The sequence below is a fragment of the Mesoplodon bidens genome (assembly GCF_964165515.1).
Source record: "Mesoplodon bidens genome assembly, chromosome: 4".
Lineage (NCBI taxonomy): Eukaryota > Metazoa > Chordata > Mammalia > Artiodactyla > Ziphiidae > Mesoplodon > Mesoplodon bidens.
In genome coordinates this window covers 119177321-119465678 of record NC_138160.1, presented here as the reverse complement: position 1 = coordinate 119465678, position 288358 = coordinate 119177321, and the positions used below count along the sequence as shown (strand labels likewise).

General features: G+C 46.7%; 4 protein-coding genes and 1 pseudogene across 15 annotated transcripts; 1 reads left to right on the top strand and 4 right to left on the bottom strand.

The window, feature by feature from the left end:
- Window positions 1–30179: 30179 nt before the first annotated feature.
- Window positions 30180–34556, bottom strand: IGIP (IgA inducing protein). The gene has a single exon (XM_081233069.1). It carries the CDS (start codon window positions 30482–30484, stop codon window positions 30323–30325), a length of 162 nt encoding a protein of 53 aa, XP_081089195.1. The 5' UTR covers window positions 30485–34556; the 3' UTR covers window positions 30180–30322.
- A 5083-nt stretch (window positions 34557–39639) lies between these two features.
- PURA (purine rich element binding protein A) lies at window positions 39640–51752 on the bottom strand. 6 transcript variants are annotated; one of them, XM_081233435.1, is made up of 2 exons: window positions 51691–51752; window positions 39640–45044 (listed from the first exon to the last, which is right to left on the bottom strand). In XM_081233435.1, exon 2 carries the CDS (start codon window positions 44898–44900, stop codon window positions 43929–43931), a length of 972 nt encoding a protein of 323 aa, XP_081089561.1. In that variant the 5' UTR covers window positions 44901–45044; window positions 51691–51752; the 3' UTR covers window positions 39640–43928. The 6 variants fall into 6 exon arrangements, with proteins under 6 accessions (XP_081089561.1, XP_081089557.1, XP_081089559.1 ...); XM_081233431.1 differs by lacking the exon at window positions 51691–51752 and adding an exon at window positions 50752–51186; XM_081233433.1 differs by lacking the exon at window positions 51691–51752 and adding an exon at window positions 50886–51186.
- Window positions 51753–79149: 27397 nt separating this feature from the next.
- On the bottom strand, window positions 79150–79579 carry LOC308616787 (elongin-C-like). Its single transcript, XM_081233176.1, has one exon. The coding sequence runs from the start codon at window positions 79500–79502 to the stop codon at window positions 79164–79166; it is 339 nt and encodes a 112-aa protein (XP_081089302.1). The 5' UTR covers window positions 79503–79579; the 3' UTR covers window positions 79150–79163.
- A 26204-nt stretch (window positions 79580–105783) lies between these two features.
- On the top strand, window positions 105784–285934 carry NRG2 (neuregulin 2; the record flags this gene model as incomplete). 6 transcript variants are annotated; one of them, XM_081230485.1, is made up of 11 exons in its annotated part: window positions 105784–106477; window positions 248839–249010; window positions 255918–256036; window positions 262089–262209; window positions 268603–268661; window positions 274418–274441; window positions 278282–278384; window positions 280529–280652; window positions 281016–281143; window positions 282009–282236; window positions 285099–285934. In XM_081230485.1, the coding sequence occupies 11 exons, from the start codon at window positions 105784–105786 to the stop codon at window positions 285865–285867; spliced, it is 2541 nt and encodes an 846-aa protein (XP_081086611.1). In that variant the 3' UTR covers window positions 285868–285934. The 6 variants fall into 6 exon arrangements, with proteins under 6 accessions (XP_081086611.1, XP_081086610.1, XP_081086612.1 ...); XM_081230484.1 differs by lacking the exon at window positions 268603–268661 and adding an exon at window positions 268163–268239; XM_081230486.1 differs by lacking the exon at window positions 274418–274441.
- Window positions 251082–251622, bottom strand: LOC308615645 (large ribosomal subunit protein uL22-like; annotated as a pseudogene). Its single transcript has one exon. The product of its transcript is annotated as a large ribosomal subunit protein uL22-like (transcript).
- Window positions 285935–288358: the final 2424 nt, after the last annotated feature.

Sequence of the window (288358 nt, the reverse complement as noted above, 5' to 3'; positions counted from 1 at the left end):
TGTACCAGGGCTTGAACCCGTGTCTCCTGAATTGGCAGGCAGATTCTTAACCACTGTGCCACCAGGGAAGCCCTGTTAAACATTTCTTGCATCCTCTCAATCTTTGCCTCCATTCTTTTTCTGAGGTCCTGGATCTTCACTATCATTATTCTGAATTCTTTTTCTGGAATGTTGTCTATCTCCACTTCATTTAGTTGTTTTTCTGGGGTTTTATCTTGTTCCTTCATCTGGTACATTGTCCTCTGCCTTTTCATTTTGTCTATCTTTCTGTGAATGTGGTTTTTGTTCCACAGGCTGCAGGATTGTAGTTCTTCTTGCTTCTGCTCAACAGTAACAATCTTGACCGTGGTAGTAGTTACAAGAATCTCTACTTGGGATTTAAGTGCATAGAACTAAACATACACCCCCTCGCACCCCACGCACAAATGAATGCAGGTTAAAAATTGGTGAAAACTGAATAAGTTCTGTTGTCTAGTTAACAGTACCACTGCAAGTGTCCTGATTTTGATATTTTACTACAGCTCAATGTAAGATGTCATTTTTATGGGAAGATGGTTAAAGGGTACATGAGACTCTATTGTTTTTGCAACATCCTGTGAGTCTATAACTATTTCAAAACTAAAAGTTTAGAAATAAAACTCTAGTTGGGAATTCCCTGGCAGTCCAGTGATTAGACCTGGCACTCTCACTGCTGGGGCCCCAGGGTTCCATCCCTGGTCGGGGAGCTAAGATCCTACAAGCTGTGGGGCTCAGCCAAAAAAAAAAAAAAAAACCAAAAAACAAACAAACAAACAAAACCCCTCTAGCAAGTGGACAAAAACTATAAAAGTCTTTTTTGAAATTGGGGAGATTTGCAAATGGATGAATAGTAGATGACACTTGGGAATTTATTGTCACCTTTCTTAGGTGTGATTATGTATGGTCATCACTCATTCTTAGGTGACATGTGTTGAAGTTTTAGAGGTGAAGTGTCAGTATCTACAACTTAGTTTCCAATGGTTCAGCAAATATATGCCTGTTAAAGATGTTATTTTAAAATATAGCAAAATGCAAACAATTATTGAATCTAGGTGGTAGATTTAAAGGTATTCATTCTATTATTATTATTATTATTATTATTATTATTATTATTATTATTATTATTTTGGCTGTGTGGCTTGTGGGATCTTAGTTCCTTGACCAGGGATTGAACCCAGGCCACAGTAGTGAAAGCACTGAGTCCTAACCACTGGACCGCCAGGGAATTCCCACTCTATTATTCTTTTAAATTTATATTTGAAACATTTTAGAATGAAAAGTTAAAGAGAAAGGGGACAAATTGCTGATATGTACAACAATGTGGGTGAATCTCAAAAGCATTAAGGTAAAAGAAAGAAGCAGACTCAAGGCTACATACTGTAAGATTCCATTTTGGAAAAGGCAAAACTATAAGGACAAAATCAGATCAGTGGTTTCCAGTGGCTGGGGTTGGGGGAGAGGTCTTATTCATCACTAAAGAGCAAGAGGAAAATTGGGGGGGGGACACATTCTATATTTTGATTGTGATGGTGGTTACATGTCTGTGTTTGTTGAAACTCACAGAACTGTACACTCAAAGAGATAAATTTTAATGTGTGTATAACACCCCCCAAAAAAGCAGAGGAAAGTAACATGTATAGAAGAACCATTAAAACACAAGCTACTAAAGACCTAAAAAGAAGACCAGACACCTTAAAACTCCTAGAAGAGAACAGAGACAAAACATTCTGTGATATAAATTGTACCACTGTTTTCTTAGGTCAGTCTCCCAAGGCAATAGAAATAAAAGCAAAAATAAACAAACGGGACCTAGTCAAACTTATAAGCTCTTGCACAGCAAAGGAAACCATAAAAAAAAAAGACAACCTACAGACTGGGGGAAAATATTTGCAAATGTTGCGATCAACAAGGGCTCAATTTCCAAAATATACAAACAGCTCATACAACTCAACAACAACAAAAGAACACAAACAACCCAATCAAAAAATGGGCAGAGGACCTAAATAAACATTTCTCCAAAGAAGACATACAGATGGCCAACAGACACATGAAAAGATGCTCAACGTCACTAATTATTTGAGAAATAGAAATCAAAACTACAATGAGGAACTACCTCACACCAGCGAGAATGGCCATCATTAACGAGTCTACAAATAACAAATGCTGGAGAGGGTGTGGAGAAAAGGGAACCCTCTTACACTGTTGGTGGGAATGTAAATTGGTGCAGCCACTATGCAAAACAGTATGGAGGTTCCTCAAAAAAACTAAAAGTAGAGATGCCATATGATCCAGCAATCCCACTCCTGGGCATATACCCAGAGAAAACTCTAATTCAAAAAAACACGTGCATCCCTATGTTCAAAGCAGCACTCTTTACAATAGCCAATACATGGAAACAACGTAAATGCCCATTGACCGATGAATGGATAAAGAAGATGTGGTACATATATACAATGGAGTACTACACAGCCATCAAAAAGAATGAAATAATGCCATTTGCAGTAACATGGATGGACCCAGAGATTATCATACTAAGCAAAGCAAGTCAGAAAGAGAAAGACAAATACCATATGATATCACTGATATGTGGAGTCTAAAATATGACACAAATCAATATATCTATGAAACAAAAACAGACTCACAGATATAGAGAACAGATTTGTGGTTGCCAAGGGGGAGGCAGGGTAGGGGAGGGAAGGATGGGGAGTTTGGGATTAGCAGAATCAAACTATTATATATAGGATGGATAAACAACAAGGTCCTACTGTATAGCACAGGGAACTATATTCAATATCCTGTGACAAACCATAATGGAAAAGAACATGAAAAAGAATATATATACATATATATACGTAACAATATATATACGTATGTATGTATGCATAACTAAGTCACTTTGCTGTACAGAAGAAATTGACATGACATTGTAAATCAACTATACTTCAATAAAAATTTTTAAAATTACAATAAAACACAAGCTATAGGGGGACAAAGATCTTATCTAAGACTTGTTTGTTGTCCTTATAACACACTTGGCATCTAATAAGCACTGAATAAATATTAGCTCGTATGTGCAGTAAGTTTCCCCTCCACCAAAAAAAAACCCTGTATTCCAGGGACCCTCAGCTGTGCAGGGCTCTGTAGTACAGGCTGGGCACGAAGCAGCTGCTCCATGACTGTTTGTGGAATGGGTGATTTGGCCTTGTCTTACTCACATGGGTTTGACGTATTTCCTGCTACATCCTCTGGAACAGTGAGGTCCTTCGGTGTCCTGTATCCTGATGCTCTCTGTGGCTATGTTAGGGACCAGCAACAGCTCCAGGAAGTGGCGCCTGGCTGCTTCAACAGAGGCCCAGGAAAAGGCATTTGCCTTTCTCCTGAGACTTGTAAATCCAAACCAAACGTCCTTCTCCATGCAGCAAAAACTAGTTCATATTAAAAAGAAAAAAAAGAAGTTAGAAATTCTCTTTGCAAACATAAAATGCTAAACAAACATGACACTTAGTTTTCCAACATAATAACTACTATTTGGCTTTCTCAGTACCAAGTCCCTTCACAGGTTCCGTGTTAGCCTCATAGCACTTGAATGTGGTGGCTATTGTTAGCAGCCCCATCGCACAGGTGAGATAACTGAGGCTCAGACAGGTGAAATGACTTGCCCTTGGCCACACCCTGGGTTGCTCTAACAGCCGACCCTACTGCTTACTTACCTGCTTTACTATGTGCTCTTTCACAGAGCGTGCCGCCCCCCACCATGCCCCCTTTCAGCCACTAGCCCTACCCCTACCCAGCAGACAGCCTTTATGTACAAACACTGTGGGTCCAACAGCATCGTATGGGCCATGAAACTCTCTTCTTCTGACACAGAATGGAATGTTCTCTCTGCGGTGGGGTGAGCAGTCACATCTAGGTCAAATATGGAAGGGAAGGGGCGGGTGGGGTGAAGGAAGGGAAGGGGAGGAGAGAACATGCAGAAAACACCAGATGCTCTTTCTAGTTTAAAAAAACCACGGGCATTAGGGAACACAGATTTTTATCACAGGCTGTTAGGAGGGAGAAGGGGGAAGGGGAAGAGCAGGCTGTGGAGGAAGACAGGGCTTCCATCCAGACCTTAGAATTGGGTCTGGGTCCCAATGATAATGATAATAATGATGGTGAATGATGACAATAGTCACAGATGCTGTGTGCCAGGTGCCGAGCCAAGCACTCCACATGAATTATCTCAGGTAACATTCTCAGTAACTTTTCAGAATTAACTACTATTATTTCCATTCCCATTTTTCAGATTAGGAAACTGAGGCCCAGAGAGTACATACAAGGAATCATATATTTTCATATGTACAGACTCATGTAAATTCATTGAATGAGGTCAGGAAGGACACACATCAATCTAACAGTAGCAATTACCTGAGGGTGTATGTCTGTGTGTGTGACAAAGGTGGGGAGCTGTAACTTTTTATTGTATTGTGTAATATTTTTTACAAAGGGAATGTTTATCCCAGTATGTGCTAAGAAAGAAAGAAGGAAGGAAGGAAGGGAAGAGAATGGAAAAAGAAAGAAAGAAAGAAAGAAAGAAAGAAAGAAAGAAAGAAAGAAAGAAAGAAAGAAAGAAAGAAAGAAAGAAAAAGAAAGATAGAAAGAAAGAAAGAAAAGAAAAGGGTGGGTGATGTTAAAGGCTGTGTCCAGGGATCCCCTAATTTGGAGCTGGGTCTCTCAGACTGCAGATCCCAGTCCCCAACCATAAGGTAGCACTGCTTTTCAAAGAAAGTCCCGAGCTCTTGCCCCCAAACTCCTGACTGTGGGCGGCAAGGAGGAAATGACTTCTGAGAGGCGTCGGCCCGTTGCCCCACCCGCCTTCCCTGGGATTCCTGGGGGGACAGGGCCAGTCGCGTGTCTCAGCCCCCGGGGGAGCCCAGTGCTCGCCATGCAAGCCCGGGCCCCGCCCACTGTCACGGAACGGACTCCGGGCCAATCAGCCCCGGGTGATGCCACGCCGGGAGACGACAGTGGCAGGAAATCAAGGTCAAGGCTCCGGACACAATGGGGCCATTGTCGGTCTCCAGTCAGTTGACTTTCAAGCAGCAGTTCTCCATCCACCCTCGCTCCTTCTCCCCATCCCCGCCCCCTGCCAGGAAGTCATCCAAACCCACTGCCTCCTTTTCAGCCTCCGCCCGAAGGAAGCCGCTTTCCGTATCCTACCCCAGACCCGGGAGGCCGGGCGACCCCGTGCGTGGTCTGTTACATCCACCAGGTGGCGACAGAGCACCGCACTTCTGAGGGCGGGTGGGGAGGCAGGGGCCGGCGCCGATCTGGGCGAGGGGGGACCCGGCACTTCTTGTTTTACCCAAAAAACCAAGTCAGATTATATTTTCCCTCACTTGTACTCTGAGGTCACCGGGACCTGGAATCTCAAAGCAAATGGCAAAACGGCCGTAGACAACAGCACTTTTCCCTGATGGAGAGGAAAGCCGAATGGAAACCTCTTTACTCTGGAGATCATAGCATGTGGAACTTGACCACCTCTCTGGTCTGGGTTAATCAACTGGCTGATTGATTGGTTATGTTCGTATATAAAAGTCATCTCCAAAAGGTCTTCCCGCCCGCTGCTCCTCTCCCCCACCCCACCCCCACCCACCCCCAGTCTAAGTTATGCCCCCTCGGTTGTTCTGCCTTAGAATCGGCTGTAGTTTTCCTTCTTGGCGTGTATCACAATTTGTAACTGGACACATATTTGTTTGATTCTTTTCCACTGGTATATATGCTCCATGAGAGCAGGCACCGGGTCCACTTTTGTTCACCAATGCACCCTTGGTGCCTAGTATAGGATCTGGCACACAGTAGGTGTTCAATAAATAATTGTCAACCTAATAAATGAATGAGGGCCCTATTGAGTAATGGGAGTAGGAATAGGGCTTCAGGATCCTGCCAGTTCAGCATGTGTGAATACAGGTGGTGCCTGGGCCCATTAACAGGCTGCACCTGCCCCAAACTATCAAATTAGAGAGGCTGCCCCTGACAGAGAAGAGCTTGGGGTTAAGACTTCTGATTCTGGGCTCTGGCCACCTGGCTCCACAATCTTCCCTCCACCCTGCACATGATGGGCAACTTGGCACATATCACTTAATATTTCTGAGTTTCAGTTTCCTCATCTGTTGACCCAGTGGAACCTCAGACCCTTCCTGGATCAGGTAAGTGGTCAGATGGGAGAAGATTCAAAACAAATGCTCCCCAGTACACAGGATCCTCCTGACATCTGCTGTCCTCACTTGTGTCACCCAGGGACGTGCCCACACCATAGCAGATCCCCAGCCTCAGCCCTGGGGAAGGAAGAGGAGCCTTTCAGGGAGGTGACCAGGAGAAGTCTGTCACTGGCTCAAAAAGGCCTAGGAAGGGGATCCTGGGCAGCGTGCCAACCCCTGAGGTCAGCATTCCCCATTGCTACCAGGGACTCTTGCAGCCCCTCTGCAAAGTGGAATAGGAAGCAAGCCAGAGGATCTGAGGGCCCAAACACTCAAGCCAGCTGCACATCACACATCGAGGTAGCTGAGAGCACAGACTCTGGAGGCCTATCCCAGCTCTGTGGCTTGCCAGCTTTGGCAAATTATTTCCCCTAAGCCTCAGCCTCCTTGCCTATAAAATAGGGGCAATGATAATACCACTGAACTCCTAGGGCGGTTTTGAGGATTTAGTAAGATAATACATGAAACATCCTGGCACACAGTGGGTGCTGAATAAACATTGTTACTACTATTAAACATTCTTTCTTTAGCTCCTTTATCACAAGGTTCTGTCAGTTTGGAGTTAAGGGACCTGAGACCCAGAGAGATAAAGTAACTTGCTTAGGGTCCCAGGATTCAAACCCAGGTTCCTTTGATTCCAGAGCCTGGGCTCCTGGGAGGTGAAGGAGGTGGTCCCTGGTGCCCCAGGCATGGTGGGGTCAGAGCAGGCAGCAGTGGAGAGGCGGGGAGAGAACCCCCCAAGGCAGGTGGGTGCTGAGGGCACCTATAGAGCCTGGTTTGTCAGCCTGAGCCACAAATCTCCGCTCACCTGTGCCCCCAGGAGGTTATGGTCCCTGATCACCCCCTCTGTCCTCTTGGGCTTGGGCCCCTCCTTCTCTCTTCTTCCCTCTTGAATGCAGTCATCTCGACTAACGAAAGTGACCATGGCTACTCTGACATGTGAGTGATGCCTGCTGGCCAGGCCAAGCCAGTCAGTGTGCGGAGCTGAGCTAGGGCCCCTTCCCACGTGCCAGGGTGCACGGGCCCTTCCACCCCAGCAGTAGAACCACCCTGCTCCCTCCCCAGCTCTGCAAAGGTGGGCCAGGAGCTGGGGCAGAACTGAGCTTGAGGAAGAAGAGGTCAGAAGGGTTGCAGAGCGTAGAAGATGCTGCCCTGTGAGGCTTTGGGTTTGAGAGTGAGTGGGCGTGGCGGGGGAAGGGAAGAGGCAGTCCAGCTTCGTTCACCTTCTGGAGTCAGTGAGACCACGTTTGAGTCCTGACACTGTCACTTAGTAACTATATGACAGGGAAGTCACTTAACTTCTCTGAGCCTCAGTTGTCTCATCTGTAAAATGGGGTTATTAAAATCTCCTGAGGTTTGTGGGGACTTCAAAAGATAATGAAAAATGTGGGAGCTCAGTGCAGACACCTAGCCAACCCTTCATACATAATCTCCTTTGCTGCTGCTGCTGCTGCTGCTGCTGTGGCCATTGCTACTGTTATTGATGACACCTCGGGGACAAGGCCATGCAAAGAATTTGGCCGGCTTCTGGAGGAAGGCCAACCAGGTCAGCTGGGGGAGGTTTCCTCCTGGCCTGGTCCCCCTGATAATGACACCAGGTCCTTGGACCTGAACTAGGAAGCTCAGAAGTCCTGGAAGGGAGAGTCACCCTCCCCCACCCCACCCCCACTCCCAGCAAGTGGTGTCCTGCCAGCCTGTGAGGTGGGATGGGGTCCCCTTACCCTAAGGCAGCCTGGTTTCTCTTCCTTTCCTCTCACTGCTTCTTTGTCTCTGTTGCCAGTGCCAGAGACCTGCTTCTCTGTGAGGGGGCGGGGTGGGGGGCAGGGTGGAGAGAAGACCAAGGGAGCTGGGAGATCAGAGGCAGGAAGTTCTCCAGTGTATATAGAGGATAGGGGTCACTTCTTTCTTAGGCTGAAATTGGTGACATTAGGTAATGTATTTAAGACTTCTGTCCCCATACCCTTCCACTTCCTTAGCTCTTTTTCCTAAGCATGATGCTGTTTACATAGTAAGAGAATGGAAGCTTTAATGAAATAAAAATGACTAAGGAACAACAGACTATGCAGTCCAGTTGGCCATCTGACACCCCATTTCCAGGGCTGGGGGGCTGTTGCTCCCATATCCTAGCCTGTGTCCCCCCTTAAGCTGAGAGCAGACGAGGCTGGGCCTGGTAGAGGGTAGCACAGGCTTGGGCTCAGGCTGGGACTGAAATCCTGCCCTTCAGCCCTTTTCCGAAGTACCGGCCTGAGCAGGGGCCCCTTGAGAACCAGGACGGCTCTGAAGTCCTGTTCCTCAGGCAGGATCTTTCTGTCTGGCAGGTGGGCCCTCCCTACGGCTCCATTTCCATTCCCCTCCGCTCCATCCCTACCCAGTTCCTCCCAGATTCTGGAGAGGGAAAACTTCCAGCCTTCTTAGGGTCTGAACCCCTGAGGACCCCTTAGCCCCCACTGGGGCCTGGCCTGAGGGAGCGGGCAAGCTCCCTGGGGGAGGCCGGCCCCAGCATGCGGAGCCTCTGGAGCTCCCGATCTGAGCTTCGATTAGGCTGGAATGTTCCCGGTCCGGTTCGCAGCGATGTCCACAGGGAGATTGTGGGAGGGTGTCTGGTTGTCCCAGGTTCCTTGGGCTTGGAAACGCTGTGACTTCTGGCCTGCCCGTCCACCCTCTCCTCTTGCCTCTGCTCCCCTCACCCCCCATTTCTCAGCAGCCCTCAAAGGGCTTAGGCTTCCCTGGGCCTTGCTCTTGTGGTCCCCTCTGCCCCTACCTCCAGTCATCCCCTTCTCTCCCTCATTTAATTTTTACTCTTTCTTTAGGACTCCCCTCCAGGAAGCCTTGCTGATCCCTCCCCGTCTCAGGCTGGGCTGGCTGTCCCTCCACACCTCCACACACTGTCTCCAGGGTACTCGCCTGGTAAAGCATCTGTCCCCTCTCACCTGCCAGAGGCCAGGGACGCTGCCATCGCTGGACCTATATGTGGAAGGGGCTCAATTGGAATCAACCAATGAGTGGTGGTCACCTTCGGGCTTTAGGTCAAACACCTTATGTACACCTGTGGCTGCCTCTCCCCTCTCTAAGTCCTGGAGTTTAGGGCCCCTTTCTCTTCTGCTTACCCCCACCCCTGCCCCCCACTCCCATCACCTGATAAAGGCCATGGAGATGGTGCAGCAGAGGAGTTAACAGGGGGCTACCTGGCAGATGAGGGACCCAGCTTTCCCAGCTGGGAAACACCTTGACCCCGGTTTCCTCTTCTGTAAAATGAATAATTTATAGCACCTTCTTAGGGTGGTTTAAGGACTGAATGTAATAATCCCCATAATGGACCCCTTCCCTCCCCCTGGCTACTCTGGGCAAGCGCGACTCTCTTTTCCCAAGGTCTATGGTTTCCTCTGGAGAGGGGAGGGCAGCTCTGGGTTCTGGCACCACATCCTGTTTGCAGAAGTTCTGCACCCCTTGCCCCCGCCCCATTCCCTCCTTAGGTCCACACCTTTCCATAACACAGAAGCCAGGGCTGCTCTGGGACGAAGTGATGTGGTAGAGCTTCCAGGGGAAGCTCTGGGCACACGGGATAAATGAGTAGCTTCAGTGGCAGGTTCTCTGCCCATGTGTTTGTGTTTGGCTTTGAGCTCAGAAGGTGCCTCTGGCTCCAAGGGTGTGTCCTCGATCCTATGCCCGCCTGCCTGCCAGGTGCCAGGCTCTGGGAAGTCACCACCTAGGCCCAAGGTGCCTAGGATCAGGAAGCGCAGGTATCTGGGGAGCTCAGCACTCAGAGACATGGGTGAGCAGCCACCTCCCTGCCCTGGCATCTGGAGGACTCACTGCCCATCCTCAGGCCACCATCCCCAAGGCCACAGGAAGACAGTCTGTGTGGAGGCAGGATGAACTTGACCAAGGGCGGAGGCCAGCATGACACCCACTCCTTCTCTCCAGTGCTCTTCCCTCTCCCAGCTCTGGGCTCTGGGGGATGGTCTGTAGGAGGGAAGGAAGGTGTGAACCCTGGAGGCACACAGATCTCAGTTTTAATCCTAATTAGCTGTGTGTGAATTTGGCCAAATGACTTCATTTCTCTGAGCCTCAGTTTCCTAAGCTATAAAATGGGGATGACAACGGCAGTTCTCTCTGAGAAAGTCACAAGGATTAAGTAATAAAATTCATGCAGTGCACGGAGCTCAGAGTGCACATATTAAGTGAACAATACATGGTAGTGTTACTGTTATTATTACCTGTCCCTTGCTGTGTTCCCAGCATCTACCCAGCATACCTTAATGCTGTCCAACCTAACAGAGTCAGAATTCATTGAACATTTATAATACCTTAAAGAGGAGCTCAGTCAACCTAACGAGAGGAGAAAGGTGCCCACCAGGTTCTAAGGCATGGAATGCTCTCCTTTTCTGCCCCTACCCCTGCCTGGAGCCCCAGGTGGTCCTGCTGCTAGCCTTAGCTCTTCCACGTCTAAAAGCTCAAGGAGGTCTTGCTTCACCTTCCTCCTGTGAGAAACTCAGGCAGGCAGGCAGCCCTGCCATTTGAGGCCCGAGTGCCCTGACTGGGATGTGTGCCTGGCTAGAAAGTGCTAACAAGGATCACGCCTTTGCTCAGTGCTTGCTTCTGGCTTTCCAATGAGGATTTTCAAACTTTCCTCTCCACAGAGACGATGATACCAGCAGGGCAAGTGGCCTCTTTCTCTGTGCTTGGGTCTCAGGGGCAACCAAATCCAGCCACAAAGCTTTGTAGCCACCGTGAATGTGGAGTGGCTGGCAGAGGGGAAAGGGAGAGGCCAAGAGACCCACATCCCCAAAGGCCTGGGCCACAGAGGGAAGCAGGTGTGTAAAGCACTCCCCTGGATCCCAGGCTCTGCCCTCACTATGTGGAGCACACAGGAGGTAACATCCACCACATCTGTAAAGACAAAAGGAAGCAAATGCAGAAGCACAGCTGCCTGTGGGTCTGGGCCACCTTATCCACCATAGGCTGCTGCTGGCTAACTTGTGGGAGCCGCATAGGCACTTGTGTGTCAGCTGAGGGAGTCTGGCATTATTCCCAGGCAGGCGACCCTGGAGGTCCCTTTTGGTGACACCAAGAGGCACGAGAGAGAGGCTCTGCCCAAGGACTGAGGCTAGTTGGTGGAGCTCAGGAGGCTGGGACACAGCGGCTCCACAGCCTGAAGCCCCACCCCTCTACGGTCCTGGAAACTTCAGTCAGTGGCCACAAGGGGCACTGTGGCCTCCTGCCACCAACGGGCGGCAAGGAAAAGCGACTGGCATCCTCAGAGAGAGAGAGGCTGGCAGAATTCCTGAGTGTGGGGGTGAGGGATAGGGTACAGGGAGGGGCCTTCTCGAAGCTCTGAGGTCAGGTTTCAGGAGGAAGATAAGCACCATACCAGGTTCTGCCAGGTCTGGGTCCCGGTCAGTCCCCTCCTACTGCCCCTCCCCCTCAGCCGGTCTTCCTCCCCTCCTCATACACACACACACACACACACACACACACACACACACACGCACACACACCCCGCCCCGGCCATTTACACGTGCTCACAGCATCCTGTGATTCTCTTTATCCTGGCTTATAATTCTCTATTTGCCAGATGGCTTGATTAATGTCTGTCTCCCCTACGGACTGTGGGTCTACAAGGTGGTACTATTAGGATGGCTGGGGCTGTCCTTGTCTTCTTTGCTGTCTCCCTGGCAGTTGGCAAAGGGACTCATTCATTTGAAAGAATGAGTTAAAGAATAAACTCCTCTATCAGACACCATGGGCTCTCTAAGGGCAGGAACGGCTTCATTTATTTTTGTATTCCCCGACCTCTGCCACCATGCCTGGCACCAAGTCGGTAACCAATAAATAGTGTGGGATGGACGACTCACTGGGATTTAAGGGGGGCCAAGAAGAGCCTTTGCAGATGTGTTCATGTCTATCCCTTCCCACCTGTGAGGCAGTGAGGACATGGCCTTCTCCGCCGTGTAGCTCTCCTGTGAATAGAGGGCTCCCCAGCAGAGCTGAGAAGGGGGAAGTGTAGTGCTGACTCAAGAAGAGGATGGGAGTTGAGGTCTTGGGTGGGCTGAACTAACAGAGCTCTTCCAGGCACGTGGCTGCATGCCAGTGAATGGGGAAACTCTGTGGGAGCCACACCTGGTGAGCGCTCAACTCTGGGAAAGCTCAAAGAAGACGGGGGGCGGGGGCAGCAGGGTTGGTGTCTGGGCCAAGGTCAGAGGCTGCAGTCATGCAGGCTGTTCACCTGACCCCATCCATCTCCAGAGCCTCCTGAGGTTGGGGACTGGGGCCAGGGCTCCCACAAGTGCCACTCTTTAGATGTGAGGCTCTGGACTTTAGGCTACTCCTTGCCTTCACAGAGCCAGGAAGTCTCAGGCACACGGGGAACTGAAGGACAGAAGGGGAGGGGTGGGATCTTGCCTTGGGCTTGGGGTGGATCCCTGCCCTGTCAGCAGAGCCTTAGTGCTGTTTGGGGGGGGGTGGTGCGGAATGGGTGAGGCTCCCTCAGGGCTGCAGAATCGCCCAGGCTCTCTGACTGTCGGTTGATTTGTTGATTTCTGAGCCCACCTTTCATGTCCAGATGAACTGAGGAGAAGGTAGAGAGTCTCCTGGGACCCAGGTCCTGTCCTGTATGCTAAACAGATTTAGAGTCCAGAGTCTGCAGCCCAATCCCACATCCCAGAGCCTGAAAGCAACTTAAGACATATAGCGCTGGCCCCCTTAGCCGACAAACTCGTCTTGTCTTGTGGATTCCTGACTCCCTCCTGGTGGGCAGAGGAGTGCACTCATTCAGGATCCCCTCCCCCAGGGGTTTGTCTGAGCATCTATCTGACCAGCATGAACCAGAATACAGCCGGACACAGATGTCAACCCTGGCACTCCCGCTGTGAAAGCCTGTGCTAAATGTAAGGATTTGAAACCAGAGCTCATGTGCAGCTTGAGACATAATTTAACCTAAATTCTTGCTTCCAGTGTCGCAAAACCCCCTAAACCTAACCAAATCGAAGCAAAATAAAGTGTGGGTAATTGACTAGCCACAAGTAGAGAGATACTGTTTCTAAGACTCCCTTTGAAACGAAACAAACTTGACTTCCTTTTGTTCAATGGTAGAAATATTTACCTAGAATGGATGCAGGCTAGTGTGTGGGCACAGAAAGGATTTAAACATACACACACGTTTATCACCAACTCTGTCAGGCCCGACATGTTTTGATAAAAGCTGATTTGGATTCCAAAGAACAGACTGTTTTTCAACGGAAACAGCATCTCACCAAATCAAAAGATCCTCAGCAGTGCCAAAGCCAGGGGGCAGGTCCTAAGCCGTCGGGGTCTCAGGCTGCAGGCTGAGACTTAACGAAATATGGTCCCAACCAGCTGACCCAGAGAGGAGCCGACATACGCATACATCCATTCCAGATAAATATTTCGTTTTGTTTTCCTAAAGCCAACTGTGGCCCTTCAGTACACGCCCGGGTAGCGTGTACCGTGAGGCCGGCTCGGGTCCGAGCGCGTAGAGGCCCGCTCCAACAGGTGAAGCGCGGTTGCGCCCGGCCAACCTCGCGCGGGGTCTCTCCCTGGCACCCGTACCGGCACCGGCGCCGGGCCAGACCAGAGCCCCAGGGCGCAGAGACCGGCCTGCGCGTCGCCCGCGGCCGCTTCGCAGTGGTGGGGAGAAGGCAGGGGACTGAGATGCGTCCTCCCTCACTCCCTCCTTAAATTCCAGCGTCCTCCATTTGCTGCGCCCGGGGTGCGGCCTATTCAATCGCCGGCCCCCAAATCGGGGCGGCTGCGAGAGCAGAGCCGGGGCTGCCAAGAGGGCGAAGGAGGGGCGGGATGAGAGCGAGGCGAGTCCGCCGGGCAGTGCCCTGTGCGCGTGGAGCTGGGCGCGCTGGCGGCCCGTCACCTGTGCGGGCGCGCAGCGGCTGCGCCCCCGCGCAGGCCTGGGGCGCCCAGAGCGACCGAGACGGCCCGAAAGCGGGGGTGGAAGTAGCGGCCCGGCCCGGCTGCGGCGGCGGGAAGCCAAGGAGGTTCTGGCGGGCGCGTCTTCCCTGGCCGGGACTCTCCGGAGCTCAGCGCCGGCGCCCCGGGCGTCCCAAGAGCCGGCGGGCACCCTATTCGCCCCCTGGCGGCTCTGGGGACACGCCGGGCGCCGCCGCCGCCACCGCCGCCACCGCCGCGGGATGAGCTGTCCACAGCAGCACTGGGTGCCGCCCGAGGTCACGCAAGGATCTGTCCCAGGGCTGCGAACCGGGAGGCAGATCGCCCTTGGGAGGAATGGAGGGGTGGTAGGAGGAGGCAACTATGAGGTTTGGGGGTTTTCCTGGGATCCACGCCCTCTACATCGCGCGTGGGCTTCTCCACCAGCGTGATAACTGACACCCAGGGACCTCACTCCCGACTGGTCCTCCCTCCCTTCACCCTGGAAATAAAAGCCTCCCTGTCATTCTCACCCATTCTGGGAAATGGCCCCCATCTTCCCTCCTTCTGCAGTGACCTGACAATGGTAGCCTTGAAAGCACAGCCGCACCGGACCTGCCACTCCCCGGACCTTGCGCAGGCAGAGAGCCCTGAGGCAGTGCTGGGAGGTTAGTAGGAGAGGATCAGCCGAGTGCCCACTGGGAGCCTAGCACTGCCCTTGGCTTTGTAGGAGGTTAAAAGTCCTTGCCCTCTGGGTGCTTCCAATCTCAGAAGACAAACACACCTAAGAGACTGTTGTCACAGTAAGTAGCCTGGCAGCAGGAGCTTCAGGAGAGGACATAGTGGAGATGGGCTGGAGTGTGAACACTGGAGCCATCAGAACTTGTTAAGTGGACAGGATTTGGAAGGGGAGAGGGAGAGGAAGAGGGAGGGAGGGAAAGAGAGATAGAAGATATTCCTGGTCCAGTCTGGAGTGGTGTGGAGGGCTGGTCTGGGAGAGCTAGAGGGGCCACCCCTAGAGGCTCTGTAAGGGTGGGCTTCTGCAGTGGGAGAGACAGAGAGAAGGAAGAACTGGAGGCTGGATGCCATCTGGGAAGCAGCAGAAGAGCCTGCTCTGAGGTGCTGGCTGAGGCAGGCTGCCACTTGCACAGTTCTGAGGGTCTTCTTCAAGAGGCTGGGTCATACACTACAAAAGCCAAAACAACCCCCCTCCCCCCCAAACAAAAAAAAACCTTGGGTTACACCCAGAGGCTTTTGTCCAGAAGGAGGAAGCCCAGGTTTTGGAAGGAAGAGGGAGCAGCTGTAGGCTAGTCCAAAGGTGAAAAGATTAAAAGAGTGAGGCGGGAGGGAGCAGATGAAGTAGCGCTGGGATGAGAAGGAAGCACCAGGCTGCTTCCTGGGGGAGGAGGAAGCCAAAGGGCAGGAGCCTGTCTGAGGGGCCAGCAGGGGGCGCAGGGGCCCCAGAACCTCAGGCCCGCCAGAGCTGGCTGTAGTTGACAGTCTGGCAGTGTCAGTCTCTGCCCCATTTCACATTCCATTTTCCTTACCAAAGTCATCTCAGGTAATTGGGAAGAATGCTTCCCACCCAGCATCTGGCTTTGTACAGAAGATGTGTCAAACCCAGGATGAAACTTCTAAGCCTCACTGTGCCCCTCCTGTCCAAATTTGTCTAGGTCTTAGGGCTGCGGCTATCTTGCCTCAGTGTTTGGCTTAGGAAAGCTATCTTTCTGGTAGCGGAGACAGCCACTGGGTCTTGCCTCAGTAGTGTGTCTTCCTACTTGGCCTTAGCATCCAGAAAGGACTATCCACGCCTGGGGTTGGGCTGCTTCATGGTAACCTCTCATCCAGACTCTGGGGCAGGCTCTGAATAGGATCATGGGGTCAAGCCTGGCAGACAAAGAGTGAAGAGCCCACACACCCAGGCACTGGCTATTCCAGCAGTCCCACGAGAAGGACTGAAGCTGCCCAGATATTGAGCTGGGAGAGTTAGGGCAGGCTGTCCCAAGCCACCAACCGCAAAGAGGGCTTTGAGCGACGGGACTCCCCTGCATCCAAGCAGTCAGACAGGGCAGACTATGAGATGCGCACTAGGCATGGCAGCCCTGGAGGAGGCAGAGGGAGATGGCAAGTACTGTCACCAAATCCTGCCCTAATGATGGCTCTGTCAGGGCACTCCACAGGAGAGGGCCCAAGGAAGCACCATTTGAAAGAAAAGCCAGGGTCAAAAGTCTTTTGAGATAAGAGTGGAGTGGGGTTCCAGTGTGTGCAGAGATGGGGTGATAGAAGGAGGGGAAGGGCCCTGGCCTGGCAGGAATCGCATAGGCCAGCAGCACTCCTTTGCCCAGGCCAGATTTCCTTCCCTTTGCAATCAGATCACAATTAAAGGAGAGCCTCCACTTACTCATGCTCTGCTTGAATTCCTCCAGGGTCAACCACCTGCACTTTCCCCGTCTTCTTTTTTTCCAATCCTTTCATGTTCAACTTTTTGTGTCTTTTTTTTTAATTCATTTTTTATTTTTGGCTGCATTGGGTCTTTGTTGCAGTGCGCGGGCTTCTCATTGTGGTGGCTTCTCTTGTTGCGGAGCACGGGCTCTAGGAGGCATGCGGGCTTCAGTAGTTGTGGCTCGTGGGCTCTAGAGCGCAGGCTCAGTAGTTGCGGCACATGGGCTTAGTTGCTCCGCGGCATGTGGGATCTTCCCGTGTCCCCTGCATTGGCAGGCGGATTCTTAACCACTGTGCCACCAGGGAAGTCCTTCCCCATCTTCTAAAGGAGCCTGGTGAAAATAGGGAGAAGCATGCTGCGTTTGTTCATGGACAATGCTTGTGGGAGTGTGCCTGAGGGTTTGTGTTCCCTGTGGTATTTGCTACCATTACCCCTCTCTCCCTTGGAACATGCCCCAGAGGGGAACATGGTCCCTCAGCCACCTTTCCCTGCCACTTGTTTTTAAAATTTACAAACACAGTATCAATATCTAAGTCCCTACTATGTGCCAGGCACTGTGGCAAACATGTTAGGTGCATGGCCTCATTTGCTCCTCATAATAGCTCAGGGCCCCATCATCCCTACTCTTTAACTGGTTCCAGTTCACAATCCCAGCCAGGCACAAGGGGTTGAAGTCTGTTCCTTAAGCTGATATAGAGTCCAATCTTGGCATCACTCACAGTGTGGTGGCTCAGTAAGTATTAATTAACTCTGAGGACAAGCTGCACTTTGACTCCCCTCTGGCTAATTAAATAAACCTGCCATGTAAATCAGCAGAGGGGACAGAGAGACATTAGGCTATATTGTAAAGAAACTGGGCTGAGGGACAGTAGGACTGTTGGCCTTCAAGTAGAAATTGATCTTGGCCTGCTCTGGCTCTCTTTGCATTCTTTGAAGCTAGGGCCAGAGTGGTGGGGATGAGGAATAACCCCTCTTGGTGGAAGCCTCCCGTGTGAAGTCCTGGAGAACTGGGAGGAGGTAGGCAGGGCTCCCATGCGCACTGGGCCCCCCCATTGCCCACAACAACATGAGAGTTCTCTAAGGAACAAGACAGAACTGGCTGGCCCTCACCCTCCCCTCCCACTCCATCCTCATCCTTGAGTCATCATGTCCCTGTGGTCCTGGGTCGGCTGTAGGTGACCTGGGACCCAGGTAAGACATGCTGTGAAAGCCCCTTCCCACTGTTGCTGGCAGTGTTAGATCGTTGGGGCCGGCAGGCGCCTTGCTGGGCTCTGCTTCCTTCTGCTTCTTCCAGAAGAAAATGAGCCATGGCAAGGGCTCAGGCCCTCTGGAGGCCCAGTTCCCCCTCTGACCAACTGGGAGACCTGGGGCAGGCCATTTAACCTCACCAGGCCTGGCCCTACTCCATTAAATAGGGAAATAATAATGTCAGCCTCACAAGGGGCCTGTGCATAAAGTAAGGGCTCAGTAAGTAGTAACTGATGATGATGATGATGATGATGACGACGACGACGACAACTGTGTCTGGTTCATAACAACCAATTGTATCCCTAATAATGCTGGTCTGTCTTCATATGTAGCTGGAATAGCTACTGTGTTTGAGCCCTAAGCTGTCACTTTGAAGGTGGTTATTTTCTATATGGAAAAAGAAAGAACATCATCTCTAAATAATGTCATGAAGTTAACATGTAAGAATAAAATGAGATAAGGTAAGGGTGAGGGCAAGGGAAGAGTGAGTGTAGAAGTTGCTGAGGAAGGATGTGGCAGTGTGGCAGGACGCCTATGCCCTTTCCCCTCCCATCCAAGTCTCTTCCTGCAGCCACTTGGGAGCCTTTGCCCCTCAGAGCCCTCACTCCTCATTTTCCCCTGGGATAGTGTTTCGAGCAGGGCTCAGAAGATTAAGGCCAACTCTGGGGGCCTGTGGCTCATAGCAGGCAGTCCCCCACCCTGTCCTCTCCTAGGGGAAGTCACACGGGTCACCATGGTGGGCCACAGGAGCCCCGCAGAGTCCCCTCGAGCTGCCAAGCAGGCACAAGACAAACGTTTACATTCAACGTATTGGAACAGGTCAAATGTGGTTCTCAAAAAACTCAGACTTGCAAGCTTTGGAGAAGGCCCAGGTTTGGCTCCTTTTAACTCCCAAACAAATTCTTGTGGGATGTTGCAATTACTTGTGACAATCCCTCTCCCTGCCTGGGACTTTGATTTCAGATTTAGACATGTAAAACTGGGTGGCTGGCTGGGCCTTGAGCAGCTTGGGGGGTGTGGTGGGAGATGGCTAGGGAAAATTCTTTGCAGCATATTGTGTTTGGAAGCAAGACCTCGAGGAATCAGACGCTGTAGCTCTGTTTGTGTTATAGAACTTTTCAGCCCCTGTGGCAGATTTCCTGGCCTTGAAATTGGTTCACTATGAGGGAGTGGCTCATTCTGTCCTTTGAAACACAAATGTCTAGGAATCATTTTATGTAAGTCTTATGTTGGAGTAACTTTCCAATCACTATGACCAATTCTGCAGTCCTTACCCTGAAATCTTATTCACTGGATAAGCAGCAGGTGAAGATTTATCAAGGGGATATTTTAGTGGTAAGTGGTGCTGACCTTGCCCAAAGGTACCTGGAAACAGGAGGAGGTGATGCAGAGACAGCCAAGTGGATGCAGAAACAGGAGAGGAACATGGCCGGGCAAAGCATGTCTGGGTGTCTGGACTCCGTGGCCTTTCTTGGTACCCAGGTATATATGCAAACACTTTGGGCAAACTGCCTATATCTTTGTGTTGCCATCGTACCTGGCCTTAAAGCACATTCAGCTATTCTGGGGGATGAGGTGAGGACCTGGACCCTGGTCAGGCTCCTGTTTTCCTACTTCCTGGCTGCCACACCTGCTCTGAGAGCCCACAAAACTTTAGCTCTGGCTTTTTTGGCTTTCATATTGGCAACAAAACAGCTGGATACAGCTATCCCTGGAAGGGTTTCGAGCAGAAGGGCTAGGACCTCTTGGCCATTGGCAGTCAGCTGGATCTAACAACCTGCCTCTTGAGGCTGGTGCACAGAAATCAGGAATCAAAAATGCCTGGGAATTCCTAGACACTCTGTAAAGTTGAGGGTGGTGAGCAGAGTCATAGGCTGGTATCTGTTGGCAAATCTGGGGCAATAAGCGCTTCCTTTTAGTGTAGGCATCGGGCATAGAATCATTAACACTGCTATTCTCTCGAATACCTGTGAGCTCTCCTTCCAAGCTATCATCTTGTCTGAATGAAGCTTAGGAATTACATGGAACAATGTGAAAAGAGAGAAGGTCAGAATGAGAGACTGTGTTTCAGGCCAACCAGATTCTCAGGGAAGTCCTGACTAAAGATAATATTAAGCCGCACTACTCTAGATTTGAAATATTGGAATTCCTGAGAGAGCAAGACGAGAAGGGGGATTCTAGGAATGGGATATAAAAGCAGGGCATAAAAGAGATGGGACAATTCCCCTGAGTACTTTTGGGTCTTGGAAAGATAAAGCTTGGAATTCCTGAGCAAAAGCAAATACTCAACTGTTTCATCCATCTCTGAGTGGGAAGAGGGAATGAGTAAGCTAGAATCACAGGACACTGCAACACCAGGCTCTGGTGGCTCAGGATACCAGCCAATGGACACTGAGAGACTGCAGGGGTCAGGAGAAGAGAGAATGTCTCCCCTGGAGGCCCTTAAGAATATAGCTGAGACATTCTATTTCTCGATAAGAAGACTCAATATTGTAATGATATCAACTCTCTCCCAACTTAATTTACATGATAAATAAAATCCCAACCAAAATCCCAATAAGACTTGTTAAATGAAATTTGACAAGCTGACTGGGAAGTACATCTGGAAAGAAAAAATATGTAAGAATAACAAAACAATTTGGGGGAAAAGAATGAAAGAGAAAAATACACTGTATCGACACACACTCAAAAGCTACAACTATTAAAATGATGTACTGTACAAGGAATATAAAAAAGTTCAATGCAACAGAATAGAGAATCCAGACAGTCACATATATTTATGGGACTTTTGAATATGAGAAGAGTAGTATTTCAAGTCACGGGGGAGAGGATGGCCTATACGATAAATAATTCTGGGCAGCATGTGACCCTCTGCCAAAAAAAAAAAAAAAAAAAAAGGTTAGATCCCTAGCTCACACCATATATGAACATAAATTCCAGATGGATTAAAGAACTACCATAGAAATACAACTATTTGATTGGCCAAAAAGTTCGTTCGGGTTTTCCCGTGCCATCTTACAGAAAAACCCGAATGAAGTTTTGGCCAACCCAATATAAAAGAAATATAAGAAAATATGGGAGAATATGTTTATTATCTGGGCATAGGGAAACCTTCTTTAAAAACCATAAAATACAAAGCCATGAAGGAGAGGATAGATACATTTGATCAAAATAAAAAGCCTCTGTATAACCCAAGGAACTATTATAAGGTTAAAAGGACAAGTCGGCCTGGACCAAGGGGTGGCTCATTCTGCCTTGCAGCAGACTGTGAGACCAGATGGCCTTGGAGGCCTTGCCTTTCCCTCACAATTCCTTCATAGAAGTCAGGGTTCAGGAGGAAGCAAACACCAGAGGGTGGCTACTTCCCATTGTTATCATCCTCAGAGCCCTACAATCAAGAGACAACTCAAGTCATAGTTATTCAGAGCCAGCGTAAAATGAGCGGGTTAAGTGGATGAGGGCGCAGGAGAGGAGCAATGAAGCAAAAGATGGAAGGACCAGAAACAGTTTTGCTGGCCCTGGGTGAGGAGGAAGAGGAAGGGCTGACTCTCTGTCAGACATCATGGTCTCCAGTCCGTAGGCCCATCTTTCACAGAGGGGATGTGGCTCAGGTAGGTCCTCCCAAGACCTCATTTTCCCTGCGTAGAGAGCCTTTTGGAAGAGCATGTGGAGAAAATGTTGCCCTGTGTGGGCTTTAATACCTCCATCAGACCCCTCAGCTCTGTGAGGATCAGGGTAGTCCTGGGATGGTGGTCCCTGTCCAGACCCCTGGTGTCAGTGAGGATGGATGTACCTATGTTCTTGGGTGGGCTGGGTGGCCTTATATGGTCTGATGACTCCAAATCAGAGGCCTATGTCCTAGAGACTTGACTCTGTTTCATATCTAGAGAATACTCCAACTCAAGGCCCCCAAAGAAAAGTGAAACTCTTGTCCCATGGAGCTTCTGTCAGCCAATTCACCCTATAGGGATCAGGTTCTGCTCTTGGGGGAGACCAGGGAACCATTGTGTTCAGCTAGTCTCAGCCCATACTTCCTACTCGTGAGCTGGCTCTGAGCTAAGAGAGTGTTTGCCTGATTCAGGTAGGAGGACAGGCAAGCCTTAGGAAACCTCTGCCGCATTCTGATGCCATCCAGTAAGCTGGGTTGAGCACATGGACTTGAGGTTTGAGAGGAGAGGGAAAATTCTCAGCAGGGAGATAGATGCCATTTTTTAACATGAACAAGTAGCTGCAACAAGGAATGATGGATATTGAGGAAAGCAGGAGACAGTACCAGGACTGGCCAGAATTGGAATAGATTCAATGATGGAATCATATTCCAAGGAGCAGCAAACAATCTCAAAGGCCCCAAGTTGGCTTTCAGAGCTATTTTTCAGGATTTGTAGGGTGAGGGGTAAGGAGTAAATAAGCACAGCTGGGGAGAAGACTGGGGCTCCTGGCCTCTCATGAAAAGATGCCATAGGGTTAAGGGGAAGCCACTGCCTTGGTGGAATTCAAAAATGGACTATGGAACTTAGATTTAATGTCTCCCAAAAGGAAGGAAACAACTACATATCAGTGCACAAACTGTGGCTGAGTACCAACTATGTAACAAGCATCCAAATGAGGGCAACATAAGTAGACCCCTGCACCTCACCCCCCACCGTTACTGCTACCACACACACCTAGCACAGTCACTCAACCCTGCTTCCCACCTCTGAGATGATACCAGGCCAGTCCCCGCATCTGGCACAAAATATGGCAGTTTAGAGTGCTTTATAATATTGCAACCAAAATTCAGAGAAAATAAGGGATATGTAGCTAGCTCAAAATCCCCAACTTCCAAATGGATAGGGCAGGCTCCAACCAGTCAACCTAGGTGCAATAAAGAGAATAGCTCTTTTTCCTCGAAGCCTAAGCAGCCCTGCTTCCAGGTCCTTTTCAGTCCTTCTGATCAGCCAAGCTGAAGAATGCAGCTTCCCAGAGACCCCCTAGAGGAGGGTTCTATTTCTACTCTCAGATCAGGACCAGTGATTCTGAACCTATTTGGGCTGTAACTTCCCTTGAGAGTTTTGAAGAAAACTATGGATCCTCTTCTCAGAAAAATGTACCTTGCACATACAGGTATAATCTTGTATAAAATTTCAGGAGCATTACAGACCCCCAAAAGCCCCAGCTTAAGAATTTCTGCTGGGACTTCCCTGGTGGCGCAGTGGTTAGGAATCCACCTGCCAATGCAGGGGACACGGGTTCGAGCCCTGGTCCGGGAAGATCCCACATGCCACAGAGCAACTAAGCTTGTGCGCCACAGCTACTGAGCCTGCACTCTAGAGCCCACGTGCCACAACTACTGAGCCTGTGTGCCACAACTACTGAAGCCCATGAGCCTAGAGCCCGTGCTCCACCACAAGAGAAGCCACCGCAATGAGAAGCCCACGCACCGCAATGAAAAGTAGCTCCCGCTCGTCACAACTAGAGAAAAGCCCGTGCACAGCAACGAAGACCCAACACAGCCATAAATAAATAAATAAATAAAATTTCCTGCCAAAGGCAAATCTCTCCTTTCCTTATGCAAGAGCTGTTCCCCGGGGCTGATTAACTGCTATCTTAGATGTCCAACAGGTGAATTAATATTCAGCATTGACCTCTAGTCATCCTGCACCCTTGGCAGATGGCAGATTCTCTGTTGTTGCCTGTAGCCAGAAGGAAGCGGAGCCCCTAGACTGAGACCTCATTTTGTTTTTCCAAAGAGCGCTCTCCTCCACCATCACTAGAAAACCTCAGACATTCCAGGCCTGGAACAGAGATAGTAAGCAACAAACCAAAAATAAATCTGGTCCAGTACACAACTGGGCCTGTGAAGAGAGCACCACAGACTGGATCCTCCTTGGGCTGGCAGGAGAAAGGTATGTAGGTAGGACCAAAGCTGAAATGGGAAGGGGTCAGAATGGGTTCCCCTCCCTTCAGCCAAATGCAGTCTAGCTGGTCACTCTCGAGAGGCATGTGCTCTTTTCACGGCTCTTCCACCTGGGAGTGCAGAGGCTACTGGAAGCAGGGCTCCTATCGGCTACACAAGTTCCACATTTGTCTCCCTTCTGACCGACAACCGCAACAACAGCAAGGATAATGATGATGAAAGCATTTATTAAACACTACTCTGTGCTGTAAGTTCTTCACAGGAATTATTTCATCTTCCCAACCATCAAATGAAGTCAGCACTCTTATCCCATTTATAGATAAGGAAATTGAGACCAGGGGAGGTTAGGTAGAGTTGCTGAAGGCCACAAAGCTAGTGAGTGACAGAGTCTGGATCTGCATCGGTCTGATTTCAAACCTAATATTTTTAACCTCCACCTCCATGCTCCTTCCCCAAAGGCCAGAACTCGGACAAAGGCCTTGGAAATCCTCCAGAGTGATGGTCTGGTCTCCAAGTCCTTGCTTCCCCTTCCTTATCCTCTGCCCACCATGCAGCAGCCTGGTTCTCATCAGGGACTCACTTTATGGCGAGTTGGTTGGAAACTCTCAAACTCTACCTCCTATCTCTGTATGACTTTGCTATTTGAGTCCATATTCCATAGCCCTAAATTTATCTTGGAGCCTAAATTTATTTTAAAGTCAGCTGAGCTCAGGAGCCTCATTTCCTCCTCAGGTTTAGAATGAAGGAGGGAGGTTCTTTTTCACTGCTGCCCTGGAATGTTATTGGAGGGAGGGGGTTTAGTTGTCACCACTCTCATTTTAAAGACTCGGGGGAGGGCCAAGTAATAACAGAGAGTGGAAGAGCCAGGATTTGGTGAAACGTCACCAGTGATGTTGGTGATCTATGGAAGCCATGCTTCTCTGGACACCTCTTACCCTGTGGCATTTGGAAACAGGGCATATAACCTCTTGGATAGCTAGTCTCCTCCCTTCCCTCAACTAGTGGATTCCAGGGAGAGTGAGTTCCCAGCTCATCAAGAAGCCCAGAAGAATGCTGCCCATCAAATGCTCAGTGGCCAAGGGGCCCCCTAAGTGCATGCTGAATGGCTGGAGCCCCAACCCACAGTGCTTTGGGGGGCAGTGGTGGGCAGAGTGGGCATTAAGCTATCTGTTGAGGCCAGGGTTATTGCCCTTTCCCCAGAACCTCATCTGGAGATGAAATACCTAGGGAGAGGAGATGCTGAGGCCCGTACAGAGGTGGGAGGTGCAGGAAGCTAAGGAGAGTTGGCAGTGGGCAGAGAAGAATAATCTCATATTCAGGGTCCCTGTCCTATGCCACCTGTGGGCAAGAGGTGAGATAAAATAGGATGATAGTACTTGCATTCAACATGGATGAGGAAGTCAGCCCCCAGAGGCACTCTGGGAGTGGATGAAGTCCAACCGCCTAGCTAAGAGATGTTTACTGAGTATCTGCTGTGCGCCAGGCTTGTCTAGGCACTGGGGATGCCTCAGTCCTGCCCTCACAGTGTTAGCCCATCAACAGAAAAAGAAAAGACAGTTTTGGACAGTGATAAGCACTAGGAAGAAAAAGGAAACAGTGCTGTGAGGGAGAGTGATTGGAAGGGGGTCTCCTTGAAAGGAGCACATAAAAGCTGAGGCCTGTTTATGAAAAAGGGCCACTGTGTGAGGATCTGTAGGGAAGCACATTCCAGGCAGAAGGAAGAGCAAAGCCAAAGACACTTAGGTGGCAATGGGCTCCATGCATTCAAGACACGGGAAGATGACCAGTATGGCTTAAGAGAGATGAACAAGGAGGTGAAAGGAAGGAGAGAAAACTGAGGAGTTAGATGGGGCCAGATCATAAGGGTTTTGTAACCATATTTATGGGCAAGCTGCTGTGTGGAGAATGGATTGCAGGAGGCAAGAATGGCCATAAGGAGACCTGTGAGGAGGCCATTAGGTGAGTAAATGGGGGACCATATAATCTGTCACCCAAACCAGGATACCTGTGTAACTGAACAGGGGTGCCGCAAACAATTAAACAGGGACAACAGGCATAACCAGGACTTGCCACCGACAAAGCTCTAGCTGCAGTCAGTATGCCCCAGCCAGGACTGTCACAGGAAGTTCCGCAGTTTTTAGCAGTTCTGCTCTGACACACAGCTCCCAGCTCCAGGAGAAGGAATCGCTTTTCTGTTTGCCCAGGCTCTGGCCTGGTGCCCCATGCCCAAGCATTTGGTTTTTGTTTAGAGGCCACAGGCTACAGTTGCAGCACAAATGGAGCAGGAAGCCATTTCCCCTGTGTTCTCTGGCATGGGGGCTGCCCACTCTCAGCGACAACCAACAGGACATGAATGAAAGAACAAACAGGGAGCATGTGGCCACCCCTTCTCAAGGTGGTGTGGAGAGGGTGGACGCCAGAGAGGCGTGGACAAGCTCTAAGTTCCAGAGCAGGGATTCTTAACATGGACTTGAGGAGGTCTGTGAAGTAGGCGAGAGGGTCCCAAGCTTTCATCAGATTCTCAAACCTAAAACTCCAAAAGAGATAAAGAAGCTTTGCTTTAGAGAGCAGTGGTTCTCACACTTCACTGTGCCTCAGAGTCACCTGGAGAGCTTGTTACAACAGGGATTGCTGGGTTCCTGCAGGTTCTGATTCAGTTCCGTCTGGAGTGTGGACCAAGAATTTCTATTTCTGGGGACTTCCCTGGTGGTCCAGTGGTTAAGACTCCGCGCTTCCAATGCAAGGGTCGGGGGTTCAATCCTTGGTTGGGGAACTAGGATCCCACATGCTGTGTGGCGCAGCCAAAAAATTGGAAAAAAAAATTCTATTTCTAACAATTTCCAAGGGGATGCTAATGCTCTTGGTCCAGGGGCCACACCTTAAGAATCACTGCTTTAGAGGATACAAGAAACATGAGGGATTATGATCTTCCCTTTTCAGACGAGAGTTCTAATAGATACCACAGCCCTCTAAACCACCCCTAAGTCCCAGGGAATTTCATATTTTATTTTTGGAAGAAGCCCCTGGAGAGTGACACTCTGGACCTTCCCTTAGAGGTCAGGAAGCATCTGGGAAGTAGCATTTTAGAGAATGCAGGAAAGTCCCTTCAGAAACGTAAAAAGCCTAAGCAAAACTTTGAGCTGGAAACTACAGGGCTGGCCCTGACTGATCCAATTACTTGGCCAATTATTGGCATCCAATTACTTGGCCAATTATTGGCAAATAGCGAGGTTTGGGGAATCTGGGCAGACCCAGATCCTCTCCTGGAGACTGCCTCCTGTTCCTTTTTGAGCCTATATCTGGAGCCAAATGAACCCAGATAGGAGGGCAGCCATAAGGATGATAGGGTGTCTGCTGGGGGGTATAATCTGGGAACAAGAAAGAAATCGACAGCTCCGCTAGACAGAATTGAAGAGCTCATTCACAGAGCTTTTTGATCAGGTCATTGTGGTGAGGATGGGAAGAGGCAGGAATAGTACTCAGCCCTGTACTTGCTTTAAGCAAAGCAGTGGAGAGAGGCCTGGAAGGGCCATTTGCCAGCTTTCCTCAGACCTGCTCCGAGTAAGTCATTCCCCCATGAAAGGGGCAGGGGAAATGAAAATGTGGATTCATTCATGAATCAACCTTCAGAACAGGAAATGTGGCTTTTGAGCTATACAGAGAAATCTTCCTTTGCCGCAGGGAACACTGGCTTTGCCATCCAGCTAAATACATCCTGAGGTAAGGCACTGTCAAAGTCAGGAAGACCCTGCAAGTTAAGGGAGGGGGTGGCACTAGAGTGTCTGAGACCGAGGGTCTCAGCTTGCCAGGACTCATGACTTGAATTCTGACTGTGTGTCCCTGGGCATACTACTTAATCTCTTTTTGTCTTAGTTTCCTCTTCTGTAAACTGGGGATAGTAATAGTGCCTATTTCATAGGGTTGTAGTAAGATTTAATGAAATAACCTAGATAAAACACTTAGCTTGCATATTTTAAGCACTCAATATTAGCTTTAAAAAAAAAAGTGGGGGGCTTGGAAAAATTTAGGATGGTGGCAGTACAGACCCACCCTTAGTGTCACTGCCAGAGACAGAAAGAGAAGGCCGAGCTAGGTCAGAGCGGCTGCCAATCTCCCCAGGAGGCTGACAAAGAAACTCCTGCTCCCTGGGGAAGGTCTGAGTTGTGAGCTGAGCATGCAGGGAGAGTCAGGATTCCTAGGATGGTGGGGTTAACTGGACAACCCTGCTGGCTGTGAGGTAGGGATATCCTGCTTTTTTAAACATTGCAACATTCAGTGAGTCTGTTTGTGACATTTTCTCACTGCCAGCCTAAGTGCCAAATGGCCTGATTTGATCAAAATGAATGAAAATCAATGTTGGTAGGAAAACTGGAATGACGTTATTGGAAACAGTCCAGAGATTAGCAAAAATAAGGTAGAATCCCCATTTTCAGAGAAAAAAGTGGCTCCTCCTCCTTAAGTTCCAGAAGCGTGGGGGATGGTGCTGAAGTGAAAGCAGCAGTGACTGTGCTGGCCCTGAGGTTACCGGCAGCCAAACACGGAAAAGGGATTCTTTCCTCTGATCCTGAACGAGCAGAACCTCTTCCACAGCCCAGTACCCCAAGTCAAAAAGTCCGATCCGCTTAGAAATTGTTACTGGCACTAGGAACAAAGAGAGTTCTAAAAACCATGCAAAAGGGCGCAAGTAAATGACATACCACATGGTTCAATAAAAGTTAACATCCATTGGAGGTGGGGGGTGGGAAGCAATTGCCAATTATATCACTTTAGAAAAGAAAGTGCTGAACAAAAATGACTAATAGTTCTGTTGACCATGCTGGGCCCCTTTCTGGAGAGGCTCCCATGGGCCTGTAAGCCTTGCCCTATATAGTTCAGACCCATCCCAAGTCTGGGATGTTCCCCCTGTAGCCCTGCAATAGAACTCACCTCCAGCCCTCCAAAATAACCACAGGGCATATTTAATATAGTCCCATTTGGAATCTTTTAAAGATTAAGGCCACAGGACAGTTAGGAAGGGGCCTGGCTTCTGGCTTTTCACTCCCTTATACTTACTACAAATTGTGGCTAGAGTTTCTACCGCAACGTCCTGTACTAGAGAGCCCTCCTCTGGGACAGGGACCCAGGAGTTTGTCTGATTCCACCTTGAGGAGAGAGGGGAATCTTCAGGAAGTACCCACCTGTTCTCTGTGTGCCACCCAAATCAGAGGCACTGCCGAACTTAGGGAAAATTAGAGTTTCTTAGTACCTGCCCTACCTACCCAAAACCCTCAGCTTTAAGTTTTCATGCAGCAAGATGTCTGTATTATTTTTACTGGAGTTGGTGATTGTCAGATGTGGAAGCTGGTCTAAAGCTAGCTAGCTGTGGCTAGCTGTAGTCCAACAGCTAGTCTGCTGTTCTCTACAAAGGAGGGTCATTTTAGCAGGAAAAAACCAAAACAACAACAATGACAACAACAAAACTTTCTTGGAATTTACCCAGGGAAGCCTGAAACTGTGCTACTGTGAACTTGAGATATTTCTATGGCCATGCATCAGTTTTTAGAGTATAACTACTGTCATACACATTTAAATAACAATGAAAAAAATTTCTATAGTGTGACCTTTGCAGGAACATTGTTCCTGCAACTGCTTGTTCCAAGCCTTCTCATATGCATCCTAAAAGTAAGTGAAAGCATCAGAAAAGATAAAATGAGGAGAAAGCACAAATAAAACTTCCAACTCCATTTCTAAAGGTTGAGGAAAACACCATACACCTGAAGCCACTGTTGCTTTTTGAGTCAGAGGCCAAAACTGGGATGCTTCTTTTTGGTCAGATAATCTAATCTTCTCTGAGAAGGTCCCATTAAAACTATTCTGAAGGATCACTCCTGTGCCACATTTTTATTGGTAACTTCATTCACTGTCTACCACTCTACTCACTAGAAGAGCAGTTTTGAAAGGATCTTATTTTCAAGCACAACTGCTATTTTCTGCAGAGGATTCTCTTCATCTTTTGTCATGACTCTTTTGTAACCCAAACCAACTTCAAATTTAAAACGACAGAAAACAAAAAGCCTTCTATGGAAAAGGGACATGATCTATGGGAAAAGTTTCTCTTTCTCTTCAATTGTGATGGCTCTTTTAACCGTCGCAGCACCACCAGAGAATTTTAAAAACTGACTCAAGAAGCAAGATAGGGAAGCCATTCACGTAAAATCTCTAAAATAAATTTGTTTTAAAATAAAATAGAAAACGGTTTTCCAGTGTGAGACAGCCCACTTAATCCTTACAGCAAATTAATGATTAGGCAAGTATACCTGCTGCTGAATCCTTAAAATGGTTTCTACCCCACACCACCCCCCCCAAAAATTCCAAGAGCAACCATAACCACCCCCACCAAAGGCACTGAAACAAAAGACTGATCTGTTTATATAGTCACATGAAAAATAAACATCTTTATTTTTTTGCCTACTTTATTTCATTTTTTCAAATAAAATTTAAATCTGTACAAAGTATACTGTTACAGTATATATTTTGTAAGAATCAATGCCTAAAAGAATCACAATACTTCAATAAGCAGTACAGCAGACCTCGCTAGTTTCAGCTTTGATATTGAACAAACTCAAGCCGGCTGATGCACAACACATTTGCTTGGTTTCCACATGGTGAGTTCCCAGCACTGAGATGGGAGAACATGACAGCAAGTATGGTTATATTACAGCCCGACACACTGAGCTTCTTCATGTGATAATAACTGCACATATTTAATACAGAATGCTCAAATTTACTTTTTAAATTGCATTTGCTTACTTCTTAGTTGGAAAAATTCAGCATTCTTAATGGGGTCCCCAAACAGTGCAAATTAATGATATTCTACTGTATAATTGGCACATCTCCAATAAGGATTAACTTGTAAACTCAAAGAATATTACAACTTTGTCCTAAATTTTAACTAACATACATCTGGTCCATTTAACCAAAGTCATTTTGGAAAGATATTAAAGAACAATTCTATTTCTGAAAGGATATTGTTTTGACCATTCTTTAGAGAAGATAAATTTTTAAATTGTCGTTAAAATGTTTTACTATAAAAATTTTACAAACTCGATTAGAAATTTCAAGATTATGATTCACAGCAGACAAATACAAACTGCTTATATTCCAACAATACCTACTCTTAGACTTTCAAACAGGGCACAACCATGTCAGCTGTGTTAACTAAAATTTTGAACAGTGTACTAAATTTATAAGTGGTGCTGGGTCTAGCAAGTGTAAATACACAGTATATTTTAATGAAAAGAATTGTCTTCTTTATACTTTATTTGTTTTCCCATAAGGAAACAATGTTTACATTCTTTAATAAAGTTAATCTTACATCAGAATATAACTTAATACTGTCAGCAACAGGGACCACACACAGTAAATAAGAAGCACATTTAAAATAAGTCTGAATTCACATAGATTAACATTTGTTGGTTAATAAAATATCGACAGTATTACAATCTTACAATATTTACAGTAAGAAAAATCTAGAGTAATATATACCTTTCACAGCAGGATTCCTTTTTTTAATTATTATTTCTTCCAGTTTGGGATTGTGTATACACGAAAAGCTCAAATAAAGCAACTCTGCAATATAATCTTAAAATAATGGCTACTGGGGGAAATTCTATCACAACCATTGAAAATAATGGTGACTTTTCACGGAGTCTGTGGCATCTGAGAACCTAGTTAATTAACCAAAGACTTGCTCAAACTAGCCTCAGTTACCCAGATTAAAGCTGCAGAACTCCGGCCCTCCCTGACTGCTAAAAACCCAACAGATTTTCTCAACATGCTATAAGAAAAGAGGGAAAATAGGTTTCAGTTCACACCTCATGGCTGGAAGCCTCCGGCCAGTGCACATTCCCCAACTTATGCTAAGAAGAGGGCCAACTTCATCCCTAAAACACCACAAGAGTTTACCCTCCAACTACAGGGCACTGTGACACCAAGCTCACTCATTCCTCAACTTTCCAGCATTAGGATAAGGCATGAACTTGGCCCATATAATACACACCAGCATCTTAGAGACTTGGGGTCGGGGCAAAGAAATATACTAGTGCAGTTTGCACTGAGATCAACAGGGAAAATGGGAAGCAATGCATGTTTCCAATTAGAATAGCAAGAAGACCCACATCCCTAAACTGGAATTTGGCCAGGGCATCAGAGTTAGCACCCCCTCTCTGAGTACCACAAGCAATTAGGATGTGTGCTCTGGGCCTCCTCCAAGAGAGAGCATCTACAGTAAGTAACACCATGTGGGACATTAGTTCAGTGATGACTCCCAAGAAAGCAGATACAAGTCTTAAATCTGGGGCTGTCCACAGCACCTGAGGTCACTCATCAGAGCTGTGACCTGTCCCAACCCTGCTTACTTTAAGAGATCTGATGGGCACAGAGCACTCAGGGATACAGCTGCTGGCTACTTTGGACTCTAGATCTCACAGGTAATCAACAAGTATCTGGGATTGAATTAGCAGACTGTACCACAGCTCCTTAAACAGACACTGTCAGGTATGAAATCATGTCAAGCATGAATCTTCACTGTCAGGTCAGAAATCAAAGTGGGAGTCTTCCCACATCAGCCAAGGTTATTTTGTCAAAACCTTAGAGGAGTTGAACAGTTTTTCATGTTGCAAGTGATTAGTTTACTTATTTCAGTCAAGCTGGATTGGCAAACCAGACTGATTTATTTAGTTAGCTTTGTTTTTTTTGATTCTTACGTATGTGTTAACCCAAAGCTGTTCTATTTGGGCTAAATACACTGACAGAGAAAATTCAAACAACAAAAGTTTTCAGCAAACTTCTGTGGCATTTTCTTTTTGGAAGTCAATGCAAGATCTAAAGGTATTTCTACCCAACAAAGTCTGTTTAAGTGTTTAATGTTATTTCCTTTTTGGTCCTATATAGAATGCTATGACTCCTATATAGGTCTGAATGCTGCTCCATGTAGATGCTTTCTGTATATCTAAAAATATATACTTTTCAGTAGTTCAATACATGGTTAATCTTCCCACAGAGGAAGATTTTTGTAATCACATGTTGCAAAGTAGAAAAACATCTCCTTTCTAAGAAAGGAAATACGTATACTTTCCTATTGTACACTTTTGAATAAGCCCAAAGGCATGCACCAAAAAATCATTATTAAAACTAATACATGCACTAAAATGGTATACAGTTAGACTTAAATAAGGTGCTGCTTTCTCAATTTTTAAATTTGAAGAAGATATTTTGTCGGTTGTTGACTCAAAGATCTCCCCCGCCCCTACCCCACTCCATGGCATCAAGAGAGAAAAATAAAAAGTAAGCATAAACCTTTAAACTATTCTTTACATGGGGGAAAGGACAGATACATCAACTATCTTATTTATAAACTGGATTCCCAGTTTTAAATAAAACCAATATTTACTGGTAAAAATTGTCAAAGCTAATACATCCAAACAAATGTTACTAGTAAATAATGTTCTACATAGAGAATAATTTACTTTGGTTTTATGCACCTTCTCAAAAATGATACCGGTGTCCCATACGTCACCAAACTGATGTGTTCCAGCAAAGTTGTAAGGCAAATCTTTTTCTTCCCTAGTGACGTCTTGTTTCCCAATACACAAAACTAAAATCTTTTGGTGAGAAAGGGGTTAAGATAATGGCTAACCCCTTGGCATCCTGAGCATTGTGGTTTATCAAACTCTACCCTGCTAGAAGCTGTCAGGCACCCTGACCCCTGCCTTGAACCAGGAGTGGCTCCCATGTCTAGAGATGCCCTGACTCCTTAAAAATAGCTCTCAGAACTTTGCTTCTTTTTTCCTTCTATCTGGATGTTATAATGTCTAACAAAGCTGGTTGGAATGTCACATTTTGCTAGTAGGGGCCATCACCTAACGATAATTCCTATCTGAAATGTTTTATGCCAATACTTAGTTCTTAATTTTATCAATTAATTGCATTAAAATTTTCTCTACAGAGTTTACTTAGAGATCCTTAACTTGGGTTTCAGAAGATGTGTGATGCCCCTGAGGTTGTATGCAAAATTATCTGTATATGTTGTATTTTCTTTCTGGGGAGAGGGTCCATCACTTTCGTCAGATTATCAAAGGTATCTGTGACTCCCAAAAGGGGTTATAGGGACTTAGAGGGATACCCGTAATTCATTTTATAACAGGATTGGGAAATGGGGGCAGAAAACTAAAAATGGCCTCAAAAAGGCGGGGGGGCAAATTGTTGATCTTTTCCCTTTATTCACATTTGGGAAATAAGTGCTTCAAACTAGGAAAAATAATTAAGCTGATTAAATTCCATTTAAAAATAATCAAAGCCACTTTCTAAAATTTTTTCATTATCCATATATGGTAAATTTAGTCTCCAAGAAAAGGTTTGGAGACTGAATTTTTCTCTTTTCCCAAAGGAAGTTCACAGATATAATGCTGATCATCATCCACATTTAACCCAAGACAACATAAAACCTAAGACAACTCTAATGATGTAAGCCTTTATGATTTTGAATAAAGGATTATCTAGAGTCAAATACACATTTGTCAACCTTCATTTCCCAAAATTGGTCCATATTTAGATAACTACCGGGCACAATTCCACTAGATAAACCTAAAATCTGCACAACGGAAGTTTAACTTTCTACCTCAATTAAAAACAAAGCCACAAGTTTCCACAATAGAGTCCAGCCACAAACATTCACACTATGTCACAGAGAAGTTTCTCATTTCAAATACATCACTGAATTTTCAGCAGAATTTGCAAACTTAAGATCCAGAATGAATAGCAAAACATGCTGAGACGAGCATGTCAAGAATTAAAACACCAGCCCCGCCGCACCGCCCGCCCCCCCCCAACCCATCCAGAAACACACTCAGGCATTCCAAAAATAAACCAGATCTGAAAAGAGGCCTCTCACTTGTTGGTTTTAAGTATGAAGTGCCTAAAAGGCTATGGGAAAGGGAATATAAAACGAAGTAATTAAATAACTTACAAAATATAATTTTAGCCAAAACACATTTCTGTTCTATTGACAAAACTGTCAATTTTTTTTTTTTTGCAATTCCGAACACTAACTGTGTCGCGCAATCTCACTAAGACAAAAAATATGTTCACAGATACACTTTTTGTTCTCCTATTCTTTCTAGAGCACATCTTGAGGTTATAATAATGCCTCTAGTTAAAATAAAGTCTCTTATCCCCTGCCACCCTCCCCTCCTCAAAAAGTGAGTCAACCTTGAATTCCAAAAAGGAATATTCATTTAATATAATTATTTCGATACCAGTTATATCACATAGACCATGAGGAAACTCCATGAGTATTATGGAAAACTACATGAAAGAGGGAGCTGCCACTTGCCACCCACTTCACTTCCAGCTTTTAAAGCCAATACCCAGCTAGACTCAAATCTCATTGACTTCAGTGAAAACAAATCAACACTCCAAAATCAGGCCATTTCAGGCTGGAAACTGGATCTCAAAGACACCACTTCATGTGTGTGTGTGTATATATATATATATATATATATAATTTTTTTTTCTATCCTAAGCTTTCACTTTGTCTATTCAAATAGTCTAATAAAACTCACAGTTACAAAGGATTTTATTGGCAAATAAAGGCCCATATTAAAAATTTTATCAAAACAAATTTTTGTTCTACATAGCTAACACTAAGAAATATTTTCTTGGACTTATAAAGAATATTTAATTGCATATAAGTTTTGCTTTGGGAGGGATATTGAAAACATAATTCTGTAAGAAATTAGAAAAGACTAGAAACAAAAGTGAAAGTGACTAGTCTTAACTTTCAAAAAATCAAGTGCAAAGATAAATAGTGCAAATAATGAAAACTAGAAATTTTATAGGCAACTTTACAGTCTTTCCTGCTTTTGCACTTTTACATATTGACAACTTTATAAACCCTAACAACTGTATGCAGCATGGAAATGGGCTATCATTTATCTCCATTGACTAGACTCAAGGAAGCCTTTCAAAGACTTGTCTCACAGTCATTTAAATCACTGGTTCTTGACACAGGTTTGGGAATTCACTTCTTTTTAAACAATTCCTAAGGGAGGGGTTATTTAAGAAGGCTCTACACTGACTTAAGTTATAGTATGTAACTATAATAATTTAAAATCTGACACACAATACTATGTGAAAACCATACTAAGTGCCAACTCTACAAAATAAGTTAAAATAAAAATAATTCTTCTATTATTAATGTATTTGACATTTGTAAAAAAAACCCCACTACATTCCAAATACAAAATCAGAACCTCTTTTTTTTAGTTATCTTTAAAGAGGTTTTCTCACTAACATATACAGATTTGGGTAAAATGAAACTTGAAAGTAATCTGTCAAAATCACTGAGGATAAGTCCATACTAAACTAGAAAACAGAGTTAATCCAAATATACTTGAATTATATAACTTTAAAAACAAGTATGATAGCAACTCTTTATCTTAAATAATTTAAAATACTCCTGGGATACTGGGAACAGAAATCTAAACACCATCACTTCACCCTACAAAGGACGTAAGAACTTCCAAGATGTACTAAACTATATTATTAACATTTGCCACCAACGAACTCTTGAGAATTCTACAATTTTAAAGTAACACAGAAAGTGGGAGAACAAACAGAAACTTGAGTTCGGCGGGGGCGGTGTATGTTGTCTAATTTCAGAAATATAGTATTATTGAGGATCTCATAAGGTCTACAATGTTAAATGGTTGCTAGGATTGTAAATATAAAAGAAATAGAAAGGATACCTAAAATTGCAATTCAGTGTTTTTACCCGGTTTATTGTCCTCTTCTAGAAATTCATGTGGAACAAAGGCTCAAGGTTCTATAAATGCAAGGCATAATATGGACCTTTGTGGACTATAAAATCAAATAGTTTGATCTAAAGAACATTTTGAAAAGCAAAGGTAAACTACATTGTAACATGAGCCCAGGAGAATGTAAGATACATACTTCTGATAGTTTAAAAATGGTAACAGTGGAAAAGTTTGAAACTTTCTTATTTCTTCCCCTCAAAATAAGTCTCCAGAAGCAACTTGCCTTGACCACAAAAGTTGCCATTCCACAATTCTGTTATTTGTCCAGAAAAGCAAACATCCTACACCTGAAAACAGATTTGTATATTGCATCATCACTATAACACCTAGTTACAGACCAATAGCTTTCCCATAACCAACAAGGGACCCATTTTCTGATTTTACTGAAACTTCCTTAGTGAACATCAACTTCATTGTCCTTAGCAAACAAACTCTCATTTAAGACTCCATCTCAGTGTCTTTTCCTACCTCCAGTAAAAATTTCTTCCACTTTACCTTGAAACCATTCCCTTGTATACCTCTCACACTCCACTCATAAACACATTAAACAGCTCTCCCCTTTCTGCTCTCCAATTTCCAAACCAGTAAGTCTCAGCTTCCAGGAACTTACCCAAAATACACATACTTCTTACTTTCTTAAATTCACAAATTTCTTAACAATTTCGATGCTCTTCAAACTGCCAACTTAAGACTATGGGGAAAACAGCAGTCAGAAAAAACTGCCCAATTACCTCATAATACAGAAATCTTTCTGGGATCAGTTAGCTATGTTCTTTTCTAAGGCAGGAGTCAGCAATTTCTTTACTTCCTTCCTAAGGAGGTAAACTGGAGTGCCACTGGTAGGCCTATGGCAAGGAGAAGGATAAAGGAGACAAAAACAAGGGAAAAGGAGGATGGGAAAAAGAAAATTCCAGTGTTTATGGTAGGGAGGTAGGTCAAATGTCACCAACAACTACCTGCACTGGAAACTGCCCACCCACTCCAGCTCAAAGGGAGTTTGACCCATTCCCCAACATATATGTCTATTAATTCATCAGTGGATGGCCATCACTGAGCTGGTCAATGTGAATACATAAGTCACCTGTCCCATAAATTTGACTGCCACTTCATAATAAGAACATCTTAAGTCCTCCTAGGATCCTTCTGCATTAATCCAGTTTAGAGCAAAACACATGCTAACAAGAATATTTCCACGTTTCTCAAAATTCTAGAATATAAAGGTTTGGTCCTTGAACTTGGAGGCTTCTAGACTTATTAAAGTGCACCCTAAATTAAGAAAATTAGACTCTTTAGCTTAAATTTTTTTCCAGGAAATACTACAAAAATTTAATTAACAAGCAAATTACTAATAATCACCAAAACAAAGTATGTATTCATGAAAATGCAAAAATCTTATAATTCCAAAATGAGTAAAATATTTCTGGTCCATAAGAAGTAACCTTATTTTACACAGAGGCTCACCACCATGTTTCTACCTATCAAACAAGACAATTTTCCACAAAAGCAAAGCACATCAGGAAAAAAAAAAAAGAAAGGGAGGAAGGAAGGGAGGGAGGGAGGGAGGGAGGGAAGGAGGAAGGTAGGGAGGAAGGAAATGCCAAACACAATATGGGGACAAAATAAAAATAAATGAATAGCTATGAAATTCTTTTCAAGAAAAATGTTTCTAACAAGTGATGTTTGTCATACTCAACTTTCCTAAAGGCATATATTGCCTAGGACCATTCACCATCAAAACTTGGTAGTCAGTTTAACAGCTGAAAGATGACAAACTGTTGGCTTGAAACCAATCATGTATTTCACTTTTCACCTGGTTGTCTTGCATTATGAAATTCTACCTGACCCATGCTAATGCTAGTTTAGATGATCTTCATTTAGCCCATAATAATGAAATTTCTGCTCAAAAAGAGTCTATCAAATGGCCTAGGCCTTAAATTCAGGTTTTGTTTTAGGATCAAATAACTCTTCAAATATTAAAATCAGCTTTTCTTAAAAATTTATTGCAAATTCTTCATAGTAATTAATGTTGCTGAGTGAAAACAGTAATTTTAATAGAGGTGAATGCTTAAGCTTTACATAATTTCACTATGAATGGCCTAAATTTGGTTTTCAATGAAAATAAAAAGAAATATGATTTAAAAGTGGATAAACTTCAACAGACGACTTTGCACAAATAACTTTAGTGAATTTATTCACTTAAAGAATTCCAATAAATTCTCTTTCCTATTCATTCCACTCTCATGGGGAAGTGTGTATATATATATATATATATATATATATATATATAATTAAGATATTCAGATTTAGGGATCATCAACTATAAATGTTATACTCAGAGTTATCACCAATTTTTCCAAACCTAAGTTGCTAAAGATTCTGTTTTAGCATCCTTTTACAAGGAAAGCCGGATCTCATTCTGATATTGAAAATGAAAAAAGTCATCAGATTTGGTATCTCATTTTTTATGGGGGAAAAAAATCTTGAAAGTATGTTCACATGTACAACAGAACAAATCGTGGAGCTATGAAAGCCACCAGAACAACAATTTCAGAAATCCCCATTCTGAAATCATATGGAAATGTGTGTTTGTGTAACATGAAAAAAATGAATGGGAATATTGAAGAGAGGGCGAACCATGTGGGGGAGATAAAAATAATCATGCCCGTGGTGGGGTCAACCATGGCTGGCAGATAATCCAAAATATCATAAAAGAAAAATGTGTTAGTTTAGAAAGTTTCAACATTGCCAAATGCAAAATGTTAAAGCACAGAAAAAATGAATGAGACAACCCCCACAAACATCATTTCATAAGAAAAAAAGGTAGAAAAAAGTGACCTATACATCTTTTTCAATATACCAAATCTTAACTGACTTAAAGATTATATAAAGTACTTGGGCCATGGTACCCACCCAGATTCTTATTATCGACAGACTTATCTTTTCCCCTCCCTTCCACCCAAATTTAGTTGTTTTCCTGCAGAAAAAGCACAGCATTCCTATATTAATAAGTATAAGAAATGAAAACAGTGAGTACAACTGATATAGATCCATTGACTTTTATTACAAATGTACTTGATCACTTGGCTTCAAAAAGTTTAAAATCAATACCCTATTTTCTGTATGCCAGTACAAAGCAAACTGTTTTACAAATTAAATACCTAAAAATTTGACAAAAATATTAAAATTTGATGAAAAACAATTATAAAAATCCTTAATCTCTCTCTTCAAAAAAGGAGGCAGTCTTCCCAGTCCTATTGTACAATATTAATAATATTCACCATTTTTAGAATAGGTAGCTAAATTATATTTTTCTGTTAGCATACAAAACTCTTAGACTAATAGATTTTATTTGTATATGCTCCAGTTAAGTTTGTGAATGCCATCTGATTGCAATATAATCAACTATCTTTGAGTCCTAATTTACACTTATTTAATAATTTGCATAGTTTAAAAGGGATAAAGGTTATTCTATAACTAATTATCATAGGCTATTACAGTGCTATTTTTCAAGGCAACAAGTATTTGCTCCCAAATGAAATTATCTTCTTTAGGCAGGGGTTAAAATTACTAGCAGCTTTCTCCATTACCTGAAAAATCAAACTGGAATAGTTATCCATCTCTAGATGTGAAGACCTAAAAAACACATTGATACATTTTTCACTTTGAGTCAAATTTCAACCCCTGAATGGGACAACTGGAAAGTGAGACTTTCAAGGTTTTTTATTTCCCTGTTGGTTTTGGTTTCTACTCTCCATGGCTTTTGAGAAGCTGGAAAAGTTTGTCTTTCCTGACTCACATTGTCTTTTTTTCCATTTGGCAAATATTCATCTACCTCCAATCTGTATCTAGTGGAGGAAAAGCCAACATGGCTTTTCTTATGAACTTCCTTTGTTGTCAAAGGCATGTATAATGATTTCTACAGTTCTGGTTAGTTAACTTTAGCTCCCTCTGTGGCTGGATGACTGCTGTTTCCAACATCAGCATGATAAATAGGAGGCACAAATAAAAAGTAGCTTAAAAAAAGATTTGGTGACTTAAAAGAAAAAACAAAAAAACCCAAAAAAACAAACAACACTAAGCACACACACTTACATGGGCATTTCAAATCTGGTGGCTGATCTCTGGATTAAATTACTTGACAATGTCTCTCATTTTAAAGAACGCAATACATTTCAAGTGTTCTTTTATACTTAGGCAAATAATATAGTTTAACCAAGCTCTTGGACCTTAATTGTAAGACAAAGCAGATCATTAAAAATAAGGCATACTTGTCATGAATTAAGTTTTGTTTACGTGTTTTTGGCACATTTGATCATACTGTCTTCTATGAATAAAACATATGGTCAAATATACCATTTCCTTTTTTGTTTCAGCACAAACAGGGTTTACCAACTAGTAAAATAAAAATAAGGAAAAACTCCAACATAAAACACTGAGATATAGAACCTTGGTAAAGTACCGAGCACCTGGGGGGAAGGGTGGGAAAAGGATGAAACAGGAGAGGGGAGAAGGAAAGGTTGGGAGGGGACTTGGGGAGGTAAAGTGAGATGCAAAAAAAGAGCATCTTTACAGTCATTTGTCTTTTCTATGATCACGTCTTAAGAAGTCTTAAAAGATCTGCATGTGGATTTCTTTTTAAACCCACTGACCATAATTCAGACACTGGTTTCAAAATCTGAGTAAGATTGTGTTTAACTGTTATAGTGTAAAGACAATTGCACAATACATGTGCTTCTTGATCCGGTAGGATTCCAAGCAGAATCTGAAGTCTATAGCTAAGAAAGGCTTCACTTTAGGTAACTCGGACCCTAAAGAAAACCTCATGAAAGAACTCGCATCTCAAAGAAAGGACACTTTGCCTAAGTTTGCTGTGTTTTTTGTTGACTTGCACTACTTATTGCTGGCTACTATGAAACACTGATCTAGGAGTACTCCAACAACCTGTAGTACAAGGCTTAACTTTAAGAAGCTATAGTAAACAAGAGACAAAATCAAAGCAATTCTCTTTCCTAACTAGTAACAGCACAGAGAATGCAGTCTTTTCCATATCACAGTTAAAGTACAGTGAACAAAACAACTCAACAAACCTTAAGACAAAAAAGTGCAGGTTATTAATGTTTACATGCAGTTGATAAGCATTCCAAATGTCACATTATGCACTGTAAAAGCTCAACTTTACTATATGGAAATAAGAAAAATGCACCTTGGGGGAAGGGGAAAAGCAATTTAATCATTTCCAGTGATTTTGTAAGTAAAGAAACTCCTAACTATTGTACGGTCACCTCATATTAAACATTGTATGAATATTAAAAGCAAACAATTTAATGGGAAAATGCACAGTACAATGGAAATAGCTTGTTATTCAACACATACAGTAGATCTCAAAGACAACACACTCAACCAGGAAGCTTAAAAATACCAAATCAAAACCCAAAGAACCAGCAGAAAAAAAAAAAATCCTTCAAAGACAACTGTTTCACCTTCCTAGGCCAATGCTTTACAATGTGAGAAGCACTGATACCTTCCAGCTCCTACAGGTGGTGTCTTCTACATACAGCAGTTAGATCTATATGGCTGGATTTGCCAAGAAAACAATTCCATCCCCAGAACTCTTTATGTCAGACAAGATCCATTTTTTTTAAACCAAAATACTTTCTACAGAATTCCAAACCAAAATGTACTGTTTAAGGCATCTTTTTTTATAACATTTTCTCTTCACTCAAAGATGATAGTCATGCAGCAGTTTAATGATAAAAATATATTAATATTTTACTATACAGCAGCAAGAAGTTAGTTGTCAATTAAAAGCACACGAACATCTTTAAATGAAAACCTGTAAAAGACTATCGTTACAAACAATTTCAGTTGGGAGGACACCAGCTTAGTAAAGTGCTCTCCTAAGCTTTGCATTTTCATACCCTACACCTTGAATATATGAGTTATAGAACATACTTTTGATAGAAGGCTTGTACACTTGGGGAACACAAATACACTTAGCATATAATGTAGCCAGTAATAACTAGCACCACAGCTACATGGAAATCCTTTACATACACCAACTTGGCTTTCACTTTTAAAATGAAGCTCAGAATCCATGGCTCAGTAGGATAACTATAATTGTGTTGCTCTGCTTTTTAACGGGTCTACATAAGTTAATAGCACTGGCAAAAATCAAAGGATAGCTTCAGACCTCTTATAAGTTTAGGAGACAGTGCTAGTGACCACAAATAGACTCACTACCTGATGTCCAAGTACAGGTTCACTGGAAATTGCTGCACGTTAGTTTTTAAAATCTTTCTACACATAATAAAAAAAATATATTATGAACGATACAAGTACATCTCATATACACAATAATGACAAAACGCCTACTCAGTCAAAGCAAACAAATGCAGAAAAATATTATGGGAGATTTCCTTTTCTTTCTTTCTCTTTTTTCTTTTACTACTTGAATAACTTTGGTTCCAACCGTAAAAATCACAACTTAGCAAATTTCATTTAAATGCCTTTTTTAATAATTTCTTCATGTTCACAGAAGTTTCACTGACCATTTTTAAATGTTTAAGGTCCAGATGCAATGCATATTGTATAAAAGAGAGCACTTATTGTTTACCTTGCATGAATTAACCTACGTACCTTTAACTCTACAAACTTCTGCATAACATTTAGACAAAGCTCAGACACACAGCATGCCTAGCCCTCATATATATACACATCTCTAATCACAGGTATATAGGGTGTCAAATATACTATAATAACCTCCATGTAAGGTTTGAAATTTGGTAACAAAATGAGAAAAAACTAAAAATATTATTTTACGTGTTCTAAAATATCTCTTTTTTGTGCTAAAGTCAAATGTTAGCTCAACATGAAAAGGACTTTTATAGAATTCAGCAATATTATAATCTTGACCATTTTGCAAACACTTTTAATAATAATAGCTTAAACGTGTACAAAAGTTCTTGGTTAATTAGGGAAATAAACACTCAGTTCTTTATATTTTTTAATCAAGTAGGAAACACAGTTCATATAATGTTATTACTTTTTGTATTTTTTTTGTTTTTTGTTTTTAGCAGCTGCTTACTGTTTTATATGGTGGATAAAGTGGACAACATCCAGCGATGGGTGGCAAGTCAAGAAGAGAAACTGTCAGTTGGTGGAGGTTCTGTGGGTGGTGCTCCCTTGGAGTTAACAGTTCTTTTTTTTTTTTTTAAACTTTTTAACTTTTTATTTTCTCTCTTTCTTTACAGTATATTTTCTCTGTGTGTGGCTCTGTGTGTGTGTGTGTGTGTGTGTGTGTATGCATGTGTGGGGGGTTCCATTCAGTTTGATCAATCTTCTTCCCCTTCTTCCTCACCCTGCAGTAGCAGGGTGGCAGCGGCGGTCTCCTCCTGCTGCTGCTGCTGCTGCTGGTGGAGCTGCTCACAGGCAGCTCGCTTCTCCCTCTGCTTCTCTTGAATCTTCTTCATCTCCTCCGAGTACTTGCAGAAGGTGTGTCCGAACTTGGCCCACACCTTGTAGGGCACGGTGATGGAGTTGCGGTAGGTGGGCTTCACCTCGCTCACTCGCATAAACACGCCGTACTTGTTGGAGCCCACATCGAAGAAGAAGCGCTTGTTGTCCACAGTCAAGGAGGTGCCCTCGGGCAGCTCGGCCGGCTCCTCCTCCACTCCGTAGTCGTCGATGAGCTTGGCCAGAGCGTCGCGGAACTCGATGAGCCCCTGTGCGGGCAGTGCAATGGTCTGGCCCTGCGTGGAGCCCAGGCCGGGCCCCCGGTTGACCGTCTGGCGGATGCGCAGGAAGCGGCCGCGCTGGTTCTCCTTGAGATCCATGTAGTACTTGCGGTTCTCGCGCACCAGGAACTCGCTCTTGAGCGCCCGGCGCGGCTCGTCCTGCGCCTGGGCCAGGTCGGGCGGCTGGCTGGGGCCCAGCTGCGCGTAGTGCTCGATGAAGTCGCCCAGGTAGTCGCGGAACTCCACGGCCACTGACATGGAGAGAGTGAGGCGGCTCTTGTTGCCGCCCGCGCCCACCTCAGCGATCTTCAGGAAGCGGCCCTTGGCGTTCTGCTTCACGTCCAGGTAGAAGCGCTTGTTCTGGATGTCCACCCGCTTGGAGGCCAGCTCCTGCGTCTCGTGCTGCAGCCCCCCCGGGGCCCCGCCGCCGCCGCCGCCACTGCCGCCGCCGCCGCCCCCGCCGCCACCACCGCCCCCGCCGGAGCCCGAGCCCGAGCCCGGGTGCCCCAGGGAGCCGCCCGAGCCCAGCGCCGCACCACCCTGCTCGCTGCCGCTGTCTCGGTCCGCCATGATGCTGCGCTCCGCCGCCGCGCTGCCGCCGCCTGCCGCTCCGCCCGCCGCCGCCTCAGTCGCCTCAGCCTCCGCTGCTTTCCCTCCCCGGCTCCGCCTGCTGCCGCCGCAACCCCCACAGCCAGTCAGCCACTCTCGCGAGATCTGCGGGAGAGACGAGACAGACGAGACCCGGTAACAGGGCACTGACTCCCCAGTACAGTAGCCGGGCGCCCTACTGTACGCGCCCACCCGACCGCCAGCACGTGACCCGCACCCCCTCCCCGTTGCCAGTCCCCCATCCGCCCGCCCGCCAGGCGGCGCCCACCCACCGGCCCTCACCCCGCACCCCTGGTTGGGGTGGGGGGGGACTAGAACGCGCCGCGTCGCAGCTGCTGCCGCCACTGCCGCCACCACTGTGGCTGTCGCTGTTGGCCAGACCCTGAGCGGCCTCGGCCCGGGGAGTTGGGGGACTGGCGTGAGAAGGGGGCTGCCATACTAAGCACAGGGAGTGGGCCTGAGCTCTGCTTTCCAGTGACCCCAAAGAAGATGTGGGGGGAGGGGCCCGCGCAGCGCAGTTGAGCCCGCTGCAGAGAGGGGACACCAAGTCACGGCCACCCCCTCCCCAGCGGGCCCCATCCAGACCCAGATCCAAACCCAGACAGGCCCACCCGTCACTTGACTGGACTGTCTCCTACCGCAGAGCCCTGGCCGCAGAGGCGGGCGAGGAAGAGGAGAGGTGGTGCAGCGGTAAACCTTAGCTGCAGAAGGGGCTGCCAGGGATGAGGACGGGGCGCCGGCAGCAGTGGCGCGGAGCACCAGACACCTAGCCCTTCCCTCCCTTCGCTCCCGCCGCTCCCCCTCCCCGCGCACGGCAGCGGCTCTGGCCTCAGATGATCCCGCTCCCCCCTCCCCCCAACCGCAGCCCCGCACAGTCGGGCGGGCGGGCGGGCGCACTCACCGGCAGGGGGGAGCCGAGCAGAGGACGGCAGCCGCACCAGGGCTGGGGTGCCCGCAGTGCCTTTTCCCGTTGGCTCTGCCCTTCTCCCCAAGCAACAATCAAAAAGAAACCCCACACTCACCCCAAAACCTTCAACCAGCCCCCTTTGGGACAACGACTGCCCGCCTGCCTCCCCCTCCTCCTTCTGAGATTTGGGGAAGGGGGGCACCCTGTTCAGGGCTGAGCCCAGCCTGGGTTGCCGGCCAGCTCTGCGGATAAACCAGGCCCTGCCGAGCCTTCAGCCCCTAGCCCACTCTTCCTCTCTGGAAGGACCCAGATGGAAGAGAAAAGCAGGCTTTAGGAAATTCACGAGCTAAAAATGTCAGGAATTTCCTGGGAAACGCAGTTCCTTACGGGATTCATTAACGCAGGTTCGCTCGCCCCTTTTACTCCTCCTCCCAGAAACTCCTAAGTGTCAAGGAGAGCCCCCATCTCTCAAAAAGTAAAACATTAAATGATCGCTGGTTTTTAGGCAGACAGCTAGGTTACCGACCATTACCAATGACAGCTAAACCAGTGACAGCTAAAGGGGGTCTTCTCTGGTCTCAGGAAGGGGCTCAGAAATAATAGATTTCTCTCTTCCTAGATCTGAGGCATAAACTAGGGCCTATTTTCCTTCTTCCAGATAGATAGCAAATGTTCATACTCCCTCACTGCAGTCTGCAGTCCTAGCAGCTGTGGGAAAGCTAAGGCCTGTCTCCAGGGCGCCTCCTGCCTATGACCCTACATGCTCCCCATCACCTTCTGCAAGGGGCTTAGGGGATATAGACCTCACAGCCCTATTCCTGGCTTTCTCAAGCATGGATTGTTGCCTCCATCCTGAGAAGCATATACCTATCTCATCTGTATGCTCCATTCCCATTTAACACCCCCCAACCCCTGCCCCCAAAAGTAAGGAGACTTGCCTCCCTCACTCTTAGCTCCCAAGACATCTGAGTACCTGGCTGCCCAAGCTTCCTGGAAAAGAGAGGGGTAAAGAGAGGACTAATGATAAAGAAACCCAGACCAGCCCAGGGCATAAGCTTTGTCAATGCTTGAGACCTTAAAGCCCCCTGATATATCCCTTCATCTCCTGGGCAAACCTGCCTGCTAAGTATTCACAGCTACCTTTTTCTCTTAGCAAGGGTCCCATTCAACCCAGCATTAGCTACTTCAACTCTGGGCTGACGTTTGCTACCTCCCGCTAAAGAGGAAGAAACAGGGCAGAGCACCCTGGCTCCCAAGAAAACTGGGATAGTCCTGTGAACCAGCCTCAGAACCACCCACCTGTCCAGCTGTCCCTGAAATGGCTCCCTGAAGAGGAGGCCCACTGTGAGAGATAGAAATCCAGATTTTGGGCCCCATAAAGAACTTCCCCTTAGTTTAGGGTCATCCTCCAGCACCGCGTAGTACCCTTTCAGTGCTGATTTTTCTGCACTCCCTCCCCTGTCCCCAAGTCTGTCGGGAAGGAGATATAGGAACTGTTGGTGCACTTCCCACCACACAGAAATACATGTGTAAGAAGCGGCGGCTCCTCTAGGTTTGCACGGTAGCGATCAGGACCCTGGATAGACCCCGGCCCCAAACAGGGTCTCAAAGGCTGAGTGGCAGGGTCTCCGCACAAAACTGGGCGGGGCATTACACTTCCACCTGTAAGCTGAGACTACTACGCCCTGGTTAAGACCGCTCTAGAAGAGCCGCTCTTCTTCCTCAAGGGTTTACTTCGCGCTGAACCAAGCCCTTGACCCCTCAGGAGAACTCAAAGCAGCAAGGCCAGTGGGACTGCAATAAGGGGGCACGTGCCTGCCGGTCCCTGTCACTCTTCCATGCTAATGATCGCTTCCCCCAGGACAAAAAAGTAGGGCTCGAAACTGCCCGCCTTCTTGAACCAACTTTGGAGTCTAAATTTCTTGCCCTCTGTCCCAAACGTTTATGTCCAGGAGCTCTGAATTGGTTTGAGTTTGGGAATGCCCTGATTTTCTGAAAAAGTGACTGTCACCAGGAACTGAGTTCTTAGTTCCCCAGCTCAGAGGCAATTGATGAAGTTTCTAGACAAAACACAAGTTAAATATCATTTGCACGCATAAACTGGGAATTTTAAGCTCAAATCAGTAAACAACTGAGACCTGGATCTCTCCACATAAATATGTTCTTACTTATTTCATGCTTTTTATTATATATGTATAAAATTTTGCCTTTATCTATTAGCTTATTGCCTACTTTATAAATGTATCTAAAAGCAAACAAGGTTAATAATGCCTTTCCCAAAATAATACAATGATAAATAGGATATTTAACACATTTTCACTACTCAAACAAGAGGGTTTATTTCAGAATAAGCCTGTAAGTGTGGGCTTTTGGTCAGAATGGAGGGGGTGGTGAAAGGCGGCTTTCCGTAGGCTACAGAATATAGTACCCTTAAAAGGCAGTCTGAGAGAAAAGTCTTAAAACAAAGAGTTTAACCTTAAACAGAACTTCAAAGTTAAATTTGCATCCTAACATTGAAAATCCATTAGCAAAGTTGTGGATTTAAAAACACACCTAGCTGTTTGTTAATTACCAAAAACAATATGCTAACTTGGTAAATGAAAAGCCAGTTCTAGTATCTAGATGTTTGCATTGTCATTTTAAACCAAATAGTTGTAAAATTAAAATTATAATTTCAATACAATGTAGGAAAAACAAAGGGAAAACGAAATATATTAATATGCACAAAATATCTGTGTTAATGAAAGAACTATCAAAAAATATTTCCTTCCTCCTCAAAGTTTGCTTATATTTTTAAAACCTAATAAACGTCTCTAGATTTAGTGTGCTCTCTTATTAACACTACACACACATTTCGAGGAGAATAGAGATTGCTTTATTTTTAATCCCTCTATCTCTACATCTTTAACAAACTCTTACCAACAAAAACTGTTCACAAGAGAAACAGATACTAGGCTGAACAAGAAAGGAAAAACCTCATTTTCCTCAGCCTGAAATACGGGTGAGTCTGAAATAATCTAATTCTAAAAGTAAAAATTAACACACACATTTATAAAATAAACTTGGACAGAGGGGATCTACCTCTGGGTAATAAACCCTTTTGATCTACGGAGTTCCCAACAGAAACAATACGCTCATTAATATTTCACAGAATCACAGATTTCCCAAATAAAAGAGAAGCAAAAACATTAGAATTTGTGTTTTCAAGTGCTACTTAGGTTAAATGCCTGTCTTAAATCAGACAATTATCTTCAATACCCAAATTATTAAAACTAACTGGAATGTTATACTGTAACTGTTCAAAGTGGAGGAATTACCCATTTCTTCTCGTGGCTAGCTACCAGGAAAATTAAGGGAAACTCTCAAGTAAATCTTAACATTTAACAACAACGACTAATAGTATTTCACCGACCATTTTTAAAAAGTCTATTCCCTTTCTATAGCTCATCTAATCTTTAAAATTATGCCTCTCCAATGCTATTTCAATGTTTAGGGTTAAAGATATGAATTAAACATTTAAAATCTGAAGAGAACAATCCATGTGATAGAATCCTCACATTTCCCCAAATGTTATTTTAAGCATTTGCAGAAGAATTAAATAAATGTAGCACACATTCTAAATTCGATAAAAGATTCAGAGAACCCGACATTTTATGTACCCAAAAGGTCCAAACAGAACCGATGCAAATGTCAACAGCTCTCTCTCTTTCGGCTGATTCTTAAATGGTTTTACTAGTACCCAAAGGAATGAAATCAGCAACTCTCTCCACACTCTAGTCAACACTCCAATTTTCAAAGCCGCAATTCGAAAACGTCAGTTTGGGCGGGGAACAGTGAGGGTCTTGAAGTAATCAAAAAATTCCTTTTCTCCTCTGACAATCTACCAAAAGATGTCAAACCAAATTCAGCCTATTATAAAGCACTGGGGCTTCCTTCCAAGGACACGGGACACCAGCAGAGACACCGCTGCAAAAAGCTGTCCAAAAGCGCCTGGCCCGACAGAAACGTAAAGGGGCCCCAGATAAGAACGAATTAGAAGCCTCAAGAGGGTCCCGCAGAGACAACGGAAATTAAAGTAGCATTTATTCAGGGGTAGACAGCAACGAACCAAAGAAAGTTTTCCCAGCCGGACTCTTGGGCCTTTCTCTATCCAAGTTCAGGCTCAAGACAAATATATTTGTTGGGGTCCCTTCCCCTATAGACGTAGCCGCTGCCGGGGCCTACCGTCGCTCAAAGGGAAGACCCTCTAACTTCACATCCGTCCGTTTTGCCCTCGGACAAAGGCAGAGGAGACTGTGGAGCTGACCTAGCTCTGTGGGGCAGCAAAAATGCCTTGTTCGGGCCACCCATCTTTGGGCCTGGCTTCGTCTGCGCTGTCAGCACCAGTGTATTCTTTTTTATTTTTACAACGCATACTGGGAGGGTGTATGCATTGCGGGGGTGGGGCGGGGGTTGAACAGAGGAAAGGAGGGGTTGGTAGTGGAGCCTAGAAGCCTCCTTCCTCTCCCCTCCTGCCAGGGTTGCTGTACAGGGAGTGTCGGCCAGATTTGGCGAACTGTCCCAGGCCCCAGGCAAAGGTGGTCAGGGGGAATGGGGCTCAGGCATTGCTAAGCAAACGGCACCACTGGTGGTCTCCAGCGCCAGAGGAGGTAGGATTGCTTTTTTTTTTTAAAGGGGCGTGTGATTTTCTTCTTTTTTGGAGGTGGGAAGGAGTTCGTTCGTTCGTGCGCTCCGGAGGGAGGGGGGCGCGTTGCTGCACTACCAGGGTCCCCGGAGGAAGGGTGCGGGGATGTCTACAATGCTACAGTAATTATTCCTGGGGCATAAGAGGGCAATTAGAGGGGACAAGGTGGGCGGCACCTCAAGCTGTGGCAGTGGCAGCAGAGAAGGTCGCGAGGGGCTTACCCGGGCGGGCGGGCGGGCGCTGTCCTGCCGCAGGTGAGGGAGGGCGCGGGCTGGAGGGAGGGAGGGCGCGCGCGAGGCAGGCGCTAGGCGGGCGCGAGGAAAGGGGGAGGGGAGGAGGGCGCGCGCGCGCACACCTGTCCTGGACAGCGGCGCGAGCCGAGCTGCGCCTCACTCGGGCTCTGCCGGCTGAGGAGGGAGAAGGGCGGGCTGGCAGGCGGGGGCGGGACGCCGAGGGGAGGAGGAGGAGGCGGCTCGGATGGCTGGCTCGGCTCTCACTCGTTCTCCCTCCCGCTGGCAAGTCCGGCTCACACCCTGCTTCTCCCGCTCACTCACAGCCCCCTCGGCTCTCCCTCCTCCTCCTTCCCCTGCGGGATCCGCTCGCTGCTGCCGCCGCCGCCGCAGACGGCAAGTCGTGGCAGCCAGACGTCGGCGCGTAACCCGGCGCTCCGTGCGTGACTCCGGGCGACGTCAGCGCGCGCTCCCCGCTACCCACCATCTCCCCCCCACACTCCTCCCGTGGCTCGCGCCCTCCGCCCTCGCGTTCCTCCGTTTCAGTTGCCGCGGCGGCGGCCGCCAAGCGCGCTCCCTCCGCCCCCCATCTCGCGCGTGCGCGCGCCCTCCCCGCCGTTGGCGCGTCAACAGCCCACGGCCCAGGCCTTGAGGCGCGTCTGAGGAAGGGGCTGCCTGCGGCCTCTTTGCCCGCCCTTCCTCCACTCACCGCCGGTAGCGCCCCCGGGAGGACTTCTCCCTTGTTGGGCTCTGAGGGCGGAAGCTAGGCTCAGGCGGGGAGGGAACCCTGTAGGGCCTGCGTCAGCTCCAACTTAGGGCCCTCAGCGTCGTTGTCAGTGTCGCTACCACCCTGTCACCCTGCCCCGCGCCCCCGTTCCGCCCACATCTCTTAGGGGGCGATAGGCCTTTCATCTCCCGGGAGGGTCTCACCTTGGCCTTCAGACGCCCGCCGAGAGGGGCTGGAAGGGCAGAATTAGCATAAAGAAGAAAAGGGCTAGACCACGTTCAGGCTGTAGCCCCAGGAATCCTTGACAGGAAGCGTGGGGTTGCTGCCCAGCCTCCCACGCAGTGTAGGTGAAACTGGGCCCCTTTGAGGGACTGTGACTAAGGACAAAACCCTGATAAATATTATTTATGCGTCCTTGGGCCGAGAGGGAGACAGTAAAAGGGACGAGTTAATTTTCATAAATTGCTATGCTAGGGCGAAATGCAGAACTAGAAAATGTCCTCTAAGAGTTTTCCTGAAATCTGTGACCAGGTTTGACAAGGGTTTTGGTACACGTTAACTTCTTCCCTCATTTGTATGCCGTCACATCTCCATCCTGCAACACCGCATACATAGGAGATGGATCAGTTACAAAGATCGGCTTCAAAATAAGCAAAGAACAGCCGTCCATCTTTATCATTATTTAAATAGCTCTCAGAGAAGTCAATCTGTGATTTAAGAAAACTTAGTCAATGTTTTAACTTATTTAACAGTATATTTTATTTTGAGGTAACTTTGCAATACACTGTGAGATACTCTGTTATTAGGCAATAGTAGACTTCTTTTATTTATAATAGTAGACTTGTCAACTCACTTATTATAGGACCTTCCAAGAAGCTTAGCTCGCTAAGCCTTAGAGGCAGGTAGGAGAGAGGTGAAATTAACCCCATTTTATAGACGAGAAAATTGAGTTACAAAAATATGTCAGTTGTTGAGAGTTGCAAGCAGTCTGTCACCGATAAAGGGAAACACCATAGGTCTATTATTACCTGCTTTATCCACTAAACCAGAGATTCCTCAATAGTTTACTTCCGGGTATCTTTTGATTCCCCCCTCCCCCAACCCCACACTTGTGTATTGTAGGCAGTGCCTAATGTCTGAGAGAAATAAATTTGGGGAGTTTCCTGGAGACCCCAAATCACAGATTACTCTAAAAAGTTTGAATTTGAAAATTTCTGCCATAGAAAATTACAGCTCAGGAATAATTTACTGTGAAACAAACTTCCATATTAACAAAACACCAATATGTTTATTAATCCCTAGTTAGAAATGAGAAAATTTTTGAGACAGCCTTAAGAATGATGGGTCATTTCCTTTGAAATGCTTCTTTATTCGCCTCATCTTTAGGTGGCAGCACTACTATATAAATATCTTTAAAACTACAGTCTTCTGCAACTTGATATCCTAAAGAGTGTTTTGTCCTAAATGCTTCCAACTATATTGTGGAGATTAGAAGCTGGTGAAAATATGAAATCATAGCTGAGAATTAGAATACTAAGGAGGTTCTAAAGGTGGAAAAACAGGCTCTCAGAGGAATGAATAAAATACATGGAGCTACTGAGGGAAAAGATTAGAAAGGGTTTTTTTTAAGCTTTTTAACTTATCTTTACTTTTTAGCTATATGAGGAGCAAGTAGCATCTTTAAAGATATCTTATTGAAAAAGCACAAGATAACCTTCCCAAGCAAACCACAGTTTCTCAATACTGCATGTTTTTCAAGTGTTTACAAATTTAAAGTTGTTAGTTGTATAGTTGCAAGCATTCACTACAATTTTTAAATTCAGGTGCAGTTTTCCTCATTAAACTGCATCAAACTTATGAAGATTCCAAATAGGACCTTATTGTTGACCCTTGTGGAAGAGAAGAACTCATCTTGGCTCCTTTCCTGGCTTCCTACATTTTTCATGTAAAAAATAAAACACCATTACTCAAACTCAGAGATGTGAGAAGATGAACTAAAACAAATGTAAAGTGATAAAAATTTACAGATATTCTATATCTTAATTTCTCCCCCATTTTTCAAGGGTAATGAATTGGGATATATGGGGGTTATTTGGATCAAGTGTTTTCTAAGCAGAACTTTGTTGTAATTAATCTTGTATATTTACAGTCATTCTTCCTGTACTTCTATATTCAAGCAACCAAGCAAAACTGAATTTACATGCATTTCAAAATAGACTGCTTTAGATTTACAATATAAATACAACCACAAGGAATATAGAGGTATGACCATCAGGAGTGGGGAATTAAATCATTTCTGAGTAGATGATGAAGTGTTAGTAAAGTCTTTCTTGATGGCAGCTTCCATTTTTCTTAAGTCAAACTTGGAGAAGGAGTCTTAAGCAAATTGGTAGAACTCAAATTCAGCAGTATTATGTTAAGATTTTTAAGCTCTCTTGCGCCAGCAAATCATGCAGCCTGTGGGCCTTAGCTCCAAACTTCTGCCAGCTCCGTTTTGGCAGTAAAGTGTTCTGTTGAACAAAGTTTGCACGTGTTTGGGGTGTGAAGTGGCTCCTCAGGCATTTATTGGTTTTATTCCAGTTTAGGGACTTGAAGACAAGGGTCAGAAGCATGAGGCTTGTGTAGTTCATATGTGCCCTGAAACAGACTATGCTAGTGATCTTAAATTTTCACTTAAACAAGGATAACTTTTTCTTTGTTGGTGTCTGAGTTATTGAAGTGGACCCTTTAGTTTACTCCTTAAGTACTCACATGATATTCAACCAGTTCTCAGAAGCAGGTAAGCAGGATCCTCTCTGTTGAGGGAATAGAGCTGTGGAAAAATCACTCCTCATCCTCTTACCCACAATACCAGCAATATGTGTTTATCCAGATGAAACTTACTAAGTATAATATGCAACTTGAGAGCAAAGGGGCCAGTAATTATTTAAACTCAATCTCATTGTCAAATTATATAACTATGAGCTTCTGATCTTTTTTTGTATCAATTGTCTGACTTAACTTTTTTACCTACCTCTTCCCATCCTGGAGTCATTGGTTAACAATACCTGGTCCAGATATGTGTGCTAATTTGTTGTATTTCAGAGGTCCCTTGTCCTGTTGGAAATATATATAAACAGTCTGTTTCCATTATTTTTTTCAAGCAATCCTAATAGAAAATCCTTGCATAATCCAGGGTAACACAATTTGAAAGTCATTAGAGTGCTGTTGGAACATTTTTTTTCCCTTCCTGATTTAAGAGTAATGGGGGGGGGAAGACAAAAGTAAAAGTAACATGTTGAAATGAAACTATCATCTTACCTTTAACCATGATCAATGGAATGTCAATTTGTAGGCTACAAGTATGGTCATTTGAAAAAGGTAGTTACTCTTGATACTTTTGCCAAGGGACTGTGGCCTAAATCCTTATTTTCACCTTTCCCTTCTCTTTCCTTCTCTTTAAAAGTAATTCCCAAGTCAGAACTAACATATGAATGTTAGAGATAGAGAGGAAAGCTGGGCTTTTCCAAAGAGTGGAGCTATCTGGACTGGGAAGTACCATTGAACTTTGTTGCACATTTTATGGTGACCACAAAACCCTTTGTTTGCATACTATAAGATATCAATGTGTTGCCATTTTATTACCTGGAGCAAGACTAAATACATTCATGAGTAGGAATGTACATGCAACCAGATACCACTGCCCTCTGAGGCTAATTTAGCCCATTTTTACAACCCAGTGCAGTAGCACTTGGCAATTAGAAGATCAGTTGCGTTTCTTCCTGTTGTGAGTAAAATGTGTGAAGGGTAGAATCAAAATATACCACGGGAGGGCTTCCCTGGTGGCGCAGTGGTTGAGAGTCCGCCTGGCAATGCAGGGGACGCGGGTTCGTACCCTGGTCCGGGAAGATCCCACATGCCGTGGAGCGGCTGGGCCCGTGAGCCATGGCCGCTGAGCCTGCGCGTCCGGAGCCTGTGCTCCACAACTGGAGAGGCCCGCGTACCGCAAAAAAAAAAAATATATATATATATATATATATATATACCATGGGAAAAATACAAAGGGAGTTCTTTAATATTTTGTGCTATAGAATTTTTGTCTTTCAAGTATAAATTTTCTTCTTGTCTATTTAAATATTCAAAATTAATTATTAAATGTAAATATAATGTAATGATTAGTTTTTACTTTCTAGATAGTAAATCAATATTTACTTGATAAGTATGTGTATAAAGAAGGATTGCTTTTTAATTACTATTTTGGAATCCCACAATATACATATTTCATAAACATATTACAACATGCTTAGTTTAGATGGCTTTTTTTAAATTCTTTTTTCCCCTTGAACTTCCTTTTGGAAAGTAAATATTACCTGCTATTTTAGAACTGGTCCTTGGAACCCACCACTGTTTATCAATCAGCCTTATTTTCTTGAGTCATTTATTGAACAGTATCTATCTGTTCTAACAGTATCTATCTGACAATGCCAGACATTGTCTTAGGTGCTTGAACAAAACAAAGTCCTTGCTCTCACAGAGTTTCCAGTCTAGTAAGACAGATAATATAATAAACACATATATAATATAGTGCTGTATAGTGATAAATGTTAAAAAGAAAAAAATAGCAGGTAAGGGGAAAAAGTCTTCTGTGTGATTGTGTGTGAATGTGTATGTGCATATCTCCCACCTGATATTTTAAATAGAGTGATCAAAGAAGCCTCTCTGAAGAGGTAGCATTTGATCAGAGACCTGAAATAGTTATGGGAAGATCTGGGGAGATGTTCCAGGTGTTTATATATGCCACATAAACTCAGTCACTCAAGTACAATCCAGGTAACATCCCATGTATAATCTAGATATACATCACACTATGTATAAATTTTTTTTTGAAGAGAAAAAAGAAATTCATTAGGTTTTCAGAAAAGTTTTTCATTTAATATCAGCATTGCTCTATATTTCCCATGATTATTATTCCATTATTTAATACAATAAGATTTATGGCTCTACAGACAAAGCTTCACAGTCCCTTATCTGCAATTCCAAAATCCAAAAACATTTTCTTAATTCATTTTGTGGCAAAAATGGATCTGAACTGATTTGACTCTGTTTAAAGTCTTCATTTGGTCCATTTGGTGTGACTATTGATGCATTTCATTGTGGAAATACGTGTTTGATTAAGGTATGCTGCCCCAGACAACACAAGTTAAGTAAAACATAGGTAGCATAATATCTTACATTCCTAAAATATGAAATGAATTTTAATTCAGAAACACATCTGGCCCTAAGGATTTGGGATAAAAGATTGCAGACCTGTATCAGATTTCTTCTTGGTTCTCTGATTAAATATCATCACTGATGTTAATTTTTAGATACCTTTTATTCAAAAGTATAATGTTTATATAATGCTCATATTATGTACCTGGCACTGTGTAAATACTCTCTATTTATTACCTCATAAAATCCTCACAGCAACCTTATGAGTAAGTTCTATTATACTCGTTTTACAGATGAGAAAACTGAGCCACAGAGAGATTAAGAAACCTGCTAAAAATCACACAGTTACTAAGTGACAAAGTCAAGAATTAAACCTAGACAATTTTCCTTCATAGTTTGCACTCTTTGCCACTAAACTAACTCTCCCTCTCCCCATCCCTTTCACCCTCCCTTCTTCTTTGGAGAAGTTTCTAATATAAGCCCTTTCCAAGAGCATGGTTTTTTTTCCTTCTACTCTGAAGTATCAGACATCAAAACTTTACAAACAAATATCTGTCAATTTTTTTCATTTTATTTGTTCCTGCTATAATTTCAGCCATTTCTATTTCAAACTGACATTAGAGATTTACTTATTCTCATTCTCAGTCTAACAAGTTTCCAGTTTAACTTCATCTTTCACCATCCTTTTCATTTGAATATCTTTGGATAATTATGAGACACCTCCCTTATTATTGTGGTCTTGTCAAATGTCAGATCACATTAAAAGTTTAGATCTAGTTTATTGAGCAGTAGCATCTGCCAACTAAACCTCTGTCACTGCTTTGTAAGTTTCTCTCAATGAATTACATAGCTTACTTCAGATCACTTTATTCTAGGCATATTAAATTTGTTATTGAGTTGGAATTGATTATGTTTTCATTAGTTTGTCCTCAGGTAAGAGTTCTTCCATAAGTAATTACAAACTGAGATAGTTTCTGCTTTTATTTATTTACTTGTTATTTATTGGCTACCTAAAATCAAGATTGATTGAGTATATGTCATGAGGTTGTGCAAAGACTTTATTATGACTGTATAACATAGGTAGGGTCAATTTGAGTAAGTGTATTACGTTGAACTTTCCAAGAATCTATTCTTGATTGTCCCAGAGATCCATTGTGAGACATTAAACAAATCACTTTATTTGTTCTCTGTGAAAATTAATGTGTTGTCTTTGAATACAAACATGAAGGTTCTGACACATACTCAGTAAAGCATTATCTTTTGTGTAACGTTGATAGACTTGTTCTGAGCCAAACAGTTTCTCTGAGGTCACTCGACAGCTCACGTATGCTAAGTTTAGGGGTGTAGTTCATGGCCTCTAGAGCTAAAAAGGAATTAAACCCATCAATTTTACCTCATTAGCATAGTGCTGAAGCAAATGAGCCAACAAGTCAGTTATTAAATTGCTGAGAAAGCAAAGAGAGACTGAATAAATATGTATGTGGGTTGAGATTGGCTATAAAGTACATCAGTTTATTACATGAGAAATTGAGGTCTTTGCCAAGGCTTACCTTGAGTAACTTCCTGTCTCCTGAGGGATCCAAAAGATGAGATTCTTCTCCTAAGACCATGCCCTGGAGACATAGCTTTTCTCTACTAGTTCTGCAATATTCCATGTTCCTAGTGCCCAGTACAAAAGTTTTGAGGCAAACGTAAAATAGATAGCTAGTGGGAAGCAGCCGCATAGCACAGGGAGATCAGCTTGGTGCTTTGCGACCACCTAGAGGGGTGGGATAGGGAGGGTGGGAGGGAGGGAGATGCAAGAGGGAAGAGATATGGGGACATATGTATATGTATAACTGATTCACTTTGTTATAAAGCAGACACTAACACACCATTGTAAAGCAATTATACTCCAATAAAGATGTTAAAAATAAATAAAGATGGCTTCACTCACCTGGAAAAAAAAATGTTTTGGGGCACACCATTAATTTTTACCAAGATGTAATAACGTCTGGGGGTAAAAATCTTAATATTTACTGTTTACCTCAACTGTATATAAACTTTAATGAATTCATATGATGAAATACTTTTTTAGCTCTTCTGTTTTCCCTAATTTTTATTTAGGCGAAACATCCTCTGTTTAGTGTGGTGGTCAAGAATGTGGGCTGGGTAATCAAATATCCTAGGTTCAAAACTCTCCTTTCAAATTCCTAACTTTGTGACTTTGGCAAATTACTTAACATCTATAGGCCCCAGTTTCCTCATTTATCAAATGAGGGTAATAATACCAACTGCCTCATAGATATACTATAAGGGTTAAATTAGTTAATTCATAAAAAGCTTTTAGAAGAGGATCTGGCACACAGTAAGTATTCCATAAATGTGAACTCCCACCCACTGTGGCACCAACTTTTCCTGCCCTTCACTCAAGGCCCAAGCCAAGTTCTCTTTCTTTTTTTTTCCCTTCTGATTTCAGGCTCACTGGCGTTGACCTGAGATTAAAACTGTCCTCTTCCTCACTACTAGATTCACCACCTGCATTGTTCTTGAAAACCTCCAAGTATTCTTCCCTTTTCTAGGTTTTGGGCCATTTTACTCCATCTGAAAAACTGTTTATGGGTTCTGTAGAGAAGTATCTCTTCCATTTACACATTGAAAGGTTTTTCTCTGATTACTAGAATATGAGTTTCTTGAGAGCTGGGACTGTGTCTTAATTACCTCTAATACCTCTGTCCCTTCCCCCTCCCTGCTGCATAGTCTAAGTTAAAGAAAAGTGAAAAAAATAATCAATCCATTTAGCCTTTGTATTTTTTGCTCATTTTATCCTGGGTATTCTGTTCCGAACCTCCCATTTTCCTGAAATTTTTCTTGCTCCTTTTATCTCTGGAAGTTTTAACTTCACCTAGTGATGCTGAGATCCCATCTTGAATCATCACTATTTCCTGGCAGATAAGAGGTTCAGTTTATCACACAATCCATTCACATGTGAGAAAAAAAATTCCCATTTGGGCTTCCCTGGTGGCGCAGTGGTTGAGAGTCCACCTGGCGATGCAGGGGACACGGGTTCGTGCCCCGGTCCGGGAAGATCCCACATGCCGCGGAGAGGCTGGGCCCGTGAGCCATGGCCGCTGAGCCTGCGTGTCCAGAGCCTGTGCTCCACCACGGGAGAGGCCACAACAGTGAGAGGCCCGCGTACCGCAAAAAAAAAGAAAAAAAATCCCATTTAATTCACTTGGATTTAATTTCACTTGTATTTTCTTGGCTCCAGCTAGACAGACCATTCTCTTTCAAAAAAATCTATCAGTAGCTTTGAGAGGGATTCTATTTTGCAGAACTCTTTGTCTTATTCCTTATTTGAAGATAGGGTCATACCACCCTAAGTTTCTTTTTCTTTTTTTTTTGAATAAATTTGACATGTAACATTGTGTAAGTTTAAGGTGTGCAGTGTGTTACTTTGATACATTTATATATTGTAATATTATTGCCAATGTAGCAGTATTTCTCTCATTACATAATTGTAATACAATAGTACTGTCTACGTTCATTATACTATGCATCAGACTCTATGGTTTATTTACTACTCATTCAAGTTTGTACCCTTAAACACCATCACCCATATCCCCCCACCCCCACCCCTGGTAACCACTATTTTAACTCTGTTTTTTGTTTTTTGTTTTTTACAGGTTTAACTTTTTTAGATTCTACGTGTAAGTGATATCATTATCCTCAGTTTCTTTACATGCCAAATAAGAATCAGCTCTCACTTGGAGAAGATGAGGATAAATTAGGTCAATCTCTTAATTTTTTTTCTTTCTTTTTTTGTTTTGCGGTACGCGGGTCTCTCACTGCCGTGGCCTCTCCCGTCGCGGAGCGCAGGCTCCGGACGCGCAGGCTCAGCGGCCATGGCTCACGGGCCCAGCCGCTCCGCGGCACGCGGGATCCTCCCGGACCGGGGCACGAACCCGCGTCCCCTGCATCGGCAGGCAGACCCCCAACCACTGCGCCACCACGGAAGCCCTTTTTTTTTTTAAGTGAGTGAGTTGTTCTTTTTAAAAAATTTTTTTAATTAATTAATTTATTTTTGGCTGTGTTGGGTCTTCGTTTCTGTGTGAGGGCTTTCTCTAGTTGCGACGAGCAGGGGCCACTCTTCATCACGGTGCGTGGGCCCCTAACTGGGAGTTTAGAAGCCCCTAACTGGGTAGTTTGAATATTGCTTTTAAGTTGATTTTGCATAAATACCAAATTATACACAAACTAAAATTTCTTGTTAATGCTCTGCAGAAATGGAAATATGCAAAATTGTATTCTTTACTATTGACCCATCATAAATTAATCTAGTCTTGAGTTAAACCTATCTGTAAAGCTATTTTAAGTAAAAAGCTCCTACAATCTGTTGATCTGAAATATTTTCACTGAATCAAGTTTAGTAAAGTTATCTTTGTATTTTCCTTGTATTTTAATTTACCAGAGATTCAACTTGCCCTCTTTTGACATGGTTACATGGTGCAATGCAAATTAATCTCTCAAAGAAATTTCAAAACTCCAGATGTTCATCTTACTACTGTTACCCACTGAATTGACCCACACACAATAGCCAGGAAAATAAGCCCAAACAGATGGTACCCTAAAATGTGTTTGTGTGTTTTTTAACTGAAAAAAAAATTCATCTTGTATATAAACAGTTTTCATCAATAACTAAAAACACATGGAGGGCTTCCCTGGTGGCGCAGTGGTTGAGAATCTGCCTGCTAATACAGGGGACACGGGTTCGAGCCCTGGCCTGGGAGGATCCCACATGGCGCGGAGCAACTAGGCCCGTGAGCCACAACTACTGAGCCTGCGCATCTGGAGCCAGTGCTCCACAACAAGAGAGGCCGCCATAGTGAGAGGCCCGCGCACCGCGATGAAGAGTGGCCCCTGCTTGCCACAACTAGAGAGAGCCCTTGCACAGAAACGAAGACGCAACACAGCAAAAATAAATAAATTAATTAATAAACTCCTACCCCCAACATCTCCTTTAAAAAAAAAACAAAACAAAAAAAACACATGGAGCTGGAAAAAGAATTTAAAAGTGGCAATATATGTATATTTTTAAGAAGAACATTTATAGCTCCTTGTGTTTATTGTCTTTAAAAACAAATATCAAATAAAACATAACAGTAAAAATAAACAAATATCCAATTGTCATTTGTCTTTTTTTTTTTTTGGCCTTTGAATGAAAGATTTTTGAAGGCAGGGACCGTGTATTTGTTTTATGTTTCTTTATTATATTATTAAATACAGTGTCATATCCCAAAGGGAAACTCAGAGAATATTAATTGAGTGCAAAAGTCCCCTCTGTATCATTAATATTTGTTGATGACAAAATGACTGAGTGAATATTCATTACCAAACCATAAGAAAGCTGCAGTTACTTTCTTCTTTATTGTACTACAGCTATTTTTGGAGATAATCATTCATCAGGGTGAATACATTTATGCCAGGTGAGTGTTTTTCAACTTTATTTATATAGCTAACACTGTGTTTAGTCAAGTTGCTATCAGCCATTGGTTTCTTCAGTGTTCTCTTTTAAAACCAAGTGTTACACCTCCTTTCCTCATTCCCATAATACCAGATATTCACTTCTATACTAATCAAGGGACATCAGGTGCTGCTGAAGTAAGACTGACTCCTGCCAAAGCTCCCTCTTTGGGGAGGGAGTGGGGGCTTTTCCTTTATACCAAGCAACGTAAGTGAGCTTTTTTTTTTTGTTTGCTTTTGTGATCTTGTAAGTGGTGATCTATAAGACGAGGCAAAGCTAGAGGTTTAAGCCTTTACTTCTAACATGGATTGCAACATGACAACATCCTCACTGTAGTAGGCAGCCTTCAAGAAGGCCCTGATTCCTGCCTTCTGGTATTCACACCCTTGTGTAGTCCTCTCCCCCACTGTATGAGAATTGGTTTGTCTGACCAACAGAATATGGCAGAAGTAGTGGTATGTCGCTTGCAAGATTAGGTTATAAAAGACTTTAAGGACCCGAGGACCATGGGCCAAACTAGAACCTCAGTTCTAAAGGGAACTGTTTCTGAGGTTGGGAAGTGTTAACCCAGATCCTGAGCCAAGAAGGCCCAGGTCTTTCTTGTACCTAAAAAAGTGAGAGGGCTTCCCTGGTGGCGCAGTGGTTGGGGGTCCGCCTGCCGATGCGGGGGACATGGGTTCATGCCCTGGTCCGGGAGGGTCCCGCATGCCGCGGAGCGGCTGGGCCCGTGGGCCATGGCCACTGGGCCTGTGCATCCGGAGCCTGTGCTCCGCGGCGGGAGGGACCGCAGCAGTGAGAGACCCGCGTACAGCAAAAAAAAAAAAAAAAAAAAAGTGAGAGAGAGAAAAACCTGGATATGTAAATATAAATAAGTAGGAATTTCACTGAAAGATAGTGAAAAAAAGAGAGCACATAATAAAAAGAAATGAAATACTGATATATGCTACAACATGGTTCAACCTTAGTGAAAGAAGCCAGTCACAAGATTCCACATATTGTATGATTCCATTTATACGTAATGTCCAGAATCGGCAAATCTATAGAGCCAGAAAGTAGATTGATAGTTGCCTAGGCTGGAAGGTTGGGGTGGGGGAATTTGGGGTGCAATAGCTTAGTTCAGGGTTTCTTTTGGAAGTATTGAAAATGCTCTAACTGTGGCGATGGTTGCGAAACTCTGTAAATGTACAAGCCATTGAATTGTACACTCTGAATGTGTGAATTGTATGGTATATGAATTACAGTTGACCCTTGAACAATGCAGGGGGTTAGGGGTCCTGACCCCTGCCCCTTCCCACACCCCTGCCCCCACCCCACACAGTCAAAAACCTGTGTGTAACTTTATGTATATCTCAATAAAGTTGTTGTTTAAAAAAACCCCTGTAGCTTCTATCTTGGGCTTTCTCTCTCTTCTATCACTTGTTCTAGAGGAAGCCAGTTGCTATGTCTTGAAGACACTCAGACAATCTACCTATGGAAAGGCTTATGAGGTTTCCAGCCAACAGCCAGTGAGAAACTGAGGCCTGCCAATAACTTTGCAAATAATCTTTGCTAATCCTATAGATGGAAAGGGGTATCTTGTTGAAGTTTTAATTTGCAGTTTTCTATGAGTGATATTAGGCATATTTAATATGTTTAAAGGCATTTGTAGGAGGAGAACAAGAAATAAAAACATGAACTCCATATTCAATGACATTAGGAAACATCTTTAACCCCAAGGCACAGTATGTGAAGACTAAAAGTGGGTGGACAAAAGAAAAATGTCTTAAGTCAGAGAAAGGTAAAACTTAGGTACTGCAGATGAGGCAGACACCAGCAATAGGCACACAGACTTGTCCCAAGGATCCTCAGAAAGCCACAGGAATTGGAAGGGCAAAGAATATGTGCAAGGAGGGAAGGGGCTAGAAGGGGATGGATTATTTACAAGTCTGTGTAGGGATCATGTAGAACCTAGATCCTCATTCCCTACACCTACCCCAAGTAGCCAGATGTGTTTCTCTCCTTCCATGCAGGAGACAGAAGGTGTCATCCTCTGGAGAAACTGAACTAGAGAGGCTCTGGACTTGGACATACCAGGCTCTGAGGAATGGGTATGAAAACATGAAAGTCTGCATTCTAAACAGGACACTCTGCTCTTTTCCCTACCCAGCTCTAAAAAGCTAGCAGCCAGACTATTGCTATCCCCAGGCAGGAGATAGGGGGAGATCTTTCTCTGGAAAACTGAATTGATAGAAAATATTTACATGTATTGAGGATTGCTAATTAAAAAAAAAAGCCAGCTTCATAGAGTAATATAATTCATAACATATCCAGAATGTAACCACCTCTCCCCAGTTTCACATACTACCATCCTGGTGCTCACCTTCCATGAGTTTAAAAAATATCAACACGCTTTTAAAAACTTGTGCCTTAGATGAAAGTCAATAGGCCTTGAGCCTGAGGGAATCCCTTATGACAAAATGAAAGACATTAAAAACTTTTGACATCGCTTTTGCCTGTTCAGAATTTTTTCCTTCACGTTTATTATTCTTTTTATAGATTATCTATTGCACTATTAGATAAGTAGAAAGACAGTATACAGTTGCCTAGGTTCAAATCTTGGCTAGCTTTGGGCTTTGGGGCAAGAATCATAACTTTTCTGAGCCTCAGCAAAATGGGGATAATAATGATATTTACCTCATAGGGCTATTGTAAGGCATAAATAGTTTAATACATGTAAAACATTTAGAATGGTGCCTAGAACATAGTAAGTACTCAATTTTAACTTTTATTATTATTTCTATATTCCTAGAGTACCTTTCCCTGATGTTCTTCAAGTGTCTGATGAACATAGATGAAGATGGTTAAGGCCATATTTAAATCTTCTTGTATTTTAAGTTCAGTATTATCATTTTTCTATCTTTGAAGTAGGAAAATTGAATCACAGAGAAGGAAACATGATTTACTCAATCATACAAAACTGTTAAGGAATCATGAGTAGGACCCTACTCTCTTAGTTTTCCCTTTTGAACTTTTTTTTTTAACAAATCAGTTATTGATATAATTATTGATGTACATTGAAAACATGGATTTCATATTCAGGGGAGTGGTTTTAGATGCATTCTTTGTATGGCACTATATTTCTGCTACATTTCATTGGCTGTTAAGGTATAGACAACATTATCACTACCATATTCATTGAAAACCCATATTATTTTGAACATATTAAGATGGATCATACTTTAAGAAATTCACCTGCTCAAAGCCTAATTGACCTCTGTGTCTAACTTGAACTAAGTAAAAGATAGGATAACATATTTGGAAAGTACTAAGCTCTAGCTACAACAGAATGACATAGAGGGCAAGCAGTTTAGGTCCACAGTCTAGGAAGTCTGAGATGTAATCTCATTTCTACTCCTGTATGCACATCTCAAAATAAATTACTCTTGGTGGTAATTTGTTTCCTTGATAATGAAAAAAATGATGTTCATTCTGTCCCACATCTGCTTTAAAAATTTTTTTTTCCAGTGGCCCCCTCATAGGGTCATCTTAATTTCTAACCTTGTCCCATAGGATCATTAATAACTGGCCAACAGACCCAAATAATTTAGAATTCTTTTGTTATATATGACAGAAAATCTAACTTAAAATGGCTTAAGTAAATATGGAAATCTACTGGCTAGCATAGGACTTCCCTGGTGGCGCAGTGGCTAAGAATCTGCTTGCCAATGCAGGGGACACGGGTTCTATCCCTAGTCCAGGAAGATCCCACATGCCACAGAGCAACTAAGCCTGTGAGCCACAACTACTAAGCCTGCACTCTAGAGCCCGCAAGCCACAACTACTGAGCCCGTGTGCCACAACTACTGAAGCCCTCACATCTAGAGCCCGTGCACCGTAACAAAGAGTAGCCTCCACTCACTGCAACTAGAGAAAGCCTGTGCACGGCAATGAAGACTGAACACAGCCAAAAATAAATTAAAAATAAAATAAATTTATTAAAAATATATATATATATCGGCTAACATAACTGCAAAGTCTAGGGGTTACTGATTTCAGTCACGCTTTGATCCAGGAGCTGGATGGTATCACTGAGACTTACTCCCTCTCTTCATCTCTCAGTTCTTCCTTCTGCTATATTGAATCATTTCCTGGCACAAGTGCTCACCTGTCAGCAGCTCCAAGCTCACAGCATTGTTACTATTAGCAATTTCAGAAGATAAGACCATGTGGCTCTCTTAGTAAAAGTCTCATTGCGTCTTATTGCCTATTCCTGAATCATCTCTACAAATTGGGACTATGACATTGATTCACCAGGTCTGAGTCACATATTCACTCCTGGACTGTGGGTAGAGTCAATTCTACCCAAAGTTCATCTAGTCAGAAAAGAGGGAGAGGGTGATTTGCAAGATAAAATTAGGGTCATATTACCAGAAGAAGGTTAAAGGGATGCAGAGCAGCAAAAACAATTGTCTACTATAAGACTTCCTAACTTATTTGTTGCTATACTTTCCTCTATAAACCACTGCTCATGTAGGTCAGTCTATTTATTTCTCCTGATACATCATGCACATTCTCATCTCTCCCACATAGAGGGTTGTGACCTTCTCCAATTTATCTCTAAGTACTACCCATTTTTTGAATTCCTCATGGTGTTTCTTGTGGATACATCAATCTTTCCCCCTTGAGAATTCATTAGTTAGACCACTCAAGTAAGTATATTAGGATGCAAATAAATAAGAATGATGTAATCATAAGAACAACTTTCAATTCTGTGTGTGTGTGTGTGTGTGTGTGTGTGTGAAATAAAGTGCAAACTCTGATAATGGTTACGTTATGGCACTTAATTATGGATACACATTACTGTGACATGCTGCACAATTTATAGTAACATATCACTGTACTGAGGCATCATGGTTGAGAACTGATAATTTATACTGCTCACCTGGTTCTTCCTCTTAGGTCAGAGCTATTGACTCATACTATATTATTTTTTTCTAACATATTAATTTTATATGATTTTTTTTTTGGCTGTGTTGGGTCTTCGTTTCTGTGCGTGGGCTTTCTCTAGTTGTGGCAAGTGGGGGCCACTCTTCATTGCGGTGCACGGGCCTCTCACTGTCGCAGCCTCTCTTGTTGCGGAGCACAGGCTCCAGACGCGCAGACTCAGTAGTTGTGGCACACGGGCCTAGTTACTCCGCAGCATGTGGGATCTTCCCAGACCAGGGCTCGAACCTGTGTCCCCTGCATTGGCAGGCAGATTCTCAACCACTGCACCACCAGGGAAGCCCCTAACGTATTAATTTTATATGATTTTTAAACATATCACAAAATTGGAAAATGTTGGGTCTTCCCTGGTGGTCCAGTGGTTAAGAATCCGCCTTCCAATGCAGGGGATGTGGGTTTGATCCCTGGTTGGGGAATTAAGATCCCATATGCCGCGGGGCAACTAAACCCGTGTGCTGCAACTAAAGAGAAGCTTGCACAGTGCACCTACTGATCCTGTGCGCTCTGGAACCCCGGGCGCCACAACTAGAGAGCCCCCGCACTGCAACTAGAGAAGTCTGCACACTGCAACTAGAGAGAGGCCCTCAATGAAGAGCCCACATGCTGCAACAAAGACCCAGCGCAGCCAAAAAAAAAAAAAAAAAAGTTACTGAAAACTTCACAGCTATATTACTTTTTAGCTTTTCATATATCATACCTCAATCCCAACCAGATTAGAAATTTCTTTGTGCTTTTGTTTGCATTGAGTAGCCAATTAATAAATATTTGTAAATGAATGAATTAAAAGATAAACTGGTGATGGGAAATACTACAAAAAATAGTTCTAGGTAATTATAGTGGCAATTTAACAGATCTCTTAAGGAAAAAAGAAATATTCCTATTATTAAACTTGCTGCACTTTGGTGTTTCCACAATGTTTTATTCACACTTCCATTATTGCACTTACAATGTTAGATTATAATTTATCATCTTTTTTTTTTTTTTTGCAGTATGCGGGCCTCTTACTGTTGTGGCCTCTCCCGTTGCGGAGCACAGGCTCCGAACGCGCAGGCTCAGCGGCCATGGCTCACGGACCCAGCCTCTCCGTGGCATGTGGGATCTTCCTGGACCGGGGCACGAACCTGTGTCCCCTGCATCGGCAGGCAGACTCTCAACCAGGGAAGCTATAATTTATCTTTTTAAATAATTGTCTCCTCTTCTAAACTCTGTGCAATTAGAGCACAGCATCTGCATCTTCCTTCTTGTAATCCTGAGATGTAGTAGGTGTCCAGTTAATGCTTATGGAAAGAATAAATGACAGATAATTTTGAGCTCAAAATACTATTTTTACATCCTGCTAAAAAGGATATATCTCCTTATTCCTTCAGTCTTGAATATATTTTAACTCAATTTTCCTTCAGATCCATTTATAGTAGAAGCAATGGGTAAGGCTGGCTGGTTATTTTAGGCTAAGAGGTACAGTTGACTGTACTTTGGTGAGGTAACTATGCTCTGAGGTCTAGTCACCAATTAATATTTAGACAGTAGCAACCTGACCCACTCTTGAGTAAGGAAATAACATGGTAGTAGTAAAGAGATATTACTCTGTCACTGATAAGCAGGGTAATTAGAAGGCTATTGCATTAATCTGAGTATGAGGGCATAAAAACATGACGAAACGTAATAGAAGTAATAGAGAAGAAAAGAGGAGACACATTCTACATATACATGTTTATTTGATTTTGTTTTCTGATCTCAAAGTAATGCTTTGATTTTAAACAAGGGTTCCAAGACTATTCAATGGGGGAAAAAATAATCTTTTTAGCAAATTGTGCTGGAACAACTGAATATCCACATGCAAAGGAATTAAGTTGGATCCCGACCTCACACCATATACAAAAATTAATTCAAAATGGATCAAAGATAGGGATCATTATATTTAATAAGAGCTAAAACTATAAAACCTTTTGAAAAAAACTTAGTGTCAAATCTTCATGACTTTAGATTTGGCAGTTGTTTCTTAATTATGACATCAAAAGCACAAGCAATAAAAGAAAAAAATAGACAATTAGACTTCATAAAAATTAAAACCTTTTGTGCATCAAAGAACATTATCAACAGAGTGAAAAGACAACCCACAGAATGGGAGAAAATATTTGTAAATCATATATCTGATAAGGATTAGTATCCAGAATATATAAAGAACTCTTACAACTCAACAATAAAAAGACAACTCAATTTAAAAATGGACAAAGGAGGGGCATCCCTGGTGGCGCAGTGGTTGGGAGTCTGCCTGCGAATGCAGGGGATGCGGGTTCGGGCCCTGGTCCGGGAGGATCCCACATGCCGCAGAGAGGCTCGGCCCGTGAGCCATGGCTGCTGGGCCTGCGCGTCCAGAGCCTGTGCTCCGCGGTGGGAGAGCCCACAACGGTGAGAGGCCCGTGTACCGCAAAAAAAAAAAAAAAATGGACAAAGGAGACTTCCCCAGTGGTCCAGTGGTAAAGAATCAGCCTTACAATGCAGGGGACACAGGTTCAATCCCTATTCAAGGAACTAAGATCCCACATGCCATGGGGCAACTAAGCCCATGTGCCACAGCTACTGAGCTCGCGTGCCTCAACAAGAGAGACTGTGTGTCGCAAAACTACAGAGTCCACACACTCTGGAGCCGGAGCCCTTGCACCACATGGAGAGAGAAAATCTGCATGCCCACAACTAGATAGAAGCCCATGCGCCTCAACAAAGAGCCCGCGCACCACAATGAAAAAGATCCTGCATGCGTCAATGACGATCCTGCATGCCACAACTAAGGCCCGACGCAGCCAAAAAAATAATAATAAAAAATGGACAAAGAATTTGAATAGACATTTCTCCAAAGAATATACACAAATGGCCAACAAGAACATGCCAAGATGCTCAACATCATTAGTCTTTAGGGAAATGCAAATCAAAACCAAAATGAGATACCACTTCTTACCCATTAAGATGGTCATTTTAAAAAACAACAAAAACAACAGAAAATAACAAGTGTTGACAAGGATGTGGAGAAATTTGAACTCTATACGTTGCTGATGGGAATGTAAAAGGGTGCAGCCCACTGTGGAAAACAGTTTGGCAGTTCCTCAAGAAGTTAAATATAGAATTGTCACATGATCTGGTAACTCTACTCCTGGGTATACAGATGACCCTTGAACAACACGGGTTTAAATTGCCAGGAATCACTTATACGTGGATTTTTTCAATAAATATGTATTACAGTACTACAGGATCTGAGATTGGTTAAATCTGAAGGTGCGTAACCAAGGATATGGAGGGACTGTAAAGTGTGGATTTTTGACTGCCCGGAGGGTCAGCACCCCTAACCCCTGTGTTATTCACAGGTCAATTGTATATTCGAAAGAATTAAACAGATGTTCAAACAAAATTAAACAGATGTTCAAACAAAAAAAAGTAGAAACAACCCAAATACCCACAGATGACTGGATAAACAAAATGTGGTATATCTATAGAAAGGAATATTATTCAGTCATATAAAGGAATGAAATACTAACACACGCTACAACATAGATAAAGCTTAAGAACTTTATGCTAAGTGAAAGAAGCCAAGCACAAAGGACCAAATGTTGTAGGTTTCTATTTATATGAAATATCCAGAATAGGCAAATCTAGATACTGAGGCAAATCAGTCTCTATGGCCCAATAGAGATAGAAGGCAGATTAGTGGTTGTCAGGGGCTAGGGGAAGGAGAGGCTAGGAAATTACTTCTAAAGGGGTATGAGATCTTTGTTTGGGATAATGAAAAAGTTTTGAAACTAGTCAGTCGTGATGTTTGCACAACATTGTAAATGTACTTGATGTCATTAAACTGTACACTTTATATGGCTAAAATTGTAAATTGAATGTTATATGCATTTTACCACAATAAAAATTTTATGCCGTACCCTTTGGCCCAGAAATTTCAACTTTAGGAATCTACCCAGAGGAAATCAAAAGAATGCTCATTGATGGGTTATTTAGAATGTTAAAAAAAATTGGGACAGTCCAGAGGTAGAGTTGGCTTAGTAAGTTATAATATCTCCTATTATGGAATATTATGCAGTTATAAAAATCATACTGGAGAATACTTTATGGACATGGAGAAATATTCTGGATAATATGTCAAATGAACAAAAACATAGATCACAGAGCAGATATGATCATATTTTTAATAAGAAAAACACTGCAAAAGGACCAGAAGGATATTAACCAAGAGGTTAACAATGGTTATCTTTGGATGTTGAAGTTATAGGTGAATTTTGATAGTGTTCCTTTAAATTTTTATGTATTTTCTAAGTTTTCTACTCTGAAAATGAATAATTTTTATAGCTTGGAAAGAATAAACAGGGACTTCCCTGGTGGTCCAGTGGTTAAGACTCCATGCTCCCACTGGAGGGGACCCGGGTTTGATCCCTGATCAGGGAACTAAGATCCCACATACTGAAACTGAGCCCTTACACTGCAACTACTGAGCCCTCGCACTCTAGAGACCGAGTGCTGCAATTAGAGAAGTCTGTGCACTGCAGTGAAGAGCCCGCACACTGCAACAAAGACCACGCACAACCAAAATAAATAAATACTTTTTTTTAAAAGAGGAAAGGATATGGGCTTCCCTGGTGGCGCAGTGGTTGAGAGTCCACCTGCCGATGCAGGGGACGCGGGTTCGTGCCCCAGTCCGGGAGGATCCCATATGCCGCGGAGCGGCTGGGCTCTTGAGCCATGGCCGCTGAGCTTGCGCGTCTGGAGCCTGTGCTTCGCAACGGGAGAGGCCGCAGCGGTGAGAGGCCCGCGTACCACAAAAAAAAAAAAAAAAAAAAAAAAGAGGAAAGGATAAACAATGAGTGCTATCTGCAGCAAGAAAACTGTACCAGGATCCTTATAAAAATCTAGAAAAATAATTTTAAAGGAGAAAATAAAAATCATCTAGTATCCCACTACTTAATGAGAAATTCTGTAATGGTTTGACATGTTTTATTTTGCATGTGTTAGTGCTTACTTTTACACTCACTTTGTGTGTGTGGATGTAATATATTTGAATTAATAAATTCACATAGAGTATATGAATTACTTCAGTTACTACACTATCAATCACTATAAATTAATGTTTAATATAAAAGAACTACATGACCATTGTAAAAATTTAAATGGTTATAGAAGTATTTTATAAAAATCTACTGTTCCCAAAGAAGCAAGAAAAACTACAATCCTGCAGCCTGTGGAATGAAAACCACATTCTCAAAAAGATAGACAAAATGAAAAGGCAGAGGACTATGTACCAAATGAAGAAACAAGATAAAGCCCCAGAAAAACAACTAAATGAAGTGGAGATAGACAACCTTCCAGAAAAAGAATTCAGAATAATGATAGTGAAGATGATCCAGGACCTCAGAAAAAGAATGGAGGCAAAGATCGAGAAGATCGAGATTCAACCAGGAGTTGAATTAGGCATCAATTAAACCAAATTTATAAAACTCTGAATTAGGGGCTTCCCTGGTGGTGCCGTGGTTAAGAATCCGCCTGCCAATGCAGGGGACATGGGTTCAAGCCCTGGTCCGGGAAGATCCCACATGCCTGCCGTGGAGCAACTAAGCCCGTGAGCCACGACTACTGAGCCTGCGCTCTAGAGCCCGCGAGCCACAACTACTGAGCCCACGTGCCACGACTACTGAAGCCCGTGCGCCTAGAGCCCATGCTCCACAACAAGAGAAGCCTGTGCACCGCAATGAAGAGTAGCCCCCACTCGTCGCAACTGGAGAAAGCCCGCACACAGCAACAAAGACCCAATGCAGCCAAAAATAAATAAATAAATTTTAAAAAACACAAAAAAACAAACAAACAAAAACTCTGAATTATAAACCAGGATGTCACTTTGGTAGTTATAGTAAGAGGTGTATCTGTTTGAAAATAGAAATCCATTCTCTAGAGCACCCCTTTTCTTGGTTACAAATCATCCGATAACCAGAAAGTTGCTTCAAGAACTGGGTATTATAAGATAAGGAGGTTAAATACACTAAGGGGATTTTTCTCAAGCTGTGAAGGTTTGAGACATCTTTATTTACTGAACTACCTACCTGTCACACAGATTGTAAGGATCCCACACTCTGGCTAGGTACTTTTTCTCTTAGTGCTGGAAGCATGTTGACATCTTACTTAACAGTTCTACTTTTTAAAAAAATTCTATAATGAACTTGCCCTTGTTATTTATCATATCAGTTTTCATCATTTTGGGTTCCCTCTCATTTTGAGACCAGTAGTCCACTGTTCACTTTGTTTCTTTAGATGAAATTCTGTGCAGTGTTCATACCAGACTACTCTTTTCCTTCCCTTAGTTCTTTTAGCTCCCAAAGGGCTGAGGGAGGATGAGGAGCATCACTCTTCTTCCTTTTCTCCTTTTTAGTTGGTTCTTCATGCATTTCATCTCAAATGAAGAAATCAATTAACTGAAGCCATCAGGCTTCCCACCCTTTAAGTGGTGACCAGGGGTAGGAAAAGAGGGCAGTTTCAGCTTTTAGTGGCCCTTGGCTCAAATTTCTACAAGAATGGTAGAGGAAGGGGGTAGCCATTTCAGTCATGAATGATTATGCTCTTCTAGGCTAAACCTATAAACGCCAGTTCTGTGGTGGTAAATGCCACCAAATTGGATTGCTTTTAAAACTACACATAACCATGGCAAATATAATTTCAGCTCTTTTCTTACACTGCGGTATCCTTTTACTTGCACCATACTTTGACAGAGAAAGAATGGAACAAGCTTCATTTTGATTCATGAATGTTGTTTTTATTCTAAATGCCCCATGTGAGGAGAATGCAAATGGATACAAGATATATGCAAATTCACTTGCATACCCAGAGAAGGCAAATGAGGCTTAGTTCTTAGATTCCTTGATCAGGCTCCCTGGGTGAGAAGGCTAAGGAAAGAGGTGTCTGTAAGTGAATTACAGAGAATGTCATGTTTGAGAAGGGAGAAGAGAGACGTTGGCTGCCATACAGCTCCCAGCATTCCAGAACCTGCATATAAAAGTGAGTGCAGCTGCCAAAGCAAGAGAAGGAGCTCAATGAAAGAACAGCCTTCATTGGCATGAGGGCGCCCAGGGCACAGAATGCACACAGCAGGATAAAATGGAATCTCCAACTTTTCTGCTTTAGGTCTTGACCCCAAATCCCTGCATAAGTCTTTAAACCACTGATTATCTCTTTCTGCATTCTCCCTCTCTCTTTTACAACCAAGGTCAGGACTAGGGTGCAGTGAGTAAGGCAAAACATTTAAGGGGAGCCCCAGAAATCAGCAATCGAGATAAATAATGTTGTAGTGTAGTATTTTTTTAATTCAAAATTAGAGCAAACAAATCTATGTTGAACAAAAACCAAATGTGAAATGAAGACAGAATGCTATTGTGCACTTTTATGACCCTGCCTCAATCACCCTGAGCCTGACCTTGGTTCCAATAAACTTTATTTGCAAAGCAGGTGTCTGGCTGTAGCTTGCCAATTTGATTTTTTAAACTATTGCATTAAAATATTATTTATCTTGATGATTGAGTTTTCGGTGCCTCTTAAATTTGGTGCGCAAGAGGAGTGTGTCACTCACCCTACCCTAGTTCTAGCCCTTTTTCAATCCCTCCTTTTTTTCTTCTTTAACTTTATGACAGTTCTGTTAGTGAATAAGCTCCCTCCTGGACTTGGCTCAATATAATGAGACCTGGGAATATGCAGGATGTACTGGATTTTGCAGAGAGCTTTTTCTCTTTCTACCTTCCTTCTTTGCCTTCTTTCTCTGAAATCAGTTCCCTGGCAGAGCATTCTTTCCTGTCCTCCTATTTGCTTGACTTTTCTTTTTCTAAGCAGCATCTCCTAAGTTTCTTGATCCCGGTTACCCAAGTTCTGTCATCTGTCATCTCAAAAAGCCCCTCCGGCTTCCCTGGTGGCGTAGTGGTTAAGAATCCGCCTGCCAGTGCAGGGGACACGGCTTCGAACCCTGGTCTGGGAAGATCCCATATGTCTGCCGCGGACCAACTAAGCCCATGAGCCACAACTACTGAGCCTGCGCTCTAGAGCCCGCGAGCCACAACTACTGAACCCGGGAGCCACAACTACTGAAGCCCACACGCCTAGAGCCCGTGCTCCGCAACAAGAGAAGCCACTGCAATGAGAAGCCCACGCACCGCAAGGAAGAGTAGCCCCCGCTCACCGCAACTAGAGAAAGCCCGCGCACAGCAACAAAGACCCAACGCAGCCAAAAATAAATAAAATAAATAAATAAATAAATAAATAAATAAATAAACTACATTGTTGGTGTGAACAGTTTTAAAAAAAAGTTCCCCAATTCTTTTTTTTTTTGTATCATTTTTAATTTCTTTCATCAGTGTCTTATAGTTTTCTGCATACAGGTCTTTTGTCTCCATAGGTAGGTTTATTCCTAGGTATTTTATTCTTTTTGTTGCAATGGTGAATGGGAGTGCTTCTTTAATTTCTCTTTCAGATTTTTCATCACTAGTGTATAGGAATGCAAGAGATTTCTGTGCATTAATTTTGTATCCTGCAACTTTACCAAAGTCATTGATTAGCTCTAGTAGTTTTCTAGTGGCATCTTTAGGACTCTCTATGTATAGTATCATGTCATCTGCAAACAGTGACAGTTTTACTTCTTCTTTTGCAATTTGTATTCCTTTTATTTCTTTTTCTTCTCTGATTGCCGTGGCTAGGACTTCCTTGTACTGATTTTAGACAACTAGGAGGGAAGAGAAATTTGCTCTGCTTGTGATAGAGGCTCTTATGCCTGAATCATGTCTGTGCACAGGGTAGGCTAGGATGGTTTGCTTAGGAGAATGGACAGTGTGTATATGCCATGACAGACACGTGTCAGACTAATCCCTGAGGTACTTATTCCTGTGCTGTGTTTATAAAAGAAAAATTATTACTTTATTTTGGTGCCCTCACGTTTATGTTCCATTCTAGGTTCATATGACAATGGAGTAACATCATAAGTATTTTAAAATTATGTACATTCAAATATACACAACAAGAGAGGGAGGAAAGGAGAGAAAGAGGAAAGGAGAGAAAGAGAGAAGGAGAGAGAATTCAAATTTTGAAGGTACATCTCAGCCATTACCCAAAATTTGGATATATCCCAGGGTGAGCATGAGAAGGGAGATGTGAATCTGTTGTTTCCTTACAAAGCTATGTCTATGGAACAGTAGTTTATGAGCAATTTAAAGGAATTTTAGAGTAATTTGTCTATGTTCAGTTTTTTTCCTTACATGTTGATTTGGGAACCAACCGCCCATTAGAGGCTATTCCACCAGATAGCAATGAATGATTGTTACTACTGTGTTTCATAAGAGTGTTTTCCAATTGTTTAATGCATTTGAATTCTCTTCGTCCAACTAAATTTACTGCCTTTGAAAGAAAATGTAAGGTCATCACTATCACACAATGTTGCACTTAAACTTTTCTCCTCAGGGTCTGCTGCAGGTGTAGGTCAAGACTGTGGGCTCCATATGTTGACTTCCCAGGTTCAAATTTTATCTCCGCCCCTTATTAGCTGAGTGACTTTGAATAAGTTACTGAGTCTTAGTTTTTTTCTCATCCGAAAGGTGAAGATAATGCTACTACTGACCTCATAGGGTTATTGGAAGGATAAAATGAAATAAGGCATGTAATGTGTTTTGCCCAGCACCTGGTGTTTAGTAGGCATTCAGTAAATCTTAGCTGTGATGGTAACAGGTCAGGGTTGCATGGCTGCATGGTAAGTCTGCAATTTGAGGAGTTGCCACTAAAAATAGTGACTTCTCACTATGGTGGTAAGATCCAGTCAGGCTTCCTTCTAACAGACATCTGGTCAGCATGTTATTCCCGTTAGTTATGATTTTTTTCCATAATAATACATTTAGTAAGTTTACAGATCTGAACAATTACTAAGTTCTAAGGACCACAAAGAAAATGTGATACACTTAGAGAAAAATGGTATGAAATAGACTTAAGTAAAGTTTGGGTCCCTTTTTAGTTTCCACTAACAGTTATCAACTACTTTTTAGTTCCTTGTCCTATTTCCAGGTGTTAATGGAAGATAATCTTCCTCCTATTATTAACAAACTTGCTTTGCATGTTTAAAACACCAGCTTTGGCACTGGTGCTCAAAGGTCTTAGCAGCTTGGTGAAAAGACCATAATAACAGTTTTCTCCTATTTTCAGTTTTCTCATTCTCTTGCCTCGTGGGTTCTCAGTCCTCATTCTAGGATTTCTTAGGGGGAAAAAATCTCATCACCCTTCCAATTATTTTATTTCTCTTCTCTGGGCAAAAAACTTACAGGGAAAGTTAAAAAAAGAATTGTGACCATATTGTGCACATACCCTTTTCTAATCAGGAGTTTCCTTGGTAGTTGGCTTTGCAGCCTTTAGCTGAGAAATCCCCCAGCTCCTATTACTCCTTTCTAATCATTGCTTAATATCATTAAAATTGGTTTCTCTAGAGCAGAGGCTGGCAAACTATGGCCCACGGGCTTGCTGCTTGTGTTTGTAAATAAAGCTTTATTGGAACACAGCCATGCCCATTTGTTTACCTATTGTGTGTGGCTGCTCTCCTGCTGCGATAGCAGAGTTGGGTAGTTGCCACAGAGACCATATGGTCCAAAAGCCTAAAATATTGACTGTCTGGCCCTTCTAGAGAAAGTTTACAGACCCACTGCTCTAGAGCATCTATAGCTTTCAGCTTTGTATTAGTTATCTATTGCTGAATAACAAATTACCCCAAAATTTAGCAGCTTAAGGCAAAACATATTGTTTCCCAGTTTCTGTGGGTCAAGAATTCAGGAGTGGTTTAAATGGGTGGTTCTGATTCAGGGTTTCTTATGAAGCTGCAGTCAAGACATCAGCCAGGACTCCAGCTATCTGAAGGCTTACCTGGAGCTGAAGCCTCCACTTCCAAGATGGTTCCCTCACATGGCTGTTAGTAGAAGGCCTGGTTCCTTGCTAGCTGTTGGCAGGAGGTCTCAGTTCCTTGCCACATGGACCTCTCCACAGGGCTACTTGAGTGTCCTCACAACATAGCAATCGGCTTTCCTCCAGCAAGTGATCTGAGGGCAAGGAGAAGTCTGTAACATCTTTTATGATCTAGTGTCAGAAGTCACACACTCTTATTTGCACATTAATCTATTTTATTTTACTTTTGGGCCACGCTGTGTGGCATGCGGGATCCTAGTTCCCCGACCAGGGATCGAACCTGTGCCCCCTGCAGTGGAAGCGTGGAGTCTTAACCACTGGACCGCCAGGGAAGTCTCTGAACATTACTCTATTTATTAGAAGGAAGTTACTGAGTTCAGTCCACACTCACAGAGAGGAGAATTAAGCTTCATCTTTTATTTTTAATTATTTATTTTTTGCAGCTTTGAGGTATTTTATGATAAAAGCTGGTACTCATATACATCAGTGAAAAAGAACTTAAAATTCATCATACATATACTTCATTTTCTAGCTTGAACTTCTAGTAAATCTTTAGCGTCATTGATTTTTGACTGTTATCTAAGGAGATCCTGCCTTGTCTGGGTGATTTAAATGCATAATACGTCAATGAGCATCTCTTTGCTTTATTGGCTGTAGGGCTTACTCCTAGTATTATTAATGTTGCTTCCCATTTTGTCATTTTGGGTTCACACTCACCTCTGTAATAGCCACTGGTGAGGGCAGATTTTGATAGACTGTGAAACATGTTTTACTTGAGGCTCCATATACTTCATGGCTTGCAAAACGTAACAGCCTGCACATCCTGCAGCAGCAGTGGTCAGTCTAACGACTACCAGTGTATTGGCCGTAGTTCTGGCTCAGCTCCTCTGCCTCCAGGGAGAGCACAGTTGATTCCAGCCCAGAAACCACAGGCACCGACTTCATTCCTCCATCAGAAAGCAACGCGGCTGTCACCAGCAAGCACAAACCGCCCAGACACGGGGGCCCCAGCACTTCAGCTTCATCTTTTTTTATATATAATTTTATTTAACAATCTAGGAAGTTTGCAGCCATCAGCAGTTCCAGTGCAATTTCAGGTGCAATTGGAAATTCAGGAATCTCCGTGGAGGTGTTAGTGTAGCGAACCTTGTAGGTAAAATACATGCATACTTTTGATAGCACATGTGAAGGGATCTCTCTAAAATTGACTTCATTAGTTTCGTTCTCAGCAAATTGACCTGGGCCACTCAACATGGCTTTTATTGCTCCTGATGTTAGCGCATGTTCTCTTTTTACAATAAATTCATGACCATCTGAAGATATCAATTTGATATACATGGCGTCAGGGCCCTCACAGCCACCATAGGTCTTCTCTTCTCCATCCATTATGTTCTTAATGAAATTCTACTTTGAGTCCACAGGAACTTTAGTAGTTTCTCCTCAGCCCCGCAGCCCCCGCAGCCCCCGCAGCCCCCGCAGCCACCGCAGCCACCGCAGCCACCGCAGCCACCGCAGCCACCGCACCGGGTCCATGCGCACCGCTGCCTGCCTCCGTGGGTTCCGGGGCAGTTGGAGGAATCACTTCCGCTGGGTCACGGACGCTCTCTACGCGCGGGAGATTAGTACCTAGTCCAGCTTCATCTTTTAAAGGAAAGTGTATCAGAGAATTTATGGACATATTTTAAAACCACCATCCTTAACTCCAAAGCTTTTTAAAAAAATAAATTTATTTGGGGCTTCCCTGGTGACGCAGTGGTTGAGAGTCCGCCTGCCGATTCAGGGCACGTGGGTTCGTGCCCTGGTCCGGGAGGATCCCACATGCCGCGGAGCGGCTGGGGTTCTGAGCCATGGCCGCTGAGCCTGCGTGTCCGGAGCCTGTGCTCCACAACGGGAGAGGCCACAGCAGTGAGAGGCCCGCGTACCGCAAAAAAAAATTAAAAATAAAAATAAATAAATTTATTTGTTTTTGGTTTTGGCTGCGTTGGGTTTTTGTTGCTGCACGCGGGCTTTCTCTAGTTGCGGCGAGCGGGGGCTACTCTTTGTTGTGGTGCACGGGCTCTTTGCGGTGGCTTTTCTTGTTGCGGAGCACAGGCTCTAGGCCCGTGGGCTTCAGTAGATGCGGCATGTGGGCTCAGTAGTTGTGGCACGTGGGCTCTAGAGCGCAGGATCAGTAGTGGCGCACGGGCTTAGTGGCTCCGTGGCATGTGGGATCTTCCCGGACCAGGGCTCAAACCCGTGTCCCCTGCATTGGCAGGAGGATTTTTAACCACTGCACCACCAGGGAAGTCCCCAGACCATTTTTAAAGGTTTTTTTTTTAAAGGCCTACAAGAGGAGTTAAACTTTTTCCATAAAGGACCAATTAGTAAATATTATTGGCTTTGTGGGCCATATGATCTCTGTTGCAACTACTCTACTCTGTATCAGGAAAGTAGCCTAGACAATAGGTAAATGAATGGGCATGGCTGTGTTCCAATTAAATTTTATTTACAAAAAATAGACAAGGAGCTGGATTTGGCCCATGGGCTGTAGTTTGCCATCCTCTAGTCCAGAAGATTCTTCTTCAAGAACACAAACCGAGGACTTCCCTGGTGGTCCAGTGGCTAAGACTCTGTGCTCCCAATGCAGGGGGCCCGGTTTCGATCTCTGGTCAGGGACTAGATCCCACGTGCCTCAACTAAGAGGTCTCATGCCTCAACTGAAGATCTCACACATGGCAACGAAGATCCCACTGCCGCAGCTAAGACCCAGCGCAGCCTAAATAAATAAATAAATAAACATTTAAAAGAACACAAACCAAAAAGTTGACTCACATAGAAGACATATAATTTAAAGCCAGGGATCTGTGCATCTTTGACCCTTCTCAACCAAGTCATAAGCTCCTCCAGGATAAGAACCATGGCTTATAGTTCTTTTTATTCTCCTTCAGCACTTAATAAGGTTCTGAGCATGTAGTTGCTATTTAATTAATAATTGTTTATTATTTAATGGGTTCATAGTATTCTGTTATATGACTATTCTATAATACTTAAGCAATTGTTTCTAGTCTTTGTTGGTACAAATAAGCTGCAATAAATACAGTTCTACATACATATTTGTACACACGTATGAGTGTATTCTAGGAGAGATTCCTAGAAGTATAATTATTGAGTCAAATATCATGCGTACTCTTGGGACTTCCCAGGCAGTCCAGTGGTTAAGACTCTGCACTTCCACTGCAGGGGGCACGGCCAAAAAAAAAAAAAAAGATCATGTGTACTCTTAATCTGACAAAAAGAATTTCAAATTAATGTTAATGTGTAATTTATTTCATATAATTAATGTACACTATTTCAGGACAAGATAAAGATATACAAGGTGCCTTGAACTTTATTTATAGACTTGTATTTCCTGTGTGATCTTCATAGAACACTGTAAGCCCTTTATATGCAAAGTAGTACAATTGAATGCTGATGACCAATGTATCTATTGTCAAGGTGGTGTATGTAGGTCACAGAGCAGGCAGAAATGAAATAAATCTCTTGTTACCATGTTTTCAGAAACTTCTTGAGATGCCTCATAGAACTTTTAGATTTCCCAGAACATAATACAGAAATCACCACTAGCACTGCCCTTGCCACATCAAAAACTCCTATCCTGAGAGTCCTTGTTAAAAACAAATATGTTCAGGAGGCAGTATATCCCCTTATCTCACTATTATGTCAGTGTGTACTATGGAAAGTACCAAAGGATTGGCCTTGCATCAGTGGACCAAGAAAGGGCGACATTTTAAAAAGTCATTTTTGAGACTTCCCTGGTGGTCCAGTGGTTAAGAATCCGCCTTCTAATGCAGGGGACGTGGGTTCGACCCCTGGTCGGGGAACTAGGATCCCATATGCTGTGGGGCTACTGAGCCCGCATGCCGCAACTAGAGAAGCCCGTGTGCCACAACAAAGATCCCCGTGTGCCACAACTAAGACCCGAAGCAGCCAAGTAAATAAATAAATGAATAAAAAGTTATTCTCGATTAAAAGAATTTGCTGGAGAGGGGAGGAAAGGACCAAATTGTATTGAGTACTCATTAAGTATCAGATTCTTTACTCATGTTTCCGGTTAAAGTAGATATTATTTATCTTTCTTTCACAGATGAGGAAACATGCTCAGAGGATTTATTGACTTTATTTACCTGTCAGTCAAGTTTGATTTGAATTGGGGTCTAACTCCCAAGCTGTTTCTACTATATTATGCTGCCTCCCAATATGCTCAAAATGTACTGATATTCTCATGCTAGAGACATACAAGACCTCAGAGCACTGATTTCCCTAGCCTGGCCTTATGACACTAATGAACTTCAGGAAAATTTCAGCCTTTGCTCTGTCCAAGAACAAAGCAGGAGCTGTCCATCCGAAAGCAGACTTTTTAGCAGGTAAAGGGAAGCTGGCAGAAGAGATAGGGTAACCAGAAGTAATTACCTTGACCTAGAGTTGAGAGAAATGGAGTGATTTAATTTAGTCATATTGTCTGGTCATTATGCTAATTAGAGGAAATAAAAAAGAAAGGGAAGGCAAATGGAAAGGAAAAGAGTGGTGGTTAGGGGAATACCTGAGAGAAATAAACTGTTTGCTATTTATGGTCCCAATGAGGCAAAATCAAAACTGAAACTTCTTTGCTCTGCCTTTTTATGATTTTACTTTTAGGGGGAAAATCTATTTCACTGTATTTCAGTTTCTCTACCTAATAAATATTAGAAACAAACTTTGCTATTTTAATAACTACTTCTGTCCCTGTGCTTGGAGATTGTTTCTGGATTGTATTTCTTCCAAATATATAATATATATGAACATATATATTATAATGAAAAAACTAGAGTAAAATTTCACTCATTTGGACTCTAGTAATTCAGAATTAAAAAAATCAGTTGTGGGTTGTGCTGAAATTTATGCTATTGGGGGTATAGATTTTTAAAAAAAGACAACGAAGTCATTGAAAAAACAAATGGTGATATTCAAGTCATTTAAGGGAATTAATAACCTGTAAATAATTTAACACCTATTTCATATTTATTGCTTCTGTCTGAATTCAGACCAAAAAAATTGTTGAATTTATTCAGCAAAGAAACTCTTGTTTACATGGCATTCAACAACTGAATTAATCCCTAAGGGGCTACTATACACCTTAGATCTGCATTTTGGGAACGCTGAAAGTAAGAGGTTAAAAAATAATTTTTGGAAGGAAGGGTTATCCTAAAAGGAAGTAGAGAATTAGGGTCTAGAAACTATTATTGGAATCGACACGTAAGAGGTTTTTTGGTGACATCCAGAGGTTAGTTTTGGTAGTGTGGTGTGAATGGAAGCAAATTTTCAGGGATTTCAGGAATGACTAAGTAGTAAGGAACATTCATTCCAAATATTTGGCAGGGAAATGAAGGAGAAAAAGGACAGTAACAATGGGGGGTGGGAAATAACTGCAAGTGAAGATTTTTGCAAAAAGTGGGAGACTTCTGCATGATGGGAAGCAGAAAAAGAAGATTATTCTAGAAAGAAATGGAAAGGAATGGGATTAAAACATTGGGTAGAAATGAAGAAACTAATAAATTAGACCTTACAAAATAGAAAAAAATTCTGGTCTTTGAAAGTCAGTCTAAGAAAATGAGAAGACAAGGCACACACTGGGAAGAAACATTTGCAAAACACATATCTGATAAAGTATTGGTAACCTGAATATGTAAAGGACTCACTAAACTCAATAATAAGAAAACAATCAAAAAAAAAAGAAAAAATGGGCAAAATATTTGAACAAACATTTTACAGAAGAAGATATACAGATGGCAAATAAGTACATGAAAAGATGCTTGACACTATTAGTCATTAGGAAAATGCAAATTAAAATGACAATGAGGCATCACTACATACCTAGTAGAATGACTTAAAAATAAATAAATAAAACAAAACCAACAACTGATAATGTCAAATGCTGCTGAGGATGTGGAAAAACTAGAACTCTCATACATTGGTGGTGGGAATGCAAAATGGTACAGGCACATTGGAGAACAGTTTGGTAATTTCCTATAAAGTTAAACATGCATTTATTCTATGACCTAACAAACCCACTCCTAGGTATTTACTCAAGAGAAATGAAGACTTATACCTATGCAAAAACCTCTATGGGAATCTGAAAAAAAAAAAATATATATATATAACTGAATCACTTTGCTGTACACCTGAAACTAACACAATATTGCAAATCAACTGTACTTCAATCAAAAATCAAAAATTAAAAAAAATCTATGGGGATATTTATAGCAGCTTTGTCCATATTTTAAAAATACCAGAAACATGCTAAATGTCCATCAACATGAAACAGACTGTGGTACACCTGTACAATGGAATTCTGTTCAGCAGTAAAAAGGAACAAACTACTAATACATGCAACACCATAAATGACTCTCAAAAGCATTACACTCAGTGAAAGAAGCCAGATTTGAAAGTCTGCATACTGTATGGTTCCATTTATACATTTGGAAAAAGGAAAACTATAGGGACAGAAATCCAGTCAGCAGTTGCGAAGGGGCTGAAGAGGTGTGATGGAACTTTTTAGGGTGATAGAAATACTACATATCTTGATTGTTGTAATTGTTACATGACAGCATAAGTTTGTCAAAATTCACAGAAACTTATACCATAAAAGGATGAATTTTACTATATATAAATTATACCTCAATCAACTTGAAAAACAATTTTATTTTTTTAAATAATAGGTCTCATATTTATTTATTTATTTTTGGCTGTGTTGGGTCTTAGTAGAGGCACACAGGCTCTCTAGTTGAGGCGACAAGCTCAGTATTGTGGCTCGCAGGCTTAGTCGTGTCCCCCGTCACGTGGGATCTTAGTTCCCGGACCAGGGATTGAACCTGCGTCCCCTGCATTGTAAGGCAGATTCTTTACCACTGGACCACCAGGGAAGCCCAAAAAAAGAATTTTAAACGGCTGGGTAGAGAATAGTTTCTGGGAAAAAGTATTCGTAGGAACACTTGAGCACGCATGTTTTTTCTTGCTTTAAAGCTTTTGCATACATGTGTCCTTCACTTAAGGAGTCTCTCCTTTTCCTTTTTTCCTGAATAACTCCATATTCTCCTTTGCGCTTCAGTAAAGCATTACTCCCTCCACCCCCAGAAAGACTTCCCTGACCCATAGACTAGGTTAACTTTTCCTGTTGTGTGTTCCTAATAGCATGCTTATCTAATCCCTATGGCAGAGTGTATCATACACTATTGCAACTGCTTATCCGTTTCTCCTCTTTTGTGCTGTAAGCTCCCTGAGAGCAGGAATAACATCCATCTTAGTTAATTATTGTATCCTTGTATTTAGCACAGAGCCAGGAAGAAGATTTGTTGAATATATAAAGCAGAAGGTTTGGAACGGTTAAATGAGAAATTGAATATAAATTGATAAGGGATGAAAAATATGTAAGTTATTCCCCAAACTACATCTCCAATTCTGCCCTCATACCTATGTTCTACTTACCATAATTCAGATTGTCTATGTGATATCTTCACATAAATGTCTCACTGTTACTTAAGGCTTAATACTTCTAAGCAGAAGTAATTTTCTCCCTCCTCAATTTCATTCAAATTGAATTATTTTCCCAATTATTCTATTTCTGTCAAGTGGTATCTCTATCCTCAAAGTCTTCCAAAAGAAAAACTTAATTACATTTAACTTTTCCTTCTACTTGTCCTCTCATCTAATTTGATATAAAAAATTTTAAGCCCTTCTTTTAAAATGTTTCTCATTCACATTTGCTTTCTTTTTACTCCCACTGCTGTTCTTATAGAGCCAAATATGGTCAGAGAGGCAGACACCAAGCAAGGAATCACATATTCAAATATGTAATTATGACTTGCAATCAGTACATAGAGGAAATAAACAGAGGGCTGTTATATGGGATGGGGAGGACCTAATCTATATAGAGTGACAAAAGAACACTTGGAGAAGGTTACATTTAAGCTGAGAAGAATGAGAGAGAGCCAGCAATAGGGAGAATAGAAAGAAGACCATACTGAACTGAAGGAAAAGAACGTGCATAGTATTTGAGGTGGGGAAAAAAATTGGTGTTCAGTTATAGCATGTTCCAGAAACTAAAAAAAGATGATTATAGCTGGAGGGCAGTGAGAAATGGGGAAGAGTGATAGAGAGGAGGCTGGGGAAACAGGCAGGGACCAGGTCATGCAAAGTGTTGTATACTATGGCAAAGGGTTTGGATATTATTGTTTCTAATGTGAAGCTACTGAAGAATTTTAATCAAGGGAATAACATAATGCAAGAAGTGGTAAGCAAGAAAATTGCTAAACATATGAACATATCTAAATAAGCATTTATTATAAACAACATTAACAATGATTTTAAAGTCTAGATTGAGAAGATGTTAAAACTAAAATATTAGATAATGACAGTGAGCAAGATGGGAGGGAAAGTGATTGGAGATAGTTTTACAAAGCCCTTCATTATTCGGGAAGAGAATAGGTAAATTAACTTTAGACTTTCTAATGTGCATGTTAAGAAGGTGAGAATAATTATCAAAAGGATAGAAACATAAAGGCTCTAAATAAATATGGTGAAGAAAGAGGAATAAATAAAACCAGAACCATCCAATAAAGGGCATGCAAGGAGGAAAAAAAGTTCAAAAAATGCATTATAAATTGAAACAAAAACACATCATAGAATTGTAGAAATAAGTCGAAATATGTCAATAATTTAAATATATAAATATATTAAGCTTGTCAGTTAAAATCAGAACTGCTTATATTAGATAATAAGGAAAAAATCTAGCTATATGTGTTTGCCATTGACATAGCTAAAACATAAAGGCATAGAAATTTGAAAGCAAATGAATGGAAAAAATATATGATGGGCAAATATTACCCAAAAGAATGCTATTGTAGTGATATTAATACCAGACAAAATAGACTTTAAGGTGGAAAGCACTGTTAGGAATAATTTTATTTATTTATTTATTTATTTATTTATATTTTAAAGGTATCTCTTTTTTTTTTTGATGTGCACCATTTTAAAAGTCTTTATTGAATTTGTTACAATATTGCTTCTGTTTTATGTTTTTTGGTTTTTTGGCCCTGAGGCATGTGGGATCTTAGCTCCCCGACCAGGGATCTAACCCGCGCCCCCTGCATTGAAAGACAGAGTCTTAACCACTGGACGGCCAGGGAAGTCCCATAAATTTATTTTTAAGATAAATAATAAAGGAATAATTTACCAAGGAGACATAACAATTCTGAATCTATATGTAACTTACAATATATCTTCAACAGATATAAAGTAAAAATATCATTGACAGAATTGCAAGAAATAAACACATTTTAAATTACAGTGGGAGGGGTTTTTTAACCACATTTCCTACAGAAACAGAAAAAGCAGACAAAATATTAATAAGGATATAGAAGATATGAACAACACAGTTAGCAAGATTGATTTCATGGATATAGCCAGAATCCTTCACCTAACAGAGATTACATATTCTTAAGTACACACGGAAAACTTACAACATCTTACTGCAAAGCCAGTCTCAAAAAATAGCAAAAGAATTGATATCACATGGACTACATCATATTTTTACAAGAGTATAACAAAACTAGAAATCAACAACAAAAAGCCCCACACCCCACAATAGAGTAACTTTTAGTTTCTGCCTTAAACACATAGGTGGATAGTAATAGTGCCATTTACTGAGATAGGAAAGTCTGAAAGAGGAAAGGGTTTTTAAGCTGGGTGGAAATGGGGACAGAGGAAAGATGAATCAGTTCAGAGACGTCTGGGCAACCTAACACCTAGTGAGGTATTGGGACAGATGTACCTCAACTTAGTCACCAGCCGTAGATTTAATGTGTCTGCTGTGACCACACTTCTTTTCAAAGAACCCTTTTTCTATTTTGGGATTTTGAAAATTTGAGTTTGAAATTTACCTAAATTAATATTGTCAATTAATTGGTTATATCGCCACCTAGTGGTGTACTTTAGGATAGCAGGAGATGTGTTTTTGTTTATTAGATGAATTCCTGTATACTTTTTTAAAAAATTAAAGAAAGCAAGGATTATAAAACCATTGGTTTCATTGTTCAAAATATTGCCATTATTATATCTATATTATGCACTTTTTTCCATATCCCAAAGTATCAGTATTGCTTTTATTTTAAGCTATTAATATTGCAAAAGGTTAGATCTCCCCAAATGAAAAAAGCTGAATGCACAAAAAATTACACAAATAGCTAATATTTGTTGAATGCTGACTATGTGCTAGGCACCACTGTAAGTTCTTTACATGAGCAACTCGTTTAATGTTCACAACATTTCTATAAATACTATATATTATGTCTGACTTGAGGAAATTGAGGCATAGAGAGATAAGTAATTTAATCAAAGCTACAGGGCTAGTAAACCACAGAGCTGAGATTTGAATATAGGTAGTATGGTCCTATAGCTCTTTTTTTTTTATAGCTCTTAAGCTTAACCATTGTGAACATTGTTTAAATCAGGAAAAAATGTGTATAGGCTAAATGTTTAACAATAAAGAAAATGGCCCAGTAAACTCTAGAGTGTCAGTTTGTTAGAATGCTATGCAGACATTTAAAATGATAGATTCAAAGATTATGTAATAACATGGGAAACTATTTATAATGTGAAAAATCTAGCCAGTGTCATGCATACAGTATTAGTTATACATCTGTATGTGACAGTCTAATATGTTTTTTTATTTTTTGTTTATAAAAACTTATTTGGAAATAATTTCAAACTTATAAGAAGTTGCAAAAATAAAAATAGTACAAAGAACAGTCATATACCTTTTACAAAGATTCACCTATTGTTATTTTATCCCCTTTGCTTTGTCATTCATTTTCTCTTTCCATACACACACATAATAGATGCCAATTTTTTTCCTGAACCACTTAAGGTAAGTTACATACATCATAGTTCTTACCCCTAAATACTTCAGCATATATTTCTGAAGAATAGGGCTTTGCCCTATAGCTATTAGCTTCATAAATTTATATTGGTAGAATACTTTTATCTAATTCACTGTCTATATTCCAAATCTTTAAGTTGATCTAATAATGTCCCTTATAGGCTTTTCTCTTTCCAGGACAGGTTCAATTTTAGGGTCAGGTACAGTATTTAGTTGCCATGTCTCTTCAGCTACCTTAAATCTTGAACATTTCCCAGCTTTTCTTTGCCTTTTTTTGACACTGACATTTTTGAAGAATGTAACTCTGCCCCACCTCCACCTTTTTAAAAAAATAGAACATGCTTTTCATTTTCTGTTTGTCTGATGTTTCCTCGTGATTATATCATCATACACTTTTAGTAGGGATACTGCATAGATGATGTCATAACCTTCTCAGGATATTACATTTGAAGGCACATGATGTCTATCTGTCCCTCACAGGTAATACAGTATTAATTTTCATCATGCAGTCAAGGTGGTACCCACTACCTCCACTGTATAATCAACTTTTAATTTTTTTTCCTTGCAACTAATAAGAAGCGGGGGCGATAATTTAAGACCATTCATATATTCTATTCTTCCCCCTAAATTTCTCTTACATTTAGCATCTACTGGATGACTCTTGATCCTATCTTTACCATGAACATTGCCAAATGATGATTTTCCATCTAGCACCCTGTCCATATTTACCACTAGTACCTCACAGGGCTGCATTATGACTTTCATGAGCCTTATATTTTGCCTTCCTGGGTCCCTTACTCCATAAAAATTTTTTTAAATTATATTTATGACTATGTTGGTATAAAGACTGATATGATCCAAGTTAGATTTATTGTTATTACATTTATTTTTCTTTTGGTTTCTCTTAAAAGAAATAAAAATTAAAACATTTTCATTGGCCTTTAAAAGTATCATGGGATTTTGGGACTTCCTTTGTGGCTCAGTGGTTAAAAATCCGCCTGCCAATGCAGGGGACACGGGTTTGAGCCCTGGTCCGGGAAGATCCCATATGCCGCGGAGCAACTAAGCCTGTGCACCACAACTACTGAGCCTGCGCTCTAGAGCCCTCAAGCCACAGTTACTGAAGCCCGCGCGCCTAGAGCCTGCGCTCTGCAACAAGAGAAGCTACCGCAATGAGAAGCCCATGCACCGAAACAAAGAGTAGCCCCCGCTTGCTGCAACTAGAGAAAGCCTGGATGCAGCAACGAAAACCCAACGCAGTCAAAAATAAATAAACAAATTTAATTAATTAATTAATTATTTAAAAAGTATCATGGTATTTAGACACAGTGCCTAATGGGTAAGTTGACTCTAGGCCCTCAGTATTCTGCACTAAGCAAGAGGCCTCCCTTCTCCCCCATTTATCTATCTACCTGTCTGTCTATCTATCTATCTAAGATTACGGACTCATGGATTGCTATTTTTCTCAATGGTGTATAATTCATTATTGTTTTTACTTAGTTTGGTGCTCAGATTGTCCCAGATTTGGCCAGTGGGAGCCTCTTCAAGCTGGCCCCCATGTAATATGTTCCTGTCATCTTCTAGCACTTACTATCTGGCATAACAAGATGTTCCAGGCTCCAATTGTACCTACATTGCCCCAGCCCTGGTATCAGCCATTTCTCAAAGGAGCCCAGGTTCCTTTTAGTGGGGCATGGTATTAGAAACCAAGATCTGGACACCAGATATGCTCATTGCTATTGGGTTATATTTGCTACTTTGGCTATTCTTTCCTTTGAATAGCCAGAGCTAGGAAATATAGGCATATATGTACATATACATGGGTACAGACATAAACATGTATATACACACATATTCATATTTTAGAAATCATGAGTTCACATCAGTTTCTCTAATTCCAACCTATCTCTACAGGATTCTTTCTTGTCCTCCCTATTCTATACTTACATATCCTTTCTTCCACAGTGAGAAACTTGGTTCCCAACAATTTCTTCAATATTAGATTACATATAAAATTGTTTCAGAATTGTTTTGCCCATACCATTATAATTAACAATCATGCTAAAAAGAGTTTAGGATTTGTTTGCACTTTTCTCTCTCTACCCTCTCCAAAACTTAGGATATAATGTGTCCATAAATTCCTTGGTTTAGTTCCCTTTTTAAATTTTGTTCCCATTTAGTGTGGTCATGGTATTCATTTGACATAAAGTGTGTTCATTTGTTTGATTGGATTTTGGTTTTAGTTTTTCCTCCCTTCTTATTATTTTTGAGTATGTAAGATATTAACATGCTTTCAAAAGTCAAAACTATATAAAAATTTACATTCAGAGAAGGGTCACTCCCATCTGTTTACTCCTTCCACCCCTTCTCCTTGTAGGAAACACATTTTGTTGTTTTCTGGTTTATCCTTCATGTTTCTTTTTGTAGTGATAATGCATGTTTTCTTGTTTTTTCCTTTTTTCTTACACAAAAGGTAGCATATTATATATGCTCTTTTGCACTTTGCTTTTTTCATTTAATATCTCCTGGAAATCATTTCATATTAGTTCACTGAGATCTTCCTCATTCTTCTTTACAGCTGCATAGTACTCCATTGTATGAGTGCATTATTCAAACAACCTCCTTCAGTTAGATATTTAAGGAGGTTCCAATATCCTGAAATTACAAATAATGCTACAATGTATAATCTTGTTCATGTGTATTTTTATGTTATTAAAGGTGTAACTTCAGGATAAATTTCTGCAAATGGGATTACTGTGTTGAAGGGTAAATTTGTATGTAGCTTTGCCATATTCTCTCCAGCAATGTATGAGAGTATCTGTTTTCTTACATCCTTATCAACAAAGTGTACTGTCAATCTTTTGATTATTTTGTGAATCTAATGAGTGAAAAATGATATCTCAATATGCTTTAATAATGTCCATTGTTCTTATTATGAATGAAGTTGATATGTTTTATGTATTTAAAAACTATCTTTATATATCTCTTTGTGAATCGTCTGCTCATGCCTTTTGCCTATTTTTCTACAGGAAATCTTCTGCATTTTTACTTTTTGATACAGTAGCCTCTAGTTATATATGGTACTTGAGCACTTGAAATGTGGCAAGTACAAATGAAGGACAGAATTTTAAATTTATTTAGTTTTAATTGCTTACACTTAAAATGTAAATAGCCACATGTGGGTAGTGGCTACCCTACTGGACAGCACAGCCTTATGTCTCACTTGTAGCTCGCAGAAGCCCGCTTAACTCCTTTTCTCTAGAATCTGAAAAAACTGAGCTGTAATATCATGATTCACAACGATCCTATCATTGCCCTATCATACAGTGTTTATTTGTAGTAATTTGATTAGTGTCTGTATACCTCATTGGATCACAAGCTCCTCGGGCAAGGGCTGTGTTTGTTTTTTCTCAGTTTTATATTGTGCTCAGCACCTAATCCAGTATCTAAAACATAACAGGTGCTCAATAAATATGTGAGCACATGAATGAATTTAAAAGTATATGAACACCAGGTCGCCGCGCTGAGCGCCACTGGTCGCCCCGCCCCGCCCCGCCGCGGCCGGCGGGAGGGGGCTACCCGGCGGCCGTCGTTTGGGCTGGCGCCGTGTGCGCGCACGCGCGCGCGCCCCACGTCCCCTGGGGGAGGTGGGAACCCGCTGGGGAAAAGAAAAAGTATATGAATATACCTTTGCTATAAATGTGGACTCCACTATCTACTGCGTGTGGGGGGGGGGGTGGGGGGGGGTGCGCGCGCGCGCACGCTTGGGGGAGGGGGGGCGGTTTCCAGAGACAAATCTAAAGATGTGGAGATGATACCAAGACCAGGTTATTCAAGAGAAATGGAGTTGGTTGCAGAATACTTTGGAATCAGGAAATTGGCTTTATTAGTAAGATTTTTAAGCACTCAGTATATGCCAGACAGTATCCTGAGTACTTTATGTGAAGTGTCTTATCCTCATAAAATGACCCTGTGGAATAAGTACTATTATTATCCCCATTTTACAGATGGCATGGAGGAAAAGAGGAGTAACTTGCCCAAGGTCATACAGCTAGTAAGTAGTAGAGCAAGCGTTTAAATCTAAGCAATCTGACTTCAGAGCCTACCTTCTTAACCACAATGCAGTATTGCTTTCTGTTTGATTGTGTCCATATGGTGACAGACGCTTAGTAATCTCAAATGTCTGCATCAAGCTTTTGTCTAAACTTAAGCTTCAGTAAGCCACTGTCTCCTGGAGGTTTAGACCTCTTTCCAGTGGTGCAGGTGGAGGGAGACTGGGATAAGAGGATATGAAAATCTACAGAGGATCCCTTTTCTCCAATAGTCAAACATATACTTTTGCTTCTAGGATTTTCTGCCTTGTACATAATAAAGGGAAAATAAAGCATTTTCTTTGATAAAACAAAACACAAAATAATCAATCCCCTCTTCTCCAAACCTCTGGTCTAGTAAGAAAACTTAAAGAAAGCTGAGTTACTATAGCCTTATGAATTAGCTAGTTTTATTCAGCTTTCCCTCTCTCCTCCCTTCATCTCTGTCACATATTTAGTGCTCCATACATAGTCCTATTTAGTTGATATTCCTAATATTGATATGTTCTTTCATTTAGTTGTTTCTTTAATTGTTTCATGTAAGGATATCTTATCTTCCTGTGCTAATTATACTCTGCTTGCCCCCGACCCACCCCCTTTCCTAGATTCACTCTCCATCCTTCCCTATCCTGCTTTGAACCATGGAGCACTGATCTCTATGGGTTACATTGCCTGGGTTCCCCTGCCCTCTGGCTTCCAATGGGTTGAGCAGAAGCTTGGCACTGGGGTGGGAAGAAGAGCAGGAAGAAAGAGAGATCAGGGTATTTCTTTTCCCCTCTTTCTCTCTACTTTGCTACCATGTTCTCAAAGTAGCTGCCTGACAGCCCCTCCTGCAGGGCTCCAGCGTTCACTGGGCTCCCATAACACTTTCTTCACCTTGCCCCTGCATGTCTGGGGAAGGGAAGGTTTTAGCAAACTCTTGCTCATCCCTGGGTGACTCTACATACCTGCTATTTCCTGAACTGCACACATCTTTGTAAACAGGCCCTTTAATAAATTATTCTCTGTGAAATTTTTTGAGTAGAATATTATTTCCTGCTTGGGACCCTGCCCAGTACATTTCCCCTTTAGAAGTCTTTCAAAATTCTTAAAGGCATGGAGGAGGCCTAGACTTTAAACTAGGGATAAGATTAAATAGGCCTCAGGTAGATCGTCCCACAAATTGGATCAGGAGATTTTATCACTCTATTTCCAAGATTATTCTGGGGAGAGAGACTCTGAATGTGACAAACGTGTGTACCCTGTTATATGTATCAGAGATAATTCCTCAGGCTCTTTTTACAGCTTGAATGAAATGACCTCAAGATTATTCATTCCCTTTGCCCTGGGACTCTGATCATCAAGAAAACTTGTGAGGGCTTCCCTGGTGGTGCAGTGGTTAAGAATCCACCTGCCTAGAGAACAAACGTATGGACACCAAGGGGAGAAAGCGGCAGGGTAGGGTTTGTGGTGTGATGAATTGGGAGACTGGGATTGACATATATACACTAATATGTATAAAATGGATAACTAATAAGAACCTGCTGTATAAAAGAATAAATAAAATAAAATTCAAAAAAAAAAAAAGAACCCTCCTGCCAATGCAGGGGACATGGGTTCAAGCCCTGGTCCGGGAAGATCCCATGTGCCGCGGAGCAACTAAGCCCGTGCACCATAACTACTGAGCCTGCAAGCCACAACTACTGAGCCCACGTGCCACAACTACTGAAGCCCGCGCGTCTAGAGCCCGTGCTCCGCAACAAGAGAAGCCACCACAGTGAGAAGCCCGTGCACCGCAACGAAGAGTAGCCCCTGCTCGCTGCAACTAGAGAAAGCCCGCATGCAACAACGAAGACCCAATGCAGCCAAAATAAATGAATTAATTAATTAACTAAACAAAAAAAACCAACCTTGTGATTACTAAACTGGTTCCCAGGTAACTTGATCCAGAGAAAGGGGTACCCTGGAGGGTAGTAGACACCAATAATCCAGACCGTGAAAAAGGTATAGTCTTCACTTATCATTAATCATGAAAAGAAAAAGAATGCAGTTCCCCATCTTTCCCCTTCCACAAGCACACTATGTTTTTCGTGGGTTCTCTTTTTTTGCTATGGCTTCAGCCCTGTAGTAAAATGAAGATTCCTGTTACCCAGATCTATAAACAAGTCTGTATCTCTACTCAGATATGGTATCCATATTCTATCATCCTTCCTATTATAATAGAAGAATCGTTTTTTCTGTCCAAGAGCAGCCCCTCTCCTTGTGCTATTATGCTCATCCTCTTTTGTCTTCTGAAGGGCTTCCCTCTTCAATTATCCCCTTTTTTCCCCACAACTGTTTCTTCCTTCTTATTGGAACATTCTCATTAGCTTACAAGCATGCTCTAGCATCTCCTGGTTTGGTAAAAACCCTCCCTCAACTCTACATCCTCTTCCAACTAGTGCTTCATTTCTCTGCTTGTCTGAACAGCAGAACTTTTTGAAAAAGTTGTTTATACTGGCTGTCACCACTTCCTTACCTTTCATTGATTCCATTCTGGCTTCCTTCCAGGAAATCCATCACTCCACTGAAACAGCTTCAGTCAAGGTCATCAGTGACCTCCATGTTGTTGAATTCTATTGCTCTTTCTCATCTTACTCAGCCTCTTATAAACATTGGACACAGTTAACCAGTCTCTTTTAAAAAATACTTTCTTCTCTTGACTTCCATGGCACCATTCTCTCAGTCTCCTTTCCTGACTACTCCTCCTCCTCTGTTCGACCTCTAAATGTTGAGTTGTCCCAGGGCTAAGTTCTAAACTTGCACTATGCACACGTGGCTACTGAGTAATTGAAATGTGGCTAGTGTGAAATGAGACATGTTGCAGGTATAAAATACTCTCTAAGTTTAAAAGACTTCCGTGGTGGGACAGTGGTTAAGAATCCGCCTGCCAATGCAGGAGACACGGGTTTGAGCCCTGGTCCGGGAAGATCCCACATGCCGTGAAGCAACTAAGCCCGTGTGCCACAACTACTGAGCCTGTGTGCTAGAGCCCGCGAGGCACAACTACTGAGCCCACGAGCCACAACTACTGAAGCCCACGCGCCTAGAGCCCATGCTCCACAACAAGAGAAGCCACCGCAATGAGGAGCCTGCGCACTGCAACAAAGAGTAGCCCCTGCTCACTGCAGCTAGAGAAAGCCCGCGTGCAGCAACAAAGATCCAGCACAGCCAAAAATAAGTTAATTAATTAATTAATTTAAAAAGGACTTGGCATGAAAATATATGTAAAGTATCTCATTAATAATTTTTATATGAATACATATTGAAATAATATTTTAGGTATACTGGACTATTAAAATTAATTTCATCTGTTTCTTTTTACTTTTTTGCTGTGGCTACTAGAAAACTCAAAATTACATATGTGGCTCACATATATCTTATTGGGCTGTGCTCTTCTGTATCCTCTTCCCTATCAACTTTCTCTTTTCATCATCTTATCTAGTGCCATAGCTTTAAATGCCATCTATATGTTGACTCCCATATTTAAACCTCTAACTCTGACCTCTTGTTTGAAGTCCAGACTTACATATCAGCTGGGAACTGAATTTCCATTTGAATATCTAAAGGTATCTCGGTATCGATATGTCAAAAATGGAATTTTCTCTTTTCTCCAGCCCTATTATGTCCCCTGCTAGTTTTCCCATCTCAATTAATGGTGACATTATCTGTCCAGTTGTTCAAACCAAAAACTGAGTCATCTTTGATCACTCTATTTTCCTTACCCATTTCATCCAATCTTCCAACAAGTCTTGTTGGTTCCACCTTCAAATATATTTTGAATTCCATCCATTTTTCTTCATCTCCACTGCTACTACCCCCGTGTAAGCCACTGTCACCTCCCAGACCACTGTAACAGCTTCCTAACTGCTCTCTTTGCTTCCACTCTTTTCCCAATACAGTCTCTGCTCTATATCTCAGAATGATCTCTTTTAAATATAAACCAGATCATGACAGACCTCTACTTAAGCTGTTCATGACTTCTCATTGTACTTAGAATAAAATCCATACCTACCATAGCTTGCAAGACCTAGCATAAGTCTGATCCCTTCTTATCTCCCTAACCTCATTCCATGCCACTCTTTCCCCTTCTTATAATGATCTCCAACTTCATTGGCCTTCCTTCCATACTTTGAATCATGTCAAGTTTGCTATTGCCTCAGCCCCTTCCTATGGTATTCTTCTCTCTGCCTCAAATGCTCTGCTCCCAGAGTTTTGCAGGGCTGATGCCTCTCCATCCTTCAGATCTCAGCTCAGATGTAGCCTACTTAGAAAGGCCATCCTTGCAAGTGGTATTCTGTCCTAGTCGTTTTCAATCTAATCATATCACACACTCTCTTTCTTCCTTCTTCTTTTCCTCCTCTTACAGAAATGTTTTATGTATTTGTTTCCTTTTTAGTGTCTGTCTCCCTTGAAGAGTATAAGCCCTTCAAGAGCAGGGACCTTGTGTGTTATTTGTGTCTGCATTCTCAGCATCTGGTATGAAGCTTGGTCCAGAGTAGACCCTAAAAATAGTTTTGAGTGATACATTGCAAAATTAATATTAATCAAATGGATTTTTGAAAAGAATGAATAAAACTATTTGGGAAATAAATAAATTCACTTTGGGATGAATAATATAAAATGTCTTAGAAACTAAGGCGTAACTTAAGGAGCTATGCATTGGGCCTTAGTAGATATTAATCCCTTAGTGTGATTGAGTTTGTCATGTGCAGCATGACAGTCCTCATCACAAGATCTAGCATTTGCAGAGCACACTCTCTCTGCCCTCAGAACTGGGAGAGCTGAGAGAACAGTGGGACACTGAGCCTGAGAGGCAAAGGGGAGGGATGACATTAAAGAAGAAAAGTGGGGAGTGGGGGTAGGGGAGAGGCCCAGGGCAGGTGCTAGCTCAACAGATAATAGATCCTGACTCTAATATTGCCTGGATTTTAGCTCCAGCAGCAACCATGGTTATTATTTCTTTGCATCTAGGTCAGTATGCATAGTAGGTGTTCCATGAATGCTTTTTGGTAGAATACATAAATTTATGAATTTTAAAGAAAACTCAGGAAAAGTGAACTCTTCAAATTTCTGACCTTGGATGATATTGGAAGTGTCTGGGAAGTAAATGAAAAAGAATGCACATGAACTGGAAATTATGAGGTAGAAACAAGGTTGAACTGGACACTCAAAGGTACACTAGCCTGAGGATTTGGGAGTAAGGGACTAATTTCTTCTCCTCATCCTGCTTCACGCCCCCAGAGTTGAATCAACCTCAGAATTCCTGTTGACCTCAGGAGAGGATTCCAAATACACAAATCAGGAAAACAGAGAGAGGAAAATCTTTGAATGTCAAACAGCAAAAACATTAAACTTGAAAGACATCTAATTTTTTCTCCATCCAAATTAGACAGGCTATGATGCTTAAAAGAAAACGAATGCTGGTGCGAAGCACTAATGTATTATCTGATTGAAATAACACAGGACAGATACATCTGTGTCCAGATCGTACTTCTGCTGTGCTCTATTTTAGGGAGCTTCTGGATTTGAATCTAAAACTGATATCTGGAAAAGAGATAATAATTTGTGCTCACATAGCGCTTTTCATTCAAAGGTCTCAAAGCACTTTACAAAGAAATAAGTATTATTATCCCAGATGGAACAACTCAGACAGAGGGGCTGCTGCCCTCTTCAGCAAATTGGAGAGTATAAGCCCTTGGACTCTTGATGCAGCCCTAGGCTATAAATTATTGAATCATGTCCTCTATTGATTGGGAGCTGGAACTACCAATGATGTGACTTTTAAAAATATACATATAAAGTAGAACATCAGGCTCTATGCTTAAGAATTTTAGCATGTGTTCAAAAAATATGAAAATGGGTGGTTTTAAAACTGCTGAATTGGGGTAAAGTATGTCTACTTAAAGTAAGAAAATGGTTATTCTAGTCAGACTAATACTAGTTAACATGTGCTAAGCATTATTCTAAGTGTGCTATATATATTCTTTTATTTAATACCCTCAACAATTTTTTAATCGAAGTATAATCAACACGTGATGTTGTATTAGTTTCAGGTGTACAATATTATAATTCGGTATTTGTATACATTGGGAAATGATCACCACAATAAGTCTAGTTACCATCTGTCACCATACAAAGCTACAAAATTTTTTTTCTTGTGATGAGGACTGTTCAGATTTACTTTCTTAGCAACGTTCAAATTTGCAATATAATATTTTTGACTATAAGACTCGCGGCAATTTTAATGAGGTAAGAACTATTATCACTTTACGCATTTACCATTGAGGAAACTGAGACCCGGAGAAGTTAAGTAACTAGGCCAAATGTCAGCTAAGTAATTGGCAGAGCTGAGACTTGGATGTAGGCAGCCTGAGTCCATTACCCATGCTCTTAGCCAGTTACTCCGTGCCAGGTACTGTGAAGCATTTTGCATGCGTTATGTCACTGAATCCTCACAAAACCTCTCGAGGTAGGTATATTATTATCCCGATTTTATTTGGGAAGGACAGTAAGGATTAGAAAGGTGAAGTGACTTGCCCAAGTTCCCATTCCAATATGTGGGGAGCCAGGATTTTGAAACATAAACAAAAGAACACTAGGCAGGAAGTCAGGGTTTTAGTGATATTTCTGCCACTAACTAGGCTGTGTGACCTTGAGCAAATCCAATAGTCTCCATGGTCTCTACGTCTTCCTCTGTGACAGGAGGCCACTGGGCTACATTGATGCTGATTCCTTCCCAATGCTAATATCCTCAGAGTCTCAATATCTGTCTTCTATCTGGTCCCTTGTTTAAAAATCCTTGGAGGAAAAGAAATTAACCACACAGAACCTGAGAGTGACTCTGGAAGCCAAATTTAGAAAACAGATCTCAAAAGGGGGAAAAAAAGAAGTTTACAAAATATCTTTATTTAGAAAATGAGACTGTCCTGCAAAGTGTTTGGCTTGATCTGTGAGACCCAGTGACCACATAAAGGCCATACACATCACCTTGAGGGACCAGTTCTCCTGGATGTAATAAACCATGTAACCTGGTTCTGTGGCCATTTCTGGCCACTGAATCGGCTAAAGCTGGAAGAAGTCCATCCTCGTGTAGGAGGGATCTAGAAGAAGAAGCCAAGCTTTTCATGTGGGTGTTCTATCTTGAATTCAGTATGTCTATACCATTCTGTCTACTTCTGTTTTTGTTCTCAGTGATTATTATGTAGTGACACAGCCCACTGCTACCATGAACAAGTTTTTTCACAAGCATGTGGGGAGCCTGTATAGTGAACAGGTCTGCCTTCCATTTCTCTGTCTGGTTCTGTTCAAAAGTATTAGCTTGATCCACAGGAAATGAAATCGTTATCTTGAAGAGATACCTGTACTCCCATGTTCATTGCAGCATTATTCATAGTAGCTAAGTTACAGAAACAACAAGATCAATGGATGAATGGATAAATGTGGTATATATATAATGGAATATTATTCAGCCTGAAAAAAGAAGGAAATCCTGCCATTTGTGACAACATGGATGAACACGGAGGGTATTATGCTAAGTGAAATAAGTCAGCCAGAGAAAGACAGATACTGCATAGTATCATTTATGTGTGAAATCAAAAAAACAACAACAACAACCAAAGTCATAGAAACAGAGAATAAAATGGTGGCTGCTGGGGACTGGGGAGTGGGGGAAGGGGGAGAGGTTGGTGAAAGGGTATATGCTTTCAGTTATAAAATGAATATGCTCTTAGGATATAATGTATAGCATGGTGACTGTAGTTGATAACTATTGTATAGTTGAAATTTGCTAAGAGAGTAGAACTTAAGTGTTCTCATAAAAAAAGGGGGGGCAGAGTATAGAAGGTGGTAGATAATGTTAATGAGTTAATTGTAGGAATCCTTTCACAATGTATACATGTATCCAATTACCATCTTGTACACTTTAAATATATGACACTTTAATCAATTATACATCAATAAAATAAAAGTAAATAAAAGACAGAAAAAAAAAGAAAACCAAAAAACCCCCCAAAATGTGAGCTTGAGTTTGTGAGAAACCTTGGTCCTATCAGTAGCTCTGTGATCTTGCGAAAGTCAAATTCTCTCAGAGTCTCAGTTTTCCTCATCTTTTGTAAAATGATGCTTACACCATTTGCTTGCCAGTGTTGTACATTTCAAATAGTCTGACATCGGTGAAAGTATTTTGGAGAGATTGGAGACCTCTCAGACGACAATGAAAGTGAGGCTGCAACACTCCTTCCCTCAGAGAGACACGGTGTTGTGCATAAAGCAAGCCTGAATGGGAATCCCAACACTGCCTGCCACTTGGGCAAGTTACTAAACCTCTATAAGTCTCTTCAGTTTGTAAAATGCAAAGTTGTTGAGGCATGGAAATATAAACATGAAGCTCCTGACACACAAGAGGCCATTTAAGTATGGTAGCTATTATTATTTTGACTATCAATTATTGAATTACACTGAAGAGTTAGCAGGTTCAGAATATCAAGCTTTATTTTCTGAGACTGTGTACCAATTCACTTTGATCTCTGAGGAAAAGCCAGAAGAGAATTGGGCTGTCTTCCCTATTAAATGGCTGGTGTTAATTCTGTAAAGCTTATCTTCATACACACCACACCTTGGGAAATCTGGACAAGGACCTCTCTTCCTTTTAGACATCTCTGCCTAAGTCTCCACCCTCTGTGGCCACACGAATTCTAGTGGACAATTGGGATCTCAAAACTTATCTTTGCATTCTAAAGAAGATAAAGTTATAGTGCAATAATTCCCAACCCTTTTTTAGCACCAGAATCTCATTTTAAAGTTAAAAAAAATTTCAAGGAATCCCATATAATAATAGTTCGACTTTAGGTTGCTTCTGATTGAGAAAATACATGATAAAAAAATCAGCATCAGTAAAAAAATTAGAGGATCCTCTCTCAAACATTGTTGGGAATAGGTAGTATATGAACTTGATAAAAAAATTCACAAGGTACAAAAGGGAACACCATGAAAAGCATTCTTCTTGCACGTTCCTCCGCCACCCAGTGCCCTTCCCCAGATCCTACTATTGTTTCCATTTCTGCTGTGTCCTTTCAAAGGTAATCTATGATCTACGAATATTTATGTATTTATCCTTTAAAAAAAGACAAAATGGTAGCATACCTTGCCACTTTTCTTCACCTTGTTGCACTCTTCTGCATACTTAACAATGTCTTGTTATACTTTAAAATGGATATGTGAAAAAAAGAGATGGAATATGTATTTTTATTCACCACGCTGGCATCTAGTATTGAAATATTGCATTGCATTTTTTTTTACATTTTTAAAAACGTTTTATTTTATATTGGAGTATGGTCGATTAACCATGTTGTGAGTTTCAGGTGCACAGCAAAGCAACTCAGCCATGCATATACATGTATCCGTTCTCCCCCAAACTCCCCTCCCATCCAGTCTGCATATAACATTGAGCAGAGTTCCCTGTGCTATACAGGAGGTCCTTGTTCGTTATCCATTTAAAATATGGCAGTGTGTACATGTCGATCCCCAACTCCCTGAATGCATTGCATTTTTAATATACAGAAAATCCTAGTGTGCAATAACTACATACCACATAGAGAGTCTCAGCTCTTAGATTAGGAACCACTGGTATAAGTAAAATATCAATAACATTCAACATTAATTTTGGCCCTTACTCTACACCAGCCATTGTTCTAAGCACTGTACACTTGTTATCTCACATAATCCACATCCTTCAAATCCTTCTAATCCCAGTTTAAATGTTATCTCCTCAGAGAAACCCTCCCTTATCCAAGTAGACCTACCCTCTCCCCTTCCCATTATTTCCTATCATTTCATCCTGTTTATTTCCTTCAGGACAGTTACCTATTTGTCCTATTTCACCTATTTGTTTACTGCTGTCTCCTGAATGGAGTAAGAACTTTGGGAGCAGGGACAGTGTCAGTTTGGTTCACTGCAGTATATCCAGTGACCAGTCCCATGCCTCGGTGCTGGGCACAGAGGAGCCATTCCATCAGATGTTTATTGAATTAAGTACACAATGAGCAAAAAACAATTTTATGAGGTAGACCCTAGTATAATCTCCATTATATGAGTGAGAAAGCTAAGCCCTAGAGAGGGAAATACAGTCAAGTCAAAATTAGTAACTTACAAAATTGGTTTGAAACCCAGTACTGCTTGACCCTAGAGCACAAGCTCTTCACCACTACCCTGGTCTCAGAAACAGAAGACTGAGTACAATCTTGCCTGTGTATGATCTTGAGTAATTCCCTTTTCCTCCCTGGGATTGTTTCTTCCATTGAAAAATGCGAGGGTGGAGTTAGTAATCTTCCTTATACCTATGATCGATGAAAATGGAAAAGGAGACACTGAAGGGGCCAACAAGATTGGCTTGATGCCTTTAAGAGAGCTGATTTCCATTCTTTAATTCCTACCCTCCTTCTTTCACTAAGGAATTGCTGATCCTTATTTTATGCCAGGCACTGTGTTGGTTGTTCCTTTGGATAGGTATCTAAAGACTAATAGGACATAGTCTCTGCCATTAAGGTGCTTAGTCTGATGGGTCTAATGTAGACCCATTAACAGCTGTTTGAAGTACAGTATAGGTCTTTGCCATAACAGTAATATGTATGAGGCACATGGTAACACAGAAGAGGAAGGAATTAATTCCATCTTGTATGCATATGGTGGTGAGGATGGTGGTGCATATGTAGGGAGGGAGGGATGAGGTTTACTGCTGAGCTAGGCCTTGGGGATAGAATAGTTTTCCAGGTGGACAAGGCGGAGGTGAGTCTTCCTGGACACAAGAGACATCATGTGCAGAAGCACACAAAGAAACAGTATGATGTGCTGAGGACTGCTAGGGTAGGGGCTTGGCTCCCAGAGGATGGAGTTGGCTAAGTAGAGGGGGCCCATGAAGAGCCATGCTGAAGAGTTTGGACTTTACTCCTGAGAGCAGTGGCATGGCCAAATCTTATTTATATTTTATTTTTAGAAAGATCACTCTGGCAGTGGTAGGACTGGAGGAGGGTGATGAGGTGAAAGGTGTGGAGACTAGTGAGAAGGCTTTGTGGTGGTCCAGGTGAGAGGTGAGGAGCACTTGGACCTCGGGTATTCATGCAGAGTTGGAGAGGAACTAGATAAATCAGGGATTTAAAAAGAAAAAAAAAGAAGTGGAAAAGGACTTGGTGGTTGGTTGGATGAGGGAGAATAAAATGAGACTGAGGGACTTGCTGGATTGGGTGGCCAAGTATAAAACGGTTCCATTAATGATTATATGGAATTTGGAGTTGGGTGGGAGAAATAATGCTGTTGGCTTTGAATATGTTACGTTTGGGGGGTCTCTTAGCCAGGAGGAAAGCTCTAGCTCCCTCCTTCCTTTCCAGGATAGCATTCCTAGCCAAAGTCAGACATCCTCGGGCCAGTTTCCTGCAGTCCTCAGTCAGGGATAAGATTCTCCAAGACCTCACTGGAATTCCTGAGCTCCATATCCTTCAGGGATATAAGCTGGGTCTTAAAAACTCCCTGTATCCTTATTGATAGAAGGAGAATGGATCCCTAACTCGCTTTATAAAATCAAATGCTGGCTTCAGTGGAGCAAACTCTCCTGCCTCTTTGCAAGCAGCACACTTTAAAAAAGAAACCATTTCCTGTGGGGCAGCTCTGGCCCTGACCGTCTCTGGCTCTTAGGTTGTCTCTCAAGAAGCCCCCACCTCCTTTAGGAAGAGGCTTTTTAAAAATGAAGATGAGGTTGTATACCGTGTAACCTGGTCCCGCCTGGCTTCTGGAGAAAGCCCAGAGACCTGGGGACTGGACCCTCTCTCAACCACCACCCGGGGTTAGGTGTCCTCAACGCCGAGGCAAGACTCCATGTAGCCCCAATTCTCCCCCAAATGACGGGGCTGGGACCCTCCCCCACCTTAACTCGAATCTCCAGCGCTCAGCTCACCTGGCGGTAGCAGGGCCAAGCACGTGGGCCCAGTTAAGGGCTGGCCTCTAGGGTCCTCCCAGGGAAGGGGATATACAACCCCAGGAGGCAGGAAGCTGGTCAGTCACCCGGGCCGTGACAATCTCCTTGGCTCCTACAGCCGATGTCCAAAGGCAGGGCACAGCCTGTGTCCCACTCCCCCCTTCATAGGACGGTGACAGAATCTGTTATCTCTACTCCGCCCTCTGCTCACGCACTACCCCACTGTCGTGCCCATAAATCCCAAGAGCAAAGGGTAGCACGATTCCTCCCGCGTCCCTGCGGGCCCTGAAGCCGGGCTCTAAAGCAGTGCAGTCCCAAGCTTCCCCTGCAGAAGCCGCGCTCCCCACTCGGTTCGGGGGTAGAGGGGGCGCGAGAGAGCAAGTGGGCGGACGTCCCATCCTCCGCATCCACCTCCAGGTCCTGGCGCGCAGGGTGGGAGCGCTGCGCGCCTCCGCGCTGCGCATCGCGGCCCGCTTGCCGCCTGCCCCCTGCCCTAGCTGGGCCGCCTCCCCGGGCTGCGGGTGGAGGGCTACAAGGCGCTAACGTTACGCTGTTTCCGGTTTTCCAGCGGGCTCTGGTTTCCCCTCCCAAGGCGGCGGCGGCGGCGGAGCGGCGGAGCCCCCCAAATGGCCTGGCCAGATGCGGCAGGTTTGCTGCTCAGCGCTGCCGCCGCCGCCGCCACTGGAGAAGGCTCGGTGCAGCAGCTACAGCGACAGCAGCAGCAGCGAGAGGAGCAGCAGCAGCAGCGGCGGCGAGAGCAGCAGCAGCAGGAGCAGCAGCAGCGACAGCAACAGCGGCATCTCTCGTCCCGCTGCGCCCCCAGAGCCGCGGCCGTCGCAACAGCCGCAGCCCCGCAGCCCCGCAGCCCGGAGAGCCGCCGCCCGCTCGCGAGCCGCAGCCGCCGGCGGCATGAGGCGCGACCCGGCCCCCGGATTCTCTATGCTGCTCTTCGGTGTGTCTCTCGCCTGCTACTCGCCTAGCCTCAAGTCCGTGCAGGACCAGGCGTACAAGGCACCCGTGGTGGTGGAGGGCAAGGTACAGGGGCTGGCCCCGGCCGGCGGCTCCAGCTCCAACAGCACCCGTGAGCCGCCCGCCTCGGGTCGGGTGGCACTGGTGAAGGTGCTGGACAAGTGGCCGCTCCGGAGCGGGGGACTGCAGCGCGAGCAGGTGATCAGCGTGGGCTCCTGTGCGCCGCTCGAAAGGAACCAGCGCTACATCTTTTTCCTGGAGCCCACGGAGCAGCCCTTAGTCTTTAAGACAGCCTTTGCCCCTCTTGACACCAACGGCAAAAACCTCAAGAAAGAGGTGGGCAAGATCCTGTGCACTGACTGCGGTGAGTCGCCCCCTCCCTCTGCTAGAGAAAGGGGGGAGGGGCGGAGCTGTGGAGAATGGGGGTGGGGCGGGAGGTGCTGCAGGTGCCCAGGCCTGGCAGCACCCCGGCCGGCCGCTGGGGGGTGGGGCCGCCCCTGTGCAGGGCGTTTGGCATGGTGGGTGAGGGTGTTGGGCTGGGGAGAAGGAGGATCAGGCTCAAAGTGTGCCAGGGGTGGGGGCGGGGGGACGCGCTGGCCTGTGCCAGTAGGGATCTGCGGCTGATGTATAGCATGTGGGGCTGGAAAGCTGCCATCATAGCCCAGTAGCGGCAGGAAAAACGGAGAGGTCCTGGTGTTGCTGGCCCGAGGCTCAGTGAGTCAGGAGTGACCCTCGGAGGCCTTGCCCGCTCTGCTCCCACGGGCCTGCCTTGCCCAGGCTGGCAGGGTCTGCAGGAGCAGCTGGGCAGATTCCCAGGCTGTGAAGGCCTCCGCTTACAAGTTCTCCTAGGGAATCATGGCCCCCGCCCCCTCCTTCCTCTCCTGGGCTCCCGGTCAGCTCATCCACACCGCTGGCGCAGGCAGAGTTGGGACTTTTTCTGCTACTGTTTTCTGTCCCCCATGTGGCTCAGGGTTTTTTTCTGCATCGTGATTGCCTGTCTTTGCTAAGCTGGTAGCACAGCCCTCTCTTAACCTCCACGACTAGTGAGCAGACACCTCTTTTGGCTGTTTCTGGGAGATCTTCCTAGGTCTGTTGATTGTGATGACGGCAAAATAGAGTAACTTCTGCTGAATGCTGTAAGTTCAGCTCTGATATCTCACCAGCAGGATGTGTTGACTGCATATCTCATCTTCATGATGTTGGGTGCTGAACAGGAATGCAGGTGATTAGAAACAAAACACTGAAATCTGTAGATCTGTGCAGCTGGGAATGGAGGTCTCCAATGTCAAAAGTCAAAGAAATGTCAGTTTAAGATCTTTTTTTTCTTGTCCCTGAATCCAGTACTTACTTCTCAGTAAGATATTTCGAATCAAATTGTCCCCATACTGGAGTGTTTGATGTTAGCTTGTCTTGTGCTTATTCATATTGGGGTTTCATTTTATCCCCAAAGGCTGGATTTGGTGTTTGCAGTGTGACTTTGAGCTGTGTAATCACTGAATTGTGACAGATGTCCTGGTCTGTCGTAGAAGTTGGTGTGTTTACTAGTTTACCAACTGATTCTGGGTAGTATAAATAGGCTTTGAGTAGCAAAGAATGTGTAACAGCTTGTAGGAAGTTTTGCTGCCCTCATCTTTCTAGATAAATGCCTTTGACTTTTGGAAGCTTCCCTTCTACCCCATGTCCCCCGCCCCCTCCCCACCCCTGTCCTTCAGGAGATGAATTTTAGTTTAGTTGTGGGAGTATATCTAGGTATTATGTTCAACTGCGACCACTTTAATCAGAAGACTCTTGCAGTGTCTTAATAAGAAGAAAGAAACTTTGGTGATAATAGCAGTTTATCTCTCTGACATTGTTCTGAGGAATATTGTTGACTGCTCTTTAATGTTGGTTTTATGCTCTGAAATGTTTGATGATGACAAATTGAGACCAGTTAAGAATTTCTAATTTTTTATTGTGTTAAGCATTTTGTCTGAGATCCCTTGGGGAGCTGTGGAACTGTATTGTGCAGTGGGAAATAGATAGTAAAAACATTTATTGAAACTTATCCAAGGACAGCTTCTGTTTTGGTTTTCAGTGAGTTGCTCCTGAATGTGCATCGTGCACATTGCCACATAATCCCTTGTCTGGTCCACTGAGCCCCAGTGGTCATCGTCCCCTGTCTTCCTCCTCCTTCCTCCATCAATTCTACCTTGTTTGTTTTAGTGAGTGTTTAATAGCTTAATAGTTGAATGTGGAGATCATGAAAGATCTGGGGTTCCGAAATATAGTCTGCTTTTAGGTTGTGGTCATCTCATATTATGAACATAGCATGTGCAATATAGTTCTCAAAAAGATAAATTTAGGACTGCAATCACTGCTAACGAGAAGGCCCTCATACATCACAAATTATCAAGGGGCAGGAAAGTGTATGGGAGTAAACATTTTAGAGTGCAAACATTTTTGCTTTGAATTGATAGTATATAGACACAAGTCAGTTTGGGGGCTTTATCTAAGGGGATTAGAAATTAAAGGACATTTTTGTGAGAGGAAACTTGTGGAACTGGTGATAATATGACAGAAGAGCATGAACTGCATTTTCTTATTTCCTACAATGTGGTTGAAGAAAACATGCACTAGTAATGGTATATTAAATAAGGAAACAAATCTTCCTAACTAACCACAACACCTTCCTTGTGCTCAGCAGGAAATAACTAACAAATTTATTTTCTGTTTTCTATCTCTAAAAAAAAGCCCTCTGGGCCACAGGGTCATTGGGAACGTTTTCTCCTTGGAGCAGATCTGCCCATTGCAAAATAGGGAAACTGGCACCTGGAAACTGTCATCACGGCCGTTATATTGAGCAACTGTGGTTAAATTGTTACTTTATTTAGCCATTTTCAGCTCTGAGTCTGTCTGGGCTCTGAGAGGTATGGTTCCTAGGGAGATTGTCCAGAAAGCTGTGTTTTGGTGGGCCAGGACTTTGGGATAAGGTACCATACAGAGAGATAAAGGTCTTCATAAATGGCTAATTTTACCACAACTATGAAATGTTGACTTGTAGCCTGTTAAGTCCTTCTGGAATAGCAATATCTGCCAGAGGGGCATTTTTATAGATCTAATGTTTATCATTCACCCCAAACTACTACCTCTGGTGGTAAAGAGTGGAGTAAAATGTTTGCATTTCTCAGAAGATTACATACATGGAGGTGTTTTCTGTGCCTTCTGAGGAAAGCACAGGAAAAAGATTTGAAAAGGACTCTCAGGGATTAGCAACTCTGTACAATGCTATGAAAGCATCCTGTTCTGCAAATAGTCCTACATTTTTAATGATGGTTGCATATATTTTGGTTTAATCACACTCTATCATTTGCTTTCCTATATGTGTATGTTTTTTAAATTGTTTCCTTATTGAATAGATGCAATAGATATCTTTTTTTTTTTTTTTAAGAAAGATCATTCTTCCTTTGGGACTTTATGATTTGCCTTTTTCTTCCAACGTATAGTGTACTTTGTTGTTAAAGCTAGAAAAGGTGTATTCCTGGGGGACTTTATGTTCTTTAGGATAGTTTTAAATTAGTGTGGCACCCAAATTCACATATTAGAGCAAGGTGGTTCACAAAATTCAGTATAGCAAAAGCGACTGCATATTTTTAAAGTGCTGTTTATTTAAAGAATCTTTTCTTCCCCAGCCAGCTGGAAACCCAGCTGTGCTGCAGCTTGAAGATGGGAAAGTGAAACTAGATTAGAAACTGACCAGTCCTAGTGGTGAGGACAGGCTTGATTATAGATTTAGGGGTAGAATTACCATCACAATGTCATTATTTCTTTCAGTGGCTGCTTTCCTCAGCAGACTGGGATTCTTGGGGGCAGGAACCATATCTTATCTTTGAGGATCTTTCTCCTAGCTCTCCTGCCCTTCAATGTTTGGTACTGGCCCGTGGCTTACAGAGGGATTCTCCTAAGTGTCTTTTGAATGGATGAAGTCAAGTGAAGTTCAAAAAGCAAACCTCCAGATTAATACTAAAACAATCTTAACTGTCCTATCTGTGACACCAAGTCCTGTGCTGAAAAGCTGAGTTCGATGATAGCCCTTACCTGTCGCTATGGGAACCTTTTTTTCTGAAGGAGTCGTAATCAACTAGAGTACTTAACCACAATGTGCTTAATCATTGTGCTGATTAGTGTTAATGGGATTTGAGCAGTGGAGAATCTAGGTCTTGTTGGAGAAGACCCTCTTTTTTTTTGTTTTTTTTGGAAGGCAGGTTATCACCCCCCCATGTTTAAACAAAAATAAGATAACTATAAACTTGAATTAACAAAAGGTTTGGGAGCTAGAGAGGGTGTTATATTAACTAGCTAGGTGACTAACTTCTTCTTGGTCCCAAGGCTCTTAACCATCTTTTATTATCTAGGACTTTTTTTGTGTGTGTGGCTATGTTGGGTCTTTGTTGCTGCGCGGGCTTTCTCTAGTTATGGCGAGCGAGCGAGGGCTACTCTACGTTGAGGTGCTCGGGCTTCTCATTGCGGTGGCTTCTCTTGTTGCGGAGCACGGGCTCTAGGCGCGCGGGCTGCAGTAGTTGTGGCTCGTGGGCTCTAGAGCGCAGGCTCAGTAGATGCAGCGCATGGGCTTAGTTCCTCCGGGGCATGTGGGATCTTTCCGGACCAGGGCTGGAACCCGTGTCCCCTGCGTTGGTAGGTGGATTCTTAACCACTGCGCCACCAGGGAAGTTCCTATCTAGGACATTTTAATTTCATTTCCTAATAGCAAATATGTCATTAATTTTTTCCTTTATAAAGTTGTATTTTTATTTTTGAATATGCAACACTTTCATATGGTTCAAAAGTTAGAAAGCACATAAGAATATACGGTGAAAAGTCTTCTTCTTACCCCTGTCCTCAGCTACCCAGCTCTTAGGCAATTATAACATATTCTTGAAATGTGTATTTCTCTAAAAGCAAAATGTTTTTCAAAGTAATCTTTTTTTTTTCTTAACAGATGGAGAATGTTAATTTTGCCATTAAGCCAATATTATGGTAAATTCTTCCCGAGTAGTGTGTGTGTGTGTATGTGTATATATATATATATATATATATATATATATATATATATATATATATTTTAAAGCTAATCCAAGATCTTAACCAGTATCCTACCTTACAAATATAACCCTAGAGTGAGGAATAAAAATACCAACTTATTTTTCAGATACTTTGCCGTTAAGAAGTTTTCTATGACAGTGAATTTTGTGAGTCTTAATTGGGGTGCTCAAAGGAGAGATCCGAAGGTTTGTCACTGAGCTTTAGGGCTGCAGCTCTGCCCATACAGCAGTTCCCATTGTTTACACTCTTGGTAGGTAATCTCACAATAGCAACCATGTGGGAAATCACATGATCCCATATATGGGAAGAGAAAACTCCACAGTGCATGATTGCTTTGATTCTCATTTAGAAACCAAAGACCCCAGTTGCTGATGAAGAGTTTGATTTTGATCATATTCATGTATAGCTGGTATGACTCAAGGGGAATTTAGCCACTTGAATGCTATTTTGAAGTACGTTTAAGGTAACTGATTTGAATGTAGTGTTAAAATATCAGAGGATTGAGGAATTGCCATTTGGATAAGTAGGGAAAAGCAAATATGCAAATCTAAACAGTGGGACATCTTAACCCTCTAAAGCCTGTTGGTTTAGTGGCATATGGCAATTTTGAACATTGATTTGGAAAAGGAATGATCTCACTATCAATGAAGTTTCCCCTGTGCAGTCTTTGACACTTGTTCTTGGGTCTTTCTTTTCAGGGTCTGAAGCATTGTTAGTATAATTTACATCAAAGGTAAAAGAAATTTCCCTCCAAATTTTGAGTTTGGATGGATGTGTGTGAAATGGGGATTTTTGTCTTACTTGTTTCCCATGAATTAACCCTCCCCACTTACTTATTGGAATTTGTACATAGAGATAAACCCAGTTTGTGAATTTCAAGAGATAATATAGGGAGCTCTTTAGAAAACTGAAGAAAGTAGATGAATTGATCAGTGGACGTGCTAAATTATGGCGTTTGAAAAAATGACTGTCTTATGTGAAATTCAAGTAGACTCCTTTAAAAACAGCAGTACACACAAATGAATCTTGGTGAGTAATGTTTCAAGCAAGCCTGTAGGAACTGAAGCAAACCTGGAGGATGATTAAAAGGCTTTAGGATGACATGAAAGAGGACATGCTGTACCCAGGCAAAGAGCTGGGAAGCTTTTGCCAATCTGGGGTCAAAAGACAGAGATTCCACACTTGACTGAGATCATTTGCTGCTAATCAGCTGTGATGTTTTTGATAATTATGAAATGAGGTTGAGTTAAGGAGCCTTCTTGCTCTGGCTGGTTGCTGTTGGCAGAGTGTGGCATGCAAGCTCCATTCTACAGTAACATTCCCTTCCTGCTTTGTACATGCAGTGAGATCCAAATAGCCTCTCCAGGGACCTTCTCTGGGACAGAGCCTCTAGCTCTTCTCTGTGCCTCAGCTGAGAACCTGATCATGCTGCTTGCCTCCTGGGGTGGGGCTGGAGGTAGTTAACATTCCATTTGCCCTTGCAGATGTTTCCAGAGTAGCAGAGGCACAGGTATCCTAGAAAGTTTCCTTATTCTACTAGCAACACAGACCCCCAAGATGTGATGTTCAGGTTACTTTTTATTCTCTCTTAGGAAGCAGAATCTTTAATGTTTCTTTTTTTCCCTTCAATGATTTCCTGCTTTTTGCTTAGGACATTGGCTTCCCCCTCCTCCTTCCCTCCCTCGTCTGTTTATACAGACTGAGGCTCTGTCTTTGTCCTTTAGGCTGGGATGTTTTACTTGGTCTTGATCTTGATATTGGTCCAACTAACAGAAGCCAAGCTGAACTAACACTCCTCAGAATTAAATAAAAGGAAGGTTACCACATGGCTAAATACCTGGTCCAACCATGGGAAAGTCAGGACATCATTAATTTGATTGGGACAGTGATGAAGTTTGGTATCCCAGAGGTTGTATTACTAAAAGAGCTTTCTTTCACTTCCGTCTTTCAAATGTTTGCTTCAACAGATGTGCTCTGTGTAAAGAACTAGGTACTTTAGGGGAATTGCTTCAGACAGTCCCTGTCACCAAGGAGCTTACAATCTAGAAGTACAAAGATATAACAGTAATTCAATCTAGAGTATGACAAATGCCATAAGATATACCAACATAGTGCTTTTGGGAGGAGGGGAAGAGTCATAAAAGAAAGAAAGATCTGGTTAGAGGATTAAAGAAAGTTTCTTGGAGAAGCAGTTTGAGATGGGATTCTAATAGTCAGAGATAGAAGAGGTAGAGGTGGTTTAGGGATAGAGATGAACTGATTGATTAAATCAATTCCATGCAGACAGAGCAGCATTCTCAGTAGGCATGGGGCATGTTTGTAGTATACAAAATGACCAGGATGAAAGGAGCAAATGGGCAAAGGTCCTAGAGGGGTAAATTAGGATGATACTCCCACCCATCTTGACTGCTAGACTGATGAGTTTATTTGTAATTATGTAAGTAGTATTTGAAGGCTTCAGTTAAAAGCAGCTCAATAACGTGTTGTAGTTTTCAGTGAATGGGTCACATATTTTGTTAAATTTATTCCTTAGTACTTCTTGTTTTCTGGATGCTTTTGTAAATGGTATTTTTGTTTAATTTTGTTTTCCACTTATTCATTGCTAGTATATAGAAAGATAATTGTTAAAATTGTTAAAATATTGACTTTGTCTCCTGTATTAGTTATTCACTTATTCATTTCAGTAACGTTTTCGGGGGTAGATTTGTTAAGGATTTTTTTCCCATGTACATGACTGTATAGTCAGTGAAAAAAAAGACATTTTTACCTTTTCCTTTCTAATCTGTTTGCCTTTATTTTTTTCTTGCCTTGTTCCACTGGCTGGAACTGCTAAGTACAATGTTGAATAAGAGTAGTGAGAATGAGCATCCTTGGGGGAAAGCATTTAGACTTTCTTTTTTTTTTTTTTTTTTTTGCGGTACACGGGCCTCTCACTGTCGTGGCCTCTCCCGTTGCGGAGCACAGCCTCCGGACGCGCAGGCTCAGTGGCCATGGCTCACGGGCCCAGCTGCTCTGCGGCATGTGGGATCTTCCCGTACTGGGGCACGAACTCGTGTCCCCTGCATCGGCAGGTGGACTCTCAATCACTGCACCACCAGGGAAGCCCTAGACTTTCACTATTAAGTATGATGTTAGCTGAAGGTTTTTCATAGATGCTCTTCCTTTAAAAAAAAAAAAGTCTGCTAAATATAGTGTAATGACTAAGAGTTTGTGCTCTACAGCCAGATGAACCTGGGTTTGGAAACCATTTTCTACATTTTCTAACTGGGTGATGTTGGGCAAATTGCTTTCTGTATCTTAGTTTCCTATAAATGGGGATAGTGATAGCACTTAATAGGATTGCTATGAGTATTAAATGAGATAATGCATGTAAAATAATTAATACAGCACCTGCTCAATAAGTGTTATTAACAAAATCTTATTAACTTAGACCAATGTGAGCAGGAAGACTAGTAAGTGAAAATATTAAGTTCTGGAGGACTGGAGGCAGACAAGGGGAGAAATTTTTACTGAAAACTGTATTATGTGTGTGGTCTAACTGTAGGGAAGCCCATGGGAGTCCAGGGTATGAATGCTGGTCCTATAGACCAAGTAGGCTGCAAATCTTGATGTGTCCATGGGTCTGTTTTAGTCAATTTTTTTGAGAAGCCCACAGATAGAAACTGCTTTTCTCTGTTTCACAAATGGGAGGACTAAGACTCAAACTTCAAAATGACCATTTCAAAATTTCATCATGCTTATGGGGTCAACCAAGGGTCCACATTCTGGAGTCCTGCCAGGTCTGCTTTTTTACTTGGGCAGGTCTTATCTTACATTGTATTGTTGTTAGGAGGAGTTGCTGAAAGTCACTGGAAAATGGCTGAAAGCATCCTTTTTTCTTTCAAAGAAAGAGGGTCCCTGACTCATCCTGCTTTGATTTGGGGGTTTCCAGAGTTGGGGGGGGGTTTCCAGAGTTGGGGCTGGATTCACACTGAATCATTCATACTCTTTCCTTGTTTCTGCACTGGGTTGGGATGGGTGTGGTGGCTGCCCAGGGTCAGAGGGGTACAGGTATGGGCATGTAACAGGTGGCATTTTGGGAATTTGTGGGATTTAATTTTAATTAATTAATTGATGTGTGGTACCCATTGGAAGTATGAAACTTTGCTCCTTAAATGTTTATAGGACAAAGACCCTGCTTTGAGTCCTTCCTCTAAATATTTGTTGGGTATTATTACCCCTCAGATCCTGGACTGGCCACACATCCCTGACCTTAGGAAGTATTGTTTTTTCTTATTCTTAGACTTTTAGTATTTATGGCCTGTATCACTTATATGACACATCATTTAATACCATGCACTGTTAATTATCTTTTGATGGGTCAGTGTCTTAGCTCCTTCACCTGATTGTAAGATCTTTGGGGCCTGAAACTTAAAATATGTTTTAGTAAATATTTGACTACTGGCTATTGCCAAGTAAGGGAAAAGTGAGACCTTTACTTTCTCTTTATAAAGACCACTTCGTCCTAGACAAATTTCAAGATTCCTCAAATGACAGCTCAGGCTTAAGGACTAGACCAACCATGGAAAATGTCTTCAGACATTTCGATAAAGGGCAGAATTTTGCTTCTCAGTTATGTATCAGGTTTGTTTGTTTGTTTTTTTCTTGATAGTCCATAGTTTCTTCATTTTCTTGCAAGTAATTTTCTGTTGTTGAGTTTTAGAATTATCTCTAGGTGGTTTACCTCATACATGTCAATATTTTGGCTTGTGTTTCATTCCTATCTTTTAGTTAGTTCACATTCTGCAAAATTCTCCATTTTCACTTGCCATGCAAGCTTTTTGGTTATTTCCCATTCTGGTTTCTCACTGGAATGGTCAGTTGGACTCTCTTACTCTGGCCTGTTCATGCTTCAGGCTGAATACCTTAAAGAGGTAAGAGGTATGACCAGGCATCTTCTGTAGTAAGCTAAGATCACAAATTAGGAGTGGTTGTACCTTTTTGCCTATAGGCAGCTTGGGGCCTTCTGGAAGCCAGTACTGGTTCTTAGATCATTCTTTTCTTCTGAAAGGGTAGGGAGTAGAAACCTAATATTTCTTCACATCTTTCTTTTAGTATGTTCATTCTTTTGTCATTGCCTTGAAATGAGGCATTTTTCTGCCATGTCTCCTTGGCTGAATTATTGGGTGGGGATGGGATGGGCCTCTCCAGAGGGAGTTCTCTTCAAGCCTAGGGCTCCTAAGGGCCCCTAGTCATCACCTTGCAGAAGGCTGTGGCCCTCAGCTTCAGCGAGTCAGAGTTCCTTTCACTGGTGCCTGAGGCGATACATAAAATTTCAGTACAGCACTTCACCATGTTGTTTAGACTAGTAATGAATTTCACAAGCACAACCCAATTGATGGCTCTCCTCTGGAGTAACTTTATATGACTTTAGAGAAGAGAGTTTATTTACCAGTCAGGACGGAACAGGTAGATTAAGTAGATGATCTGTTGTGTCTGAATTCCCGTCTCTGAGTGAGAAATAAAATAACAGCAGGGCTGCATACAGTGCAACTTTCCCGACATTGTCATTGGTTGATTGAATTTCAGAGAAACATAATAATAAAAAGAAGAAGAATGTTTTTAAAAGGAAGAAAGAAGACTCAGACCACGACATGACTCATTTGTCACAGAATGAAACCAAGGCCCACAAGTGAAGATTTTTTTTCAAAGGACACTGGGGTTTCCAAAGGCAGCCTGTCTGACTGCTCACTCTTAGATGGTTTCCTTTTCACAGTCTGTTCAGGTGGGTTTCTCTTCTGAGACCCTCTTACCTGGGGCTCCACCCCTCCCACCTTATCCCATCTAGCTCCTACCTTCCTACTTAGGCCTGCTGTCATACTTGCTTACGTCATAAATGTAACCGCCATCCCTCAGCCCCTGTTTCCAAGAATCAGAGAAGTTTCCAGAAATTTCTAGTACAAAGTTCCTAATCCTTCCTTGGACTTTAGGTCTGACGGACCTAGTGGGAAAATAGGAACAAGGCAAGAGATAGGTACCTACGTGGGTGGGACTATATCCAACAAATTGGGCTAAATTTTTCTCAGATCTGGTTCTTTTAGACAAAATATGGGGTTTTCCCAAGAAAGCTTCTCCTATATCTCTAGGTCTCCTTTTCAAGAGGAAATGCTTTCTCCAAAAAGGCTAGTAACATTCACTGGCCTTTTAGTAACACGTACATTAAATTGTCTTGGCCAAGTACTGACAGTAATCCCTTTCAGATGGCACCTCTGGGGCTTGGCCCAAGTGATTCTGGCCAATACTGGGCCAGGCTCCACTGGATGTGGAGCCAGGTAGTATACTCTGGGCAGAACAAGACATCACCACCTCTGAGAGAAACTCCTTGCTGCTGGGAAAGAATCTAATTTGTAGGTTGAAGGGAGGCACATGGGTGGCCCCCAGTTTGGGAGTTGGCTGTCTTTGTTTCTCAGTATGTAAATCATCTGAGTAGGTTTCCACTGTGCGTGGTATGCACTCAGCTAACTGAGAGGGCAAATGGGAGCTGGAGCTGAGACTGGTTCCTTTGGGAATACTGTTGTCACCTCTGTCGATTTTACCCCAGCTTCTACCTTTGCCCACACATAATGTGGGCTTTGTGCTTCTTCTGTGTGGTGTCACAGCCTCAGGGCCTCTGGTGAAGAGTCTGCACTAGGCCCAGAGCTTGTTGTACAGAAGTAGGAATTAAAGGCATTGGTTTAAGATTAGTTCTGTGAAGGGATCACTTGAAACTTTAGTGCTGTATCTAAAAGAAAACATCAAACTGATAAAGGGTCCCAGTGGGTTTGATGGTCTTCATTGGGCCAAGGTCACGAACCATATATATATTTTTTAAATTGATTTATTTTTGACTGTGTTGGGTCTTCGTTGCTGCTCACGGGCTTTCTCTAGTTGTGGCGAGCAGGGGCTACTCTTCGTTGTGGTGCACAGGCCTCTCATTGTTGTGGCTTCTTTTGTTGCGGAGCAGGGGCTCTAGGTGCACGGGCTTTGGTAGGTGTGACACGCAGGCTCAGTAGTTGTGGTTTGTGGGCTCTAGAGCACAGGCTCAGTAGTTGTGGCGCACAGGCTTCATTGCTCCACGGCATGTGGGATCTTCCCGGACCAGGGCTCGAACCCGTGTCCCCTGAATCAGCAGGAGGATTCTTAACCACTGTACCACCAGGGAAGTCCCACGAACTATATTTTTTAAAGGAAGTATAAGAGTTTACTTTTCTCATCTCTGAAGTTAAGTAGCAGCTTCATAATTCCAGAGTAGGGGTGAGCGTCACCCTTGAAAGAGGAAGAGTAGAAAAGGCCAGTAGTGCTGCTCTGTCTACGTGAGTCAGGGGTAATCCAATGGATGTTACTCTCCATTCTATGATTCAAAGATTCCTTTCTTTGAAAGAGTTTGTTACTGACAACTGTGAGTTTGGGGCAGAGGTCATGGTTGGCTTGCAGTTGACCTGTTCAACCTTAAAGACTGAAGACGGTTCGTTGGATCCTGCCATGAGTTCCTCCAGTATGTTGTAGATGTAGTGTTTGGTTCTTTCCCCTCCCACTTCCTTCTCAGGTCCTTCCATCACTGGCTCTTCTTTTCAGCCTCTTGTAAAGAGTACAATTTTTAACAGATTGTCCTTGGTTCTCTTCTCAACTTACATAATCTGTTTTGAATTTTTGACTCTACATAGCATAGTGGTTAAGGCTGCATGCTCTGGAGCCAACTTTGAAGAGTGAATCTTGGTTCTATGACTTATTAGCTGTATAACCTTGGGCAAATTGACCATTTTGTGTCTCAGGTTCCTCAACTGTAAAATGGGGCTAATTATAATACCTACCTCATAGCATTGTGATAAGGATTCAGTGAGTTACTGCTTGTAAAGTGCTTAGAACAGTGCCTGCTTGTAGAAAACATTCAATGCAGACTAGCTGCAATTACTATTATTGTCATGTCTATTGTTAGTTGAAAGAGAATGGCTTTGGATTCAGACTGATATTAAAATCCTGACTCTTGGGCTTCCTTGGTGGCGCAGTGGTGGAGAGTCTGCCTGCCGATGCAGGGGACACGGGTTCGTGCCCCGGTCTGGGAAGATCCCACATGCCGTGGAGCATCTGGGCCAGTGAGCCATGGCCGCTGAGCCTGCGCGTCCGGAGCCTGTGCTCTGCAATGGGAGAGGCCACAACAGTGAGAGGCCCTCGTACCGCAAAAAAAAAAAAAAAAAAAAAAAAAAAAAAAAATCCTGACTCTTCCTTACTAGCTATGTGAACTTGGGAAAAGTCCCTTAATTTTTCTGAGTCCCAGTTTCCAACTGCCGATGGCACATTGTTTCAGTTATCCATTGCAGCATAACAAACCACCCCAAAATATAGTGGCTTCAAATAGCAATCATTGTATGTTATTACCACTCACAGTTTGGAGATTGACTGGGCTCAGCTAGGAGGTTTAGTATCTCTTATGTAGTTTTTGGCCAGATGGTAGCTGAGCAGTCGAACAGTAGATGAGACTGGGTCATTTCTAAGTTTCCTCTCTGACGTGTCTAGCATTTGATGCTGGCTGGTTCTCATCTGGGGGCTTAGCTGGGACTGAGGGCCGGAGACCGACCTTGCCTGGGTTTCCTCACAACATGGTGGCAAGGTCCATGAGTGAGCATAAGAGAGCTCCAGGCAAAAGCTGTATTGTCTTTTATGATCTAACCTCAGAAGTCACTAGCATCACTTCCACCGCGTTCTGTTTCTCAGAAGAGAGTTACTAAGGCTTGACTGGATGCAAATGGAGCAGAATGAGACTCTACCTCTCAGTGGACGGATTGTCAAAGAATTTGTGGACATGTTTTGAAACAATTACAGTCTGCCCTCTGGTCACAAATTATTTATATTCCTTGCACATGAAAAATACACTCATCCTGGTCATTGCATTCAAATTCCAATGTATACTTACTTATTAAAAAAAAAAAAAAACACTCATCCTCACCCAAGACCCTCCTCCCTCCAAAAAGTCTCATCTATATGGCCTCAGGCTCAGGCTCAAGAGCCAGGGTTTCACCATCTAAATTAGGTCTGGGTACAGATGAGGCTCCTCTCATGCGGTTCCTTGGGGACAGCAACTCAAATGCTGTTCCTCTTGACCTGAAGGCTGCCAATGAAAGAGACAAGTCATCTGCCCTCCACCTCCCCCACCCCCCAACCCCCATACAATGCTGGAATGGAATAGACATAGGATAACTGCTATAGATGCCCCCCCTTTTTTTTTTTGCGGTACACAGGCCTCTAACTGCCGTGGCCTCTCCCGTTGCGGAGCACAGGCTCCGGACGTGCAGGCTCAGCGGCCATGGCTCACGGGCCCAGCCGCTCCGTGGCATGTGGGATCTTCCCGGACCTGGGCACGAACCCGTGTCCCCTGCATCGGCAGAAGGACTCTCAACCACTGCGCCACCAGGGAAGCCCCTGCCTATGAATCTTATCAAGGTTCCCTACATTAGACAAAAGCCATACCTACAGATCTTATCAAGATAAGCTGTTCTCTACCTTGAGCTCCCTGTGGGGCTGCTGTGGACACTATTCTTCAGGCTAAAGGAATCACTATTCTTTAATGGAAAGGGCCTGCAGGCAAGTCAAAGGCATTGCCTTTGATCTTTCTGAGGTCTTAACAAAGGGTACAATTCACAATGTCTCAAATTAAGCCATTATAGTCTCCTTACCATATCCTATTCTGTCTAGGACACTCCCATCCTAGATAACAATCCATCTACTCTTCCAAGCCCTTAGAAACCTCAGAACCATCTTTGGTTCCTCTCTCACCTCCATCTCCTGTATATAGTACATTGTGAAGTGATGACAATTTTGACTATTGCAAGTACCTTCAATCTAATTCTTTTCATTCATGAGGCTCTAGTTGGGTACTTATATCTCACTTAGGCTGCCACGGTGGCTGCTGAATGGAATCCCCAATTTTCAGAGTCTCTGCTCTCTTCCATCTGTCGTCTATTGATGGCATCAGCTTTCTAAAAGTAATTCTCTCTGCCCAACCTAGAAATCTTCAATAGGTTTTTATTATCTGTAGAATAGAGTGAAAACTCCTTCACATAACATGCGAGGCCTTCCACAACCAACACCCACCTGCCGTTAAGCCTTTAGCCTGCTTTTCCACACTTACTGTTTGCTATAGCCAAAATGTAGTGTTTTGAACATTTCAAACACGTTTTACATTTTTCTTCCATAGCATTTTTGCACATTCTGTTTTCTGGTGTGTTTTCATTTCCTTCTCTGTCAGTTGCTAACCTCCTGATCCTTCAAGGCTCAGCTCAGATCTCACTTCTCCTCAGCGCTTTTTCTGATCCCCTCAGTCCAAATGGACCATGGCATGTTTCTGTAGCAGTTCATAGCTCTTCTGTAATCATAATGGTCTATCCTACCACTTAGCGTAATTGGTTGGGGAAGCAGGGTATGTGTGTATGGTCCTCCAGATGGAGAGCTTCTTGAGTGCAGGATGGAACTGTAGCAAAGGATGTATCTCACTTATTTTTTGGTGCCTTATATAAGTTAATGACTAATAGCTGCTTGGTGACTTGAGAGAATGGATTTTACCTTGGAATTAGAACTGGAAACTGGGAATAAGCATCTGGTGCATGAAAGGAGATTGGCCTAGGTATGCAATATGCTGGTAGAGGTATGAAAGTGGTAAATTGAGGCTGCCACTTGAGATGAAAATGGGAAGGCTGGTTTAGTTACAAAGTGCTACATTGGACTCTTTTTTTTAAATAGATCTTTATTGGAGTATAATTGCTTCACAATACTGTGTTAGTTTCTGTTGTACACCAAAGTGAATCAGCCATATGCATACATATGTCCCCATATCCCCTCCTTCTTGAGCCTCCCTCCCGTCCTCTCTATCCCACCCCTCTAGGCCATCACAAAGCACCGAGCTGATCTCCCTGTGCTATGCTGCTGCTTCCTGCTAGCTAACTATTTTACATCCAGTAGTGTATATATGTCCATGCTACTCTCACTTTGCCCCAGCTTCCCCCTACCACCCTGTGTCCTCAAGTCCATTCTCTATGTCTTCATCTTTATTCCTGCACTGCAACTAGGTTCATCAGTACCATTTTTTGTCTTTTTTTAGATTCCATATATATGCGTTAGCATACGGTATTTGTTTTTCTCTTTCTGACTTACTTCACTCTGTATGACAGACTCTAGGTCCATCCACCTCACTACAAATAACTCAGTTTCATTTCTTTTTATGGCTGAGTAATATTCCATTGTATATATGTGCCACATCTTCTTTATCCATTCAACTGTCGATGGACATTTAGGTTGGTTCAATGTCCTGGCTATTGTAAATAGTGCTGCATACATTGGACTCTTTTTTTTTTCTAATAAGTTTATTTATTTATGGCTGCGTTGGGTCTTCGTTGCTGAGTGCGGGCTTTTCTCTAGTTGTGGCAAGTGGGGTCTACTCTTCGTTGCGGTGCATGGGCTTCTCATTGTGGTGGCTTCTCTTGTTGCAGAGCACAGGCTCTAGGCACATGGGCTTCAGTAGTTGTGGCTCATGGGCTTAAGTTGCTCTGCGGCATGTGGGATCTTCCCAGACCAGGGCTCGAGCCTGTGTCCCCCCTGCATTGGCAGGTGGATTCTCAACCACTGTGCCACCAGGGAAGCCCTGGACTCTTACACTGTCATTGTTGCTGCTATTTATAGCAAAAAAAATACCAAATCTCCGATATGTGGATTGGAGTCTGTGTTTTTTTAGCCTCTATGAGAAGTATCTTAGAAAGATTATTCAGGGATAGGAGAATTTGGCTGTTTTGTGTACCACTGTATCCCTATCACCTTCATGGTTCTTGACATGTTATAGGAGCTCAATAAATGTTAATTGAGGGGGAAATGAGTGAAGAAATGATTTTTTCTCCTGTGTGATTCTAGGTACCTACATGTGCCATACCCAAGGAGCATGGCCAGGAGAGCTGGTTCAAAATCAGCTCAAGTTAAGAGAAGGCTTATTCATCACAAGTGATTTATCCAGGGTCCTCTTGGTACCCAGAGCTTTCTGCTTTGCCACAGACAAGTAGGAGATATTAGGGCCTTAAGATGTAGACAGGGTGATTGGGGGCAAGTGGATGGCAGAATTGCAATCTGAATCAAGCAGTCAGAAGTGACAGGAGCTTCTTTTAGATGGCCAGGAGGGGAGTCTGAGCAGTGTCCTTAGTTAAGGAAGAGGAGACTATGCAGGCTTTGTGAGGTTTTTTGTTGTTTTGTTTTCAAATGATGAGAGTCCTTCCTGGAAATTAGCCTCCCTGCTCCAGTCTCAGCCCACAGCTTTCTGTATGACCTTGTGCAGGCTGTCCTTATACCCTGGACTTTGTTTTGAGCTGACAAGGGGCTTTCTTCAGCTGTGAGAAGTGGGGTGGAGAGAGTGTTCCAAGCTAATTGGGTAAGTGGCATGCCATCAAAATAGAGCCTGCATGGGTTTATAGTTGTACTTTGAAAATTTTAGCAAAATCCTGGGCTGAGGGACAGTCTGGACGCCTAAAATGCTGAATTTCTTTCTTGAAGTTAGACCTCCCCTGTATTCCATTCTGAGTATCAAATGTGAACAGCCTCCCCAAGTCTGTGATTGTGATTAGATGGGAGGGCTTGGGGCAATTTAGGAAGATGATGGGGGCCTGACCTCTTCCTGCCTTTGAAATACACAAAGGAGAGAGAATGGGGAAAATGATGAATAGTTGATCAAAAAATGGGGAGTGTCCCTCCTAAATTAGAACAGCTGGCTCAGGGATGAAATTGTCTTACTCTGTTAATGGCCCTCAGGACCAGATGCTCTGAAAACAGAAATTAAACTATGACTTTGGGCAGCTCTCTCCACACTGTGAGAGCAGGGCCACCTCTTCTCTCTGCCCTTGCCCGCCTGTGGATTCCTCTAGGGGAGTCTCAAGAGTCTTGAGGGAGGCGGCTTGTTGGGCCCATGGTAAGGATTCCAGGCAAGGGGTAGGTGGAGTTGACAGGAACCTCAGGGTATGTGGGTTTTGCATCCGCTTGCGTGTTGGCTTGTCCTGGACACTCTGTGCCTTCCTGTTTGTCATGGGGCTAGCTCAAGGTAATCTCCCTCGATTCCATGTATCGGAGAGTTGGCCTGTTTGGTCTCTCTATATCCCCAAGGAACCGATTTTACTACAGGGCTGGGTGAACCATATGGCAGCCTAGATTACAGTGATGGTTGATGTTTGTCAACAGAGAGAACAGGTTTTTTGGCTGTAGCAAATCCCCCAGGTAGGGCTACCCACACCATCTGTGAACACAGCATATAGGGTCAGCTAGGTGGGTAAGCAGTCCCATTCTTATCCACTCCCTGCCTCCCAAAGAAAGGGAGAGGCAAGCTCATCATCAAGTGTTGGCTAATAGATGTATATTTTTAGCTCCTTTATTGTTCTTTTCTTTGAAGGATACTGGGGACGTCTAGTAGTCATGTATCTTGTTCTGGAGAGGTTTACAGTCTAGTTGGGGATATCAGATTAACATGAATCAATAACAAGTGATGTAAAGCAAAAAGTTTATAATAATTGCAAAAGGGAAAATAGATTATAGTATTCAGAGATGAGGAAGATCAATTAGGGTGGAAATTTTCTAGGATAGAGTTAGGGCTAAAGGTTAGTTTTGAAGAATGAATAGGTTTGGGGGATTTAGGAGGATAAGGGAAAGGTTTCTAGGCCAAAAGAGCAGTATGAACAGAGGCAGAGACAAGGAAGATGTCTTTCCAGAACCATGAGGAGATTAGTGTGCTTGGGGTAGAGATATAGGGGAGATAAGATTAGGAAGGGAGGGCAGGACTGGATTAAGGAGGGCCTCCAGAGACAGGCAGAGGAGTTTGGACTTGGTTCTGGAGGTGATATGGCACCATTGTAGGTACTGGTGCAGAGATAGGATATGAAGAGAGGAATGTTTGCAAATACTTTGTATACACAATTCAGAGTGGACTGGATTTGGGGAGAGATAGATGTTTGAGAGATCAAGGAGGTAATCATAAAGTCTCTGAAGCCATGGAAACTGGGAGAAGAGGCAGGTAAACTATCCTGTTTCTTCCCAGAATCTGTGAGACATGGTGATGAACCGGGAAGCAGGCATAAAAGGGGTCAAAGTTTACTCTTGGAAAGCTGGGGAAAATAATAGTGCCATTAGCAAAAATGGAGAAGTTGTGAGGAAAAGTAATCTTAAGGAGGAAAATGAAGAGTTTGGCAGTGATTTTATTTACTTAACAAACACTTATTTGACACTTATTATGTACTTGGCACTGTGCTAACCACTTTATAAGTGTTAACTCATTTAGTTCTCATAATAACTATATGAAATAAATACTGTTATTATCCTCTTTATTACAGAGGGGAAAACTCAAGCATAGAGAGAGATGAACTAACTTGCTCACGGTCATGAAGCTATAAATAAACGGCAGAGCCAGGATTCTGAACCCAGACCATTTATTCTAGGCTTCCTCTGGTTGTTGGGAGACCCAGCTAGAAAATACAATAGACAATAGAAAACCAGATATTTGTTGGGTGCATCTTTTGTGCAGAACTCTGCAGGAAATTTAAAATGAGTATGACATGGGTATACCATCAAGGAGCTTGTAAAGTTCTAGTGAGGGAATGGCAGATGGTCAAATCGTTGTTAAGGGTAATATATTTTGTGCTACAAGAGAGGGCAGCACATAACTAAGGAGAGAGGGAGGATAAATACATGTATAATAAATACATATTTATTAGAGACATGTCTAGTTAGAGACATCAGAAAAGACTCAAAGGAGAAGCAGCTTGGAAGATGGGTCAAGTTGGACTTCGGTTGTTGGTGGTAGGGGAAAGAAGGTTATTCCTGGTAGAGATAAAAGGTAAAATCATGGAAGAAAGAAAATTCAAAACGTATTTTGGGATCAGCACACGGCATAGTACCTAGCTCAGTAAATGTTTGACCTGAACTAGGATGGGAAGTGGTTCGTTAGGCTGCAACCTAAAGCGTGGGTTGGAGAAGCAGTAGGAGAGAAGGCTGAGATTCCCTTGGTAGAGGGCTGGAGCCTAAGTGAGAGGATCGGACTGGAGAGGTCAAATCCCTGGTCCATGGCTGAGGAATGGATAACTGATGCTGGAAGAGCAGAGGACTCTTGGAGGGAAGACTATAGGAAGGGAAGAGTAGAGAGCTGAGGATGGAGCCTTTTTGTTTCATGCATGCAAATATCTAGGCTATTCTTACTTTGGGATGAGCCTAAATACTTCCTAAAATAAGGCCTGTTGGCTTGTGGGATGTGGTTGTTCCTCTTCTAGACGGGGAGACCATTCTGGCTCTCTGCCTTTGCTCCTCAAGCATCTCCCAGCCTTCCATTCCAGCCCCAGCCCCTGCACCACCACCACCACCCCCCCCCAGGGGTAAATAAAGTTCTTATTGTCTTTGTTCCCTAAGTAGATGTAGACAGGAGTCCTAGGACCCTTCTGCCTGGACTGAAGGAGAAATTAAAAAGCCATGAGACCATGCTCATGTTATGGATGCAGAGGTGATATTTCAGGGAATCCCTGTGTGCTGCAACACTTGAGTGGTTGAGATTGTTCTCTTAGGTTATGGGTGGTGACCTCCAGAGGAGAAGCAAAGCATGGTCCATTCTAGTATTCCATACCTCCTTAGGCCTTTAAGGATCATTCTTAGGGCAAGTGTTGAGTAGAGACGGAACTTAAAAATACAGAGATCCGACATTACTCTTGAACTTCTTCAGTGGACATGCTGGAGTGGTCCTAACCTCAGACTCCGTCTCATAAAACAAAGAACACAGTCCTAGGAGAGAGATGTCACTTTAAACTCCAGTTTGTCACTTACTAGCTCTGTGATCTTAGGACAACTGACATTTGGGAGCCTGTGTTTTCTGTTTGTTTTGTTTTTTAACTGAAAAAGAAGGTTAGTGATATTTGCTTTTCTTACCATCAGGGATATTGTGAGGCTTAGAGGAAATAATGTCTGTGAAAGTTCTCTGAGATTGCAAAGTGCTGTATCAGAGTGTGCTGTTATTATTACAACAACTAACCAGTTTACTTACTCTTAAAGATTAATGCTTGGAGAGTGCCTTTTGCACAACCTCTTCACCGTCCCTCTGCCAAGGACTTACAGGGCAAGGCTACAGAGTGGGAGTTTGATTTGCAGCATAGAATATTTCCTCGGGCAGGTATATCCTATTTCATTGGCTCTCTGATGCCCTTCCCCCAACTCTGTACATTAACATCTCTGAAATTTGGCTGGGCCTTACAACGGACGGCGTAGTAGAAGCGACAGAAGCCAGCTAGTTCTTTTTTTGGAGCTAGGTGGGCCACATATACAAACTTTCTTTTTTTCTACATGAAAAACTATTTTCTCTCAACCATTGGTAGAAAAGATCTTGCTAAAATGCATGGGGGCATTTTGCTGCCTCAGTACTTGTAGAATTCAGTCTGTCCTTGAATATCTTGTCATGTGTCATCGTTATCTTTTCTCATTGCACAGATCTCTGCAAACAGAAGTTTGATTTGACTATATATGTCCTGATCTTGGGACATATCCTGCCTGTTGATTAAAGAAAAAATCACTAGTGACAATTTTGTCATCATTTCCTGCTTCTACCTAAAAGTGGAAGGCGAGATGCATTTTGGTTCATGGATAGTTTATTTTACCCTGGATTTGACTGTCTTGGGCTCTGGGGTGTTAGAAGGTGGGGTCTAGGTCTCCTATCCCTGTCCTATAAACCCCTAACTTAAACTCTCCAAGTGACAGGACAATCAATACACTGTCTGTGAGGCTTCTCTTTAGAATGAATCCTGTTCTTGTTTTCTTTTACCTTTTGAAAGCTCTTCAGATTCAACTGCAAATTCTGAGCTTCTTTCTTAGTACCAATTCTTGAGTCTTCAGTCTTTTCTTGAGTATATGGGTGTGTTCTTTCCACCTTTTTTTTTTTTTGGCTGCACTGCCTGGCATACAAGATCTTAGATCCCCAACCAGGGATCAAACCTGCACCCCTTGCAGTGGAAGCTTGGAGTCTTAACCACTGGACCACCAGGGAAGTCCCTGGACCTTCCATCTTTTAAGTTGAATGGCAGGGAGCCTTCTGAGCCACTCCCCCCACCCCCCCTGCCGCCCACCTTGTCCTCTCCTGTAGGTTCAGGGAATGTAGACTAAGACCTTGTAGTTATGAATGTAAATCCTCAGGTAAAGAGGGGTAAGGAAGAGGCACTAACATTTCCCAAACAGGTACTTTTTACAGACATTACTTCATTTGATTCTCAGAACAACCTACAAAGGTGGGCCTTCCCTTCCCTACGTTACATCTAGGAACGAAACAATGAGGTGAGTTCCAAGCTGGTTATAAGCTGGTTATATAAGCCACACTGGTTATAAGTGATGGAGCTCATCTGAACCCATGCTTTCTAGGCAGAGCCAGTCTGAAAACAAAGAGAAGCGATAAGGGGATTACTTGCTCTGACTGATTACGCAGGCATTCTTTCCTGGCTAATGCAGGGACTTGAAATGACTGGACGAGGTTCTTTGAAGAGTTCTGTGGGTTTTTTTCCTGCCCAACCTTGGAAGTAGGCCGGTGACCAAGGCCCCTGGCTGGAACTGTGCTGTATTTCTCGGCCTCTGATTGGTCCTCTGGCCCCTGCTTCCAGAGGCTCCTGATTCAGGGCAGGTGCTGCTTGGTGCCCTAGAAATAACCGGGTTTCTAGCCCAGCCTGACTCCCTGGAGCCCCTGGGCCTGCTCGGGGCTGTGCTTGCAGCACCTCTCCCCAAAGCTGTGTTTATTTCTATTATGTCATTTGCTTATTATAGACAGTCTGCTAAGTGTCAATTATCACCTCCCTGTGATTCCCTGCCTTTTCTTCTCCTTCTGTCTTTCCCAATGCTTTGGAGACTCTGGGTGACAGGGACTCAGGAGGCTGCATTCTTAAACAGGTTTCCTTCTACAGTTCTTCATGTGGAATAAAGCGTTTCTGCTGATTTTCCCTCAGGGATGAGCTTTTGTTAGAAGCACTGGCACCATAAACAAGTATCCTCTCTACGGTCCAAGGATGGAGTGCCCAAAGGGTTGAAAAGACAGCAAGTTGGGGGAGCAGGGCCTGGATTGTGGGGGGTGAGAGGTGTTGGTTTGGATCTGTAGGGGTCAAGTGCTAACCCGGGATTTGGCAGGCTCTGTGTTTTGGTTTTCTCTCTCCCGTGACCTTGGCAAGCACTTGTCCTCTTAAATCTTTGTGTCCTAATGCTGTTTCCACGCTTTGGACTAAAAGATGCTGATTGAATTCTGGTCCTAGAGTTACAATCATGGTTATGATACAGTGAGCCGAAGAAACTGCTCCAGATTCCAGGTTTGGGGAGCTGTAGGTTAGGTGCCTCGGCAATGACATGGGAGGCATCTCACTAAGGACTATAGTGTGTAAAATAAGAGCTTAGTCTGTTAGGCAGCTAGGCAGCCTCTTCCCCCTTCCAGAGTTACTGCATGAAGGAGTGGGGCTGTTTTTCCCTCAACACACCCATCTGATTCCTCGTCGGCATGCTGGCACTTTGTGACGTCTCTTCTCCTTCATTGCTGTTTTCAGTCATGTCCCCAGATTTGACCTGGTTACACCTGGGCCTTCTTGCAGAGACCCTATCACATAACCTGTGGACAGCAGGGCTAGAAGCAACTTCCATTTGGCCTTGTTCTGACTCAAGAGAAGGGCAGAGGAGGCAGTGTGATTTGTACTAGGTGCCAAGATGGGGCCCACAGGGGCTGTTTGCTTCCTGGGATCCACACCGCTCACCAAGAGTACACGGACCTGTAGACTTTGAGGTTTTCTCTGGAAAACATTAGCAGAGCTGACTTTATGACTGTGTGTTTGCAAGGGTGAATATACACTGACCTTCATACTCACTCGTCCTCTCCCCCTCCCTTCTTCTTCTTTTCTTTTTTTAATTGAATGAAAGATGATTTAAATTCTATAGTGCTTTACAATTTTCAAAAGTTTCACACACATGATTTCATATAATCCCATAATAACCCTTTCCCCCTGCCCTTCTACTGCCCCTCCCCCCTTCCCTCTCCCCACTGGAAACCACTAGTTTGTTCTCTATATATGTGAGTCTGCTTCTTTTTTGTTTTATTTTTTAGCTTCCACATATAAGTGATATCATGGAGTATTTGCCTTTCTCTGTCTGACTTATTTCACTTAGCATAATGCCCTCCAAGTCCATCCATGTTGCTGCAAATGGCAAAATTTCATTCTTTTTTATGGCTGAGTAGTATTCCATATATATATATGTATACCACATCTTCTTTATCCCTTCATCTGTTCATGGACACTTAGGTTGCTTCATACCTTGGCTATTGTAAGTAATGCTGCTATGAACATTGTCCCCCTCCCTTCTGATCCACAGAAGAGCTGTCCTGTCGTCTGAGAGACCAGTTCTCCAGCTCTGCCCTGTAGTCTAGCCCTTCCCACCTTCTCAGGATCCCTATACTGTCCACTTTTCTTTCTCTCCACTGTCCCTCCTCTGTCTTTATCTCTGCTGAATCCTTTCTATCCATTTCTCAACATACTCAAGTCTCTCCCATCTTCAATCACTGCCTACCTATCTCTCTTCTTTCATAGCTGTAAGAACAGTCTATACACCCTGTCTCATTTCACAACCTCTCCTCTCACACCCCTTTGGCTTCTTCCCCAATTCCCCCTCCATCAGAACTGCTCTAAGCAAGCACCAAGCCCCTAACCCTAATGCACATTTTTCATTCCCCATCTTATTTCATCTCTCAGCACTTTAATACAATTAACTAATCCTGGCTTCTTGAGATATGTTGTTCCCTTGGCTACCATGATGTCAAACCCTTAGTTTTCCTCCTGTCTCTGACCATTCCTTTACATTCTCTCTTTTTTAGCTCTTTCCTCTCTACTCAATTTTTAAATACGGGATTTCCTCAAGTCTCCATCCTCGGTTCTCTTTATTTCTCCTATACTCTCTCCATATGCATGTTTTACGACTTCACTTATTGTGTCTATGGGGACTCTCAAATTCATACCTTCAATTCTTTAGTTGGAGACCTTTGAGCTCCAGATTTATACATTCACCTTCTTTCTCATCTTCTCTACTTGGCATCTCACAGCATGTCCCAAATTGAACTAATAATATCACCCCCTTTCCAAACTTGGTCCTCTGATAGTGTTTCCTAATTTACCACTTAGGTTGCATTTTGGTACTTTCTTCTTTATTACCTGCCCCCTGCAACTCCCCCTCATCTTATCACTTTTACCTCCTAAATCTCTCTTGAATTTATCTGTTTTTCCACTGATATCACCCATATCAAATACTGATCATTTTTCACCTGTTTCACTGTAGTTGCTTCATTACTGGCCTTTTCATATTGACTTGTGCCCCTTAGAGTTCATTCTCCATATAGTGAGCTTTTAAAAGCACATGTCCAATCACACCACCCCTACTCTGCTCCGATCTCCTTCACTGTCTTTAACGTATATTAAGACCACATCCCTCTTGTAAGGCTCTGTGTGGGCTCCCCTGTGCCTGTGTGGCCTTACCTCTCTGCCCATCTGGTCTTCACTCTGCACTTGGGCCACACTGGCCTTGACAAGATATGACTCCTGCCTCAGGGCATCTGTATGTGCTCTTTTCTGTCTCTCAAATGCCCTTTCTTCTCCCCTGGTTCATTCCTATCTGTCCTTCTGAGCTCAGCTCAGATGTTATTTCCTTCAGGAAGACTTTCTGAAACCCCAGACTAGGCCATAACTATGCTCCATCCACTCGCACCAGCACTGCCATGATCACTTCCACTCTCAGATTGATTCGTGGTAGTGACTGAAACATCGTTGGACATCAGATGTCTATCTCCCTGCTAGACCATAGGCTCTGGAGGGCAGAGACTGTGCCTGCCATATTCACAGCTGTACGCCCAGGCCTGGCACAATGCCTGGCACATAGTTGGCACCAGGATTGTTTACTTTTATGAATAAATGACAGCTGAGCCAGGGAAGAGGGGGATAAGATGAATTTGCTAGGAGGTATTTGCAGACAATGCAGTCCTCTCAAACTGTCAAGTTAGAGTAGTTATTAATAGTTTAATTTTTATTTTTTACTTTATTTATTTATTTTTGGCTGCATTGGGTCTTTGTTGCGTGCGGGCTTTCTCTAGTTGCAGCGAGTGGAGGCTACTCTTCATTGCGGTGCGCAGGCTCCTCAGCGCGGTGGCTTCTCTTGTTGCGGAGCACAGGCTCTAGGCGCACGGGCTTCAGTAGTTGTGGCACACGGGCTCAGTAGTTGTGGCTCGCGGGCTCTAGAGTGCAGGCTCAGTAGTTGTGGCACACGGGCTTAGTTGCTCCGTGGCATGTGGGATCTTCCCGGACCAGAGCTTGAACCCGTGTCCCCTGCATTGGCAGGCGGATTCTTAACCACTGTGCCACCATGGAAGCCCTGAGTTTAATTTTTATAACAAGCACATAGTTAAATTATCCGGTTCAAAATTTTAGTTTTAAATATGAGAATTCCCAGAGAGTGAATTCACTTGCCCAAGGTCATAGAATGAGATAGTAGCAGAATTCTCACTCCTCCTGCCTGACTTCCAGGTTGGCACCAGCTCTCCTTCGGCACCACCCCCTTCCTGGCTCTCTTGCCTCTACGTTCTCCAGAGCAAGCAGGGCTCTGGAGTCAGGAAGGCTTATTGTTTCCTCCTTGACGTGAAGGTATAGCAGGTAGGAGCAGCCAACCCCACGAAGCATATAAGGAGCCATTTCACCCCCTTCCTCCCCGTGTTAGAAATGAGTGATGAGCTGCAAAGGTATCTGAGCCAATGCCAGCCTTACCCATTGAGATGTGAGCCCTGAAAGAAGGAAAACAAGGCACGTGTGTGTTGAAGTAACTTGATTTTCCAGTTTCTAGGTTATCAGAATTTGGGGTGTGGAAGCCTGACATTGGATCTAAAGCCTACGGGAGCCTGGTTTGCATCTATTACTTATGGACTCACAGTGCACCCACCTGCAAACCCTACCTGTGCGGTCTGATGGTGCTGCCTTAGTTAAGGGCTGCAGGGAAGCCCTTCTTCAGTAAAGTGGCCCTTCCTGCATCACATTTACCCGACCTCTTCATTCTAGTCGTTGAGAATTACATCCTGAAAGATCCAGAAATGGAAAGTTCCAAGCTGGGTGTGGCCATGGAAGAAACAGGATACTTAGTATATGAACCTTAGCATGCTGGCACCACACATTTCCAGTCTCACCTCACTCATGTTCAGGTTTTTTTTTTTTTAATTTAATCTACATTTATTGAATCTCTATTACTGTCCTGGTTACTGAGAAAACAAAGATGAATAAGTTACATCTCTGCCCATGGAAGGCTTACAGCTTGGTGACAGATGGACCATTCATTTATTCATTCATTCATTTATTAAATATTTGGTAGGCATCTATTATGCACTAGGTATTGTGCTTGGCTTATTCATTCATTCCTTCAACAATATTGGAGTTCCTCCTGTATATCAAGACTTCTTCTAGGTGCTTGGAATATTGTACAAACAAAGATCTCTGCCCTTGTGGAATTTGCTTTCTAGTGGGTGAGACTAATAATATGGATTGTACATAATAAATAAGTAAATTAAGTAGTGTTTAGAAGTGTTAAATACTATGAAAAGTAAAAAAAAAACAATGGGAAGGGGTGAAGGGGGTGAAGGGGGGGATAGGGTGGTTATGAAGGACCTAATTTACTAAGTGATATAAGAGCAGAGACTTGAAGGAGGTGAGGAAGTTAGACATATAGATAGCCTAGGGAGAGGAATTTCACACAGAGGGAATTCACCTAAGGTGGAAGCATGTCTGGCATGTTTGGGGAACAGCAAAAAGGCCCATATGTCTGTAGTGGAATGAGCTGAGGTTAGAGAAGCAATGGGTGCCAGATCATGTAGGGCCTTGTAGGCCATTGTGAAGATTTGGCTTTTTCTTTTCGTGAAAAAAAGGATCCACTGGAGGGTTTTGAGTAGAGGAGTGTTATGATCTGACTTATATTCGAAAGGTATCACAAAGTCTGCTGTGATGAGAATAGACTTTCAGGAGCAAGGGTGAATACAGAGAAACAGGCCAGAAAGACTAGGTGAGAGATGGTGGTGGTTTGAAGTATTGCGGTGGCAGAGGAGGGGTTGGGAAGAGGTTGGATTCTGGATAATTTAAAAAGGTAGAGCCCAAAGGATTTCCTAATGGATAACATATAGGGTGGGAAAGAAAAAGGGAGTAGAAAATGATTCCATGCTTTTTAACTGGAGCGACTGGAAATGTGATATTGCCATTGAGATGGAGAAGACTGTGGATGGATCAACTTTTAGGGGGAGATAAGGAGTTTGGTTTTAGATCGCTTGGATGTGTTAAGTGGAGAGTTAGATTGGGGCTGAAGATATAAATACGGGAATCATCTAAGTATATAGGTAGTATTACTTACGTGACCATAACGGAGATCACAGAGGAGCGAATATGGGTAGAGAGGAAAGGCAGAGCGAGGACCTGAGTGAGCCCTGGACACTGCAACGATAAGAGGTTGGGGGAGGGAGGAGTCAGCACAGAAGAAGTGAGCGGTGAGGCAGGAAGAAAACCAAGTGAGTGTGGTGATCCTGAAGCCAAGCGAGGGAAGTGCACCAGGTAGGTGAGGAGAGACTGGTTGGTTCCAATACTGCTGAGGAATCAAGGAAGATGAGGAGTGAGAAGTCATCACTGGATTTGGCAATGTGGATGTCAGTGGGGATCTTGACAAGAGCAGTTTCGGTGTAGTAATGGAGGTTAAAACTTTATTTGAGTGGATTTAACAGAAAATGAAAGAAGGAATTTATTGCAAGTTTGCTGCAGAGGGAAACAGTAATGGGGTGGTAGCTGGTAGGGGAAGTGGAATCAGGAGGAGGGTTTTTATTTTTTATTGTACTAAAACCTACATAAAATTTACCATTTTAACCTTTTCTTTTTTCTTTTTTTTTTTTTTTTTTGCGGTACGCGGGCCTCTCCCGTTGCAGAGCACAGGCTCCGGATGCGCAGGCTCAGCGGCCATGGCTCACAGGCCCAGCCGCTCCGCGGCATGTGGGATCCTCCCAGACCGGGGCACAAACCCGTGTCCCCTGCATCGGCAGGCGGACTCTCAACCACTGCGCCACCAGAGAAACCCCCATTTTCACCATTTTTAAGAGTACAGTTTAGTGGCGTTAAGTATATTCACATGCAACTATCACCACCATCCATCTCCAGAACTTCATCTTCCCAAATTGAAACTCTATTGTTATTTATTTATTTATTTATTTATTTATAATATGAGAGAAGTAACTGCATGTTTAATGCTGGCGGGAACAATCTGGGTGAGGGGGGAAATTAATGATGTAGGAGGGTGAGGGGAGATTGTTGGAATGGTTTTCTAGAGTAGGGGAGGGGTGACATCTGGTTCACAAGCAGAGGGATTGGCTCCAGGACCATGGATAATTCATCTTTAGTAACAGGAAGAAAGGCAAAGTTATGTGGATGGATGCTGGTAGGTGCATAAACGTGGTGGGAGTATGTGGAAATCCTCTTCTGATTGTTTCATTCTTCTCAGTGAAGTAGAAAACAAAGTCATCAGCTGAGAGTATGAGGGTGGAGTGTGAGAGGTTTAAGAAGAAAGAAGATGTGAAATAGTCATCAAGGAGAGTAGGTGAGTGAATAGAATAAACTAAGGAGATGCAGTATTATCAGGCATCTTTAACGGCCCATCTTTGGTTCATGGTTATGAATTAAAGTGAGACCAGTCTACGTGGCTGTGTGCTTTTCTCCAGCTGCATTCAGTTGCACGGGTGCAAGTACTTAACTAAAAGTTAAGATAGGACTAGTATACATATGTAAATGAATGACAGACATGTGCCCTTCCCTCAAAGAGCTTGCAGTCCAGGCCAGGAGGTAAGCAAGTCAAAGGCACTGACAGCACAAAGTGATAAATGCTCTAAGTAGAAAAGTACAGGGAAAGGGGTTGGCACAAATGGAAGATACCTAAACCCAGCCTTGGGAGTTGAGCTTCTTCCTGGAGGAAAGAGATTTGAGTTGGGACTTTGAAAAACAAATGGAAGTGAACTAGGTAAAGAGAGAGGGACGAAGTATTCCAGAAAGTGGGAACAGTATGTGTAAAGGGATAAAGCTGAGACTGGGACAAGTTGGAGCAGTTGAAAGAAGATCAGTAACCCCAGGTGCCATGGGCAGTGATGAAAGATGAGTTTGGGAAGGTGGGTTGAGTTGAATCATCATGTGGGGCCTTGAGGGCTATGTTAAGAAGTTTGGATCGATCCCATGAGCAATGGGAGAGGTGGAGACGGACTGGGCAATAGAAGAGGGTGTTGGGGAATGCTTAACGGATGAGTGACATTTGAGTTGGGTCCTTGTATAAGCTATCTATGGCTGCATAACAAATCACCCCAAAACTTAGTGACTTAAAACAACAAACTTCTATTTTCTCACAACAAACTTTCTATTTTTGTGGGTCAGGAATCCAGGTGGGACTTGATGGAGTCCTTAGGCCTAGGGACTTTCACAAGGTTACAACTAAGTGTCAGCTAGGGCAGCAGTCATCTCACGACTCAGTAGGGGCCTTTCGAGATCACTCACATGGTCACTGGTAGGCTTCAGGTCCTCACTGGCTGTTGGCCAGAGACATCCATTCCTTGCCACTTGGATATCACCATAGGGTGGTTCATGATATGGCAGCTGACTTACCCTCAAGCAAGCAAGGGAGAGAGTGAGAGAGAGCAAGCAAGATTGAAGACACAGTCTTTTTTATAACTCAACCACAGAAGTGACATCTCATCTCTTTTGCTATATTATATTTATCAGAAGTGGGTCTCTAGGCCCAGCCCACACTCAAGGGGAAGATATTGCTTAGGAGCAGGGGTATTAGGAGGCAGGATCATTGGGGGCCAACTCACATGCTGCTTCCCACAGTCCTGAAGGAGGCTAAGGAGTTTGCCAGAGAAAAATGAGGAACCACTAGGATAAGATGGCACAGAAGAACTTTAAGGAAGAGAGAATAACATGGGCAATGATGTAGAGGCATGCAATACACTGTGTGTCCAAAGTGGTAGAAGATATTGCTGCTAAGATAGACTGTGGCCCATTGGAAAGGGTCTTGTGTGCTATGCTGAGAAATTTGGTCTTTGCTCTTTGTCCCAAGAGAAAATCCCTTGAAGTCTTTTTTTTTTTTGCGGTACGCGGGCCTCTCACTGTTGTGGCCTCTCCCGTTGCGGAGCGCAGGCTCAGCGGCCATGGCTCACGAGCCCAGCAGCTCCACAGCATGTGGGATCTTCCCAGACCAGGGCACGAACCCGTGTCCCCTGCATTGGCAGGCAGACTCTCAACCACTGCGCCGCCAGGGAAGCCCCCTTGAAGTCTTTTGTATAGGAAAGTGACCTGATTAGTTTTTGGTCTCTTGTTTTTTTAAGATTTTTTTTTTTTGATGTGGACCATTTTTAAAGTCTTTTTTTTTTAAAGTTAATTTATTATTTATTTATTTCTGGTTGCATTGGGTCTTCATTGCTGCACGCGGGCTTTCTCTAATTGCGGTGCATGGGCTTCTCATTGCTGTGACTTCTCTTGTTGCAGAGCACGGGCTCTAGGCGTGCAGACTTCAGTAGTTGTGTCATGCAGGCTCAGTAGTTGTGGCCCACGGGCTTAGTTGCTGTGCAGCATGTGGGATCTTTCCATACCCGGGCTCAAACCCATGTCCCCTGCATTGGCAGGCAGATTCTTAACCACTGTGCCACCAGGGAAGTCCCCAGAGCATCTTTTAAGTGCCTCCTGTGCATAGAATCCCATTCAGAGTGTTATGGGGAATACAGAGTACAAAACTCTACTCTTGAAGAGCCTTCAGCCTAGTTCTAGGAAAGAAGAGATCTGATTTAGATTTGGGACACTTGCTCTCTGAGGCAGGGCAGGCGGGAGACTCCATGTGCCCCAATTCTGCAGTAGCAGCAACACTCTAAGATGCTGCTGATTTTTCCACGTGTCTCTGACTAGTGGTGGATCCTCATGGTGTGGTTGGGCCACTGAGCTTCCACTTGTGTTGGTGAGGCAAGGACTTTTGTCCTCCCCTTACCACATTCCAGACTGGCCTCCCAGGATTTCTGAGTCAGTCAGTTTCACCCCAAGATGGTTCTGGGCTCCAACCTGCCATTTGGCTCGTGCAGGTTGCTTGTGTCTGAGAGGGCAGAGAGATACGGTGGCATTAATCCATAGGGCAGTGAACCATGAAGCCCAGGGAGGTTTGTGGTGCCATCTTGGTAGTATCTTCTGGAACGTGAGTGCTAATTTGCTCCTAAATGCCAGAAATAATGGCTACTGAATAGGTACCAGCGTTATGTAATCGTTTGGCATACGTTATCTCATTTAGTCCTCACAACAAGCCTAAGAAGGTGGTACTATTGCTGTTATCACATTTTCATATGGGGAAGTAAGACTCAGAGAGGTTAAGTAACATGCTCAAGGCCACACAGTTAGTTAGAAGTAGAGGCAGGCCTGTCTGACTTGAGAGCCCATATTCTAACCATGTTACCACCCGTCCCCTGTCTTTATGCTTTTATTTATTTGAGCCCATCACTCTTGTCTCTAATCATATTCATTTGTCAGAAAATTATTTTCCCTCCACTGCTGGGGTAAATAGGCTATTGTTCCTCCTAGATTTTAAGTTGGCATTTAAGTGCTGACCCACATGGGATTCCTTGCGGTATATACACATTTCATTTGGTTAGTTGTGCTCTTTTGGTCACAAGCCAAAGTTAGATTCTCCTAAGCTAGCTCAGGTAAAGATGTACTTACTCTGGAGAAAATTGGAGTGGTGAGAAGTTTGGGATCTCAAAGCAATCCATGAATAGGGCCTAACCAGGGCTGGACCTTAGAGAGACTAGATCAGACCCAAATGGCTTGGTTTCCGGCATATAATAGGTGCTCAATAAATATTTGTTGAACAGATGCAGCCAACAGCTGTGTAGTCAATTATCAAGTGAAGGGAACCAGCGGCAACCCCAGTGGGAACAGAGCCCTTTTGTTTTGGCTAAAATCAAGCTACTTGAAGGGTTTGGCAGTAGCAACACTAAATATTCACACCTGTTATGGGACCTCTCTGATTTTCCCACACGTCTTCTGCACAGACACTGTGCTTGCCCTCAGTGGCTGCAGCCAAGTGGGATACACGGATGACAGTCTACCCACTGTGTACACATTCCTGTGTGAGAACAGGGGGCACACCTGTTCTCACTTGAAATGCCAGTAGAGAGTAATGCTTCCTCTGACAGGGCTGGTATCTGTGGTCCTACAGCACTGGACTCCCTGGTGGCTGAGATGCTGTTAAGGAAGAGAGAGAATGGAAGGTCTGGGATCAGGGGGTGACTCTGTTATAGCTGTGTGGCTTGGGCTTGATCCTTAGATCCTCTGGGTCTTGGTTGCCTGATCTGTAAAGGGAGGGGGAGTTGGCCAACGTTTTTTCCAGCTCTTTTTTGTTTTTTTTTAAATTTTTATTGGAGTATAGTTGATTTACAATGTTGTGTTAGTTTCAGGTGTACAGCAAAGTGAATCAGTTGTACATACACATATATCCACTCTTTTTTTAGACTCTTTCCCATATAGGCCTTTACAGAGTATTAAGTGGAGTTCCGTGTGCTATACAGTAGGTCCTTGTTAGTTATCTTTTTTTTTTTTTTTGCTGTACGCGGGCCTCTCACTGTTGTGGCCTCTCCCGTTGCGGAGCACAGGCTCCGGACGCGCACGCTCAGCGGCCATGGCTCACGGGCCCAGCTGCTCCGCGGCATGTGGGATCTTCCCGAACCGGGGCATGAACCCGTGTCCCCTGCATCGGCAGGCGGACTCTCAACCACTGCGCCACCAGGGAAGCTCAGTTATCTATTTTATATATAGTAACGTGTATATGTCAATCCCAATCTCCCAATTTATCCCTCCCCCACCCTGTACCCCCTGGTAACCATAAGTTTGTTTTCTGCATCTGTGATCTTTCCAGCTCTTGAGTCCTGGGAGTTGTAAGTTGGACCCAAGGGCACAGGAAACGCTGGAATGACATCTCTGTCTCCTTGAAACTCGTGGAGAAGTCCAAGCAGGTGGCCCCTTTGATAGAGGAGAGAGTTTCCTGAGAGTGGAAAGAATCTGTCTCAGGGTTTGGTTGGGGCTCTTTCCTTTTCTCCTGAAGATACTTAGAAGGAAGCTAAGTCTGGCATCGTTCCCCAGGACTCTTGAGGTGCCAGAAGTGAAAGTGCAGTGGAAAGACATGAAAACAGGCCTCCTGCCCCTCATTCTGGCCGTCAGGATACCACTCCCTCTTCCCCCATTAGCCCATCTCCCATATTTGAACTCTTGATCTTAAGCTGTGTTCTGTGTGTGTCTGTTATGGCTCTTGTGTGAAATGAACAATTTATTTTTCTCCAGCTGGAAGAGGAAGGTTGCTTAATATGAGTAATAAAGTCCTTGGTGCTTACACCCCGGGGGCCATTAACTGCCAAGTCAGATCCTATTTGAAACAGAAGGCACTACAGCTCGCACAGGATGTGAAGCAGGTTGGAGGTTCCCAATGTACTTTTGAGCCACCTGAGCTCTTTCAAAGTCCAGTGTGGGGGAATACATTTGTGGCTCCCTTCTCCTAGAGCAGGGCTTCTAACAGTAGCCCTCGGCATTTTGAGCAAAGCAATACTTTGTTGCAGGGGTGCTGTCCTGTGCGATGTAAGATGTTTAGCAGCAGTAACACCCCTTCCCCCAGTTACAACAAATGAAAATGTCTCTAGACATGCCAGCTGTCCCCTAGGGGGCAAAATCGTCCCAGTTAAGAACACTGTCCTCGAACTACCACTGCACACATGCTGGCAGCTTGTGAGATGAGCGAGGCTTTTGAGAACCAGGGTCTGTTTTTGGTTTCACTTCTGACTCACTGAAGAACCCAGGGCAAGTTAATGAGGCTCTCTATAATTCTGTTTATTCACCTGCAAGCTGGGGGGAGGGGGAGTGTATTTTCCTTATTAGAATAGTAATATATGTTTGTTGGAGAAAATTTAGAAACAACAGAAAAGTATAAAGAAGAAAATTTAAAGCTTTGTCAGCATCTCAACCACCCAGAGATAACTACTATAAGGCATATTTTTTCCCCTGCATTTTAAATTTGCATACCTCTCCTCTTCCACACCAAATCAGGATCATATATATAGCAAACTGTTCTTGAAATATGTGATTTTAATGGACACATAGAAGGACATCTTACGAATGTCCTATATTTTATTTGATCAACTTTGGGTTGTATAATGTTTATGGCAGCCAATTTCTTACTTCTAGAGTTTATACTGGGATGGCAAACCTCGGGCATTCATCTTTGTGTGCAACTTTGATTTCCTTAAGATAATTCCTAGAAGTAGAATTGCTGGGTCAAAGGGTGGGAACATTTTTAAGACTTTTGATACATATTATCAAGTTACCTTCCAGAATGGTTGTGCCATTTCATACCAGCAGTGTATGACACAGGCAAATTGGGGCAGTGTCGGCCCTGCCATGCTACTGGGGTGGCTGCGTCTGGGGGAGCACCAGCTTCTAGTCCCTGACCACCTTTCTCTGGACAGTGGAATTTAGGGTGGAGGTCTCTGGTGAGCTGCTAACTGGTGCTTGTTAATGGCAATTTCAGATCTGTCATCAGTCCTTTGATGTTCACAGGAGGAATTCTTATACATGGAAAGAGAGGTATTTAAAACTTTGGGGATCTTTCCTTTCAAATCCTTGTTTTTGACCCTAGGGAGCTCAAGGTCTAATAGATATTTTTCGGGGAGACCCACGCAATGATACATTTCCTAGAGGATAGCAGGTTCATCTTACTTTACAGGTAGAATTGAGGGAAAGATGCCTGGAGTTGTGGGGTAATGTTTAATCTAGAGACATAATCTTTCTCTTTAAATTCTGAACTAATTTTAGACTCAGAAAAGTTGCAAAAATAGGACAGAGTTTCTGCACCCCCCTCACCCAACTTCCTCTAATATTAACATCTTACATAACCATAGTAAGATGATCAAAACTGGGAAATTAACATTGGCGCAATACTATTAACTAAACTATAGACCTTATAGGAATTTCAGCAGTTTTCCAGTCATATCCCTTTTCTGATCCACCAGCTTACCTAGGATCCCACATTGCATTTAGTTGTTATTCCTCTTTCATTCCCTCTGTAATCTGTAACAGTTTTTTAGTCTTTCCTTGTCTTTCATGATTTTGACACTTTTGAAGAGTGTTGATCAGTTGTTTTGAAAAATGAACCTCAGTTTGGATTTGTCTACTGTTTTCTCATTATTGAAGTGAGGTTATGCCTTTTTGACAAAATTGCTACAGAAATGAGGTTGTCTCCTTCTCAGTGCGTCTTACTGATGATAACCTCAATCACTTGGGTAGGTGGTGTCTGCCGAATTGCTCCATTGTAAAGCTACTATCCCTCCCTTTATAATTAACAAATATCTTGGAAGACATACTTTGAAACTATGTAAATCATTTTTCTCTTCTGAATTCTGACCACTAGTTCTAGCATCCATCGGTGGATTCCATTTGCAACAATTGTTTGCGGTGTTTGCCTGATGATGTCTATTTCTTCTGTGCCTTCTCCATTTACTAATTGTAGAATATTATATTGTGTCTACTGTAAGGTAGAGCTAGAGACATAGTCTTGATAAAATACATTATTCCTTAATCAAGTCTTTGAGAGCAGTAGCTCTTTCCAAATATGATATGTTTATCTCCTTAGACCTCTATTAGTTTCCTATTTGTGCTCACAGAAAACTTGCAAATATAGTACAGGTTTCCATACACCCCCCCACCCAACTTCCCCTAATATTAACATGTTACATGTTATTAACATTAATATCTTATCAAAAGTAGGAAATTACCTAGCTTATTTGAAGGCTATTAAAACACCTAGGTGGACTTCCCTGGTGGCACAGTGGTTAAGAATCCGCCTGCCAATGCAGGGGACATGGGTTCGAGTCCTGGTCCAGGAAGATCCCACATGCTGCAGAGCAACTAAGCCTGTGTGCTGCAACTACCGAGCCTGCACTCTAGAGCCCATGAGCCACAACTCCTGAGCCTGCGTGCCACAACTACTGAAGCCCATGCACCTAGAGCCTGTGCTCCGAAACAAGAGAAGCCCCTGCTTGCCGCAACTAGAGATAGATCTTCCTGGCTGCACGTGGGCTAACACGTGCATAACAAGCCATAACAAGCCATAAATAAATAAATAAATAAATAAATAAAATGAATTTATTAAAAGAAAACTAGGCAAGAGATAATGGTGGCTTGGGTCACCTGGGTAATTGGGGAAGTGATGAGAAGTGGTTGGGTTCTGGATATATTTTGAAGGTAGCATGTACAGGATTTGTGAAAGGATTGGATGTGGAATGAGAGAGGAAAGGAGGAGTGCAGGATGGTTCCAAGATTTCTGACCCAAACAACAGGCCTTGCCATTTTTTGAGTTGGGGATAATTACAAGAGCTATCCAGGCAGTTTTGTCCATTAACTGACAAACTCCTCTTTTCTCATCACCTTCCCAATTATCCACTTGATCTAAGCCACCATTATCTCTTGCCTAGTTGTTTTAATAACCTTCAAATTGGTCCCCCTGCTTCCACTCTTACCCCTCTTCAGTCTATTCTGAACACAGCAGTCAGATTAACCAAAAAATGAAAAATAAGTCAGCGCATGTGGTTCTTCTGCGCAAAGCCTCACGTGGCTTTCTTCCTCACCCAGAATAACATGACTAAAGGCCCACTTGTATGTTCTGCTCTGTTACCTCTCTGATTCTAGCTCCTACCTTCTCCCCTCATTTCTCCCATTTTACCCCACATGGCCCTCCTTGCCATTTTCTGAACCTGCCAGATGTGTTCCTGCCTCCGGAAACTTTGTACGTGTTGTTTGTTCTCTTTGAAATATGCCTCACCTGGAACTCTGCATGGCTTGTTCGCTTGCTGCCTTTACCTCTTCAAATGTTCCCTCCTCAATGTGACATCAACGAGGACTTCTCGGGCCATCGTATCTAAAATCACAGCTCACATTACTTCTTACCCCTCTTGCTGTTTTAGTTTTCACCTTAGCTTTTACTATTATCTAACAATACTATATATTTGACTGATTTATCTTCTCCAAAATTGATTAATTAATTAATTTATTTATTTTGGCTGCTCCGGGTCTTCAGTTGCAGCATGTGGGCTCTTAGTTGCAGTGTGCAAACTCTTAGTTGCAGCATGCGTGCAAGATCTAGTTCCCCGACCAGGGATCAAACCCCGGCCCCCTGCATTGGGAGTGCAAAGTCCTACCCACTGGACCACCAGGGAAGTCCCTGACTGATTTATCTTATAAATGTTGTCTGTCTTCTTCCACTAGAATTATGGACTCCAAGAGGACAAGGACTCTTGCCCTTTTTTGTTCTCTGTCACATCTCTTGTATTTAAGATAGTGCCTGGCAAATAGCAGGTGCTCAATAAATATTTGTGAAATGAATGAATATGTACTTTTATAATTGGGTTGTATATTTATCAATTGCTTGATGAGGTATACGAGGCCTGCTTAGGCCTATATCTTCAAGTTGCTTATAATTTGGTTGGGATAACAAGATACCCATGTGAGAAGATAACTAATGGTATCATCTCCATAAACTGCAAGTGTATATTAAATTCTATAAAGTAGAGAAAATTCTGCACAGTGGCAGGTATTAGGGACAAATGAATATGAAATCACAGTTTCTTCTTTCAAGCTCTTCTGGGCTAATTGTGATGATGCAAAGGAAAACAAGCTCTACCCGACTGGATGAGCAAGTGCCATATAATTGGTATGGATGCTGACAGGAAATCAGGAGGGAGTGGTTCATCAGAGGAGCTGGGAGCAGCAGGGTTCATGTAAAAGGTGTCACCTTAACATCTGGGGCCTAGGAAATCCAGGGAACTCTGAGAGGTCTGATGTGGCTAGAACGTGGGACGTGAGGGTAGGGAAGAGACAAAAGATGAGGCTAGCAAAGTAGATCACAGAGAGCTGGTGAAGGGCCTTGGGTCCTATGTTGAAGAGTTTGGACTTCATTCTGTAGGTGGTGAGGAGCCCCTGCAAAGCTTTTGAAGAGAGGATTGAAGTGATCACATGTGATGTTGGATCAGGTCCAATGATAGATTAGAAAGGATTGAAGTTACAGAGAACAGTTCAGAAGTTCCTACAGCAATTGAGGGGAAAGATGACAAAGGCCTGAAGTACAACAGGAGCTGTAAAAAGGAACGAAGGTGATGGACTGGAGAGAGTGTGAAGGGAGAGTCAGTACATGGAGTGAATTATTCCTCTGGGGGTAGGAGAGAAGGACTTAGTGAAGATAATACTGAGGTTTGAAACTTGGGCAACTGGCTGGTTCATAGCACATGGAAAGAAGAGTGAGGCTGGAAGTAGGGGAGGGTGGAGGTGATGGTAGAGATAGGCGGTCCGTGCTATCACCCTGGTAGATGTGCCTTCCACCTCACTGAGTTCCCTGAGGTCTGGCTATAGAATATGAATGGGCGCTGGGCCAGGAAGGACTGAGCCTGTCCCCGGGGCTGACTCCTGGAGCTCCAGGTCAGAGCTGCTCTTCTGCCCACAACCTCCAGCGTCGGAAGCAGTGCAGACCAAGCCAATCCTGGCAGCAGGGAGAGGAGGAGATGTGGTGCCTGGGGAGCATCTCTGAGGGCCCGGAAGGAGGCTTGCAGTGCCTGGGAGCCGAGTTCAGCTCAGCTCTATTTTGGGTGACAACATTTACAATGTTCCTTCACCCAGAATCATTCCGCCTGCCTGCCCGCCTTCGGTGTTTCCAGCTGATGGGTTCTCACGCCTACTTAACAACTGGCTTGGTTCAGGGGCTCCCTAGCTCACTGACTGCTGCCTTTCAGTCCCCTCACTGTTTGGTAGGGTGGCCAGGATGCTAGGCTATCTCCCCCTAAGGCTCTTCAGCAGGGGAAGCTGAAAGGGTGGCTCAGAAGCTGGAAGCAAAGAGAGGTGGTGACGGGAAATGTCAGAGTTCAGGCACAGAGGTGTGTAGGCAATTGACTCGTGTTTCTGTGCTTCACTTCCTCTGAAAGACCAAGTTACTGAGAGAGAAAATGCTTGCTAATGATAATATTTTGTGTTTCCACTTCTTGTCTAAGATCCTCCCGACACAAGACCTGCCATTGTCCCAGCTAAATCTGTGGGCATTTATAGGTCATGTTCAGGGCTCTGCACATATCATGTGGAAGGAACAAGGGTCATTCTTTTATAATTAAAAACTTAAGAGTATTATACATTCATTGTAGAAAATACACAAGAGTATAATGAAAAGAATAAAAATGACCCATAATCCCATTACTCAGAGGGAACTCTGTCAAACACTTTTTTTTCCTTCTTTTTTTTTTTTTTTTTTTTTTTTTTTGCTGTACGAAGGCCTCTCACTGTTGTGGCCTCTCCCGTTGCGGAGCACAGGCTCCGGACGCACAGGCTCAGTGGCCATGGCTCACGGGCCCAGCCGCTCCACGGCATGTGGGATCTTCCCGGACCAGGGCACGAACCCGTGTCCCCTGCATTGGCAGGCGGACTCTCAACCACTGCGCCACCAGGGAAGCCCTGGCTAACACTTTGATATTGCTTTTTTCCTACATTTGTGTACGTGTGTATTTTCCTGGGTGTGTGTAGGCTGTGTGTGGTGCACACGCATGTCATCTTTGCCCAGGCTCCCTGCCTCCGGGTGGGTTTAGAACAGCGCTACACACACCCTCCGCTCCCAGGTGTTCTCGCTCAGAGTGTATTTCCCATGTAGTCTGGGTGGTTTCCCTCCTACGACTCTCCTCATTTTTAAAAAATGAAATCGTGCTCCTTTAAAAGACGGTTGGTTCTTTCAGGATGGGGTGATGCTTGGAGGAGCTCAGCATGGGACGGTGTGCAGTGGGGATGATGAAATTGCGGTGGTGTAATAATTTTGCCCAGAGAGCCACAGAGCACCAGGAGAGGACTTTCGGTCCCTTCCCTCTTTCCATGAGCCTTGCTGGATGGGGCAGTGAGAAGCTAGATTTGCCCTCTAACTGAGTAACCGGCCCTGGTGGATGCACAGAGAGCCATGAGCGTTACCAAGAGAGCTTTTCAGAGTAACGTGGCATCTCTTGAAAAAAGATGCCCAGGTGCCATCGACCTCTCTAACCAGCTTGTAAGCTCCAGATTCTCTACTGATGTTTTTGGTTTGGGTTCACCTGAAAGCGGAACCTGATATGAGGACGCGGGGACAGTTTATTTGAGAGGAAATCCCAGGAAGCGGGAATGAGGGAGCAGCATGAGTGGGAATGAGGCAGGGAGGAGGGGAAGCCAATATGAGGGGGTGGCATTAAGGTTCCCACTGTGGGCAATGGGGGCTCATTTCTACCAGGACTTCCTGAGAATCGCACAGAGTGCTCTGTGGAGTGGTCTGCTGGCAGGTTGCGAGCCTGGAGCGTTTATCCACCAGCTCCCATTCCCCACTGGCTGAGCGTTGTCCTCACGTGTCAGAAAAAGTCCCATGGGCTTGTGTGCTTGAGGTGTGACCCTGTCGGTAGGAGATGGGTCTGAGCTCACACAGAACAGCCATGTGGAAATAGAAGGTGGGCCAGGGGGATGTGATGTGGAGCCTCAGAGGTCATGCCAGGACCCTTCTTGGTGTTGCTGACTGGAGCCGATTCCTTCCCCTGTCTTAACTCCTTTTCCTATCTTCCCCCATTCCTACAATTCTCTGCTCTTATCCCATATTTCAAGTGACAGTATGTTTCTTTGACTTCTGGTAGATGGTGCTTGTTTGTTTGTTTTCAGCCAACTCCCCAATTCTGAAATTCTTAGCTTATAATTCTGATTTCAGCCTTGTCAGGAGCAAGCATCGGGCCTCTGAGACTTGAGCTTGTCCACCGCAGGTGACTTTGAGTCCTGCACTCCTTGCTGCATCACCAGTAGAGACAGACCTGGAGATGATGGCATGAGAAGAGGAGAAAGGAGAGGCGGGTTGTCTTGAGCTGCAGCCCCCTGGCTGGGTAGGGCTCTGATTCTGATGTGAAGCCGATCCAGTGTGGCTCTGGTGTGGGGCTGGTCTGCCGGGAAGCCCCAGGACAGGCTCACCTGCTTGTGCCTGAGATGGAGCCGTAGCCAGCCCGCCAGGGCTTTCTTGGCTTCTGGTTTGGTGTAAATATATAAGTACCGACCACAATAAAGCCATTTTTGCTGCCCTCTGAGGTTTTTTCAGAACCGTATTCTGACCTGTAAGCTCTTTTGTGGGCAGCATTAGGATTGGTCTCTCATTTTTCTAGTGTAGAAACTAGAGGCCCAAAGAGGTTAAGTGATTTATCCAAAGCTGTGTCATTGGTCACTGGTGGCAGAGGGCGCTGAACCCCGGCCTCTGGACTTCTGACCTAAAGTTCCTGACTTTCCGCTCCCCATCCCCCCCCATCCCCCCCCCCACCCCAGCTGCCAACACAGAAACAGTATTTTTTTCTCCCTTGTTCTATCTCTAACTTCAGACCTCTAGCCAGATTATAACTCTATACAGAGAGGGCCCAGGCTTTTTTTCCCCACATACCTCACCACTCTTAGCCCAGGTCTAGGCAGAGAAGATGTTCAACAAAAGCGTCCTGGTTTCCCTGGAGGGACAAAACTCAGAGCAGCAGAGTGCCCGGAAGGATTAAATTCGGCCCCTCCCCAGGTAGGACCCTGGCCCATTTAGAGGGAGCCCATGTCCCTGTGCAACAGACCTTGGCCTGTAGGCAGCAGTCTTGGAAGTTCTGCCTTCTTGATAAGCAGAATTTACCTGCTCACTTTTCTGGAAATTTGCTCCATTCTAGGGTCTGTTTTGGGCTGAGGGAGGGTATCCTTCTTTAGGACTACTGAGCCCTTGCTCTGGGGGCTGCTTTCATCTATTTCTGCTCTTTGGCAGATGACGCCCCATATGGCAGAGTAGTTCTGCTGTGTTTGTCCTTCACGAGGGGTTAGGCAGTGGTATCTTCCCTTAACCTTTAGGGCGGGTCTGTTTTGTTGACCTTTGCTCTAACCCCTCCTTCACTAAGGAGCATGGGAAGTACACTTTGAAGACAGAGGCAGCTCACTGCGTGTAACCCCTTAGAGCAGTGTTGCCAGACCATGTGTCCAATGGTCTTTATAAGATCATTCCATTTATTCCCACCGTTCTTTGAGTTGTCAGAGATTTGAATGTTTAGGGCCAAGGGAGTGAGGCAGGTCAAAAGCGGGGGACTGAGCTCTAGCAGTGCCTTTGGAGGGGCAAAGGAAGGGGGGGCTTTTTTTTTTTTTTTTTTTTTTAGTTCTTTCTTCCCAGTTACCACTCATAAGCCCTAATTAAAATTTGAGGGGGGGGGGCTTCCCTGGTGGCGCAGTGGTTGAGAGTCCGCCTGCCGATGCAGGGGACACGGGTTCGTGCCCCTATCCCGGAAGATCCCACATGCCGCGGAGCGGCTGGGCCCGCGAGCCATGGCCGCGGAGCCTGTGTGTCCGGAGCCTGTGCTCCGCAACGGGAGAGGCCACAGCAGTGAGAGGCCCGCGTACAGCAAAAAAAAAAAAAAAAAAAAAAAAAAAATTTGAGGGGGGCTTCCCTGGTGGCGCAGTGGTTGAGAGTCCGCCTGCCGATGCAGGGGACGCGGGTTCGTGCCCCGGTCTGGGAAGATCCCACATGCTGCGGAGCAGCTGGGCCCGTGAGCCATGGCCGCTGAGCCTGCGCATCCGGAGCCTGTGCTCCGCAACGGGAGAGGCCACAACAGTGAGAGGCCCGCGTACCGCAAAAAAAAAAAAAAAAAAAAAAATTTGAGGGTTTTCCTACAGATTCCCCTCAGGATTATTATTACTATTATTATTTTCCTTCGGTACGCGGGCCTCTCACTGTTGTGGCCTCTCCCGATGCGGAGCACAGGCTCCGGATGCGCAGGCTCAGCGGCCATGGCTCAGGGGCCCAGCCGCTCCGCGGCATGTGGGATTTTCCCGGACCGGGGCACGAACCCGTGTCCCCTGCATCGGCAGGCGGACTCTCAACCACTGAGCCACCAGGGAAGCCCCCCTCAGGCTTTTAAATGAAATAATTTAAAAAATATTTATTGGGTGCTAATCACATGTGCCATTATTTCAAGACTTCAGAAAAGTACTCAGTGTGATCTCTGTCTTCAAACAGCTTCTGGTATAATTGGAAAGACAAGGGACATGTGGCAAAGGCCAGGCCAGGCAGGTTTTAAGTGCCAGAGGAAGGGCACGCCTGCTAAGCAGCAGATCAGAGTTCTGGGGAGGGAGAGAAACACTTTCGATAGATCTGGTCAAGAGAAGCCTTCCTGGAAGAAATGAGATTTGAGTCAGGCCCCTGAAGGACATGAACTTTTCTTACAGTAGGTGTTACAGCAATCTCCCGTTGGAATAGGTCTGTATTGCACATTTTTAACACATTCACCACCAACAATGTTAGGATCCTGGGGATGAGGTTATTTAGTTCCTAGATATTCATCAGAGCATTGTTTATAATACCAAGGATTGGGAACAACCTAAATATCCAACGATGAGACATTGGTTGACTAGCCTATGACCTCTCATATTCCCCATATTATGGAATAACCATGCAACCATCACACATCATTTTTGCAGAAATTCACTAATTGACATAAAAAATATTCACAATAGATTGGTCGGTGAAAAAAAGTCAGGTTCCAAAATAGTATGTCCAATAGGAGTTCATTCGTATTTGTTAACATAGTAACATGCTAGAACATAACAGTTTTATTAATTTTTTGGCTTATCCATTTTCTGATTTTTTGCTACATGTCCATTAAGTACTCAGTAAGATAACTTCTGATGTTTTCCCTCTTTTTTCAATAAAAGAACTGGAATGTCCTATAACAATTGTGGGTGGACTGGTCCAGTGGAGTCACCTGTCCTTTATTCTGTGGGGATGATTGCCCTTGGTTCACACTGGTGTTCAGTTCCTGAAAAGACCAAGTTATCTGGCAGGGACGGGAGGTACTGGGGAGCCTGCTCATTTCCAGAGAGCGATGCCTGAGAGGAAGCCTCCAAGTGCTCCTTCTAGTTGTGGGAACCTGCGTATTTCCTAGGCATGCAGCAGCTGGAGCTGAATTGCTCCTGTTGGCATATGTGGGAGCTCTATTTTTTAAATCCAGCCTTCTTCATACTTTGCATTCTAGTCAGGGAATCACTGCTGCCCACTGTCTAGCTAATTACAGTGCTGGGAAGAAAAAGGTGTTTGAGATTCCAAGCCACTGAGAAGAGCTTACAAGACAAGAGTGATAGAATGCATCTTTTGACAGTAGTGGTGGGGGACAGCGTCTCTGTTCCCCGAAAAGCTCATTCTGATGACCTATTTGGTCTGGATGCTGTCTGCTTCAACAATAGCTGTCATCTGAATGTCACCTTAGGAGATTTGGGTGCTTGCTTTTTCTTCCCTTCTAGCAGGTTTGAGATTAATGTGTACAATATTTTAATTTGAATGCTAATTAGTATTTTTAAAATACCCCTTTTATCACATCATTTCCCAAATCTAAAACCTTCCGTCTCTCATTGCCTCTAGGCTCAAGTCCAGACTCCTCAGACTGACCTTCCACATTCTAACCCAACCCCCCTTCACACCCTTATTCCCACTACTGGCCTTCTGTAACCCTTTGCAGTTCGTTGGAGCCCATCCATTTATTCGCTGGCCCCAAATATATTTGCATACTGGCTCCTAGATGCCCCCTCTCTGAATTGCCCCCCCTTGTCTTCCAAGTCAGTTCTACTCTTCTTTCCCAGGCTGGCTCAAGTCTTTCCTCCTGAAGTCTTCCCAGACCCCTTCAGTGCACAGTGATGCCTCCTGTGCTAAATGCTTTTAGCACTATGGTCTGTACCAGCCTGTACCATTCTATCTGGCATTTTTTAAAATTGTGGGAAAAAACACATAACATAAAATTTCCCATCTTAACCATTTTTAAGTGTGCAGCTCAGGAGTGTTAAGTCTACTCACATTGTTGTGTCACAGATCTCTAGAATTTTTCATCTTGCAAAACTGAAACTCTACACCCCACTTCGTTTTCTTTGGCATTTTATCAAGGATCAAGGATCCTGCTGTGATATCATAAATGCTGAGGTGTTTATTTCAAGTAGCATTCAGTGAGTTCCAGTGTTCCAGGTAAGTCCTCGGTAGGTTCTAGGGGAACACGAAGCTAGACGAGACGCAGCCACCGAACACAAAGTGTTCGCAGTTGTTATCGAACAAGAGTTTGCCGTGCCATTTGTGTATGTCTCATCTCCCTAAATAGGTGATATGGGAGGGATCTTGCTATGAGCCACAACAATTCCTGTTTTGGAACAAGGGAGAATGCTAAATAAATTCAGATTTAGTCCCTGGATCCCCTATGACACCCAGAATAGGGCTAGGCATCCACTTACCGTATGTTGTTTGGTAATTGCATGTGCTGATGTAAATGTGTTCTTGAGCTATTTGAGGGGTCTTTATGTGCTCCTAACTAGACTGAATTTTTTAAAAGAGAGAATCTTGCCTGTTCTTTCATAACAAGGTTACTCTTATTATTTTGTTTTGTAATAAACACAATATGTACTTGTCAAAGAAGTAAAAAAGCAGAAAATACAGACAAGCAAAAGAACATAAATATCAGTAATCGATGTAGTCTCACTCACCCAGAGGTAACTGCTGTTAACTCCGTGCTCTGTCCTTCCAGATTTGACTCTTCAGATTTGGACACACATACAGATGCATTTTTTAAAATTAATTAATTAATTAAATTTATTTATGGCTGCATTGGGTCTTCGTTGCTGCGCACAGGCTTTCTCTAGTTGTGGCGAGCAAGGATTACTCTTTGCTGTGGTGTACAGGCTTCTCATTGTGGTGCTTTCTCCAGTTGCGGAGCACAGGCTCTAGGCACGTGGGCTCAGTCGTTGTGGCTCTTGGGCACTAGAGAGCAGGCTCAGTAGTTGTGGTGCACGGGCTTAGTTGCTCTGCGGCATGTGGGATATTCCCAGACTAGGGCTCAAACCCATGTCGCCTGCATTGGCAGGCAGATTCCTAAGCACTGCGCCACCAGGGAAGTCCCTGGATACATTTTTAAACAAAAATAAAATCCTATCATGGATACATACTCCTTTTCAGTTTAGTATATCTTTACCTGTCATTAGACAAATTTCTATAATATAATTTTGATACAATAAATGTTTATTAAAGACCTACACTGTGCCAGGCACCAATTTAAATGTTAGGAATAAAACAATGAACAAAACTTGCTTAAAGTTTACATTAAGGGTTGGGATGAGGGGAGATGATAATAAATTAAATGAACAGAATAACTCCAGATTCTGATAAGGGTTATTAAAAACAAGTGATGTGAGGGTGTCTGGGGAGCTACTTTAGATCAGATGGTCCAGGAAAGTCTCTCTGAAGAAGGAAATGGTGAATTAAGACCTTAATGATGCTGGAAAGTTACCATGTAGAGATCAGGGGGAAAAACGTAACAGAAAGAAAGAGCAGCTAATTAAGGACCAAAGCTTGAGAATAAGCGTGGCATGTTTGAGGAACTATAAGAAAGCTACTGTGCCTAAAAGAGAGTGAGGAAGAGGGAAACTGTGTATTAAGTAAAAGGGAGGTGTAGATGGGACTTTCTGTAGGGCCCTGTTGGGCCTTGTAAGCCCTGGTCAAGACTTTGGATTTTATCCTAAGGTCAATGAGAAGCTGTTGGAGGAAAGTGGTATGGTCGGATTTGTTTTAGGAAGATTGCTCTCGTAAATGTAATTCACCTCATTAACATATTAAAAGAGACAAAATCCCCACTTCATTATCTCATTAGATTTAAAGAAAACTCTGATAAAAATCAACATCCAAAAGAGGAAAACACCATACAGCAAGTGAGCTGGTGTCCTCACTAAATAGATTACAAGGGGGGAAAAAAAAGAGATTCGAACTACATATTTAAAAATTAGGTAAATGCTTATTACTAAGTGAAAGAAGCCAATCTGAAAAGGCTACATATTGCATGAATCCACCTATATGACATTCTGGAAAAGGCAAAACAATGGAGACAGTAGAAAGATCATTGGTTGCCAGGGGTTGGAGCAGGGAGAAGAATGAATAGGCAGAGCACTGAGGATTTTTAGGGCAGTAAAAATACTCTGTATGACACCACAGCGATGGATACTGTCATCATAAATTTGTCCAAACCCATAGAATGTACAAGACCAAGAGTGAACTATAATGTAAACTGTGGACTTTGGGCGGTTATGATGTGTCAATATAGGTCCATCAGTTGTAACAAATGTACTACTCTTGTGGGGGATGATGATAATGGGGGATGCTGTACATGTGTGTGGGCAGAGTATATGGGAAATCTCTGTGCCTTCCCCTCAATTTTGCTGTGAACCTAAAAACTGCTCTTAAAAAAGGAGTCTTTTTTTTTAATACTTCTATTAAACTTTTTTTTAAACTTTTATTTTATATTGGAGTATAGTTGATTAACAACATTGTGTTAGTTTCAGGTGTACAGCAAAGTGATTCAGTTATGCATATACATGTATCTATTCTTTTTCAAATTCTTTTCCCATTTAGGTTGCTACGTAATATTGAACAGAGTTCATTCCCTGTGCTATACAGTAGATCTCTGCTGGTTATCCATTTTAAATACAGCAGTGTGTACATGTCAATCCCAAACTCCCTAACTATCCCTCCTCCCCACCCTTCCACGCCCGCTCCCCCACCCCGGGAACCACAAATTCCTTCTCTAAGTCCATGAGTCTGTTTCTGATTTGTAAATAACTTCATTTGTATCATTAAAAAAAAAAGGAGTCTTAATAAAAAATAAAAGGTAAATTAGGCAAAACTAAACCATAGTGTTTAGGGATTCATTTTGGGGTGATAAAATTACCCAAACAAGTAAGGAGGTGATTACTGAAAAGTCAAGAGAACAGTTACTCTTAGGTAGGAGGAGGGAGGGGCTTATATGGGAAGGGACACAAGTGGGGCTTCTGGGGTGGCTGGTTTTATCTTCATTCATGGATGGTAGTTACAAAGGTGTTAGTGTCTTTCTCTCTCTCTCTCTGTTTCAGGACCAAGGAAAGACTTTCCTGAAGTGTTAGTCTTATAATAATTAAGCTGTATATTTCTTTTCTGCTGTTTTCTACCTTTGAGTTAGTTTAGCTGTAAAAAAAAATTTTTTTTAATCAACAACCATTCGTGATAAGATGGAATGAAAGGGAACTTCCTCACCAGATAAGAGTGACTATAAAAATACTACAGCAAACAAATTCTTAAATGGGGAAATGTCGGAAGTATTCACTTTAAAATCAGGAATGAAACAAAAGTGCCCATTATCACTAGTGCAAAAAAACAAGAAAAAGAAATGAGAGGCATACAAATTAGAAAGGAGGATAAAATAGTCATTATTTGCATTATGTGTCATTATTTGTATGGAAAACCCCAAACAATATACAAATTATTAGAAATAATAGGATTTAGCCAGTTAGCTTGATATAAGATTAATATGTAAAAGCAATTTTATTCTATACACCAACAGCAAGCTAGAAAACATAAAGAGAAGAATTAAAAACATGATCAGACAAAATGAAATACTTAAGAATAAATCTAACAAAAGGTGTACAAGTCTTCTAACAGAAAAAAGTGTACAATTTCATTGAGGTATTAAAAGGAAAACTAAATAACTGCAGGGAGATACCACACTCATAGACAGGAAATTTTTATATCATAAAGATGTCAGTTCTTCAGTTCTCCCCTATTTGCCCTACAGGTTTCAATTAAAACCCCAACGGGGTTTTTCATATTACTTGATAGGGTTTCTGAAATTCTGAAAAAGAAAAGTACGAGGGAAGACTTGCCCTATCAGATATCAGGATTTATTATGAAACTAAGGTAATTAAGACAGTGTGTGGTATTGGCACAAGGCTAAACAAATTGAACAATAGAGAGTACAGGAACAGACTCACGTAGATATGGAACTTTGGTATGTGGCAGAAGTAGAGTGCTAAATCAGTAGAGAAATAAAGAATTGTATAATAAATGGAACTTGAAAAAAAATCATATGTAAAAAGATGAAATTGGATCCCTCCCTCACACTGTATACAAAATATCAACTCCAGATGGTTTAAGAATTGAAATGTAAAAAAACCCCACAACTTTACAACTCTTAGTAGAAAATATAGGTGATTCTCTTTTACAATTTGAGTAGGGAAAGATTTTTAAATAAGTCACAAAAATGTTGACTACAAAAGAAAAATAGATACATTTGACCATATTAAGAATTTTTATAGGGCTTCCCTGGTGGCGCAGTGGTTGAGAGTCCGCCTGCCGATGCAGGGGACACAGGTTCGTGCCCCGGTCTGGGAAGATCCCACATGCCGCGGAGCAGCTGGGCCCGTGAGCCATGGCCACTGAGCCTGCGCGTCCGGAGCCTGTGTTCTGCAACGGGAGAGGCCACAGCAGTGAGAGGCCCGCGTACCACCAAAAAAAAAAAAAAAATTTTTTTATATATCAAAAGACACCTTAAAGAAAGTGAAAAGACAATTTACAGACTGGGAATAGGTCTTTGCAACACACACAACCAGGGAAGGATTAATGTTAGAAATACATAAAAATAACTCCCACAAATTAAAAAAAGTACTAACAACCCAACTGAAAAAAAAATGGATGAATGGCATAAGAAGCATTTCACAGAACAGGAAACACTTAAGATCAATAGAAATATGAAGAGATGTTCAACATTGTCAGTGATCAGGGAAGTGCAAATTAAGACTGCAATTAAATAACTTTTAGCACTCATTTGATTGGTAAAAATTTTTAAGTTTTGTAATATTAAGTGTCAGAAAGGAGGTAGATCCACAGGCTCTTCAAAATTGCTGATGGGAGTGTAAATTAGTGAACAATTTGGAAAACTGTTAAACGTTCACATACCCTAAAATGCAGACATTCTGCTCCTAGGTACATATCCAAGAGAAACTCTTGCATATATATAATAAGTGGACCAAAGATAGTGCATGTCACATGTTTTTTTCATTAAATTAAAAATAACTTTAGGGGTTGACGAGACGACTGCCAGGTGAAAAACGCGATTCTTGGAGGTTGGCTGACTTGACGTCTTCCCCATGGGCAAACGCGGGAGCCGGAGCTGGAGCCAGAGCCAGCTGCTCAACTCCCTAACTAAAAAGCAGAAGAAGCATCTAAGGGATTTCGGTGAGGAGCATCCCTTCTATGACAGGGTTTCCAGAAAGGAAGCAAAACCACAGACTTGTCAACTGTCAGAGAGCTTATAGATACTTCAAGTTCTGAAAGTGAAGCATAGAGTGAACCAGAACAAGTTTCTGGTTACAACAGACTACTTGCCACATTAAAGGATGTCTCCAAGGAAGATGAGGAGGAGGAAGAGGAAGAAGACCGTGTTATAGATGAGACAGAAATGAATCTTGAAGACGGCGATAGTGACGTCATTGTGGAGGAAGAGATGGCAGTAGAGTCTACTGACATGCAGAAGAGTGAGTGTCTTTGATGTGGGTTTATCATCTTTGCAGGGACCACAGACAGATTGCCCCAGGGGCAGGGTGCCTTGTACCATAGAGCTGGGTGAAAGCACGTGGATTCAAAGCAGAGATTCTTAACATTGTTGGGCTCTGTGATATCTTCAAGAATCTGATGAAAACACAGGACCCTCTGGCCATAAAAATCCAGAAATGACATTTTTGCTTATGATTTCCAGGATCTCATCAATCCTACTTCAAATTCCCCTGATTGAGAGGAAAGGGAACATAATTCTGTTTTTGTAATGGTCTCAATTTATGAAAGAGATTATTGTTCCTGCCTTAGAGGAACCAAGTTTAATGGAAGATAGACATAAAATATACAAAACTTTTCAAGCATCAAATCTGAATGGAACCGATAAATATAAGGTGTTAAAGAGATGCAACGTGGTCACATGCTGCCAGGGTGAATGAGGGGAGGCTTCAGAGAAGAGCTGGGATTGAAAGCTTAAAGGAACTCTGTCTCACTCAGACATCTAGGTGATTATTTTTTTTAAATATTATTAATTAAAAAAAAATAACTTTAATAAAATGTGCATATTTAGGAATTCTTATAGATGCAATAACACTATATAAAAAATTTAAAAAAGGAATGAGGATTCAGGATGATGGCTGCCTGGCATGGGAGAAGGTAAGGAGATGGGATGGGTGGGAGCCAAATGGTTAGATGCAAGTGATTGTCAAGATCCTAACTTTTACATTAGGTGGTGGGTTTACAAGTGCTTATTACATTAAAACAAAAACAGTTACCTAGGTAGCCAATCAGCAAGCTCGCCAGCCCTGGCTGCTATGTGGACAATGGGTTGAAGGAAGTAAAAGTAGAAGCAAGGTGACCAGTTAGGAGGCTAAAGAGTAGTGCAGGGGAAAGGGGGTGCTTTGTACTCAGATGATGGCAGGTGTGTTGGAGAGTAATAGAATAAGAATACATTTGGGAGGTAAGGAAGGACTTGCTCTGATGGCTTAGATGTGGGAGGTAAGGCATATTCTGTTCCACAAAGCTACCATAATTTATTTAACAATCTGCTCATGTAGTCCAGATTGTTTACAATATTTTCTTGCTTCATAAAAAGTCTAAAATGAACATCCTTGTAGCTTAATCTTCATACATCTTGAATTAATTTCTTTCTTTTTATCTTGAATTAATTTCTTAAATTCAACTTCCGGAAGTGAAATTGTTATACCAAAGGATATGTGCATTTAATAAGGCTTTTGATACCTGTTACCAAATTACCTTCCTGAAAGGCTGTACTGTTTCAGCTCCCACTAGCAGTATGAGGCATGACCCACCAGGGAGGCTGGTTCCATCCTTCTCTTCTCCATCAAGAGCTCTGAGTTCAGAACAGTCTCACTGCAGCTGAAGGAATGTGTATCTTCCTAGTAATTTCCCCAGGAATGATTTTTTTGTGTTTGCTTAGTCTCCTTCTGGCCAGGATCCTTACCATTCAGAGAATATTCCCTGCTTCCTGCAGTGGGCATCCTTAGAGCTTTGGACTCCTGCATGGGGTCCTTCTCTGGAGCATGCAGTCCAGGATGTGAGATGGCATAATCTCCCTCTCTTTGGGGAAGACTCATAATACATGTATCAAAGAGATCCCTTCCCTTCTTTTCTGCACAAGTCTTCCACTCAGACTCTGCCTGCCTCCAGCCCTTAAAGACCCTTGGGAATTTCTAACAAGTCTGGGAGTTTTTCTGAATCACTTGGGTAAAGGTTAAGCAGGCATATATAAAAGAATTAATCAATTAATTACTAAAATTCATGTCCTCACAGAGCCTCTAGAGCTGCACTGTCCAATACAGTAGCCACTAGAGGCAATTTAAATTGGAATTTAAAGTAATTAAAAATAAATAAAAATTTAAAATTCAGAGTCTCAGTTACACTAATCACATTTCAAGTGCTCAATAGCCACATGTGGCTATGGTCACCATATTGGACAAGACAAACATGGAACATTTCCCTCGCCACAGTAAGTTATATTGGACAGCACTGCTGAAGTTGGGTTGCTCAGGAAATATTCCCAGCAGTCCTTTTAGGTGTGGGGTTGGGATGGTCAGTGAGGGTGGGTGAAAGTTATTGGTATCGACCAATATGACTTGCTAGATTTCTCCTTGTTGATCCAGAAATCAGTTCTCATCAAATCTAGGTTCTTTTTACCTTTTCTTCACTGGCCCTGAGCAGGGGACTTCAGTTCTATCACAGTTATGTCTTAAGAACTGTGTGTAGTGTGTTTTATAAGAGAAATCTGATGGCTAGTTCATGACATTGACCAAACTAGGCCAAAGCCCTTTTCCTCCAGTGCATGGTCCTGGAAGGGAAATCGCGGGGGCCACACCTGATGTGCAAACAGCCTGAGGTTTTGCCAGGGTTTGCAGTGGTCCTAAGGAAGAATGCTAGACTGGAGCCAGAAATTCCTTCCTTCCTGTTACCTCAGTTTCTTCTTGTGCAGGATCAGGATGGAGTTGCATCCTAAGACGCAAGAAAGGAGTGCTTAGGGGTGATGATGCTCCAGGTTCTGTCTTTCTGCTACCCTAGAGCTGTGCTCAGCATCTGCCCATGTCCAGACCCTGCATATGTCCAGACTCTGCTGTGAGAAGCAGCTCTTCCCAGTGGCCTAAACATAGCCCTGGGAGCCCCAAATGTCACATTCAAGTCTTGGGTTGTGCATTGACTCACGGTATGACTATGTAAGTCTCTTCACCTCTCCTCTCCTCCTAATGGGTCATCAGGGTTGTAGGAAGGGTACTGGCCCTGAGTCACCTCCCAGAGAGGAGCTAATTAGGGCTCATTGAGGCAGAGAGGTGGCAGGCTGAAAGGACAACGGAGCGTCTCTAGATAGGGCTGAGGAGGGGCCTGGCTTTCACGCTGCCCGGGCAAGCTGTCTGCTGAGACCTGGAAGCCTGGGATCCGTTAGCTTCAGAAGGTCTGTAAATGAGAATTATGAATGAGAGTATGTGGGTACAAGCCTGCGTGCATTTTTCTGCGGAGGGTCCATATCTTTCATCAGGTTCTCAGAGAGTTAAGTAACCATCAAGACATCAAGAGGTTCTGAATCATTACCTTTGGAGGTCTGACTGCCTGGCCCTGTGGGTGCTGAGGAGAGGAGCTGCCATTCCTGCTTGGAGAGGGGCAGTAAAGACTAGGCTTCCCTGGGAGATCAGAGGGCAGCTGTCTTGAGTGAAGCTCTTAGAACCACCCCTGCAGAAGGGCCCAGCCAGCAAGTATTTAATGAGCCCTTACCAAGACCCAGCACTGTCAGGCCCCTGGGGTGGAACTGAAATGCTCTTTGGCTCTTTTTCATCTCCCATCCGCTTCCCCTGAGGTCTGATGTTTGGTCCCAAGTGAGGATTTTTATCTGTTTGGGCATAACCTAGAAGGCAAGGCTGGAGTGCACGTGCCCATGAAAATAGTCATGTGAGGAGGCCATCTGGGGAAGCAGAAGGGATCTTAGGCTGGGTCTGAGGGCACCTGGGTCCTGATTCTGATGTCGACCTTAAGTCAATCACTTTGTGACATTGGTTGTCACTTAGCTTCTCTGTGCTTCTTATGCCATCTGTAAAATGGGCTAATAACTTCCCCTGTCCTAATACTGATGGTGGCTGTTTTGAAAAATAAAAAGGAGTTTGACAGAAATTAGCATTTGTTATATCTTCTTATTTTAAAGTTAATAAATGCTCATTGTAGGAAATACGGAAGACCCAGAAACATATCACGAAAAAAAGAAAAATCATTCATAATTTCACCATGCCGAAATACATCCTCTTATGAAGGCTTGGTAATTTTCCTTCCAAGTCATTTTTCCATGTATACATTTTTTCTTCCTTACTAGATCTTAATGTTCATATAACTTTATATACTGCTTTTCTCCCCCATTATTATAAAGTATTATAAATTATTCAAGCCATTAATTGTTCTTCAGAAACCTGATTTTTAATGGCCGATGTTCCATCATTTGAAAGAACCAAACTTTTTATTTAACAAATCCCCAAGTGTAGGCTGTTTATAAATTATTAAATATTTCATTATTGTAAAGAATGCTATGTTGAACAACCTTGTATTTAAATCTCTCTACTCATCTCTCTTTCCTTACAGTAAATTCTTAGAAATGGACCAAGCATAAAGCTGATACAATCGTAAATCTTCATAAAAACAATAGATAGAAGTCATAAATATTAGTTAACATGGTTGAAATAAAGACATATGCACAGATATCCAAGAAAAGTATAGGTAACCCTTCCCTGTGAGGTCATAATTAAGGTACATCCAAGTTTACTAAATAATTATCCCATGTTATGTTAACCATAAAAATCACAATTCTCAGATCATTATATCATAAGAACAAGAAACTTTCTGACTTCTTGTCATCTGAATTTTCAATGAGGATCATACGATGGATTGTGAAAGCCTTTAGTTAGACTATATGTGAACTTAACATGTGAATTAATAAAACTCAATGGTTTTTTTTTTCTTTTTTGCGGTATGTGGGCCTCATGCTGTTGTGGCCTCTCCCGTTGCAGAGCACAGGCTCTGGACGCGCAGGCTCAACGGCCATGGCTCACGGGCCCAGCTGCTCCGCGGCATGTGGGATCTTCCCGAACTGGGGCACAAACCCGTGTCCCCTGCATCGGCAGGCGGGCTCTCAACCACTGCGCCACCAGGGAAGCCCAACTCAATGGTTTTTAATGTGTTAAACTTGATGTGTAATAAATGAAATGTTAGCCTGCCACCAAAAAAAGAGAGCTGATACTATATATATAATATATGATACAGCTGCACAGCATTGATGAGAATGATGATGAATACCAGTTTATTCATCATGAATTTATATCCTTATACACCCATTGCAATAGGCATTTCTGTGTATGTGAGGTGAATGTCTCCATGATCCTGGTGGGGAGGTAGGGGTAAGGGTAGGGGTAGAATTTTGCAATAGAATTTGTGCCTATTTCTCTTTTTTAGAATTGCCTTATGCCAGGAAAACAAATCATTTATGGTAAGAAAGTTTTCAGTATGACAGGGCAGGGAGTTTAGGCAAAGCATCATTAAAAAAGAACAAACAAGTTCTCGCCTAAGTGTTTGAAACTCTGGGTTCCAGTCCACACTTTACATAAATTGTTAATAACGCGAGCAGGTCACATTATCTCCTGGGCTTGCGGAGACGACATGAAGGAATGTTGTGAAGATGACATGAAATTGTGTGTGTGTGAACTCACTAAAAATGTAACAGTGCAGGAAAGGTTGTTCTTTTGCCTTCTCTCATAATGAGATTGCGGGCTGGTGGGAGGAGGAGAAACAAGAGAGAAAACAGAGGAAAAGAAGGCAAGCGTCTGAGAGACTGAGGGAGAAGTGAGGCTGGGAAACCTCACGAGGAGCATGTTCGAGGCCTGGCATAGAATCGCCCTGAGGAGGAGCAGCCCCAGGAAGGGCCAGGCCACCCTTTAGGCTGGGTCTTGCCTTGGGTCAGCTCTGTCCTGGGGACCACTCCCAGCCTAAAGCCCTGATGCATCCCAAGAAACAGAGACCTTTCTCATTTGTCCCTGGGTGCCTTGGGATTCCACCCTCTGGAAGGCAGTTTTAGTGGCTTGTCTGGTCAAACTCACAGCCACCTTCTCTTTCAAGTCTTAAGATAGGCTGCGTCCTGGGCTGTGGGAACGGGGCAGGGAGGCCACTCTGATCCGTCTGCTTACCTCCAGCTCAGCAACTGGGAAACTCCTCACGGAATATCTTGTATGACATGGTTCTTGCCTGTCCACAGGAATGTGCAACACTCTCCACCCGCGGTGGCCAGATACCGAGAGTCATAAACAGAGGTCGTGGCACTGAGCAGTTGGGCCAGTTAATCCCCCAGACGTCAGGGCTCGGCCTGACAGAGATGGGAGTGGGGCTGATAAAGCCTGATGAAGGGGAGCCGCGGGAGGACACAGATGCAGAGGGGGTGGTATGTACCCCTGTTAAGGCGGCTCATAAAAGTTACCCTTTGCTTCTCAGCCAGCTGAGAGTCTGTAGACAGAAAGGCTGGTCTTCAAAGCCTGTCCCGGGGAAAAGCAGGCACCTTGCAGGGGGATGGGAGGAGGATGGAACCTAAAAACTGAAAAGAATTACTGGGGTTCACTGAGTCCATCCTGAGCCAGGAGAGACAGAAAGAACATGGTCCCGACCCTCAAAGAACTTAAACCTGGCTGTACAGTCCTGACAGGCACTCTGCTGGTCATCGTGCCACTCCTCTGTTCTGGTTGACTATGGCTTCAAGAAAAGCATCTAGGGGCTTCCCTGGTGGCGCAGTGGTTGAGAGTCCGCCTGCCGATGCAGGGGACGCAGGTTCATGCCCCGGTCCAGGAAGATCCCACATGCTGTGGAGCGGCTGGGCCCGTGAGCCATGGCTGCTGAGCCTGTGCGTCCGGAGCCTGTGCTCCGCAACGGGAGAGGCCACAGCAGTGAGAGGCCCGCGTACCGCAAAAAAAAAAAAAAAGCATCTAATGAGCAACAGGAGATGCTATAAACAGGCTCGGTCATGTGGTACAGGCTAGGAGTGCTGTAGGCGTTCAGAAAAGGCAGAGATCCATGTGGACTGAGGGATCAGAAGAGGCTCCAGAGAGAACAGGGCCAGGGCCCAGTGCTTGAAGGTTCAGATCTGCTGTAAAGAGGGAGGGAGGAAGAAGGGAGTGGTGTTAGTGAAGATGGGCGTCTGCCTGGACAGTGATGAGGCTGGTCCACCCGGTACCCAGGATTGTGTGGGGATGCTGGGGGTTGGGGAGCAGTGGGAAGGCGGGGAGGCAGCCAGATTGTAGATTGCTTTGAATTCTAGGCAGAGGAGTTTAGTCTTGACTCTATAGCAAATACAGCATAGAAGGTATCCCTAGTGTCAGGAAGTGTAGAAAGCCATGCCTTGCTGATTATTCCCACGGAATTAATTCCTTTTGCCCTCAATGAGGCTTCCCAACCCCCTGAACCATAGAAGCATCTTCTGAGAGCCAAGCTGTACTGTGGCTGGCACAGCCTTGGGGATGGTCTCAAGCCCCTCCTTCTTCAGCAGGACCTCTACATATGGCTCCATCTCCATTCTCCCCTGCGCTCCTGTCTCGAGGCTGGCAGGCTAGGGCTTGTCAGCATCAGGGGCGGAGGGGAGGGAAGACATATTCGGGCTTGCTTGGAGCTCGACTCTGTGCTGGAGCACAGACATGAACAGGACCCAGCCTCTGTCTTTGGGACTTACAGCCTGGTAGCACCAAATTCAGTACCACATGCTGAGCTTGCCAGGTGGCTCCCTTTAGGCTTCCTAGAGCCTGCAATGCTGAATGGGGTCTTCCTCACAGCACCCTGGAACCAGGGTGCCCTAGGTGGCGTTCTGGGACCTGCCCCTTTACTACTTCCTTATTCTTGAGGGACCTGGGTTAGAAGGAGAACTTCAGCTGGGTTCTACCAGCCCCCTGGACTCTCTCTGGCTTAGCACGCCTGTGTTCAGAGAATGGGGAAGGCCGCAGAGGCATGGCTGATGCTGGCCAGCATGGTGGGTAACAGCCCTGTAAGAGTGCCACATGAGGGAGAGCCAGAGCAGGGAGGGAAGTGGCTGCTAGAAAGGCTGGCCCCCTCCCCCATGGCTGCATAGGGTGGGTAGGCTACATTTTCCTGCCTTGAACTCCAGCCCTCCGTGTGGGAAGAATGATTCAGACCGCTTCTGGGAAAAGGGGCTATTGGAAGAACATGAGGATAGCCAGGGGGCAGGACCCAGGCCGAGATATGCAGTCCTCTCAGGCTGGGGCTAGGTGCGAGCAGTGGCCTGCGCTCAGAGGCAGCACTGTCTACCAGGCCACAGAGCCTGCACAGGGAATGCCACCTGAATCCTGCCAGCTCTATTCTGGACCCTTGTTTCTAGATCAGTCACACCCCAGGAAGCCCTTCTGTGCCCTGCAGTGGGGAGCCACTGCTGATGCTTTGGCCAGCTCTTCGCAGCCACAGCTGCACCCCAGGAGCTGTGACTTAGTCTCTGTGCCTCTTCTGCCCCCACGGAGAAGCCTCTACAGAAACCTCTTCTCTGTATAACCAGGCTCCTTGTAGGGGGTAATCAAGTCAAGAGATGCACAGATTTCAGCCATTTGGGAAAGGAAAGTAGGAGGGAGATTCCCCAAGGAAAAAAGAGCTGCCTGGCGAGCTCAGGAAAGTTGGGGGTTGGGGGAGGATTTGTAGTGCTAGGAGGGAAGGACAGGGAAAGTGACTGGGGGTGGATTTTGTATTGGAGCCAAATGATTGTGGAGAGTGGGGTTGGTGTCAGGTGGAGTCCATCATATCTGAACAGATGGCTCTCTCTCTAGAGAGGCCCCATCCTTTCGAGGCTGCTCTTTCCCCAGAGCTCAGTGGAGTTGGGGTGCTAAAGAGCCCCTGGAGGACTTGGTCTCTTCTTGGAAGGCAGATGATCTTCCTCTTCCTCACCCTTCAAGGACATCTGCCTGGGAAGAGTGGGCATGGGAATAGGGTGTCTGTCCTAGAGGAGACAGCCTGGGACCAGATTTGCACCGGAAGCAGAGCTCATCTGCCTGGACATTCCTGTGTGTCTAAGGATTGAGCTGTTATTTCCAGAGTGTCTCTTTATCCTGAGGACAGCCTCAAAGGGAGCAAAACAAGGTAGAAGGAAAATAGAATTTTGTTTTTCTGGTGATGCAGTGAACATTCTATGAATTAGAGAGAGAAATCTACCCCCCAACACACATGCCCCAAAGAGCTGGGGCTGAATAACCTTGGGAAAACTGTTTGGCTTGATCTGAGGCAGGGCCCTTGCCTCGAGTCAGGGGAGCACTGGGGTGCCTCACCGGAGCGTTCCTGGCTCCCAGAATGGCTGAGTCCTCCCCATTCTGTGGGGAAAGAATCTCATGGGCTGTCATCACCAAATTCATCTGCCTCCAGATGTTCAGGGAGGGAGGGGAAGGAAGAGGCGGTGATCAGCGGAAATGCCGCGGAGGTGACAATGTAGAGGGAACTTTCCTGGAATCTGATGGACCTTAGGGTTTTGTTTTGTCTTGTTTCCGGCTTTACCAAATTTCTTAGTTTCCAACAAAATGTCTTCACAGATAGTCCTTCTATTAGTTATCTATTACTCCATTAAAAAATGACCTCAAAACTTAGTGGCTTAAAACAACAAACTTTTGTTATCTCACAGTTTCTGTGTATGGAGAATCCAGGTGTGACTTAGCTGGGTGCTTCTGGCTCAAGGCATCTCCTGAGATTGTAGTGCAGCTGTCATCCAGGACTGCTTTAATCTCAAGGTCCAACTGGGGCTGAAGGATCTGCTTCTCAGCTCATTCACGTGTTATTGGCAGGCTTCAGAAGATCTGCTTCTTCTGGAACCTCTTCTGCTCACAGGAACCTCTTCACAGGGCTCCCTTACAACATGGCAGCTCGCTTTCCCCAGGACAAGCAATCCAAGAGGGAAGCCACAGTGTTTTTATACTCTAATCTCGGATACAACATCCTGCAATTTACCAATGTCTATTTGTTAGAAGCAATTCAGTAAGTTCAGCCCACACCCAAGGGGAGAATATTACACAAGGGCATGAATACCAGGAGGTGGGGATTGTCAGGGGCCATCTTGGAGGCTGGCTGCCCCAACTCATTTCAGCCTTACAACAACTCCATGCTGTAGACAAGGAGAAATAGCCCACCAGTAAAGAGGAAAAGGAGCTCTAGAGAGGGGAGGGTATCTGCCCAGGATCACAGAGAACCAAGTGGTAGATTAGAATTTGAACCTCTATGTCTGTCTGACTTCAGATCTAGTGGTCTTTCTCGTCAGGATGCCTTGACGCCTGTCAAATCCACTGCCCCCAGTTAGGAGTTGGAGCAGATTTGAGTTGACTGAGCATTAGGGACGTTGATACTGGCTGATTTGCTGCTTGATTCTTTCTGGCTGTTTCCAGATTCTCAGGGACATAGCTCATAATCATTCTCTTCTATAACAATCACAACTTCTATTATACTCCTTTTTATTTTTTTAATAAACCTTTAATTTAGAAGGTTTATTTAAAACCTTCTAAAGAGGTTTTAGAAGGCCAGAGAGTTCCCATATATCCTAACCCAGTTTTCCCTATTATTAAGATCTCACATTAGTATGGTACATTTGTTACAATTAATGAACCAATGTTGACACATTATCATTAACTAAAGCCTATCTTTTATTCAGATTTCCTTGTTACTCCTGTGTAATTGAGCCAGGCACTGGGCTATACATTATTTTATAAATCTCGGACCAATCCTATGATATTGGCACTATTAATATCTCTTTTTTACAGAAGAGGAAAGTGAGGCACAGAGATTAAATAACCTGTCAAGATCACAGAGCTGGGCAGAAGCCAAGTGAGCATTTGAACTGTGGTCTCCCTCACCCCCATGTAGTGCCCTCAACTATTTATGCATCTCTTCCTCTCTCTTATCCCCTGACTCCTGCTTCTAGGAAGGGAATTATACACGTAAGCATGAACATCTGGCCCTGCTCGTAAGGCTTAAGTTTATGGGAAAGATAAGAGGATGCCAGGAGACTGTTTCAGTGGCTCCTCCTTTAGCCTCAGCTTTCTCATCTGTGGGCTGATAGGATCAGATTAATGACCCTGGGTCTCTTCTGCATCTGACTTTCTGCAACCCTGTAGGTCTATCCCAGAGCCCTGTCCAAAGGATCTGGGGGCTGCTGGTGGGAAAGTTGGGAAGGAGGTGGGTTCTGCTTCCCAAGCACAGAGTGTCACTGGCATCTGGGAAATGAGCCTGCAGATGGGTGTGATAGATCTGTCATTGTATAAAATTGAACCACCTGGCTGTCCATGAAGTGAAGACCCCAAGGCTGTCAGCTCTGTTTTTGAGCTTATTGCCCTTAACTAGTCCAGGAGCCTTTGGGAATAAGGCCTCTAGGGAAGCCACTCTGAACAATATTCTTCCTGAAACATAAAAGAAACCCACTCTTTGAGGAGGACAAGCACTGCGCAAAGAATTTGTTCCTATAAAGGGTGACTTGTCAGGATCCCAGAGGTAGTGTCTCCAAGTGGGGAAGAACATGGGCTTGATAGTCATATAGACCTGGCCTGCCCCTTGCACATTGGTGACCCTGGACAAGTCTCAATCTCTCTGTGTCTCCATTTCCACATTTGTAATATAGGGAAAATATAAGGATAGCAACCTCATGGAGTTGTTCTTAGGATTAAATGTAATAATTTATGTAAACATTAAACCCAAAATAAATACTTAACAAACGGTAGTTATTTTTAGGATTTGTTTGAATAGTAGACTGATTTTAATTCCAGCTCTAAAAATGATTCTTTTTTTGACTCTGAGGTCTGTTGCCCTATTGGAGTGCCAAGTAGCGAGAAAGTACCAGTTGCTGAGAAGCAGTGCAGCTCTAGGAGACGGGGGGGCTTTGCTCTCACATACTGAGGTGGAGGGGGGAGTGTGTTGAGCTTCTCCATTTAGCTCTTTCTCCACCAGCTGCAAAGGAAGCCTGTAGCTTTGGCAGGACAAACCCAGCCCAGCCCTGACTTCCCCAGCCAGCCTGCCTTGGTGCTGTCTGATATTCCCCAGATGGCCCCTGGGCTCTTGAGGGCCACCTCCCCTGTGCAGTGAGGAGGACCGTCCAGAGGGTTCCCCTGCAGGGCACCTCCCAGACCTGGCAAGTGGCTCTGTGTTGGCCTCTTTGGCTCTCCACAGAGAGGCTTGAGTGCTGTGTACTGGCCTGGAGTCCTGGATACTAGGCTCAGTGGTGGGTGTGAGAGCAGGCCCTCCCTGACAGTAGGACCAGGGCAGAAGGCGAGGCCTGGCTGCGCCACACAGATGGGTCAACTCCTCTAGCAGGAGGCTCCCATCTGTGCCTCTGAGGCCCCAGGTGCTAGCAGAATAGAGACAAAGGGAGTTCTTGCAGTGCTGGGAAAGGTGTTTAGACCAGGTCCTTTTTTTTCTTTTTTCACTGGAAGGCACAGCACCAGGGAGGCTGGACTTGATTTTGATTCCAAGTCCACTGTTGCCTGGGGTTAGAATTGGCTGAGTGATTCCAAGGGATTTAAGAATGGGGAGGTTCAGGGACATTAGTATATTACTGAGGGTGACCTGGACATCCATACCTAGGTGGTGCACATGATAAATAGACATTTGTAACACACCCATGAGGCGCTTGTGTATCTGTGTTCAAGAAACCTCTTTTCCAGAGGGAGGTTGGCTGCCAGCCCACTTAGGAGGCTCTTAGCTCACATACAGACCAGGAAATGGGTTTTCCACATCCAAGGATCACTAACCGCGTCTAAGGAGTCATTCCGTGGGCCTGTCTCCCTCTGGATTTAGGAAGGAAGAGGCCTAGACCTGTTGCCTGGCAGCCAAGGCCCCCTAAGGGGAGGAGCCCCCAGTGAGGGCCCATTTAGAGAGCCGCTGTCCCCGGCCTTGGTGCTGAGAACAGTTGGTCCTGAGGATTAGGCCATTTCTGAGGCTGGTGTGGGGAAGAGAAGTTGAGGGTGGTGACAGCTGGGGAAGAAGAGGAAGCTGGATTGTGAAATGTTTAATTTAGTCTCTGACTGACAGGAAAAAGCTATTGGTAAATTATTCTATTAAAAACTATATAATTAGGACCCTGGCTGACCATGCAGGTGCCTTGCTTCTGCCCCCAGCCCTTCAGGGAGCCCCGATCTCTGCTACCTCCCCCATTGCTGTTTTACGGTAGAGGTGGCAGCTCATGACACTCAGATTCATGTGCTGCCGACCCAACCCAGATCCTTTCTTTGCTGGCCCAGGGTCTTCTTCCCTTCTCCTGGCTCAGAGCGACCCATGTGGTTCATGCCTTTTGGAGTACCCTGTTGCCTATGGTGTGTCCTCACTTTGGGAATGGGGGGAGGGGAAGAGGAAAGGGGGGGAAGGCTGAGTCCTTGCCACGTTATAGACTTTGTGGCAGTTCTTTTGATGAGGAGGAGGAACCCAAGTGAGGAACTGGAATGAAGCGATTTGGGATGGGAGGTATATATTTCTGAGCCATGGGATCATTTCTTCTTAATGAAGCCTTTTTATCTCCCAGATCAAACAGGGCCAGAGAGTGCTGGATATCTAGGAATGACCAGGGGCTCCTAATTTTTCTCTTTTTTTTAAATTTAAAAGTTACACAAGAAGAGCTTAGTATAGGAAAGTCAGAAAATACGGATGACCACAAAGAAGAAAATAATAACAAACACTTAAAATCTTACCAACATCAACAAAACTAAGCACTTTGGAGTAAATTTCTCCAGGCCTTCTGCTATGTATAAAAAACGGGACGATACAGTACCTATTGTTTCATAATTTGCCCCTTTTTTCATTTAGAAGTATATTAGAAACATCTTTCTGTGGCAATAGTTGTATTTTTGTGCCATCATTTTAAAACATCACATGATATTTCATTTTATAAATACAACTATAATTAATTTTATCAATTATTTATAATTAGAAATTAAGTTTGTTTTCAATTTTTTGTTATGCCAGTTGTGCTTCTAGATAAAGTTTTCCTTAGGATGAATTCCCAGATGGAGCTGTAGGGACTAAAGTTATGTACATTTTAAGGCTTTTGATACCTCTTGCTAAATTATAATTCAGAAAGATGATACCAATTTACCTCCACCACCAGTATTTGAGTGCCCATTTCTGCATGCTCTCACCAATGTGCTTTTCCCACCTTTACAAATCTGATATGTAGAATGTTATTTTATTTTAATTTACTTTGCTTACTATGTAGGCTGAACATTTTAATATGTTTTTTAGCATTTTGTATTTCATTTATGTCTTTACCCAGTCTTTTTTTTTTTTTGCGGTACACGGGCCTCTCACTGTTGTGGCCTCTCCCGTTGAGGAGCACAGGCTCCGGACACGCAGGCTCAGCGGCCATGGCTCACGGGCCCAGCCGCTCCACGGCATGTGGGATCTTCCCAGACTGGGGCATGAACCCGTGTCCCCTGCATCGGCAGGCAGGTGGACTCTCAACCACTGCGCCACCAGGGAAGCCCCTTTACCCAGTCCTTTATTGAGGTATTTATCTTCTTCTCATTGTTTTACAAGGTTCTTTTTATCTCAAGAGTATTAACCTTTATTTTGTTTGATATATAGTTTTCCACTTTATTATTTGCCTTTAGTTTTGTGACATTCTTTGACACAGAAGATTTACATTTTTTAATGTAGTAAGCATCAATAAGCATCAATATTTATTTTTGGACTGCCTTTTGATGAAACTTAGAAAGTCTTTTCTATACCTATGTTACATAAACATCCGCATAAATGTTCTAGTGTTCTATTTAACATTTAAATCTTTTAACCATCCACAAGTTATTTTTGTGTATAATAAGTATGGCATTTAAAAAATTTAGTTAACTTGTTATCCCAGCAGTGTTATTGGACAATATGAAATGTCACTTTCATCCTGTGTGTATTTATAATATTACATTTTATACAAACACTGGCACCCTTAATGAAGCCTCTGTTAGACATCGCAGTTGTTTCTTGCCTTTATAATATGTTCTATCGATCAGTCTATTCTGAAGCCTGATCCACACTTTTAAATTATTGTAGCTTTATAGTACATTTTAATATCTGACAGTGCAAGTTCCCTTTTTTTTGTTGTTGTTTTTCTGTATCGATGTTTTTCTTGGCTATGCTCATATGTTTATTCTTTCAGATGAATTTGAGAATCATTATGCTCTTGGGATTTTGATTGGAATGGTGTTAAAGTTAGAGATTAACTTGGGAAGATTTACATTGTAAAGTACTACATTTTTCTATCAATTCATATTTTTCAGTTTGTTTGTTTCCTTTAGTAGAACTAGAGCATAGTTTTCTATTGGTAGATCTTGTACGTTTTTACTAACTTTATTCCTATCATTTTATGTTTTTATTGACATTGTAAATGGGATTCTTTTTTCATCGTATTTTCTAATTGTATATTGTTCATATACAGGAAAGCACTTGATTTTTATACATTGGTTTTGTAACTGTAAGGGAAACATGCTGTCTTCCAGTTTTTCCTTTGGTGCCAAAGGTGTGTTTGACCTAATTTGAGGCGATTTAATTTCCTTCTGGATCAGGGCCATAGCTCCTCCCTGCCATCCCCTGTGGCCATAGCATAGAGTTTGGGGAAAGAATGGCAGGCACAGTCTGCTCCCTGTCAGCTGCCTCCTAAGGATGGACGTGTTGTGAAACAGATGCCCACCTAGTTCTTTTCCTACTCCAATCCCAGCGATTTGGATGCTGAGAAACAGAGACTTACCAGCCAGTGAAAACTAGGTGCCACATCAAAGCTGAGGCAGGTGGAGAGATCACGAGGGATGTAGCGTGTTCAGATTAAATTTTGTGCCACCCCTGGGAGCTCTCAGGAAACTGTATAAATGCCATACACCTGGCGTCCAGGGTGGCTGAAGGTGTGTGAGTTTATCCTCACTGTGGCCCAAAGGCAGGGCTGGATCAACTTCCTTTCTCCCCATGTTAGAGAAACCAGGGTCAGGAAAACTCCAGGATGGTGGTATTGCAGCCATGTGCTCCTTCTAAGAAGGATGGAGATACATTAACCTTCAAAACTTCGGGGCCAAAAAAGAAAAACTGGTTATGGAGACTGTCTTCATTGTTAAGTCTGAAGCAAACACGTTTGGAAAGATGTTGTGGAGAGTGCAGACTAAGGAGTCCCCATCAGGTTTTACACAGTCTACTTTGGTTGAATGAACAGATTTGCTCCGCCGTTTCTCTCTGCATTTTAGCACTTGGGGTTGCCTCCCAGGGATGCACACCCTCTCAACCCTCCCACCGCTCCCTGCCATGGCCGCCCCTACTCTTCCTTGCTCCCGGCAGGGGTTGAAAGCTGGAGGAGAGGATGGCCCCAGAGGTACCGCAGAGAGGATCAGCCCAGCAGAGGGACAGAGGGCTTGAATAGTTAGGGAGAGACATGGAGGCATAGGCGGAAGCAGGGGCCCATGGACATGGACATGAACATGGAGGGTTGGAGTGGGGCATGGAGCTTAGAACTCTGTGGTGGCTCTTATTCAGGGCAGGGCCCAAATAAGCCTTGCCTGCATTTTCTGGTGCCTCTCTCTGAGTGTCCTTCCAGTCAAGGTAGGGACATTGCTCTAGTCCTGGTGGTCCTATGAAGGCCACCTCCTTATTATGTAGACTTTTATCAACCAAGTCTTAAAGGTCCGGCAATGTGCCCAGACCTTATCCAAATCAGGTCATCCCCTCTATTCCCTTCCTTTTACCACTAGAACCAAATGGAAATCCATGTCCTTTTACGTTTTCCAAAGAAGGAGACAGCACAGCCTTGGTTGGTATTTTATTCCAGCGTTTTGGACCATCTTGTTCCCAGAATGTTCTATTTTACGACTAGGCCAATCTTGTCATATCAAACCATTATCCCATGGCATGACTTAGAGAATGTGGAGAACAGGCAGACACCCTTTTTTGGTAGAGCCCTTTAGGACCTTGAAGGATTATGAAGTTTGCCCTTGAACTTTTGCCAGCACAACCAAGTAAAAATCATACTTGTTAGGTGTGGTGTACACTGCCTTGTACACAGTAAAATGATGTTAGTTGTTTTTATGTTATTATTTATATCACCATTCTTAGGTCATGAGAGCATAACTGGTTTTCAGTATTGTTTAAGTTAAAATATTAACTGGAGGTGTAGAACTGTTCCAATAAAGATAGAAAGGGCACATATGGCCCTCTCCCTTCCTGTTTGAGAGGTAAATGTGGTAAGCCAAAGGTCATCATATGTCATTTGGGATGGGTCTAAAGGCTCACTACCCCCACTGAACTCTAAAATCTTTGAAGGCACGTGTTGTGTCTTAGTCATCTCTGAAATCTCTGTTGTCTAGCATAAGGTTTACTCAATGCATGTTTGCAGAGAAAGGGAGGGAGCAAGGGAGAAGGCTGTGTGGCATCTCAGCATTGGAAGGGACACTAAGATCCCTGTATAGAAACTGCCCTTCTAGAACCTCCACCAACTAGTGATTGTGCCTTGCCTGCTTCCCCTGAACTTCCACCCCCTGGTCTTATGTCTTTCCTTTTGAAGATAGCTCTCATTCCTTACTTCCTTCTGCCAGATCTAGAACTCACTTCAGAACATCTGTAGGAGACTATGTCAGAGTCATCACGGGTCATTAAAAGTCAATCATGTTGGCCCTAATCTTGGAGGGTTAAATCAGAATGGTCCTTTCCCAGCACTGCCTCAGGGCCAGAGTCTGCTTCCTGGGTCTGAAGCCTGACACAGCCTCTGAGCCTCTGCTCCAGCGAGTTCCCCTCATTCTCCCCCAGATCAGTGCAGGGGCACATGCTAATCATTTGCCATTACCTCGGGGCCGTATAGTATAATGGTCGAGGGTGCAGGCTCTGGAGCCAGAATGCCTGGCTGGTTTGCATCTTGGCCCTGTCCGTTAGTTATTTAACCTTTCCCTCTTTCAGTTTCCTCATTTGCAAAGTAGGATTAACACTGCCTCTCCCCCACCTGCAGGGGCTTAAATGAGTTACTTCATATAAAGCACTGACCACAGTGCCTTGCACATAGTAATCACTAAATAAATGGAAGCTATTACTATCCTTATTAAAGTTGTAGCTCTTCTTGCTCATGCTGTAGAGAGAATTTTGTATAAAATTCTGCCTTAGGGCTTCCCTGGTGGTGCAGTGGTTGAGGGTCCGCCTGCTAATGCGGGGGACGCGGGTTCGTGCCCCGGTCTGGGAGGATCCCATGTGCCGCGGAGCGGCTGGGCCCGTGAGCCATGGCCGCTGAGCCTGCACGTCCGGAGCCTGTGCTCTGCAACGGGAGAGGCCACAACAGTGAGAGGCCCGCGCACCGAAAAAAAAAAAAAAAATTCTGCCTTAGCCCTGCCCAATATCCTGTGTATATTTCTTGATGTCTTTGTCAATTACTAGACCGTGAGCACCCCTTGGGGAAGGGTCATTTCTCATTTATTTTTCTTGCCACAGTGCCTGACATACATCAGGCACTGGAGGAATGTTTGTTTAACAAATGAAAAACCCTGGGTTTCTATTTAGGCTCTGCCACCTACCAGCTGTGAAACTTTGGACAAATCATTTAACTCCTTGGAGCTTGAGTGTTTTCATGTGTAAGATGGGAATAAAAATATGTATCTCTCTGGGTTTTACAAAGATTAAGGGAGATGATATATGTGAGAGTCTTTGGGAAAAAGGTCCTAGGGGGGAAAAAAGCCTTGTTTGGATAAGGATAATAAAGCTTAAGCTCCCTGAGGGTCGGGATCAAGCCTTGTAATTTATTCCCCTGCATAATCTCCACAGCACCTTACATCTAGTATGAGATTCTGAAGTATTTGACTCCTTAGATAGATGAATGGGTGGTTGGATGGGTGAATGAGCTGAACTGAAAGATTGAGCATGTATAATTGTATTGTCTAATCTTTCATGTAAATGAGCTCTGTTTCTTCCCAAATGACGTAAGGACCGGGGTCATGCCTCAGAAGGCTGCACCCTTCCTACTGTAGCCTGGGACAGCAGGCTGCCTAGGGGCTGATTCCGGGTGGTCGGCCGCTGGGGCTGATTTCGGGAGCTCTGGAACCCTCCGCCCCAGCTTTCCACCAGGTGGCAGGGCACTACCTGGCTGAGCACCGTCTCCAGCATCTTCCTCTTTTCTCCACCAGGTGGCGGGGCAGGCTGTGTCTCAGATGCTGCCCTGCCCTCTGGAAGGGGGCCCCCTCCTCCTGGGCCAAGGCCTCCTGGAAAGCCTAACCTGGCTGTAGGTGCCCCTAGAGGTCTCCTGCTTCCCTCCCAGTTTAGGGCCTGCCGATGCCCCTGCTGCCCTGTGGAGGCGGTGGAGGCAGGCTCTTGGTGGCCCTGCTGTCTGAGTCCTGGCCTGTCTGGGAATTTACCTTGTTGCTCATCAGGGTGTTATCTAGGATACAGCCTGGGGGAGCAGGTCCTCACTGCACGTTAGTGGGATGGAGATTCCCATGTGGATGGCTGATGGATGCTCCAGCTTGGGAGCCACCCCTCCTGCCCTTTCCAGCCTTCCTTCCTCTTTCCAAATCCCTGCAGGTCTTGGAGAGAAGCTGCTGCTGTCTTGCTGGCCCTCCTCCCCCTTCTGTGTTGATCTGCCACGTTCCTCCCTTCTCACAACTAGGAGAACAGCCCGGGGCTGGCTTGCAGAGCCGGATAAATGATGAGTTCTACAGGCCTCTTCTCTGTGGGGAGGTTGTTCAAATCCTGGGCTGCTCCTAGACTCCTGGGGCTCTAGGCCCTAGCTCCCACTCACCCAGGCCCTCTCAGCTCAGGGCCCAGACCAATGGAGTCCCTTTCTTTTTGTATTCTGTCAACAGCTGCTTCTAGCTTCTTGATTCCACATCCTCCCTTCTAACCCCTCCTCACACAGTCTAGTAGACATGGTGATCATGGGCCCCGGCTTGGTATTTTGTCGAGGTGGGAAGGCCTGACAGAAGGGTGCCAGTACCCACCAGGAAACCACGAGACATTTCCCTTAGACGCCTTGGGGGTTCACACAGCCTCCTCTCCCCTCGATCAAAGCACTGGAAGGACTTGAGAGATCACATGGTCCAGCTCTCCTTTTATAGGTAAGAAAATAGAGGCTCAGGGTTGAAAAAATTTCCAAAGTTACACGACAGGTTGGTGACTGATCTCTGACTAAAAGCTCAGGTCTTCTACGTCTCTGATGAGGCCTTGAGTTACCAGCCTCTCCTTATACGTGTCTCTGCTTCTCTTCACACTGGGTCACTGACTGTTTTCTTCCAGGCCCACTGCATACACGGCAGCAGCATCTTTTCCAGCTTTTGTTCTGACCTGGTGGGAGGGCGCATTTGGCCACCTGTGGCCTTTGTAGGCTGTGGGATGTGGAAGGAGGAGTCGGGGACTTGTTCTTCAGGAGGGGGACTCTTGGGGGAGGGGAGTGATCTGTATCCTGAGAGCGCTTGAGTGGGTTTTCTATTCCTCTGCCCAGGAGGAACACTTCTTGGGCCTCTGCCTCAAGCCCAGGGCTGAGCAGGATGTGAGATCAGTGGCAATGGTCTCTGAAGGTACTTGGAATCTAGGGAGCAGGTTGACTCTAAATAGCTCCCATGACTGCATGATCACTCTGCACCTCCTCTTCCTCTCACCCTGTCCCCATGGGCCATGCAGAAGGGGGCCCCTCACACACGGCTCCCACATGACTGGCATCTCAGGTCTCCTGCTGTCCCCCAAGGCGTTACCTCTTGAAGCAGGGGGCAAAGGAGGATCTACTGACTGAGCCACTGGGGGAGGTTGGGTGCCCTGCACGACCCTGTCTCCTCCCAGGCTTCTTTTTGAGCAGCTCCCATACTCTGCCCTTCCATTAGGGATAGAGGGAGGACCATTCGCCCTCTGCCTGAGCTTGCATGCTCTGAGCATCCTTTTCTGAGGACTTAGGGAATTTTCTAAATTGCAAGCTTAGATTCTTTTCCTTTTCTGCTTACAGCCCTTCAGTGGCTCTCCTCACCATTTTCCAGGCCCTCCAGGGCCTCCCCAGCCCCTCTCTTGGCATTTCCTCACCATCACTGGACACACGGAACTCCCTTCTCTCCCTATTTAAGCCACATTCTCTCTCACTTCTGGACTCTTGCACGTACTGATCCCTTTTTATTAAGTCCTCTTCCTCCCCCACCCCGATGTTGCTGGCTAGTTTACACCACTCCTTAGAGCTCATCTTAGATGTCCCTCCTCTGGGAAACCTTCCAGCTCCCAAAGGACAGGGTAGGGCCTCTGTTCTTACCTCTCTGATGGCCCTTGTCAGACTGAGTTGTAGTTGCTTGTTTCCTGATAGGCCTCCCTTAGCAAAGTGGCATCATCTCCTTAAGGAAAGGGGCCAGTTTGGCGGGGGGGGGGGGGGGCGGGGGGCTGTGTTTCTGTTTTTTAATTACATGGAGGTGTCCTCAGCTCCCACTGCCACATAATAGGTGCTCAGGATAGATTTGTGGAGTGTGGTACAAGCTGACAGGTGGATGAGGAGCAAGCAGGCCTTCCTTGCAGCACTTCCTGCCATTTCTGATCTGGACCCTCTGAGTCTTTAGGTACCTTACTCCTGTGTTTCTGGGTGATGCAGCTCAGTGTGCAGAGGTTCTGTGGGCAGAGACCACTCGCTCATTCAATAAATATTACTGAGTCCCTCCTGTGTGCCCGGCACCGTGCTGACACTGGAACACAACAGTAAATAAGACAGACATGGTCCCTAACCCCATGGAGCTTATATCCTAGTGGAGGAAACCAAATATGAAACAAATATGAAAATAACACAGTTACATATTGTGATATGTCCTAGAAAGGAAGTGAATGGGCTGATTTGAGTGCTATGACAGAATAAGAGGAAGGGCTGTGCCCACAATACTCTCTCCCCCTGTGGCCAGCACACCTCTTTCTCTGCTGAGGCCTTAAGCCCCACATTCCCACCTCTGCTGGGTTTACTTCGGAGTTACGTTCTGGCCTCTGTAAAAGTTGTACTAATGAGTCCTCCTAGGAACTTTTCCTTTTAGCACTGAGTGCATCTGGGATGGAGGGCTCTCCAGGGTGGGAAGGAGATGTGTCTGGGCAGAAAAAGGGGCACCTTGCTTTGCTGCAGCTGGAGAGGCCTTCAGGAGGGCCCAGATTCATCACCAGAAGTGTCGGAGTCCTTCTATCTGAGGTCTGGAGATGTTCGCTTCCTGGTGACATAGTGGAGCATCAGCAGGACTGGTGTGGATGGCATGAAAACCATCGCCTCCTGTGGCAGGTGCCAGCTCTGTCCAGGAGGACCGCATCACTCTGCTCCTTGGCCTGGTCTGGGCAACGCGGTGCCCTCCAGCTCTGCTGGCAGCTGTGCGGGCCTGGGCTGCTTTCTCCTCTGAATAGCTGTTTGCCTTCTTGGAAGGCTTTGTTTTGGGTGAACTCACGTTGAAAGAGTTGGGGTGTCCCTCCAGGGTGCTGTCCCCTGAGCCAACCTGGAACATAGGGAGCTGTCTAGCTGCTCCTGTCTCCCCGACCCAGTTCCCCTCTGGGTCACTCATACTGGCTCTTGGAGGTCTTAGAGGGGAGCATTGCCAACTGGTGTCCAGAGCAAGGTGGGGGTTGGCTTTGTGGAGCTGGGTGGGGAGGCTGGATGGCCATCCTGACCCTGTGGGGTTAACAGGGTGGTGGCAGGTTCCTGCCCCGGGTAGTATAGTGTCTAGTGTTGTAACTTCCTTGCATCAAGACACCTTTGTTTCTCCTTCAGCTGGGACAGTGGATTCCAGCTGCAGGTTAGGGGCTCCTGCTGGCCTGAGACTAGAAACTCCACTCTGTCCCAGGGAGACACAGTGGCATCTCCTGACATTCAGCCACAAACCATCCCTCCTGGCATAAGCTTTGTCTCTATTGGCTCAGGGTGGATGGGCTGTGCTTTGGGGTGGGGGCCACAGGTAGCGTTGGGAAAGGCCCAGCCCCCTTCCTGGACTGGAGGGGACCCAGCCAATTCATGAACTTCAGAGATGAATGGAGTGGGGGGCTGAGAAAAAGAGGCCCATGAACTTTGGGAACCCATCTGATTCAAGGGTCTAGCTCCAGCCTCCTTTGTTCTTTGGGCCCGTCCACAAAGGCCTGAGCCGACAGACCTGGTCTGCACTCCCCGAGCGTGCATGTGACAATGTTTGTGCTTAAGAGAAAGGGCATGTTTATGACAGTGTTGGAAACATGTGATTGGGAGCGCATGTGCTCATGATTATGTGTCTTAGCCTCAGGGGGGTTTGTGTCTCTTGAGGCTCCGACTGCCTCTGTGAATAAGACCGAGGCTGAGATGTGTGTTTATAATAGTCTGCCATTCTGGTGTGGGCACCCACGTGTGTGCGTGTGTATGTGTTTCTGTGTGTGACTAACCACACGTTCTCCCTAGAGCTACTTCTCTAGGCCAGGAAGGGGGTACGCAGTAGAGTCCCAAGAGAGTAGGGTACACTTCGGAGGGCTAGGCTGGGAGCTAGAACTTCTTACTTTCCATTGCCTTTCCTTGCTCTGCTTTTCTCCCCTCCTTCCTGTTCTCTCACCCCAGTCTTGTCCTGGAGGTATATGAGGGAAGAGAAGACCCTAAAAAGGATTTGTGACCAATGGTCCTGCCAAATTTGGGGGCCAGGCGTGGCTGGGCTTGTCCGAGAATCAGAGAAGTGAGAAACTGGGCAGCACAGAGAGAGAGATGTTACAGTTCCTGGAACAGAGCTCCCTTTTTTTTTCTCTTGTTCTTTTTTCCTGGCTTGGAAATAATAGGTCTTCAATCTGAGAGTAGGAGAAAAGGAAACATCCAGAAAAGGAACCAGTTTGAACAAAGACAAGTTGCTGGACGTGAACAACGCCCCATGCCCCACTGCCCATTGCGACGCAGTGTTCTTACCTAGACGTGGCTCTGCATGCTGGGGTGGGGGTGCGGCAGGGTGCAGTGGGGAGAGCCAAGTTCACCTTCACCACCAGGCCTAGGTGGAGGCAGGACAGCAACCAAGGTATAAGGGGGCTCTGGAGTCAGGCTGACCAGGGTCCAAGCCTGCCTCTGTTATTTATGATTCAAACTTCACCTGAGTCTCGGTTTCCTCTTCTATAATCTATACGGTGGTTTGGGGACCAAGTGAGAAAATACATATACAGTGTTGGGCACAATGCCTGGCAATGGTGAACATAAATGGCACTTATACACATAGGGCTCAGTTCTTTCTGTGTGTCAGCATCGTAGGGGTGAAGATAAGGAGGATTTGTAAGGACATAGGTCTTAGCTGTCTGCAGAAGTAACCTTCTTTGTCAAAAGAGCCCAGAAGAGGGCTTCCCTGGTGGCGCAGTGGTTGAGAGTCCGCCTGCCGATGCAAGGGACACGGGTTCGTGCCCCGGTCTGGGAAGATCCCACATGCCGTGGAGCGGCTGGGCCCGTGAGCCATGGCCGCTGAGCCTGCGCGTCCGGAGCCTGTGCTCCGCAGCAAGAGAGGCCGCGACAGTGAGAGGCCCGCGTACCGCAAAAAAAAAAAAAAAGAGCCCAGCAGAAATGCCAACCTGGTTAAGAGGGGGATGGGTTTGCCCACGGGAGCGGTGCCCATCCTTTACTTGTACACACAAGCACCTGTGTGGGCACATGTCATGTGCAAGTGCATTGTGGGGCTTAGGAAGCAATGAGAAAACACGTTGCCCCAGCCCAGCAAAGGCTCTGAAGGTGGAAAAGCACTACTGTAGATAAGGAGGGAAGGTACCCATGTTTTTATTTATTTTTTTAACTTAATTAAAAAAATTTTTTTACTGAGGCATAGTTAATTTACAATACCGTGTTCATTTCTCATGTATAGCCAAGTGATTCAGTTTTATATATATATACTTTTTCACATTCTTTTCCATTACAGGTTACTACAAGATATTGAGTAGAGTTCCCTGTGCTATACAGTAGGCCCTTGTTGTTTACCTAATATATATATAGTAGTGTGTATCTGTTAATCCCAAATTCCTAATTTATCTCCCCCCTCTCCCACCATGTTTTTAAAGTAAGAATATGGCCTAAGAATATCTCCAGACTACCCTGGGCAGTGGCTGTACGTGTATCATGCCAGGTTTAGGGGTGTTGAGGGGTCTAGTTCATGGGGGACTTTGTGCTTCTCTAGAAACAACTGGTCTTTTGTTCATTTATTCAGCATTCATTCAATCATTTGATAGTTACTGAGCACGTAGTGTACGTGTCACGTCAGTCACGGGAGGCTTGGGCCTAGAGAGAAAGAAACTGTTGAGCCTGAACCTGGAGAAGAGAAAACTGAGGTGGAGCCCAAACACACCCTTCCAGTCTAGAGAGGGCTCCATCTTGCCTGTGAACCAGAGAAGTTGTACGTTTAAACCGCAGCAGGAAGGATTCAGGCTAGATTTGAATTCAACAAATACTTGGCACTGATGATAAAAAAAAAAAAATTAAAAAGCCTTCCGGACATGGTTAAGCATGGTCAGAAGCCCCCATTTTTTGGGATCCGGCCTGCCTGGGGCAAGCGGTGGAGTAGGTGACCTCTTGAGGACCCCTCCACACCCGGGCGTCTAGAATATTCCAATGGCTTGGATGCTGATTTACTCTAAGACCTTGGGTAGATGACTAAGCACTAATGAGCCTCAGTTTCCCTCTCTGTTAAATCGTGACAAGAGTGTTTCCTTTTAGCTCCTTCCCTGCCTTCCAGGGCTTGGGAAGGGCGAGGAGCCCATCTCTACAAAGTTGCTTTGATTTCTGAAGAAGAGGTCCCTATCTTTTACCTCCAGGGAGTTCCTGTGAAGATCATCTGTGCTGACTTCCCTGGCTACACCCTCACCCCACCCCCAGTCTATGCGCTTCCTTCACAGCTCAGGATCCCCAAAGCATAATCTGGGGGTCACTCTCCATTTCCCCCCAAACTGTGTGCCCTGTAAGAGCTGATTCTCCTGGAGATCCCAAGTGACTTCCCTTCCCCACCTCCCCCATTTCTTTTTTTTTTGGCGGTATGCAGGCCTCTCACTGTTGTGGCCTCTCCCGTTGCAGGCTCCGGACGCGCAGGCTCAGCGGCCATGGCTCACGGGCCCAGCCGCTCCGCGGCATGTTGGATCCTCCCGGACCAGGGCACGAACCTGTGTCCCCTGCATCGGCAGGCGGACTCTCAACCACTGCACCACCAGGGAAGCCCCCTCCCCTATTTCTTGCTGGTGCCATTACCCCTGCCTAGAATGCTCTCTCCAGCCTTCTCCCAGTGTATCTCATTCTGTCCTGACTGGTTCAAGCCTGCTGGTTTCTGGCCAGCCCATCTCCCATTGGAGGCTCAGTTTCCTCCCCACTCTGTCCTCCATATCTTGCCTCCAGCATCGTGTTCCTCTTTCTATGCTCTCTTTAGCATATCCTTAACTCAGTGTCTGCCACGTGGTCTGACATAAGGGCTTAGTAGCATTGGTGGAAGGAAGGACTGTCAGGAGCTAGTCTTGGGAGTAACAGGAGCTTGAGGGAACGTGGAGAGGGGGAAAGGATTCTGGGGGGTCAAGGACTAGTTCTTGGGGCCAGAGACACAGCTAGATTGGGAGAGGCGTGCTGGTGGCCCTTGTTGCCAGTACTTCCTGCCATCTGGCCATCTGTCTGTCCAGTGACTTGTTGTTTTTTGGATTGGTCAGGAAAGCGAGAGCTTTGGTGAGTAGCACGCACTTTGGGAGGCCAAGGGATGTTTGTTTAGGGCTGCCTTGGCCCCCAGTCATCCTGGGGTCCAGGTTGGATGGGTTTGTGTGTTCCCAGGCCAGTGCTAAGGTTAGGACAGAGGCCATTGCACAGGTTTCCTGGAACTGGACTGAATTGCCAAGAAAAGAGCTCTTCTTTTAGGGGGCTGGAGATGGCCTGGTATCAGCTCCTTTTTGGCTTTACCAACCCCCCCCCCTTCACTTCCAGTTCTCATTCTCAGAAGGAGCCAGGGGGCCATCCTCAATCTAGAAACTGAGCTGGTGATAACATAACAGGAATGGCTCGGCAGGGCCTTCTGGAGGGGGTCTTATTTACAAAAACCTCCCTTCCCTGGTCAGCCTCCTATTAGGAGCTCCCCAAAGGAGGGAGGGACCTGCAGCATCTGACCAGATGTTGAGGTCACAGAGGGAGTCCAGCCCCATGCTGATCATCCCCTTCTGGGTCACTGTCCCTGGGCTGGTGGGAGAGGGAGGGCCTGGCCTTGGGCAGTGTCTTATCTTCTGGCTGCAGCAGCCTAAGACCATGGCTTCCACATGTGTCTAAACAGGCTTCATTGTCCTTTGGAGCGATGTCTCACACGCAGGGCTGGAGCCTGCGTCCTGGTAGGAGGGGAGGGGGCAGGTGTTGGGGTGAGGAGTGCTGGGATTCTCAGAGAGACCAGGCAGGAGGGGTTCAACCTAGGGAGAGGAAGCCTGCAGGAAGCTAGGTCACAGCAGATGCACTAATACAGTAGGGCAGGTGAGGGCACCAGCCAGGGCTCCCCCGTCCCCCGACCACAGACCTACCTGGGCCTCCCCACGAGCAAGGCCTAGAACTGTAAACAGCCTGAGTCAGAGCCGGGCAGCAGTTTATGAGCACGTTGGTTCTGTCATTAGCTGTAATAGTAGCATCTCACCCTGATGCTGATGCCTTTCATCCAAGCCTCTCAAAGAACTTGAGAGAACAGCAAAGGGTTCTATTATCCCCATATTACTGATGGAGAAACCAAGGCCCAGCTGATCCTAGCCAACTTGTTCCAGGTTCGTGGAGGAGCTGGGAAGGGGCAGGTTCTGTCCAACTTAGGAAGTACGTTCTGGGTTCTTAGGTATCCACTTGTTTATTCTCTCTTCCATAAGTTGCCAACATTGAGCAGATAACAACAGTAACAGTAGTTACTGTGAACCAGAGGATGTAGGCGCTAGTATTATTTCTGTTTACACATGAGGAAACTGAGTCACAGAGAAGTTAGGTCACTTTCAGGTCAGACAGCTGGGAAGTGATAGCGTCGGAGTTCAAACCCCAGCGGTCTGGTGCCAGAGTTTTAACCTCAGAATTATATTACCATTCTGGACCACACCTAGGACAGACGCTTTGTGCCAAGGCAGAACTCCAACCTAAGCCCTGAGGAGAGGGGAGCCCCCGTCCCCTCTCTTCCTCCTTGGGGGAAATAGCTCTGGGGAATGACGTCCCAAAAGCCTTGGCCTGGACCTTGGTTAGAGGGGTGCCGTGGAGAGATTCCTGATTTGGCATAATTTCTGGTATGTCGGAGCCTGGGATCCAGGGAAAGGGGTGCGGCATCACCAGCCCCTGCTCACTTTTTCCTCTATGCCAGCTGTCCAGGAGCTTGGGTGGGCTGGGGGGTTCTGGAGCTACCTGGGGTGGTGGCTAGCATAGTCAGTGTGTTCTTCATGAGAGCCTGCCACCCCCATTTCCAAGACAGGGAAGAAGTCTTTGTCCCTGTCCCCAAGCCCACACCCTCTCCTCTACAATGCCCACCTTACCCTCAGTGACGTGCATGGCCCAAGCATAGCCACAGATGGCTTCTTGTCCTGGCTTCCCAAAGGCCCAGAGACCCTGCCCTGGTCTGCCCTGCAACATTTCTGGGCATGGGATGGCAGCCAGGTAAAAAGCCAGCCTGGGGATCTGGTTCTGCCGTAGCTTGCTCTGGGGCCTGGGCCAAGTCACTATGCCCTCTGACGGACCTCGGTTTCCTCACCTGTGAAATGAGAATGATAATCCAGTGCTGCGATGTTCCCCAGCACTCAGTTCTGTGCCTGGTTCCATGGTTCTTGGATGCCTAGAAGGGAGAGATGACTGGGTATCGCAGACTTGAGTGGTGGGTGGGTGGGTGAGGGTAGGAGGGTGGACAGGAAGTACTGGGAAATTGTGCTAGGCAAGGCCATTGGCCGTTTCTATTACATGCTTCTATTTCAGCTATTTGTAACTTTCTGAAAAGTTCATGGTTTGGGGATTTTTATTTTTTTTGGTCACTTTTCCCATGTTTGGTCATGGCCTGGAGCAACGATTTTTGGAAAGATAGAGTAAAAACCCCTTCAGCTGTTGGTAAGCATTGCAGACACCCACAAAAGATATTCTTTTTCCATTTAGAAGAAACAACAACATCGTTATGTTTTCTGTTTCAGCTCAAATAACTCCCAAAAGACTCTAAAGACTTCAGACTTGGCTAGTAATTAATCCTTAATGAAGGGGACTGTACAGTATGTGCTCTGCAAAGTTTGGAGAAAAGAGGTTTCAGATTCAGAAAATCATTGACTCTTGAAAAAGCTCTGCGTTCTTTCCCTGCGTGCTGGACCTCACCTCTCAAGAGCAGTCCCTCCTCAGAAAGCCAGGGTAGACCCCCAGTCTCAAATTGTAGCTCACGTGGGGTGATAGAGGAGCGAGGTGGCCCCGCCTTCTGCCTAAAGATGCTGTTTCCTTTGCCACCCTGGGTGGCCTTTGCCTATTTCGCAGCCTGAGGGGCTGAGCCTGAGCAAAGTTGGAGTCAGGCCTTACACTGCTTTGTAAGGTGAAGTGAACCTGTCTTTGGAAAGCTTATATTTGAGGTCCTTGTCCCAGGAAACCTCCAGGAGACACCTTATAGTTTTGAGCAGCCACTGATTCTGGAGTCCCAGGACCCACCAGGGGTCTGAATAGAGGGCTGCGTCCTGAGGCATGAAGTGGTGATGGCTCAAGTGTCCAAAGGAAATGAGGGGCTCTCCCTTGGCTGAGCAAGGGAACCCTCCCCCATCAGGCCACACTCCCTGGGCTACATCCCTCAGAACCTATTGTCTGGGGGCTCTCTTCTCTCATCTTCCCCCTCTCCCATATCCCTCTGGGCTTCTTTCAAGCTCTTAATCCTGCTTGCTTCAACCTGGAAAAGGACATTCCATCCTTCAACTGCTTCTCCTCCCTCTGACATCTGCATATCAACACTGGCAGCTCTGGACAGTGAGAGCCTCAGTGCCAGGAAACAGGCCCTCTTCACTCTGCTAATCAAGACAGCGATTGGAGCTGGGCGTGTTGGGCAGGGCTGGAGTGGGGTGGGGGAAATGTGTCAGTGTGGAGAGACCTTTGGAAGCCTGATGGCCAAGATCGAAGTCAACCTGATCCACTCCCTGCTTCCTACATGGCAAACCTCCCTTCTTCTTGGTGTCCTTACCTGAATAGCAAGTGAACAGGGCTACATCCTCTCCAACGCCCCTTTCAGGGCCAGGGATCTGACTTGACCTTGTGTTCTCAGGACTCTTTATGTGAATGTGCACATATATACACACATATTTACACACACACACACACACACACACACACACACAATGGTGACCAGCTAGTTCCCATCTCCATGGACCAAGAGAATAAACTGATTCTGGGGTGGGCCAAAGCCAGACATCAGGAGTCACTTGGACAACCATGAGACTCTTGCAGCCAGGGATAGGAGACCAAGAGAGATATGCAGGCAGGGGTGTGGACAGAAAGACCTTGAGAAGGCCCTGCCAGCTGGAAGAGTGGAGGGTGGACCCTGAACTTGCCTACCAGTCAATGCCAGGATGTCATTTTCTGCCATCTGGTTCCACATCTGGAATCAGCCAGATGCTCATTTCAAAGTGCTGATGAGGCCCGCCTTAATTGCCTCAAGGAGAAGGCCTTTAGTGGCACTGTCTTCCAGACCCTGTCATCTTCTCCAGATGGTAGCTCATTTTTCAGCTGTGCTTCCCTGGGCACACCCACTGTACCATGAAGCTGGGGAGGGGTTGGGGGCAGCTGCCTGGAGTGGGCCTTGCCTTAGACCCATTGTCCGGCACTGGAACCCACAGTGCATTTAAATTTCTTGCTGGGCAGCTGGTGGCCTCCCTGCCTTGCCTCGTCACCTCGTCTTCTGGAACTTCCACATCCTGCCGATTGGGATTTCAACACTTACTGCCCAGCTGCTTTAGCTTTTCCATCTGACAGTCACATAACCCCTGCTCCCAGTTTATGGCCCTCTCCTGGTGAAAGCAGAGTGCGTGTACGTCAGGAGAGGCCACTTTCCTCTCCTTCTCCATCCCTGGGACCCAGCTCTGGACCATCCAGACCCCCAGATCTTTTTCCTCAGCTTCAAATAGGAAGAAGCAGAAACCAGCAACCCAACACCTTTGGGAAGCCCATGATGAGGACCATGGAGGATGCTGGAGAGGCAACAGCTGAGTCCTGCCCTCAAGGAGCTTAGACTCTTGAGGGTGGGAGGGGCCCTGTGAGGTCTGAGAGCCCTTAGAGGGAAGTCACAGTCATGTACTTCACGAATGGTGCTACCTGGAAGTGCAGAAAGTCAGAGAAGGGAGAGAGCACTGTGAGCTGGGTGTCAGGAAAGGCTTCCTGGAGGAGGTGCTAACTGGTCAGGACAAGGACCGCCCAGAGCCGGTGACCTGACTTCTTCAGGTCCCCAGTCACTGCAGTATGTGTTGGGGGAAGGACGACTAGGTAGCTTCCAGGGTCGACCGTGATTCCCACAAGCTGTAGAGAGAGAAATGGACAGAGAGGGTGCCGTGGATGGGGTGGGGGTGTTGCTGAGAGGCACACATTTGTTTCTTGCTCTTCTTGGTTCGGGCTCCCTTCCTCAGCCTCCAGAGCCAGCCCCTCAGTGGGGTCCAGCCTTCCTCTGTCTCAACATCTGCTTCCTCCTTTGGTGCACCTTTGCAGAGCTTTCACCTGCATGCTCATGTGTGGTAGGCAGGTAGACAGGCGGCAGAGATGAAGAAACTGTGTGTTGGGGCATTTGAGTGGCTTGTCCCCAGGCTGCCTGTGGCTGGGGGCTGATCCACGGTACCCCCCCCCGCCACCTGAGCTGCAGAGCACCCCTGCTACACCACCTGGTCCCAGGTGAGCTGAGCTGAGCTCCTGCTCTGTGCACAGCCCGGCGCAGTCCTTGCTGCCCTCAAGGAGCATCTAGTAGGTATCCACTTTGCTTATATTCTATCTCATTGAAAAAAGGCATGTGAGAAGGTGCCAGGTTGTAAATCTCCTAAGAGACAATTCTGACAGACATGAAACAGTTAAAAATAGTTGCAGGCACATATGGTAAGGGCCAAAGTGAGCAGCACAGCCCCTCCCATGACTCCCCGTTGCCCACAGGCCTCGGCCCCAGCGTCCTAGTTCAGTTCATGCAGACTTTCCAGATCTTGCTCCTGACAAACCTCTCTAGCCTCAGCTTTCACCGTTCCTCCTCACGGTCCATGCTTAACCCTACTGAGCTCACTGCACTTTCCAAATCCATCTCCCTCTTCCTCCCCTCATGCTGTTCCTACTGTTTGCAACACCTCTCCCTCCCTTCACCGTGCTAACTCCTATTCAGCTTTCAGATGCCCATTTGTTTATCACCTCCTCTGAGAAGCCTTCCCTGATCTTCAGTGCTAGTCTTGCCTCTGGGCTCCCATGGTACCCTGTGAGTAGGTAGTCTGAGCCCAGCACTTGCACACCCTCTTGTAACTGCCTTTTGCTTGTTTGGTTCCCTCCAGCCTGTAAGCTCTTTTTTTTTTTTTTTTTGCGGTAGGCGGGCCTCTCACTGCTGTGGCCTCTCCCCCTGCGGAGCACAGAGCTCCGGACGCGCAGGCCCAGCGCCATGGCTCACGGGCCCAGCCGCTCCGCGGCATGCGGGATCCTCCCAGACCGGGGCACGAACCCGTGTCCCCTGCATCGGCAGGCGGACTCCCAACCACTGTGCCACCAGGGAAGCCCTGTAAGCTCTTTGAGGGCAGGAGAACTGCCTTCTTCCCCATTTCCTCCCGGCTGCCCAGCATGGTGCCTAGCATTGTGTAGGGCGCCAAACACATCGTTTGAAAAGAAGTGAGTTGAGCTGGTGAATGTAAGAAGGAGGGTGATGACAGTCACGGGTGGTCAAGTCAGGGAGATGGTGCTCTGTAGAGAAGGTAGAACTTGGGCTTGGACTAGAAGGGGAATGAATAGAATAATACGAATAGCTAATGTTTACTCAGTGCCAGGCTCCGTTCCAAGCGCCTTCTAATTTTATCCTTACAAAAACCCTATGAGGTGGGCATTATCACTCTCCCAGTTTTGCAGATGAGTGGAATATAAAAGGAGAATAATAATGAGCTGGTAGAGACGAAAAGACATTTAGTGCTTAGAAAACTGCGAGAGTAAAGATACAGAGGGACTTGGCAGGATACACGTGGGGACCTTTTTTGGAGAGTAGCTGGAGTGGAGGTCTTGGTTCAGGAGCCATGGGAGTGAGGATTGATGAGGTCCAGGGGAGCTAAATCACAGAGAATCTTTACATCTGGGCTCAGAAGTTTGTCTTGATTTAGGCGTTGGGAAGCCATTGCTGCTTTCTCAGCAGGAGATTGTTGGGGTCGGATTTGGCCATAATGTTGATGAATGAATTAGGAGGAAGAAAACAGGCAAGATGGCCAGAAGGAGGGTGTTGGCATAACTCCCTTCCCTCCCTGTTCCTCCAGCCATTTTCATCCTTCCCTCTCATCACTGCCCACGACAGCACTGACATGGTGGCCCAGGGACCCCAGGGCTGGACAGCAGCTGCAGGTCTCCTGGGGTCCCAGCCAGCTCCTCTCTGGCTTGGCTGAGGCTGGCTGCTCAGGACTGTGACCATGACCTGGGCTGGGCTGGATTTCTCCTCCACCGTCACTTTTGCTAATGAGAAGCAGTTGTGCTTGCCTCGAACACGTAAGAGGTGGACAGAGAGAACCCTGGGCGGCCCCTTCCTTGCTTCTGCGTGCCTCCCAGCCTCCCTGGGTCTCCTTCCTCATCAGCTTCCAGCCACCACCTCCCCTTCTCTCCTGCTGGACGACTGTCCAGGTAGACTTACCTGACCTCAACTCTGCCCATTCTTTCTGGCTCCCTTTGGGTTTCCAGGGCAGGAAAGCTGCCTGGGGTGGGTTGGGGGTTCGCCAAGTGCCTGCAAGCCCATTGCTGGGGTCCTTCTCACAGCCTCCTCCTGCTCTCTACACCTTTTTCTTCTCTTTCTCCCTACTGTCAGGTAAAAGGCTGGGGCCACAGGGGTGCTGAGGTCCTGGTTCTCATGTGATTTTTCTCTTTCACTCTTCCTTTCTCTGTGTTTCCCTCTTCACCTCAGCTTCTCAGGGGCCCAAGGCCCTCCTTAGCTGAATAGGACAGGTCCTGTCCTCTTCTCATCATGTAGCCAAATCTCTCTTATCTTCTGAGACCCCGTATCCTCCAGAAAGCCTGCTGTGACCACCGCACCTTGTCATTGTTCCAGAAAAGCTGGTTGGGCCCAGGCCCAATGCCCCCAGGTAGCAAGACAGCCCAGCCCTGATATCCTGGTTTTGAGTCTTTGTGGCTTGTCTGGCTGGTTCTCTCAGGATAGGGGGTTGGGGACGGAGTGCAGATGGGAGTGGGGACAGTGGAGAGGGGAGGAGTAGACATTCATTCTAGTGTTTTCCCTGCTGGAAGCATCCAGAATACCTAGTTTCAGGAAGGCCAGGGAAAGAGGCCCAGAGCTGTTCTCCGGCTCACTTCTTCTAGCGCTTCCCAGACTCAGGCACCCCCTTCCCCCAGATCCATTAACCCTTAAACCTCAGTCACAAAGACTCTTTGTGGCCACATCCAGGGCTTTGAGCTTTCAGTAGCTCTCTCTGCAGGGTGGGAGATACACCTCCCGGCCTCACCCCTCTGCTCTTCCCAAGCTCAGGCGCTGCGAGGGCCCAGGGGTAAGTGCTGGTCCAGACTCTCTCCCCACTTGTCCCCTCCCCCAGAAAGTGTGTCAGAGGCCACTGGGACTCTCAAGGACTTGCTCTTTTTTCTTCTCTTTACTGAGGCCTTTTTTTTTTTTAATGGCGATACCGTTGATGGCGCACATATTCCAGAGTAATATGTTCAAGATTAGGCCGTACAATGAGGTTATGACTCCCTCCTGTGCGGCCCCCACCCAGGGGAGCTTGCCCTACATCTGGCCGGCGTGCGTCTGGCTCAGGCGAACAGCTGGCCAGATGTTGCATCCCTGTCAACCCAGGCCTGCAGCCTCGTCTGCTAGGGGCTGGAGCCGCACGCACACATGCACGCTCACACACAGACACATGCACGCACACACGCACGCTCACACATAGACACATGCACGCTCACACACAGACACATGCACGCACACACGCACACTCACACCTAGACACATGCACGCACACACGCACACTCACACCTAGACACATGCACGCACACACACACAGACACATGCACGCACACACGCACGCTCACACACAGACACATGCACATATAACCCACCCCACCCCCTCCATGTGGAGCACTGAAGCACTGAGGTCATCTGGCTGTCCACGGGGAGCTCGGCCTTGGTACAATTATTCCTCCCCTCCAGCACCATGGTAGGGCAGGCAGGCCGTTGGGACACATCTGCAGAAGTATGTAAATATCAGGTTCCCTGCTTCTAGCCCAGACAGGCTGGTGGGAAAGACCCTCTTGAAACCAGGCTCTAAGTCTGGATCCTACCCCCACCCCACCCAGGGGCCAGCTGTTCTTAACAAGTTTCTTGTGCACTTGTTTTGAGATGCTCCGGGCCTTAAGCTCTCCCGTCTCATGCTGAGACTCCCCTCTGTACCCTTTGGCTGCCCACCCACCTCCATCCCACCTTGTCTCATCTTCCTTGTTCCCGCCTTTTGTAATCCACAGCATGTGCAGTTTAAAGGTGCAGAGGCTGAGCTCTGGACCCTCAGATAATTGAGAGGTGACCTGCCAGATTTGTTTGCCCATTGGTGTTGGCAGAGGCTGGGCAGGGGGATCGGGGAGGGAAAGGAAACTGGCATTTATTGGGTGCCAGCAGTGTGTCAGGCACTGAGCTAGGTGCTTCAAATATATTATCTTGGTTAATCCTTGCAGCCACCCAGCAAGGTAGTTATTATTATCTTTGTTTTACACATGAGGAAAACGTGGCTCAGAAAGGTTAAATCTCTTGCCCAAGGTCACATGACTGGGAAGAGGCAGAGCCAGAATTCTGAACCTCGTCCACTGACGACACATCTCATGCCCTTATACCGCGCTGTCTCCCCGACAACTTTGCCGGCGAATGAATGCCTGCACGCATCTGCAGGTCCTCCTTCCTGGCCACTGTATTCTTTGGATCTTCCAGAGCTGAGACCCTGAGGCTGTGAGCTTTGGCCTTCCTGCCAGGCCAGGCAGGACTGCTGGGGTAAGCCAGGGGGAGGGTGTGCACAAAGGGGATGCTGGGCTGAGGTTGCAGTGTTGTAACCAGTGGATTTTCTGCATGGTTGGTCAAGGGCACGGTGACTGAGGTCTCTGAAACAGAATTAAGAGTTGAGAAAACTGGGCGGTGTAGGATAAAAGGCAGGCAGATTGGCCAAGGAGGCCTCTGTGGGGAACTTGGGAGCTTTCCACGGCTATGGGGCAGACGGAACCTCATGAAAGGGAAAGAAGGGAGCCCCAGAGCCCAGGCTGCTATTGTCCCCTTATCATCCATCAGCCGTCCAAGGGGCTCCCAGATGGCACGTTCCAGTGGCACTCCCGGGACCCCTCTTCCTGACCACAGAATGTGACATCCTAGACAGGCAGCAAGGGGTGGACAGGCACCCTCCAGCCTGACCATGACTGACTAGGTCCCCACGGCAGCTCTAGTACTTGGCCCCTCCCTAGGCTTAGAGAGCAGGAACATAGCCTCATCCCTACCTCACCTGATCCCAGTACACAGCCGTAGGCACACACACACAAACTCCTTCCCTACCCACAGGCACACACAAATACTGTTCTGTATCTCTGCCTCGTACAAAACTGTCATTGTGGAGATGCAACTGAAGCACAAAGAAGGTAAGTGACTTGTCCAAGGTCACATAGCCGGCACGTGTGTATTTTATCCTTCTCAGTCTGCATCCAGAGCTCGGCCCACCATAGGGAGGCAGCATGGGACAGTGGGAACAGCACCGGTTGGGAGAGTCATCCAGACTAGATTGAAAGCCCAGCTCTACCTCTTCTCTGTGCTGTGACTCAACATCTTGAACCCGCCGTTTCTGCTTCAGTGAAATTGCAAGTTTCCAGTGAGGATTAGAGACAATGTAGCAGGTGCTCAATAAATAGAAGCTGTGGCTGGCAGCTGCAGCCAGGACACTGGCTATGCTAGTAGTTGGAGCGCAGCTAGGATGCTGGCTGGGATAGGCGCTGAGATCCTGGGCTGGAATGGTGGCAGTGATCAAAGTGATGGTGACAGTGATTTGGGAAGTGAACCTCTGTTTGGGGGACAAAAGTGGTCCATTCAGGTTAGTTCTCTCAGGAAGTTCAGAGAGGAACTTCTTTCCCACCACTGGAAAAAAGGGCTCCATATGTGAGAGCCCTGAGGTTGGATGTGATCAGATGTCAGGTGCAGTGAGACTGTGTGGACCCTGGTTCAGTTCTGTCTGTGGATGGTTTTTCCCCGGGAAGGGAGGCAGCTGTGAGTCTAGGCATCTGCAGGAGGAATGGTCAGCCTGGGGATGGCCAAGACTACCCCTTTCTTGGTTCCCTGGGAAAGAGCAGGTCACAACACAGCCTTAGGACCGGCACATTTTTAAAGAGGTGGGACCGGGAAGGTGCTCTTAGGTTTCAGTTCAAGGAGAGACTTTAGCTCTCTCAGCATCAGGAATTGTCTACTTTGGAAGAAGCTAAATGTTCTTCAGATGGCACATCATACCCCTGGGTGTGGGGGAAGTCTTAGAGCCTCTAGTGCTGCATTTCAGTTTCCCAGGGATGGGCAAACCATCCAGCTCTCCCCTGGGGTGGATCAGGAAGGTCCAGCCAGTCAGGGATGGGCCAGTGTTGACCATGTGTGTCCCTGGCATTGGGAGTTTGTTCTCTGCTGTGTGGCTCACTCCAGCTGACCTTTTGGGGGGCAAGTTAGAAGTGTTGAAACAGCCTGGTTCAAAGGTGGCTCTATCCTGGGGAGCCAGAAATTCTTTTTCTACTAATAATCCTTTGAAATAATCCTTTGAATTAGGTTTCCCCTAGGAAGAGTCTGGGACACCACTCTCAACACATTTGCACTGGTCTCTTTGTCACAGATGGGCCAGTCCTAGCAGCAATTTGCGGCTTAGACAGAGGCAGGAGCCATGCAGAGAATATAGCAATTCTAGCTGTCCTTTGGGAGACCTTACCCCCTGACCAGCCCCCTGCCCTGGCTTTGAAGGTGTCTGTTACTTCCTTTTTCTTAGTCTCCAAAACCAAGGTGGGCAGGGCTTGTGTAGAGGAAGCTGGTGAATATGAACGCCTACCCGTGGCCAGATACCCAGCAGGGTCTCACGTGGAAGCAACCACCTATGTGAAAACCTGAGAGATGTGACTTTTGAGGCCTTGAGGAAAGCTCTTTGCACTAAATAGCAGCCACACTGGGGTCATTCCTTAGCCTAAGATGTTCTTCTTATGTAACATGTCAATTCCCTAGTTAAAATAAAACAGAGAAGAGAGAAATATCATAGAAGTCGGTAAGACATAGGCTAACATGTTTATAATAATGATCTTTAGGTGGTACGAGTTCTAGTGATTGCCTTATGTGTATTTATCTATGAATTATCTTTTATAAAAGAAAAAATGTAATGTGATCTTTCTTTAAGGGGAATTTGCACTAAGACATCAGTCAATTGTGCTTCGATATAAATTAGCTCTGGGTCTTTTCCTAAGAACAGGATGTGCTAGAGGGAGGGAGATCACCTCTGAATCCTTAAACCTAATATAGCGTATCACTCCTGGTACATAGCAGGACCATCAGATGTCTGTGGAATTAATTTACTGATTGATTTTTAAGAACTGGTCGGTGGAAATGATAGAAATTTGGTAGAAGAAAGACTGGGCCTCCTGAAGATCTTTTGATATGCAGAGTAAACAGCTTCTTTTTCTCTTAAAGGGAAAAGAGAGAAAGGAGACCATTTCTATGATGGTCAAATTAGTCCTGTCAGTTTGGTTCCTCACTGAAACGACTACAGTATGGATCTTTGGGGAACCCTATTGATAGAGACTTGAGTGATCTGGCCTTGGGAGCCTCTAGGTCATCAAGACTCAGAGACCTTGAGAGTTAACGGGCAAATTGCTGCCCTTGGCTGTTGAGCTTACCTGTGCCGAGGGAATCTTGACTCTAGCCTCTTGTCTTATCCCCCATGTCCAATCTGCAATCAAGTTCTAGAAATTTTCTCTCCTAAATATCTCTCAGTCGTACCAGTTCTCTTCATCCTCACTGTCACCACCCTTATCTCACCTGGAATTACTGCAACAGTCTTTCTTCTATTCTCCAGGCTTCGGCCAGAGTAAATCTTAATATGCAAATATAACCTTATCATTATACTGCTTAAAACCATTCAGTAGCTTTCCATAGCACTCAGGATAAAGTCCAGACTTCTTGGTATGCAGGTTTGCAATGAAGGTTAGAGACAACATAGCAGGTACTCAAAAAATGGGAGCTACTACTGGCAGCAATGGCCGGGATATTGGCTATGGTAGTAGGTGGAATGTAGCTGGGATGCTGGCTGGCATAGGGGCTGAGATGCTGGACTAGAATGGTGGCAGTGATAATCAAAGTGACGGTAACAGTGATTTGTGAAGTGGACCTGTTTTGGAGACAAGAATGTTCCATTCGGGTTAGTTCTCTCCGGAAGTCCAGAGCTGAACTTCTTCCGCACCACTGGAATGAAGGGGCTCCCTATGCGGGAGCCCTGAGGTTGGATGTGACCAGATGTCAGGTGCAATGAGATTGTGTGAACCCTGGTTCAATCCTGACTGTTCAGTTTCCCAGGAAAGGAGCCTGCTGCCTGGTCTGGTATGGTCCAGTAAGCTAGATTTTGTACATTGGGTGGGGCGAGGGGGTGGGGAACAGTTTTATCGAGATATAATTCACATACCACACAATTCACTCATGTAAAGTGTACAGTTCAGTGGTCTTTAATATATTCATGGAGTGGTGCAACCATCACTACAATCAATTTTAGAGCATTTTCATCACTTCAAAAAGAAACCCCATACTCTTTAGCCTCCTATCACCCCTAGCCATAGGCAACTACTAATCAGCTTTCTGTCTCTATAGATTTGCCTTTTCTGGACATTTCATATACATGGTATACATGGAAATATACAATATGTGGTCTTTTATGACTGGTTTTTTTCACTTAGCATAATGTTTTCAAAGTTCATCCATGTTGTAAGTGTATCGGTAGTACATTCCTTTTTATTGCCAAATAATATTCCAGTGTATGTAAATATGTATATATATATATATATATATATACACCACATTTATCCATTCATCAGTTGATGGACATTTGGGTTATTTCTACTTTTGGCTATTATGAATAATACTTCTGTGAACATTTGTGTGTAATTTCTTGTATGGACAGATGTTTTTATTTCTCTTGGGTGTATAATTACATCTGGGACAGGGATTTCTGGGCCATATGTTAACTCTGAGTTTAACCTTTTGAGGAACTGCCAGACTGTTTTCCAAAGCAGCTGTACCATTTTACTTTCCTAGCAGCAGTGTATGAGAGTTCCAGTTTGTCTACATTTTCACCAACACCTGTTATTACCTATCTTTTATTCTAACCATCCTAGGGGACGTGAAGTGATGTTTTATGTTTGTTTTTTAATGTAGAGCTCTTTATTAGATTAACTTGATATGACTGTTAACACAAATTATAACTCATTACATTTAAATTCGTGGTCTGTAATAGTGCCAGATTTAAAGAAATAAACACGTGGATATGGGGCGTTACCTTTTTCATTAATTCCTGACTGGTATCAATCTCTGCTTAATTTAAACTTTAACATTGAGCCTCTTAGCATGAAAAGTCCTTCCTGGAACATACACTTTATTACTTTGGGACTTTAGACTTAGGCATCAGAAGTCCTCAGGGGCAGCAGAGGTTGTCACACATAAATGAAGGGTTGGTATTGATATTCCAAAAGTCTCCTCAGCTTTCACTGATATACTTGTAGCTGGGTTCTGCTTCTTTGAAACCCAAATTCCCATTCATCCTTCCCCATTTTAGGCTGTCCTACCACTTGTCAGTGATGACTTTGTTAAAAAATTGTGACTAAAAACACATAACAGAATTTACCATCTTAACCATTTTTAAGTGTACAGTTCAGATTTACATTGATGTGAAATAGATTTCCAGAACATTTTCATCTTGCAGACCTGAAACTCTGTACACATTAAAGAACTTCCATTCTCCCCTCCCCACCAGCCCCTGGTAACCACTGTTCCACTTTCTGTTTATATGAATTAGACTACTCTAGGTACCTCTTAAGTGGAATCATACAGTATTAGTCTTTTTATGACTGGCTTATTTCGCTTAGCATAATGTCTTCAAGGTATCCATGTTATAGCATGTGTCAGAATTTCCTTCCTTTTTAAGGCTAATATTCCATTGTGTGTATATACCACATTTTTATTTATCGATTCATCCATTGATGGACATTTGGGTTGCTTCCACCTCTTGGCTATTGTGAATAGTGCTGCTGTGAACATGGGTGTGCAAATATCACCAGCAGTGAGACTGTTGGATCATACGGTAGTTCTAGTTTTAATTTTTTGAGGAACCATCATACTGTCTTCCACAGTGGTTGCACCATTTCACCAACACTTGTTATTTTCTGGTTTTTTTTGGAAAGTAGCTGTCCTAATGGGTGTGAGGTGCCATGTCGTGATTTTGATTTGCATTTCTCTGATGTTTAGTGATGTTGGGAATGTCTTCATATGTTTGTTGGCCACTTGCAAATCATCTTTAGAGAAATGCCTATTCAAGTTCTTTGTCCATTTTTTAATCAGGTTATTTGATTTTTTGTTGTTGAGTTGTAGGAGTTCTTTGAATATTCTGGGTATTAATTCTTTATCAGATATACGATTTGCAAGTATTTTCTCCCATTCCATATTTTGCCTTTTTATTCCATTAATTGTGTCCTTTAATGATCAGAAATTTTAAAGTTTGGTGTAGTCCCATTTGTCTATTTTTGCTTTTGTTGCCTGTGCTTTTGTTGCCTATGTCATACCCAAGTGTCTCATGGTTTTGATTTACATTTCCTTAATGGCTAATGATGTTGAACATCTTTTCATGTACTTACTGGCTATTGGTATATCTTCTTTGGCAAAATGGCTATTCAAGTCTTTTGCCCTTTTTTTTTTTTTTTTTTTTTTTTTTTTTTTTTTTTTTTGTGGTACGCGGGCCTCTCCCGTTGCGGAGCACAGGCTCCGGACGTGCAGGCTCAGCGGCCATGGCTCACGGGCCCAGCCGCTCCGCGACATGTGGGATCTTCCCGGACCGGGGCATGAACCCATGTCCCCTGCATCGGCAGGCGGACTCTCAGCCACTGCGCCACCAGGGAAGCCCTTGCCCATTTTTTAATCAGGTTGTTTTTTGTTGTTGTTGAGTTGTCCTTTGCCCATTAAAAAAATTTTTTTTATTATTGAGCTGTAAGCATTCTTTATATATTTGGGGAGTATTGCCATCTTGACAATATTAAGTCTTCTGAGTTATGAGCATAAGATGTATTTCATTTTATTTAGATCTTCTTTATTTCAACAATGTATTTTGTAATTTTGAGAGTTTGTTTTGTACTTCATTTGTTAAATTTATTTCTACATATTTTATTCTTTTTGATGCTATTATAAATGAAATTTTCTTTATTTCATTTTTTGATTGTTCATTCAAGTGTATAGAAATACTATATATTTTTATAATATTATAATATGATATGATATATATTTTATTATTCTTATAAATATAAGGTATATATTTCTTGTATCATGTAACCTTGCTGAACTCATTTATTCTAATAGTTTTTTTTTTTAGTGGATTCCTTAGGATTTTCTATATAAAAGATAATGTCATCTGTAAATAGAGATAGTTTTACTATTTGCTTTCCAATCTGGATGCCTTTTATTTAATTTTCTTATCTATACATTTGTTGAAAAAAATCAAAGAACAATATTTGTGACATGTGAAAATTTTATGAAATTCAAATTTTAGTGCCCATAAATAAAATGTCTTTGGAATGTATAGCCATGCCCATTTGTTTACATATTGTCTGTGGCTGTTCTTACACTTCAGTAGCAGAGTTCAGTAGCTGCAATGAAGACCACATATGATGCTGTCATCACTTTGCTCCTTTATAAGTTACAGTGATTCGCTTGTAACTTGACAGTGTTTCAAGTGACATGTGTGTCACTGTTCTGTGGCATTTTATTTTTTATTATCAGTTCACACTCAGGTCAAAATGAGAAAAGAAAAGTAGACTTTGATTGTCATAATTTTGAGGCCACAGTGAACTGTGGATTATTTTGTTATCAAATTAAATGACAAAGAATTATTTATTGTGCAACGACATTATAGCTATGCTAAAAGAATACAGTATACGTCAACATTACCAAACAAATTTTCATCACAATAGTCCTAATTCACAGGAAAGCAATGGTTAGAAAAATTAGGAAATTTAAAGTGGAATATCTCATTATAGCAGAATTCCTCACAAAAATAAAAAATGAAAATCAGGCTACAACCAAAGTAAGTTTCCAAGTGGCTCATTTGTTAGCAAAGCAAGGAAAACTGTTTACAAATGGTGAGTTAATTAAATTGTGTTTGATTGTAGCTACTGAAGAATGTGTCCAGAGCAAATAAACTCAAAGACTATTAGCCTTTCAGCAAAAACAGTCATTCAAAGAGCTGAGGACATTAGGAGCAATGTAAATAGTAAACTAAAAGACAAGGCAAATGATTTCAAGTGGTTCTCCTTGGCTCTGGATGAGTTGACAGATGTTAATGATACTGGCCAGTTATTGTTTATTCAAGGGATGGATGCCAAGTGTGAAGTGACTGAAGAATTAGCCTCTAAGTATAGTCTGCATAGAGCAACTATAGGTGAGAATAGTTGAGAAAACACTAATTCAGTACAACCTGAAGTGGAATTCGCTAAGATGTGTTATAACTAATGATGGCAAAAAATATGTGTAAAACAGAAAAAAACCTTACTTAGGCAAATTTACAAAACTTGTTAAAATGTAAAAGGTGTTTAAAGCATATCATTTTTCATTGTATTATTCATTGGCAGGTACTTTGAGGAAAACATTTTAATCTATCATGTGCTATTCAACCAGTAGTGACAACAGTGAGCTTTATATCTCTATATACATAGATATAGATCTAGATATAATATATATACTCTTGGGAACTATTGATATTTCTATGAATTTCTGTCAGAAATAAGAGCTGAATATGTTAACTTCTCCTACTATACAACATTTTGATGGCTTAAGAGTAGTAAAGTTTTACTGTGATTTTTTTGAGCTCAGAGCTGAGATAGAAATTTTTCTGAATAAGAAAACCTGCCCTCTACCACTCAAACCCTGAATGGCTTTGGAATTTAACTTTTGCTGCAGACTTGATATTTATTAATGAATAAAACCTAAAATTACAAGGCAAAATAATGCTTATTTGTGAAATTTATATGTGGTAAAATAATCTCAACTGCAACTTATGTTGTTTGAATCACATGTAATGTCAAGCTGCTTTATATACTTCCCACACTGTCAGAAGTTGAAACAAGAAGCAGGAGCTCCATTCCCACAGACATTTGCAGTGAAGCATTTTCTGAACTCAAACTATAGTTCCATCTGTGTTTTTTCCAACGTTGATGCAAGTGCAAAGGAAATTTCCATATTTCAAAATTAATTTAAATGTGCAATTGAGGAGCTTCCACCTAACTTTCAATTGGAAGTGATTAATCTGCAATGTAATGATAGGCTAAAAGGCAAATATCAAGAGAAGAATCTGATAGTATTCTATAAATACCTTCCAAGTGATGAATATACTCAATTAAAATCACATGCTCATGGATTGATAGCAATATAGTACTTATGTGTGTGAAAAGACATTTTCAAAGCTGAAATACATAAAATTTCATTACAGATCAGCATTAACAGGTGAACATTTGCAATCAATTTTCATGATAGGGAACACTAACTTTGCATTCCAATTAAGTGCCATGTTATTCCTCCCCCCCTAAAAAAATTCCATTATTCTCATTAGTAGACCTGTATTACAAAATGTTGTACTCAATTATTATATTTTGAATTTCATCAGTAAAATTGTGGAAATTAATTTTTTCTCTTCTCATATAAGTACCTACAATATATCCTTGATTTTGCCTCTTGGCTCACAAGGTCTAAAATATTTACTATCTGGCCCTTTATGGAAAAAGTTTCCTGACCTCTAGCTTACATGATGAAAACCTGGCTGCTACCTGTTTACCTAATTCACATTTTCTTTCTTTTCTTGGGACCTTTGCACATGTTATTCCCTCTGCCTGGAATGCTTTTCCTCTTCTTCCCCACTTCCACTGGCTGACTCCTTATTATCTTTCAGGTCTTAGCTTAGGTATAACTTTTTCAAGGATGTATTTTCCAACACTGCCGCCCCCACACCCCACCAATGTGAGATAGATATCCCTTCTGTGAAATTTCACAGCATCCTGTACCTCTCCTGCATCAGTAATCTTTTAAAAAATGTACATGGCAGAAAGTCCAAGAATGCATGATAAACAATAAAGTCTCCTGCCTATCTCAGACTCAGGCACTGATTCTTCTTCCTAGAGGCTATCACTATTACATTTTCCTGGGTATCTTCTAGAGATATTTTCTGCCTATATGAGACATATATATATATGTTTTCTATCATTTGTGGGGAAAAAAAGAATACTATATACATAGTTCTGCCCCTAGTTTTTTTTTTTCCCACCTACATTGGAGTGGAAACTTTGGAGTTTATTCCATATGTATTAGGTAGAGTTAACTCATCCTTTTTTAAAACTTGACATAGAATTTACATACAATAAATTTCACTAATTTTAAGGGTACAAGTCTATGAGTTTTGACAAATGTATACAGCCACGTAAAACACTGCCACTATCATCTTATAGAACATTTCCATTACCCCAAAAAGTTTCCTCATGCCCCTGGCAATCACTGACTTGCTTTCTGTCACTGCAGTTTTTGGTTTCTTTTTTCCCTTGTAATTGATTTCTAGTCTCATACTGTTGTGATCAGAAAAGGTGCTTGATATAATTTTAATCTTAAATGTATTGAGACTTGTTTTGTGGCCTAGTATGTGATCTGTTGCTGTTCAGTGGAATGTTCCATGAATGTTAATTAGGATTGTTGGGGTTTTGTTCGAGTGTATAGTTATTTCCAATGTTTTGCTGTTAAGATTATCAGTGAACATTATTAATTCCTATAAATGAAAATTGCTTCAAAGGTTATGTGCATTTAAGTTTTTGATAGCTTTAACCAATGTCCCTCCATATAGGTTATACCAATTTACATCCCACCAGCAATGTATGAGAGCTATCATAGCACCTATTACATGGCTTGCTTCACACACAAGAATCATCATTCATCACTGTACTCCCAGCACCTGATACAAGGCCTACAAACTTTGTCTCCCCCTACCTTGCTGACCTTCAAACTGACTTAACTGTACTTGGCCCATTGGACTTTTTTTTTTTTTTTTTTTGGCCACGTTGGGTCTTCGTTGCTGCGCATGGGCTTTCTCTAGTTGCGGCAAGCGGGGGCTATTCTTCCTTGTGGTGTGTGGGCTCCTCATTGCAGTGGCATCTCTTGTTGCAGAGCACGGGCTCTAGGCACATGGGCTTCAGTAGTTGTGGCTCGCGGGCTCTAGAGAGCAGGCTCAGTAGTTGTGGCACACGGGCTTAGTTGCTCCACGGCATGTGGGATCTTCCCAGACCAGGACTCGAACCCATGTCCTCTGCATTGGCAGGCGGATTCATAACCACTGCACCACCAGGGAAGCCCCTGGACTTCATTCTTGAAACTTGGCTCCAGTATTTCCCCTATGGCATGGTAATAGGGGAAGACCCCTTCTCTACTTCTCTGTTTCATACCCTGCTCTCAAGGACCTACTCTCATCCCACCTTCTCCAGATTGACTTCCCTGATGACTGTGACCCTCAGAGATCATCTTAATCTCTGAACTGCTACATTTAAAGTTATACCCCACAATCTAAGACTTGATCATATCCTGTTTGTTTACTAATGTTCATATAATTTGTATTACTAACTAGATAAAAACTCCTTCAGGATTAGGGTTTTTTTTTTCCTTCTATAATATCAGCAAATTGAGTTCCTTCTGCATGTCAGGTCTTGTCCTGGGCACTTAATATTATCATTTCATTTCATCTTCACAACAGCCTTGTAAAGTAGGTATCATTTTCCTCATTTTACATATGAGGAAACGAGGCTCAGCAAGGTTAGATGGTGAATCCAAAGGCACCAGCTAATGAGACTGAATCACTAGGCTGGCATTCAAACTTGGATCCATCCGACTCAAAGCCCATGTACCCTTGGCTTTTTAATTCTAGTTGGACTTGTAACCTCTTGCTCTTTGCTGGCCACTAGTCCAACTGTCACCATGTGAAACAGAACCAGATAAATCTGTTTGTTCTTTGGATGCTATCTGGTGGCTTATCGTTCTCTGTAAACCTCTTGTTACTGTAGATAGAAGCCTGCTTGTCTGCTCTAGCATAGGCTACCCTTTTTATCAGGATCCACCCATGGCCTGCCACTCCCTGAACCCCTACTTGGTAGCCCACATGGCCTTCGTTGTCCCCTAGTGGGTTTTCCCTAGCCATTTTTGCCAGGTGGGGCCCTGAGCAAGGCCAGCAGCAGAGAGTGACTATATGGAAGCCAGTGAGGCACGCACTTTATCATCAGAAGCAGAAGTGTGTTCTGGTAGAGATGGAAAGCAGACCTCCTGCCAGGAGAAGAAACACAAACCAACAGGAACCTGTGTAACAGCTTGGATTGAGCTCTGCTCCTTTTCTGTCTCTGAGACCTGGAGGAGTTTGGTCCTCTTTGTTGAAACCTTTTTCAAACATACCCGACACATGGTTAAAACAGATCATACATAAACTATCTCTTTGCAGGGGTTCATTAGGAAACATCTTGCTTTCAGTGCCTTATAGACGTGGTCACCTCTGCGCTGCTGAGTCAGGTCCTTTGGTTTACCCCAGAATCAGCAAACTGGACGAGAAAACTTCTTTTTTTAATTCATTTACATCCCTTCCCCCAGAGAAGGCATGAAACAGCAAATTTGTAGAAAGAAGGCAATTTTGCTTTAAGCTGGTTCTCTGGTTATGTCTGAGAGGGAATAAATCTAGTCCTAACTCAGAGTGGGAAAAATTTAGGAAAGGTGGGAGTGTGCTATGGGCAAACACTCTAATTCTGGTTTGTCCCACAAATAACCATGTTAATATGTCAGTACAGAAGCCCTCTCTGAAGCTGAAGGGGGTGTCTTGGGTTAAGAGCTATGTTGAAATGGCTCATGCTAAGTGCCGTCACGTATTCAAACAAATGAGCGGTAAATGTCCCTGTTGGTGATTTTCTCCCTTTGTCCTCAAGGTAGAGTCATAATTGACTGGAATATGGAGGCGATTCTTCTCACTAACAGAATGACCCAGCAGCTGACAGGAGGGTTGATGTGGAGGGGCTTGTGAGGTGCCAAGCCCCATTGGAAGAAGGAGTCTGAGAGCCAGAGGGGTCCTTGAGAAGTTACGGTATCTAATGTTTTGGTAAAGGGGAGAAGCCAACCTGCAGTTAAAAACATTTCAAGAAAGACACTACAAGTAGCCTCCTGGGGGTACCATTTCCTTGGTAGTTAGATGGAAGTGTGGCTTCTCTACTTGGTAGATATTTCCGTACAACTGTGACCACTATTCACACCTTCCTTCTGAAGAACTCCTAGGCCACACCTGATCTCATGTGTTCTCCTGCCTTCCCCAGGAAGCAAGAATTATATTTTCATTCACCTGGCAAGCACTAGGAACACCCACTGTGTTAGGTGCTGGGAGGGCAGTGAGGTAGGAGAAAATGTCCCTGTGAGTTAAAGATGACGGTCTAGTCAGGCCAGTGAGGCCACAGGAATCATTGTGGTAGAAGGCATGGCATGTTTCATTGGAGCGAAGCAACAGCTGATCCTGTTCTTTAGGGATGGGTATGTTTAGAAATAAAAGAGATGGCATAAAGAGCCTAGGAGCCAGAAAAAGCATTCTTGGGAAGGAGCAGGGTGTGTTTGAGAACCCAGTGGCCAGAACAATGAGAAAAGACACAATATGGATGCCTTGAGCGACAGGCCAGAGGATTTGGACACTACCTGAGAGTTGATAGAGAACTTAAAGGCCTTTGAGCAGAGGAGTGACAAGATAAAAGCTCTTTGGAAGGATTCATCCAGCAACTTTGTGGGGGACTTTTTTGGGGGAGGGCGGGGGACTAGAGAGCCAGGATGAAGGGGGGAAGCTGGGAGACTGTGGAAGGCTTGACTGAGTGTGGTGGTAGCGATGAGAATGAGTAGAGAGGAAGGGGCAGAGGTGTTTGATGAACATCGTGCTGGCAGAATTAGCCAGACACAGCCAGTGGCTGAATGCGAGTCAGAGACAACTCCTGACTGTCAGCTCCAGTGGCCAAGAAAATGCTGAGGCAGGTAGTAGAAGTCAGAGAGTCAGAGGCAGGAGGCTGAGGGAGGAGGTGTTAAGTTCCATTTGTAGTGTTTGGGCTTCACCTTCCAGTATCCAGCTGGAGTTAAGAACACAGGATTGACCATCAGAAGAGCCAGGGTTGGAAACACACTTGGGGTGTCCTCAAGAAGCCATGGTTGTTGCTGTGAGGGTTGTGGAAGTCCTTGGGAGGGGAAAGAGAAATAAATGGCCAATGCCAAGCCCAGTACCTGGCCCAGAGCAGCTCTCATATCCTTGTGGAAGAGAGAAGTAAATGAACGGATGAATGAGCCAAGGGCAGAATCCTGAGAAGCACTTACACATACAGAGTGAGACAAAAAGGAATAGCCTATCATTGAAGGAGGGGGAGAAATAGCCTTCAGAAAGTTGGGAGAACCAGGAAAAAGAGGAGCCCTGGGAGAGGAAGAAGACACAGGAGGGGAGACGTTCAGGAAGGAGGTGGCCCACAGTGTTCATTGTTGCAAAAAAGTGGAGATCCCTGGAAGGCTGTCAGGACAGCTGGCTTCATTGCTATGAACTGGGCAAGTCCCATAGCTCACGCCAGTGATGGGACTCAGGGCCCAGGCACTCATGCCCATCTTGTTGTCTTTCCTGTTTTGTCATGATGCCTGCTCCAGTCATGAGAGTACTGGGGGCTGACTGATGGAGTGGGAGCTCCTTTCTGTCTCTTGCCTCTGACCAGTAGTGGAGACTACAGGGCATGCAGTGAGCTGACAATATGAGGATTGAGATGATTCTGTTTTCTAAGACAAAGAGGCTTTTCCCAGGGCAAGGGGCAGAGTAGGGACATAGCACCCCATCTCTGTAAAGACTGCATCTTGGCCTCACAGGGAGAGGGTAGACAAAGCTGTGAGCTGGTGGCCATCCCATCTAAGGCCAGTGGAGTAACTCTGGGGATGGTTTTCTTTGGACATGAGATAAGGGGAGAGTAGGGCCAGAGACTATTCAAAACTTGTCCTGTAGGCCGTGCCAGGTTTCTTTTCTATAATTTTCATTTTCGTGTCCGCTGTATTCTTTGAGGAGCAATCCCACAGCCTCTAAGCAGGGAACTGGAGGGCTTCAGGTACAAGAGGGAAAGTAAAAGTGGGGTGAGGGGAGGGGGGGATGTAGCTGCCTGGAACTCCCTGCAGTGAAGATTCCAAATAGCTTGGGGCAACAGGGCAGGGGTGAGGCTTCTGGGCCCAGAGTGAGCCAAGACTAACCATAGCGGGGAGGGGGCGGGAAGAGAGACCGCTACTCCCACTTGCATGCTCTCCCAGTACGGTCTCCTGGCGAGGCAGCTGTGACCCTTGACAGGTACCACATCCTTTTATTAGATCTTAGAATCTTGACTCTGTGGAAGACACTAAGGTTAGGGATATCCTAACATGGAGTCCTGGTAGAGGGTGGCCAGCACAGACCCTGAGCTCCATCTCCTCAGGAGCCAGGAAGCTTTTCTTCCTTCCATGTTCGCAGAGGGTGCTGTGTCCAACCGTGTGGTGGAAGGTCTGGATGCAATGTGCTTGGAAGGTGAGCTCAGGTGATGTCACACATGGGGCTCACTGCTTCCACTTTGATCAGACCTCCCAGAGAAGAGGGAATGGGGGTTCTATCCCTGGAGGAGTTTACTGAGCATTCATTTATCACCTTTGGGCTGAAGGCAGCCTTGCCTGAGCCCGGAGCCTGGAGGCTGACCACTTCTCGACTAATGAAGTAAGGAAGAAAACAGCACAGTTAGACTATTTTCCTGCCCAGGCGTACCTCTGCACAGGAGCCCTGCTCATTCCCACTCGGCAGTACACTTGATGGAAGCCATGGCCCTGATCTCTGGACAGACGGAGCAACCAGGGGCCAGGCTACCGAGGCCGTAAGCACAGCACCATCACTCGCTGCAGCCAGCCTGGGGTCTGGGAAGCAGGGAGAATCAGGAAGGAGTAGCTAGTTTGGAGGGCCATTGAGAGCCAGGCTTATATGATCATATGTGACTGAGCATGACCATACCTGCCCTGTGTGCACTGCTCCCTGCAGAGGACTCAAGCACTAGTGCTGCCTCTGTAGTGTCATCCTTCCCTGGTGGGCACCTATGCCCATCTCAGAAAGTGCAGAGGCAACTGTTAAACACATGGAGCCAAGATGCCCACACACATGCATCCTGACCCCAGCGGGGCAACCAGAGCATGTGTGACATGGCACACTATCTCTTGGGACCCGAAGAAGTCAGTCTGTTGTGGATGGTCAAGGTTCTTCTCTACCCTCTTCCTGTGTCAGAAGAAGACTCTGGGCTCTCCCCAACCCTGCTCCTGTGTTAGGGGCAATGGGATGATTCAGAGGCTGCGATGGCCACATTTGCTGCGCCTGCTGGGTGCGTGTGGCAGGGGCTGAGGTGGAAGGAAACGAGGTGAAGGCACCCTGGGCAGCGAGGATGGGCCCTGCCAGCTGGTGGGTGCAGCCTCCCTGTATCCATGGATGGCTGCTTGGAAGACCCGTGGAGTGGATGCAGTGCTGGGGCCTACTGGGCTGTGGGAGCCAGACAGTTGAGGATAGATGGACCAGAACAGTGCCCTGCATCATCCCTCAAGCTCTTGGCAGCTGCAGAGTCCTCTACAGACCTCAGGAGCTTCCTGTAGGCATCTGCCCGCAGCCTCTGCCAGCGCGGTTCCTCCCTCAGCTTGGTTTGGCTGCAGGGCCTTTGCTTTGCCCCTCAGTGGGGTGGCTCAAGGGCCTAACTGCTCTGCTCTCAGCAATGCTCCCCACTCCAGGGGTCTAGATGATCCACAGGATAGAAGGACCTCTGGAGAGACTTCTAGTCTACATGGTCGTAGCATCAAAGAAATAGTCGCCAGGAAAGAGGGGGAGCCTTTCCTGGCCACTTGGTTGCAAGTTTCCCTTCCTATGACCTTCAGGGGGGCACATTCAGCAGGCCCAGCCCCCAGGATCTGGGGTTGCTAGTGCTTTGGGGAGCATCATCTCAGTTTCCCACCAGTGTAGAAACTTCTTGAGGGTTGTGGTGGGTTCTCTTGACCCAGCACAGTGGCAAGAGCAGTAGAAGACCACATACAAAGAAGTGCCGAGTTTGTGCGGTGCAGGTGGTCACCCCAGCAGATTCTTTGGTGCAGCGTAATGAACCCAGGACTTTGACTCCATAGGAATTTTTCTACCTTGACACTGGTTGGTAGTCAGGATTTAGCTCCTGACCAAGAAAACAAGAAAGAAGACAGACAGACAGCGGAAGTCACTGATGAACCAACAGACTGCACCGTCCCTCCTTTATCCCAATACCTTGGTTAACCTCACACCTTCCTTGACCTCAGGCTCTCCTCTTGTTCCTGCCTCCCAGTGTCCTCCCCATGGGCCGTTCCTGGTCTTGACATCTCCTGCTGTCCCAAGACCCGAGACTCAGGCAAGCCCTAGGGCAGCGGTAGCGGTCACCGCCTCTTCTCCAGATCCCCATATCAGTGTCATTTTCACTTTTTTACCTTGACCCTGCCCCAAAGGTGTTAGCAACTTAATGCCCTTGCCTTCCTCCGAGGACGAGGCTCCTCGTCCAAGTGAGCCATGGGCTTTGTCCCAGAAGCAACAGCGAAGAGACATCAGTGAGGCCCTGGAAAGGGAGTGGCTGATGGACCATGTGCCAAGCCCCATCAGCCCGGGGAAGGCTTAGGGAAAGATTCTTTCCGGAGGAAAGAAGAGATTAGCTGAGCCTCCCCAAAGAAGACAAGTAAAGAGAACACAGAAATATTTCCTTTAAAAGGGAGCAAGAGCAGATGGAAAGAGGGTTTATATTAATGAAATCTCCGGATATTAAGGATGAAATGAATGCCAGGGAAGGTTATTATCATTTCATTAGAACACAAAGGAAGAAACAAACACGTTATTATGTGAAACCAAGAAATTATGAACAAGGGAATCCAGCAGGGAAATTATTAGCTGGGTTAATTAAAACAGAAGAAGCCGGTTGAGTAATTCCGTCTGTAGGACATAACAAGGAAGGCATAATTCATTGCCCTTAAGAAAAAATATTCAGGGTTCTTTTCTTTTTCTCGTTTACCAGAAATTCTGCACTTTTGATATTGTCTCGCAAACAAAAACATGTATTCTTGTTAAAACCTAATTAATTTAGCACTAGAATGTTTTATTAAAGAGAGTTCAGTTCTGATCGGAAGAAATGGAAATCCACAAGAGCTGCTTGAGCCCAGACAGCCAGGGTCGTTCCCCTGTCCAGGTCCAGGGGCCCCTCGAAGATGCTTTCAGTGCCTAACCTGTGGGGTTGTGGGAGATGGCAGCAGAAGGTGGGACAAGGCTCACTCATCCATCCCAGTGACCCTGGGCAGGGCTGGGCCAGGCCTGGGGTGCTCACTATCTTCTCTTCTTTGCTTCCTCCTGCCATCCTGAAGTTGGGAGTCCTTGGCCCAGGGCCTCCTCCCTGGAGCTGTCGGTGCCCATCTTTCTAGTGAGCCCTGTTGGCAGCCAGCGCAAGGGGGAAATGACCAACAGGACTGCCACTGCAGCACGGAGACATCTGGTCATAGGGGCCTGGGAACCACTTGTTTGGGTAGCGCTCACATATCTGAGCTGGTGCCCCCTTTCAGGGAGCTTAGAGGTCCCACGCATGGCCAAACGGATCCCATCAGCCCTCAGAATTTTGCTGGTCTCTTGTTTGTCAGGCCTTGTGAATTACAACTGGGGCTCTGGGTTTGGCTGAGCCCTTGGAGGTTGATTCCCAAGGGCTTTTTCTCCAGTTAAGTACCAGAGAGCCAGAGCTCCCAAGTTCTTTGGTACAGGCACAGGACACGAGAGCTGGAAGAGGCCTCGCTGAGGGGGATAGTCCATCTAAACTCTTTGTTGGAGAGGAGGAAACTGGACTCCAGAGAGAGAGAGAGAGAGCCTGAGACCCATCTGAGGCCACAGAGCTAATTAGTGGCTGAGCAGGACAGGAACCAAGGTTTCTTAGCAAGTCCTGGGAGCTCACTTCTGCCCTGTGCTCACTGTTCTCTGTCTTTCTATTTCAGGGCTGTCTACCACAGACATGCCTAGGAGACCTCTGGAGAACACAAGGTGCATTTTAATGAGCGATCATGTGGCACAAACAGAGTTTCATAATTGTCATTTGCTTTGTTGTTGCTGTTAATAAACTTTATTTTTTAGAGCAGTTTCAGGTGCCCAGGAAAATTAAGCAGAAAGTATAGAGCTCCATATATCCCTTACCCACACATTCACAGCCTCCCTCGCTATCAACGTGAACATGGCCCGCCACAGTGGTCCATTTGTTGCGATCGGTGAACCTACATTGACACGCCACTATCACCCAAAGTCCACAGTTTACATCAGGTTTCACTCTTGGTGTGCATTCTATGGCTTTTGACAAATGTGTAATGACATGTATCCCTCACTGCGGCATCATAAAGAATAGCTTCACTTTCCTTAAAATCCTGTGTAGTCTGCCTATTCACCCCTCCCTTCCCTGTATCCCCTGGCAACCACTGATCTTTTTACTATCTCCATAGTTTTGCCTTTTCAGAATGTCATATAGTTGAAGTATAGTTGGAGTACAGTAAGTAGCCTTTTCAGATTGGCTTCTTTCATTTAGTAATATGAATTTAAGGTTCCTCTGTGTCTTTTCATGGCTTGATAGGTCATTTCTTTTTAACACTGAATAATATTCCATTGTCTATACGTACCACAGTTTATTTATCCATTCGCCTAACTGAAGGACATCTTGGTTGCTTCAGAGTTTTGGCAATTATGAATAAAGCTGCTATAAATATCCCTGTGCAGGTTTTTGTGTGGACATAAGTATTCAGCTCACTTGGATAAGGAACATAATTGCTGGGTCGTACGGTAAGAGTATGTTTCATTTTGTAAGAAACTGCCAAACTGTCTTCCAAAGTGGCTGTACCATTTTATATTCCCATTAGCAATGAATGAGAGAGTTCCTGTTACTCCACATCCTCACCAGCATTTGGTGTTGTCAGGTTCTGGATTTTGGCCATTTGAATAGGTGTGTAGAGGTATCTCATTGTTTTAATTTGCAATTCCCTAATGGGATGTGATACTGAATATCTTTTCACATGCTTGTTTGCCATCTGTATAACTTCTTTGGTGAAGTATCTGTTCATGTCCTTTGCCCATTTTTAAATCAGGTTGATTGTTTTCTTATTGTTGAGTTTTAATAGTTCTTTGTTTATTTTGGATAACAGTACTTTATCAGATGTGTCTCTTGCAAATATTTTCTCCCAGTCTATGGCTTGTCTTCTCATTGTCTTGACATTGTCCTTCACAGAGCAGACGTTTTTTGTTTTTTTAATTGAAATATAATTGACATACACTGTGTAAGTTTAAGAAGTTCAGCAGCATTGGGCTTCCCTGGTGGCGCAGTGGTTAAGAATCTGCCTGCCAATGCAGGGACATGGGTTCGAGCCCTGGTCTGGGAAGATCCCACATGCCGCAGAGCAACTAAGCCCATGCCCCACAACTACTGAGGCTGCGCTCTAGAGCCCAAGAGCCACAACTACTGAGCCCATGTGCCGCAACCACTGAAGCCCCTGCACTCTAGAGCCCATGCTCTGCAGAAAGAGAAGCCACCACAATGAGAAGCCCGCACACTGCATCAAAGAGTAGCCCCCGCTCGCCACAACTAGAGAAAGCCCATGCACAGCAAAGAAGATGCAACACAGCCAAAAATACTAAATAAAAATAAATTTTTTTTTAAAGTTTGGGCTTCCCTGGTGGCGCAGTGGTTGAGAGTCCGCCTGCCGATGCAGGGGACACGGGTTCATGCCCCGATCCGGGAGGATCCCACATGCCGCGGAGCGTCTGGGCCCGTGAGCCGTGGCCGCTGAGCCTGCGCGTCCGGAGCCTGTGCTCCGCAACGGGAGAGGCCACAGCGGTGAGGGGCCCGCGTACCGCAAAACAAAAAAAACAAAGTTCATCAGTGTTGATTTGATGCATTTATATGTGGTGATATAATTACCACCCCAGCTTTAGCTAATACCTCTATCACATCACATGAGTATCATTTCTTTCTTGTGGTGAGAACATTCAGAAATTTTAAATTTTAATGGAAGTCCAGCTTATCGGTTATTTATTTCAAGGCTTGTACCTTTGGTGTCGTATCTTGAAAGTCATCACCAAACCCGAGGTCATCTGGATTTTCTCCTACATTATCTTCTAGGAGTTCTACAATTTTGCATTTTACATTTAGATCTATCATTCATTTTGAATTAATTGTTGTGAAGGGTGTAATGACTATACCTAGACTGATTTTTTTTTGCATGTGGATGATGAATTATTCCAGCACCATTTATTGAGGAAAGCATCTCTGCTCCACTGTATTGCCTTTATTCCTTTGTCAAAGACCAGTTGATTATATTTATGTGGGCTCTGTTCCATTGATCTATTTGTCTATTCTTTTGCAATACCACACTTTTTTTTTTTTAAAGCGGGGTTTCCTTGTTTTGTTTTGTTTTTTTTGGCTGCACTGTGCAGCATATGGGATCTTAGTTCCCCGACCAGGGATCGAACCCTCGCCCCCTGCATGGGAGTGTGGGGTCTTAACCACTGGACCGCCAGGGAAGTCCCCCACACTGTCTTGATTACTGTAAGCTTTACAGTAAGTCTTGAAGTTGAGTTATGTCAGTCCTCTGACTTTGTTCTTTTCTTTCAATGTTGAGTTGGCTATTCTGGGTCTTTTGCCTCTCCATATAAACTTTAGAATCAGTCTGTCAGTATCCACAAAATAACTTGCTGGGATGCTGATTAGAAGAACTGACATCCTGACAACATTGAGTCCTTCCTGTTCATGAACATGGAATCTCTCTCCATTTACTTAGTTCTTTGATATCTTTCATCAGAGTTTTATACACATTCGGTACACATTTTGTTAAATTTATCTCTACATATTTCGTTTGAGGGGAATGCCAATGTACATGGTAATGCATTTTTAATTTCAAATTCCACTTGTTAATTGCTGGTACATACGAAAGTGACTGATTCTTGTCTATTAACCTTGTATCCTGCAACAATGCTATAACCATTTTGTCATTTGCTTTTAAAGCAGAAAACTTAGAGGATGGTAGCTAAACTTTTCTTTAGTTTCATGGACTTTCCTATACACTGTTTTCTCGTCTGGAATAATCTCCTTTCTCTCCCCTCAATCTCCACTCCAGATATGCTTTTTGTCATGCCTGATTAAGGTCTTCAAGGTCTCAGAGAAGCCATGTTTTATGCTGGGAAGGCTTCTCTGACCCTATGAGTCTGGGTTAGATGATTACCCCCCCCACACATACGCACTTCTCTCCTTCCCTGGAAGATAGAATCCCTGCCCTCAAGAAACTTATGGTTTATTTGGAAGACAAGCCATAAAGGTTATAATAATAATAAACATTTAGCTCTGATCTAAGGACTTTACCTGGATTAACTCATTTAATCCTCACAAATGTAAAGATTGAGAATTGCTGCCCAATACCCTTAGGAATCCTCCTCAGCCTATGAAATAGAATCCAGATACCTTAGGTTGGCATGTAAGCTTTCAACATCAGGGTCTACATCTACTTTTCCAAGCTAAGCTGGTTTGCTCACTGTACCTTGTTATAGTCTACACATTCCTGCCTCTGAACACTTGTGCATGTTATTCTCCCTGTTTAGAATGTTCCCTACCCCCTTTGGCTCGGTAGCATTTTACCCATCCATCAAAGCCCAGCTGCATCCATGACCACTCCATCTTCCACAGTTCTATAACACCTGTTTTCTAGACCACTCATTTTTATTATGAACCTAAGCCAGTTTACAGGAAAAAAACTTATGGAACACTAGACAGGGAAATCCCTACTGCCCTCCGTAGTCTCTCTGATTTTGGTTGAGAGCCTTGCACAGCTGTCTGTGGTGTGGTCCCTGCCCTGTTCAATTGCTGCATTTTATTTGCAGTCTTCATACATTGACATAGCCAACATATTTGTCATTGAAGTGGTTACCTAGTATTCCATGTACATTCATTGCTTCTCTTTTAGAGCCCTGTGTTGTATATTTTAATTCAATTTTGTTTTCACAAATATTTGCATGCCAAATATGTGCAAGAGACCACATCTCTTCTCTGTTAGTGTGGCAGCTGTGAGCTCCTTGAGACCAGATTGTCTTCAGCATCACTGTCTCCCCCACCGTGCTTAGCTTGCTTGGACTAGATGCTCAGAGAGCTCTGCTCAGTTGAATCAAACTATCACAAAGCCAGGCATTTAGCCATGTAACTCACCCCCCACCTCTACCCTGATACAAACTAAACCCATAAGGGCTAAGATGTGGAACAAGAGAGTATCCAGTGCCCTCCTCCAGATGCTTGATCGCTCTAACATTGCGTCTCTCATCTTGTTGCCTCCCATGGTCCCTCCTCTCTCCAGACTGTCATTTAGCTACAGAGATTCAGGGAACCTTGAAGATCATTTTCTCAGGCAGCTAATGCATACAAACTAAACATAATGACCAGGTCCTGGCAAGTGCTTCTTGCTGTTAGTAACACAGGGCCATATGATGCCCAGGAGGCATGGGGAAGGGAGGGTTAGTGGCCCCATACCTGCCATTTCCCTTCCCCATACATGACTTTGAATACAAGCTCAAAACTCACAGAACTGCTTGCTTAATCTGTACTCATACTGCAGAAACCTGGTCTGACTCTTCTGCCCCTGGAAAGGTAATCATTTCAGAAGCACATTGTGATCCCTTCCATAGGCAGCCGTAGCTAACATTAAGCAAAACCTTTATGTGAAAATTCTCTGAGATAGATAGATAGACAGACAGACGTTGATTGGTTAGAGAGTGATTATTTGCTTTATAAGATGATCACGAAACGTTTCCTTCAAGTAACAGTTCCATCAAGCACTGAAGTGTGATTCATTGACCAGCTCTTCAAAACAATGATCTGTGACATTTCCCCCAGCCCCTTCCATCCCCCCACCTTGCCTTTTGGAACTTTTCTCCCTCCTGGCTATTTATTCAGTGTTTGCTACTGGTTGACCCACCTATTATTCTCAGAAAATTCTTCTCCTAGCTCTTTTCCCATCCACTGTTTTGACCCTTCCTGGCCTCTTACACTGGTGATTTCTTCCTGGCCTCTACATATAGGTCTCTTCCCACAAGGAACTGCTTCTGCCTTCCTCTTTTCTGTCTACACTTTCTCCCTGGCAGGCCTGCCTGCCCCGATTACTTTAACGATGCTTTTCAACAGTGACTCCTCAAACCTCATCTTCAACTCCCACCTCTTGAGCCCACTCTGGTGCTGCGTTTTCAGATGTCCGCTAGTCATGTCCAGCTGGCAGCCCAAATCCAACCTGTCTAATCAACTCAAGTAGCTCTTGCCCCCATTTTGCCAACTCCCGTCAGTGTTCTAGTCACTGATGTTCAGAATCTCGGGGCTTGTCTTGGCTGCTTACTAACCACATCTTGGACAATCAGTTTCCTCACCTGTTTTACGGAGATGGTAACCCTCTCTATCTCACTAAGAGGATGGAATAACGCAAGGTTTGTGGGAACATGTTTTAAGCTGTAAAAGGGTACAAAGAAAAGGTGTAATCATAGTATTGTCATCTTCGGCTTTTTATGGGTCACTACAACCACTCTGTCACCTTGTGTTATCATTTCCTTTATCCCTATATCTCTCATCTGTCCTTTTATCTCGATTCTTAATATGACCACCGAAGTTTAAACCCTTTCACTCATTGCCTAGCCTAGTTCTGTATCCTTTAATTCAGTGGTTCTCAGACTGTAGTCCACATAAGAATCACTGAGATGAACTGATGAAAAGTGCAATTATAGTCTGTATAACAAGGGTGCTGGGACAACTGGATATACACATGGGAAAGAATACCTCACACCATATACAAAAATTAACTCAACATGGATCAAAGATAAAAATGTAAGAGCTAAAAACACAAAACCCTTAGAAGAAAAAACAGGCATAAATCTTTGTGACCTTGGATTAGGCAATGGTTCTAAAAAAAAAAAAAGAAAAGACACCCAAAGTACAAGCAACCAAAGAAAAAATAAATTGGAACTCATCAAAATTACAAATTTTTATGCTTCAAAGGACACCATCAAGACAGTGAAAGACAACCCACGATTGGGAGAAAATTTTTGCAAATCACATATCTGATAAGAGATGCGTATCTGTAATATATAAAGAACTCTTACAACTCAATTATAAAAAGATAAATGACCCAATTAAAAATGAGCAAAGGATCTGAATAGACATTTCTCGAAAGATAAACAAATGGCCAATATGCACCAGAAAAGATGCTCAATGTCATTATTCATCAGGGAAATGTAAATCAAAACCACAATGAAATAATGTAATATTTCCCATTGAAATGTATCAGTGGGTGAATTGTACGGTATGTAAATTATATCTCAATAAATCTACTTTAAAAAAACACACAGTGAGATACTACTTCACACCTACTAGGATAGCTAAACTCAAAAAGTCAGATAATAACAAGTGTTGCCAAAGATATAGAGAAATTGGAAACTTCATAAATGCTGGTGAGAATGTACAAGGGTACAGCTGCTTTGTTTATTTTGGGGTTTTTTGTGTGTGTGTGTGGTACGCGGGCCTCTCACTGTTGTGGACTCTCCCGTTGCGGAGCACAGGCTCCGGACGCGCAGGCTCAGCGACCATAGCTCACGGGCCCAGTCGCTCCATGGCATGTGGGATCTTCCCGGACCAGGGCACGAACCCGTGTCCCCTGCATCGGCAGGCGGACTCCCAACCACTGCACCACCAGGGAAGCCCAAGGGTACAGCTGCTTTGGAAAACAGTTTGGTACTTCCTCAAAAGGTTAAACAGAGTTACCATATGACCCAGCAATCCTCCTCCCAGATAGGTGTATACCCAAGAGGAATTAAAACATACATCCACACAAAAACTTACACACAAATGTTCATAGAAACGCTATTCATAGTAGCCAGAAGGTAGAAACAACCCAAATGTCCATCATTCCATCATTGAAGAATATATAAATAATGTGGTATATTCAAACAATGGAATATTATTCAGTCATAAAAAAGAATGAAGCACTGATACATGCTACAAGATGTATGAACCTTGAAAACAATATACTAGGTGAAAGAAGATAGTCACAAAAGACCACATGTTGTATGATTCCATTTATATGAAATGTCTAGAATAGGTAAGCCTATAGAGACAGAAAGTTGATCAGTGGTTGCCTAGGGCTGCAGGGGATGGGGGAAGAGGGGTGCTAAAGAGTACAGGGTTTCTTTGGGGGGTAATGAAAATGTTCTAATACTAGTTGTAGTGATGGTTGCATAACTCTGTGAATATACCCCCCCAAAACAGTGAATTTTGTACTTTAAATGGGTCACTTATATGGTATGTAAATTGTCTCAATTAACTTTTAAAAATATAGTTGTAAGGAAAAAAATTGATAGTGGGAACAGGTTGCAGAAAACTCTAAATGCCAAGGTGAGCAATGGGGACTGGATTCTCTAGGGCCAATTTTCTCCAAGTGTGTTTCAGATGCCATCTGCATCAGGATAGCTACAAATGCCAAGTCTGGCCCCACCCCTGAGACTGTAACTCGGAATGTATTGGAGGCGATCAGTACTCCACATTGCTGCCAGATGAGCCTCCAAAAGGAGAACGGGGGTTGGGTCACCCTCTTTCTCAGAAACCTTCTATGTCCTCTTATTTCCTTGGCATGAGCTCCAAAAGCTCTGAGCTGCCTGGTTCCCACCCACTTTTCTCAGCCTTCTCTCTTATGACTCCCTATCTTGTGTCTTTGATGTCAAAGTGAAATAGTCATCATTCTCTGAACACTTTCTGCCAGTTCCCACTCTGTGCCTTTGTCCAGGCTGTGCCGTGTTCCAGGAAATTCTTTCCTATATTCCCATCACATCTTCGCAGTACAAATGTTACCATGATCCTTTCATTTTAACTAGATGATCATCTAAAATTCACAGAGTCTTTCATAAACTTTTAGGCTATGTCATTCTGCTGCTTGTAAATCAGATAACAATACTCAGAGTGTTATGAGACACACATGCAGATCCATCGGCACAGTCTGGCACATGGTAGGAGCAAAATAACTGCGAAGGGAGCCTTGGGACAGAGCCTTCAGGCACAGGATACAGGTGTGGACGTGGTAGTGCTGGCTTGCGAGGAGCAAAATTCGGGTGGCAGTCTGTCCCGAGGAGCTCAGTGTCCTCCCTGGTGACCCAGTAGTCAGGGGCCTGCATGAGACACAGTAATGTGGGCAGGACGTGCGGGTCCTGGCCACCACCAAGCCCGGCGAGCCTTGGCAGCTCAGCTGGCACTGGCTGCTCGCAGTAGTTGGAAACTGCTGGGTTGAATCCTCATTTCAGCTGGTGACCTTGAGCAAAAAGGCTCCCCCATCTTATTGTCCACCAAATCACCCCATCCCACAGCAGGAGGGAAGGCTGGAGAGTGACTTCCAGTCTACTTGGTAATGAGCTCTTAAAAATAAAATGATTGTCAGATAATGTTTTACAATGCAACAAGAGCCCCCTTGTAACCATTTCAGTAATTACATTAAGCCATTCTATTTGTGAGAAGCTAATAGGAAATTAATTAGCATTTTGTCTTTCCTCCCACTGTTCCTTCCCCCTTGAATTATCGGGGCCTCACCCTGGGGCCATAGAGTTGGAGTGCAACCCCTGCAGGTGGAAAAGACTAGGAGATACAAGGGCCAAGTCTTGCTGGGAGGGAGGAATGGAGAACGATGAAAGGCATCAGAGTCTTTGTGACTCTGGTGTAACAAGGCCCAGGGCCTACCCTGGCCTGGGGCCCACCTGAGCGGTGCCCTGCATGGCTCTGTGTCTGCTCTCTTGGGCCCGGAGTGGAGCAGCCGGTTAGCTGTGAGGCAGGCTGAGCCCGATGTGGGCATGTTCCCAGGGGCCTTGGAGCCTGTGGGTGGGGCGGCCACCTGGGCAAACAGAACTGAGAAATGGGCAGGAATGAATCGAGGACAGCTTAAATATGCAGAAATGCAGCTCATACCTCTGGGCAAAAATAATCCCAAACAGAGTTATGTAATGGATTGGAGGACTATGATAGGAGGACTGAGGCTGCGAGGTATAGACAGGTATGAGTGAATGAGGGAGGGACAGAGAGAATACATATAGTGGGAGGATCCTAGGGGATTTGACAGAAAAGCTCATGAAGCTGTTGTCTTTACGGTGGGTGCGCATGTGTGTACATGTGCATTTTGGGGAGGGGGTGTCATTCTTCTTTGTGGAGCCCTGGAAAGCAGCTAGAGGAAGGTAGCTCTAAGTGAGGCTGAGTTCCGGGCCCACGGTGGCCTTAAGACCACTCCAAATGTGGGGGCTCCCTGGTGCTAAGGTGGTAGGGACAGGGAAATTGCCAGAGGGCCCAGGTGTAGGGTGTGAAGCATCCTGATTTCCCTTATAAGTCAGTGTACCTCCCTCTGACATCCGTCCTCCCATCCCCAGTTCGCATCTCACCTCCAACCCCTTCTGCTAACTGGAATCTTCCCCTTCCTTTATAGGAAGCCCACCTTGACTGACCACCACGGGTCACACTAACTCTTCCCAAGGAACTTTCAAGATATTTAGAATGATCCTCTCATAGGAAACTATCCATAAATTGCTGCTGCTGTCTTGCACTGTGATTTTTGTCCATCTGTGAAAATATTATCCTCCCTCTAGATCATGAGCGCCTGAGGGCAGGGCCTTTGTGTCCCTGCAGTGCCCAGCACTGTGCCTGTCACAGAGCAGGTGCTGAGCGTGCAATGTCTTGATTCCAAGGAGCAAAAAAAAAGAAAGCAAAGCAGAAGAGACACAAAGTCTCTGGTGCAGATCCCCTTAGGCAGCCGATCTCTTGAAACCGCTGGCCAAGAGATGAGCCTCAGGGACTAGGGGGTGGGTTGGTGCTGTTGGACTGATTGCGGGGGGAAGACTGTATATAAAAATGACATAAAGGAAGCAGTTGGCTGGACATCATCCAGAGCCCAGAACAATGTGGGTAATTAGACAAAGGCTTGTGGTAGGCACTTTGCTGACCACAGTTTTCAGAAGCCACTGCTTCAGAGAGGGTGGGAGAGAGTCAGATTCACCAGAAGCCTGGGTGTGACTGGGACAGGGTGTCAGAAACGGATTTGGGGTGAGTATGGGTGCAAGAGGGTTATCGAAGTCACCATCATGGACATCTTCCTCCTCATTGTTGCCATTGTCACGATGGTGGGAGGATGGTGGATGATTCTGTGCTGTGGTCTGCAGCCCTCGGAAGACTGAACGGAATTCTGCAGCATCCAATGGCCAGGGGCAGGTGCTCAGAGCTCCTGAGGCCATGGGGGAGCTTGCTGGTTCCCATGTACATCCCCATACACACCCACAGGCTGGGCTCACAAGAGCAGAGTTTTCCAGCAATGGATGGTTGACCTTCCAAAGGTAGGAGGGAGGCTTCTGGAGAGCCAGATGTAGGGGCAACAGCTGATGACCAGGGATGAAGTTCCTAGAGATGGGAACACATTTGGAGACTCAGAGCTCTTCTCTGAAGGTTCATGGCTAGAGTGGCCCTTGGCTAGCATTTCGGCTTCCCTTGGTTCACAGGCAAGCAGACATCGAGGCCCAAAGGGAAAATATGACTTCAAGAACCACCAGAAAAAAACTGGCCAAGCTGAAAAGAGAACTCAGGTTTCCTCGCCCTATCTTGATATCGTATCTACTTGGAATTTGTAGACCTTGCTCCTGAGTGAATTATGATACTCCCACTCCAGGGTGCTCCAAGAGCCAAGAGCCTAGAAGTTTCCATGGGTTTTGCTGTGTGGTTAGCGCTGGGACTTGCATCAGCTGTAAACAGGGGCTCTGAGGAGAAGGAAAGTGGTGATTGGGGGCAGGAAGAAGAAAGAAGACAGGGCCAGAGTTGGGTCTTCAGGGTCCTTGAGGGCTGCCACAGCTACGATGAAATTAGCATCTGTGAAGTTGTCTTTGGGAATTTCTAAGAGGTCCAAGTCTGGCATTTGAACCAGCACCCAGACCAGGCCAGGGAAGCTGGGCTGTGGTCCCTGCAGCAGCCAAGCCTGGGGTGGCAGGGCAGGGCTGGGCTGGGTAGGGCTAGGCTGGGCAGGACTGAGAGAGAGAAGATAACTTTTTGCCTCCAGGCTCATAAATGCCTATATTGGGCAAGGCCTCTTGTTTCGTTGGGCGGTGACCAGGAGTCTCTCCAAATTTGCCAGTCTGGCTTGAATTGTCTCCCTCTGCCCGGAAAGGGACTGCAACCTTCTAGATGAGCCCCTTCAGTCCCCAAGGGGGTGGGGATGGACACTGGCCCCTCCAGCCTGACCTCCCAGAGTGGATGGAGAGATGTGAGCCGATTCCATATAAGAGGGCTGGCCCCTCACTATCCCTGCTACACTTGGACAGGGCCCGCAGGGTGGGGGACATTTACTTCTCGGAGCGCTGGCTTTCATGGGTTGCTGATGCACACAGTCACTGTGTCCCCGAGATGGTGTAGACAGTAGCTCAGCCCTTGTGCATGGTCCCCACAGCCCCCAGGCCAGCAAATAAGTCATTATGTCGTTATAAATTATGTATGTTCACAGGCCTCGGTGTGTAAGTGCCAGTTATTATTATTGCTGTGTAATTACACAGTTAGCTTAAAGAAGAAGGCAGGCAGAAGGACTGAATCACATCCCTTTCCCTGTCTACTGGGAAAGGTAAACAGGCTCCCACCTCTCACCCCAGGGAGAAGTGTGGCTCTGGGTCACACAAGATGAAGCGCCAGAGTCTCCCAGGTGTTTCCATGCAGACGGGGCAGTTTGCCCCCAGGCTGTGCCTTGGAAGAGGCTGGCAGCAGGAATCCAGGGCAGCCCGGCCCGGGCGGGGCCTGATACCCGTGCCCCAGGCTTTGTGCCAGTCCCTGATTCCCTCCCTGCAGCCTAACAGAGGGGCTACAGACAACAACTCAGGGTTTCTGCCAGGCCAAGTGGCCACAGAAGGAAAGAGCTAAGGGAGAGCGTGTGGCTGGGAGAAAGGCCTGTGGACCAGTTCCCTTCCCCATCTGTCAGACTGGGGCCACTCACTTGTCTGCTCCCAGCCCCCTCTCCTCTTGCTGGTAAGCATGGAGCCCTTAGGTTCCTCACACGGGAGGACCTCTCAAGATCATCTAGTCCAATCTCACATTTTCAAGACGGGAAGGCAGGCCAGAGGGGGAAAGAGACCTGCCCAAGGGCACCCAGCAGGTGTCTGGGGACACTGGAAGTGGCGCCTAGTCCGCCTCCCTCCAGGCCCACATTTCTTTGTCATCTTGATCACACTCCTCCCACCCCCACCCCCCATCACTGAGGCTGCTCCAGTTTCTCACTTCCTCTCTCCATCCTGCTTCCAGCCCTGCCCAGGCCTGCCTGTCGCCTCGCCTCTCCCCTGGTTTGCTCTCCCATTGCTGCCTCGGCTTTCTTCTCCCGGCCCCTGGAGCCAGGGGCGTCTCTCCGCCCTCTCTTTGGCCAATGCTTTCTTCTCTCTCCTGGGCCCTCCCAGCTTGCCCTAGGGCTCCTCCTGGGATGGGCCTGCCCCTTCCCTTCCACCTCCTTCTCTCTCCCAAGAGGGGCTGAAAGGAAGGATAAACTCCGGAGCAGGAGGCATGAATTCTCTCCTGGGTTTGGGATTGGGTGGACTGAGGCAGGAAGATGCTTCTAAACAATGGAAATGGGAGCAGAGGTGCCCACCCATCAGCCCCCCGAGTCAGGCCCAGCTCAGGCTCTGGAACAGCTAGCCTGTGTCCCCACAGGAGCCAAGGGAAAGGGGATGGGGTCAAAAGGGCATGGCGGGGAGGCGTGGCCCTGCACCTTGGCACTGTTGGTGTGGGCCTTTGAGGCTAGGGAGCTGCCCAAGGCTGAGCCCTTTTCAAATGTCTTCATTCTAGAAAATCAGAAATTAATGTCCTCATCTGCTTAGTGGAATCTCTGTGAGAAAGGCCTGTGGGCTCTTTTTTGTCCCCCCCCTCGAGGAGAAACCAAGTCTTGCTCAGAGCATCACAGTCTTAAGAGGACTGGTTTGGAGCCTGGGTGGGATGGGTGACTGATTTCAATCTCTCTGCGGTGCCAGGGCTTAGGGGAGTTCCTGCACCTAGGTGTGGGTGCCAGTGTGTGTGCTGAGCGGGCAGGCACTATTCGGAGGGGAATAGCCAGGGCTTACAGGGCTGTGTGTGGCTCCAGAGGCGTTCTCACCCGGCAGTCGAGTGTTTTCTGCAGTGATCTCGAGCCCCTTACTCCCTTGATCACCCAGGTTCTAGTGGCCTTCCCAGGCTGGGGAGCAGGGAGATCTGGGGGCACTTCTCCCCATTTTGTAGCCTGAGTCCCTGGTGACCTGGGAACTGACCTGCTCAGATGAACCTAATCTCAGGAACAAAACTGGGCCCAAGCCCAGGTGTCCTAGCATCTAACTCAGCCCCTCCTTTTTGTCCAGACTATGCAGCTCCCTTCTCTTTGGCTGCCCGGTTCTCTGCAGGCTGTCAGAGAGAGGTGGTGCTACATGAGCGAGCTTGTATGTAGGAGAAGAAATCTGTCGTGGTTTATAGGGATGCTGAAGCAGCAGGCCGGGTGCAGCTTCTGGGAGAGGCTCTCTCTGGGCCTGGTGGGCTGGGACTGGCCCTCAGGTGCTCCCCAGGGCACACCTGGCTCCAGCCAGGATCCCACTGTCTCCTAGAGTCATGGGGTAAGGGGCTTCCCAGGCCCTTCCTTGCATAATCCTCCAGGGTGACTGGGAAGTTCTCCGGTCCTACAGGGAGTGGCATATTGATCTGTTTCCTCCTCTGGCAGCTTCACTGGGTGGGGAGTGAGGGAGCGGAGCCTCGCAACTTTGAGGCACTAAAACGGGGGTGGCTGAGAGTAAGAGTAGCTTCATCTTCTCCAGGGACTTTTAATTCCCCGGGCGAACATGCAGTGGCTCAGGGCTGGCTCAGGGGTGCCCTTTCTTGGGCTGGAGGTGGCCCTAAGGAAGGGTGTCAGGTTCTCCCTGGTCTGAGGTCACTGACACTTTCCTGGAGAACCCCACCAAGCAGTGGTCCAAGGTGGGGGGGGGGGTCTCGGTCCCTGAGACCCCTTTGCAGGAGAACTTCACAGGTGATCCTCTCGGAGCCCCAAAGTCTCAGGTGGAGAAAGGGGTAGTATTTTTTTTCCCATTTCACTCAAAGGCATTTTTGCACATGACTCAAACAAGTCTAAACTTTGCTAAACTTCAAAGTTGGCCCATGGTACAGCCTCAAAGTGGAGGGGAAAATGTTAAAAAAGGGGGAAAAAAAAGTTTGTAAGCCAGTTAAACATTGTGTTATTGCTCCTTAAAGGAATTGAATTAACTTGTTACGTTACTGTTAGTGTCCCATTGTGAAACCAGTGTTGGGGAGAGGCTTCTTCTCTGGGTGATGTGGTCTCTGGGCCCATCCCCAGGTTCAGCTCGCTCCCACATGAGGTTGTACAGGGCATTGCACAACCTGTGGTAAGAAGGAGGAGTTCCCATGGCAACAGGTCTGGCTTCCAGGGTCATTTTCAGGCTCATGGCAGGAGCCCTGGTCCAGGCTGGGGATGCTCCAAGTGCCCGCTGTCCTTCCAGGAAGGACAGGAAGCCTTTGCTCCAGGAACTGGGGGGCGGGGCCGTGGGAGCCCTGCCGGCACACCTCATGGTGCCCTGTGACTCTCCACCTGCCTGTGACCGAGGCATCGAGTAGCCATCACAGTGCTATGGGGACTGTGCAGGGCCCAAGGCCAGTGGGTGGCCTTGAGGAGGCCGTTTCTCTACTCTCTTCTTTTCCACATCTTCTTGAGCAACACCGTGGAGCTGTGCTAAAGAGTCTGTGCTCTGGGTACCCAACCGCATAGGTGCCTCTCTCTGCTCTGCCACTTACTAGTCGTTTGACTTGGACAAATAAAAATAACCTCACCTTTCTGTGCCCCAGTTTCCCATTTTCCTCCGCAAAATGGGGATAACGATACTTACTTATAGTGTTGTTGTAAAGAATTAAGTGAATTAATACTATAATGTTAGCTATTCTTACTACTACTGCTTCCGTCGCCTTTGCCCCCTGGTTCAAGCTCTTACCTGACCCTCACAATGTTCAGAGCCTGTCCCCTAGTAGGCTCTATTTAATAAAGATAGTCAATGGTTGACCTGCTGAGCGCTGTGAGCTCTGGCTTATACTAGGTGCCCAGTAAGTGTTTGCCATATTAATTACTAGTAACTCCCATAGCCTCCTCATATCAACCTGGTCTGCTCATGGTCTCCTGAGCCAGTGCCCAGCGACTGCTTCCCCTAGGTCTTTGCCATATGTCACCCACTGGAACCCTTCCCCTGCCCCCTATCAAAATCCTCCCCACCTTGGAAGCCCTTCTTCAAGCCCCACCTCCCTCGGGAGTATGTGTGGATATCCCAGCCCATGGAGAGTGCTCATGCCCCCTTGGAGTTGCCGTGGCACTTCTGACACGAATCATGCATCCATACTGAGCCATGAGAGCTCTGGCTGCAGGCTCCTACTTGGAGCCATGTTGTCTTGCTGCTGTCCTTGGGCCTTTCTTCACTAGTGGGAGGGGGTCACTCATCTGACCCACAAGGAGGTACAGGCCACCTCCCATGTGCCAGGTGCTGGGCTCCCAGCCCTAAAGGGGCCTGACTCTAGCGGTGGAGACAGAGGTAGAAACTAAAAACAGGGATTTCCCTGGTGGTCCAGTGGTTATGACTCCGTGCTTTCATGGCAGGGGGCGTGAGTTCGATCAGTACTTAGGGAACTAAGATCCCCCGTGTGGTGCAGCCAACAAAAATGGGAGGGGGGACTAAAAACAATACACAGTGATGTATTCCTTTTTTTTTTTTTTTTTTTTTTGCAGTACGCGGGCCTCTCACTGTTGTGGCCTCTCCCGTTGCGGAGCACAGGCTCCAGACGCGCAGGCTCAGCGGCCATGGTTCACGGGCCCAGCCGCTCCACGGCATGTGGGATCTTCCCGGACCGGGGCACGAACCTGTGTCCCCTGCATGGGCAGGCGGACTCTAAACCACTGCGCCACCAGGGAAGCCCCACAGTGATGTATTCTTATAGAGATACATAAAAAATGCTAGGAAGCAGAGGATCGGACGATTGCCCTCTCCCACCCCTCACAAACGCTGCTTAAGAGCTTTTGGAAGCAGACCATTGCTCTTGGGATAGACCCCAATACCATTACTGCGCCTACAGTATCCTGCTTGATCTGACTGCTGCTTGCCTTCTCTCCAGGCTCCTTCCACACGTGTGTGCCACCCCACATCCCCCCACACCCCAGGTGCACACACACTTACCTTACATGCAGATACACATACCCCATACACACACTTACACACACTCAAACGCATACACCTATATACACACGCATACACACCCCTCAGCACACTGACTGTCTTTTGGTTTTGCAAAGGCACAAAAGCTCCATCCTGCCCCACAGCCATTGGAGGTAGTGTTGCTTCTGCCAGGAATGCTCTTTCCCACCTCCCTTTAGTCCAGCCAACTCCAGCTCATTCTTTGAATCCCAGTTTAAATATTTCCTAGGGAATGACTTCCCTCACTACAATCTGTTTCCTCTATCAACCTGTATGTCAACATATAGAAACATTTGTTGAGCGAGTGTCTCTTCAGTATTTAACACAAATTTTAATTAATTCATTATTTGTGTAATTAGTTGTTTGTCCATTCCCACCAAGACTGTAATCTTCATGTAAGTAGGCCCATGTTTGTCTTGCTCACAGCCAATCCCCAGCACACAGCACTGGGCCTGAAACACAATAAGCCTTACTACATATTGGCTAAATGATTGAACAGAGAGGGTGGCCAGGCCAGGCCAGGGAGGCAGGAAGGGGGGAAGGCCATTCTGGGAAGAGAGATTAGTCTGTGCAAAGATATGGAGAGGAGACAATATGGTGTGTTTGGCTTGTAAGTAAATGTGGCTAAGGCACAGGATTAGAGGCTAGAAGGCTTTGAGCTGGGGCCCAATGGAACAGGGCTTTGGATATCAATGAGGAGCTTAGGTTTAACCTGTAGGCAATAGTAAGTGATCTGGTTTGTGTTCTAGCAAGCTCACTCTGATGGCCTTGAGGAGGTCAGAACTGAGAGGGCAAGACTTCAAGCAAGGAGACCAGAGTCTGTGGGACAGGAGGAGAGAGTAAACTGAGGCAGTGACCGGGTGGCTGGCAAGGGATGGATGTGAATGCCAACTTGGAAGCTGAATGGATAGGGGAGGAGTGAGACCTGGACTCTGGCTCTGCCCAGGACCCCTCGCTGCCCACCTCACAGAGAACAGTGCTACCCGAATTGAAGTGAGTGCTCACTGTAACCCAGTTGGGATGTGGGAGGAGGGAGATCTCTTACACTTGGTCTTCCCAGAGCTGGCCCCTGATGGGACAGGCTTGAGGCCCCAAGAGCACTAGAGTTCAGCCGTCTGCGTGGGCATTGCCTGCATCTTTTCTCTTTCTGTGTCCACCCCCCCCATTCCCCCACCCCCACCCCTCCCCATTTGGCCTCAAGGTTGGCCAGGCCCCCAGGCAGCCCTGGAGCCTCAGAGTCTCTGGCCTTGACCCAGAGCCCTAGCCTGCTCCAGGCTCTCCTACGGAGGACACTGTCCAGAGAAGCCTTGGGACCCTCTCCTGAGGAGGCAGAGGACTGGCTAAGATGATCTTTGACTCTGATTCCAGTTGGGATGGCTGTAAGGGGACACCTCAGGCAGAGCGAGGCAGGCAAACCGCAGGCTCAGGCTTTCTGGGAGCCAGAAGAGGGAGAGCCTCTTCTATGTAACCCTTTCAGCACCACACCCAGGCAGGAGGCAGGACGCTGTCCTTTCTGACAGCCCTTGTCCATTGGCTCGTGCGAGGTGTGCTGGCGGGCAGGGTGTTCCAGTGTCTGAATTCACCATCACAGGCCTTGAAGAGAAGAGCCAGCTGGTGCTGGCAGCCTGGGCTGTCAGTGTGTGTGGGAGGGGGCGCTACTAGCCACCTGGGACACCCAGGTTTCTCTCTGGCTGCAGGCTGCGCTAGCTGGGAGGGGCTCCTGGGCCACAGACCCCTGCAGCCAGGCACAAATGGTGGCTCCATAAAAGGTATTCCCCCGGTTGGTGGGATCCCAGGGGGTTGCAGCCAGACCTTCAGGGATGAGGAGGCACAGGCACACTGCCCCTAAGGTCGGGGTGGGCGGGCAGGCTGGTGAGCGCACGAAGCAGTGGAGACAGACTGCAAAAAGCAAGAGTGCTTCCTATTCCGCTGGGCTGGTCAGTGGGCTTCATTTCGGTCCCTCCCTGGGCCGTATTCTCGCTGTCTCCCCACCCCCATGCTGTCCTCAGCCTGGCCCTCGCTGGGGGATCTCTACTCCCCCTCCTCAGTCACGGCTCAGGCCCCCAGCCCAGCTCCAGCCCTCTCTCCGGGCGAGGAGGTCGTGGCGCTCTGTTTGGGCGCCGGTCCTGCCTCCCTCGGTGGGCCCCGGGAGGGGTCCAAGGCCAAACCCGAACGCGCTCAGCCCCGGCAGCCGGAGCGGGTGGGGGTGTGGGTGGTGAGGGCGTTGGGCGCGGGAGGGGAAGAGTTAAGGCTTGGCGCTCCCCTCCCCCGGAGGGTGTGACCGCCTATAAGAAAAGCGCCGCGCTCCGGCACTGGGGCTGCAGGCGGCGGGGGCGCAGCGCGGCTGCGGAGAGCTCAGGCCGTCCCCCTGCCTCCCGTGCCTCGCGCCTCGCATCTCGCGTCGGTCCCATCACCCGGGACCCGGGGCAGAATGTCGGAGTCCAGGAGGAGGGACCGAGGCCGCTCCAAGAAGCACCGAGAAGGGAGGAAGCTGGAGCTCGAACCCGGGGAGAAAGGTAGGGCACCTCGGCGCGCCCAGACAGCCCGTTTCCCTGGGAGAAACCTGCCGCCCTCTCACCCGCCCCCAGCGCCTCGCGGGTGAGTCCGGGGCTGTGCGAGCGGTCGCCGAGGTGACAGGCACCGAGGGGCGCGGGTGCCTGCGTGCAAGCGGGTCTCTGCGGCTGGGCAGGCAAGGGACTAAGCACTCGGAGCCGGTCGGTGGCTGTGCGCGCCTGTCCCCGGGCCGCCGCGTCCCGACGGAGTGGGCGGGAAAGAGGCGCGACCCGAGCGGACCGGCCTGCCTCGAGGACCGCGCAGCTAGTAGCAAAGTGGGGCCGGGGCGATGACCAAAAGACAGCGGACCGGCAGACGCAGGGCCTGGACTGGCCGCAGCGCTCAGGGAGCTGTCACTGTCTTCCCGTCCTCAGAGTGTGTTCTGGGCTCGCTGCCACCCATGTGCCACACCTCCATGAGTTCTGCTCAGCCATTGGAGCAAGGGCAGCATTGCCTGCCACCTCCCAAGAAGGGATGCCCTGTCCTGGAGAGCCCCAGGGAGTAGGGAGCCCCTGCTTCTGTGACAGGTATTTCCCTTAGAACTGGACCAGGCATCAGGCAGTTGTCCCCTTTGGTCTTCAGGAGTGACTCCCTTGGGTTCTGGGAGGTGAGAAGTTGCTTTGAGTGAGGAGAGCCTGTGCTGAGACCCACTTTGGTGCCCTCCCTGGGCAGCTGCAGGGGGGAAGGAGGAGGGGTCTCCATTCAGTGCACTGGGCTTGGGCTTCTCAGGGATGGGCCTTAGGTGTGCAGGTCCTCCCCTCCAGAACTAGGCTTGCATTATTGGGATGCAGTTGGGAAACCTCGGGTTCTCACTTTTTTCTTTTTCAGGCAAGCATTTCGTTAATGCCTATTTGTACTTGTAAGCAGGCCAGGCATGTTCAAATGGTTCATCTCCATTTAATTCTCATAATAATCCTGGGGGTAGGTGGTCCTTGCCCCGTTTTACAGAGGGAGCAACTGAGGCTTATTGAGGTTAGAGTCACAAAGTAAGTTCCAGAGATAGGTCTTGGGGCTTCCAATCAGCATTCCTGGACAATGATGCCTATTTTACAGTGTCTCTGTCCCTCACTAAAGTTCCTGCCAGAACTGCAACATAAAAATATCTTCAAGAGAGCACTGGACTGGGAGTTGGGAAGCTTCAACTGTGGTTGAGAATTTGGCCAAATTCCTTTCCTTTCCTGAATTTCTGTGTAATGCGGGAGAAGGGGTAGCAAGGTAGCCGGTGAGGTCTCTATTGGGAAGAGCCTAGGAGTTAAACACTGCCTTCAGCCCAGTAGAGAGAAGAAACTAAGGGAATTTTAAAGGGCAGGCTATGTTCTCTTCTTCATAAAGAAAGCCTCTTTGCCCATTTCTGCTGGATGAGTGTGTCTAGGAGTCCTCTGTAAGGTAATGGACACTGTGGGTCTGCCCTGGCCATACTAATGTGAGGCAGCTTAGTCTAGGTTCGTGTAGTGTGGATGACCTCCAATCTGAGGTCTGAAGGAATTCAGGGGGCCTATTTTCAGGATCAGAATTCATGGCTTTGGTTCAGTGAGCCACTCTCTTCTCCCACCCCACCATACACATCCTAGTGTGGGCACCTTGGAAGGCTGGCTAGTTAAGGGCAGCCTTTCAATGTCAAGGTTGCAGGAGCTGAGCTGGTAACAAGCCACATGGACTTCAGCTGGTGAGAATCAATAGTGACTTCAGCTGGTGAGAATCCATAGTGACTTCAGCTGGTGAGAATCAATAGTGAGAATCGAGCATCTGCAGAGGGTAGAGTATGCGTTGGGGCAGAGGTGGGAGAGGGCTATGAGTAGAAGATGCCACGGGCCTCTCAGTGATCTCTTCCAGCATCTTCTACGCCTGTGAGAAAGTCCTTCTTGATGTCTAACTATAATCTTTCCTGCTGTCTTTTCTTCTCTGCTTTCTCTTGTTTCTTGCTTCCCCGTGGGCAGCTCTTCAGAATGCTTCTTTCAGGGAGTTGGCTGATCAGTAGATACCAAACAGGCCAAAGGCGTAAGCTAGAGGACTTTTGGAGACCTGGGACACTGTGGAATGGGGGAATCATGGGGGACGATCATGCTCTGAAACAAGATATCAGAAGAAACCATGTCAGTGAGAAGCAACAGTCTTAAATCCCTGCTATGTAACTGGGTGGGTCTGATTTCAAACCTGGTAGGATGAGTGCTTAAGCCAACAGTGGCCTACAGAGCGGGAGGCCTCCCTCACAGCTGCCCATCTGAGGCTGCAGGGGCCTCCTCTTTTATGCTCAGAGTGCCCCCGCCAGGGAGAACACGGACACTGGGCAGCTGGAGAGGGATCTTAGCCAGGGCGGAGCCACGTTTGGTTGAAAGATTGGGAGGTGCAGACATGGAGAGTGTGAGCAAGTTATCCATTAAAATCTTCAGCTTAGGGCTTCCCTGGTGGCGCAGTGGTTGAGAAACTGCCTGCCAATGCAGGAGACACGGGTTCGAGCCCTGGTCTGGGAAGATCCCACATGCCGCGGAGCAACTAGTCCCGTGAGCCACAATTACTGAGCCTGCGCATCTGGAGCCTGTGCTCCAACAAGAGAGGCCGCGATAGTGAGAGGCCAGCGCACCGTGATGAGGAGTGGCCCCCACTTGCCGCAACTAGAGAAAGCCCTCGCACAGAAACGAAGACCCAACACAGCACAAATAATTAATTAATTAATTAATAATAAAAAACAAAAAATCTTCAGATGGGGGAGGGAATCTGGAAAGTGGGAGGGAGAAAGGAGGGAACATTAATTAATTGGCTCCCCTGTCCCTGACCACACATCCAGCAGCCCCGTCTCCTCCTTGTCAAATAGTAGAAAGGGTACCCCTATACTCAAACCCAGGCCAGCGTGGGGAAACGGACACAGGGGTGCCGGTGGGTACTGAACTACAGGTGTGGACTCTGCCCCATGACTCACTGAGAATTCGCAGGGCCAATGCCTGGTATCCCTACCTGGGGCTGGGTCCCCCTCACCCCCCATTTTCCCTTATCCCAGGGGACTGGGGTAGGGGTGGCTGGTTAGCCTTGCCAGCCTTAGCAGCAGTGTTTGCGGGGAGGGGTGGATAATAAGCTCACTCACATACCTGGGGTCCAGCCTCTGTGTGGCCCCGGGCACTGCCCTCCCTCTCTCTGGGCCTCAGGAAATGTGCTCTGCCCTCAGCTCTCACCTTCTCCACAGCAACGGCAGAGCCTCAGCCCTCAGGCCCTGTGTCTCTGAGAATCCTGAGAGGAGGAGAGCTATGGGATTAGGGTGGGAGGAAGGGGGAAAGCTGGCCCCAAAGAAACTGATAACCCCTGAAAGTGCTGTGTTGTTTTGAAAAACGACTTTGGAATTTGATTCTAAGTAACTGGCCTTTTCCATGTGCCCCCTGAAAGTCCGGTCAGGGTTTGATGGAAAGTGTCCCTCTGTTGGAGCTCCCATGTGAACTGGACTCTGTGTCTGCCCACAGTAGGGCAGGGGACAGGCTTTGGTCTTCATGGGGATATGAAGGAGGATTAGCATCACTAGCTGAGCGCTCTGGACACATCTCATTTGAATGGGCGCAAAAAATCCTTGCAAGGTCTTTCTCTTTCATCTTTCCCATCTCCTGCCTTTGGTGAAGATAGCGCCCAGACTTCTAGGATCAACTCCTGTCTTTAGGCTGTCCGGGGTCAGGTCAGAGGTGGTCACGCGCCTGCCTACGTGTACGTGGCTGAGCCACATCTGGCAGTTGTTTTTGGCAGCCTCTGCTTCTGGCCTTGGCCCCTGGATGACCCTGCTGAGCCGGGCACCTGGAGTGTTCCTCCTGGCCCTCTGGGGCTCAGCCTGTGTCTCACACTCCGCTCCGTCTCCCGAGCACCTCAGGGTTCATTAGGAACAAGAACAACAAGCGGAGAGTGACTTTGTACTGCCCAGCAGGCTTTCATCCTGAGAGCTCAAAGCAGTTCACACCCCAGGACTTATAGGTCCTCAGTCCAGGTCCCAGACACTCAGCGGTGGGGACAAGGGGACAGAGAGCCCTGGTCTTTCCAGATTGGCCCAGCAGTGGGGCTGGGGGCATACAGTGAGTCACCCACTGTGGGGGACTCAAGTGGCCAGTAAGTCTGGGATAGAAGTAAAATTGGACTGAGGGCTTCAGGCTGCAAACAAAGGGGATAGTCTCCTTTAAAAGAGTATGAGCTGGTGGGACTTCCCTGGTGGCGCAGTGGTTAAGAATCCGCCTGCCAATGCAGGGGACACCGGTTCGATCCCTGGTCCGGGAAGATCCCACATGCCACGGAGCAGCTAAGCCCGTGCGCCACAACTACTGAGCCTGCACTCTAGAGTCCTCAAGCCACAACTACTGAGCCCATGTGCCACAACTATTGAAGCCCGCGTGCCTAGAGCCCGTGCTCTACAACAAGAGAAGCCACCGCAGTGAGAAGCCCATGCACCGAAAAGAAGAGTAACTCCCACTCTCTGCAACTAGAGAAAGCCCACATGAAGCGACGAAGACCCAACGCAACCAAGAAATAAATAAATAAATTTATAAAAGAAAAAAAGAATATGAGCTGGGCCCTTCCTTCCCTCAGGCCCTCTGCCCCTGCGGGTTCTATGAGCCGCTGGAGGAAGAAGCAGCAGCTTCTTGGGAAGCAGAAGCCCTTGGACTCGGATATTGATGAGAATGCCTAAGTGATCCCCACTTCTGCCCTCTGCCCTTGGTGCTGGGAGCTTCAGGGCCAAGTCAGGCCAGCCCTGACCTTAGGGTGGTGCCAGAGTGAGGAGTGTATGGAGGAAAAGGTGCTAGCCCAGCACTGGCAGGCCCTAGCCCTGGCCTCGGGTGGGCTTCCCAGCGTGGCTACCCATGCCTGGTTGTCAGCCCCACTCCCCCTTCTAAGTCTCCTCTGCATTCGAGCACACAAGGCTGGCCTGACAAACAGTTGGCATAGGGAAGAGAAGGGTTCTTTTAAATACTGGCAAAGCGCTGCCAAAACTTCAGACCTTGGTCCATCAGAACCATGTGCCCACTGTGTTTTCCCACCATGCCTGAGCCTGTAGCACACCGTCTATAACTTAGCAGGGGACAGTGCAGCATATGCTCTCTGTCTTCCTCCAGCCCAGCCCTGGCCTAGCCATCCATCCATTCACCAACACTTCCAGGTCGTGGCCACATGGGAACTATACACACTACATGTGCTCTCATTCACTATAGTGTATTCAGTTCTGCAAAACATTCATTGAGCGCTTCCTATGCAAGTAAATCTGCAAACATTCATCGAGCTCCTCCTATGCAAATAAATCGCAGCTCCTGCCCTCAAGAAGCTCAGACAGATCCTTACAAAATACCTGTGATTGCAACCAAGTGTAAAGTCAGAGATCTGTATGTGATGAGGTATGTGATGAGGAAAGGAATGATTTGTTCTCCTGGGAGGGTGTAGAGGAGGCTTCTCAGAGGGGTGACATTTGAGCTGAGCCTGGATGGTGAGTAGGAATTCACCAGAGTGAGAAAGCGCCTTCCAAGAGGTAGGAACGTTCCATACCCAACCTGCTTGGGGCTGGGGGGTGGGAGAGGAGCAGGGAGAAAGGAGGCAGCTATCATTTACTGAGCACTTACTACATGTCAGTCCTGGTTCTATAGAGTAGAGATACTATTTTATCATCCCCACTTTACAGATAAGAAAACTGAGGCAGGGAGAGAGTCCACGACTGGCCTGTAATCCAGCATGACTTAATGGCAGCACGGGATCTTAGGCTCAGGTCTGCCCCCTCCACCCTGCCTCGCCATGCACAGTCCACCTGGCTCCAGGCTCTTCCACAGTCCGTGCCTCTCAAGACAAACCAGTGAAGGGCATAGAATGCTCTGTTGGTCCACTTGTTGGAGCAGGTCCTTCCCATCCCACAACTGGTCAGATATTTACTTCCTGGGCTCTTGGGCAGGGTTTAAGGGTACAGAGATGGGCAGGTTTTGTCCCTGCCCTCACAAGGAGCTTGCAGTGTGACTGTGGCAGTAAGGTGTGAATAGGAACCGTGGAGCACTGACAGAGGGGCAGCCCAAGGCCCTGAGGCTGTACCGACAGGCAGGAGGAGCACCTGGGAAGCCTGAGGTTATTATGGTCAAGTAGTCTAAGCAGAAACCAAGCTCGGGATCCAGAGTCCAGTGAGATCTCGCACCAGTCTGGGTAGTTTTCTGGTCCTATGGAACCCCTTGTGCAAAAGGTGAATGTTTCAACCAGTGGGAACCTGGTTTAAAGCATAAACTTGGAACTTGCTAGTAATGCAAATTCTTGGGCCCCACCCCTGACCTTCTAAATCAGAAACCATGGGGATGGGGGCCAGCAGTTTTAGCAAGCCCTCTGGTTGACTGTGATGCGTGCTGAAGCATGAGAACCACTGGTTAAGCTGTGGCCCAGCCTCCCAGGGCAGAGCTCTGCAGAGGGCATGCCAGCCCCACGGCACCTGTGCCAGGCACCATGCTTGGGGGCTGTCAGGGGAATGGGGTCGCCACCTTGTGGGCTGAGAGAGATGGGGACAGACCTAGAGCTGCAAGGTCGAGCCTGGCAAGGGCTGACACAGAGTGGCAAGAAGAGAGGCTCATTCCCATCAGAGGAATCTGGGCAGGCTTTCTGGAGGAGATGGGGTTGAGGTAGACCTTGGCGAAAGGAAGCACTGTGCTGGAGAGATCTAAAGAGGCTTGGCGTTCCAGCTGAGGAAACCACGTGAGCAAAAGGGGGCAACAGAGGGTGTTTGGAAAATAAAGTGCAATCCCAAAGATAGGCTGCTGAACATGGTGTGTAGGAGGGAGAGATCAACAGGGCCAAACAGGTTTTCTGAGTGTCAGGCTGGTGAGTTTAGACTTCTCTGAAACAGCACGGAGTGAAGTGTTCTGAGCAGGAGGCTGACCTGGTCTCCCAGAGCCGCTCTTGAGGCATTGTCAGCCACCACCAGTTTGTGGCAGGATGGGCAAGGGGAGGACATGACCAGGGCTCCTTCGACAGTCCCAGCTGATTAGTCAGGATGTGTGTATGGTGATGGGTGGGTACAGGGCGCATGAGCTTTGCCTTGGGATAGCTCACCAGCTGGCAACACTTTAGAAGGATTCTGGAGATTTAGGCCTGGCCAAAGGTCAGTGACTTCTGGCCCAGTCAGGCAAGGCTGGATCTGAGCTCATGGGCCAGTCCCTTCACTGTACAGATGGGCAAACTGAGGCCCAGAGAAGTTCACACACCACAGGGTAAAGGGTTTGGCAGCTACCGGGCAAGAAAGAGAGCAACAGCTTCCTGAGACACTGCCCCCTCCCGCCGACCACTGAACCTCGGGTCTCGGTTCCCTGAGTGCACTGTGGTCTCCTGCCCTGGTCCTTTGAACCCTTTGCCTGGAACACTGTCTCCCTCCTCCTGGCCAACTCCTGTCACCCTTCAGGCCCAGCACAGGCTTTGTTCCCTCCGCAGAGCCCTCCCTGGCCCTCAGGGTGAGGAGGGAGGCTGAGGTGTATGGTCTGTGCCCTCACATCACCCAGCACCTCCCCATCACAGTACCGACCCCACCGCGTGGGCAGTACCCCGCTCAGCTGGAATCCCCACCAGGGAGACCGTGTCACGTGACCCTCAGTACCCAACATGTCCTGAGTGCCCGGTACATGCTTGAGCGAATGAATGAAGGAGGCCGTTATCAAGCGCTTTCACCCCTGTACACAGACACCTGTGGCCCATTCTCCTATTTGAAGAAGAGCAGTCTCATGGGAAGAGGCTGCCCCGGCTGAGCTTCCTGCCCACGGCCGGGGGCCCCTCAGCTGTCGAGCAGCCCGGTGGGCTGAGCAAGAGTAGTCCTTCCGGGAGGCCCCGATTGCACCATCTGCTCTGCTATCCTGGGGCAGATGCCTGTTTTGGCTGAGGGGGAAGGAAAGGACTGAGTTGCGGAGGAGTGTTGGGTGGGAAAGGGCTCTGGGATTGGCCGTCAAGGGACTCCACCCTCCCTTGAGCGCTCGCAGCAGTCTTGACCTGGGCCACTGTGAGGCACCCATCAGTCACAGCCCAGCTTTACGTCACTAATTTATTTGTTCAGCCAGTGATCAGTGAGCGCCTACTCAGTGCCAGACACCAGGAGTATGGCTGGGCTCCCACACATCCCCTCCCTGAGGGTCCCACAGTCTAGAAAGGTAAGAACCCACTTTGCTCTGAGGTAGAAAGCCCAAAGTAGGGCAGGTGAGATGCTCAGGGAGTCTGTGCAAGGCAGAGGTTGCTTCTGGCTCGGTGGATTAGAGAAGGCCATGCCATCTGAGGTGATCTCGAGGGATTCAGATGAATAAGAAGGGCCAGTTCTTGAGCTATCTCTCTGTTCCAGGCACTGTGCTAAGTTCTTGACATACATTATCCCTTTATTTCTCACCACAATCTTAAGAGGCAGATGAGATTGTTCCTGTTTTATGGACAAGGGACTAAAGGCTCAGAGAGGTTAAGTAACTTGTCTAGTTATACAAGACACTGGGCAGAGCCAGAACGCAAGCCGAGACTGGTCTGACCCCCAACCTGTGTGTCTGACACTCTCAACTGTGCTTCTGTGGGGAAAGACATGGCGGCGGAGCATAAGCAAAGGGCATGGAGGCAGGCAAAATACAGAACAGGCACGCTTGGGGATCAGCCTGTGATTTGGTTTGCCTGGAATATATAATTCCTGAAGGGAACCAGTAGGGGAAAAGGCAGAGAGCTGTGTTTGGGAAAGAGGCCCTGAGGTCATCCTGTGGCTTTGCATGCATCCCAGGTTGAGAAGCCAGTCTTGTCTGGTGTATAAGGTGCCTCCCCTTTTCCCACCCCCACTTCATTTTCCGCTGACCCAGAGCTTCAGGAACAACTTTCCCCAGCCAGGCTGATGAGGTGGGAAGTGCAGACCTGTCCCAAAGGGGAAAGGGGCTCTGGGATTCCCCTCCTCAGCTCTCTTTCTCTCTGGGTTCCTCGAACAAGGGATAGCCTAGTCCATCAGCAGCAGGCCTTCTCCAGAGGGTTCTCTGAGGCCAAGGCCCATCCTTGCCCAATGAAGATCTTAAACAGAGTTGGGCAAATGGTAATGGCCTTGCAGGACTGTCATCTCTGTTGTCCCTACCTCTACCTCCAGCAGCCAAAGAGATGATAATCTCTTCCATCCCTCCATAGAGAGCTTTCTCTTGCCCCATTTCTCTAAAATAGGTAGAGTGTGGTTTATAGATGAGTCATCTGAGGCACAGAAAGGCTAAGCTACTTACTTAAGGGCGAACAGTTGGAAAATTGGGAGACCAGGACAAAGACCTGAACTACTGTGTCCTCAGTTACCGCTCTTTCCTCTGTTATGCACGGCTTCCTCTGTGCCAACTCTAGGTGTCTGCGGTCTGTGCCCCAAGCACTGGTAAGAACCAGGGAGCCGTATGCCACCCCAGCAACTGGTGCCTCTGCTCTGTGAACCTGTGCAGTCTCCCCAGACATAGGTGACATCCCCCGCAGTCCCCCATCTCTGCTGCTCATGTCCCCATGTCTCAGCCCTGCACCTAGGTGAGGAACTGTGGCATAGACCTGCCTGACTCCCGGGGCTGGGCATCTCTGTCTTGGGAGGGTCCTGAGGCGGCAGTGTTTCTGTCAGGCCGCTGGGCTCCTGGCAGAGGGGGCTGGGGGAATGGAGGGGCATAGTTTTGGCCCTGGTGGTCAAGACAGGCCTGTTCTTGCCCTGCCCTCGCACTGTAGGGGTGGATGGGTGCTTCTGGATGGGCAGGCGAGGCTTTAAGGCAGGAACCATCTCAGTTATTCTTGGAGCTGCCAAGCTTTGTGTCCTCCTCCTTCCTCCCTTCCCCTCTCTTCACCCACCCGCCCTGGACCAGCGTCTGCTGTCTCTAGCTCCCATCCCCAGCCAGCCCTGGCCCCTCTTCTCTACCTTGTAGCTGAGGTGTCAGACACCTGGCCTGTTGAGCTAAGAGCCCATTAGGTCTGGGCTGGCTTTCACTCCACTCCCAGCCTCAGTGGAGCCCATGGCAGCGGCCACGTTGTCTTGCTTAGCACCATATCCCTGATGCAGCCATCAGGTAGGTGGTTGGTACATCATAGGGACTGTGGTGGATATTTGTTGGATGGTGTGAGAAGCGGGCAAGGCAAGCCCAGGCACCAGGCTGGGCCTGGTTGGCTGAGGAAAGGTGGCTCAGGGAAAGCCAAGAGGCCCAGCAGGGACACACTCCCTTTGGGAGGCCTGGCCTGTGCGTATCAAATGGCTTTTCCGCAGGCTCCCGGGAGGACACCTGAAGGCCGGTTTCAGAGTAGGCCCTCTGTGCTCACTTAAACCAGCTGTGTTTTTAGTTGTTGTTGTTTCTTCTTTCTTTCTCATTTGAACTTGGAGTCTGTAATTAACCTCCCATAGCTCACGGTCACTTTCTGGGTGGGGGAAGGGTGGGGAGGGGGCTGGCCCACAGCCCATCAGCAGCAGGACAGTGGGAGACTTTGATGCCAGGCAGGCTGGCCGCATTGTCTCCAGGTGTTGCCCTGCAAAGGGGACTGCTCAGCCTGAGTCATGAGGTGAGGACCATTAACCCTTTTAGGAGTCCGCTGCCCCTGCGCCCTGGTTGTCGGGAGGGAGGCCGGGCCTGGTCCGCCTGGCTGGGCTGCCTGGCCCTGCCCCAGGCGTCTGTCTTGCTCTCAGATCTCTGCAGGCTCCGCACCCACCGCCCACTGCCGAGAGGAATGAGGTCAAGTTGCTGGCAGCAGCGGTACTGCCTGGCCTCGGGGCTGGGATGTGGGAAAGGAGCAGCCCTGGTTGTTCTTACTGTTGTTGCTCTCTTCAGTGAGGTGCTTTCTGGGGATTCCCTGCCACACAGATGCGGGCCAGGTGCCCTGGCTTGGCATCGGGTGATGAGAAAGCAGAAGCCCCCAGATTAACCATATGGCCCGACTCGTGGCAACTGAGATGTGTCTTAAGGTTTTACGGGATCCCTTATCAAGGGAGATCTTTTTGCGGAGACCTGGGTCATCCCTGAGAGACTTTCCTCTTGTTGTTAGAAAGCTTCCAAAACAGCTCTCCCCACACGCCCACACCCCTACTCCAGAGAGCCCTAGTCCTGCTGCTTAGGTGGGCCCTAAGCAGCAGGACTGGGACGGGAACAGGACGAAGTGACCTCTCAAGGAGGATGGGAGCTCAGTAGACAGGGCTTGGTCTGAGGAGACACTAGAGGTGGTGAAGGACGGGCTGATTACAACACCCTAGGGCCACCTAGGCCATCAACTTGCTGTCTGCCCCCGCACCCGGGGGGAAGCAGCAGCCCCGGGGAAGCAGGGTATTGGGAATCTCCACCCCCTTCTTTTTTTTTTTTTTTTTGTTTTTTTGCGGTACGCGGGCCTCTCGGCCTCTCACTGTTGTGGCCTCTCCCGTTGCAGAGCACAGGCTCCGGATGCGCAGGCTCAGTGGCCATGGCTCACGGGCCCAGCCGCTCCGCGGCATGTGGGGTCTTCCCAGACCGGGGCACGAACCCGTGTCCCCTGCATCGGCAGGCGGGCTCTCAACCACTGCGCCACCAGGGAAGCCCTCTTGCTTCTACCTGATGCCTCTCGTCTGTCTGCTCTCCTGTGTGCTGGACTTTTAGGGTCCCCTCTCTGTGTGGGGAAATAAGCACCGACCCTCAGGACTGTGAGCCCTCCCTTTGGCTGCAAAGCTGAATTTATAGACAAGTTTATGGCCGTATTGTTAACATTAGCAGAACGTTGGAGACGACCGAACAAATTCCTCTGAACAACAGAATATTATGCAGCCTTTAAAATGATTTAGATCTGTGTTTCTAGATTTGGGGAAATGTCTTTATGTTAACCAAGAAAAGTAGGCTATAAAACGTTTTCAAGAGAAGAGTCTTGCAGGAAATATTTGAAAATGTTGACAGTGGTTTTCTCTCTGGTGGTAATTGAATGGATTTAAATGTGCTTTTCTTTTTCCTTACTTGCACTGTGCAATTTTTTAAAAATACATTTATTTATTTATTTATTTAATCTTTGGCTGAGTTGGGTCTTCGTTGCTGCACGCAGGCTTTCTCTAGTTGTGGCAAGCCAGGGCTACTCTTCGTTGTGGTGTGCGGGCTTCTCATTGCGGTGGCTTCTCTTGTTGCTGAGCATGGGCTCTAGACACGCGGGCTTCAGTAGTTGTGGCACGTGGGCTCAGTAGTTGTGGCTCACAGGCTCTAGGGAACAGGCTCGGTAGTTGTGGCGCACGGGCTTAGTTGCTCCACGGTTTGTGGGATCTTCCCAGACCAGGGCTCGAAGCCGTGTCCCCTGCATTGGCAGGCAGATTCTTAACCACTGCGCCACCAGGGAAGCCCACATTGTGCAATTTTTCTACAACAAAAATGTATTTCTTATGTAACAAAACGATAACAGAGAGGAACAAGCTAAGCTCCTTGGTGGGTAGGAGTGGTTGCTCCATACGGGGCTAGATCATTTCTGTCTGGGACAGCACAGGACCTGGCACATAGTAGCACTCAGTAAACACAGGTTGACTGACTAGGGGGTGAGAGCCTACCCACTGGGTTGCTTCAGCTCTTGTCCTGACAGATCCCATCCACCCCGGAAGACTGTTTCTCTGCTTGGTTCAGCTCTGACCCCAAGACACTCTAGGGACACGGTACAGTGGTCTCCATACCTCACACTAGCATTGCATTCTGGGCCCTGGGCTATAAAAGTGACCCAGGCAATACTGGACCTGGCTCAGAGATGGTGCCCAGGCTGGGGCTAGAGCTGGCCCACTCATGTCTGAGGGCTGGTAAGCTCTATCTTCAGCTCCTCAAAGGTCTGCTGTGTCAGCAGCCTCTTAGCCTTGTCCCAGGTGTTCCCAGGGTCTGGTACTGAATCCAGTGGGATGCAGTGGGAGAAGCAATGGTGGCTCAGGATAAGAACGAGCTTAAAATGCAGAAAGTAAAGTAAGATCAAGTCATTCCCCGACTTATAAGCCTCTGATACCTCCCATCACATCTACAAAACTCCAGGGCCGTCTTGCGCAGGTTGTCCACACTCCTCACTGCAGAAAGCCTGACAGGGCTCCAGGCCCAGGAGTGAGGGTACAGAGGTCCTCTGGGCAATGTTCCCAGTGCCACCTGCGGGGTGTTCTTCCTGGGCTGCCGCCCCTCTCCCCAAGAGACTTGCTTGAAGTAAAAAATTCAGCTTGTTCGCGGGGTCCCATTCCTTTTCAAAGCACACATCCTTGGCTTTCAAAGAGCTGTGAACTAAGATATCTGTGAACAGGGACCAGGACTGGATGCTGCTAGAGCAGGAGACATAGGCTTTCAGTATCTCAGATGATGCTCGTGAGGAACTGTCAAGAGACAGAAAAGACGACTCTTCGTAAAGAACACAGCATGATTGAAATGTATGGTTGTTTTTATTATCATCCTTTAGCCCAGTGCCGTCTAACAGGAATATAATGCGATCCACGTATGTAATTTAAAATTTTCTAGTAAGCACATAAAAAGTGGCGGGGGGAGGCAAAACAAACCCGGACTTTTCGTCCTAGCTCACACAGCCTCATGTCAGTCACCTGGGCCTACTTCTCCAGGCTCCCCTGCCTTCCAGAATCTTCTAGCCACCTGGGCCTCTTTTATCCCTTGAACTCACCAAGCTCATTCACCCCTCAAGGCCTTTATCCAGGAGCTTATTACTGCCTCATATTTCCTGAGATTGTTTGCTATTATCTACTCTCCTCACTCTGATGCAGGCTCCCAAGAGCAGGAAGTTTATCTGCCTTGTTCACCACTGCACACTCAGGGCCTGGAACAGTGTCTGGCATATAGTAGGGTGAATGAATGGGGAAAAAGTGAACTGGATGGGGTTGTTCTGAAGTGAGTGGACTGTCACTCGGGTCAGGTCACACAAGGTTCTCACTAGATGGGGTGGCTCCTTGTGATCTGAAATGCTGTCCTGGGTTTCCCATTGGTGGCAGGAAACGACCTTGAAGCCCCCAGTTCCTCGGGCCCTCTGAACTGGGGTCGTGTCTGCTGTTTCTGGGTCAGTCTCTGTGTAACCATTACCACCACCATTAAGCAGTGGCCTCGGGCTCAGGGCACAGGGCGCCAGGACTTGTCAGGAAGCACCACCTCCTCCCACCAGGTATTCTGCCACCCCCGCCCTGGCTCATTGGGAGGAAGGGGGCCTGGGTTGGGGAGGGTGGGGTCAGGGGTCTCCCTCACCTCAGAACTTCAGGGAAGGTCAACACTCTCCAAGCAGGGGAAGGAGGCACCTTAGAACTTGAGAAGAGCTCTCTGTGTCCCCAGTTCACGAGGAGGGGGCGGAGCCTAGTTGCAGGTCACCAGGTGACCAAGAGGTTAGATCACTGGGTGTCAACCCAATCTTGGAGCAAAGCCACCTGTGAAGATGTGTTCAGCTTGCAGCCAGCTGTCAAGCTCTACACTTACAATACGTGCTCTTGCCTAGAGTATGTTACATATTTATTATATGTTTTTAAAACCCACATACCTGGACCCATCCTCACAGGTCCTGCTTCAGAATGTCCAGAACAACGTCCCTGGCACTGACACACTTTTTTTTTTTTTTCGGTACGCGGGCCTCTCACTGTTGTGGCCTCTCCCCCCGCGGAGCACAGGCTCCGGACGCGCAGGCTCAGCAGCCACGGCTCACGGGCCCAGCCGCTCCGCGGCATGTGACATCTTCCCAGACCGGGGCACGAACCCGTGTCCCCTGCATCGGCAGGCGGACTCTCCACCTCTGTGCCACCAGGGAAGCCCCTGACACACTTTTTAAAGCTTCCCATATGGTTCTCATTAGCATCTAGGGTAGATAACTATTGATAAGGAGTGACTGGGCCCTGAGAACAAGCAGACAGAGGACGGTGGGGTGTAGGTAAGGGAGAAGGATGCTGAGGCAGGGCTTCAATCACACTAGAATAATGAAGTTCCAGAAAGTCCCACAGATTGATAGGTTGATACACATAAAACCTCCGAGTGTCCAAAAAAAAAACAACCCCAAAACAATAAACCAGCATTTAAAAACGTAAGAAGCAGGTAATTGGGGAAAAACACTGTAGCAAAAGGTGAATAGCCTTACTATTTATAAAGAACTCTTACAGATCAGTAAGAAGATGAGCACCCAATAGAAAAACAAGAGTACAGACAAGAACAGGCAATTCAAAAAGAAGAAATACAATGAGCCAATACACTTATGAAAAGCGTCAGCCTCACCAGGAATCAAATAAGTGCAAATGAAAACAGCAAAGAGGCGTTATCTTTTGCCTAGCTAATTGGCAGTGGTTAAATACATGATAATACCTCATGTTGGTGAGGGTGTGGAAAAAACAGGCCCCATCGTTCACTGGTGGGAGTACAAATTGGTGCAACCTTTCCAGAACGCAGTTTGGCAACGTGTAAAGCTGAGGAAGATTGCACACCTTTCTGGTGCAGCGATTCCACTTTTAGGAAGATTGCCTTAGGAAATAAATGTGGATAATAATAACAGTAATAGCTAACCTTTATTAAATGCTCTGTGCGTGCCAGGCTGTACACCCCTTATCTCATATAATCCTCAGTCATCATCCCATGAGGTAGGAGCTGTTTTTATCACCTGTGTTTTACAGATGAGGAAGCTGAGGCACAGAAGGATTAAGGCAATAGCCTGAGGACACAGAACTAACAAATAGCAAAGCCTGGGTTTGAATACAGGCAGTCTGAGTCAGGAGCCTCACTGCCCGTGCAGCAGTATACACTGGATATGTGCAAAGGTTGATGTGCACTGGATATATACACTGGATGAAGCTGCAGGGGTGTTCCTCTGGGCTTGTCTGTGATGGGGTGTGGTGAGGCAGGGGAGAATGTATGCTGAATGCTCCACAATAGGAATTGGTTACATAAGTTCTGATTCACCCATTCAGGAATATTATGCAACCCTGAAAATGGTGCTATAGGGAAAAATGTGTGTGTAAATACTAGGGGTTTTTGTTTATGCTTAAAAGGTCTCTGAAAGGATGTAAAAGGAACTGATAAAATTGATTGCGTTCTAGAAAGGCAACTGTGTGGCCTTGGTCAGAAGTTAGAGGGAGATCTGTTTTTTAAGCCATATACCCCTTTTCACTTCTTGAATTTTGAATCATGTGAATATATTCTCTATTAAAATATTTATATATCTATAAATATATACACACATAAGTTGTTATGTTATAGAACTTATTCCAGATAATAGCATTTCAAGGAAATAAAGTCAAGGGTTTCCCAAAAAAGCTCCAAGACCCTTACTTGGGGAATCATACTGAAGTCAATGAAGATACTTCTTTAATGTTTACCCACATGTTTCCCAAACTGATTTGCTCATGGAACCGTTTTCTTTTTTTTTTTTTTTTTTTTTTTTCTTTTTGCGGTATGCGGGCCTCTCACTGTCGTGGCCTCTCCCGTTGCGGAGCACAGGCTCCGGACGCGCAGGCCCAGTGGCCATGGCTCACGGGCCCAGCCGCTCCGCGGCATATGGGATCCTCCCAGACTGGGGCACGAACCCGTATCCCCTGCATCCGCAGGCGGACTCTCAACCACTGCGCCACCAGGGAGGCCCTGGAACCGTTTTCTTAAGTAGTGTCTATTATCCTCTTTCTGGATATGCCTGTCCTATAGAAGTCAGTTTGCAAAATGTTATTAATACTTAATGCCAAGGTGAAAGGCTTACAGTGTTTCATTACATGAAAGAAACATGTTACTGGCACTGATCCCACTTTGTTTAAAAATAGATGTGTAGGTGCGTGTGTGTGTGTGTGTGTGTGTTTTAAATACTTGTAAGTACTAGGATAATGGATGATTTTATTTTCTTTTATCCATTTGTATTTTCGAATTTTCTAAAATGAACAAAATCATTTCACAAGCACCGTTTTTTTGAATCTATGGACTATATTTTCTAAGGCTTCGGGAGCACTTTCTCTCCGTGCTCCCTCTGCCCCTGTACCCCACACTCATCTCCTCCCTACTAAAAGCAGCAGCCCAGGGTTAGGTTCAGTGAGGGGCCCCTGTAGCCAGGCCCTCTCACCTGTCTTTATCCAGAGCCAGCTCGAGCTGTGACTCTGAACTGGTGGGGGAAGAACCAATGGCCTAGACAGGGTCAGTCAGTCCCCAGACAACTCTCTGGCCCCAGCAGACCCTCCCTTCAACCAGTTTCTCTGTTCCTCAAAGAGAGCCATTGAGGCTGCAAAGGAGACACCGGCCTGCTACAAGCCTGACACACTGCAAATCCAGATACCTGGGCTCTGTGGCCGCCTGGCTGGGTGACCTTGGCCAAGTTTCTTAACCTGAGTCTCATCTTCACCCTTTAAGTCAGCATGGCACTTGCCTTACAGAGCTTGGTGACCAAATGAGAGCACACACAAAGGCACTGGGTATCCTTTACAGGGCTGTCCCAGTGGAAATTATCACACACCCCAGCAGGGAGCATGGACTTGCCATCACTGTCCTAAGAACAGAGTACTTTTTCCTTTTCTTTATTTGGGTTGTTAGAGGGAGGGGGGCAAGGAGATGAAACATGGGAGACCAGGGCAGGTGGAAACAGAATGGTGTTCAAGAAAAATGGGAGAAGCCTCCTAGCTTGGCATTTGCAGCCCTGCAGCCCTATGCCCACCAGTGTAGCCCCAGGCCCCATCCCCCACACAGCCACACCACTTCACCCATTCAGGGCAGCTCACCTTGCTGACCACGTGCGATTCTGATAAACCACAGCCTGGACCACCTCCCTCCCTTCTAGCTCCCCCGTCCTTTAGCTCTCAGCTGAGTTAGCTCCTCCCCCAACCTGGACTGGGGACACCCTCTGGGCTTCAGCACCCCCAGGCCTCCATAAACCACGCTGTGATGTCAATGCCAGGTTCCAGCTCCTCTGCTAGACTGAACTTCCTGAGGGCAGGAGCTGTGTCTGTCATTTTGGTCCACTTGTGTCCTCTGGGCCCAGCCTAGGCCTGGGGGTCTGGGACAGGAATTAAATCATGAGCACTGAAGTCAAGGAGACCTGGGTTTGAATTCCAGTTCCAGCCCCTTGGGGAAGCGACTTCACCACTCTGAGCCTCAGTTTTCCCCATCTGTAAATGGGTTTAATCATTGCAGTGAATTCACAGGGTGATTTTCATCAGCTAATGTGTATCAAGCTCTGAGTACCATTCCAGGCATGAAGGAAAACTCTCCATAGGCGTACCCACACTGACATCATCGCAGACCCTCTGTGAAGGCTTGTTGATTTGAACTAGGAAACGACACCAGGAGGGGTGGCTCCCCAGGCTCACCCTCTACCCCACCCCCCAGGGACAGTGACCCTTCCTCTGCTGCGCATGCTTGGTGCTGCCCCACCACCAACACGCTCACGTCCTGCCTTGTATCCCCACAGCCACACGGCCCAAGCTGAAGAAGATGAAGAGCCAGACGGGACAGGTGGGTGAGAAGCAATCACTGAAGTGTGAGACAGCAGCCGGTAACCCCCAGCCCTCCTACCGCTGGTTCAAGGACGGCAAGGAGCTCAACCGCAGCCGCGACATTCGCATCAAGTACGGCAATGGCAGGTGAGCGACATCCCTCCCTCCATCCACCCAGCCACCCCCCCATCCTTCCTCAGAAGGAAGGGCCTGAGCCGGGAAGAGCCCAGGGCTGTGCCCCCAGATCCACCCGTGGAACCAGTTTCTCCTTGCAGCTCCAGCCCCTCTGGTGATGCCGCCCCAGCGTCTTGCAGACGTCGGTACCTGCTTAATTAATGTCCCTGGATGGTTGAAGGCAATTTGATTGTCCAAGTCAGCTTTAACTGTGGAGTCCCATCTTGTGCATAAAACTTCTCAAAGGACCTGCCACAGGGTCGGAAAGCCCACCATTGGGCAGTTTTTGGTGAAGGACCCTGACTCTAGAATGTGTCTGGGAGGGCACGTGTGATGATGGGCTGGTTCCTCGGCTCAGCAAGCTGTCACTGGGCAGACAGCCAGGTAAGGGAAAGGCACATGTCTTTGACTGGTGTCGGAGGAGTCTGTATCTCAGACAGTTCCCCCGTGACATGGAAATTGACTTTAGTCTTTGAGTCAGTGCTCCAGGGAAGAGAATCTGAAGCTCTAGGGTCTCTGGGCTGTGGAAGGTGGCCTCTCTTCCATCTTGGATTGGCCAGACCGGGGGCTCCGGGCACCAGAGAAGCCAAAAGTCCAAGGGCAGCCCCTCACCTCTCTCCTGAGGGGCTGTGAGAAGGCAGGACAAGCCTGACCTCTGCTCTGCGGGCCCTGAGGGCCCTGTGGACTTCCCTCTCTGGCTGAGGCACACCCCAGCCTTTCCTGCCCCTCCAGAGGAGCTATCATTTCCTCCTCACCCCTGCAAAATGCAAATGAAGATGATTTTAGAGGACCCTCCAACCTGTCCGACAACAGAAAGTGATGGAAAAGGGGTCGGGCTCAGGCTGCTCCTGGTTCGCTGGGTGACCGGATGGGTCCTGCCCTCAGGCCTTAGTCTCCGAAATCTGTGAAAGAGGAGGTGGGGGTCAGGGGTCTGGGCAGGGCTTCCAGTTTTCTGACCCTCTTTGTGAGAACGGGGAGCAAAGACAGGACTGGTCACCCTGGAAAGTGGTCCAGGCAGAAAACAGAAAGTAATTTAAGAGGATTTGGTGCAGATCAAAGGTTTATGGCTGAAAAAACACTGCTTCCTAAGGGAACTTAGCAGGGGGGTCTGGGGTGTCACCAGTCTACAGGTTGCCCATCAAGCTCACCTTCTGAGGCCACCTCACCCCTTCCCCGCCAAGCCTGGCTCTGAGCTGGAGAGAGGAGTGGACAGGCTTCTACAGCTTTGGGGGCCCCGTCTCCCCTTCCCCCTACTTCACTGAGACAGCAGAAGTCAGGAGACGGGGTGCTCCTTGCCGGCCGCATTACTCTCAAACGGTCCACAACACGGCCCATCCTCATCCCCATTCCTGATCCGCACGTGGCCCTCACACTCACCCACATCCTCCTGCACACACAGAGCCCTTGTGCCACCAACAAACTCCTTTATTTGGTGACTTCAGCCTCTCTCTCTCTTTCCCCCGACAAACTGCTAACATCACCTCTCTAAAAGCTTTCCCTCCACGTTGCCGCCTCCCGTTCCTCCTCCGGCTGTTGCCCCATCTTGCTCCTTCCCTCCATCACCACGTGGAGGGAGTTTCACGCCCACTGACTCTACACAGCTCATCCTCCACTCCTCTTTGCTCTGCAGGAATCTGCCCTGTAAATACAACCCCAACTCTCTCCGCAGCTGTGGCTCTTGACAGACCCTGTGACCTCAGAGTTTCCCAGCTGCCAGGCCTCTCAGCAGCCTTTGGCATGGGTGCCACCTGCTTCCTTGCCCCTGTGGTCCTCCTGCTGGTCCTCTTGTGCCTCTGAGCACCCTCTGTCAGGCGTCATGAATGCTGGGACTTTGCTGTGTTCGGGGCTTCACTCTTCTCCCCTCTCCACCGGTAGGTGATTTCACCCTCTTATATTTGATGACCCCCAAGCCTCCATCTCTAGTTTGATGGCCTTTCTTTTTCCAGACCCATGCTGCCAGGTAAACACTTAGTTACCATCCCAGAGATACCCCACAGATCTCTTTTTTTTTTTTTTTTTTTTTGCTTTTTATTTTTTGCAGCATTTATTTCCAGGCAGGAAGTTTTTGTTTCTTCAGTTTCTTCTGGATATCCTTTTCTTCTGTGCAACCTCCTCATCTGGTTTAGGAACAATCTGTTCTTTTTCAGTAAGAATCATCTCAATGTGGCAGGGAGAGATCATGTATGGGTTGATCCGACCATGAATTCTGTAAGTCCTGCGCTGCATCTTGGGGACTTTGTTCCCCTGGATGTGCTCAATGACCAGAGAATCTACATCTAAGCCCTTAAGTTCAGCATTACTCTCTGCATTTTTGAGCAGGTGCAGTAAAAATTCAGCACTCTTTTTGGGCCACCGACCCTGCTTCCAGCCCCCCTGTTTGGCCTGGGCACACCTACCAGCTCCACCATTGTAATGATGGAATGGCACAGGTTACTTCTGTAAAGTGACATCCTTCAGATACTTGGTGGCTTTTCAGATATGCATACCCTTAATGGCCTGGGCAGTTTCACTAGTGTTCTTAAAGTGAACACGAAGACTTGAACCTCTATGATTTGCATGATTTTTGTGGGGTTTTCTGGGTCAATAGTGAATTTTTAGAAGTCACCTCAGGCTGCTTACCGGAAAAGCTCCACAGACATCTCTCTAACCCAGAATGGCCCAGTCTAGCCTCTCCGCCTTGCCCCTTGTGCTCTCCTCTCAGCTGTGGCCGAACCAGACTGCCCGCTGGCCAGCACCTGCCCCCATGCTGTCCCCTCCAGGTGGATACCCCACCTCTGGAAGGGGGCACCCTTCTCCCTGCCCACTTCTGCTCTCCCTGCCTTTAGCCTCTTTTCCTCCACGGTCTCACTCTTGACCACACCCCACCTCTTCTGGGCCACAGGCCCCTTTGTGAATTCATTTCTGTATCTAACATACATGTGCTGAGCAACAGTTGTGTGCCAGGCACTCTATCAGAGGCTGGAGATGCACCAAGGATCGGAGCAGACATGGTCCCCACCTTCACAGAGTTTCTAGTCTAGCTTCTAGTGGGGAATCTGGTAAAGGCCTTGACCCTTGCTTCAGAAAACATGCGCTTTATACACCTGGTTTTGCTTGCAATTCGAGGGGTCCACAGAGTCACTGACCCCTGTGACTCTGACAGGGAATGATCTTTCTAACAGGGCACATATCTGATCATTCATTCATTTGCTTGACAGATCTCGAGAGCCTGCAGTATGCCAGGACAGCCTAGGTCTTGGGGCCCTTCTGACGCTCCCCTTCCTGGCCTGTAACTCACCGCCTTGCTGTTCCCCTACACCTCGGTGCTCCTGACCCCTGGACTTGGGCCCAGACTGTTCTCTGTGCTGGCAGTGCCCGCTCCCCTCCTCTCACCTTGTCCTCTGCAAAATTCTCCAAGGCCCGGCTTAAATGTCACATCCTCTGGGTCACACTCCTGAGCCCTCCAGCAAGCTCTCACCATCTCCTCCCACAGTGCCTTAGACACGGCTTCATGGCATGGTTGGGGGGCTGTCTCTCCCAGCATGAGAGCCTCCAAGACCACCGCCCAGACACACCCTCTCTCCTGGCAGAGGAGGTCTACTTCCGGTGTGAATTGATGAGGATCTTGCAGGACTAGCTCTCCTCTCCTGGGTGCACGGTGACATTAGGACTGGGCAGGACACCCTTTGGGTTGGCCTTTGAGCAAGTTACTGTCCTGGTCAAGCCTCAGTGTCATCAGACAAATGGGTCACCCAGTCCTGAAACGGCCTGGTCGTATCATCTGGGTCTCCTCCTGGGTACTAAGGACCCCTGAGAGCCTGAAGTGTGCCTCTGCCCCCTTCCTGTCAGGACCTTGTCCCATCTACTGCATTTCTGAAACTGCCTTGCTCCACCCGTCATGCCCCTGGGCTCCCTGCAGTGAGGCGATGGGTTGGAGGAGGGGCCATGATGGAGAACTTCTGATTCCCATGTTGTGACTCAGAGAGCTGCCGCCTCTAGACACATACTTCACCTGGCATGGGGGCTAGCAGTTAGGGGCGGGAGTCTCCTTTCCGGCAAAATCTTCTCTTTCCTTCTGCCCACACTGCAGCTTGCACTGTGGCCCTCCCAGTGCTCCCTTCTGCCCAGGCCACACTCTGTCTTGACATCACTCTTGGTCTACGGAGATCCCTTCCCAGTGGGTGCCGCCTGTCTCTGGGGCTGCCCCGCTGAGGTGTCTCACCCAAGGCTTCCTGTGCCAGGAGAAAACCGTCCCCCTCCCCAGCCCTGGGCATGGAGCCCACCCACGCAGAACCGAGTGTTCCCTTATTTATGAGGGGCAGGCTGGAACTGGCCCCTCGGGCAGGCATCAGGAGGTAGGCACTGAGGAAAACGTGCGGACGGGTGGAGGAAGCAGCCACCCAGATCCCTAGTCCCTGCCAGCAGAAAACTGGCTGAGGAAGGAGGGGAGGGGTGTCCATCACAGGGGCAGACCCGGGTCGGCCTAGCAAGCGGGCACTAGGCCTGCCAGAAAGTGGGAGGGAGTCCTGAGTCCTTGGGGCTTCGGACTGGAGCTAGGAGTGAGGAGAAGAGAAACGTAGTTGCCCACACTCTTTAGAGGCCTGAGGGCCCCACAGAGCCCTACCCTTCAGCCCTGACCCCAGAGCCTCTTGTGCAAGGCTGGGGCCACCTTCCTGGAACTGGGGAGATCATCACATACCTGGTAACCCAAGATGTCTGCATCCAGCAAACCTAGGGGTCATTGTTTATGTCCCCTTGCCTCTTTCTGGCACCTCAAAGGGGAGGGGCTCTCCCTGCACGCCCACCTTTCCACACATCTCACACCCCTTCATGCAGGAAGCCCTTCCTTCTGGTTTTAGCTTTCATTCCTCCAGGTAACTGTGAGCCTAGCCCCGCCTTGTCCTGCTGCATGTCGTGTCGTGTAAGGGAAGCTCCTTTGAATTCAGCTGTGGGTGGGTGACAAGGAGGTTCTGAGTCTGTGTCCCCTATACCTTCTTGACCCGGAGACCCTCAGGTGATCCCCTACTCTGCTCATCTAATGTCAGGGAAGAGCTGGTGGTCAGGAAGCAGAAGCCTGGTTCTGGGACAGCTGAGATCTGTGGCATCTAATTAGGCTGGAGCCAGGAAGGAAATGCTGTCTTAGCCAGAGGGGCCTCCAGGGCTCTGTTTAATGAAGAGAACAAACTTGAATTGACAGAAGAGGGTTGTAGGCAGACACCAGGCCAAGGAGACAGAGAACGGCATGAGCCGGGAGGGGTGGAACGGAGTCAGGCAGCTGTCACTGTAACATCGGCAAGGACATCACCACAGCAACAGGGCCTTTTTGACAAGACAAGCTCATGGAGGCTGGTCTGGGGGATCTTGGAATGAGGAGGTCTGGGAAGAGCCCAGCATCAGAGGCTGAGGTGGAGCTCAGGAGACAGGTAGGTCCCCAAAGCAGAGCCCGGGGAGGGATGTGGGTCATTTTGCCATCTCCTCCATCCCTGGTGCAGCCTCTCTGCTCACCATCCACACCTTCCCCCATCAGCTTCATGGCTCTGTCTTTCCACCCCTGGGCCCAGGGCAGGACAGCTCGGCTACCCTACCGCCCATGCCACCACACCTCCAACCCACTGCGCATATTCTGGGAATCTGATTTTTTAACTCGGGACTCAAAGAGGAGGAGGTTACATCATGTTAAGAAATTTTCATGCTACTTTTTTGTTTCCCCTGGGGACCAGGCTGGGGTCCCAGGGTTTAATCCGGAGCTCAGACTAGCCCTAAAGAGCACTGGGGCAGAGGGAGGGATGGGAGATGTGAACAGATCCTACGGAGCCCAGGCACCGCGGGCAAGTGCAGGGAAGCCCACGGAAGGAAGGAGAGGTTTGGCAGAGTCTTCAGAAGGAAGAGGGGAAGCAGGGCCAGGTGCCCTGGAGTCACCCACAGCACTGAAGTCTCTGCCCAGGCCTCGCCCCACAACTCGTGGCATGCAGGGCTGGGTGCAAAGCCCTCCACAGAGGGGTCAGCCTCAGCATCAGGCTCCAGGAGACAGCCCATGAGCTGCTTGGGGCCCAAGTCCTCACCAACTCCAGCTCCTTATCCACCTCTGCAGTGTCTTGCCGGGTACCCTTGGACAAGTCCGGAAGCCCCTCTGGGACTCAGTTTTCCCATCTGTCCTGCCCTGTCCTCCTCCAGATTAGCCACGAGGGTCAAGTCAGGCCTTGAGGATAGGATCTTTCTGTTCCCTGAGGTATCCAAGATCCCAGCACACAGAAGGCACTCAGTGAACATTTGTTGAATGAATGAAGCGAAACCCCTTGGGGAGGCCACAGAGTGCCCCTTAGTGGCAGGGCCGACACAAAGGCAGGGGAGAGCTACAGGTTTGGACTGGGAGGCTGGGCACAGTTGCCATGGGAACCTGTTAGATCGGTGGCCCTGCCGGGTATCTGGAAATAGGCCTGGCTTATCTAGAGTGACGGGGCTGCCGCTTCTAAGGGAAGGCTGAGGTAGCTGTGAGCCAGCAGCTGCTCTACTGGAAGGAGGTGGGGGGAGACGCAGTGGGCCTGAGAGAAGGGCACTAAAGGCAGAGGAGGGAGGTGGCCATGCGACTTCCTAAGGACTCCACTTTCCTCCCCTAGAAAAATGGTTACAGAGAAGGCCCAGCCCTGGAAAAGTGAATGTGAGGATTCATGGACTTAGAATCCCATGTTCTCCTGAGTGCCCAGGTCTCCCTCCAGCCCTGGGGACTCTGCACTCCACCTGGACCCCAGCAATGGTGGTCGGAGGGAATCTACTTCCCGTCCACGCTGCGTAGACGCTGTGGCTGTGCAGGGAGAGATGACCTCTGGGTGACTGCTGGGGAGCCACGGCCAACCTAAGCCCTGGCTCACGCCTCTCCACCTCTCATCCCCTCCCTAACCAGAAAGAACTCACGACTACAGTTCAACAAGGTGAAGGTGGAGGACGCTGGGGAGTATGTCTGCGAGGCTGAGAACATCCTGGGGAAGGACACCGTCAGGGGCCGGCTCTTCGTCAACAGCGGTAGGTGGTCCCCCAACGAAGGGAGGGGTCTTAGAGGGGTTCTGTGGGGTGGGCCAGTTGCCCCCCGGCCCTAGGGAGGCCCGCACATGATCCATCTTGCACTTGACTCCTCTCCCTCCTGCCACCGCTGTATCAAGCCCCAAGATCTGAGCCGATTCAGAGAAATGCAGTCGAAGCATAAATGTTTAGCTTTGTTATCTGGACCTGGAAGAGCCGCCAGCTCTCGTTTTAAATACCCTGAAAACTAAATATTTTGAAATCAAGAGGTGGGGGTGGGGGGAAGGATATTTTTAGAAGGCAATTATGGGAGGCTGGGCTGCCAGAAGTGGGGCTCCGGGGAGAGGCAGACCCAGGGTGCGCGCGGGCTGCCTGCCCGCTGCTTTGCTGGGCGCCCGAGTGCAGGCAGCCGGCTCCGCGGGGCCACGGGTGGGAGGCTTGGGTGCCCCGGGCCCCTGGGGGCAGCCTCAGTTCAGGGATGGCAGGACCCTCTCCCACAGGTCATCCCCTCCCTGGGAAACGTGCAAGGTCAGGAGCCCACGGCACCCTTCGCTTCGCCCCTCCTCAGAGGCAGCTCCAGCTTCGGCATGGAGGCGGCCTCCCTGCTGGGCTGTCCTCTGGTTATTGCCCTTGACTGGAAAGTCACCAAGGCTGCCTGTGCTCAGGCCGCGCCCCCTCCACTCTAGCCTGAGTCCTCAGAACCCCACAGCTCTCGTTCCTCCTACTGACACCCAGCCTCCGCGTACCACTTGGCTACCCGGTTGTTGGGTTCGCTTCCAGTCCTGCTCCCAGCACAGAGTCCAGTCCTGCATCTCCCTTCATCCCCTGTGTTTCCACCAGACAGCCCTCCAGTACCCCCTACACCCAGCACAGTCTAACAAGAACCCTGCCCTGTGACCCCCAGAGGAGAGCCTGGCTCGGACCCAGTTTGCCGTGTTGTAAGGGACCTCCCTTGTCCTCCCAACCTCTCAGCTCCTCGATCTCCCTTACCACTGGATCTACCAGGTCTGAGTCTGCTAGTCCTGGTCCGTCTTCCTTCCGGATCTTTCACTCACGTCTGTCCTTTTCATTCCAACCCCACCTCAGGGGCAATCCTGGCCCAGGTTTCATCCCTGCTGAACCTGAACCAGAGCAGCAGCCTCAAGATGCTTTTGCCCTGTCACTCCCCCACCCATGGAGCCAAAGAACAAGGACTCGGTCCCACAGCCCAGCTCTCACAAATCCGACCCAAATGACCTTTCCGACCCTAACTGTAGTCAGCCTCTCCTTCCCATTTTTATTCTTCCTCCTGCGCCATCTCTCCCAGGCAGCTATCCTCCTGACCAGTCCAGCCCACCACAGCGCGGCGCATACCCAGCGCGGGCCCCACTCCTGGGCCACTCCTCGGCCCTCTGTGGTCTTGTATCTCTCTCTCTCCGATTCTATCAGATCATCCTTCAGCTCTCATCCTGTTGATGAACTTTCTTTGCGGGTGGACTCTCCCGGGGTGGCTGTACTAAGTCCTGGGATATCGGGCTGGGCCTGGCTTTGCCCCAGAGGGCAGGCAGGTATGACCTGGGGTGTCACAGGATCGTGGAAGCCCTGGAGAGGCTTCTGGGCCGCCCCTTACCTGGGGGCTTAGAAAGGCTAATAGCTGTTTAGTCACAGGCGCACCCATGTGTACTGTGAACTCAAGCCTTCAGCGAGGCCTAACTCAGCAAGATGCTGTTCTGAGCGCTGAGGGCTCACAGTCTTGGCTCCCAAAGTCCCCTCAAATGGCAGGAAGTTAAAACCTGAACTCAAAGCGTCTGCCTGTTCTAACACACTGAAGAGGAAAGAGACAGGCAACTTAACAACGGGAGAGGGGACATCCCAGGCAGGCAGGAGGGGAGCCTTACAGGATGAAGAGACACTTGATCTGGGCCTTGAAAGACGAGCAGAGATTTTCTCCAAGAACAAGGGAGAAAACCAGTTGCAGTGGCTGGCAGCAGGCAGAACATCTCTGCAGCATCAGCTCCTTCCCGGCCCATTTTCTCTTCAGAGACCCAATAAACTCACTCACACCAAGATACTAATGGCTGATAGAGGCTTCCTGGGTTTATCCTTCCCAGGTGTTTTCTTTAAATCCCCCCAGCCCTTGGCAACAAGAATCTCCTTTCTGCCACTATGGATTTACCTATCCTGGACATTTCATATAAATAGAACCACAGAATATGTGGCCTTTCAAGACTGGTTTCTTCAACTTAAAATAATGTTTTCAAGGTTCCTCCATGTTGTAGTAGTATCAGTACTTATTTCCTTTTCGTGGCTGAATAATAATTCCATTGCCTGGGTCTACCACATTGTTTATATATTCATCAACTGAGGTCGTTGCGTCATTCTAGTTGTTTCCACATTTGGACCATTATGAAAAATGCTGTTATAACATATGTGTCCAAGTTTTTGTGTGGACATATGTTTTCAGTTCTCTTGGGTATGTATACACCTAGGAGTTGAATTGCTGGGTCATATAGTAACTATGTTTAATTTTTTGAAGAATGACCAGCAGTGTTTCAAAATGGCTGCACCATTTTACATTCTCACCAGCAAAGTATGGGGGGGTTCCCATTTCTCTACATCTTCACCACCACTTGTTGTTATCCATCCTTTTTTTTTTTTAATACAGCCACCTGAGGGGGTGTGAAGTGCTATCTCACGGTGGTTTTGATTTTCATTTCCCTAATGACCTTCCAGGAGTATTTGCATTTAGTAAGAGACAGTGCTTTAACCTACAGAAAAGATATCATCATCAGCCAAGGAGACCAGACTAGACCCTGGGATGGTAGAAGAAGGTACCTTTCTCTCAAGAATCAGATGTCCATTTGCTCATTAGAAATATTTGTAAATATTCGTTAAGCACCTATTATATGTCAAGCGCTGTGCTCGACATTGGGGTTCGTTCACCAGTGAAGCAGACAGACGTGGCCTCTGCCCAAATGGAGCTTACATTCTAGTGGAGGAGCTAAGCTTTGGACAGCTAGTAATTGCACAACTAGTCCTTTAATTGTTAGAATAAGCACTACAAGGAGAAGTTACAAAGCTAAGGGAAGGAATAAAGGAGGAGCCTGAGCAGCCTCTCTGAGACACTGATATTTCGAAAGTCCTGGATAAGAAGGCACGTGGCCTCTTAGAGGAGCTGGACTAAGCCAGTGGAGTCTGAATATACTGCAAGACAGGGACAGGACATGAAGCAGGAGAGGCAGTTAGGCCCAGATTAGACTTGGGGAGGGGAGGGGGACTTTATCATGCATATGAATGGAAGCCATTGGAGGGTTTTGATAATGGAAGCGATTGATCAATTTACATATTTTAAAGACCACTTTGGTAGCAGCTGCGAAGTGAAAGGTTAGAGATGAAGGGAAGAGTGAGGGCAGAAAGACCAGTGAGGAGGCGACTGTGGCCATCCAAGAAAGAGACCACAGAGGCGGTACTGAGACATGGACAGAGCCTCAGGAGGAGGTAGGAAGGCAGCCCTCGGTGATGGACGGCTAGGGGGACAGAGAAGGACCAGGAACCAAAAATGCCCTCTAGGCCTTTGGTTTGCGCTCTCCAGTCATTGAGATGAGCAAGGCTAGAGGAACAAGTGTCTGGGGCAGATGAGCGGGAGCTGAGTTTGGGGTGGCCCAGCGCCATCCCCGCGGTGGTGTCCAGGGAGCGGCCAAATTCTCCCACTTGGAGGTCATTTGTCATCTTCACATCCTCAAACACGGGAGAACACAGTGAAGAAATACGAATAGGCTGACAAGGGAGCGTAACACATTGCCTTAGGAGCCCATGTGTGCTGGAATAGCACGAATGCACCTCTTCAGTGTGGAAATCTTCTAGCGTGAGCCTTCACCACCAGCAGAGTTGGCTGCCGTGAGCTGGGAGGGCCCTGCCGTCACAGGGGTGGCCTCAAGGTACTTCTTTTTGAGGTGGAAAGGCCTATGGTCATTTCCCTCCACACCTTCTACAACCGGCTCCCCCATTGCCCTCCCTTTTTACCTTTCTGGGGCCCCAGCCTAGTCCCCGTGATGACATGGTTCTGGCAGCCCTAGGCCATGGATCCCAAGATGGGGCCCTCTCTTCCCTCAGGAGTCGTCCTCTGCCTCCCAAGGCCTCAGTGAGCACAGACGTGCGTGTAGACAGGCCCAAGCATGCGGCTGTGGTCCTGCCACCATCCTCGCTCCTGCCTGCTGCTCATGCAGCCCAGCGTTGGGCAGGTTCCTCCACCCCTGGCTGCAGAGGGCATCAAGCTGGCCTGAGATTTCTCTGGCTTGGCCAAGGCCCATGAGAGGACTCAGGCCCGTGGTCCACGTCGTGTTTGCATTTGTCGTCCCGTCAAGCCTTGGTGCTGACATGTTCTTCTATGAGGGACCAGGTGCCTGGTGAGAATGCTCAGCCAGACGTTAGGAGCCCTGAGGCCTTGTTACAACACACACTGGACTCTGGAAGGCCCTTCCCTGCTCTCTTTCCTCACTCCTCCTTGGCAATGTAACCGAAGGGCAGGACAACCTCTAGGGTCCTCCCGGCAATGAGATTTTATAACTCACAGGCGTGGTCACCTCAGCTGTTTGTCTTCTCTGTCCCTTTCTTAGTTCCCTGGGTCTCACTGACCCAGAAGCATGTGGGTCCCAGCCTTGTGTGGGGTTGAGCAGAGGTGGGAGACGTCAGTAGGGGTGGGGCTCGAGGATGCCAGACCAGCAGCAGGCATGATGTGGAGGGAAGGTGGGAGCTGGCCCTACCCGCTGGGTTTTATCAGCGAGCTCCTCAGACATATACAGAGGCAGAGCTGTGTATACACTCCCAGTCCCGAGCTCCATCTGTCTCCCCACACGTCTAAACACTCAGGGCGCCAAGTGCCTGCCCTCCTCCTCCTCCTCTCATCCCCCCACTTACTTCGGGGGATGGTGGAGACTCAGTACCCCTGAGGAGACAGGACCGGCCAAGGTAGGACGGGCCACCTCAGTCAGGAGGCCACTGCTGGGTGGGCATGAGAGGCCCTCAGAGCCACAGAAGCTGGGTGGGGGGGGCAGGAACTGGTTTCTAGCTGCCCAGTATGGATACACAGCCTAAGACGTTAGCTAACAGATAAAGACTGAAATTTGGGGCAAGAATTTTCACTTGAAACCAGGCTTCTGGATGCCATCCCATTGGGGAGCAGTGCTTTTGTGATTTTCACTTATCAAACGAACCTGATCCATCAGGTGTGCAGTCTGGGATAGCAGCCTTGAAGCCCAGTCTTGCTGTCACCTAGTTTCCACATCCCAGCTGTCCCCCAGCCCTCTCCCCAGCAACATGAAGCCCCGGATTTACGGTCTGGCCTGTCCAAGGCCTGGAGGCTCCCTCCAGAGGCAACAGCTGACCTGGTGGGGGAGGTGGAGGCTGCCTGGTGAGGGAGGACATGAAGGCGGCCCGGGATGCTTATGGAGACGCGCATAGCGGCCTTTGTAGCATTTCTGGGCAGCTTGGCCCAACTCTGGGACAAAGAGGGGAGAGATGGAAGCTAGGGTTCTCCCCACATGTCCCTAGATCGCAGAAGATTACAGTGCCCAAAAAAGTGCCATTCCCCTCAAAGCCCAGCTCCCTGTAATCACGCCCTGGTCCATGAGAGCCCCAGCAGTGCAGACAGATGTAAATGTCTCCTCCCTGAACCCCTGTGACTTGCCCCCCACGTAAGACATGGTGCCTCATCCACCGGCAGCGGAGCCCTCAGAAAGGCAGGCAGGCAGGCAGGCAAGCAGCAGAGGTGGGTCCTTATGCCAGAAGATGGAGCAGTTTCTGCTAGCCCCTCATCCCCTCCACAAAAAGAAAATCTTCCCAGCCTTTGAAGGTTTGACTGGAGCGAGGGTGCAAGGTGGTGCTGGGCAGATGGTCCAAGCTCACGGTGGCCTCCCCTTGGCCTTGTTCCTGGGAGGGACCACCAGACCTTCCCCCGACCCCAGCCATTCCTACAGTCTCTGATCGTCCAGCTTTGAGATGGGCCATGAAGGAGGTGATTCCTGGGGCCCAGAGGTGGTCTCAGTGGGTCACCGGCACATGTCTCTCGTACCTCCAGTGAGCACTACCCTATCATCCTGGTCGGGGCACGCCCGCAAGTGCAACGAGACAGCCAAGTCCTATTGTGTCAACGGAGGCGTCTGCTACTACATCGAGGGCATCAACCAGCTCTCCTGCAAGTAAGTCACCAGTGGGGGCAGGCATGGGGGCAAGAGCAGGGGGAGAGAGGCTGGGGCAGAAGTGGAGGGCTCTAGGAAAAGTGAGCTTCAAGATACTAATAAGGGGTCTCCAAGGGGTGTAGGCAGGGAGGTTTGCCCCACTTCCTAGCCCTTTCCTGGAATACAGGGAGATGTAAGCTCTAAAGGGCTCAGGGCTTCTGCAGTCCCAGTTTCCCAGGCCCCTACCCACCCCATCTTCCAATGTCCACCCTTTCACCAACACCTTCTAGGGAGGTGGCGAGACCAGTCTATGCCCGGGGCACCGGATTCTCTCTCTCTCTCTCTCTTCCCCTCCCCATCTCTCAGCAACTTTCCAAACTTTGTTCTGATGAACATTACCCAGGGTGCATCTTCCCCAGCAGTGAGGAGCCTGGCAGGGTCAGGTAGGGCACACGTCCCAGAGCCCTTGCTAGCTGAGCTCTGCTCTCATAGCCTTGAGGGAAGAAGAGGGCTCTGCCCACAGTGCTCGCCTCAGGACCTGGCTCTTCTCCCTGCCCCGCAGGACCCCAGTGCCCAGATGTGCTCTGGCTGCTGCCTGTGCCACTTCAGTCCCTAGCCCCTCTCTGGGGAGTGAAGGGCCACCAGCAAGGACATCACTCTGGGTGTGGCTGAGTGGGGGAGGTCAGGGTTGAGGAAAAGCTCATGTTGGGACTCTGCCTCCCCCCAAGAGCTGCCCCGAAGGAACTCCCAGGAGCTGAGGACCCCCTGCTCCCCACCCATAGCAAGTAGGGTAGGTGGGAGCACAGTGATCAGGGAAGGCTTGCTCAGGCCCAGCCACATCTTCTGGGAGCCGGGCCCCCACTGCCCCCTTGACAGATTCTCTGGTGGGTGAGCAAGGAACAGGTAGGGGAGCTTGGTGAGGGCAGCACAGGTTCTGGCCGGATCCTGAGTAGAGGGAGGGAGGCCTAGTTCACAACTTTGGGTTTCAAAGCAGCCCAAGCCTAGGGCGCTGGCGATGTGCCAAAGCTGCCCCATTGCCATGGCATCTGGCCAAGGGCCAGCAGAGTACTGATGAAGATTCACGGAGAGAGGCGTTTGCCCTCCCCACAGATAAGGTCAGATTCAGCGCTCCTTGGCTTTCCTGCCTTTGGCCTCCAGCTCCAGAGCTGCATCTCCCTCCTGACTACAGCCTTGGCCAAAGACCCCTCCACCTCACAGCGTGATAACGAGGGGCCACACCTCCTTCACGCCCTCCCCTCAGTGCTGGGTGAGCTGAGCCTGGACTGCCAGGCACACCTGTGCCTCTTGCTCCAGCTGGCCTCCTTTGCCAGCATCCACCTCGGCTCCACCTGTCACCTGCTACCATCCGCCTTCTGGCCTCCCCCATCCTGAATCTCAAGGGACAGTCCCAAAAGCAACAGCAGGTCCCCCAGGGAAGTTCTCAGTCCAGACTCAGCCCCTCATCCTTCCTCTCTCTTTCTGCCTCTAGGAAGCTGCCACATTAGTGTACAGACCCTGGGGAACATTCTAGCCTTGAAAATGCTCTGAGCACTTTGGAATAGATCTATAGAGATGCATAAGCATTCTGGAATACCTCACAGAGATGGCCTAGCCCTGGACCCCTTCTTCTTGTCCCCCACAACAGACACATACACACCAGGCCTCTCGTCTTCCCTAGCCCCTTGGATCCCAGAACCTTGAAGGGATCCAGCATTGTCACTGGCTCCAGACAGAAAAGGTTTCAGCCACCCGGGACAGGTGTCGGGGCTGAGGAGGGCCATGGGACCCAGGACTCCAGTGCCAGAGTTTAGTGTGGGAAAGAGTAGTGAGCTATAGGATTCCCAGGGGGCCCTGCCAGCAAGGCTGTACCCCTAGGACTTTCTGGGTCCTGCCCAGCTAAGTCTGAGAGGAGCAGAGGGCAGGAGCCTGAGCCACGGTGAAGATGCTGTCCTGTTTCCCCTCCCTCACCAGGGCAACTGGGGTTCACTGCTTAGAACCTGAGCTTGGTACCCAGAACCACCACCTCCCCATCTCAGCCTGTCCTGGGTCAGCCCCAGCCAGGGCTCCTGGAGCCAACTTCCCTGATGCCCTGAGCCCTCAGGGGAGAGGGGCATCCCTGGCGGGGATTGCAATCAGGAGGGCAGGTCCTCAGAGCTGTGCTGGAGAAGGGCAGGGGGGAGGGGGGCAGGGCAGAACCCAGAGGCCATTCTGGGGGTGGGTGAGCTGGGAGGGAAGGGGGGTAGGCCTCTTGGGGTTCCTGATGACACCCTGAATGGAATGCATGGAATAAAAAGGAAAGAACTTAGGAAACGGAACTCACGTCGTACCATTTGTGCTGTTTGTTTACTTTTATTTTGATTTTTTTGCATTTCCGCTTAGCTTGGATAATGAAACTAGACTGGTCAGTTTCATTCCAGTTTCTACAAAAATCAGTTTTCCTTCCTGGTTTTCTGACACTTGTTGTTGTGTATTGGTTCAGAGCCCTTCGGGGAGTGTTGGAAAGCAGGCACACTCCGTCCCTCCTGTTTTTCTAGAATTCAGAGCCAAAAGAAACAGTGTCACTGATACTGAATTTTGTTTTAAAAAAGGAAAGCTTAGGGGGATTTGAAAACGGGGGTCCAAATCAAGGTGACCGTCTCCTGTCTGGGCCAGACAGGGGGCCTCTGCACTTCCTCTTGCTGCTTTCTCCTCTTCTCTCCGTGTTTTTATAGAGCACGGTTGGTGCGTGACTCTTGGGGACTGGTTCAGGGGATGATGACAGAACAAGACTCTCTTTCCAGCCCTGTGCACATACATACCAGTGGCATGCCTCCCTTTCCCATCAGCTCACCCCCCATCCCCTCCGCTCCCATGTCCAGGTGATTTCCCCCATCCCATGCCCATCTGCCTGTTCATCCTCTCCACCCACACCCCTCATGAGGCCAGAGACCCTTCACTCCCTCCAGTGCCCGGGGCACACCCTCATCCTTCATCCTCCCTCTCCCCTGGGTGAGGGCAGCACACATGGCATTATCCCCAGGCTACCAAAAGGAGAAACTGAGGCCCGGGAGGTGGGGTGGGAAACCGGGGAGGCAGAGTCCCAGCCTCTCTGTCACCCCAGATGCAGCCCGTGGGCTCTCCTCTCTGCCCCTCTCTCACCCCTGCTCTTCTCCAGCCCTGAGCACAGACCTTCCCGTAGTCAAGGATAACAGCTTGGGGGGAAGGGCTGGGAAGCCTGTTACCTGCCGCTCCTCCTAATCTGTCCCCTGTGTCCCTGGAACTCAGGGGGTCAATCCCTGTTTGAGTGGGAACTCACTACCAGCCAGCCACCCACGCCAAGTTCAGGCCCTGCTCCTGGTTGATAGGCTAATGTAGCCTGTACCCTGTTACCAGGTCCTGGCAGCAGGGTAGAGAGGCTGTGGGCCCACCCCCAGAGCCTTCTCGAGGGAAGCCCCAGCCTCCTGGATGTGGCTCATCCTCAACAAGCAGGGCTAACGAGAGAACAGGAGTGTCCAAAAGCCCCGGGAAAGGAGCCAGTGCCTGAGGAACAGCACAGGTGTTAGTCCTCCCAGCCCCGTGCAGTGCCCATCCCCACCCCACCTTCTCCTTTGTTCAGCTAGTGGGCACTTTCCCAGGGCAGGAAGGTTAGGACTATATCGCACAACTCCAGGGGGCTTGTTCATGTTGTACACGGTGTCCACAGCACCACCTGGAGCTGTGCACCTCTGTGGCCACGAATAATACGAGGATAGAGTCGGGGTAGTCCAGGCTGCGTGTGGGGCCGGGAACGCAGGGATGTGCTCAATTACCCTCCGTCTCCAAGAGCCACAGGAAAGCAACCTGACTCTCAGCAGTGGGAATAAATTCCCCTCTGTCCCCTTCTGCCCCTGCACTCCCCCATTTTCTCTTACACACATACAGGTTTTTCCTGTCTCCAGGAGCCGGGCTAATCTCAGACACTGGACACAGTCAAGCCTATCTCTTTCTTATTCCTGATTGCAAGAGTCATTTTGGCAACGTCCTGGGTCTTTATCGTCCACCCACAACGATGCTGCTACTTGAAAAGTCACTCCTGCGCCTCTAGTCCCATCCCAAGTGGAATCAGTTTCTGAGAGCTGAGGAAGAAGGGCTGAGCCTGAGTGGAGCGGGTCGGAAAGCCTTAGCCACTGCCTCCATTTTCCTGGGCTGGGATGACTGGGGACGAGGGCGATGGGTCAGAAAAGGATGTATTGACAAAGTTGTAGCCTCCTCCTCCTCCGAGCCACCCTGTTCAACAGGATGAGTGTGCATCAGCTTCACGTGCAGGCTCTCCCCCTCCTCCAGACACACTTCCCCCCCTCCACTACCATTCGTTAGCCAGGCACACCTGCACACACACTGCCCCGGCTACAAGGACCAGCCTCCTGCCTCCCCTGAGGGAGATACAGTAAGGCCCAGAGAGACTCCAGCTATCTGCTCATCAACCACTCCCAATCCTCCACGCTAGATTGGAGGCCATAGGGTTTTTGTGAGGGTCTATCACAGTCAATCACCATCACCCCCTATAAGTTCAAGGGGCTACTGATGGTTGGTATACACTAGAATGCTAAGAGGTAGAGTACATTCACCTCTTGGGGAAGTTTACTGATTAACATCACTGACCTGTTATTGAGGGGACGCTGGTGATGGGCTTGCCTAATTTCCTAATTTAGAACAGGCAGAAGAGCATAGACCCATCTTCAAGTAGTGGGTGGTGCGGGAGGGTCAGTCTGGCCCTATCTGTAAGCTTCCCTTAAGTATCTGGCCTTGCTGGGGTTCAGAAGAGAGTACAAGGGCTGGGCATGTCTCCCAGAAATCTACAAGACAGGGACTCGAGGGGAGAGTGGCAGCCAGGGAGCAGAAGGAAGTGGACCTTGGGAGTTAAGGACAAGGTCAGGGAGATGGGAGGGGGTGGTTCTCTGCAGGAGGCAACGTGGGAGAATGAACTCCCGCTAGAGCCAGGCAGTGATGGAGGAGCAGGTCGTGGGGAAAGGGCAGGGTCCCAGGCAGCCAGTTGGCCCCCTGATGTGGAACAGGCTGCAGCCCCGCCCCCACCCCGCCACCGTGATTCTTGCCACCTGAGGCCAGATGCCCTACACCTGCCCTCAGCCCACCAGCTTTGGGATGCTGGTAATTCAGGCTTCTCTCCACCCTCACCTGTTCCCCATAAGCTTTTCCCGTGTATATTGCTCTAGGGCAGCCTTCCCCAAACCGTATGTTCACAAGGATTCCTCAAAAAACAACTTCCAAGGTCAAATAAATTTGGAACATACTGGAAAGTTCAGCTCTTCCCTCCTACAAAACTTTTCATAGCCTTTCATGTGCTAGCGTGCACTGCAACTCTACAACGAAGCCTGGGAATGGATTTCTTAAACTTACTTGGCCACAGAACACTCTTTGAAAGAACAGATGAGACATCTCCAAGGCCCCTTTTGTTGTAGGCACACAGTCTGGGAACAGCATTCCCAAGTTCTCCTTTGAGCTTTCTGGGGTCTGTTTCATGGATGAGAAAACCTGCCCAGGGCCCTGGAGAGAACCTTTTGCTAGGGCTTGGAAGGAATGGCTCCCCAGAACTTAGTATTCCAGAAGACTCCCAGCCCCCCAGCCTACTGACTGCCTGGCACCAAGGGTCTACAATTCTGGCTTCACGGGGCCCCAGGCAGGTCAGAAGGGAAGTCTCAATAACCATTAGGACCTTTAGGCAGTAAGTTCCCAATTTCCCCACCCTGCTTTCCCAAATCATCTTCTTCCCTACCCCTCCCCCGCTTCCCCACCACCTGGAGCCACATCTATTAGAGAGATTTTGAAGGAGATTTCCGAGCCCTCCACCCAGCCCCGACTCCAGCCCCTTCAGCAACGAGTGTGCCCCAGCGCTCGACTTGGTTTTCTCATTCATCACTGTGCACTTTGATTTCTAACCTAAGCCTCGCGGATGATGCCAGTTTGTTCTGTGATTTTTCCCCTTTTCCTTCTCCAGATGTCCAAACGGATTCTTCGGACAGAGATGTTTGGAGAAACTGCCTTTGCGATTGTACATGCCAGATCCTAAGCAAAGTATGTTTGAAGATACAAACACGAGTCCCTGCTCCTTAGAAAGCTTCCGGGTGCAGTCCCCCCCCACTCCTCACCCCATTGTAGGACATAGGGCCAGGGGTGTTGGTTGTTTTGATCTTTGGCTGTTTTGTTTCTTTTTTGTATTTTGGTTTGTTAGTTCTTTTGTTTTGCTTTTTCATTTTTGGCCTAATCCTTGGGTTTAAAGTTCAGGGCTGCAGGTAAGGGGCAGAGTGGCAAGGCCAGTACGAATGGTAACAGTGGCAAGGAACCCAGCTGGCATCGGCAGGAGCCCGTGCCGGGGTGTTGCAATGCCTATGTCTTGCTATCCTGGCTCTCTCTTTCTGGTTTTCTTTCTTTTGGTAGGTGTCCTGTGGGATACACCGGGGACAGGTGTCAGCAGTTCGCAATGGTCAACTTCTCCAGTATGTCTCTTTCTTCTATTTCTTTCCTTCCCTGGTAACTGACAGTTCTTCCCCCACCCTACCCCCCACCCCGTGGGAAGGATGGGGCCTTAGCTTAGAGAGATTGGGGTGGGCCGGGAAATGCGGGGGGCTGTCCTAGGCTCCTCTCAGTCCTCATCAGAAGCCTGTGCGTGTTACTGAACCAAACTTGGGTCCCCTATGCCAAACACGCAGCAAAGCTAACCTACTAAACCGGGTGCAGGTGAAAGAAAGAACAGCGCTAGTTGTAAGGTGTCAAGCAAAGAATACAAGGGGCTCATGGGAAGGGTTTTTAAAGACTGTGGGAGGGTGGGGTCACGAGGTGCGTGATCAGGTCATGCTCAGTCCTCTGATTGGTTGATGGTGAGGTAACAGGGTGATGTTTCAGGAATCTCAATCATCAACCTTCTGGTTCTAATCAGCCTAGGGCTGAAGGTGGTCATCATGTAGTTAACTTCTAACACCTGGTGGGGTTTTAGTATCTGCAAAACAACTCAAGGATATACCAAAGGTCCTTGACTTTGTTTTATGGCTAAACTCTTATTATTTTGTCATGTTTGTTTTCCTTTGTTTCTGCATTTTCTCACTTCTCTGATTAAATTTGCTCTTTGGAACTCGAGGAGAAAGGCCTAGGAGGCAAAAGCTTTTCTACAAACAAGAGGCAGGGGTCACTGGGGGGTCTTTCCTGGGGAAGCACCTGCAGGGTCCTGCTGGGTTTCACACAGAGGAGACTGATACACCCCCTGCCTCATGTTGCTGTACTGCCTGGTCGCAGTAACACTGAATTCTCTCTGCAGCTGCTCAGAGCCAGGCTCAGGCCTCTTCACCACTGGGGTCAGGCAGCCTGGCCAGGATGGGAAGAAGCATTTGCAGAGCCCTCACCTGCCTCTGAGAGCCTGTCTGAGGATGTCAGGCTGTTGGTGAGGCCGGGCAATGAGTGTGTGCACATGTGTGCTTGTGTGTTTGAGAGAGAGAAGCAAGTTCTCAGAAAGCCTGCCTTTCCATCTGGCCAGAGTTTGTTTTGGTTTGATTTGGGGTGATGGGGGAGAGTGGGGAAGGCGGATTGAGGGAAAACAGGTCCCAGGTCAGTGGTTTCTGTGAAGACCAGAGACATCTGTGCAGCTAGATGTTGGAGTAGGGTTGAGAGTTGCCACAAATACTAAGGCATAGAGGGAATAAGGAATCAAGGGGTAACTGGTGACTCTCTCCAGGCCCTCTCTGGTCTCAGTCCCCATCCAGGACTCCACTCCCTTCCTTTCTTCCATTTGTGAAGTTGGAGCTTTCTGGTTTGCACAGTCTGCCGAGAAAAGTGTGACCCCTGGAGCTGAAGGATGAGGCCCTAACTGTGGCGTGTTTTACTGGGGGCTGAGAGCAGTGCCTTCCAGTGCCATCAGGTGGAGGTGGAGCAGCGCAGAAAGCCACAGGCTGGCCATGGACTCCATCTGGGGCCCAGCGGTCCACTGGCCTGCAGGGTGGGACCGTGTCCCCCGTCCTCCAGAGCACACTAGGCCCCTGCTCGACCCACCACCCACCTCTTCCTCTCCAGGGAGGACAGATGGGTCCCATGAGGAATTAGAACTAGATTGATGGTGCCTGGGCATGAAGAGGCCGAGGGAGGGACCCAGGGGCCATTTAGGTAGCCCTTAGAGAACAGGGGTTTGGGGCTCAGGGTAGAGAAAGGAGCCTTCCGATCCTTCTCAGACCACAGCACAAAAGCCTAGACATTCCCTGCACAGGAATCTGGAAGCCAAGATTTGAAGAGGACAGGTGCCAGGGAGGTCAGGGCTGGTCATCCCAGGTGGTTAACTCTCTTAATAGAGTGTTGGGGGCAGCGCTGTCCTCAGGTCCCTCCCATTGGAGGCCAAGGAGGAAGGCCATGGGGATAAGAACAGAGCCCGTGGGCACGTGGCCCAACAGAACTCTCCAGAGCCCAGGCTCCAGGAAGAATTGCAGAGTCAGATCCAGCCCCATTGGAGGACCGTAGGTCCGGAGGACAGAGCAGCCAGGCGGGGCTGAGGACCTGGGGAGAGAGGCAATGGAGGGCCTATTCCTTTTCACCCTTAGGCCCAGAGCCCCCCTAGCTTATGGGACTGTTCTGGACAGGGAGTCCCAGCCCATCCTGAATCTGAGCAGCAGAGCCTCCAAAACTCGGCCACTGTCCAAGCTTCTCTGCCAGCTGGGCTGCTTCAGCTTGCAGCTCAGATCTTCTGGGAGGGTCAGCAGGGCCCCGGGAGCCCAGAAAAGAGCCTGGAAATGCAGCCTTTCTGCCTAGTGTTACTGGGATCCTTGCTGGTACCTTTTGGTAAAGGATTTATACTCTCCAAGCACTTTGCCCAGAGCACTTCATGCACTGCTCTGTCAGATAATTATTGAAAAAGGAGTGAAAAATGCTAACTTAAGTGTTCAGGCTTCGATTCAGATGGACCTGAATAAAATTGCCAGCAGCTGAGCTTACTGTTCTGGGGCCTCATTTAACCTCTCTGATTTTGTTTTCTCATCTGTAAAATGGGGATAGTGGCATTTATGCCTTTAGGGTTGCTGTGAGGATGAAGTGAAGTGATGCACGCCAAGGGCTTAGTCAAAGGCCTGCTGTTGTTTGAACACAGTTGAGCTCCTCTTCCAGCTGCTGCTGGCGTGGGAGTGGAGGCCAGAGGGGCAGCATCAGTCCCCTGGAGGCTGACTCCCAGCACATCTTGAGCAAAGTGTCTGACCTTCCCCCTCTGCCCAGACAGCCTCTAGGCCAGGTTACCTTTTGCGGAGGCCACGGAAACAGAGCCTGCAGCCGCAGTAGCCCTTTAAAGCTTCTCCTTCTTCCCTTGATGGCCCCTCCACTTCCCAAGAGTCAAAACTTGTACACCTGGATACCCACCATATACAAGAGCACACACACCTGCACACACACACAAACACATGCCTGCACTTGCACACAAACACACATCTGCTGACATCTGCTCACACACACACAAGCACACAAACACATGCTCCGGGGTCGACATCAGGGCCTCCTTGTCCCGGTGCCTATGACCAGGTGTCGTAGGACATGTCCAGGATGAAGACTTTGTCTGTTGTCTGGTAAGCCTGGCCCTGCTGGGAGTCCAGCATCCAGCTGCCACGGTTACTGGTCAGTATGCAAACTTCTGTTCGGTAGGACCCATCTGTGACTCGGTGGTATCACTCCATCCTGGCTGAGTGGCAGGCAGTGAATATGATGAGCAGGAGACTGTTTTTTTGATTTTGGGTTTTTGGGGTGTTTTTGTTTTTGCTTCTTGCTGGGGCTGACATCATGGCTGCAGGCCCCTCAGAATCCATCCCCGGGGAGAGGGAAGCAGGTCTGCCTTTTAGTGACTTCTCAGTGACATCACCAGTCCTGCCAGCCACCACTGTCCACCCAAAACAGTACTGGCCTTTGACTCAGAGGGGAGGCCAGTCAGGAATCCCAAAAGCTGCTGCTGCTATTACTTGGTTCCCAGAGGAGTGATACAGGAGAAAACTCTTAAATGGCTTTGGGAGCCCTGCTCACTTCTCCAGATGGTCATTGTCCTGAGGACTAGCCAGTCAGGTCTGCCCAGGGGCTCAGTGGGCAGGAATAGCCATGGCTTAGCCCCAAGAGACCAGAGACCTGGCCTCCAGTCTCCCTTCCGCCTCCTAATTTGCTATGTGACCTTGGGAAAGTGTCCTAGCACTACTGGGCCCTAGCTGCCTCATCTAATACAAACACCACCAAAAGTGGAGCCCAGACCAGCTCTGTGAACCACAGTTCTCTTAGTGTCTGGGGTGCTGTGGTCAAGCTGGGCTGTTCTCTGTGGGGAACCTGGCTGGATATCCAAACATTGTGAGCTCTTTCGAGCTGCCTGGAGGGTCCCTGGGGCTACGGGATTAACTGCTCAGTGAGAGTTGCCCCCGAGGACCCTTTCAGTTTGTCAAGTTTGTACTGCCTGTTTAGCACAGTTGGCCAGCCCTGGGAGGCCCTGGGAGAGGAGTGGACTTGCTGTGCTTATGGTGACTCCTACCTCCAAGCAGTAAGCGTAAGACTGCAAAGAAACCACATTCAACATCACCCGCAACCTCATATTTAACAGGCGTGCACAGAAGGGCTCACGTTTAGAAGAGCTGGGGTTCGTGCTTCAAGGGTATGGTCTCTGCATGGAACTGGGGGTCAGAGCCCCAGGATCTTCCTCAAGGCTCTTTCAGTCAGAGCCATCCTACTGTCTTGCCCTTTTCCAACTGCATAACCCTCTGGAATCCCTATCAGGAAGCAGGGGAGAGATCCAGAGCTAGACAGTGCACAGGACTTCCTGCTCATGTCCCCGTGCTCCGCTCCCTCTGCAGGAGATGAGAGCATCAGAACACACTTCCACCTCCCGCCTGGGTCTAGCGGAACTTGCTGTGCACGTGCGGAGGCAGTGGAGCAAGCCCTTGCACACTGCCTCGCCCGTCTTTTTTTTTTTTTTTTATTGGAGTCTAGTTGATTTAAAATGTGTTAGTTTCTGCTCTCACTGTGTACAGGCACTTTTGACAGATGAGGAAACAGAGACTATGTATGACTTGCCCACATGAACACAGCAAACTAGGGAAAAAATTTTGCAAGACTCGAGGCCTGCAATCAGGTGCTGGCTGTTACCTTAGAATGATAGGTGAGCTTTTCAAAAGCACTGGGGAGATTTCTGAGCTCCCACCCTAGAGCCTGGCTCCATTGGTCTGGATGATTCTGAAGGACAGCTGAGTTGCAGACCTCAGAGATCCCGTGGCCAGGCCTGATCCCCATTTAACTGATGAAAGATTGAGAGCCAGATAGGCAGGATACTATGGGTCGCACAGCGGGTCAGTGATAGAGCTGACCCTCGGGCAGGGCCCTTTTATCCAACCCTTCGATGGCCTGGGTGTCTACCTCGAAGACCCGTGAATTTGCACATTTACAACATGATCCAGCTTCAAAGAGTGCAATTGGCTGCCATTTAGGGGGCACAGGTGAACCCACTCGTCTCTTTCTCCAAGTTGCAGTTTTCTCTCCTAAGTCGTGTGATCAGGCTGGGACCCGAGGCCTAGCCCCTGCAGGTTTCTAGGGTGTTGGGGGTGTCAAGTGGAGAAGTGACCTGCTGCCTGGGGCCTCTCCCCCTCCCCAGTCCTGCTCCATACAAACTCTGAGCCTCCATGCCTGGCTCCTAGGAGATGGGCAGGCCAGTGAGGCCCATGGGGGCAGGACAGGGACAAGGGGCCGGTCTGGGTACCCCAAGCCCTAGTTCTGAACAGAAAGAAGGGCCCCATGAATGAGCTCAGGCTGAGCAAGCTGTCTCCAGGATGGGCTCGAAAGGGTCGAAGGCCTGGCACTGGAGCTGGGAGGGGGAGGATGGGGACTCCTCCGCCCCCTGCCCCCACTCACCTTTCCTCTCTGGGGACATCTGCCAACTGACTCTTGCGCCTCTGCCTCCCCACCAGGTACTAACCCCACAGCTCATCTCTAAAGAACCTGCCCTGCCTGCTGATCCTAACATTTCCTCTCTCTACCCCAGTCAAGGGCTCCTGGGGACTGGGTGCCAGGGAAGGGGCTCAGGAGGCTGGGAGGGGACACCACTAACCTGCTTTCACCTCACAGGATGGCTGCTGGTGTCTGAAGAGTCCTGACCAACGTTTCTCTCTCTCTCTCTCTCTCTCTCCCGCCCCCTCCCCCATCTCTCTCTCTCTGTATCTCTCCCTCCATCCCTTCCCCTCTCTGACCCTCCTTTCTTCTGCACTGCCAGAGCACCTTGGATTTGAACTAAAGGGTACGGAGCCTCTATGTATCGGTCAGCGCCACCCGCACAGCCCCTCTCCACAGCCTCTGACACCATGTGTGCTGGATGTTTGGTTTCCTTTTCCCCCAGATGGAAAAGGGATGATTTCAAAAATCCCCCTGTCCCCATCAGGATGTCCTGTAATAAACTACATTGATTTGGGGGAGACAAGAAAAGCTCATGAACAGCAGAGCACCCTGGCATACAGACTACTGTACAGTAGTGCCCCCTTGCCTGGGGCCAGTCACCAGGGTACTCTGAGGGGAGTGGGACCCCTGAGCTGTGCGCAACCCAGTGGGTTGGCCAGACGAGCCCTCGGAGAGCAGGTGTCTGAAAGCCACAGAATCCTGGTTTGGAGAACTGTGCAGAGAGGCATCCCTTTCAATTTGACCTTAATCCTTCCTTTTCCCATTTCCATTTCCATTGCTTTTCATTCTTCACCAGGCTGGCAGCTGATAACACCCATTTGTCTCTGCCGCCTGCCCCGTGTTTGTCTGCCAGGCTTTGCCATCTGCTTGAGGCTGTTACTCCCTTCACGATCTGTCCCCACGGTGGCACATGTGTTTGTGGGCAACACCAGCAAGGGTCCACGGTGGGCTGGCTTCTGGTGCCTGCCCTCCTGCCTCCCAGCTCAGAACCTCACGTCCCACTCCTGACTGTCCTCTGGCCCCTGGAAGATGCCTTGGGCAGGAAGGGACTTTGAGGGGTCAGTCTTCCCAGCTCTCTGGCTTTGTGCTGGGAGGCTCCACCCTGGTCCACACATATAGCAGGAGAGATGCAGGGGCTCAGAGGGTTTGAGCCTTCGATGGGGTCAGACCCCAGATGTGTGCAGAGCCTGCAGTTATGAAAAGACTGTTCTCGTGGCAGATTTGGGGAGGCCCTAGTTCCCCGGCCACCTAGCCACCATCAGCTATTCTCAGAAGATGGAGCTGAACGTCTATGTGTAAGAGTATGTCTGTCTCTCTGCTGTGACAGGGTGGGGAGGAGAGGGGCCGAGTCTGTGGTGTCTGTGTGATCATGGCAGGGGGTGCAGGGGGGGAGTCTGTAGGTGTGCGTGTCTGTGTTGTTATGGGGGGCTGACATGTTTACACCTTGTTGGGTCTCTCAGTGCAGGGTGTGAGCCCACGGAGGGGTGCAGTGGAACATCTTTGTTGTTAAGGGTTGAGCATGAGCAGTGGGTGCGGAGGCAAGTGTGAGCGTATGTAAATATGTGACTGCCTGTAAAGGTGGTCTGTATATTCATTCACACACCAACTCAACAAACCTCTACTGAACCCCAGAGTTGGCCAGACCCTGGCGATGTAGCATGCAGAGTCCCTGCCCTCCTGGTGCTCAGATTCACAGGGTGAGACAGACAGCAAACAAACAAGAAAGATAGCAGGTGGGGGTAAGTGCTACACAGAAAATAAAATGGAATGGGATGGCGCCTAGCCGGGATGAGGAGCTACTCTAGCTAAGTGGCCAGGGAAGCCTTGTCCAATGAGGTGACATTTGAGCTAAAACCTGACGAGAAGTAGCCAGCCCTGCAAACAATCAGGGGAGAGTGTTTGAGGCAGGGGGCACAGCAAGTTAAGGATGATGTGGATGGGCCTGCCTTGTTCGATGGATGGAAAGACTGCCAGTGCCTCTGGGGCACAGCAGACATGGGGAAGAAGACTACAGGTGGGATCTAGAGGAAGGGACCAGGTGACCCTGGGCCTCGTGGACCATGGTAAGGCTTTGGGTTGTATTCAAATTGCAGGGGGATGCCACTGGGGGTTTTTAAGCAGAGGAGTAAAATGATCTGCTTTATGGTTGGAAATCAATGTGGCTTTGGGGCAGAGGATAGACTGGGTGAGGGGACAGGGTGTGGAGGAATAGAAGCAGAGAAACCAGTCAGAAGCGGGCAGCTGTCGAGTGAGAGATGGCATCATCTTGGATGAAGCTGGAAGCAGTGGAAATGGGACGAAGTGGTCAGATCTGGGATCTACTTGGGAGGGAGAGCTGAGACGACTTGCTGATGGATCAGGTATCAGAGTGGGTGGGAAGACCAGGAATGATTCTAAGGTCTGGGGCTGGTATAATAGGAAAGGTGGTGTCGCCACTGAAGAGATGGGAAGAGCAGGGAACGAGGGTGGGGAATCAGTGCTTCTGCTTGGCCATGGCCCTTGGATGTAGGAATCTGGAGCTCCGGAAGAGGTCAGGGCAGGAGAGAGAAACGTGAGATTCGGCTGCATACAGATGGTATTTCAAGTCTGAGTCTGGGTGAGATGACGGAGGGAGAAAGGGCAGGTGGAGAGAGGAAGAAGCCTGAGAGCTCTGGGCCTGGACCCTGCAGCCCACATGGAAGAGGGGGAAGTAGCAACTGAGACAGAGAGATGAGCCAGTGCAGGGGGAGGAAACCCAGGAGTGAAGACCATCCCGGGAAGTGGGCCCAGCAGGAGGAGTCTGCTGAGAGGGAAGCGAATGACCACAGACTTGGCAGCGGGGGGTTGTTGGTGACCATGACCAGAGCGGTCTCAGAGGAGTGATGGAGACAGAGGCCTGAGTGGAGGACTGAGGCGTGGCTGGGGATGAGAACCGGAGGCAGGACGAGGACCGCAGAGCCTGGAGGTGGGGATCTGGGGTGGAGGGCTGTTTGTTCAAGACTCTGCATGACTGTCAGTGGGCGCGATCACGTGCGTGGCGGCCGAGTGTATTGTTGTGAAGGGTCTGTCTGTGTGTCAGACGGGCACAGTCCTCCAGGTATGTGTGCCTGGGGCTTGGTACCCAGTGTTTGCTGCTGGGCCTACCTTTGCCACAGGAGACCCTGCAAGCCTGGGGGCTTAGGGACACTGCCCAGGGCTCCACCAAGGCTTTGGGTCCCGCCCCCACTTATCCCTGTGCTGGTGGGAGGGGAGCAATGGGGAGGGGCCAGCCAGCAGATGGGAGCCGGAGCAAGGGCGGGGTGTCTAGGCTGTAGGCCTTGACCATGTCTGGTGCTATCACCTTTTTCCTTTGCTTCCTCCAGGCTTTCTCTGTTCTAGAAGGGTAGGGGTTGCCCCGCCAAAAAGTGGAAGTAGAGGTAGAGGGGATAGTTGGGTCTTTTTGAGGGCTTTGAGGCCCAGCCTAGCTCAGCTCCTTCAGAAGGGTGGAGGCTGCTCCTTGAGCACAAGGGCTGTCCTAGGCGCCAGGGAGCTGTGCTGCCACTCGTGGGTCTCTGACAAGCAGAGACGGGGAGAGCTGGAGTGGGCCAGGGCCACAACCCTGACCAAGCTGCAGGGATAAACCAAGGCCTTTCTCCCCTCTCCCGCCTCTGTGGGCCTGGTCTGCTCTGTCCCTGCTCCTGGTCCTGGCATCCCTCCTAAGTCCAGCCTCTGGGCCTCATGTCCTGTCTCCAGCCCAGAACAAGCCACTCTCCACCTTCTTAAGGAAGCCAGAGTAGCCAGCCAGGCCTTTGCCCAGGGTCTTCATGTTCACCACCATGAAGACCAGCTTCCCCCAGCCCATCAAGGCTCTTTGCAGCCACCAGGCCATAGTGGGTTGCCCTCCCCTATGACCTTGGGAACGTCACCTCCATCCCACCTCCTCCAGCCATCCCCCTGCATTTTCCACTCACATGCTCCAGGCAGAGCACGGGTTTGGGAAGGTGAACTCAGGGGTAGTCACTTGTGATGTGATGAGATCCACAGGTGGGTGGAGTTCAGTAAAGCAGGAGGGAGGGAACTGGCTGGGGAGGGGTGAGATGGATTGCAGCTGGGCAGCACCTGAGCTGGAGAGAGCCCGGGGTTTGCGAGGCAGGGGGACGGTCTGCAGCACTGTCTCTACGGGTCTGCCTCCCACCCTGCCCCCTCACGCCCTCTACCTCTGCAGAAGCCGAGGAGCTGTACCAGAAAAGGGTCCTGACTATCACCGGCATTTGCGTGGCTCTGCTGGTCGTGGGCATCGTCTGCGTGGTCGCCTACTGCAAGACCAAGTGAGTTGTCGGGCACTCAGAGCAACCAGGGACGGCTTTTGTGGGGTCAGGCTCTCCTCACCGCACCATGCCTGGCCGAGCCTCCCCCATTCCTATGCCCCTCTGCCCCCTTCTGCAGCTGGTGAGGGGCCAAAGGGCTGGTCCAAGAAGCAGGAGCGGGGGGGCGGGTAGACAGGCCCAAGAGGACTGCACGAGAACAGTCATAAGCCCAGGCGGTGGAAGAAGATAGGTCTGGGCTCTAATTCAGCTCGGCCATTTCCTGTGACCCTGAGGAAACGGATGAGCTTCTCTGAGTCCTCATCTATAAAGTGAGTGTGATCCTCTAGTACCTCAGAGGGTCCTGTGAGGGAGGATCTGCCCTGTCCAGTCGGCAGGCACTGGGGCAGTGTTGGGGGTGGGCAAGCACAGAGAGGGAGGCACCTTCTCAGGGGAAAAAGAGACCTCACAGGGCACTGCCTAATCCCACCTAGGAGCAGTCCAAGCAGGAATACAGAGAAGATGGGGTTGGGCCACTCCTGGGCAAAGGAAAGTTGGCATCAGAACCTTGGAGCAAGGAAAGGGGCTGGACAGTTCCAGTAGAAGAGTGCAAGCTAAAGGACAAATGCGGGAGAGGATCAGCTGTGTTCATGGAGCTTGAGCAGCCCAGGCTAGCTGGAGCAAAGGGCTGGGGTCAATTTTAAAAAGGTGCACGAGTCTAAAAGAACAGCTGGAACCTGCATGGCACCACAGGGCCTTGAATGTCAAGCTTGGGGACCTGGGTTTATCCTACAGATGACAGGGAGCCATTGCAGGTTGTAGAGTGATGTGGTACAGAAAGAGTTTGTCATATCTGTTCTTATGTGGAAAGCAAGAGTCTGGGCATAGCCACCATTTGGGGGACTGAGCCCCTGGGTCTTGACTCCTGCTGCCCCTATCTATGAGATCTAAGGCCCTGCCAGCCTTGGGGTTTAGGGTTCAGGGAGCCCACAGGAGGAGACTGGGCCCACATAGGAAAATTGAGACCAAGAACTGGGGGGAGAAGCAAGCCCCATGTTCTAACCCCTACTACATTTACTTACTTCTTCAACAAACTTTCATTCAATGCCTGCTGGACACCAGGCCCTGTACCAGGCACATGGCCAGTGCTCTAAGCAAGAGGTCCAGTGTTACAGGATGTATTTCAGAGGTGCCTAACCTCAGCTAGAGGGCAGGGAGGGTTTCCCTGAGAAAGGTGCATTTAAGCTGGGTCTGAGAGATGAGCAGGAGTTAGCAGGTGAAGAGGCAGAGAATGTGCTGCAATTGGATGCAAAGGCCCAGAGGCCAGAGGGGCACAGTATAGGATCAGAAACAAGCCCTCCAAGGATGCAGCAAGCTGGGGAGGGGAAAGGGCAGTGAGAGACAGGGCTGGGGAGAGGAAACAGGATTCTGAAGCCCAATGAAGGGGCTTTAACAGGGGAGTGACATGATTAAACTTGTTGATTACAAAACAAGTGTACTGAGCACTTAATAGGTGCCGAAGTGAAGTAGCCCCACAGGTCTTGACTCCCTGACCACAGCATCCTGTTTTATTTTCTCCATAGCACTTTGCTGAAAGTATCTTGTTTGTTTATTTGTTTATGTGTTTATCATCTGCCTCCCCTACTGGCCTGCAAGCTCCATGAGGGCAGGAACCATATCTGTCTCCTCTGCTCCAAAACAGCATCTGGCACGTAGTAAAAACCCAATAGATACCAAATAAATGAATGCATGAAGTGGGCCAGCACTGTGCTTGAATATTTTATCTACTCTTAATCCTCAGTGGTCTTTGGAATGCGTAGATGATCAGTCCGTTTTACAGATGAGGAAAGTGAAACATGGATAGTTTAAGTAATTTGCCCAGAGTTACACAGCTAGAAAGTAGTAGAGTTCTGCTCTCTCAGCAGAAGCTCATTACCACTACGCTCAGGTCCTGCTGAATTCCAGGTGGTAGTGATGATGTAGGGGGTTGATTGAAGGGGTCCTTGCTGAAGGCAGCCTGAGCACAGGAAAGAGCAGTAGCAGGAGATTGCCACGGCAGTCCCGGCCCAGGTAGACTAGTTCCCTGGAGTAACAGCTAGGGAAGCTCATACTTTGTGTCAGGGGAGGCGGGGAGGGGGTGTCAGGCTAATGCACCTTCCCCTGTGCAGAAAACAGCGGAAGCAGATGCATAACCACCTTCGACAGAACATGTGTCCAGCCCACCAGAACCGGAGCTTGGCCAATGGGCCCAGCCACCCCCGGCTGGACCCTGAGGAGATCCAGATGGCAGACGTGAGTGGTGTTCCCAGGCCCCACTCTGACCCCTTGCTGTGTAGCCCGCCTTCTTATGCCCCCTGCAAGAATGGGCCAGGGAGGCGGCCGGCCCATCCTGTGCTCAGCCTTGCCTGCTAGCCTAGCCTTGCCTCACCAGGATGACTTAGCCTCACTTGGCCCACTTCCTTAAGGGAGGTCGGGGGATTGATTTCCAGGGGCCATTGCTGCCCTAGCACCGAGTTGCTTATCCAGTGGACCACCACCGCCCCTGCAACCTGGAGCTTACTGCCTCGCTTCCCCTGCCCACCAGGAAGGAGGGTCAACTTGGTCATCTGTCACTAACTGCCCCCCCCCAAAAAAAAAACCCTCTGTCTGTTCCAGTATATCTCCAAGAACGTGCCAGCCACAGACCATGTCATCCGGAGGGAAACAGAGACCACCTTCTCTGGGAGCCACTCCTGTTCTCCTTCTCACCACTGCTCCACAGCCACGCCCACCTCCAGCCACAGGTGGGCACCACCAAGGCCCACGCAGCCTTGCAGACTCCTGTATGCACACCCTCAGGGCGTGCACATGTGCACCACACACCTGCCTGGGGACACACACCAAGCTCCCCAGCCAGGCTGGGCTCTGTATTGAGGGTCCCTGTGAGCAGGAGGGTGGAGGTGGGGGGCTTCAAACCAGAACCCACCACCAAACGTACATCCAGATCCTCAAGAGACCGGATTCCCTTTTCTAGTCTAAACCAGCCCCAGAGGAACAACAGCATCACTGTGTTCCCACCTAACATTTGGTTTTTGTTTGGCCCTCATCAGCACCACTTCATCTGGCATAAAGTGCCTGCTCACTCAAATACCCACAGCTATTTGACGCCCTCTCCTGGGTTTTCCACATGAACCTAGTCCACCTTAGCCTCCTCTCCAGAGGTAGGGAGGCCTGTCCACACAAGGACAAAGACTCAGACAGCTCAAGAAAGAACATGGTTGGCCCCTTTCTTCCCTGGGGAGCAGCACAGAATAGGCAGGGTCCCCATATATTGGCCACTGGGGCTGGGCTCTTAAGGCAAGTGGCTAAGTACCATGGGAGTGGGAGGGTCCCAGACAGGGAGGCTAAGGAGAGTTTGGTTGCAGAGAGGAAAGGAAGAGGCCTCTCTGCACATTGCAGCTCACCCATCCTCGGGCCTCCAGCTCTCCTTCTCCCAAAATCGGGGTTTGGCATTTATGATGTTACACCTCAGCCCAGAGTGAAGGGCAGTGAGCTGAGGGGGCCTGAGATGGAATGAAGAGCCAGGGAAGGCGTGGGCCTGGGACCACACGTGCTGGGCTGCCCAGCCCCTTCTTGACCCCTCACCTCACTTCCGCCTGGCTTCTCCAGGCATGAGAGCCACACGTGGAGCCTGGAACATTCTGAGAGCCTGACCTCCGACTCCCAATCGGGCATCATGCTGTCATCAGTGGGCACCAGCAAATGCAACAGCCCAGCGTGTGTGGAGGCGCGGGCACGGCGGGCGGCAGCCTACAGCCTAGAGGAGCAGCGCAGGGCTGCTGTGCCACCTTACCATGACTCCATAGACTCCCTGCGTGACTCCCCACACAGCGAGAGGTCAGTTCCTACCCTGTGACCTGTGCGCCACCGTAGCCAGAGAGCTGGCACCACTGACCCAGGGCTGACCCTTAGGTCACCTCAGAAACACTCCAAAGAGCCTCATCCCCATTTTCTAGATGCGCAAGCAAGGTCCCTGAAAAGTTAAATGGTCTGCTTGGGGTCATCAACATGTTAATGACAGGCTGGGACTACAGCTAGTAGACCCTGGTGTGTTATGACCATTTAATTGTTCTACTAGGACACTTTTCAGAGTAGAAGGGGATGTTATTAATAATTGCAGTGGAACATCAGGAGCAAACAAGGTCTGGCCTGGACAAACCAGAACATACAGTTGCCCTACTCTTAGAGGCCCCATGTCCCAGGAGAAACAGACAGCAAGATTGAGCAGATTGAAGAGTGGGAGGGGAGGCCGTCTGTGAGTAAACTGATGAGTGCAGGATGGGAATGAGCCAAGAATGCCTGAAGGCCCTGGAAGTATCAGCAACTAGGCCCCCATGGATCAAGATGCCATTGGGTTCCTGAGCAATGAATGCAGTGAGAACCAGGAACCTTCCCTTCTTCCCTGACTCCAAGCCAGGAGTTGCAGGGGGCCAGCCTCCATCTTGCTCTCCCCTTGGCACTTGGGATCTGTGGGAGGAGAGCAGAAAAAGGGGCATGGTACTAGGAACTCCAGGCTGGGGTGGAGAAGGCTTCAATTCAGCCTACTCCATGCCGGTCATGGACACAAAACCACTGAAGCTCACAGCTGCCTATGGAAAGTGCTAAGCATAGGACACCCCACCAGGGCAGAGAAACCCAGTCTGACGGCAGGCTCTGGGGAGCAGCTAGGTTTTCCAAGCAACCTTTCCAAGCTCAGCTCCACCACCTGTGTGACTTGGGGCAGGTTGATCACCTCTGTGCCTGTTTCCTCAGCTATAGAACAGGGAGCATTACACCTATCCTGCATGGTTCTTATGAAGGCCACCCTAAAATCATGCGCAAAGGCTCTTTGCCTTTTACCTGACATGGCGCTGGTGCTCACTAGGTGGAGCTATGGTTATCAGTAGTAACAAGAGCAATAGGACTTCTTAATGCAGCGGTCCCCAACCTTTTTGGCACCAGGGACCGGTTTTGTGGAAGACAATTTTTCCACAGATGGGGGCGGGGGGATGGTTTCAGGATGATTCATTTATTGTGCACTTTATTTCTATTATTATTACATTATAATTATACAACTCACCATAATGCTGACAGGAGGCGGAGCTCAGGCGGTAATGCAAGCCATGGGGAGTGGCTGTAAATACAGATGAAGCTTCAATCGCTCTGGCCACACACCTCCTGCTGTGCGGCCTGGTTCCTAACAGGCCACAGACGGGTACTGGTCCGCGGCCTGGGGGTTGGGGACCCCGGCCTTAATGGATGGGAGGTAGAGAGGCAAGGCGGGGAAAGACTTCCAGGCAAGGGGAACAACTTGAGCTGTTCCAGCAGAGGCACTAAGGACATGGCTGGTGAGGCGCCTAGAGCAGGGTGCGCTGTGAGGAGAGTGGAGCTGGGCCTGAACAGGCAAGCTGGGGCCAGACAGATGGCCAGTGGCCCTGGGTGGGTAAGCAGGAAGGGCCTCCTAAAGCAGAGATATGACTTTAAAAGATTGCTCTGGGAGGGAATTCCCCGGCAGTCCAGTGGTTGAGGCTCCACGCTTCCACTGCAGGGGGCGCAGGTTCATCTGGGGACTAGGATCCCACATGCCACGTGGCCAAAAAAAGATTGTTCTGGGAATTTCATAGGCTGAAGGAGGAAAGACCCTGGGGCGGGGGAATGACCAGAGTGAACATCTAGTCCCAGGATGGAGTGGAGCGGGGTGGAGGGTATTCCAGGAGAAAGGAAATGGGTAGGACGTGATGGACGTGCATGTGGGAGAGGGAAGAGAGGGGAGTCAGATGATTCTGAAAAACAGTAATGGGGACTCCGGAGAGCAATGAGGTGCCCAGCTTTACAGTTTGGAAGAGAGGCAGGGAGGTGGGTGGTCCCTGTCCTGAGGTGGATAATGGTTGGGCAAGAGGCCGGTTGACTCAGAGAGGGAAATGTGGAAAAAGAAAAGTGACAGGTGCCTGGGACCCAGAGTGGGAGATATTAGCAAGGGCAAACTTTTGAAGGAACTGGTGGTCTTCAGCCCCAAGCAGAGACACTTCAGTGGGGTCTTGGTAACTGTGAGCTCTGGGCTGAGGGCCCTACCTGAGGTGGGAACAGTCACTTCCCTGAGGCAGCTTTTAGCTTCAACTTAAAAAGGAATATATTTCCCCACTGTAGCCATCAGCCATGGGATGAACTGTCCCGGAGGGGAGGTAAGTCCAAGTCACAGGGGTGGCTGAATGCAGGGACTAGAATGAGGAATTGGGCAGTATGAGTTCTGGTTCCTGCCTGGCCTGGGTTCAAATCCCAGCTCAACCACTTCCTGGCTGTGTGAACCTTGAATAAGTCAATTAAATGTTCTGAGCCTCAGTTTCGTCACGTGTAGTACGGGACTAACAGAAGCCTCTTATAGAATTACTGTATTAGATGAGATCACACATGTAAAATGCCCCAGCCTTAGCCTCACCCAAAGTAACCATTCAGGAACACCGGTGACTGTGAGCATCCCCACAGCCAAGGACCACTGATACGTTTATGGAATCATCCAACAACGCTACGGAATGAGCACTGTGGTTACTCCCGTTTCACAGATAAGCAAACTGAGGCTCAGAGAAATTAAGGAAATTTATTACGGTCATTTAGGAATACCAGCATGGTTCTTGCAAGAGGGATCCTGGGCAAGACCGCTGCTTTGCATCAGGTCCGCCCCATCCCCTGGCCACCGGCTCACGTCTCTGCCTCTTCCCGCAGGTATGTGTCGGCCCTGACCACGCCCGCGCGCCTCTCTCCCGTGGACTTCCATTACTCGCTGGCCACGCAGGTGCCGACTTTCGAGATCACGTCCCCCAACTCGGCGCACGCCGTGTCGCTGCCGCCGGCCGCGCCCATCAGCTACCGCCTGGCGGAGCAGCAGCCGCTCCTGCGGCACCCGGCGCCCCCCGGCCCCGGTCCAGGGCCCGGGACCGGTGCGGACATGCAGCGCAGCTACGACAGCTACTACTACCCCGCGGCGGGACCGGGGCCGCGGCGCGGGGCCTGCGCCCTAGGCGGCAGCCTGGGCAGTCTGCCCGCCAGCCCTTTCCGCATCCCCGAGGACGACGAGTACGAGACCACGCAGGAGTGCGCGCCCCCGCCGCCGCCGCGGCCGCGCGCCCGCGGCGCGTCCCGTAGGACGTCTGCTGGGCCCCGGCGCTGGCGCCGCTCGCGCCTCAACGGGCTGGCGGCGCAGCGCGCACGCGCGGCGCGGGACTCGCTGTCGCTGAGCAGCGGCTCGGGAGGCGGCTCGGCCTCCGCCTCGGACGACGAAGCGGACGACGCGGACGGGGCTCTGGCGGCCGAGAGCACGCCTTTCCTCGGCCTGCGTGCGGCGCACGACGCGCTGCGCTCGGACTCGCCGCCGCTCTGCCCGGCGGCCGACAGCAGGACTTACTACTCCCTGGACAGCCACAGCACGCGGGCCAGCAGCAGACACAGCCGCGGGCCGCCCCCGCGGGCCAAGCAGGACTCGGGGCCCCTCTAGGGCCCCCGCCGCCCCCTCCGCCTCGCCCGCCCCACTGTCTTTAAGGAGAACAGAGACCGCCGACTGGAGAGAGGAGGGAAAAAAAGAAATAAAAATATTTTTATTTTCTATAAAAGGAAAAAGGTATAACAAAATGTTTTATTTTCATTTTAGCAAAAATTGTCTTATAATACTAGCTAACGGCAAAGACGTTTTTATAGGGAAACTATTTATATGTGACATCCTGATTTACAGCTTCGGAAAAAAAAAAGAAACAACAAAAAAAAAAGAGAGATGGGCCAATTTTTTGACTCTTTAATAGAAACCTATATTGTGGTGCCTTTTGCTGTACGCTAATCTGGAGCTCCTGGAGAGAAGTCTGGGTTGCGGGGTGGGGGAATGTAGGATCCCAAGCTGGCGGGGGTCGTGGGAGGTGGTGGTGGTGAGACAAAGCAGGAGAGAAGAGGCTGCGGGATTGGGTTCGGGTGGGCACGAGGCTGGGGGCCCCAACGAACGACATGAGGTCCGGAGTAGCTTTGCCCCAGTGCAAGATCTGGAGTCCTGGGCCCCCTGAGGAGAGGGCGGGGATCCTAGATTTGAAGCTAGAGTTGGGGTCAGGTAACGTCCAGGGGGAGACTAAGGCCCAGCGACAGCAACCAGAATGGGGAGGGGGGCCTCCCCACTCCTCACAGCTGCTAAGGGAGGGGGGCACTGAGAAAGAGGTCTTCCCAACAGCCTCGGCCGGGGGAGGGGGCAGCTCTGCCAGGGCCCCAATGTTCGTGGCTCCTCCTCCCCTATGGCCTCCAGGACGCCCCTCCGTCCTCTGCAGCACCTTCGTTTACAGGTCGTCTTTTCTATTTTACGCCTGCATGTCCTTTGCATTTCAGATTCTTTAGATTGGATGCATGGTCACGCTGGGACCGAGAAGAGCCACTTGACAGTGTATTTGAGTCCCCTCTTAGCAATAAAGTAACACCATTTCCTTCTCACAGCCCAACTCCCAGCCCCTAGCCCACCCATGACTTCCACTCCCTCTCCAGCCCTGACCTCGCCACCCTCCAAAACTGGGTCCACTGCTGATTTGTCAAAAAGGTAATTGTTTAAAAAAAAAATCCTAAGCAAATGGGAAACCTGCCCCTTGAAATGTCCAAACACCTGACTGTTGACACTTGAACATTTTTATATTATAAATAAAATCAGAAATAACTCATGTTTGACTGCGTGTGCCTAGCCCCCAGGTGAGGAGGGAGACAGAGGATGAAAACCTGTGATAGAGATGGATGGATGTTGGTGTGGAGGTTGGAGAGGGCCAGAGCAGTCCCTGGGAGAAGAGACCCTCCCTTCAATCTCCCTGCCTTCGACTCCCACGACAGACTCCAGCCCTCCTCCCTGTTCTAAGAACTTCACAAGGTGTCCCCCAGCTCCCCACCCACCGCCCCCCGCTGCTGGGGAACCTGGCCAAGGGGCTGATGCAGATTACTCTGCTTCGAGCTCAGCCTCAGAGCCCTGGCCCAGTTCCTGCCCTGGAGCTACAGGGGCCAGAATGAGGCAAGAGTTTCCGGGCCTAGGTGGGTGAGGAGGGAAGGGTTGTGAGGTTGGCACTGAAGCAGCTGAGGCAAGATGACCCTTGGGGCCTCAGGCAATGTGTGGACATGAAAAGTGGCATAATGGGTACCCTCAGCTGCCAGGAGGACCACAGCTGCTGCAGCTTCTAAGCCCACAGGGTGTTGGGTTTTTTTATATCCCCTCAAAGCCAGGGCCTGTCTAAACTTGCAGTCCCTGATGAAAGGTACATGATTTCAGGCATGGAGAAGGCAGATGGTGTCCAGGGTGAGCCTTTCCCCTCATTGTTTAATGTTACTAAGCCAATGCCCAGCACCAGGAACCATTAGGTTCCACCCAGACACAAAGGAGTCAGCTATCCAAAGAGCTCCCGTGGTTGACGTGTGGGCGTGTGCACAAATGTGTGTAGTCAGCTCAGAGACCTACACATGCGAAGGACAGAGAGGCTTAGGGTTGAAAGGGCTTAGGTGTCAACAGGGCCTGAGTTCAAATTCCAGCTCTGCCCCTCACTAGCTGTGTGACTTCTGTAGGCTGCACTTGCCTCCTCTGGGAAAGGGTGATGCTAATACCTACCTCAAAGGGTTGCTGTGGAGATTATATAGAGCGCCCAGGATTGCTTCTGGCACATGATAGATGTCTATTAATGGCTAATTTGATGATGATGATGATGACCATATCCTGTGCCTTGCATTCTTGAGTCACACAGAGAGTGGCAAAAACTGGATGAAAGGGAAGTGATGGAGAAAAGTAAAGAACTAGACACATATTCATGTGGGGACGCTGGGGAAAAAAAGTACCTGTTACAAAGAAAAAAAGGAAATTAATGAACTAAATGCTACACAAACCTGCAAATCACTGACTTCTCTAGCCCCTGATGATCTCATCCAGATCCCTGTGCCAGCTCTGAGTGTGCTATTGCCTCTAAAATTCTCTGAGAGCCAGTAATTCC

Bases quoted from the DNA above. Each gene is read 5' to 3' on its own strand.
- LOC308616787 (XM_081233176.1), bottom strand. From the start codon at position 79,502: ATGGATGGAGAAGAGAAGACCTATGGTGGCTGTGAGGGCCCTGACGCC.
- PURA (XM_081233435.1), bottom strand. From the start codon at position 44,900: ATGGCGGACCGAGACAGCGGCAGCGAGCAGGGTGGTGCGGCGCTGGGC.
- IGIP (XM_081233069.1), bottom strand. From the start codon at position 30,484: ATGTGCAGTTATTATCACATGAAGAAGCTCAGTGTGTCGGGCTGTAAT.